Source organism: Sinohyriopsis cumingii, chromosome 10, assembly GCF_028554795.1.
Source record: "Sinohyriopsis cumingii isolate HCF-2022 chromosome 10, ASM2855479v2, whole genome shotgun sequence".
NCBI classification, from domain to species: Eukaryota; Metazoa; Mollusca; class Bivalvia; order Unionida; family Unionidae; genus Sinohyriopsis; species Sinohyriopsis cumingii.
In genome coordinates, this window is record NC_142970.1 from 41604843 (window position 1) to 41893200 (window position 288358).

A 288358-nucleotide genomic window follows, 5' to 3' on the forward strand; every position below is an offset into this window, starting at 1 on the left:
GCACCTTAAAAATAGATTGACCCGGAAGTAGTATGTTTCAAATTTACTGCCCATGATGACAGGGGGTCGTTACAAAGAAAATCAAGGGATGGGGTTCTAACCTGTAACAATATAATATGTTAATAGTGTTACAGGTTAGAACCCAAATCTGTTGATTTTCTTTGTAACGAGCCACTATGCCCGTGATTATTATTGTGAGAGATCAAAACTGCCCGGGAACCAGGATGTGGAGTGAATAATCTGCCAATGTCGCCAACAAGCACCATACATATATACTATTTATTTTGATCTCTAAGAAGTTTTCAATAATGCTAATTAGTAACATTATAATGAGTGAGCTGTTATATGTCTTTCGAAATACCTCTATTCACTATTGCTTGTCTTGAGCCCAAACTAAGAGGATTGTGGCTGTCATTAGAAATACAAGTGATACCATTTATTTAAATCCAGGCTTAGTAAGTTCATAACTTCACTTAAGTTCATATTATATGCTGCTGCGTTTTCTTCTCTCAGTCTACCATTAACAACGACAACAAAAGAAAAATGGTGTTTACTCAGAATTTGTTCCTATATTTATCAAAACATTTGTTTTGGAACAGATATTTTGTTGGAAAAGCTGAAAGAATAAAATTGGGGGAAAATCATGATGGTATAATAATACAATTGTTTACTTATAATAAAAGAATACTGGATTTAGTGTACAACATCCTTGCAATAATTAAATGGCATTGTGAATATGCAGAACCCCAATTCTTTAATGTACATGTACTGTTTAAGGTACAAAACTGTTTTGCATACTTCATAACTTATTTCTCTAATAGTACAAATAATAGGAGACAGAAGACATTTAGAAAGAATTAATTTGTCAAAATAAGTTAAATATCAAGATTAGTTTAATGGACGTTTGAAAATTTACTATTAAAGTAAAATTGCCTATTTTTGAGAGAAACATCCTAATAGTAATACACGTAATTTTATTTAAATTAGCAGTAATGTAGAGGATGCTGATTTATTTATGAAATATACCATAAACGTGTGTTTCATGTTCATTACTCCAAAGTAAAATACCCAAGAACCACCTCAGAAAATCAGTAATGACATATTCACGTAAAACACAAAACACAATTCTAAAAAGGTGATGGAGATGCAGTTATCAGCTGTGAGTCACATAGCTAACACATGTTGAGTAGCAGACTGGATGATTGGTATGGAACGAATTGTATTTGCCTTGTCAGAATAGTTGGTAAAGATTTTAAGAGGACTTCCTGGTTGGAAAAAAGTGAATTAGAGAAATGTATTATTTTTTTCATCGTATGTGTCCTTGTTTCACTTCATTAATAATAATGATATGACTTTTGACAAATCTTTTTGTCCGAGTGACTCAATGCTGATAAGTGTAAAAAAATGTCGAGGCTGCGACAGATGTGTCCTCTGTAGAAATGGGTGTTTATTAAACTAGGTCAAAATTAGGTAGTGTAAAAATAGGAAGTGGAACAATACACAATATGGAAAACGCTCGCTGTGGAAGACATTGGGCGGACATACAGACACATCAAGATGTATTTAATAAGATTCATACACATATTATATACTGTTGTATAGCTCTCCTTGTATGCTTCAGATTTATACTATAAACATTGAAGTGTGTGATACCGAGACAAACGGCAATGGAAGATGCACGTATCAAGGTTATGAAGATTGTTAAATTCACAAGCGATACAGAGTCAAATATACCAAAACTTTCATATTGCATTTTCTTACATTTCTACTATCACAGATCGATTTAGACTGATGCGAAACCTATCAATTTATATCAAATTTGTCAAAATCGGGGTTTATTTACTATTGTTATGAGTTATTCACCTGTATGGAAAACGATCGTATAGGAAGACATTAGGCGAAATGACAGACAAAGGAAGATATACTTAATAAGATACATACACATACTATTTACAGTTGTACGGCTTTAATTATATGCTTTAGATATATAGCAATAGCATCGAAATATGTAGTACGATCGCAAAACGGCAATGGTAGATTCACGTAGCAAGGATATGCAGATCGGTAAAGTCGCACCCGATATTCAGTAAAAAGAACAAAACCTTCTATTTTGCATTTTCACACATGTCTATTGGCACAGATCGATTTAGTATGATTAGAAACATATCAATTAAAATCAAATTTGTCATCTGATATCAAATGTGTCAAAACCGTTGTTTTTGCGATTGTTATGACTTATTCGCCCATATGAAAAACTTTCGTATAGGTCGGATCTAGGCGCACGGACAGACAAATAAAGACGTGCTTATTAAGATATATACACACATTTTATAATATTGTATAGTTTTAATTCTATACTTCAGATCTCTAATATTAGCATCGAAGTATGTGCTACAATCACAAAACGGGAAGGGTGTATTAAAGTAGCAAGCATATGAAGATCGGTAAAGTCGCACCCGATATTCCGTAAAAAGTGGAACTTTTTTATTTTGTATTTTCACACACGTCTATTGGCACAAATCGATTTAGGCAGATGAGAACCTATATATTAATATGAAATTTGTCAAAAGCTGTGTTTGTTTACTATTGGTATAAATTATTCACCTATATGGAAACCGTTCGGATAGGAAGGCATCGGGTGCACAAACAGACATATGAAACCGTACTTAATAAGATACATACACATATTATTTAATGTTGTACATCTTAAATTATATGCTTCAAATCTATAGTATTAGCATCCAAGTATGTGCTACTATCGCAAAACGGGAAGGGTAGATGCACATATCAAGGATATGAAGATCGGTAAAGTCGCAAGCAATAATGAGTCATAAATACCAACTTTTTTATTATTAATTTTCTCGACTTTTTTGGCACAGATCGATTTAAACTGATGAGGAACCTATACATTGATATTATATATGTCGAAATATATGGTTGTTTAAGATTGGTACAACTAATTTACCTATATGGAAAATCTTTGTGTTGGAAGGTATTTGGCGCACGGAAAGACAAATGAAGACGTACTTAATAATATATGTAAACATGTTATATGCTGTTGTTTAGCTTTAATTTTATGCTTGAAATCAGTAGTATTAGCATCGAAGTATGTTGTAACCCCCCTCCCCTTAGTACGCTACTGCAAGCAGACTTTGTTAAATGCTAAGAGACACTAATTGCTCGAAAATTATAATTTAAAAATATTTATGTATTTATGGACTCGTATATTATAACCTTATAATGCGCCTTCATTTTCCATCAGGTAGGTCTCCAGGTCGAGTTGTCATGAAAAACAGGAACCAGTATCGTACATTCTTTACTAAGCGACTTCTCCGATGGTGCAATGTGTCTATAGAGCGTCCGCCTCGGATGCGAGGGGTCGCGTATTCAAACCCCGGCCGAATCATACTAAAGACATAAAAATGGTACTAGCAGCTGCCTCTTTTGGTGCCGATCATTAAGAGGTTAGTGTTCGGATTAGTCGGCCTGGTGTCAGGATAGTGTGACTGGGTGGGACAAGTTTGTCTTATGTCCGCTAAAATGCAAAAGCCTACTGAACCAAGTCGAACAGGTTACGTATTATACAACTTATTTTCGAGGTTTCAGCGCCCCCCCCCCCACTTAAATGCGTACATATATTATCAGTATACCTCCATGCTCAAGCCTATGCATTTGGGTTACCCCCACCCCCACCCCTCTATGCGTACATACTAAATGGACGGCCCCTAACCATTCATGAGATGGTATTGATTCAAATTTACGAGTGCGATTGTGATGTACGCATTTCCCTACACAAACACGGGATGGTATTATTCAACCGTACATGTCCACAAAACTATATATATTTATAGATATATGTATACAACCATGGTACATCAATTAGGTATCTAATTACATAATGACAGTGTAGTGGTTAGCAAATTTGAGAAATATACTTTTTTATTCAGACACCATGCCAAAAGGAAAGAACTAACTTACAGTTTACGCTGAACTAAATTAAATTTACTATTTTTGTTTCCAGCATGGTCGGAATATGTTTACATGTTTCATATTAGGAAACAATTTGCATTATGGCTAAGTATATCTAAGAAGGAAATAAGATGTTCTTACAAACTCTTATTTTGTTGGTGTATTGGTTACCTCTCAACATATGAACCATTCTTTGCCATCTCACGATTATAATCCGTATGTACTTAAGCGTTGTCTCATTTGTAGTGTTAATTTTTAAATGTATACTTTGCTTGTAAAATGATCCCACTTTATATAAATGTACAAACACCGCAATCGTGATGTGCTTACAGGAATACATTCTTCTGAGTTCTACTGAAGTCAGTTATTCAGTATAATTTGTAAAACGATATGGACTGATTGATAAAAGTGACTGTTTTCTTTACTTTGGTTTGTCGCAATATTTTTCTAACAAAGTACTAATATACACTGGTCACACATGACGCCCCAAAGAAGCAGTTGTAGTTAATTCTTTTTTACCTGTAGTAATGGGATTTTTACAATATATGGCTGTGGCAGATGTACGTCGATTATCAGACAATGGTCGGCTTTTGCACTATTCGCTTATTTCCCTACTTCGAGTGCGGACTGATTGACCGTTAAGCAAAATCTCAATTAATCTCTGCGATTTATGTGCAACGTACGATATTGTCCCCAGTGTTTATTTAATTCCATCATCGTTTAACAAAACTTCTTTTCTTATCCTCTCTAAATCAACCTTTGTTGACCAAAGACAATACATTTTATAAGCAAGGCAGAACGCAAAATCACATTACCCATCCACGAGTACAATGAAAATATGTAAACAAAAATAGTTAATAAAATTCCAAGGTATGTATAATATTGTAATATATTTTGGAGTATGCGCATTTGTTTACCGCTCTCCATTTTAAGGATTCCTTATATACTTGCTTGAATATGGGAAGTCGGTGCTGGGATTATAGTCTTTAGACCAAAATAATTAGCCAATTACTAGGGGCAAACGTTACGGAGTGAAGTGTAAGTGAGTTTCAAGATGACATGGTTTACTTTTGGTGAATTCAGGTAAGAGCCGCATGAGTATCCCTGTCACTCAGTAGTCCCTATTCAAATCTAATTGCGTGAATTGATCGTGTGACTCCAGGTGCAGTATTTATGACTGGAGATTGGTAAATTATACAATGGAATCAACAGAAAAGGACTGTTCCGCCGTCGGCGGGCGCCATTTATTGTTGCTGTGGTGGTAAATATGTTACAAAGTTACAGGCGAAATGAAGCTAAAAATCATGATTTAAAAGGCCTAAGGTGGCGTAGTAAAAACGGTTCCCTGTATTAGGTTGTTGAGTTGTATAGTTTCACGGCGTGAAATACTGGCGGTAAGTTACGGAAAGTTAACGAAGAGAAGCTTTGCAGTTGTGACATTGACATACAATTGGGAAGTTGGGATTTGTGGTCATGTATTAATTAGAGTAACATTACTGATAGATTGGACGCGTTGGACTTTCCAGTTTGCAGAAGTAGTTGTACAGGATTCCTTTGAATCGGGGAAACCTATGACTCGTAGCGGGATTCGCGCAAGGGCTTGACATCGCTCGGTCAAGAAACCTATTTGGTTGATACAATATTTCTTGCGTGAGCATAATGCAAATGTGTATATTGGCTTGCACTGTTTGCAGCTATGATGTACGATGTTAAGATCTCAGTCGGTCAGGATATTCTTTAACAACGGTATCTTTTATCCTAACACGTCTTTCAATACGGTACCATTTACCCCTTGCAATAAAGTATATCAGTTGGAGGTTGAGGATGAACTAATCGATATTGAATTTCTCTAAGTACTGTTTGGTCAATGTTCGGATCTCATTATCTTGTTATTGCAAAAAATATATATTGGTTATAATCAATTACACCTTTAGTTTTATGATTATTTAGACATTCTATATAAATCCAGCATGGTATCAGTTAATATTTCGACGATATTGTTATATGTGACCAGTACATTTGAACATGTATGATTATAAACAGTAAAATTAGGCATTTAAACTGTAGGAAAAAAAATTCTACTGAAAAATGTTTCATCAGCATAAAAAACTAAGGCTTGTCAAATCCGAGACTAGCAATATTTTATAGTACCTATATTTGCTCTTTTCAGGCCAAGTTCTCACGTAATGGCTTGTTTTAGTAAATTGCTTGTTTTTGTGTGGGGTTTTTTTTGGTGCTCCCACACAAAATGCGCATGCGCGGAATTTATTTTCCGTTGCCATGACGTATAAAAGTTACCGGCCATGCACCAACATTTTTCTTTATACATCAGATTTGCATAACATGATTAAAAGTAGTTATACTTGAACAAAAAGAACCAAAAAAAACCTATAAAGTGTACAGAAAAAATAATTTAATTTCTCGAAATAAAAGTATACATCACTGTTACTTAGATACGATTTTCCACCTATAGAGGACGCCAGCAGGAAATGACGTACATTTATCCCCACAAGACGAAGTACTGGGGGGGGGGCCGGCACCAGACAGACCCCCCACCCCACTTTTCCAAAAAATTATAGTGTTTTATGTGTATTTATCCCCCCCCCATGTGTTGTATGTTTTATATTATGCAAAAGAATTTAGGTCAAAAAAATTTAATTCTCCTTTTTAACGGGGTATTTCTTTTAAAACCTAGTTTTATCTATAGGGTTGTTTTTCCGAATAGGTTTCCATCTTTCCATCACCTGACTTGAAATCCCTTCCCTATACTCTTGGTTGACCTTGGCTAGAGGTCGCCTATATCCCGTGTGTGCTATATATATATATGCTATAGTTTGTGTATGCTATATTTTGCTTCCATGTTGGGATAGCCTTTATTTTTTCCCAAATCTCCCCAGTAATCTTAGGACCTTATAATCGGATCAAGAAAAGGTTTATTTTTATTTATTTAATATATTTTTGAATTTTGGCTAAGTAACGGTGTATTATAATTTAATTAAGAAAAAAAAAACTTAATGTGTTCTGTGTGCAAATTTATTGTGTCATTATTCACATATTGGATTTGTAAATTGAAATCCGCTGTACTCGAGTTGGAGTCCATACACTTTTTTATTTGCTTGTATTTCTCCCACCTAGAGTTAGGCCGTCTCAAATTATTTATTGGATTTCTGCCAAAATCTCTAAAAATGGTTGTTCTTCCCACACACACACACACACACACACACACACATACACACACACAGTGGGGATTTACCGTGCAGTGCGAGAGCTGCACATTTTGAGCAAATAGAATTAGAAGAGAGACTTATTAGATCCTTTGTTTTCGTGTATGTATGTAAAGTTTCCTATATGAGGTGTTTTTCCCGACTCTTTCATAGCCCCATGACGTCATTATCTCGTTCTTTTCCCATATAGTTTCTCTGTCCCGATAATTAGGATTTGTGATAGTTTACGTAATATAATTAAAGTCTATTTAATTATTTAATTTTAATTGTAATGGATAATAAAAAGAAACTGAAGCTGTTTAGGAAAATTTATAAGAATCTAAAAGGGTGGCGGCTACAGCAGATTCCAATCCGGGGTGGGGGTATGAGGGCAAGGGTTCACTTTGTGATGGTCCCCTTTAAGGGGAGATTATCCATTGCCCCATCTCCCTCCCCTTCTTTTCACCCTTTGCAGCCCCGTCCCTCCCATTCACAAATCTTCCTAGAAGTTCTTTTTTCTAATTAATTTGAAAGGATTACAAAAAAATTTGCCTATTCATTTTTTTTATGTTTATGACTTGGTCACACGCCATCATGGTTTTAGTTATGTTATCTGTTATTTTTCCTATTAAAGTTTTGTTAAAGTTGCCGTCTTGATATAAAACTTGGTTTCTTCTGTATTTTTATTTCTTGGATATCTCCATAATTAATTGTATCCTGTCTTGTTTCCTAAACTCACACTGTGCCATCGCATGATATTTTGTGAAGTTCGCACATTTGCACATGAGATAATTTACATGTATGCATATGTCGTGTAGATATTTGAATATCAAGCTTTGTATTTTTGGAGAGCCGATGTTGGTCCAGTACCTCTAAGGTCTGTCCCAATTAACCGAGATATTTCCTCCTCTACTTTATTTTTAATTTTAGAGGTTAAATTTTCCCTTATCCAATTATATGTTTCCTTAGTTTCAATTCCCCAAAGTTCCTCATTTTCCCTATATTTACATAAAAGTTCCTTTATACTTCTAAAGGTCCTTGTTGTTTCTAGTCTTTTTACCAGTTTATTATTTTTGTAGATGTCACTTACGTTTTTCATGCTAAAACCAAACCAGTAAATGTATAAAGCTTCCTAAGGGGTTTTGGGTTGGATATTTACTTCTTTTACATTATAAATTAAATACTAGAGAGGAGGCCTAACTCGAATCGGGAGAAACACAAATAAATAAAGAAAGAAAGTGCGGACCCTGACTCGAATACAGCCTACCTCATTTTGAAAATAGACTTTAATGTGAGAAACACCACACCATAGTCAATCACATAAAACAAAAGGTTTTATTTTAATTTCAAATGGTAGTATACCGTTCATCTCGCCGGAATTCTAAATTGCAAATTAATTCAAAAGCAACTAAATTTATACCAGGACAAACAAATAAATTTGAAAAGTCCATAGAAAAATATATATTAAGACAACAGAGACAAATTTGACATAGTATTGCTGTCCCTACACACAGACTATATAGTATACACACACCATAGCATTGATACACATAGCATACACGGAACATAGAAAATTCTTGACAAAGATCACTAAAAATCAAGGATATGAAATCTGAAAATGGGAATAAGACCCATGTTTCAGACTACTACCCTTTAGAAAACACTAGGACTAATTATAAACTAAAAGTTTGATCAAAATTCCTTTTTTAAACTTTAAACAAGCACAAACATCTTGGGGTATACAAGAGTACATGAAAACACTTTATTTTTTATGTGGTGGGGGTCATCTGTCTGGTGCCCCCCCCCCCCATGATACTTTCGTAACTCATACCTGCGAAAGATTATCATTTGCACTCACATTGTATGTTCTTTAAAATAATGATTTTTTTTTTTATTTGCGAGATATCGTCGTATAGTTAACCTGGATACAATATAATCTTGGTCCGTTTGCACCTTGAAACTTATCATGCGTGAATGGCAGGCGCCTTCAAGCAATCTGGTGATATTTTCGTCTCTTTTGCGATATTTTTTTTATCTGACATTAGCGATACACACACAGTAAGGATGCATACGCATGCCGGCATCCGCTACATTTACGGAGTTCGTTGATATATTTTGTTCTGTAAATTTCGCATGATGAAAAAAGAAGGAATACATTATAACAATGCAAGGTTAGTTTCTTTTATTTTATTTTCAATCAAGTGTTTGTTTATTGTACCGTGCCGGGGCGGGGTGGGATGGGGGGGGGGGGGGGGGGCACAAATTCAACACAAAATTAGTTCCTTTATTATCTGCATGGAATAATGGAGCAAATATGATTGACGATATTGACTGGTAATAACAAGCTTTCAATTTACGCGCGCACACACGAAGACAACTTGAAAAATAGAAACAAACAATAAAATTAACTGGTAACTTCGCACTTGCTCAAGGCTTTGTAGTTACAATGGGGGGGGGGTCTGTGCTATTATCTGGTTAGGCATGACTATTTCGCAGAAATACAAACAAATCTTTTGAGATGAGCATAAAATACAATTATTTCTTTTCCTCCATACATTTACGATGCTCTCAAAGGACCCACATATTTAGGTAAAAGTATGACCGTTACCAGGCGTTACCGAGTTGAAAATATGCCGAGTAAACTTACGAATTACGCCACGTACAATGTATAAACAACACTTGGCAACTTTTAATGATAAAAGATGGTGTTTTTATTTATTTACTTATTTATTTAGTTATCAGAACTCTTTCAGAATAACAATGTAACTGCCGATTATACAGCTCGCCTCTAAGAAGATTTTCGTAGTTTCCAACTGCCATGCATAAAATAAGTTTATGCCAAAGTGATCGTGACCTACAAAATGTTGGCCATTGTCACAGGGCATAAAATTCATAAAACAATAAAGAACATTCCTTTTTGTTCTACCAAAGCAGCGGAACCATAATGAGTTGATAAAACACAAGGATATTTGTTGTTATTTTGCAAACCATTGCTAATAAAATCAGCTTCAGAAACTATTATTATTGTCCGCCCTAGAGGAAAGATTTTACAAGGTGGAAATCACTGACTGTCAGTATCCCTGGAATGACAACCAGTATGACAACTATAACTAGTTTGTGCATCAGTAAATAATCTTGAGTAGCCACTGCACCTGAAATGCGTGCAGTCCATTCATCGAATACCTCCTATTCATTCATTGTATAATACACATTTTACTTACTAAGAATACCCTATCACAGTATAAATGTTTAGTCATAAATCGGGAAAGTTTACAACTGTATATGCATATTTATTTCTATTTTAACCGTACTGTCATAAAGGTACTTCTGTGGAGGCTAGTGTGTATATGTCATGATGAAAGCTTATGTCATTAAAAGTTTTCTTTCTTTGCTCTTTACAAAAAATCAAAATAATAAGACTTTCGTTATCTTTTGTCAGATTTCATATTTTCTTGAGAATTTTTTTAAAAATGTATCTGGAAAGTAAACATAAAAAATACGATAATTTAAAAAATGAAATTTGGGTCTCCATCTAAAGAATTTATATATTCTTAGTTACTACTCAGTAATTTTTAATTATTCATAAATGATTGTAAGATAAATTAGTTTTACAGTGTAAAAGTGCGAGTTTGCTCCATTTACAGAAGGGTTTACTTGCTATTCTCTTTGTATAATTCTCCCAGCTTTAAACTACAGATACAGAACATTACATAAGACAGCGAATTTCAGTCTTAACCTAAAGCTCGAGGCTGGAGAAGAGGTCACTAAATTACCGTTTCCATAGTTACACACTGGTCAGATAGAGCAGTCTCCCGCAGGTATCATTCCCTATAGATGAATTAGAGGCCAAGTAAACTGCCTTCATTTCATGAGCTATACTAGTGTAGTATAGATGAAATAAGTTTTAAATTGCAAAAGTTGTCTCTTTTGTAACCAAAGTGCAAATCAATAAAGAAATATAATGACATGTAAAATTACATGAACAGCAATGAAGGATCTTTTCACGAGAGTCGCAAAAGATTGAAACTATTTAACGAATTTCATAAATTTCATTTTAAATAAACTTAAATGTAAGATTATGTTATGTGTATCACATGACAGAAATGATATTCAATAAAAAGCATAAAAATAGGTTACATAATTGACTTTAAATTGCATTCGTCATTACACCTTCAATTCATATGTCGTCATGCCGGCATTTGCTGAGTTACTGGGTGTTATTAAACGTATCATATAGTTACGTATGATACTGGAAAATATCATATGGGTATATTAATCTTAAGAGGAGCAACATTGGCTCAGTGGTTAGCGTCTCAGACCTGCGACCGAAAGGATGCAGGTTCAACCCCTGCCATCGGATCAAATCCTCGACCTTATTGGAAAATAATGAGATAACAAATACATTCTACAAAGACATGGAACCTATTACCTCCACTGAAACGTACGAAATGATCATCTAAATTTGCAACAAGTGATCAGGAGAAGTGCGACCTGTTGAACTCGGAAGTTTGATATGTTACACGTTTAAAAAATTATGATAAACAGTTACCGCATTTTGAAGTTAGAAATGAAACTTTTATTTCTGCCATCATTATATATAAACAAGAAATTATAGATGTAGTAACTAGTCTTGACCTAAGCAAAACCGCTGGAACCAATCCAATAAGTAATAAACTTGTACAAGTATAGTTGAAGAAATGTATGTTCCATTGCAAATACATTTAAATAAATCACTCCCAGCCAGCGTGTTCCTAACACAGTGCAAGCTAGCGTATGACATACCGATGTATAAGAAAGGAGATAAAACACTACCGTCTAAATGCAGACTAATTGTTGACTTCAGCTAAATTATATACACTATTCATAAGTCCAACCTTAGAATATACTTCTGGAGTCTGGGATAATTGTTCTATTGAAGATTCGGAAAGATCAGAATAAAGGGGGGAAAATCAGATGGAAGATGCACGGATCGTTCCAGATCTATACCCATTAATTCTTCTAGATAGTCTCTTTATGCGGAAACTGCTTGGTTTGCACAACGAAGGAAAAGGAAGAGATTATGCATTATGTATTCGATTATAAATACTCAAGTACCTAACTATTTAAACGAACTTCTTCCACAAAGGAGATATGAGGCATCTAATTATCGTCTACGTTACTCTCAAAGTATCACACCAATCTCAACCAAACTTTATATTTTCACACGACCTTTTACCATATACGATTCGTCTTTAGAACTCTCTGCCTGATGATATCCGAAATCCTCCAAATCTTTCTATTTTTAAGAAACGTTTCTCTAATTTAACTAACGGGTCATCACACAAGCAGAAAGACATCTTATTGTAGGTGAGCAGTCACGTCACTTTTCAATGATAAATCTAGACTTAACCAAGAAGTGTATTGAAAGGTAGAGCGAAAGAGCTGGGATCTTTGGCATTAGGTAAGGGGCAATAGACAAAGCGTTCAACTTCTTCATTATCATAAGCACATGCACACGTGAAAGAGTTAACTAAATTCACCATGTAAAGGTCGGATTTCAGGAGACTACCTGCTTGTCTAAGTTTAGTATGTAGGATATTAAGGTGACATTTGTCAGTAGCGTAATTTTAGCGTGATGACCCGTTAGTTGAATTAGAAAAACGTTTCTTAAAAACAGAAAGATTTGGAGAATGAGAAACCTATAAACTAATATCAAATGTGTTAACATCGGTGGTTCTTTACAATTGGCATGACTTATTTGGTTATATACAAACCATCAAAAAACGGCAAGGGTAGAAGCGGGTAGCAAAGATATGAAGATCGGTAAGTCGCAAGCAATACCGAGACAAAAAAGGCAACTTTCAAGGTAGCATTTTCACACATTTATATTGACACGGGTCGTTTTAGACTAATGAGAAACCAATGACTGGATATCAAATAGGTCCAAATCTTTGTAGCTTTTTTTACGATTAACATGACATATTTAGCCTTATAGAAAACGATCATGTTGCAAGGATATAGGCGCACGGACAGAGAAATGAAGATGTACTTAATAAGATACATACACATAATTTTTACTGTTTTATTGCTTAAGTATATGCTTCATATCACTAGTATCAGCATCGAGGTATGTGATACCATCGCAAAACAGCAATACTAGAGGCACGTAACAAGGATATGAAGATTGGTAATGGTAAAGTCGCAAAGGATACTGGGTAAAATATATAAACTTTTCTAGGTTGCATTTTCACACATTTCTGTAGGCATAGATCAATTTAGACTGATGAGAAACCTACCAAATAATACCAGATTTGTCAAAATCTGTGTGTGCTTACGATTGGTATGACTTATTCGACTCTAAGATAAACGTTCGTGTTGTAAAGATCTAGGAGCACTAACATTCAAATGATTATCATCGAATTATATGGTACCATCTCAAAGCGGCAAGGGTAGAGGCACGTAGGTAGAATATAGAATATGATGATCCGTTGATGATCCGTAATATCGCAAGCGACACCAAGTAAAAAATATCAACTTTTTTACTTGCATTTTCACATATTTATATATTTCACAGATCAATTTAGACTGATGAGAAACCTATCAATTGATATCAAATTCGTCTAAATCGCGTTTTTAAAAAATTACTAATGTTATAACTTATTTGCCTATATGGAAAACGCTCATTGAGGAAGACATTGAGCGGACATACAGACACACAAAGATGTACTTTATAAGATGCATACACATATTATATATTGTTGTATAGCTTTCCTTATATGTTTGAGATCTATAATATTAAAATTGAAATATGTGGTACCGTGGCAAACTGCAATGGTAGAGGCACGTATAAGTCGCAACCGATATCGAGTCAAAAATACAAACTATTTTATTTTCATTTTCACACATTTCTGTTGGCACATATCGATTTAGACTGACGAGAAACCTAACAATTGATATCAAATTTTGCTAAATCGGTGTTTATTACTATTGTAATGACTTATTCACCTGTTTGTTAAACGATCGTATAGAAGACATTAGGAGAAAAGACAGACAAATGAAGACGTACTTAATAAGATACACACACATATTATTTACTGTTGTACAGCTTTAATTATATTCTTCAAATTTGTAGTATTAGGATCGAAATATGTGGTACAATCGCAAAACGGCAATGGTAGTTTCACGTACCAAGGATATGAAGATCGGTAATGTCGCACCCGATATTCAGTAAAAAGAACAATCTTTTTTATTTTGCATTTTCACACATGTCTATTGGCAGAGATCGACTTAGAATCATGAGAAACGTATCAATTGATATCAAACTTGTCAACATCGTTGGTTGTTTGCGATTGGTATGACTTATTCGCCTATATGGAAAATATTCGGTTAGGAAGGCACTAAACGCAAGGACGTACAAATGAAGACGTACTTCATAAGACGCATACACATTATTTACCGTTGAACAGCTTTTATTATATGTGTCAGGTTTATAGAATTAGCATCGAAAAAATGTGATACGATCGCAAAACGGGAATGGCAGATGGACGTAGCAAGGATACGATGATCGGTAACGTTGCAAGCGATACTGAGTGAAAAATACCAACTTTTCTATTTTGCATTTTCACCCATTTATATTGGCACAGATCTATTTAGACTGATAAAAATTTATCAACTGATATCAAACGTGTCAAAATCGTTCTTTGCGATTGGTATGACTTATTCGCCCATATGGAAAACTTTCGTATAGGTCAGATGTAGGCACACGGAAAGACAGATAAAGACGTGCTTAATAAGATACATACACATATTTTATAATTATGTACAGCTTTAATTCTATGCTTCAGATCTATAGTATTAGCATGGACGTATGTGCTACCATCGCAGAACGGGAACGGTATATGAACGTAGCAAGGATATGAAGATCAGTAAAGTCGAACCCAATATTCAGTAAAAAGTACACTTTTTTGTATTCTGCATGTTCACACATGTCTGTTGGCACAGATCGAGTTAGACAGATGAGAAACCTATATATTAATATGAAATTTGTCAAAATCGGTGTTTATTTACTATTGGTATGACTTATTCGTGTATATCGAAACCGTTCGTAGAGGAAGGCATTGGGCGCACGAACATACATTATGAAGACGTACTTAATAAGAAGATACATAAACATATTATTTACTGTTGTACAGCTTTAATTATATGCTTCAAATCTATAGTATTAGCATCCAAGTAGATGCTACCATCCCTAAACGGGAAGGATGGAAGCATCAAGGATACGAAGATCGGTAAAGTCGCAAGCGACAATGAGTCGCAAATAGCAACTTTTTTATTATTCATTTTCACACATTTTTTTTAATTATTTTTTTTTTTTTTTTTTTTTTTTTTGCACAGATCGATTTAAACTGATGAGAAACCTATAAATTGATATCATATATGTCGAAATCGGTGGTTGTTTACGATTGGTACAACTTATTTACCTATATGGAACATGTTCGTGTAGGAAGGCATTTTGGCGCACGGAAAGACAAATGAAGACGTATTTAATAAGATATATAAACATGTTATGCTGTTGTTTAGTTTTAATTTTATGCTTCAAATCAGTAGTCAGCATCGAAGTATGTTGTAAACTCCCCCTCCCCTTAGTATGCAACTGCAAGCACACTTTGTCAAATGCTAAAAGGCACTAACTTTCTTGAAAATTATAATAATCAAAAAAAATTCCGGATTCGTATATTATAACGTTATAATGCGCTTTCATTTTCCGTCAGGTGGGTCTCCAGGTCGAGTTGTTATGAACAACAGGAAACAGTATCGTACATTCTTTGCTAAGCGATCGCTCAGGTGCTGCAGTGTCTGTACAGAGCGTCCGCCTTGGATGCGAGAGGTCGCGGATTCAAACCCCTGCCGAATCACACTAAAGACATAAAAATGGTACTAGCAGCTGCCTCTTTTGGCGCCCATCATTAAGATATTGGTGTGAGGATAATGTGACTGGGTGGGACAAAATGCTGTATGTTTGTGGCATGATGCCACATTGCTAGACATCATTATAAACTGTCACAATGAAGACATGGTAGCGATATGATTGCATTTTTTTTAAAGCTACGTTAAAAATTACACACACACACACACACACACACACACTTTGCTTAGTTATTTGCTATTTGAAGAGATGGAATATTGTTCATATTTCAACCGCTTTTTATTAATGATCATCGATGTGACCAACATATACGATAATAATACTCCCGATGATGATGATGATGGTTGTTGTTCTGATTTCTGTATTACTACTGCTCCATGGGTATATTATATATCGAACTTGAAAACAGAAGCACTACCAGCAATAAAGCAGCTTTGAAAACAAATCGCACTTAATCGATATCAATATATATTGACATCAAAATGAACGTCAAATGCTCTGTGCAACTGTATCGAAATGAACTATTACATGCTGGGGGTTTTTTTCTTTTTTTTTTGGGACAGTTTTAGACCGAAAAAAGTAGTACTTCAAGGCTCTGTCTATGGTATAAATATGTTCATGTACACTTTTCCATTGTAACTTTAAGTGTATAGACTGCAAATACGATGAAGCACAAATCGAGGACGTCGAGTGTTAGCATTGGAACAATGTTACTACTTCGGTCGAGAAGGATAACGACCTATATATGTATTCCTGCCCACTACCATGTAGGATGTATCAAACTGTATATTACTCAAGCGCTCTTTGTCGAGCGTGCTGGTGTGTGTGTACAAAAACAAATGGAATATAATAACTTTAACTGAAATATATACAATTAAATTCTATATAAAAGTGATGCGACACCTGGGAGTAAAGCAAAAATGGAAGAAACAAATTTCCGGATCGCTACTATCAACAGCAATGGGATAGACAAAGCGAAAGCAGACAAAGTAGCCAAAGAAACAAACTTTGGTGTAATAATGATACAAGAAACACACTATAGAATTAAGCCAGAGTTCGAAATTTTAGTAGAAGACAAACTTAACGCAATAAAGATATGCAACAATTTTGCAAATAATGATATTAGAGTTGGTTGCAACAATAATATTTTTAAAAAGCTGGGAAAGGTTTGAGGAGGGGGGAATTTTTTAAGGGACGGTTGCTACGTGTTAAAATGTTTAATTGGCATATTATAAATGTGTACATGCCAGCTAATAGAAATAAGAAACTAATTTTAAAGAAAACTTATACACCTACCTACAACAATATTCGATGGAAAATCTAATCATAGGGGGAGATTTCAACTGGGTAACTATAAATTAAACCAGTCTAGCAGGATTGATAAATTTTACGGAAATTTTTATGATCCATTAATATATATTAATACTGCAATAACCAACCAAAAGTTATCAGACCATTTCATGCTCACTATTGACCTAAAAATGAAAAAAAATAGAAAAATGTGGGTCAGGACTATGGAAACTAAATAATAAGATTTTAAATGACAAAGAATATGTCGAAATAATAATTAAAAAAAGAAATTTAAACCGTCAAAAATGAAGAAAATATTAATATAATAATTGATTGGGATGTTTTAAAAAACAAAATAAAAGGTATAAATATTCAGTACTCAAATAGAGGGCGGAAAAACCCCAGAAAAAAAAGACAAACACGAACTCAAATTAGAACTAAGCAAAACAACAAACGACGATGGAGAAAGAAAAAAAAAAACGATTGACAGACAAAATTAAAATCGTTGAAGAAGACGAAAATCAGGGGAGAATAATAAGGGCGGGAAAATTTACAGAGATCTACAACGAGGCAAAAAACGTATATAAGCGAGAAGAATTTAGAAAAGGGGGTGATACAATTTTAAACAATATCAAAATAAACAATGTAACCCATACTGTAAAAGAAGATATCCTAAATAATATTTCCAAATATTATAAAGAACTATACACCACACACCACACAGAACATATACTTCAGCACAATCGACAGCTACTTAAAAAATGTCGACTGTGAGATGACATCAGCAGGACATAGAGACCAATGTGATGATGTCATCTCAGATGAAGAAATCACAAAAAGTATATCAACACTCACAAAAGTCACCAGGGAAAGATGGACTCATCGTGGAATTCTACCAAAAGTTCCACGGTGAACTGACGCCGATCTTAAACGCTTTGTATAATAATATAGTTTTAAGTAAAAATAAAATGACTAAATCTATGAGGGAGGGAGTTATCACAATTATATACAAAGGGAAAGGGAATAGAGACGAGATTAAAAACTGGAGGCCTATATCACTTTTAAACACGGACTATAAGATTTTAAGTAGGATTTTAACAAATACAGTAAAGGGTAGGATAAACAAGATAATTAATGTAAATCAAACTTGTGGGGGAGGGATATACAAAACAATATTTTAAACATTAAAACTATAATTAACTACATAAATGAAACTGGTATGATGAGTGCTATGGTACTCTTCGACCAGGAGAAAGCTTTCGACTGATTTGAACAAAACTGTATAAAGAATGTTTTTAAAAAATTTGGTTTCGGACCCAATTTCCAAAATGGACCAAAATCCTACACACTGGGATAATTAAACGGGAAATGCACGAAAGAATTTGAAATACAACGATCAGTGATACAAGGATGTCCACTATCAATGCTAGAATACGTAATGGCAATATAAATCCTACGTCACACGATAAGAAACAACCCAGATGTGCAAGCAGGGGCGTATTAACCATTAAGCAGACTAAGCACGTGCATAGGACACCAGGGCCAAAGGGGGCACCACAAAGTTGAGAAAAGGGTGAAAAGAAAGAAAGAAAAAAGAATGAAGATTTGTAAAAAAAACTGATACAACTAGTGCAAATTGATCATGATGTTCTGTTTCTTGATCATGGTACACCCTAGGGTTATCTTCTCAGGTGTACGTGGAAAAGAGGGGCGCGCCAAGATTTGTCAGTGCTTAGGGCACCAGTGAGCCTTAATCCGCCCCTGATTATACAAGGCATACAAATACCAAACCTAAAAAAGAATTAAAAAATGCTCTAACATGCATATGATTGCAACATCTTTATAAGAGAGGGGAAATGCTATAAGCGTCGGGTTCCAAAATAAACCACAACAAGCACGAAATCTTAAAAATAGTTAACTGGAGGGGCAACCACCCTGGATTATCGCCCCCCCCCCACACACACTTACTGAGAGACACTGTAAAGGCTCTAGGGGTTTACTTTGGCAATAAAAAAAAGAAGCTGTAGAAAATTATGAACATATTATCAATAAAATAAGAGAAAATGTGAAAATCTGGCCATGGCGCCATTACCTATCATGGAGCGGGCCCAAGTGGCCAAGACTTATTTATACTCAAATATTAACTACATAAGTAAATCCATAGATATGGATAATACAATTTTAAACAAAACAGACAACGAAATAATAGATTATATATGGAATCATAAAATGCATCATGTAAAAAAAGAGACATTATATAGGGCCAAAAGTAGAGGGGGCTTGGGGTTGCCGAGCCCTCTACTACTATAATTAACTAACATAATCAATAGATTAAAAAAAAAATGCACTCAGACCCGGCTACAGCGTGAGAAGCACCGTACATCTACTGGTTCGGCTTCACCTTGAGAAACCGACCAGAGATATAGAAAAATAACAAATTAATATAAAAAAATCGAAGTGCCACGCAAACATATGAGAACTAATTTTAAAATATAGAGACAAAACAGATTTATGCAAAATTTAATAAGTAAAAGTCACGCTTGGATTAGGGAGGAGGTAACCAAAAATATAAAATGTAGAGTAGAGCAGGACAACTGAGGGGGTAAATTGGACAAAAAATTGGAAAAATTGGGGAAAATAAGATCTGTCAAAACACAAAGTATAATTTTTAAATACCTGCACAACACCTGGCTAACAGGCGAAGAAACAATCAAACATCGTATGCTGAGGATAATGCCGAAATGCCCTTTATGTAAAACAGCGAACTTCACCAAACTACATACGATTGTCCAATGTGATAAATCTAAACATAATAGGATAAAGTTAATAATGAAAATTTGCAAAAAATATAAGTATAACAAAAATAACATTTTATTCATAGATTTAGACTACGAAAACAAAATCGTTCTAAAATGTATAGACTATATAGTAACTACGATGATATCCTGTGGACAGGTGATAAAGATTTTTAAATAAGATACGTGGTAAAAATAAGAATATTAACCACAACAAGAACTCAGTACGTCTTACGACGAATAGATACTTACCGTCAGGTTGATATAACGCAATTGATGTTGGAATTGGGGGAGAGAGGGGGAGGGAGGAATAGGTATTACAGACCGAAGGGTCGCGTAGCGCAATTGCGAGCTGATGCCATACCCATACCCCCTCCTCGCACCCCACAACAGCCATATTTCAAAGAAAATTTCAAATTCTATTTCAAATATTTCAAAGAAACCCATATAACTTTTTTTTTTTAAAAGAGAAAAGGGAAGAAAGGAAGAAAGAAAAAAATAAAAGAATTTTGTAATTTAATTTTTTTTCTTCTTTCTCTGAAAGAAAATTCTAAAGACATATATAGGAAGGGATACAGGGAAAATATAAGGGGGAAGTAAATGGCGATGACATCATGGGGCTAAGTCACAGGGCTCAGTGAAGTGCATAGGCCCATCATGAGTCTTTGAAAACACCCAATGTAGAACATAAACAGACAAAATAAAGACACAAATACATACTGTATAACACTTAGTTTAAAACCCTACTAACTTCTCCCGCACTGCATGGTTGACCACTATAGAATAATGTGGTCTCATAAATACGTTTGGATCTTTCAATAAAGCATAATCAGATAAACTAAATAAAGGAGGCCTAACGCGACCCAGGAAAAACACATAGAGAATAAAGAAGCGTGAACCTTGGATCGAGCGTAACCTACCTATCAACATCTTTAAAGACTATTATGAGGAACGACACATATTATCACTCGAATAATAAAATAGGAAATTATTTTTTTTAAACAAAGTCTAAATAGTACACCATTCCATCGTCAAAATTAGAAAAACATAAAACAAATTAAAAGATACAATATAACATCATAAAGGAAGAAATACAACTGGGAAAGATATTTGATCTATACTTGCTGTCTCAAACATAAAGAAAATATAGCATACACACAATATAACACCATTACATATAGCAAACACTGAGACCTAGGCGACATATAGCAAAGGTTACAAAACATTTCAAGGGAATGAACTTCGAGCAAGGTGAGGGAAACCAGACTCGGACGAACAACCCTTTAGATAACACTATGGAAACATAAATACCCCATCAAAAATTCTAAAAACTAAATTTTTTATATAAAATTTTGTTTTAATAAAACGTAGAACACATCTGAGGGGGAAATACACAAATATAAAATACTTTTTATTTTTTTGGGGAAATGGGGGCATCTGTCCGTTGCCCCCCCCCCCCACTCCCAAAAAAGTGTGTGTGTGTGTGTGTGTGTTATTATACCCATTACATTACTTGCAAAATATATATGGTGCTGACATTTTCGGCAAGAGGGAGACCTACCGATATTCTGCATATAATTATTTTAATGTTTTTCAGAGCGAGAGTATTGGGGCCTGATCTGTTCAATATATTTCTCAACTGATACAGCAGGTATAATCAGAGGCGTAGCGGGGGGGGGGGGGGAAGGGGAGTACATATGTCCCCGGGCGCCAAGGTACAGGGGCGCCAAAATGAGGCTTACAACGTTACATTATAATAAGTAAACAAGGGTAATATTCAAAAATGTGATTAAACGGGGAGGGGGCTGGGGCGCCAATTTTATAGTTCGTCCCCGGGCGCAAAATATCATAGCTACGCCTCTAGGTATAATAGAGACCCCCCCCCCCCCCGAGTTTGCCACAGAGCGCTCGTGTAATATACGGTTTAATACAAAATACATGATTGTGGGCAGGAATATACAAAATTTGGTCGATATACATGATCGTTGGTATCTATTCAAACGAGGGCCATGAAATACATTAGCAAATTCCTACAGTATTTTAAGGCAGGCGATTACGAATTATTTAAACCACGTTTTTCATCTGTCACAGATTTTATAATCATTTTGAAGTGGCTGCTTTATCTCGAGGAAAACGAGCGGTAAGTGTTATACAAAACAAAATCTTAATAGCAATTTGATCACTTTCGCGTCATTTGACAGTAAGAATAGTAATAAATAGAGGATAATTTCTTTTCCTACGTTAGGCCTAATACCTGGTATGTTTTTTAGTGTGGTACACACACAAAAAACAACCCCAAAACAACACTAACAACATTTTAAAAAACCCACAAAAACGAGTGCCGTGCCGAATCCACGGGCTAAAATGCTTTATTATCATTTTTTTTTATTTATAGCATCAATCACAAATTGAAATATATACAGTATTAGCGTTGGAAAAGAAAGTTTTCTTTTTGTTATATTTTTTTTTCTCACCCTAGCGAAACACTTTCTGCAAATGACCTTAATAAAGAAAAATAATAAATTAACCTAAACCACTTTGAATGTCGACCGTATCTTTTATTTACACGGCATCATGCGCGGAAGAAAATACCAACTGAACCGGGATTTCAGACAGCAGATGAATTGAAGTTGAGTCATTGAACATCATTAGCAATTGTACAATCAAACAGATGCAACAATGAAAAGTGGAACTATGAAAAATCGAGAATGTTAGATTTGCGAAGGATTTATTCCGAATCATTGTCTGCTAATAGAGAATTCATGTCAGTTGCTGTGTCGGCGATGCCCACACAGCGCGCCGTCCAAATGTGAAGTTGCGTTTTGCTGACAGACATAACACTGTGCCATAATTTATCTGATGGCATGTAAAGAAGCTGCTTAAATTATAGTATTTAAAAGTTTCTTCATTTTGTAAGAGCTCAAGAAATTAATTCTGGTTTGAAAGACAAGATGACGGTAAAACTCAGAAGACGTAGCTGTACAGTACCGTTGGTGTTGGAGACGTCATAATAAAGGTAACTGCGTTAACTTCGCTTTTTGTTTGGTAATTTGTTGGATATTATCTTTTGCTGATCTTCTTTGAGCTTGGAGTAAATTTTACATTCTGAACATTTTTATTTGCACTTATCTGCTTAATATGTATTGCTGGGATATCATATAGAATATGAAGTCAGTATAATGGTACTATATTACATATTTGAATGATAAAAGACTGGTAAATGATATAATGATAAACTACAAAATAAATAATTTGCCCAATATCCCAAATATGTTAATTAAAACAAACATTGAATGTAAATTCAGATATAATGAGCAGTTGTAAGAAGTAAGAAATAACATTTTATCCATTGAACCTGTTATGTGTTATCATCATCAGTTTTAAAATAAACACATGGAGACAAGTTTGCTTAAATTCTAAAATTAACACACACACACACACACACACACACACACACACACACATATGGTATTTTAATCTAATACAGAAATGGTGACATTGATATATGCAGACCAATAGTTTTTTTCTTCTACAGATATAAATTAAAAAGCCTAATTCTGAGAGTTTCACCTACAACATTCATGATGGGAAAGGGCCACTAATTAAGAGCTGACATATGTGGAAGAAAAATACCATCCATGTTGAAAAGGGCTAGAGGTAATGTGAGAAAACATAATTTATCAATCTTATTTAACATTATTGTTGATATTTTATCTCAACTGGTCAAAAGGCTAAGTGGGTTTATGTAATGGTCCAGAGTGTGTTATTTATTTCACATCCCCTTCTGTCTTTCAACAGTAAGAAATTAGCTACTTTGGAGTCCATAGTTCTGATCAATTTGTTTATATAAAACTTGGTTTTGGGCTTAAATCAACATCTTGGATAAATCTAATAATGAGCAAAATCCAAGTATATACATGTGATCATGTATAAGATTAGTTGAGTTTTTTAACCAGCCTAAAAGCCATACTTCCACAATATAGGCTAAAATCATTAAGTTGTCCTTGAAGTTTGATGAGTGTTAACCATTAATAATAATAAGGTGATCTTTCATCTGAGTATGTTACCACTGCATGCAATATTTATACATGTAGTGCAGTTTTTACTAAACGTAGAATACATGCTTATATAAATGAGATCTAGATTGAAGAAGTGAAGATGCATACAAATACATGAGGTTATAACCACTACTGCTGATTCAAGTTTGATCATGCTTGGCCATTGGGCTTATAGAGTCAAGTTTCACAATGATGCTTATTATGAGTGTGATAAAGGTATGGTAGTGAAGTGACCTTGCATCTGATTGGCAGAGTTTCTTATGATTTGCACAACAGTGTTTATGATCCAATTTAGATCTGACTTGTTTAATTATTTGCTTGTATGTCTGAGGCTATAAGCAAAATCTATGCATATAATGTGGTGGTTCTACATCTCACTAGCCATTCTTGCTACTGCTCTTAAAACTATTTCTCATTAATTTCATCAGACTTGGTGAATAGATTTATCTCATCAAGATATAGCAAAAGAGCAATTTTGTAAAAAAAATATTCATTCATATTAAACTCAAATTCTGCATCTGATTGGTTGACCTTGCAAATACTATAAGGGCTCTATTTCTGACAAAAAGATTATTTTGATCTAATGTAGCAGAAATGCTTATATGATCAAAACATTGAACATATTTGATGACAAATAAGAAATAGTTTTTCATGCAAATTTGATAAACATTGATAAATCGGTTCATATCATTAAAAGCTTGGAAGAGTTTGATTACATGTGAGACCATCACATATTAATCATTCTTTATTTAGAGAATTATTTTTGTCAGGATTTAGTAAAATATGTAAAATCAATATGGACTGGTTTTGTTATGTACAGCAACACTAGTTGTTTACTGAGTACTGAGGGAATTGGAGTAAGGCAAGGGTACATTGCAGTAGGTAACCTGGTTGACTTGATAACAGGATTTTAACACAAACATTTTTATCAGGAGTCTAGCATACTAACCATTGATTCACTGCAGATCCTGCCCCCATTAGTTACCTTTTAATACATAAAGCATTTGGGTTTTTTATGTCACAAATCCCATAGGGATTAAAATTAACATCATAGGTCTCACTGGATAGTTTCGTATTTTGACATCCCTCTAATTTTTAAGGTAGAAGGCATGAACCTAATTATCACAAGCCTAGCATTTATAAATTTACACATAAGCTAAATCTATAATGTGGTTCAGATTTACTTTGAGTTAGGCATGGAAATAGGTTGGCTTGTTGGTGACTGCCTGTCACAGTTAGATGAGCATTGGAGATCATATGCGTAACTTACTCTGCAAATGAGCTGCCGACTTTTATTTGTGTCTGCTACAGAGGTAAATAAAAAAAAATCTTGATGGTAGAGGGGTGATGAAAAGTATGCTAATTTGTTATAGTACTAGTGAACTTTATTCATGCATAAGGCACATACTGATTCTTTTAGTTGCCTTGTCACAGAAAAATATTGAAAATAGCTATTTCTAGTAAAAAATGAATGTAAAATGTACCTGCATCCTTTGACCCTACCAGAACCAAACTAAAAGCTCAAATTTGTGCAGCTGCTTTTGCTCATCACAAACATAATTGGGAGTATAACTGCTAACCCTACCCTCTAGCACACATTTCATTCATTCATTGGATTAAAGTCACGTGCACCTTTCGGTATGTGCGACTGTTTAGTTTGTACACGTTTGTGTACTTTTTGAATTTAGCGATTAACTTATACAATGCCCCCAAGCAAGCAAGCCGAAGCCCAGGTGCCCCAAAAGGTCCCGCCCAGGCTCTCATCGCTGCAACCTTCTCCATCGTTGTACTCCGTTGGTGGTCTGTTTCTGCATCCTGCATCTCCTTCCTCTCTCATTTCAGGCAGTAACCGAAGCACACCAGCAGCAGTATTATGAAATTTTCGTTGCAATCAATGCCCAGTTCCCTATATTTATTGGGCTATTCCTGTACTATCTTGCCAAACATGTGATTGTCACATACGCTTCAGATATTCCTGAGTTGTGAATTTTCCTATCTTTTGTAAGGTCTATTAAATTTTGTGTACTTTGCGTACTTGAATTTTCCGAAAATTTTTTCACATCTAGTAGGCTTTTAGTAGCCCTTTATTTTGTTTTGGAGATCTCAATTTGGTTAAGTATTTCATACGTGTGGCTTTAAACCAATCAGTGTGTTTCAGGGCCAGTAAGTTGTTGGTCAAAAGAGGGCTTTCGTGGGTCAGAATGAAAGCCCTATGTGGTAAAATTTGTTTGTAAAAAAGAAAAAAAAAAAGAAAAGAAAAGAAAAAAAAGGTGGGTAGGGAGTGTGTATGCTATATTTGTGTGATGGCTATAGACATTTTTGTTCGTTTTTCTGCTTTTCCCACATATCCCGACAACACACATTCACGCTCACTTTCTCATTCACACTTATAAGTAGATGTGGGGGGGGGGTGGCCTTATTTCTTTTGTTTGATTTCGGGAAGGCAATTCTTTTCATACTGGGGGGTGGGGGTGGTTTGATTATTTGAGGCATACTCTTTTCATTGTTTCTGCCTTCATTCCCCAAAGTCTGCAAGTGTCCTGTTCTTTCTTCTTTTACTGCCTTAGGACGTTTAACTTCATCCTGTGCCTTTTCCTGCTCTTCTTTATTTCAGCTCTTTCTGCCTTATCCCGTGTCCGTTTCTATTTTGGTCTTCTCGTCCTTTTGATACTGCCATGTTCGCCGTGAGATGTTTTCTTCGAGGGAGGTGGTTTGATTGCCTTTGTTTCCCTTCGCTTTGACCACTTGGCTATTTACCTGTTATTTTTGTTTAGCTTAGCTATTTGTGATTTATTTTAATGTATATTTTTTTTATTTTTATTTTTTTATATTTTTTTTATTTTTTTTTGATCCTACGGGACCTAGCATGCCGTTATAATTCCGAAACAGTGATTTTGTAATATTTTGTCCTTATCTGGTTTTTATTGTTCGGGTTATGATCGGCTGTGCCAGCCTGTGAACCCACGATACCGAGCCGGCCGTCACAATTCCCAAACAGTGATTTGTAATATTTTGACTGGTCTTTGATTTACTTTTTAATATTTTTTTTTTTTTTTTTTTTTTTTTTTTTTTTTTTTTTTCCTTTTTTTCTTTTTTTTTTTTTTTTTTTGAACCTACGGGGCCTAGCATGCCATTATAATTCCAAAACAGTGATTTTGTAATATTCGTCCTTATCTGGTTTTTATTGTTCGGGTTATGAGCGGCGGTGTCAGTCTGTGAACCCACTAGCCCGAGCCGGCCGTCACAATTCCCAAACAGTGATTTGTAATATTTTGATTGGTTTTTTTCTTTTTTGGTTCGATCTTTTAGGTTTATTGGTTTTAATTTCTTTACATGGTCTCTCTTTATACCCAACCCTTCATTCGGTTTAGATTTGTCCCCTTTTGCCTATTTTGTTAATGAATGTCATGATGTTATTATAGGTCATTCCTATGTTATTGTTTTTTGCCACAAGTAACTCCGGGTATGTCCACCGTTCTCCTATTTGTTCCTGTTGAGATTTTAGTTCGGCCCTTTCCTGGTTGTATTTGGGGCATATATTTATTAAGTGTGCGATTGTTTCTGGAGTTGGGCAGTAGGGGCAGTTTTCGGTTGGTCCCCTTTTTATGTGTTTCCCTGCGCATCCTGCCAATAGTGTTTTACCTGTTCTTATTCTATTTATTATTGTTATATCGTATGGATTTTTGAAGGTCGGACTTTCGACTTTTCTACTTACTTTTTTCATCATCGTGTGTATTAGACTGTTTGCATCCGATTTTTCCCATAGCTCTTGCCACATGTCATTGATCTTGTCCCATGTTATTGATTTCAGTGACGCTGTATGCTATATTTTGGGCTTTTGGTTCGTTTGTGGCGTTTTTTGCTTCTGCATCTGCTTTGTCATTGCCTGGGATTATGGATGTGAGAGGGTATCCATATGAATTCAACGTGTTTGTTGTTTTTTTCAATCTCTTTAAGTAGCGATCTTGCATGATTAATCATATTAGGTCTGCTCTTGGATTGGTCTGTTGCTAACGATTGTAGTACACTGTAAGAGTCGCTTAGAATGACTGCCTTAGTTGTGGGGTATGTTTTGACGTATGTTAATGCCATTAGTATTGCCATGAATTCTACCGTGTATATAGCGCATTGGTCTGGGAGTCTTTTTCCAACGGCGACATCTAATTTTGGGATCACTATCCCTGCTGCAGTTTTATTTGGATTTTTGGTTTTTGATCCATCTGCGAAGATTTGCGTGTATGTCTCGTATTTGTTGTCAATGTACGTTAGTATTGATGCTCTTAGTCCTATCGGGTCATTTTGTTTTTGTCCTAGTTTACGTAAGCTAAGATCTATTTGTGGTGTGGGACAGGTCCACGGGGGGTCTGGGTAGTACCTTATTTTTTCTGGGTTGATATTTGCGATTTGAAATTTCCTTTTTAATTCTATAATTATTTTCCCACTAGGTATTTTTTTATTTTTTCCTTTTGTATCGAATGGTTTGTCGCATGCTAAGAGGGCTTGTAGCATGAGGTGGTTGGGTTGGTGTATTGATATTCGAGTCGAGTATCGCAGCATCAATTCCTTCCGCCTTAGGTCTAGCGGGGGTTCTCCTACTATTATTAAGATATCTTGTGTGGGGGTACCATTTAGGACGCCGGTGCATACCCTTAGCGCTTTGGACTGTGTCTAGTTTCTTTAGTAACGTGGCGTTCGCCGCTCCATATACCTGGCAACCGTAGTCCAATTTTGCTCTTATAAGTGCTCTATATAGGGTAACGAGTGTTTTTTTGATCAACCCCCCAATTCACCCCTCTGAGGTTTCTGTGGAGGTTGATGTCTCGTTTGCACTTCGTTACGAGTTCTTGGATATGAGCTGCCCACGTGAGTTCGTGGTCGAATACCATACCTAGGAGTGTCGCTTGTTTTTCGAATTTGATGGGTACCCCCTTTAGGGTTAAGTTTGGAGTGGGTGGGGGGTGGCCACCTCCCGGATTGAAAACTATGCCTACTGTTTTTAGAGGTGACAATTTAAATCCCCATTTATCTGTCCAATTTCCTATATCGTTTAGTCCTTTTTGTAAGTGCTTGGTCGTTTCTCTGCTGGCTGGGTTGCCAGTTTTCCATACGGCGCTGTCATCGGCGAATTGGGATAAGTCAAGGTGGTTGGGTTTTACCGCTGTTTCCAGGTCGTTTATCATTATATTAAATAAAGTTGGGCTGATTACGCTTCATTGTGGCGTGCCATTTTCCAGTTTGTATCGTTCGGAGTAGTCTTGTCCTAGTCTGACTTGTATCTTTCTATCGGTTAGGAAGTTAGCAATAAATTTGTATATATTGCCAGTTATTCCGTATGGTTTAAGTTTACTTATCAGTCCCTTAGTCCACATTAGATCATATGCTTTTTCCATGTCTAAGAAGATGGCTGTAACATATCTGGATTTTTAAAATTTTTCTCTAGATGCTAATTTGACAGCGGTTTCTAGTCTCATGAGTTGGTCTATTGTGCTTCGGTAGTTGCGAAACCCGCTCTGTGTATTAGCTAGTAGTCCTTTGCTTTCTAAATGGTATTTCAGCCTGTTGTTTACCATAGTTTCCATTATTTTACATATATTGTCTGTTAGTGATATGGGCCTGTATGATTTTATATCGCTTGAGGGTTTTCCAGGCTTAAGAATCGGGACCACTACTGCCTTTTTCCATCTTATAGGTATGGTACCGGTTTCCCATATTTTATTAATGAGGTTAAGTGCAATTGTGACAAGTTTTTTGGGTAGGTTCTTGTACATTTCATACCCCAAAGTATCCTCCCCGGGGGATGTGGTCTTTTTGCCGGCGAGGGCCTTTCTCCATTCGGCTTCTGTAAACGGAAGGTTTAGTGGGCCGTCATTATTTCCTGCTTCCTTTATGTTGTCAGAGTTGCTTTCCTCAAATTGCCTTTTATGATTTTTAAACTTATCCTCTAAGTTGGTATTGCTACACATGTTGGCGAAATAGTTTGCGAATAATTCTGCCTTATGTTTGTTGTTTTGTCCAGGTATGTTGGGGGTTATTGATTTAGTTTTGCCTCTCATTTTTTTAATTCTTTACCACACCTCCTTCGATTTTGTGTTAATATCTAGTTTTGAGCAGAATTCTCTCCATGAGTTTTGTTTAGCTATCATAATAGTTTGTTTGGCAGTTTTTTCCTTTTCCTTGTAGTAGTTAAAGTCCCTATTATTTTTAGTTCTTTTGAATTTGTTTAGAGCTCTTTTTTTCTCTTTAATTGCTATTTTACATTCATTATTCCACCAGGGCACCGTGGGTTTGGGTGCTACTCCTTTAGTTTTAGGAATTGTTTCTTGGGCCATTGTGTTAATGGTTTCTATTAATTTGTCATTAAAGGTGTCAATGTCCCGGTGATATATGGTTTCTGGGTCGATTGAGTCACCTATCTGTTTGAACCTAATCCAGTTGGCCTGTTCGTATTTCCATCTTGGTGTGAAGGACGCTTTATTTTGAGGTATTCTAATTTGTATTTCTATATTTATAAGGTAATGGTCACTTCCCATAGGGTCGCTTTCATCAACTTGCCAATCAGAAATGCCTGTTAATCTTGGTGTGCATAGAGATAGGTCTATTGCTGATGTGTGGCCTGTTCTGTCATCTATCCGGGTGTGCATTCCGTTGTTTAGAAAAACTAAGTTGCATTTTTGTGCCCATTTTTCTACAATTTTTCCTTTAATGTCCGTCTTTTGACTCCCCCATAGTTCATTGTGCGCATTGAAGTCCCCGCATATTACCACCCATTCTCCACAGTCTTTAATCATTTTGTTTCGTCTGCACTTAAATTGCGCTGCTCATTTGTTTCATAGAGGTTAACGATTAGTACCTGCTTAGTTTGAGCGGTTATTTTGACTATCTGTATTTCGAAGTCATTGGGCGGTCTACTATCTGTTAATTTATGCATTTCTGATGTAATTCCATCTCTAACAAAGGTTGCTAACCCCCCTCCTCTTGCTGTGGGGGATCGATGCTTTAGGTATTTGGTGTTGTAGCCTATGATGTTTGGGATACGTGAGGTATAATTTAGGTGGGTTTCCTGTATGCATATAACATCTGGTTTTCTTTCCTGTTCAAGTATTTTGTTATTTAGTTGGTCAGCGTGGGCCCTAAGGCCGCGTGCATTCCATTGCCATATTTTGATTTCTGCTCTGGAATCCATCTCTAGTGCAAAAAGTCTTAATAGTTTGTTTAATTTACTGTTGTTTTCGTTTTATGCGTGTTTCCTACCAGTGAGGGTGCTACCTATTTATTTTGTTTTTGGTATCCTGATTTTTGTTTTGGCCTGCTTATAGTTTACCCCATGGGAGATCATATATTCGACTATTAGGGCTTCTCTAAGAGCCCTGGGGCATTCTGCGTGGTTTGGTTTGTGGTTACCACTACAGTTAGCGCAGTGCTGATTGGTGGCGCTACATGTTTTCCGGTCTGGGTGGTGAAGACCACATTGATTGTACCGGAATAGGTTTCCGCAACTCTTAGAGTAATGCCCCCAATTTTTGCAGTTGCCACAGAACCGTGGTTTGTTTTTGAAAGCAAAAATTTTTTTAGCCTTGAGTTTTTCAGCTATTTTGATAGTTTCTGGGGTGGCGCCCTTAAAAAAGAGTACCACTGCAGTGCTATCCTTTCCCCTTCTTGTTTTTAGGCGGATTGCTTTCTCTACTTCCTGTCCTTTACTCCTTATGTAGTCTACTATTTCATTGGTTTTATTTTGAGTTGATACGTATATGACTCCTTTGTTGTGTGTTTTTGGGGGGTTTGGGTCTATGTGTTGTTTTGTTCTGTTGTGTCTAGTGACCTGAACATTTATTTGGTCTATTCTTTCAATTTCCATATATTTGGCAATCTGTTGTTCAGTGGTGCATTTGATTATCAGCAAGTCGTCTCTAGTGCTTTTAAGCGTGAATTCTCCTTGGTGATGTTTGTTCAGTTGCCATGCTATGGTTTTAAAGGCTAACTTCGTTATTTTGGAATTTACTCCCTTGACGAAGAGAGTCAGTTCAGCGGGGTGTTTCTTGTTTTGGATATTTTGCAGACTGGTCTTTTTTCCCCTGGTGTTTGTCTCTTTAGCTGACTTTGTTTCGTTGTCCATAACCGGCTTGCTGGGTCTTGTATTCTGACAGTTAGTGTGTTCCTTATTCTTTCTAACTGGTATTTGGGATTTGGTTTTCCTATTATTCTTACCTTTTGTTGAGTCGTGTGTGACTGCTTTATTTGTGGTAGGGTGAGGGCGTTCTGTTTCATCTAGTAGGTTCTCAGTTTGAGTCCCCTGGCTGCTAGTGTTTTTAACCAGCGTGGTCTGGGTTGTTTTTGTGCTTGTTGAGTATTGTTCCTCAGTTTGGGTACTCATGTCGGATGTAGTTTTGCGGTTACTCGGTAGATTGTCCACATTCTCGTTTACGCTTGGTGACAGGTAGAGTCTACTCATCGAGTCAGTTGGGGTCGAGTTGAAAATTGGCGTTAAGAACTGTATCTGTCGTTTTTCTCTTGGGGGGATGAGACTGCTTCGGAGTAAGTTTGCCTTAGTTTATCTGCCTTTAGGTTGACCAGGCAGCTGAGATAACTATTTGATGATGTGACATTAATTTTGTTGTTATCCATCTTGAGTTTCTTTATTTGATGTAAGGTATATATGACGGGATATTTCTTTAGTTTTAATCCTGGGTTTGTTTTGATTTCTTGCAATTTATTTGAGTTTAATTCTAGCTTAAAGCTATCTGTCTTAACTATACTTTATTCTACTTAGTACTATGAAAAAGCAACAGCTGTAAGGGGATATGCAAATAGCTTTTATTCTGATTTGTGTAATTAATTATTATATTACTATTATCCAATTTAAACTTATTGAAAATTATTTTCTAGCCAAATGGTCAAAGTAAAAGGTTTTACTTACCCCGATCCAATTTTCTTTTTAAGATCTTTAGAGTTTTTAAATACAGCCTTCTAATTATACAAGTTTCATTACATTGGTCAATAATTAGTCACATGTGATGACACTTGTAACTAATCAAACCACAGCAACTGAGAGCAGACTAAGCACTGATATTTATATGGTACAGTGGCAATATACAGTCTGTCTGCCGCAACACATGAAACAAACTGGACAAATCTGAAAGCCTTGAATTTGACTTTATTTATCTGTATGGTAGAACAGAACCTGAGTTGAAAAGCTTTTAAAGAAAGACCTTGATATCAAACCTAATAATAACTGCAGGAGTTATATTATGGATAATTAACCATTCTCTCAGTTTCAAACTGGGCATTCCATCCCATGGGGTTCTAAATGTAAACCAAGTGTAACTGATATCCTAATGAACTGTAAAGACCATAGCAGCACAACAGCAGGGGACCAGGTATGTCCAGATCCAGAAATCACAGACCAGTTTCAAACTGATGATGAACCACATAAAAATTACACATCTGCTAGAACTTATGTTATGAAGATAACTTAAATTGCATTATTATTAATCCTCCTCCTCACATTCATCATAATTGAGATGCATCATATATGTTTTATTGTAAAATAGTTTATGCAACATAATTCAGTGAAGACCTTTGCTGCCAATTTACCAGTGAACCATTTGTTTCAATGAACATATTTTATGTTGTAACAAGGAGCATCATTTAAACATTATGATACACTTATCATACCAGTATATGAAATCTTAATACTAACACTTATACTTGCAATACTACTACTAATAAAAACACCTGCATTGATAATTTGATTATGTTCAATTGGACTTGTATCTAAATGATCACCAGCTGTATGAAAAGACATATTTTAATATATAGATATTGGATGGAATACTAGTTACCACAATTGAATAGTCATATGATAAATGATATATTATTTTAAACAATTTATATTTGCAGTGAAACATACTTTTACATTATTTTCACTTAAATTTCATTTATAGAGCAGTATACTCTGCATTCATTAAATTACTGAAATGGTTATAATACAACAACAAATACTGCAACTTCCAGAATCACAAAAATCAAAAGATATAAACAAAAACTTCCCTACATGTATCAACAGTTGTCACTTAATAGACAGAACTCTGAAGATTTAGAATAGGATGTTAACAAATTAGGTATTCAAGTTAAAAAGAAAAAAATACCAAGTAAGCTTACTACCAAAAAATCAAACAATAACAGTGAATTTTAGTACATTCCCAGGAAACAGAATATATGATTTTTCTTAACTTGATCTGATACATCTTAAATCTATAGAAAATGATTCATATTGTATGACTAAAATATTATGTAAACAAAAATTCCATCACTTTTTTCAGATGCAACATGCATACCCCAACCCATCCTTCTTGATCATAAAGTATACCAGCATTCCACTATAAGATGGGGAGCTGTAGTGGCTCAGTGGTTAGCTTTCTGGACCTGTGAAATAAGGTAGGTTCAAATTCTACCATCAGACCAACCTGGGTTAGCTACCATGGTGTGTCCTTGGGCAAGGCACTATACTTAAAGTGCCTTGGCACTAAATAACTTACTTGTGTTGGTTTACCATAAAAGGCCAAACCAAACACAAAAAAACAACAACTTTAAAATATGAGTTTTGTCAATACTAAGTAATTGAAAATCATACTGAAGAAATGTTTTTGTTAATACAGATTAATGGATCTAAAAAATCTCTTTCTTCTGCAGGAGTTTAAAATGTTAAATTAAAAAGGTCATGGTACACATTGCTTTGTTCGTACACATCAGGCTCCGTAACCCATATCCAACTAAAAATTTTAGTAGAGTCTGAATAAAACATATTTTAATCTGGATGATAATATTCTTTCTCCATTCATATATTACACCACCAAGATTGATCCAAATAAGATTACATTTTACTATAACACTGAGGATGAGTATGCCTCTTAACAACTTACAAATGTGGAGAGAATGGAGTTAAACTGAACTTTGATTTCTTTTCAACCATAGCACAAGATGATCATTTATTATGAAAAAACCTGAATAAAGTTGGAGTTCATAACCATGACAGTCTTGATACAATATAAATTCAATATATTATTGTTGTCTTGAGGTATAGTTCTGTATATTACAATCTCACACAAGATCAGGGTATATTTTAGTACTATACAGTTAATTCGGGATTGTATTAATACCTATTCTGGTGAATGAACATTAAATAAGATTTACTATTTTGGAACCAGTTGCAATAAAGTTTACTAAACAAGAGAAAATATGACTTTACTATAATATCTAAAATGTAAAATCTGCAAACAGAATACTTGCTTGACTTTACACTTCAACTATATCATAATATTTATTTGAAATGAATTTATACAAATGGCATTAAATTGGGTTTCAGGCTGGTAATGACAATGGTAGTAGTGAATAGGGACGGTCTAGGGACTAGGGAACTTCCATGTTAAAAAGGGTATATCCACTCTGGGGACTATGTAATTTAACATGGGAGAAAAAAAAAAAAATATCCATTCTAGGGACAAGGGGAATTTAACATGGGAGAAATAAAAAAAACTATTCACTCTAGGGACAAGGGAAATTGAACATGGGGAATAAATCGTGGGACTGTCTTGGGACTAGGGGAAATGGAACAGGGTCGGGACCCTATTTTAATAAGGTCCCGACCTGATGGGTCTATGAAAATGGAACAGGCGAAAATTGAAACAGGGAGGGGTCTCTATTTTTTTATTATTTTTTTAAACAAAAAAATAAAAAAAGGGGTAGGCAATTGAAAGTCAAGATCTTTTCGAGAGATAGGAATGGCCCTGAAAAGGGCCTTTGGTTTTATGTTAATATACCCTTAACATAAAGGGCATCTGTGACATCTTCTTCTTGACCTTAGGCTGTGCCTGACTGCAGGACCATAGATTAAGACTCTTTTGAGGCATCCTTGATGCTCCACATAAGATTATTCGCATCCACAGGCTGGTGTCTGTCCTGTGGATAACTGTCCAGTTGGATCGGACATACATTGATATGTCCGTCCGGAACATCATCGAAGACACAAGCGTTGAAGATTGTACATCGGTCCACATGTTGGGGTGCTGAGTAACAGGTGAAGGAATGCAGTGAACTGTACTTATTTATAGGGGGAGGAAGGATTGAAACGGATTGAGTTTGTTGACCAATCCAAACACGCGTTACAAAATTCAGTCAGCCCACATCCAATCCGAAGAGAGCAGTCTGTGACGTCACATAGTCTATATAGATTCGCTAGCGCCTGTGCGTAGTCAATCTAAGCGACAGTTTTTCAACATGACGGAAACTCAGAAAACGATCAGTTTGGGTGCACTGATGGTGGAGACTACCCAAGGGAACCCAGACTTACTTTCAGAAGAGGTGAATTGGGATTTTGTGGATTTTTTTACCTTGCAAGAATTTGTTCCTGAACCTTCGTCACCTTCTCCTTCATTACCGCACATGGAAAATTTTAGACAGAGACAGAAAGAAGAATTGGAGAAATTTATACAACAGCAAAAGGAAGCGGAACAAGCTTTTCTCCTACAGCAACAGCAGCAAGAAGAAGAGGTAAGAAAAAAACAAGAAGAAGAAGACGCAGCAGCAAAGAAACAAGGGTGTCAAAATCAAACGGTCACGGTACTGTTAGACATTTTAGTTAAGAAGTCTGAAACAGATGTATCAGACTTCTTTATTACGGCCGAAGAGAATACGACCTTCCCAAGCTAAACACTCCAACCCTGTGACTACGCCTACTGCACCATCCTTAGTGATTTCAACGAAATCATCATCAACAGTACGCAGTCCAGAAGTAGGCCTTGGCCATGGCAAAGGCTTAAGACAGTTAAAGTTGATTGTTTAAACTCACCCCTTGCACCAAAAAAGGCCCTTTTCAGGGCCATCCACGTCTCTCGAAAAGAGATAGGCTTTCAATTGCCAATAACTAAAAAAAAACATTTTACCCAATAGTACCTGTCTGTGTATGAGTGTGCGTGAGTGTAGGTTCTTATTTTAAAATCAAAACCCAAAGACACTTACCTTTTATAATTAATTTATTCTTTTATAAATATTTACAATTCACAATTCACAACAGAGCACTTTAAAAAATTCATAGACTTATTCTGTCTCATTGTTCACTCTCTGTTTTTTTAATTTCTTCACCGTCATAGTCTTTTCCTCCTCTTCCTCCTCACTTTCTTCCCTTCTTTTCTTCTCCTGTTTCTTTTTCTTCACCTGTCTGTTTTCTTCCTCTTCCTCTTCCTCTGAAGAATCCCTCTCTTCTTCTGACTCCTCTTGTTTCTTTTTTGGGCAGTCTGGTGACCAATGTCCTTTTTCTTGACAATAATAACAGGTATCTTGACTTTTGTCTCTTCTAACCCCTTTTTTTTCTTTTTTGACGGTCTGGACACTCTGAAGACCAATGCCCTTTCTTCTGACAGATATAGCAAGTATCTTGACTTTTATCTTGAAAGGAAGGAGAGTAGTCCCTCGGCTGGTCTGAAGAGAATTTTCTAATGACCCCTCGCAAAGCTCTGATGAAACGTTCAATCTTGGTAGTCTCTTCCATTGTTGTGCTCAGTTTGAGAGTGAAATGAATAGTGAAAGGACAAGACACATAGCTTTTATATACGCTGGTCTGCTATGACTATAAATTAATCCATGGTGTTTAAACTTTAGTCATTTGACTTTTTGCTATCGAGATGAAATGATCCAATTCATTTGAGAAGAAAGAAGAAGAAAGTAAGAGGCAGAAACGTGATCTATCGCCTCGTACTAGGGCTGAAGTCTTGGCACAAATTCATGCCAGTGATTTTGAAGAGGACATGAGTGAACCAGAATCCAAACCCTCTAAACAAAGTTTACCACCCTTAGTCAACCCTGAAAAGTACTATGACATTCGAGAGACGGAAAAGCGTCCCTCTAGAAAATTTAGAACTACGGCTTACAAATACACAGTGAAGTTTAAAGATTTCAAGTCTGAAGTACTGTTAGAGAAAGCAAAAGGGTTCATCACCGACATGTGGGATTCTTTGCTCACCACACTCAAGCGACAATGTCAACCCAAAGAAGATGATCGCTTGAGACTTTCCATACAACATGACGGCTTGAAATCCCCTGTTTGGATCGAGTTTAGCAGCCCTGCAGAATTGACCACTTCTAAAGTCATGGACAAGATTCAACACGTGCAACAATCTAATGACCAGTTTGACATCACCGATGGAAAAGCCACACTGGACATGACCCACGTCTCTCCTCCTCAAGGGACCGGACAATGCAGAAAGACCTTATTGGTCAACAACCTTCGCATTACCAAAACAAGTCTTGTCCAAATTAACAATTTTCAAGACCACATGTGTTTAGCCCGAGCCATCGTGGTGGGATGAACCTATGCCGACAAGAACGACACGGTAGAATGGAAAAGAGCCTGGGAGAACATTCGAAAATCGAACCGAGCCAAACAACGAAATGAAGCAGAACTTCTGTTACAACAAGCATGCCTGTCCAAAGACACATCCTGTGGCATTCCTGAGATGCAAAAATTGCAAGATGCCCTAGCTCCACGATACACCTTGAAAGTGCACCCTCAAGAAGTGCGCGGGTCTCTGTTGTTTCGAGGGAAAGACTTTAAGGATGGAAAATACATTCACCTCTATCATCACGATGACCATTTCGATACCATTACCACTATCACTGGATTCCTGGGATACAAATATTACTGTGAGAAATGTGACTTATGATGGTTATAATAATCGAGAGCAACACAAACATTGTGGATCGAAATGCTCAGGATGTTTGGCCTCTCAACCCTGTCTGAGCGAAGGGCAAGAACCAGTGCATTGTCCTGCTTGTCTGCGCACATTTGTCAGCCCTGCCTGTTACCAACAACATCTGAAGATGCAAGGTTCACAGAAGAAATGTGCTTGTCAACTCCTGAGATTGTGCCCAATGTGTGGACAAGGTCTATGTATCAACAGTACCAAGGCACACGTATGTTCAGGAAAGAAAAAATGTCACATTTGTCACTGCATTGTGGACTTGGAACACCAATGCTACATACAAAAATACCAATCCCAACCAGAGAAAGAGGATGGTCACAAGAAGAAGAAAGGCAATTTCATCTTTTTCGATTTTGAATGCATGCAAGAGATCAGTATTCACATTCCTAATTTCTGCGTGGCTCATCGAGCGTGCGAGAAGTGATTCAAGAACCTATCTTGAGTTATTGCCCTCACTGCAGTAAGATTCCTGGAGGGCGTGAAAAAATCTTTCAAGGACCGAACACACTAGCCGATTTCACACAATGGGTCTTAGACCCCATCGACAAGACGTGGAGCCAAGAGGACATCGAACATTATTATGGAGATTGTCATTGTCATGCCACGGTGATGGCTCACAATTTCTCCGGATATGATGGACAGTTTCTTTTCAGATGTTATACGGAACGTGGCATTGAGCGTCCTAAAATCACTTTGAACGGAGCCAAAATCATTTTCATGCAAGTGGGACAAGTGCAGTTTAAAGATTCGATGAGCTACTTAGCCATGCCTTTGAGTCGAATGCCTAAAATGTTTGGAATGACAGAAATGGCTAAAGGATACTTTCCACACTTTTTCAATACAGAAGCCAATCAACACGCCGTTCTACCCCATTTGCCTCAGGCTCACTATTACGACCCTGACAACATGCGTACCGAACGAGAAACTTTCTACGCTTGGTACCAGGCTCACGCCTCCGACCCTTTCGACTTTCAGGAAGAAATGCTAAAGTATCGTCGTTCCGACATGGACATTTTACGGCGATGCTGTGGAAAATTTCGAGAACTGTTCATGGAACATGGAGGGGTTGATCATTTAAAAGAGGCTTGCACCATTGCCAAAGCGTGTTCCTTAGTCTACCGACAACGATTCATGCTTGAAAACACTGTGGCTGTCATCAGTCCTCAAACGACCAACTATGTCAAACGTCAATACTCGGTCAAAGCCCCATGCTGGTTGCATTACTTGTGCGACAAGGAAGACAAATGGATTCAGCATGCCCGCAACGGACAGGGCGAAAGATCATCGGAATGCATTCGGTCAATGGCTGGGACTTAGAAAACCCCAAGATCATGTACGAGTTTAACGGTTGCTTATTTCACGGATGTCCCGTCTGTTACCCTGACCGCGGCACTAAAAATCAGTTCTTACAACGAACCATGGAAGACTTGTACCAGGCCATTTGTCAGCCACGCCTAAAGTTAGAACAGGAAGGATACCAAGTGGTGGAAATGTGGGAACACAAATACAATCACCGTTTGAACACCGATCCCGAGTTTAAACGCCTCATGGAAAGTTACCAGTTCATGGACCCCCTGAACCCAAGTAATAGTTTGTACGGAGGAAGGACCAATGCCACCTGTTTGCTGTACCAAGCTGATGAAGAGAAAGGAGAAGAAATCATATACTTGGACGTGTGTTCACTGTATCCCTACGTGTGCAAATATTGTTGCTTTCCTGCAGGGCACCCACAATTGTTCACCGAACACATCGACCTAAAAAACATTCGACAATACGAAGGCTTGATCAAGTGCAAAGTTTTGCCTCCCACGAACCTATACCATCCCATCTTACCTCGCCATTGCCAAGGCAAACTTATGTTTCCTTTGTGCCGTACTTGTGCTGAAACGTGCAACCAAGATCAACCTTGTCATCACACCCAGGAAGAACGGGCCTTGACGGGGACATGGGTCAGCGTAGAATTGTTCAAAGCTCTGAACATGGGATACCAACTGTTAGAAGTGTACGAAATTTGCCACTTTCCCAAGACACAATAATTCCACAAGGGTGACCCCACGCAGAAAGGCATTTTCGCAGACTACGTGGATGCCTTTTTGAAACTGAGCAAGAAGCCAGTGGCTATCTGTCCTGGTGTCACACTCCCGAAGACCAAAAGACATTCAGAGAGAAATTCTGGGCACAAGAAGGCATTACTTCAGATCACATTGAGAAAAACGAAGGCAGGCGATCGTTTGCCAAAGTGATGTTAAATTGCTTGTGGGGTAAAATGGCACAATGACCGTGTTTACCCAAGACGGAGTATTTCACCGAACCTTCCCGCTACTTTCAGATGATTCACGACAAAGCCAAATTCATGAAACACGTGGACGTCGTTCGTGAGGATTTGATCTTGGTGAATTACGAAGAAGATCTGAACTTTGTAGAAGATGACCCCTTTGGAAATGTCATCATTGCAGCTTACATGACAGCTCATGCTCGCTTAAAATTGTACGAAGCTTTAGAACTGTTAGGGGAACGTGTCTTGTACTTTGACATGGACAGTTGCATTTATATCGATCACCCGAGTCAACAGCACCCTGACATCGAAGGAGACCGTTTAGGAGCCTGGACAGACAAGCACCCCGATGACAAGATTCTAAGTTTCGTTAGTGGTGGTCCCAAAAATTACGGCTACGAATACTGGGCCAAACAAGGAGAAGTGCACACGAAGTGTAAAGTGAAAGGACTTACTCTGAATTATCGTACCAGTCGAGTGGTCAGCTTTGGCATATTGAAAGAAGCCTTGCAGTCTAGAGATAGTGACCACCTATCAACCCAACAAGATTGTACGTTTACCCACACACCACATCGTCAGTCGACCCTTGGAAAAAGTCTATCAAATCGTGTAGCAGAAGCGAGTGTGGCTTCCCACCCACTTTACTTTGCCGTATGGACATATCGGTATAAAACATTGGTTGTAAGAGGATAGCCACCCACCAGAAGGATGACTTTGCCGCAGCAAGAATCGAGTGAGAAATCCAGTGAGAACTCCAAGTTCAAACCCTACCATTTTCCAGTCTTCTTACCTGACTATTGTGATTGTGCCCGTCGATTGGACATGTTTCAAAAATGGCCTACGGATAGGGAAGGATTACCTTCTTCGTATGTTTTAGCTAGAACAGGATTTGTCTACTTCGGACCCGAGTCAGGATTGGGATACGAAGTACAGTGTTTCGCTTGCGGACTTAAGTTACGAATGGATCTATGTATCTACAAAGATTCAGCTATTCTGGAACATACTCGATGGTCTCCGCACTGCCCTTACCTTTCAATGGCCTTTCCACCCATTAAACTACGGTACAATTATGATGGTACCTTAGAGACGGTACCTTCCAAAACTAGACGTAAACACATTGCATCCTATTTCATTGTTGTTTCTTTTCCACATAATAGCTTATTTTTTATAAAATGTTAAACTTTACTAATCTTTTTTCAAGATCACTTTAGTTTGCAAAAATACATCTTGTCATTTATTGGCATTCTACATTGAATTTTGTAAACTAGCTATAAACCTGACCTAATTACTCAACTTAACTGCTGACAGAAACAGTCTACAGTAAATGTATTTCATTTCTATAGCTCGATGGATAAACATTACATCTTTTAAAGCTGTGCACAGGATAGGCCGACATATCACGAGTCAGGAAAACATGGGGGTGGTATCCCCTGTGTCCAAAATTAATATCATTTTGAATAGAATATTCTAGTGACAATTGCCTCTTTTCAAATGGTAAGCATTGCTTTTTTTTATTTTCATCAATCTGTCAAATTCGGTATGCATTTTGCTTTAATATTTGAGATGGAAACCTTAGGTGCATAGAAATGTCAGACAGCATTGTACATCATGGATGGTGTCCAACATACTTTTATGATCATAAAACAAAATCCCATTGTTTTAGTTATGGCCACTGATTTAAAAAATATTCATCCAAGCTAAATATAATAATAATAATAATGAGGACTTTGTATAGCGCCTAATCTTTAGAAGCTCTAAGCGCTTTGCAACATTAGACAACATAAAAACATACACAATGATATGATTACAAAAACAAACACCATGAAATTAGAAAACATAAAAAACATGCTGAGAATATTTAAGGTAGTTAACATTATTAAGTCATTAAGTTTGTTTTTGTAGTCAAAATAAGTAGTTTTGAGAGCACTCTTGAATGGGATCACTGCGTCTTTGTGACTAAGTTCAGTGGGCAATTCATTCCATGTTGCTGGGCCCTGGTATGCAAAAGAATGCTGTCCATGTGACTTTGTTTTCATAGTGAGAATAATGAGTATATGATTGTCGGAAGAGGAGTGTAAGTATCTTGCTTGTGTGTACACATAGGTGAGGTCGGATAGGTATGTTGGACTAGAGTCTGTCAGTGAAACGTAGCACAGAGAACTAATGTTGTGTTTGATTCTGGATCGAATGGATAGCCAGTGTTGGGTACAGAACAGCGGGGAGGTGTGCTCTGATTGTGGTACTCTAAGTATGATCCAAGCAGCTATGTTTTGAACTTTTTGAAGTCTCTGCAGTAGATATTAAGATGAACCAGACAGAACTGAGTTACCGTAGTCCAGTCTTGAAAGCAGTAATGAACACACAAGTGTTTTAGTGGCATCAACTGAAAGATATCTGAGAATGGAGCTGATGCGTCTCAGCTCAAGATACGCAGCCTTGCATATGTTCATGACATGTTGGTGCAATGTGAGAGTACTGTCCAGAGTAACACCTAGGTTTTGTACTGATTGTGTGAATTTAATGTTGGTGTTGCTGATATTTATTGTGTGAGGTAAAGGATGTGAATGAGAAAGTCTTTGATAAGTAAGTATGGCTTGATTTAAATTGTGTTTTTCATGTGACTTGCCAGAGATTTTTAAATGAATTGATAAAGTAACTTGAGACACATTTCAAAGTACATGTTTTAAAAATATTCCATTGATTATTGCTGGCATTTAGAAAAATGCAATGCATCCTTTGTTGTGAAACTTATTTTAAAACATTGTATTACTCATGCAGAAGCCTGCTTGAAAACTAATGGCAAAGCAAAGGCAAATGGAATGGAAGAGACCATATCAGAGACCCTCAAATATGCACCCAACCAACGCAGAATGATAAAAAACAAGGTAATCCAAATGACTCTTATTTCATCAATTTTGGATTCAGTTTCGTCTTTTAAAGCATAGTATTTGCAAAGCGGATGCATTTTTAAACTGATAACAAAATCAGCTTATCCTATTGCCCAGGACTATCAGAGCTAGAGTCCAGCTAACTACAATATGCATATATCTTGTCTGATCGGACAAGTGCCTCCATTTGGAATTTTTATTCACATGAAATATTTGGATGAAATAAATTCATCTTTGTGCAAATTGATTGCACCATCCACTTGCCAGAAATGACAAGTAAGTGCAAAGTTATCTTGTATCATGGCTTAACGATAGTAAGGGAAGCACAAGTGCAGTGAAGAAAATTTCATACATTTTTATAATGCTGATTAAGATGACTTCTGCATATGTAACTAGTGCTGAGATGATATGACTTTATTTAAGCATTACAATTTTGTTTTAATTTGCAGGTGCCTGAGCAGAAGAAGTAATAGATAAACTTTACAGTGGAGTTGGAGACTGATTCTGATTCATAATCTTAATTAAATCTAGAAAATAAACATTAAAGTCATATTAAAATATCTGTTGTATTGTTTCCTTCTTTCATTTTTCTCTTAAAAACAAATGTCTGAACCTTTAGTCTGTAAATTCAGTGGATTCCTTATCAGCCCATCTACTTTTACTTTACACCATGCTACTTTAAAAAAAAAAATGAATTATCCCCATTGGGGTAGGTCCCCCCAACCCCCCACCCTACTTTGTCAACTTACCTGCCACATTTAAATCTAATGGAAGGCCCTGCTGTAAAGCCTGTTAGTAAAACTACCCAACAAGAGGATTTCATACATTTGCAACTCCTAGATGGATGGTAATGTTTTCATTTTTGTAATGTAGATTTGGACATTCTTGCCACCAGTATGGAATATGTGTTTCAGAAACACAAGCAGCTTTCATCAGATTTGCATATAGGTTTTATATGTTGTGAGTATGTTGTAGGAAGTTTTTTTAAATAACATCATATGAGATGATGCCAGTGGAAATGGCAGAAAAGTGTCTGTATTGTTCACCAACTACACCTTGTTCTTACAAAATGTGGCTGTTACACATTCCCATGATGATGTCACTGACAGCCATCAGTGAGGAATGCCCCAACAAGCATAATACAAATTGCTTCCATTGTAATTGTTACAATTCCATTCTGACCACTCCGGTGTCCTAGTGGTTAGAGCGTCCGCCTCAGAAGCGGGAGGTCATGGGTTCAAACCCCAGCCAAGTCATACCAAAGACTTACAAAAATGGTATTAACAGCTACCTCGCTAGACGCTCAGCATTAAGAGGTTAGTGTTAGGACTGATCGGCCTGGTGTCAGGATAATGTGACTGGGTGCAACATCATACTACATGTTTGCAGCATGATGCCCCAGTGCTATACATCACTATAAACTGCCACACTGCAGACATCGTAGCAATATGACTGAAAAATTATTCAAGCTACGTTAAAAATCCAATCACACACACACAATTCCATACTACGAACCAGAACCAACACTAATTCCGTACTACAGTTCTTGCATTTCAATCCAATTTTGCTTTTGAAATGTAGTGCCACTCAATTCATAATGAACCCATTCATTTCAAACACTCGCAAATACTTATTATTCCTGTCTACAACTGAAAAATATCTATATAAAAAAACGTGTAACTGTGTTTTATGCAAGGGCATGGAGATGCACAAAAACTTGCACCTGAAGCTTGAATAAAACCCCGACTGTGGATAAGACTTTACCCATCGATTACCCCAGCTTGGGGATAAATTCCGACCGTGGCGATTTATTATATATCCTATGACTGCTCCAGCTTGAGGGCAAAATCCAAGCACATCCCTAAAAAGATAACAAGTATAGCGGCTCTTTACCTTCTGTAAATGCCACTTGAGCTTCCTGATGCTGTTGTATCTGCCATTTGACAGAATCATGAATGTGGATATATTTCTTAATTGCCTCTAGTTGTTGAGCTAGTTTAGCTGTATGAAATTCCTTTGTGCAGACTCACTCATTATTAATATTACAACAGTGATTTAATTACACATCACCTGTCAGCACACCGATGATAAGTCAGTTATTTTATAACACACCAACAAGCTTGCCCCTTGCACCCCCCCCCCTTTTTTTTTTTTATTTGGGCACCTGTGGACATGAATCTGCAAGGCTCAAATTGTCATTTTTAATATAAGATCTCAACATTTTTAAGGCCTTAATTTTAAAGACATCCTTAAAACCCCCAAAAGGTTATCAACTGGATCACCAGCCTTCGTTTAGAGTAACAGCAAGTATATATATATATATTTAGGTCTAAGGAAACACAATAAAAATGTTTGATTTAACAATGACATATTTGCCTCAGGTCTGTGATCCTGAAGTGAATATTAACTGTCCATTTATTTTCTTGGCTTTTCTTTACTAGGAAATTGATTATAGAGATTTCTGCAATGGTGAAGGCAATGTAAAAATTGGTTACTATAACATACTTTTTACGCCATGTTTGAAAAAATAAATCCAATGGAAAGGTTATAGTCTGAAAATCTTCATTAAATTAAGTTAATATAGGGGAAAAAACTTTAAGAGTTCATAAATATTTTTCAGTGCTGAATAAAGATATAACATAACACTTTCTGCTGTGATTTTAATAGTTTCTGAGAGCATGAAAAATTTCTAGAACTATAATGTATAAATGTTTTCAAAAGATTATATTAATATGAGGGAAAAATCTGTTATGAAATAAACTGACAAGATCTTGTATGAATTCATGTTATCTTTAAATATGATATTTGTGTGAAAATATCTGGAAGAAAAAACAAGATGGTGCCACTCACACATACAATGTGGTTGCCACAGTAGCCATATTAAGAAACTTTTTATCGCTACTTCTGAATGGATAATTGTGTCAGCGTGTCAACATGTGTACAAAATACTTATGTTGATGTCTAGCAGGTCCTGAATGAGAATTATGGTGCTGTACAGACATCCTATAAGGCCACCAATGTGGCCATCCTGAAAATCTTGGTATAACTACTTCTCCTGAATGAATCGTCATATCAGTGAAAGACTTCTTATGTCTAGTTGGACGTAAATGAAAATAGTGCCAATCTAACCTCCAATATGGCTGTTTTAATGGGCATCTGGAAAACCCCTTCCTTGCTACTTCTCCTAGATGGCTGGTCATTTTGACATTGTGCTTTCACTAGATGACCTATTTGATGTCTGGTTGGCCATAAATGGAACTATGCATATGGTTTTGATGTCTAGTTGGTCCTAAATGTGGTTTTTGCTGCTCATAAACTTCTAATGGTATTATAGTTGGTTCCTTAATGAAACTGCTGTACAAAATTAAAAGGCCTTCTCACTTTCTGTCAAGTTGGATACAATTATCTTTACCAGCTAGGATTTCTTGATCCTCTTTTTTATACATCAACCCTTCGCATATGTAGTTAGCTAAAACAGTATTTTGAACAATTAATTGCCCTCTTGCAAATACAATCCCAATTGCATGCTTTTACCAGTGTGAGAGCTCCTTATATAAGTAGCTAAGTATTCAGTAACTGAATTTCCACATCCACATGCATCAACTCAGAATTAAAAGTTGCAAAACATATACAAATTTGAAAATCTTGAGACATGTGTCACTTTGCATGGTGGGTGTTATGATTTAAATGCAACAAGGAAATTGAATTAGGGTTAATTTCTTTAAGCTGTATTCAATCATGGGGCCCTGGATTATAGAATGGTCTAGGCATACACATCACTAATCAACTCTCTCTAGTCCAACCAATGTGTGTATATGAGAAAGCTTGCCAGTAGCGTTATGTGTGTTGATTTCTTCCAATAAATATGTTGGCTGCCATGTAAAGTCTATGATGTCCTGAAAAATGGTGTTAAGCTCCATACAAGCAAGCTAAACAATCAATGATATAATGGAACAGTAGACACCATTTTAGCTAAATATGCCAAGAATTGATTTAGAGACTTGGTTAGTGATGATGACTTAAAATTGGCAAGGGATTAAAAAGATAAAAGAAATGACCTTTCATGGCACTGTAATATAACAAATGAGGAAAAACAAAAGTTTATTGCATTTGAACCTTTTGTTTTTTCACAGTTTCAATTTAAGTCATAAGGCCCCTTATTTTGCCTTACCAAACATATAGCAAGTTATTACCTCAAGCCCTAGCACTAATAATGCCTCACAAGTAAGCAGTCTTTTATGAAGTCTCAGGTCTGAGTATATGTCTAGCAATACTTATGTCCAGTTTGTTTATAAAATTCTTTCTCACATGGTACAGTTTTCAGAGAGACACGATAAATTCAACAAGTGTGGTAATGAAGGGACAGGCATTCTTTATTTATGCACACATCCCAAAGGGACATTGCTATGTTTGAATCAACACTGAACTGAAGAATGGAGCATCAGCTGCATCAATTAAAATATTGTGGCCCACACAAAATACTGCAAGGACTATAATCAATTTATGAGTGCAATGGGCATGAATTACTGTAGCAGACTGGAGGAAGTAATCCGAATTTATTAATATCTTGAAGCTAAATATAGTAAAGTTTTCATCTATAATCTGTGGAATCATTTTTGCACACAGTTTGCAGGATTTGTCTTTGGGTCATCGTTTTTCTTTTTCTTCATCTTTCTAGCTTATGGTATCTTGATAAGTCTTATGGTGCCGTGCAACTGCACTTGATGATTACCACAGCCAGTGACATTGTATCAAATCTTCTGGGATCAGATGATTCAATGCAAATTCCACATAACCTATCACCAGACCTCATGTTTGCCATCTGACTTACTAAGTTATTTTGCCTAAATAATAATAAAAACAATCTGGTCTGATGTATTGATAGCGTTCTGAATGACCATAATATATTCTCTGTATCTATCCTAGAAAATCCTGAGTGGATTGCTGTTTGGTTTTAATAAACCAAAGTAATCCAATGAAAGGCATTTTACAGACACAAGTGTCTGTTTCCTGTATGCAGTGATTAAATGATAGTATTATGTCTTTATTTTTTTAAAACTGATGATACATATGATCACCTTCAATGTGCAATATTAGTTATGTTAATTAACGAGTGGGCAATATTTGAATTTCAAAGATAAAAGTGTATGCCATGATCACTTTAGTAGGATGATTTGTCAAGTGAGGTTATCTTTTCTGTTTGAATAAATATTGTTAACTAAACTATTTTCGCAAGTTATGACATAAGAATGATTCAAAGAAAGAAAATTCATTAAATTGAACATATAAAATGTAATACTGCAACAGAGTCTAGATGAACTATTTCTTCAGAGACACAATCCAGACTCTGTGGCAGCAAAATTATCAAATAGGACACAACTAAGAGACAATCACATTTTCAGTCACAATGGTTTGACAATTATCAATGGCTTGAATTCATTGACTGTGAAGGCAAAGTGATTTGCAGTTACTGCAAAAAAAGTTCCCAAACTGTCACAGATTTTAAATTCTACCAGTGGACTTGTAAGTGTAACTGACAAATTCAGGATTTAATCAAGCAAGTCTCATGATAGTATTATACCTAATAAAGCAAAATGTAGCACAGTATATTCATGACACTTAGGCCAGCATGTACAAAATATTCCTCAAGTTACAGTTGCTAGCACTCCACTAAGAAATGTCATTTTATAATAAATAAAAATGTAATGGAAAAAAAAATCGATAAAGTGATTGCACTCTTTAACATAGCCTACTACCTAACTCAATAATGAAAATGATTTGGTTCATTATATCTTTGTGTTTTATGGAATAAATGCATACATCTGATTGAATTTTAGGCAAGAGACTGAACTTTTGGGTTAAGTTAAAATGTATGTGGAACAAATGCATTTTCTAAAACTACTTGTATCAGTGTGCATTGTGACTTTTCTTTAAGATAACTCTAAATGGTACTGGGTATATATCATTTTCTTCAACTGCACACTGTTGTCTTCCATTTGATTTGATGACTTACAGCTATACTGTCTACACAGTAGGCCTCAACGTCAGGAAAAATTCTGTATACTTCAGTTACAGCTGAAATAAGTTTTGCATTAGTACCTGAATCAGACAAAAAAGGTTGTGTTCTGGTGTGTGAATAGAAATGGCTAAAAGTAATATAGACAAAAGCCATTAGAGTACACAAGTTACATATGAAAACCACCAATTCACTTGCATGTGTGGCATACAAGTTCAAAGATTTGCTTCATGTTTATTTCTGTACACACATTGTTCAACTCATAAGATATTTTAAGAGCTATTTCTCTATTGTATGCATAATTCATTTACAAATGTGATTAGTGGGCCACACCGAAGGCCATACTATTAGTTCACTTGGCAATATGGTAACGTCAGCTGAAAAGCATAATCATCCATTAAAAGAGCATTATGATATGAACATTAGGTATTTAGGACATATAGATTTTTCTTTTCCAAATGGAGTCCAAGTAATTATTGCCCAATCCAGGTATAATTTTGTACACAAGTAAAGAACAAAATAAGATAAATCTTCATTTATTTGCAATTGACAATACACTTCTTAATGAATATACACTTTTGCATTTATTTTGTATCACTTGAATAAACAATATTTCTTTCAGTTCATTTTAAACTTTTATTTTATATCACTTGAGTAAACAATATCTCTTTCGTTTCATTTAACACTTAGAAACAGGTTCTTCCAGTTACAATAATCAACTCTGGAAACAATAAACAAACTGGAACTTTTGACCTAATTATATTACATTTACTAGGGTTAAAACAATAAATTCCTTAACATAATAAATTAACAGTTCCAGTTAATCAAACACAAAATCACCTTTTATACAGGGTGTGAACTGTTAATATTTACAGGATAAAGCTTATAGTTTCCAAATTGATTGAAGCTTACATGTTGCAGTTGCTGGCACATATCTATTTCCAGCATGGTTTGCATACATTCCACCTTTAATAATTTTGTTACTTCCCTACCCCACCCCATTCAGTAACAAGTATCAAAAATCAGGCTCATTCTAAGGCAAAGTCTGTAACTTGTGTACCACAGTCATCAGAGAGACAAAGATGCAAAACTTTATGATGCCTGTCAAAGGAAGAAAACAGTTTGTTGTTTACCCAAGTTTTGAACCAGTTAACTTGAATTCTCAGACCATCAATTGCTACAGCCCCACTAATTACAATTGTTAGGGAATAATGAGAACTCACCTTCAGTTATCTGTGTATATATATAATTTTAATAACCAAGAATACCGGATGTCTGGGAACATTATAGCATTCAATGGTAACGTCAGAACTGAGATGAGAGAATTAAACAAGCATAGTACATGACATAATATATCCATAAACTATTGACTGGGAAAAATACTACAGAACACCATTTCTGCTGGCAGTAAGATGTTGAACCTATATGTCATAAATATCAGGTTGGACATCTAGGACCAGTAATATTCATAATGGGCAGTACCCACCCCCCACCCCCACCCCCAAGTGAGAAGGGCCTGATTTGTAATCTAAGCCACCCAACCTATCACAGCCTTTATAGTACTTGAAACAAATATTGAGTAATAGTAAAACAAACTCTGAAAGTTATTAAAACCAATTTGTTATATTTCCATAACTCTGCATAGTTAACTGTGCAAGCAGACTTAAACATATCAGTGTATGACAGTTAAATTGAGCTATAGCATCGATTAACAGAAGCTACGAATTCATCAACAAGCAGTGAACAATCATCTTCACAATAAATGTCAAACATTAGCATCCATAAGCTGTCAAGACAAGTTGTTACACTGGATATATAATCATCCATTTATTTCAAACAAGCTGTGAAAAACGAACCTAACGTCCGCTATATGTACGCTGGCCATTGCAAAGGATGCTTTAATAGATTAATGTTTATCGTCGTGTCTTGACAACCATTTTGCGCGCGCACACCGGAAAGTCATGCTATATATTTGTTACTTGTGAACGTATTCGTGGGCAGTACGCTATATATTGTTCCCGTGACCGTATTCACGGGCAGAATGCTATATGTTTGTTCTTCGTGAACGTATTTTTGGGCAGTTACTTTGTCATCTTCAACCTAAAGGTCAAAACTGCCCATGAAATATATATATCTGCCCACGAACCGAAAACATGAATAGGACTATAACATAAGTGTATATACTTATTTTCAACATATACATAATTACTATGTAAGAAATACAACCTATGTATATGTATTTTGATTTGAAATGTAAACTATATCATGTCCTTCCCGTAAACCCACTTTCGGGATGACTGCCCACAACGCACCTAAAACGTGTATATATACAATACTACTATTTACTTGGTGTATATACAGTACAACTATGTACATGGTGTATATACAGTACAACTATGCACATGGTGTATATACAGTACAACTATTTACTTGGTGTATATACAGTACAACTATGTACATGGTGTATATACAGTACAAGTATGTACATGGTGTATATACAGTACTACTATTTACTTGGTGTATATACAGTACAACTATGTACATGGTGTATATACAGTACTACTATTTACTTGGTGTATGTACAGGACAACCATGTACATGGTGTATATACAGCATCACTATTTACATGGTGTATATACAGTACAACTATGTACATGGTGTATATACAGTACAACTATGTACATGGTGTATATACAGTACAACTATGTACACGGTTTCTATATAGTAAAACTCTGTAAATGGAGTATATACAGTACTACTATGTATATGGTGTATGTGCAGTACAACTATGTACATGGTGTATACACAGTTCAACTCTGTATGATTTGGATTTTTAATGTAGCTTTAACAATTTTTCAGTCATATTACTATGATGTGTGCAATGTGGCAGTTTATAGTGATGCTTAGCACTGGGGCATCATGCCGCAGACATGTATCATGATGTCCCTCCTGGTCACATTATCTTGACACCCGGCCGATGATTCCTAAACTAACCTCTTGATGCTGAGTGCCAAGTGAGGCAGTTGTTAGTACCATTTGTGTAAGCCTTTTGTTTGACTCAGCCGGTGCAACTATGTACATGGTGTATATAGAGTACAACTACGTGCATGGTGTATACATAGTACTACTATGTACATGGTGTATATACAGTGCAACTATGCACATGTTGTATACACAGTACAACAATGTACATGGTGTATACACAGTACAACTATGTACATGGTGTATACACAGTACAACTATGTACATTGTTTATATAAAGTACAACTATGTACATTGTTTATATAGTACAACTATGCACATTGTGTATATACAGTACAACTCTTTACATGTTGTATACAAAGTACAACTATGTACATTGTGTATATAGAGTACATCTATGTACGTTGTGTATATACAGTTCAACTATGTACATGGTGTATACACAGTACAACTGTACATTGTGTATATACAATACATTTTTGTACATGTTGTATAGACACTACTACTATGTACATGGTATATATACAGTACAACTATGTAAATGGTGTATATATAGTACAACTCTGTACATTGTGTATGTGTGTGTGTGATTTGGATGTTTAATGTTGCTTAAACAGTTTATATGTATATTGTGTGTATGCAGTACGATGTACATTGTGTATATACAGTACTATGTACATTGTGCATATACAGTACTACGTATATTTTGTATATGCAGTACTATGTACATTTTGTATATGCAGTACTATATACATTGTGTATATACAGTACTATGTATATTTTGTATATGCAGTACTATGTACATTGTGTATATACAGTACTATGTACATTGTGCATATACAGTACTATGTATATTTTGTATATGCAGTACTATGCACATTGTGTATATACAGTACTATGTACATTGTGTATATACAGTACTATGTATATTTTGTATATGCTGTACTATGTACATTGTGTATATGCAGTACTATGTACATTGTGTATATACAGTACTATGTACATTGTGTAGATGCAGTACAGACATGTACATTGAGTATGCACAGTACAGACATGTACATTGTACATATACAGTACAGATAGGTACATTGTGTATATAGTACAACTATATACATGGTGTATATACAGCACCACTATGTACATGGCATATATAGGGTACAACTATGTACATGGTGTATATACATTACAACTATGTACACTGTGTATATAGTACAAGTATGTATATGGTGTATGCACAGTACAACTATGTACATGTTGTATATACAGTAGATGATGTATATACAGGATATATATGTGTATCGAGTAAAGATTGAAATTCTTCCTAATTGGCTTACTATTGAAATCCTAGATGCTATGAAAACAATGATATTTTCACCAATTCAAGGCTATGGGAAACCATACACAATAGAATGTATGGAGAAATAAAGTAACAAGTATGATTAAGAAAGCTAAGAAAACGTATTATCAGTCATTGCCTGAAAACAAAGAGAGCAACAAAAGCTTCATTTGGAAAGTCTTCAATGAATTCACTGGAGGAACACACAAAGATCACATAAAATTCACTCAGGTCTGGTAAATGACACCATAGTCACTGATGACACTGACAATGCAAATGTTTTCAATGATTTTTTTCACCAACGTTACCACAAAGTTAAAAGAACCAGTGATAGAAAACAACTGTAATAAACGGAAAAGGTTCTTCAACACAAATTCTCTCATGAGGTATGTTTCTCTATCCCACCAGTATCAAAATACTTTGTTGAAAAGGTCTAAGTGAACTTGATACCAAGAAAGCTACAGGACTTAATCAGACTAGTCCACGACTCATTAAACCTTCTGCCTCTGCTATTGTATATAGCATATCATTGATAATTTAAGTATTCCAACCTCATCTGTCCCAAAAATATGGAAAAATGTAAAAGTAACTCATATACACAAATCTGGTTCTAAGGATGACACTGATAACTACCGACCACTTGCTGTTACACCGTAATCAATCAGGATTTAGACAGAAACATTCCCGTGAGACTGCCTCGATCTCCCTGACTGATAAATGGCTTCAAGCACTTGACCAAGGTTGAATAATATGATCTGTATTTGTAGATTTCAGGAAAGCTTTTGACATCATGGATCATGAAATCCTTTTGAAGAAATTGAAAATCTACCAGCATGATGAAAGAACAGTTAGATGGTTTACTTCGTACTTAAGTGAGGGTACACAACATGTTTACATAAGTAATGTTCTGTCTGAATCTGGAACAATTAGATACGGAGTACCACGAGGCTCAATTCTAGGTAAATTACTAATCATTTTTTTTATTAATGACCTACCACTTTTACTAAGAAGAGGCTCAATATGATCTACAGATCTCTATGCAGATGACACAACATTGTCAGACATCAAAAGCACAAAGCAAGAACTCAAAATTTCTTTACAGAATGCCCTAAACAAACTGGAAAACTGGTGCACATGCAATGGCATGGTGATAAATACTGGTAAAACAAAAACATTACTTATCTCAACACGGCGAAGAAGGACAAATCTTGATAGTGATGAACTATGTCTGACATGGAAGGATAAAAATTTGCAAATGGTCTGTCATGATAGACTACTTGGTGTTCTGGTAGATAATAACCAATCATTGACTACACATGTCAAACGTATTGGTAAAAAAGTTAATTTAAGTTTATGGCTACTCAGTAGGATAAGACATTTTTTCCCTGAAAGGCACAGAAAACTATCTTGTAACAGTTACATACAACCCTACTTAGACTACTGTAATACAGCATGGGGTAATTCAAATGATAAAAACATAGCAAAGCTGGCACATCGTCAAAAAAGAGCATTTGGGCTAATATCAATCCAGAAAGAAAGCAAGGAAAGTTCAGCTGGAAGGTTAAAAAATATTACCTATTAAAGACCGAATCTGTCTGAGAAAAGCCAAATTAATGTACAGGATATCTCATAATAGTGCTCCTGAATATTTACAATCACTATTCCAGTATAGGCTACCTGGTAATACTCCCACCTGCGATCCATGTCTACCAAACAGTATAAAATTCCCAAGCCAATTAAGGAGTTATTTTAAAAAAGTTTCCAATACTCTGGAACTCTGCTCTGGAACAGTATTCCAGTTGAGAGTAGAAATGCCCACTCTATTTTCTTCTTCCAAACTCAATGTATCCAGTGGCTTCAGAGATGCAGCTTAAATAAATAAATTCCTTTGTATGAGGGCCTCAAGGTAGATTAGTTTTTAGCTAATTGTTACCCTCTTTAAATAAGGTCATTATTATTATTATTATTGTCCATACAATAACTTTTTCCCCACTATACGATTGACAAAATAGTCCATACAATAACCTTCTTTCTATAAGATTGACAAAACAGTCCATACAATAACTTTTTTCTGCCTATACGATTTAGAAAATATTCTATACAATAACTTTTTCTTTCTATAATATTGACAAAATAGTCCATTCAATAACTTTTTTCTTTCTAAATGATTGACAAAATATTCTGTACAATAACTTTTTTCTTTCTGTATGATTTAAAAAATACAGAATAATTTTAGCTTGGTCTAAAGTCTAGCATCCTGAAAGCATTGCAACAGTAGCATGTGATGTATTACTGATATCAAAGCAAGTGATGTCTTATCACCCACAAAATCGCAACCTCATAGCATTTTTTTAGACCTAGAAAAAGCGTTTGACCTAGTATGGACCAATGGACTAATAGCAAAATTAAACCAATTTGGAATAACTGGATGCTTGTTCAACTTGATTGGCGATTTCCTCACAGGCCGTAAAATTACAAGAATAGGCAATACCCATTCGGAAGAATTTTCACTTGAAAATGGAACAGTGCAAGGCAGTGTAATAAGTCCTTTACTATTTATCCTAATAATAAACGACCTTGACCTCAATGCAGCCTCCGCAAAAATAAACTTTTCACAATTTGCAGATGATAGTGGCATATGGAGGAATGGAAATCGTGCCAATAACACAGTAGTTAAAGAAATCCAGCAGAGCCTAGACAACATAGGGAGATGGGCGGACAAATGGGGTTTCAAAATATCTCACGAAAAAACTGTGGCAATCATATTCACCCCCAAACGAAATAACAACCTAGTCTATCCAAACTTCTATATACAAAATCAATTAATCAAATACGTAACAGTAGTAAAATTCCTAGGAATGTTCTTTGACAACCACCTCACATGGAAACAGAACATTGAACAACTCACCCAGAATTGTAACAAAGATCTCAATTTACTCAGGAACATCACAGGGACTGACTGGGGATAATTAGATTAAAACTGGATTATGGTTGCCAAGCATATGACTCGGCTAAGCAACCTGTACTACAAAAAAGAGCATTTGGGCTACTATCAATCCAGAAAGAAAGCAAGGAACATTTAGCTGGGACGTTAAAACTATTACCTATTAAAGACTGAATCTGTTTGAGAAAAGCCAAATTAATGTACAGGATATCACATATTAGTGCTCCTGAATATTTACAATCACTATTCCAGTATAGGCTACCTGGTAATACTCCCACCTGCGATCCATGTCTACCAAACAGTATAAAATTCAAAAACCAAATAATGAGTTATTTAAAATAGTTTCCAATACTCTGAAAGTCTGCTCTGGAATAGTATTCCAGTTGAGATTAGAAATGCCCACTCGATTTCCTTCTTCCAAACCCAATACATCCAGTGGCTTCAGAGATGCAGCTAAAATAAATAGTTCCTTTGTATCAGGGTCTCATGGTAGATTAGTTCTTAGCTAATTGTGTTATCCTTTTCAAATAAAGTCATTATTATTACTTATTATTATTATTATTATTGTTCATACACAGGACAACTATGTACATTTTGTATATACAGTACAGATAGGTACATTGTGTATATAGAGTACACATAGGTACATTGTGCATATAGAGTAAATATAGGTACATTGTGTATATACTGTACAACTATGTACATTGTGCATATAGAGTACATATAAGTATATCGTATATACACAGTACAACTATGTACATTTTCTATATACAGTACAGCTATGTACATTTTGTTTATACAGTACAACTATGTACATTGTGCATATAGAGTACATATAGGTACATTGTGTACAGTTGGTTGAGCAAACTATTAAGATAATTGATTGTGAAACTCCGTAATTGATTATCTTTAGTTTCATGAAAAACGCAAAGGTTAGTAAAACTCATGTGTAAACGGCAAGCTAAATAGGGTTTCAAATCCAAATGAAAATTGTTGGGGGGATTGCATCTTTATTTCAGTTACAAAAGACTGATCAGCCATAAAAAGTTCCTTTCAGTTTACAAAGTTGTAGAACAAAAATAACGCAACAGAAGAAAATGTAATATTTTTTATCAGGTTAAAGTATACATGTCATTAAAAGAGATTACTCATGTACATTTATTAACATTTGGAATTCTTGAGCAAAGTTATAAATATATAACAAACAAAAATTATAATCTGCTCTTAGCAGCCGATAATAAAATGGTTAAGTGGAACCGATCATTGATTATGAACTTCTGACCGATTCCCATCACTAGTTTGATCTTATAGTAATGTATTTGTCAACTCAAATAATTTCCACTTTTCATCCATTAGATTACAATTAAATGCATTTATATTTCTCATTTCCTTTTTTAAAAAGTTCCATATTTGTGGCCCTGATTATCGAAAACGTTTCTAACAAAGTCAATATATGCATTTGCAATCAATATATTACAGATTCAAATAATAACAAAGAGACAGACTGAATTGTATTCCTTGGTCTAATATTGCCACATTTCATCATGTCATGCTGCCATTATGCAAGGGGCATAAGTGACGCATCAACTTACAGAAGTATAAAACCTTCACAAGATTCATAAAAATGGTAACTAGCAAATGATTTAGAAGAGTTATAAACATTTGTAATGATGAATAAATGAAGTAGTTAAATCATAAACTTGTACAGTGATTTTAGTAGTTCCTTGCAATATAGTGCAATCTTTAATAATCATGCCAAAGGCATGGCCCATGGCAAGGTCGAAGATATTTATAAAGATATGAAGGCTATCCTTCTGTGGCTTACATTAGCAGTATGGGTTATGACTAAATCCAACTCTGAAAATGGTTTCATGTACTCCAACACATTGTTGCATGTATGCTGCAAATTTGGGCATGTTCCTTGCATTTGTTTATATAGTACATTATTCTGCTTTACAATCTGTAGTGACATATAGTTTTATTATAATTAACACTATGCCAGAAGAGTCTCTTATTGTTTACTGTCTGTTGCCTGTGAATCTACATGTAGCCTTACAATAATATGCACTATGTGAAAAGAGTCTCTGGTTTACAACCTGTAGGAAGTGACCCAACATGTAGACTCAGAAAAAATATGCACTATGTGAGAAGAGTCTCCTCTGGTTTACAACCAGTAGCATGTGACTCTACATGTAGTCTAAGAATAGTATTCGCTATGCTAGAAGATAAGTTCCTATGGTTTACAGTCTGTAGCATGCAATTCTAGCAATATATCATTAAATAAATTTCTACAGTCTATCTGGTTTGCCTTATGGTCATTCACAGTACTGTATAAATAAATATTTTGCCTAAATAGGTGGTCACTCATGGCAGTGAATGATATATAAGAAAACTAATTTCAGTCACAAAGAGCAGGTGGACACTCTTGGCAGGTGTCCAATCATAGTAGGAATTGTTCAAATCAGTTTTTACGGTGTATCCTATTCAAGATCTGGGTATATTCTTTATACCTGTCAATCTGAATTGTCTCCCATGAGTACATGATCTGGGTTTATTCCCTATATCTGTCAGTCCGAATCATCTACCCTTGAGTACAAGATCTGGATATTTTGTTCACATTTATTTATTCTGCTTTGTAAATCCTGCTGTCCAGATTGTTCGATTCCTTTGATTTCTTCAAGTACATAGTCTTCGAAGTCAGGGTCACAGCAACATTTGCTTAGATAAATCAAGTTGCCAGTGATTCTTGTCCAGTGAGTGGTAAAATCACTGCTTTTCATTCTTGCTGAACTAGTGTGTGCCTGGTATGTATTTCTATCACTTCTAACAGCTCTGATTGCTTGGTCAACCTGTGGATCAAGGTTTGGCACTAAATTGAGCAAGAGAGCAGAGGTGAGTGATATATCGTACTTTCTTTGATCTGTGGTGCCTTGCTTTGGAAAGATTTCCTCAAGCTGGGGACTGCTCAAAATCTTATTCTTTCGAAGGCCACGAATTGCTTTCTCGTTATTTTTCATGAACTGAGCAAAGGTGCAGTTTGGTGTAACTGCATAGAAAGTAAGTAAGCGCCTCAGGATTTTGGTTCCAATGTCAACAATTAAGCAGGAAATGCGGCTGAAATGCTCTCTCTCTTCTGTCTTTGATGTCAACGAGACTGAAACAATAATAAGCATTAATAAAGTTAGTAACCATGAAAGGTAAGCATGTCACATAAATACAAATAAATAGAGTTCGGGACAATTTCCGATTTAAATGACTTTGAACAATTAAGAAGTGTTCGGATTGTATCAAATATGTTCTAAACTGTTTTCCCTGTGGGGCCGAGGTAGCTTTTGTGTGTATCTTTCGAATGTAAAGCTCATTTGTGTCCTCTATATTCGTTTCAAAACATGCACATTCATACATCTATTGGTTTACAATCTATTTTGCATATAGTCCATTTGGCCATTACATTCTGCTCTCACACACCAACTGTCTGCTATAAACACTTGTAGCAATTGAAATTAATTAGGTACAGAATCTCTGTATACTCATGATATTTTTATAACGCTTGTAGCAATTGAAATTAATTAGGTACAGAATCTCTGTATACTCATGATATTTTTATAGCATGTATGGAGAGAGACTCAATAGTTTCACATAAAAAGTACACTTTAGTAACTTAGTTGATGAAAACTGTTACAAATGACTTTACAATCTACATAAGTCACTTTAGTAACTTAGTTGACGAAAACTGTTACAAATGACTTTACAATCTACGTAAGTCACTTTAGTAACTTAGTTGATGAAAACTGTTACAAATGACTTTACAATCTACATAAATCAGTATGGTTGACAATTTTAGGGCTAGTGATTTCGTGCTTTGCAATGTAGAGAGGTCAAGGAGGTTTATGATGTTAAGGCTAACGATCTCTTGCTTTACAGTCTACCTATACAATATACTTAAGTCCGCGAGACTGACAATGTAGAGGGGAATGATTTCTTGACATAACCAAAGAGGAAGTTCAATTGTAACAAAGAAATACAAAGAGTGGGAACCCTGATCAATTATATTTCTCTGAGCTTATAATACAGATAAATTGATAGCGGTCCAGCTAGAAACTGTTGTGCCACCATCCCAAACAGCCTGTGCACCCTTTTACCCATTTCAGAACACCTATTTGTTTTCTTAAACTGAAAAATTAGCATCGCGATGAACATTGTTCAAATGTCTCTTTACTTAAATGATTGTTTTAATAGTTTTATTTTCAAACTGTTTAAATGCCTGTAATCAACATTCACCAAATCACATGTGTGTGTTGAAGCTTAAGCTTGCCCTTCAAATCAAAGGGTGTTACTACTACAGGTCTGACTTGGAAATGTCTATTTCATTAAAGTTAATGAATCAAAAACATGAAATAGCTTGTTCTATCTGCCACATTAAATACAAAATATATGTCAAAGCCTAAACATCATCTGTATTGACCTATTATTAAAAACAACAAATAATTAAAATAAATCTCTAAGTGAATGACACTCTACTAAGGTAAAAGAAATTCCAGGAATTCAAGAGACTACCGCTTTTCCCCTTCAACTTTACTGCCAGTTGAATATTTCTCTGCTATCATTCAAGAATAACTAGTTGCCGGTGGACTTCACACAGAGACCACTCTCATATAGGACATAGTATACATCATCTTACATAATGGATTTCACAGAGACCACTCTCCTACTGGATATAGTATACATCATCTTACATAATGGATTTCACACAGAGACCACTCTCATATAGGACATAGTATGCATCATCTTACAGAATGGATTTCACACAGAGACCACTCTCCTATAGGACATAGTATACATCATCTCACATAATGGATTTCACACAGAGACGACTCTCATTTAGGACATAGTATACATCATCTTACATTTTTAAGACAGTATCATGGCAGCTATACCAGCTGTATTAATGGTACCATTTCCATTTTTGGACCAATTTGTTGGCATAAAATATATACAGGCATAAACCTCAAGTTAATATATGGGAGAATAACCAACAGATACCATGGTGGCCATATTGGCGATAGTCATTTTCAGTTAAGACCAAGCAAATATTATAGGAACTCTTCTGATGAAAATCCCATGTCAAAATGACTGTGGAGGAGTATCAAAAAACAAGATTTTCAAGATGGAGAGATATTGGACATGAGATCAGCCCATCTTAATTTTGGATCAGCTAAACATGATAATATGACTTTTACTCAGATCCAATGCTGATATGGTGGTTCATTCAGTAATACAAAATTTTCATTCTGGCCACTGTGACAGCCATATGAGACATCAGATCAGCACCAATTCACGTTGGACCAACTAGATATCATTAAGTCTTTTGGGTGAAAACCCCATGTCAATACAACTTTCCATTCAGTCACACTGGATATCACACTTGAACAACTTTTAAAATCTCACAAATATCATTATAAATAAGGAGCAGCAAAATGATTTTCAAGATGGCTGTCTGGCCATGTTACCTTTCCGAATTTGCACTATTTTCACTTTGGACCAGACTTCATAGGAAGTGTTTCAGTAAATATTTTTATGCATATTTAGATCTTGTTACTGCCCTTGGTCAGTAATTCTGGGCAGAGGCCTACCTGAGGACTCACATTATTTTTGTAAACAATATACTACATAGCTAATAACGTTTTATGATTTTATTTTATATATTAAGACAGTCATTACTTGGAGGTAAACATGTTTACTGATATGTTCCAGGTCTAGCTTTATTTAGAAATTATAAATGCTATAGGAGAAAGATAATTCTGAATTTGATGAGAAAATGACACACATCCTGGTTCTGTTGTTGTGTCTTAGCTTTCTACATACATGCTGATTACTTGAAATTTACTCATTCCATATCTTGACATTGATCTTAGCTGCATGAAGTTGTATTCAGTTGAGAGGATTTAATTTCAATTATTCTTTGGAATTACAAAGTGCTTATTGACAAATTAATATTTTGGGCTTATTGAGAATTCCATCAAGGATATTTTGAATTATAACATTGTGACACATCAAGACCCTTAGCACATCAACACTATTCCAAACTACTGGAATAAGGACACATTCAATATCAGAATTCATTTGGAACACCACGGGAATTCATTCAGAATAATCTATACATTTGAACTTCTCATAGAACATTTTTTTGACTATTAAAAATATTAATTTTTCTAGAAACGAAATGATCAAATCTTGTGCAAAGCATGAAACTGTGGAGCAAAACCTTAAGACAAATATAAACATCAGTGCAGTTTGATGTGATTTACTCAAGACAATGTGGTAATAATAGTGATGCTATGTACGACAATAGCTAATTATGCTAATTTTGTCTTTGCTTAGATATACATAGTTCTTTTTAGCTATGGGTGGTTTTTCTTCCAATTTTGCAGCCTTTTGAGAGACGCATATCTGAATTAAAACCAAATGGTATACTCTATAACCAAAATCATACCTAACAATCATTCACCGAAACTAAAGGAAGATACATTATTTCAGCAATACCTAAGGTATTCAGTTTCTTATTTAATTAACTAGATACCCAGAAAAGAAAACCTGAGAAATTATTTTTCTTTAAAAATCAAACCTGTGCAAAGTACAATTCTGTAGACTACAACCTTCAGAGAACAGCCCATGTTAATATCACAATTCATTCAGGAGGAGAAGCAGAAACAAAATTTTCAAGATGGTCAGTGTGGTGGTCATTGATGTCCCAATTGGAACAATTCTCCTTGAGAACCAATGTCATAACAGATCTCCTGATCTTGCAACTTTCCTGTCAGAAGACGTAGTGATAAAAATGTCCAAGATGGCTTACATGGCATATAGTTGTTCAAAAATGAAAATGGTGTCACTCTTATATCCAATACAGCCACCATGGCAGTTGTCTTGAAAATCATGTTATCACTACTCCACCTGAATAGAAGTTTTTATTAGCATGGCATCTCATGGAATGTCTGTTAAAGAATTTATGATGTCTAGTTGGTCCTAAATGAAAATGGTGCCACTCTTATATGCAGTTAGTTAGAATGTGAAGTAATTTTATGATTCATATAGAGTCCACTAAGTGAAAATGGAGCCACTCAAGTATATATGATGGACGACACTTTTACCAGTGTGAAACATGTGTCATTGCTACTCCTTCTGAATGGACGGTCACATCAACATCGAGTTATTGCTAATGTCTGGTTGGTCATAAATGAACTGGCATGATCTCCAATATGGCTACCACAACAGCCATCTTGAAAATTTTGTTATCGCTATTTCTCAATGGAAAGTCTTATCAATATGTTTTTTTTTGACCAGAAGGCTCATTATGATGTCTAGTTTGTGCTGATATTACCATCAATATTGCTACCACAACAACTAATTTGAATTATTTTCATAGGTCAAAAATATCAGACATGTATTCAACACTAGGCACTTAAGAAAAAGAAAAGGCTTTGTCCTTATGTCTTGGAAATTCTTTTCAGCAAGAAGAGTGCCATTCCTTTCCATGGACTCTTCTTACATAGTGACCTTGACCTTAGAACAAAAAATCACATTTTATTCCTAACCCTATGTGCAAGTCATCCACTTGTTAACTATAGATGGAGGAAAATGTAAAGTCATTGTGTTAAATAAAGAAATAGGTAACAGATATCCAGATGGGTTGACATCATAATCTGGTATGCTCCACCTTATTGTGGACATAAAAACAGCCAGAGTATAATCAATGATTATGTATATTTTTCGTTACATTTTAAGTTTTAATCATTTTAAAATGCAACTTAAATCTCAAGTGGCACTAGACAGTCAGTAGTATCCTGACCTACTTCAAAGCCACTTACATGTACCTCCCTACCCACCCAGAAACCCATCAACCTACCATGACAGGGCATGCATGACATAATAATATTAAAAAGCTAGTAATATAAGGATTAATATTATCTTTGTATTATTTTGTTTAAATCATTGTTCTTAAAATCTGCTTCAAAATCTAATATCACTGTCCATCCCTAGAAACAAGATTTTTCTTGCTTTTACTATCATGGCTATTGCTGCTGTTCTTATGAGGTTTAACACCATTTTGTATCACAATATAGGTTATACATGGCAGCCAGTATAGTAGTAGAGGGAGAACCCTTGAAAATCCTGAGAAGAACCTCCGACCCACAATAAACTTCTGGCAAGCTTTCTCAGGTACCCACATTAGCCGAGCCTGAGAATCGAAACCACACAGACAGAGGTGAGATGGCAGTGATCTGGAAAGGTGAGCACCTTAGACCACTCGGCCACCCCTAATATTGTTGTGTAATGGTACTCCTCCAAATGCACAAACATATACTTTCATGACTGTACAAGCAGCAATGTCACCATAACTGTTCTAAGTGTATAAAGTGGTGTGATTGCTTCAGTGTAAAATGGAGGTCACCATGTCCAAGGAATTAACCCAAAATGATCCCTGGAGTGTGAAAAGTAGATTACAAATATTTCCAGACCTAACAACAAAAAGTGTGGTTGATCATGAGTGAAAAGTTGATCACAGTGAACTACTGTTGATACTGTGGTAAAGCAGTCTTTTAAATATCAGCACAGTGTATAATGCTTAGTGTCATAAAGCTGTCTTTTAAATATCAGCACAGTGTACAATGCTTAGTGTCATGGAGTACTGTTTACAGTTCCATGTTGAGGTTGCAATAAAGCTGAAGGATATTTTGCATCCTGGACAATTTCAGTTATTTAAACAGAATCTTAATATTAGGTTATATATGAATGCATGTATTTCATGAATTGTACTGTTTGTTTTCGCTGTGTGCAGAAATATCCTGTATGAATTGTACTGTTTGTTTTCGCTATGCCATTGTGTGTAGAAATGTCCTGTACGAATTGTACTGTTTGTTTTCACTATGCCATTGTGTGCAGAAATGTCAAAAAAATTAAAAAGTTATTGTGTATGTGTTTGAGTTGGATATATAATGTAGCTATAACAATTTTTCAGTCATATAGCTATGATATTTGCAGTGTGGCAGTTTATATGATGTCTAGCACTGGGGCATGATTCAGCAGACATATATTATGATGTCCCACCCAGTCACATTACCCTGACACCGGGCCAACAAGTCCTAACACTAACATCTTAACGCTGAGCACCAAGCAAGGCAGCTGTTAGTACCATTTTTACAAGCCTCTGGTATGATTTGGCCAGGGTTAGAACCCGCAACGTCCCACATCCAAGATGGATACCCTAGCAAAGCAGGACACTGGAGTGGTCTATAAAGTTAATATATAAAAATGGCAAAATTGAATTAGGTAATCTATTAGTGTATTTGATGAGGCATACCACATAAACAAATTGTAGTTACACAGTTAAATGCTTTATTCAAACTTAGTAAACATTTGACCAGACAAGATCAAGATCTTCACTTGACTGAAATTTTTTAGAGCCACTCATGAAAAAAGGAAACCCTTACATCACATGAGCTGTACTGTAGATAGTTAAAAGTATCATGCAAAGAATGCAATCATATTTCAGACTGATTAGACAAGATCAAGATCTTTCTTGGAACACCTCTAAATGAATGCCAATCTGTTTGATCCATCGTATGGCTAAACCATGTCACTTGCCTAGCATTTGTGTATGGACTCAGGAAACACATGAAACCTTTCATTAATTTGCTGAATTATACTCCCTGAAATCACTGCGTTTGGACCCTGTCTCTGTATTGTACTCCCCTAAAATCTTTGTGTTTGGACAATGTCTCTGTATGCTACTCCCTACAATCTTTGTGTTTGGACATTGTCTCTGTATTCTACTCCCTAAAATCATTGTGCTTGGACGATGTCTCTGTATTCTACTCCCCTAAAATCTTTGTGTTTGGACAATGTCTCTGTATTATACTCCCTAAAATCTTTGTGTTTGGACAATGTCTCTGTATTCTACTCCCTAAAATCTTTGTGTTTGGACAATGTCTCTGTATTATACTCCCTAAAATCTTTGTGTTTGGACATTGTCTATATTCTACTCTCTGAAATTATCACGATTGGACACTGTCTCTGGATTATACTCTCTGAATACATGTGTTAAGTCACTGCCTCTATATTCTACTCCCTAAAGTCATGTTTGGACAATGTCTCTGTATTCTACTCTCTAAATTCATTGTGTTTGGACAATGTCTCTATATTATACTCCCTAAAATCATTGTGTTTGGACAATGTCTCCTTATTCTACTCTCTATAATAATTGTGTTTGGACAATGTCTCTGTATTCTACTCTAAATAATTGTTTGGACAATGTCTCTGTATTCTACTCCCTAAAATCATAATGTTTGGACAATGCCTCTATATTCTACTCTCTCTGAATCCATGTGTTAGGTCATTGTTCCTATATCCTCCTCCCTAAAATCTGTGAGTTTGGACTCTGTCTCTGCATCAGGTCACTGTCTCTTTATTTGGCACACTAAAAGCATCATATTAGCTTTTGTATCTCAGTATTCTACTCTATACAATCAAGGTAAGTCACTATTTCTGTATTCCGCAAATTAACATCATTATGTTTAGTGAATGTCGCTAGACTCTACTTTTAACAATCATGTCGTCACGGTGTCAGTATTAAGACAATGTATCTTGACTCCATTCTGTAAAAGAATGGCTCAATGTCTCTATATTCTACTCAACAAAATCATTATATTGTCACTGTCTCTGTATTCTACTCAACAAAATCATTATGCTAAGTCACTGTCTCTGTATTCTACTCAATACAGTCATTGTAAGTCACTGTCCCTGTATTCAACACTATACATGTTAAGTCACTGTCTATATTCTACTCAATAAAATCATTATGTTAAGTCACTGTCTCTGTATTCTGCTCCATAAAATCATTATGTTAAGTCACTGTCTCTATATTCTACTCATACAACCGTTGTGTTAGGTTACTGTCTCTGTATTCTGCTCAATAAAATCATTGTGCTAAGTCAATTTGCTGTATTCTACTCAATAAAATCATTGCGTTAAGTCAATGTCTCTGTATTCTACTCATAAAATCATTGTGTTAAATCACCGTCTCTGTATTCTACTCATAAAATCATTGTGTTAAGTCACTGTCTTTGTATTCTACTCAAAAAAATATTGTGTTAAGTCACTGTCTCTGTATTCTACTCAATACAGTCATTGTAAGTCACTGTCTGTATTCTACACTATACATGTTAAGTCACTGTCTATATTCTACTCAATAAAATCATTATATTAAGTCACTGTCTCTGTATTCTACTCAATACAATCATTGCGTTAAGTCACTGTCTGTATTCTACTCAATACAACCATTGTGTTAAGTTACTGTCTCTGTATTCTACTCAATACAACCACTGTGTTAAGTCACTGTCTCTGTATTCTACTCAATACAACCATTGTGTTAAGTCACTGTCTCTGTATTCTACTCAATACAACCACTGTGTTAAGTCACTGTCTCTGTATTCTACTCAATACAACCACTGTGTTAAGTCACTGTCTCTGTATTCTACTCAATACAACCATTGTGTTAAGTCACTGTCTCTGTATTCTACTCAATACAACCATTGTGTTAAGTTACTGTCTCTGTATTCTACTCAATACAATCATTGTGTTAAGTCACTGTCTATATTCTACTCAATACAACCATTGTGTTAAGTTACTGTCTCTATATTCTACTCAATACAACCATTGTGTTAAGTCACTGTCTCTGTATTCTACTCAATGCAACCATTGTGTTAAGTCACTGTCTCTATATTCTACTCAATACAACCATTGTGTTAAGTCACTGTCTTTGTATTCTACTCAATGCAACCATTGTGTTAAGTCACTGTCTCTGTATTCTACTCAATACAACCATTGTGTCAAGTTACAGTCTCTGTATTCTACTCAATACAACCATTGTGTCACTGTCTCTATATTCTACTCAATACAACCATTGCGTTAAGTCACTGTCTCTGTATTCTACTCAATACAACCATTGTGTTAAGTCACTGTCTCTGTATTCTACTCAATACAACCATTGTGTTAAGTCACTGTCTCTGTATTCTACTCAATACAACCATTGTGTTAAGTTACTGTCTCTGTATTCTACTCAATACAACCATTGTGTTAAGTTACTGTCTCTGTATTCTACTCAATACAATCATTGTGTTAAGTCACTGTCTATATTCTACTCAATACAACCATTGTGTTAAGTTACTGTCTCTGTATTCTACTCAATACAACCATTGTGTTAAGTCACTGTCTCTGTACTCTACTCTATACAACCATTGTGTTAAGTTACTGTCTCTGTATTCTACTCTATAAAATCATTATGCTAAGTCACTGTCTCTGTATTCTACTCAATACAGTCATTGTAAGTCACTGTCTCTGTATTCAACACTATACATGTTAAGTCACTGTCTATATTCTACTCAAAATCATTTTATTAAGTCACTGTCTCTGTATTCTACTCAATACAACCATTGTGTCAAGTTACTGTCTCTGTATTCTACTCAATACAACCATTCTGTCAAGTTACTGTCTCTGTATTCTACTCAATACAACCATTGTGTTAAGTCACTGTCTCTGTATTCTACTCAATACAACCATTGTGTCAAGTTACTGTCTCTGTATTCTACTCAATACAACCATTGTGTCACTGTCTCTATATTCTACTCAATACAACCATTCTGTCAAGTTACTGTCTCTGTATTCTACTCAATACAACCATTGTGTTAAGTCACTGTCTCTGTATTCTACTCAATACAACCATTGTGTTAAGTCACTGTCTCTGTATTCTACTCAATACAACCATTTTGTCAAGGTACTGTCTCTGTATTCTACTCAATACAACCATTCTGTCAAGTTACTGTCTCTGTATTCTACACTATACATGTTAAGTCACTGTCTATATTCTACTCAATAAAATCATTGTGTTAAGTCACTGTCTCTGTATTCTACTCAATACAACCATTGTGTCAAGTTACTGTCTCTGTATTCTACTCAATACAACCATTGTGTTAAGTCACTGTCTCTGTATTCTACTGAATACAACCATTGTGTTAAGTCACTGTCTCTGTATTCTACTCAATACAACCATTGTGTCAAGTTACTGTCTCTGTATTCTACTCAATACAACCATTGTGTCAAGTTAGTGTCTCTGTATTCTACTCAATACAACCATTGTGTTAAGTCACTGTCTCTGTATTCTACTCAATACAACCATTGTGTCAAGTTACTGTCTCTGTATTCTACTCAATACAACCATTCTGTCAAGTTACTGTCTCTGTATTCTACTCAATACAACCATTGTGTTAAGTCACTGTCTCTGTATTCTGCTCCATAAAATCATTGTACTAAGTCACTGTCTCTGTATTCTACTCAATAAAATCATTGTACTAAGTCACTGTCTCTGTATTCTGCTCCATAAAATCATTGCGTTAAGTCACTGTCTATATTCTACTCAATACAACCATTGTGTTAAGTCACTGTCTCTGTATTCTACTCAATACAACCATTGTGTCAAGTCACTGTCTCTGTATTCTGCTCCATAAAATCATTGTACTAAGTCACTGTCGTTGTATTATACTCATAAAATCATTGTGCTAAATCACTGTCTCTATATTCTACTTTATAAAAGCATCGTGTTAAGTCAATGTCTCTGTATTCTAATAAAATCATGTTTACTTTCAATGTCCCTGCATGCTACTCTATGAAAGTATCTTATGTCACCATCTCTATATTCTACAATCTAAAATTGTTGTGTTAAGTCAATGTCCCTGTATTCTGTTCCATAAAATCAAGATGTTAAATTGCATTCACTTATATGCACATGCTATAAGGCAGATGCACCATTACAAAAACTCATAGAAATGTAAAATAAAATACAATGGTATTTTAAAAATAGTTAAGTTTCAATAATTGGAAACTTTATCATCTTTCTATCAATATCCCGAGACCGTTGAAAACAATATAGATATCTGCTTCCTGAGTATACTATCAATTATACATCCCACTTTTGTTCCTGAGGTCTTCAATTACACATTCTTTTAGAGGTCCTGCGTGCATGTGTGTGTGTGTGTCTGTGTGTGTGTGTGTGTGTGCGCATGTCTATGGATGGATGGATGTATGTGTGGATATAAATATTGATGTATGGATGGATCCATGCATGAATGCATGGATGTATGGTTGGATGTATGCAAGGATGGATGTATTCCAAGATTCTAACTAGTCTTAAAAATTAAAATGGCAGCAAAATAATTATCTAATTTAACAAAAGAACACTTGCAAGAGATATAACGAGTTGTGCAAAAAAGAAAAGATATACATTATATTTTTTATCAATATTTTTTTCTGAATTCTGGATTTCTTGCTGCTTTAGTGAGATAGTTATCTTGGTATAATTCACTGGTCTCCTCTGAAACTAATTAATTTTAAAAACAATTATATATATATATATATATATATATATATATATACACACACCATACTATATAATTCACCCAATAACAGCATTTCATTCCACTCCACTTGATTTAGAAATAAATTATTAAGCGACAATTTATTCCCTTGAAAATACAAAATTCCCCTCAAAGTCATACCTTGATTAAAGGGTGCTCAATAAAATCCGTAGATGGGTGCGCTGACTAGCAGCAAACCAAAACTTCCAGGCCTTTTCCAGGTTTATTTCCCAGATGAACATTTTTCAAAGTTCATATGTGGCCATATCTGAACATAATTTAAAAAGACGCCAACATTTTGGCTTATAAAACATGCATTTTTTAAATCAAAAGCTGCTTGAATTTTGAGACTCTCCACCAACATCTGAATCAGACATATAAACCACATGATGTATCACTAAAAACAGGTTCAAGTTCTTATAAATTTGCATTTAACTTGTTATAAGCTAAAAAATTAAAATGTTAACTTTACTCTGCATAATTGCATGAGACTGGTTATATTAGATGCTCATCCTTGACATCACTTTACTCAATATGGTACACATCTCAAAATATACTGTTACTATAAATCTCTATGATACAAGTTGCAATATATACTCATCCCGTCACCACTTTACTCAGCATAGAACAATACTACCATACTCTTACTATACTCCTCATGAGACAAATTGTAATAGATACCTGTCATCACTTTACTCAGCATGAAACAATACTACCATACTCTTACAATACTCCTCCTGAGACAAATTGTAATAGATACCTGTCATCACTTTACTCAGCATGAAACAATACTACCATACTCTTACAATACTCCTCCTGAGACAAATTGTAATAGATATATGTCATCACTTTACTCAGCATGAAACAATACTACCATATCTTACAATACTCCTCATGAGACAAACTGTAATAGATATATGGCATCACTTTACTCAGCATGGAACAATACTAACATATTCTTACAATACTCCTCATGAGACAAATTGTAATAGATACCAGTCATCACTTTACTCAGCATGGAACAATACTACCATACTCTTACAATACTCCTCATGAGACAAATTGTAATAGATACCAGTCATCACTTTACTCAGCATGGAACAATACTAACATACTCTTACAATACTCCTCATGAGACAAACTGTAATAGATATATGGCATCACTTTACTCAACATGGAACAATACTAACATATTCTTACAATACTCCTCATGAGACAAATTGTAATAGATACCAGTCATCACTTTACTCAGCATGGAACAATACTACCATACTCTTACAATACTCCTCATGAGACAAATTGTAATAGATACCAGTCATCACTTTACTCAGCATGGAACAATACTACCATACTCTTACAATTATCCTCATGAGACAAATTGTAATAGATACCTGTCATCACTTTACTCGGCATGGAACAATACTACCATACTCTTACTGTAGTCCTCATGAGACAAATTGTAAAAGACACCTGTCATCACTTTACTCAGCATGAAACAATACTACCATACTCTTACAATACTCCTCATGAGACAAATTGTAATAGATACCAGTCATCACTTTACTCAGCATGGAACAATACTACCATACTCTTACAATACTCCTTATGAGACAAATTGTAATAGATACCTGTCATCACTTTACTCGGCATGGAACAATACTACCATACTCTTACTGTAGTCCTCATGAGACAAATTGTAAAAGACACCTGTCATCACTTTACTCAGCATGAAACAATACTACCATACTCTTACAATACTCCTCATGAGACAAATTGTAATAGATACCAGTCATCACTTTACTCAACATGGAACAATACTACCATACTCTTACAATACTCCTCAAGATACAAATTGTAATAGATACCAGTCATCACTTTACTCAGCATGGAACAATGCTACCATACTCTTACAATTATCCTCATGAGACAAATTTTAATCGATACCTGTCATCACTTTACTCAGCATGGTACATGTATCAAAACACAAGTAAACTCTTACTAAATATCACTGTCATCTGACATAGGAATGATGCCAAAGGGGTCTTAACCTGCAGTATTTACACTTATAATATTTTCATGATCTGAATCCATTTTAGTTCAAGGTTGTATTGGGGGCCTGTGTAAAAAAAACAATGTCGGATTCTTTTCCAATATGTTATGCCCTGACAAGTAGGAAAAAGATGCTTAATTAACCAATAATTAATGAAAGCTCTATGTTAGAAAGCTGAGCTTTGAGCAATTTGGCAGTAGAAAATACATGATGTTCTCTATGCTGAGCTTTGAGCATGTTGCCAGTAGAAAATACACGATGTTCTCTAGGCTCAGCTTTGAGCGTGTTGCCAGTAGCAAATACACGATGTTCTCTACGTGCAGCTTTTGCATCTCTTCCTTGCAAAATTTAACCCGATCAGGATGTCAAAAAGACAAGTGGTTTTCCCTAAGGCCTATTTCTGTCTGGTTGGTGTCCCAACTACTTTCAGAGTAATTCAACTATGGACTAAACATTTAATTCAGTCACTGTCACAATGGGATTCTGCATTGAAAATTGCCTGACAATAGGTATTTTTCTAGATATTTAGCAAGGCCTGATTAAAAAATAATCACTTGAAAGGTGAGCATAGGCTTGTGACTGTTGCAGCTGACAAGAATGCTGAACACCACATAAGAAAATATACCAATGCAGAGCAAAGGGTAGCCAGCCAACTTGAACATCCCACTTGACCGGGTGCATGGACTGACTAAAAAAATATGACTAGCAAGTACCCAAGTGATGCATTGTATCTTAACTGATTAAACAGTTCCATTTTAAAACAAATTAAATCACATTTAGCTTAATGATATATTTCTTCCATCACCAAGAAACAGCTGAAAATTCCAAGTTTTATCCAGCCTTTCATCAATATTTGCTTTTCACCTTTGTAAACAAGCATTATTTCTGCCAACTTTTCCCACTGGTTCCTTGGTAGCATGGGAACCATCTAAAAGAACCATGAAAAATGTCTTAATTTAGTTAAAAATAAATCCCATGTTGATGTGGATATTCTTTCAGGAAAAGTTGTGACAACATTTTTAAGCTGGCCAATGTCTTTTAGTCAATACTCCATTCTGGTATGACCAACCATTCAGGAAGAGTATTTAAAAAAACAATCTTCAAGATGGTTGCTGCAGTGGCCATATAGGATGCCTGAACAGCATTTATGACCTACTAGACCTTGGGATGAAGGTGGGCATGAAGTTTCATGGCAATCCTGATAGTGGTTTAAAAGGTGAAGCAATGATAAACTTGTGCTAATAGACAGACATTGTCAGATTACAGACTATTGATGACAGAAAATAGATAGCTGTCTATTCAGTAAGCTATGTCCAGAATAGCTATAGAAAACAACTGCTTGCAAAGAGATCTCTATACCTCTAGAATTACAACACTGCACCTTTACACCAGGCTTCAACATGAGGATACTTATAACATTAATGCATCTAATGAAAAGTCTGTTCAGTCATTATCTCTTCATACTCATTTATCGGTGTATATTAGCTGTGTACACGATAACGTTTGGACCTATTGTGTATTTTTCAGTTTTAAATGATTTTTAAAGTAAACACTAAAACAAATAATTTAGCTTACTCTTTTATGTCGCATTTACTGACCATTTTTTGGTGATTCACATTTTGAATTACTTCCAACAATATATGTGATTGTCTTAGCATATTTCTTTTATGAAACCTTGTTTCCATCTTACTTTTTATGATTTATTAGAAGCCAGATCAAAAGATTTAGCAAATATATCTCAAAGAATATTTCTCACAATTGATGTTCAGGATGGACTCTCATTTGGCTGGAGAAAAGCAGAAACAATTTTCGATAGAATTTTGGCATATGTTCTCCCTCAAATATTTGCATTTGAGCATCTGTCTTATATTGTCTGATATAACTGCAAGGATATGCCCTGTCAATTGTGGCAATGAAAGTTAGACTGGTTTAACATCTTTGTTTACACACTACAAGATGTGAATGTTAGGTTCACTTCATCAGTAAAGTAAGTTAGACCTGAAGCTTAAATCAGCTGGTTGTTTAAAGAAAGCCTTGCACAGAAATTGTAGTATGACACTGGGCCTTTTAGATTTTATTTACCGATATAGCTTAACACCTTGTACACCCAATGAATTTACACATTTATCACGTCACACACAAATGTATGTGGTATGGATAAAAATATGCAGTAAAAATAATTATTCTAGTGTAAACAATTGTACACATTAAAACTGGCTAGCATAAACAATGTAGTGAATTACAAATTCTTTAGAAACACAATTAATAATCATTTGCACAAGTCATGTGAATGGCGACATCGCCAATGCTCCAAGTTCATCGCAAGGTAAATTTGTTTCAAGCAAGAAATGCCATATTTTCCTTTTCAATCTGAATTGCATACTGGCACTATTGTCATTTAGGACAAAGTAAACATCATTATATATATGTTGGTGATATCTCCATGCCATAACAACAGTCACCCATTGAGGCACGATTGTCATTTCGGAAAAAGTAAACACCATTATATATATTTTGGTGATATCTCCATGCCATAGCAATGGTCACTCATTGAGGTGAAGTAGTGAAAACAACATCTTTGAGACAGTCATCATGGAAGCCATATTGACTGTATGACTGGCAACATTTTCAAATAGGACCAATTTTTGCTATATAGTATTGTAGCACAAGCTCCATCAGGGCTACATTCTTTCAGAATAGAAATAAAACTTGCACTTGATTTTAAATCACTTGATTTTTTATTAGGCTTGATATCTTGCTTTTTCTACATTTACTATCGAAATATTACTGAGGGTGACCAACATGCCATTTTCATCTATTTTATCGTGTACAATGGACTTGTATTGAACATAATTTTCAGATTCAAAAGCTCTTATTGGCATTTCCAGTAAAACTTGTTCCACTAATTTGATATACTTCAAACCTTTAAAAAGCATTGTCACCATCGCCATCCTTGGCCAGTAGGTGCTGATAGAAATTGTCATCTGAAGATAATCCATGTTGGGAGTTGGTCATTTTGGGGTTTTCTTGGTAGCCTGTAGTTTAAACATGCATTTGTGAAACTTCATGATGAATGCAAGGAGCTTGTTCTAGGGCCCATTGTGCCAATCAAATTTAGCTTAACCATTCGTGTCAAGCCAAATTATCCAGGTGTAACAGTTGCCTGCCTAAAAAGAGACAGCACTAAGAGATCTCAACTTTATGCTTTTATTTAACAATTAACCAAAAAGTATTCTTGCACATCAGTACTCTCCAGTTTGTGAATTCATACGAATTTGCATGATTCTTGTAATCGTGCAGACTGGCAGGACCTTTACAACATGCACAGTGGAGAGAATGCTGGAATACGTCTATACAACTTTCATGTACTGTGACTACATTTTTTTATCCATAGCATTGAATGAATTATAAAATGAATAGAAAGTTAAAAAGTTATTGCCAAGTTTTCTTTTTCTTTTTTTCACAATTTCCCTTTGAAATCCAGAAAGTGAAAAGGACCAAGCAGAGGTAATAGTCTTTTGATAAGTACAAATCTTAAGTAAGGCCAAGTTGTATACTCTCTAACACAAACTATATTGATGAATCAAACACCAATATAAAGGGAATTGTGTGTGTGTGTGTGTGTGTGTGTGTGTGTGTGATTTGGATTTTAATGTAGCTTTAGCAACTTTTCAGTCATATCAATACGATGTCTGCAGCGTGGCAGTTCATAGCGATGTCTAGCACATGGGCACCATGTCGTAGATATGTAGCATTATGTCCCATCCAGTCACATTATCCTGTTACAAGTAGTAAGCATACACTCTAATGTATAATAGTAGTAACCATACACTCTGATGTATAGCAGTAGTAAGCATACACTCCGATGTAGAGCAGTAGTATGCATACACTGATGAATAGCAGTAGTAAGCATACACTCTGATGTATAGCAGTAGAAAGCATACACTCTGATGTATAGCAGTAGTAAGCATACACTGATGTATAGCAGTAGTAAGCATACATTTTGACGTATAGCAGTAGTAAGTATACATTCTGATGTATAGCAGTAGTAAGCAAACTCTTTTGATGTATATCAATAGTAAGCAGACACTGGTGTATATCAATAACAAGCCGACACTGGTGTATTTCAATAGTAAGCAGACACTGGTGTATATCAATAGTAAGCAGACACTGGTGTATTTTAATAGTAAGCAGACACTGGTATATTTCAATAGTAGGCAGACACTGGTGTATTTCAATAGTAAGCAGGCACTAATGTGTAGCAGTAGTAAGCATACTCTTAGATCTATATTAGTAGTAAGCATATAAATAGGTAATAACCATACTCTAAGATCTATAGTAGACCAAGTCATGGATGTAGCTTATATCTTGAGGAAACATTGAATTGTACATCCGTCTAAGTTTATATATCGGTGTAGATATAACATGCAAATATTTCAAGATTTGCTACTTTATTACACTGATCTTTACTAACTGTTCTTTATTTGTATGCTCATCTACAGACTTAATTACATTAATCTCGGCTAACTGATCATTACTGTAAAAATCCACTGATCTTTATTAATATTTATGGGCCCAGAGTGACTAAGTGGTTTAACTTGCTCACTGTTATTGATCACTGACACATCAGCTCTGTCCACATTGGTCTGAGCCTTGGGATCAGCAAATGTGGGATGGTGAGAATGTTTGCCAGCAGGGTTTACAGTCCTTTCCAGATTTTCCCGGTTTCCTCTTCCAGTAGTTATACTGGCTGCCATGTATAGTCAATGTTGTGTTGAAAAATGGTCTTAAACAAAACAGCAACAAGACCAATACTATTTTTTCTTAAGTGTGGGCCCCGAGTGGCCAAGTGGTCTAAAGCAGTCTCCGTTACGGATCACTGCCATCTCACCTCTATCTGCGTGGGTTCGAGTCTCTGATTTAGCCTATGTGGGTATGTGTGAAAGCTTGCCAGTAGCTTCTCGTGGGTCGGTGGTTCTTTCCGGGGTTTTTCCAGGTTCTTCCTCCACCATTAATACTGGCCGCCATGTATAGCATATTGTGTGCTGAAAAATGGCATTAAATCCACAACAACAACAACAACTTTCTTAAGTAATCATTTTAATAAACAGCAACAAAACCAGTATTAATCTTTCTTAAGTGATCATTGTAATAAACAGCAATAAGACCAATATTAATCTGTCTTAAGTGATCATTGTAATAAACAGCAACAAGACCAATATTAATCTTTCTTAAGTAATCATTATAATAAACAGCAACAAGACCAATATTAATCTTTCTTAAGTAATCATTATAATAAATAGCAACAAGACCAATATTAATCTTTCTTAAGTGATCATTGTAATAAACAGCAACAAGACCAAATAAACAGCAACAATACCAATATTAATCTTTCTTAAAGGAGACCAGAAACCAATGGAAATATAGAATAATAATAAAAGTACTATAGCAGAAAACCTTATTCTTAAGTATCATCTGCGACCGTAATGCCAATATTTAAATATTGGCCTATCTTCTAGGAGCTGAATTTCCGTGACCTCGTATGCAAAATTTCCGCGCCTATTCGGTTACTTTCGGGATGTGACGTCATACTAGCGACTCCAGCAGCCCAAGTGGGTGTTGCCAGAGTAAAAGACAATACCGTTTTGCGTTACTTACGGGTGTAATAGAACATTAAGAAAAGCCTGTGGACATAAAAAAAAATTCTTTTCCGAAAGGTAAAGGCATAATGAAAGAATGGGTACATTATTACAAACGAGTTAATTTCAAAGCAACACCATACAGCACTATGTGCTCGTTACATTTCTCAAAGGAATGTTACGAGAGGGATCATGAAAAAATGGCAGCTCAAAGATACGCAAATGCTAGGCCTAGACTAAAAGTTGGCGCTGTTCCAGAAATACCTTTGGACATTTTAAATCCTGGGAAAAGTGTTAAACGTGTGAGTTACGAAAATAGGCAGAAGGACGAGTAAGTGACCACAAAATGCAACAATCAATCCACATATCTTTTATCTACACCAGCAGTGCAATAAACAAATCTGATAGCCCGACACCCTGGGCCCCTTCTGGTTTTAGTTCCGGCCCATCCTGTATTCAAAGTGAGGTGCCCGTCAGGCTTGTCGAAACAAAAATTGTTTGCCTGAGAAAACTTTTGATCGCGCTGGTGAAATGAGTAAATGTATTTTCAAGATGTTGACATACATGCCTTAACACGGCACAATCTAAATCAAATCACCGCTGTCCTAGGTGAAATTTAGATCTGATTTTAATCAAATGGAAGCTTTGCTAAAAATAAGATTCTAAACCTGTCGTGTTTCGAGAAAACACAATTTTCAGTAATCTTATAAAAATTAAAAATTTAATTTAAAAAAATGCATTGTATACATGTAGTATGCATAAACGGTAATCTGTAATAATTGGAACTGATATAAGACTATTCCTTGGGCAGTTTAAAAAGCAGCGATTAAAAAAAAGAGGTCAAAGTTTCACATTAACTGTCTGACAATAGAACGGGGGGGGGGGGCTATTGACCCCCCCCCCCTTGCCCCAATGTGCGACCGCCCATTTGACGTGCCTTTTCTCCCCGTGATACGCCTTATTATTCCCCCACGACAAGCCCCTTTTGCATATTCTGGTCAGTTCTGGCTAAATTGCAAAATAGCTAAAGTTTTGATTTAAGGACGCAAACAATAAAGCCGGTGTGACTAATGAACATAATCCTTATCCTTGCATTGATCTTGTGAAAAGGACTGCCCTTCGGACATAATTCAAAGAAACCATGTTCGACAGTGTGTGTATGTGTAAGCACCAGCAATTGATTACCAAATAAACGATGCCTATTTTGTTGTTACTTACGATGCCGTGGACTTCATTTTAACAGTTCAAATCTGCAGTCACAAGTTACCGTACATGTAGCAACTGTTTTTCTCAAGTTTTATGCCCCACCTTATTTCCTTAGGTTTAAGTCTTAATGCATGTAACACTGTTTGCTGAATAAAATATTTATTCAGAATTAGTTCTTTAGAGGCACATATACTGCATGGTATATTTTGTTTTATTCCTTGTAATTTAATCATGGTAATTAAACTTTTCATATACGGTAGAGGAGTGTCAGGTGTTAACTGGCCGAGTTTCTTTGGCGGAAATGGAGATGCGATTTTCTTTGCAGAGAAAATTTCAAAGTGATCATTCATTTAAGCTAATTGGTGACAATTTTATTCATTTATATTTTTTTTACGTTAGTACTGTTGTAGTTGTTTAAAAATATCTGAAATTTACTTGAATAATGTTTAATCTTCACGTTCTATTATCTGAAGAAGAAAAAAAGAAGAAAAAAAACTGTTGTATATTAATTATTTCGTCCAGTGCCGGATTTACACGTGTGTGCGTGTGATTTGAATTTTTAACGTAGCTTTAACAATTTTTCAGTCATATCGCTACGATGTCTGCAGTCTGGCAGTTTAGACTGTGGATTGCATACGTTATATTTATAAATGGTTTGGGGATGGGTTTTTTTCTTCTGACAAATGAAAATTGACAGACATAATGTAATAATCGGGACTTCGCTGCGCAAAATTGAGAGATATTACGAGATCGGGAGGTAGATGAGGAAATACCCTCAAAATCGGGAGGTTTTTCTCCCGGCTTGAGAGTTGACAGGTATGAACTGTCCCGGCTTGTGGGATTTCATTCAGGACTTTTAGTTTATTTAAGTCACCAGCCCGGGACCTGTGCCTAACAAATTTCTTTTAGCATTTACCAGTACAGTACATAAACTATTATATCAGACTGCAGATTCAACTTTTGAATGTGCAACCCAAATGTGGTCTCCTCTCTTCCTTGCTCGCCAATGTTTATGTTTGTATTCGAGGACTGGCTAGTATAGCGTCACGGTACCACGTGATCTGTCGTCTCATCAAAACTCGGAAAAACTCGGCAATTTACGGAATCGGGTTATCTTCCACGCAATATAATCACTACCCGCTTACGATATTTAATTTATAAACATTGCAGTCGAATTAAAATCTGTAGATAATTACATATGTAAAAGGAAAATTTTGATTTCTAGTCTCCTTTAAGTAATCATTGTAATAAATAGCAACAAGACCAATATTAATATTTCTTAAGTGATCATTGTTTTAAACATCCACAACAGACTTTACTGCACTAACATTATCTGATCCCATTGCTTTCAAATATTTGCTCTTCGCTTTGACAAAAACAAAAACTGATTGCCACTATGCCTTATTGTTGTTATTAAACATCTACAAACTTTGTCCAAGTGCATTATTTGAGCAGTAAGTATGGTTGCCTTCATATTAAAATCATTCAAGACCTGGCCGAGGACACCTGCCTGATATAATCATTATCCAAGAAAGAAATGCATACATGCGTCTGTATGAGAAACTGAAAAAGGAAAACTGATTTATCTAATCATGAGTCAATTAAACAATGCATAACAATTTCTGTATGAAAGACAAAGGGAAGCTGACTTGTCTAATCATGAGTCAATTAAGAAATGCATACAAACTTCTGTATGAGAAACTGAAAAAGGAAGCTGACTTATCTAATCATGAGTCAATTAAGAAATGCATACAAACTTCTGTATGAAACAGACAAAGGGAAGCTGACTTGTCTAATCATGAGTCAATTAAGAAATGCATACAAACTTCTGTACGAAACAGACAAAGGGAAGCTGACTTATCTCATCATGACTCAGTAAAGAAATGCATGCTAGTGTCTGTATGAAACAGACAAAGGTTACATGTTTTCTTGCTTAATGCTTACCAGATTCTTCTGCTTCTTCTCCTTGATTCACCTGAAATATAGAAATGGTATTGTACTAAAACGTCATATAAAGTTTTTGGATTCATCTCTATAATATGTTATCACCTAATTAGCATTAAGGCTTATTTAAGTTCATTTAAATGTTAAGTTGTATTCGAGTCATCACTTAAATCTGAAATGTAATGCAACTGTCTGTTATTAGTTTTAATTCAATGTAAGGAAAGGAGATAAGGTCAAAGTTTAATTTTACAGAGTACAAAGCAAGACAAACCTTAGACTTAAAAACAGTCCTTATTAGTAACTACTGACAAATTTGAACAAGAGTCCCAAGAAGGGACTGATGCTCTGGTGGCCAGAAATAATTTTCAGGAAACTCAAGACGATTCCTTCTTTTTAATTGCTGTAATTCTGCATACCAAATTTAGTAATAAAACCATGCTCTTACATTAGCTATGTTCTCCAAATACATGAAACACCTGCATATGCAATACAAATGTCTTAATCATGAACTCTGGCCTGAATTGACACCATAGATAAAATGTAGAAAAATAATAATTTTTTGTGAGGGGGGCCAACTCTTAATATCTTACCACATCATATCATTCAATATATCCTACAGATATATCCCAAAACAGGGTTAAATGATAACAATTCATTCACACACTTTTGTGTTATTATGCTTACATAATGTCTCGTGTACAGTGTTCTTCTCTTTAAAATTCAATGGGTCAGAAAATGTATCTGATATTCACCTTTGAATATGCACCAATATGAATGAAAAAGAAACCCCGTTATAGTAACATCATTCTCATCCACCAAAATTTCTTATTATTTTGTGCACAAATAAAACTAGTCCGGTAAAAATAATTATTTCAGTCGGGGCTGTGTTACATTCTAACGAGAACACCATTAGTAAATATTTAAAATTAACCTAATGTCTACAAGACTTCTGTTTTGAACAGATATTTAAGGGACTATTTGCATGTACTCACCTTTTCCTTAAACCAAAATTTAAGGAGTGGTTGTGACACAAGTATATGACTCTTCTTATGGGAACGGCAGGGTACTTTGTCATGCTTTTTGAGATGAGACACTGCAATCAGACTCTCAAGACTGTCTGCATCGGAATCAGGGCACTGAACATGCAGCTGTAGACTACTGCCAACATTTCCAATTAACTCGGACAGGTTCTTGAAGATAAATTTTCTTGCTTCACGACAACGCTCTGAAGACTTATTTGTATCTGTGACTCCACTTCCTGTTACCTGAGCAAAAACAACATAGTTTCTGAAATACAGGGTCAGTCTGTGATGAAGGTCAAGGTCAAAAATACAACATCCACAGTAGATTAGATTCTTAGATTCCTGTTTGGCAATGGGCCAGTGTGTCAAACAGGCTCCAATAAGCCTATGAAAGACAGGTGGTGGTAGAAACTTCTCCGTAATCATGAAACAAAGGACTGATGTACTTTGATCCTCGGGGTGTGATTCAGGGGAGATAATTTCTTTTGGTGTTGCCTGGTGAAGCATGCATGGTACGAGGAAGTAATTCTCTTCCTGGAAAACAAGAAAGTGACAGAGGCTTAGAATCATGAATCAAATGCTATTAAAGAAATTAAGATAGGTACATAGCTGCCAGGCTCACAATTAGTGAAAATGTGGATAAAAAGTCCTGAATTTGGACATGAATTAGTGAAAAATACCATGACAATAACTCCATCCACTCTGACCATCAATAATACACTATATCAAGATCGCAATATAAAACTAAATACTACATATATGCAAAAATATATCTGCATTTCTATTTATTATGGTATTCATAAACTGCACTTGTTCTTGTGGTTATTTATCAAGACATGATACTGTGGCAGACTTGAGCTTCCTCAACTGCTTGATCGTAAATTTGTTTTCTAAACAGTTCAGACTCCTTGACTGCTGGTTGATCTTGGTGACTAAAATTGCTGACAAATTTTCTGCAGCTAAGGAGGCCCTAAAGTCTGTCTCATTTTCCTCACAAGAGAAAATACTCTTGTGCTGTCACTGTTGCTGTGAGGAATGCACATGAGCTGCAGCACTTTTGGTTCTTCCACAGAAAAATTTGGAAGCGATTTTCGAGTCCGGGAACATTGGTCGGAACAAATGTTTAGTATGGTCTCCAGCTGATAAAGTTAGATTGAGCAGCAGAGAGGGTGAACAGACCACTTAGGGGAATGGTCACCCTTGTGTTTGACCAAAAAAAATAGTGACCACTCATAGAGGTCAATTACCACGTCTATGATTATTGTTTGTCCCAAACAGAATTGTAGACGCCCCTCTCTGCTGCTATCAGTCTTGGGAATCATCATCTGAATCATGGGAATCTTCATCTGTTTCATCTTCATCTGAATCTTCGGAATTTGTTCTATGTTTCAAGTAATATTCAAGTTCTGATGGTGGTTTTTCTATTTTGGGATTTATGTTTTTTCTGTGTTTATAATATATCGTCAAACTTCTGTATTCCTCTTCTGCTGATATTAATTAAATTATTATGTTATAATAAAATGATACATCCAGAATCTCATACTGCAAGAACAGCACGAGAACGATTAGAAACAATTAAAAAATTTCTTCCTGTCAGAGACTCATTTAGAAAAAATCTGCAAGCGCAGCAAGAATCAAAAGTTGAGTACGAAGAAGGCACTAAAAAACTATTTAAACCCGTCACTGCAGCTACTAAGAAAGCTGCATCGGCTGTTGAAAAAACTATATGGGGAGATATTGCGGAGGAAGATGAGAAGAGGAAAAAGGGTATTTTTCCGGTATTAGAACAAACTGCAGTGCAGGCTGAAAAAACACCAAGAAGAACCAAACAAACAAAAAAGATTTTACGAGACCTTCCAACTGACATAGCTGCAGCTCAACCTCCACCTGTTGATGAGGAAATACTTGAAGGCATTGAAGAACTTCGTACCGAAGTCGCCGATGTGAGAAAAAAACTTGCATCTAAATCCAAACCAGCAGGAGAAAACGTAGAATTAATTGCAAAATTTAACGAAGGAGTTGTTGAGGAAATTAGAAAAACTGAAAGAGAGAGATTACCTGAAGCAATATTAAATAGTATATCTAATAAATCTAGTATTTTAAAACCCCGTTATGAAAAAACAAATGATGATAATTTCATTAAATGGATATATCGCGTATATTACAACAAAAAACAAGCTAGAGGTCCAGAATTTGAAAGACTTAAAGAAGAAGTAAAAAGACTTTATAGAGAGAGATGGGAACAACTAGAACAAGGAGAGTCCTCCCAGTATCAGCTTCCTCCACCTCTGCAACAAATAGAACAACAACAATCTTCTTCGCCGCAGCAAAGGTTGAAGTCGGAAATTAAAAGGACTAAAGAGCTAATTAAATTACTCCCCTCGAAGAAAATTTCTGCACCGAAAATGACATTTACACCGACAGGTTCACCACATGGATTTCGAGAAGGTGACTCACCCCCGGACACCACTGAAGTACTTACTCCGGTAATGCAACCACCAGTATTTAAAACACCTCAAGATGAACCTAAAACAGGATCTGGTTTATGTCCTGATAATATCATCAATGACGTATCACGGTTAGAAGTTCTCATAGGAGGAAAACGAGCTGGAAATAATTCACCAGAAATAACCAATGAAGCAGCTGATATTTGTCGGCGACTATTTCAAGGTGGTATCATGGATATTGGCGTTTACCGAGAACTTATTGATGAGCTCGTTGATGACTAGTTGTTAGATAAATGGTAAATAAAATAAGATGATTGTGCATGATAATCATCGTAAACCCACACAGGTTATAGCGGTAAACTCACGATTACCAATCTATAGTGTTATTTACGGAAATGGACTTGGTGATGTCATTCGAGGATTATTCACGAGGATAGCTCCAAAAGTAGCACCTGTAGCAAAACAATTATCGATGAAGGCTATTGATATTGTTCGTGATAAAGCTCCTGGTGCAATTGTCAATGTTGCTGGTAAGGCGTTCTCGGCGATCAAAGAAAGACTAGCACGATTATTGCGACGAAAACAACAACCACCGGTGAAACTGGCAAGTACTGAGGTGATGCCCGCAGACGTAAGTAAAATAATAAATCAGGCTGCAAATCAAAAACTAGCGGCGATATCTGAAGAAGCAGAAAAAAATATAACAGCAAATTTAATAGCAGGGAGCGGTCTTCGTCGACGATATCATCATTTGGAAAAATGGTAACTATAATAAAAATGTTCAGGCGCGAATCAGACCCAGCATTTGATATGGAGGCACCTGTCCTTAAGTACGAGTCAGTACGTGATTATCAATTTTATTCTTATGACGCAAGACTACCAAATCAGCGGGGGAGAATCGAATTACAGGTTCATGATACAAGTAGATATTTCTTGCCCGCTGAAGCGTTTATTGAAGTAGAAGGTAAACTTGTAACGAATGTTGTAGCTAATACGCCATATGCTGCTAATTTGCGTGTTGGTTTTGTCAACAACGGAATTATGGCACTGTTTGATAGCGCCACATACATGATTGATGGAAAAAATATTGAATCAATTCAGAAGGATGTTGATGTTGCTACAACAATAATTGGTCTGGCGAGATATTCTGACGACTTTACAAGATCAGCTGGTCCAACAATGATGTTCGCTAAAGATATCACCGACAGCGCTAACCATAATCAGTATACCAAGGTATTCACTCCAAGGGCTACTGCAGTTGATCCACAGGCAGAAGCTGCCAACCCCGATCGTGAAGCTAGACCAGCTGCTGAATTTGAAATCATAAAAGATATTGCCCCGACTTTCAACTTAGGGTTTGCAACACGCCGATCAGCGCTGTCGGGAGGTGATAGAAATTTTTCGTGTGCAATTCCATTATCTCACATCTTTGGATTTTGCAGAAATGTTAGAAAAGTCATCTTTGGAGCTAAACACACAATTGTGCTCGTAAGAAAAGGTGATGATAATGATGCAATCTGGCGAGGTGCTGGTGCTGTTGCTGAGGGTAAAGTAAATATATCAAAACTTTCATTGTGGATGCCAGTAATGACTCCATCTATTACTGAGGAACAAAAATTACTATCTTTTATGGATCAAGGCGGTAAATCATTGCTATCATGGTTAACAGTAACCACAGATGCTGCTCAAAGCAATATTAATGGTTTATTTACATGGCATATAGCATCACAACAGGGTGTTTCTGCACCACGACATATTTTTATTGCATTGCAAAATATTAACCGGATAAATGATCAAGAACAATCACATATGGTATTTGATAACCTTGGAGTTAGTGAAGTATCCTTACAGATAAATGGACATCAAGAACCATCCGAGGATATATTGTTAAATTATGCACAAAATCATGTAGCGCGCGCATATCATCGTTTAATGTCATTCATGGGACGTGATCAAAATATAGATACTGGTTTGCAAATATCACAACTAGATTTTACAGGTCTATATCCGATTTATTATTTTTCACTAGAACATCTTGATTTATCCAAACAATCTGTTGTTGATATACACTTTCGAGCTCATGTTACTAACCCACCAGCTGGTGGTGCCTTTTACAGAGCGATCGCGGTCATACTTAGCGACAAGGCCATGTTACTTGAAGGTGGCAGTGGTCGAATGAGGGTCGTTGATGCACCGGTGGAAAATCTTTAACCGTGTTATTTAGAAAAATATATTTTATATAAAAATGTCGTATGGTCATGTTAATGTTACTCTGACTCCTGGTCAGGTAAAAAAGCTTCAATCAAAAACCGCCAACAAATGCGGAACTAAAATATCACTAAAACGAGATCAGATTGGTGGTGGTCCAAACAAATTATCGTTGACAAATAATCAGATTAAACATTTCAATAAAGCCCTAGAATCAAAAACTGGAGTTCAATTCCATCTCTCCCCGAGCGCCATCAAAGACATGGTTAAAACGGGTGGTATATTCCCATTTCTTGCGGCCATTCCGGCATTACTAGCTGCGGCTGCTCCAGCCTTAGCAAAAGCGGCCGCGTTAGGTGTTGCTGGAGGTGTTGCTGGAGCGGCGGGTAAAAAATTTTTCGAAAAAGTTACTGGTGGACGATATAACAAAAAAAAGGGACGCGGTCTAAGATTACCGGGATCTCGTTGGGGGAGAGGCCTAAGGCTTCCAGGGTCATTTCGTTAAACGTTCCATCATCAAATTTTGATTTACTTGATGCTGCTAAAAAATTAAAAATATCCGCCTTTAGAGGTGTTTTTATGTGAGATCAATTACCGAAACAACCAAACAAACTTGAAACAGGTATTATTAATCTTGACAAACGTTCCGGACCCGGTACTCATTGGGTATCATACGCGGTTGATCCGCGTGGAATTGTTTATTTTGATTCGTACGGGTTAGCTCCACCTGTTGAATTTATCAAGTATGTCGCACCACTCCACGCAACAACTAGAGGTTCCAAAGTTTGGTATTCAACGCTACCCACACAAACAATGACAGATCCGCCAATATGCGGCCGTGAAGTAATTAATGTACTCGATGCTATATCAAAATCATCCAAGCCGCCACATAAAGTCGTGCACGATTATACAAGCAACCGATTTGTTGCGCGTAAAGCATTTTAAACAACGGATCTTATTATAATGGTTGATATTTACGGAAGATCTTCTACTAGTAAGAAAATAAAATCCGACGTTGATCTGTCAAAGTATGCGACTAAAGATGACCTCGCTGATATTATGAACCTTGCTGGAGTTGACCCAGATGAAGTTGTTATTTTTCAAGATCGATATGGTAAACTAAAAACCAGCAATATCAAATGGAATGATATAGTCCGGCGAGTACTCGGTGCAGTTACGGATAATATTCCCGTGTTTACTGACGGTGGTAGAATCAGAGATTCAAGTATGTCACTTAAAACCATCAGAGATGAAATTGCAAAAAGTGTTGCTAATCGCGTGAGAAACACCGGTGACACAATGACAGGTGAACTTAGCATGAACGGGAACAAAATAGTAGCTGTAACAGCTCCAAAATCTGACAACGACGTCGCAAACAAACTATACGTCGATGACGTGGATGGAAAACTATCCACGCTACGGGCCGAATATGATGTTCACGTAACCGGTTTTACAAGGCTTCGAAGAAATTTTCAAAAAACCGATGATGCCATAAATAAGTTCTTTGGAACTCCTTCCGTCATTGACATGAAACTCGTTGATATCAAAAGTAACCTAGACACGATCAAACGAACACAACTAGACATCGTAGCGGGAATTCCTGAGATTATCAATAAAATCAATCTGATTAAAATTCCAGCTGAAATATCTCCCGGGCATATCACAAACATCGTATACACGGTATCATCGGGATTCGCAACATGGTCAAAACAGAATAATACTATCGAATATACCGCAACAACCACTGGCGTGTACAGGCTGTCTGTGTTTAGTGCTGCAAAATTTGAAATATTTACAACGTTTCCATGGCATCATTCCACCGACAGGTTTTCCGGGGTTGTATCTGTTATATTAAATATCGGATTCAAAGAAATATTTATCCTGGAAGCAGATGATAAGACATTAACCGCAACATCCTTCTGGTGGTGTTTGGAATTTGTAGCTGAAACGCCTCAATTGGTTACTGCATAAAAATATATATGGACGGTGCACAATACAGATACAATCAAGCACGTGAATGGCAGGCAACGCTAAAAGATCAAGTCGATCAATATACAGTAAAAGTAAAAAAATATCGACGACGATTGGTTATCGTTGATGTGATTGTTTATTCAGTATCCGCTGTTGTTGCTGGAACCGGTGTAATATTATCAGCGTTGACAACGATGGCACCAGTAGCTGTAACTATCTGTATTTCAGCAGCAACAACTATTGCAGGTGTGCTTAGTATCATCACAAAAAAAATATGTACTTGTACGAAAGAAAAATTATCCAATTACAAAATAAAATTACATACAGCGACGGTAGCATACTTGAAATTATCCTCGTTGTTATCAGCGAGTCTCAGTGATGGAATTATATCTGATTTCGAATTTTCAATGATGACCAAAATATACGATGAAGGTATCGGTATTAAAGATACAAGTATCAATAATGACAGAATTACTCCAGCAGATCGTGACCAACACAACTCCGCCAAAGATAACGATGATCTCGGTAAGTTCAATTAATCCTGAATTTAGTGTTAATTTTCCTACTGCAATTCCAGTAAAAGAAATAGCACTAGCACAATTACGGGTATATTACAGCTGGCCAAATATCAGATCAAAATCATTTAATGGTACACCAGCAAATAATTCGCTTGTATTTACTAACAACAACAAACCCGATGGAACACCTGACTGGGTTGTTGTTGGAATACCAACCGGCAGTTACCAGATTGAAGAGATCAGTGAGGAATTTGCGCGTAGAATAAAATCAATAACGGGAAAAGAATCAAAAATATCAATAAACGTTCATGAGCCGACGTTGTCCTCGACGGTTGAAATAAACTCGCCTGATTATGCCGTTGATATTTATAAATCTTCAATCAGATCCGTACTAGGTTGGCCTGAAATATCACCACCGATAACACCGATACCATCTGAACCAACTCGGGCTGATTTTATCACAGATGAAAGAAAATTTATGACAGTTCCTGAATATAGAGGTAAATATCCGTGGAGCTGGGGGGGCGGCATTTCCTTTTTTATAAGTGCTCCTGATGGTGAAAACATTCCTAGAATAATAGATAATGTACGTAATGCTCGTTCAGGTGCTAGAGTATATCCACTCGTTGATGAAGAATTTATTAAATCATATTCTGATCCTGTTATTTTTGAATTTAAACAATCAATCAACAAACTACGAAATTTCTTTACTGATAGCTACAGCGATGACGTAAAACAAAAAATCATTGAGACGATAAAACATCTAAATCAGGTCATATCAGATATTAGATACGTTAATAAAACTATCATTGTGAACATGGTTAAATACGGTGATGAAATTATTGATAATTATAAAGCTAAACCATGGTTTCTCAATCATTACAAAATAACTGAACAACAATTACCAACATTTGTAATACCGGGGATTGATGCTGGAGAACTAGTAAAATTATTAAACGATCTTATCGACGAAAACTTCCCTAAAATACTCGATGCATGGAAAAAACTAGCACCACCTCCAACTGTTCTCAGATATGATAATGATCCACATGGCGGCGGAAGACACGTATCTCCGCGGATCGTTAATATAACACCGACGGTCGCGGTCAATCTGGTTTGTGACGTAATCGATGGCAGCTATCAAATAGATCTCGGAAGATCAAATCAAGCTCAACAAGGATACATCCTGTACACGTTCACACCACAAGTTCCCCCTGGAAATTTAATCGTGCAAGAACCAACTAATCCCGTGTATTTGCGGTGTCACAATAATATGTTAACACGAATCAATTTTAAACTCACAGACCACCTTGATTGACATACGTGAAGAAGAGCTTGTAATAAATCTGTATGTGAAATCTTAAGGATTTCTGTCGTAAGACTTTTGTCATAAAGACTTCCGTCTTAAGGATTTATCGTAGATCTTTATGTGGAGGGTTTTTACACACGAGGATTTCTTAACAGTTAGAAGAACATTTGTAACAGAGATCAGACTCAAATTCGATCAACTTAAAAAAATATTTTATTATTACTGGCACAAATTTGTGTTTGGTACAAATTAATCGGCCCAGGCAACTAAAAAAGCTAGTCGATGAAAGTAAAATTAAAATTTCTATCACAAAAAAAAATAATATTTATTAATTTTCCTGATTTTTACTGAAATTGTACAAATTACTTGATTTTGACTACCAACTAACCCCTCAGAAACATAAAAATGCACGAACTACTTGATTTTGACTACCAACTACCCCGTCAAAATCAAGAAAGTTCTAACCTTGTCAAATTGTTCCTAACAAATTTTATTTACTATAAATTAATTTTATTTATTAATAATATTATTTTTACTGAGATTTTTTTTTTTTTTACTAAAATACAACGAAATTGCTCAATTTTCCTGATTTTGACTACCAACTACCCCGTCAGAAATCAAGTAGTTCGTGCATTTTTCTTTGATTTTGACTACCAACTACCCCGTCAGAATCAAGTAATTTGTGCATTTTTCTTGATTTTAGTAAAAAAAAAAAAAATCCTCAGTAAAAATAAAATTTATAATAAATAAAATTTATTAGGAACAAATTTGACAAGGTTAGAACTTTCTTGATTTTGACTACCAATACACGTGGTCAGCGTTGACTTGGACCCCAGTTACCAAAACTTTCATTTTCATTATCATCAGTAACGAGGTTACCTTGGATCGTTTCACCAGTAACGGGGTTACCTTGGATCGTTTCACGATCTGACATTATTTTTCTTAATAGTCTTATGCGAGTACTAATCGTTTTCTTTGCCTCATACTCGTGGGATAATAACGACTTAATTCTTTCTACGGCGGTAGAAAGAGGAACGAACTCCTTCACATGATCATCTTCTACGGTAGCTAGCGACTGAAACATTGCCGATTGAATCCGTTTCATGAGCCTGTATTCAGATGATAGTGTGTGTGTCCCCATGGTTTTACGTTCTTGTAAAATCTCAAAGTCAGAAACTATTTTTTCAGGATTAAGTTCATCAGATATATTAATTCCATCTTTTTTTAATTTTTTAATAGCGACAATTACATCATTGATATTTTCATGGTTCATTATATAATATATAAATCTTTAAAATAAAAAAAATATCCCTAGAAGACCTATCGAGTGTTTAGCGAGTTCGTCGGGATGTTTCAGGGACAGCACAACCAAGAACTCATAGCTTGCCACCGCAATCTACCAAGTTCATTAGGCAAATATTCCCTCTACGAGAGCCCCTAACCCGCCAAACAACGGTCTAGAGGCCCAAGAGGGAGGACGGCACAACCCTCATTAAACTCGTAGCTTGCCACCGCAATCTACCAAGTTTAGAGGATATACACATAACATATAACTAACTAAGGACAGCACAAGGACAGCAAAGTCCTCATTAAACTCGTAGCTTGCCACCGCAATCTACCAAGTTTATCGGACATACATATAACATATATACAATGAATGAAGAGCCCCTATCGAGTGTATTAGCGAGCTCAGATTATGAATGAAACGGCACTAACTAAGGACAGCACAAGGACAGCACAGTCCTCATTAAACTCGTAGCTTGCCACCGCAATCTACCAAGTTTATCGGACATACATATAACATATATACAATGAAATGGTTATATACAATGAAATGGTTATATACAATGAATGAAGAGCCCCTATCGAGTGTATTAGCGAGCCCAGATTATGAATGAAACGGTACTAACTAAGGACAGTACAAACATGTACGCTCAGCAAAATCACACCCACAATAATTAATCCAGTGGGTGATACGAAAATATGTATCAACCACAAGTCAATATTGTGGTTGTGAATTTGCTGAGCGGAGGGGTTCTTGCGGTTCCCCCCACTATTATAAAAATCGCAATTATGCGCACCACCGACAAATTGTCAGCCATGGGGATTCGATCCTGGACCGCGAGCGCCACAGTCCAATACCATACTGATCGAGCTATCAAACATTGTTACGAACATATGTTTCGGAAGTTAATATATAGCTAAGGAACCAATATTTACACTAAACAGCGGTTTCTGAATAATAACGGTTTCTGTAATTGTAGCGGTTTCTGAATAATAACAGTTTCTGTATTTATAACAGTTTCTGAATAATAGTTTCTGTATTTATAACAGTTTCTGAATAATAGTTTCTGTATTTGTAGCTGGTTTCCTAAGCAGACCAAAAATCAATAATAACAGTAGCATTAATGCACCAGTCAAAGAACTTTCCAGAATGTAAGTTCAGTGAAACACACAACTGCAGGTCGATTACAATGAGTAACGGTTTCTGTTTCACACACAGCTTCCTACGGATCAATAATATTATCATTTGTTGTATGATGGGGAAATATTTAAAAACCATAAATAATACTTATGAGTCTAATGAGTTAGGTTCGTCGGCACTATACGATGTAATTAGTTAAACTGACTAATTACGATCATAAAAAACCAACCATCTACGAAGAAAACTATATATTACAAAGTAATCTCCCCTTATATAATCAAAAATTCAATAGTGTACGGAGGACCTACTGTGACATAAATTAAAAAAATTAATTCAATGTGGTGATGATAGTTAATAATGTGGTGATGATAGTTAATAATGTGGTGATGATAGTTATTGATACTGAAATGTAATTTTCTGCTTATATTTTTTCGAAAAAGCTGTTTTATATATATTTTCTGCCACTCTTTGTACTGAATGCGAGTGAATATCAAAATATTTTGCAGCTGAACGCATCGAACGAAACATAATTATTTTACCGGTTTCTATGTTTGTAGAAATTACCGCCCTCTTTCCGATTGTCTTACATCTTCCTGTATTACCGCGTGTATTATTCTCGCTGTGAGAGATAGCTTGTAAATTGGATAAATTATTGTTTTGAGTGTCCCCGTCAATATGATCAATAACAAGACCATCATTGATCACTCCGAAGAAACATTCATACGTAAATCTATGACAGAAATAATGTTTTTTCCCAACTGTAAATCTAAGATAACCAACATTATTAATACAACCAACTGGTCTCTTCAACTTGCAGTGTCTGATGATACCATTAATATTTGATTCATAGTTTGTTATGACAGGATGTGGGACAAATATATTTTGCTCCATTATAATAATATTATATGTTTAAATCATTGTTTGTCTGAAATCTTGATATATAATCCCTCACGGATTTTATAGCGTTTTCACCGCTATTATTTTTTTTGTCATAATATCTTTTAAGTTCTCTGAACCGTTTCCCGCCACACTTTCCACATAATTCTGTCTTTCCTCGCACTCCAATACCACACCGTAGACATGGTATTGGTCCTAGACTTCCTCGTCGTATGTTTTGTGAGTGCATCCAACAAAATTCCTTTCTACAGGATTTGTTGCATCGATTTACTGAGCCGATCATCAACCATCTACATTGGGACATTGTATATATATATATAATTTTCTTTATTTAAATATTTGTTTTAATTATATGAACGAGTTTGAGAGATTATCCCAAACTAGGCCTGTTAAGTATAAATTCAACCTTGACAGATTATCTTCTGACTTGCCAGTACGAGATCTGGTTGATCCGAAAAATAAAAGTTTGATCTCGAAAATTCATGACGCTAAGAAAGAATTTTACACGGATGGTGCATCTCATACATGGTCAACGTTCAAGATTATACGAAACACTGACTTTGTCACGGACGCCACAATGAACGACAAGCGAGCGGCAACTATCATTAACTACATCGCTGAATACGAGGGCAATCAAAAATATTTCTTCAGAGTAAAATTTATTGTATTAACAGAAACAGATAGTTGGATTATCCGTGACAAATATGATCCTGTCCTTGGTAATAATAAAACTATCATATTAAGTAAAAATTCCAGACCGGGTCTACTGACAGGTATTGATAAACCGTATTATGAGCGAGCATATCCTGTAACGGCGGTTATTTATGGAATTTATGAGATAAATAAAAAACCCAACGTTGATAAACTAGCGCCGATGAAATTTTCAAGGTTAAATTGTGTGGCTGAACGAGTAATAGAACACTTTACAAACGCGATGCGTGGAAATGGATTAACTGATTTAAGGCGTGAAAAAATAAACTCGTGGGCTGATTCAGTTAAGGATACTGGTGCTACAATAAAAGATGTTGCTGAGTTAGGAAAAATATTAAAATTTCCAATAACTGTGGCGACAATAACGGGAGAAGTACTGTACCAGTCGAAATATAAATCGAAAGGAGCTCCAATAAATATTATCGATCATAACGCGCACGCATGGACTAACGCAGTAACAATATTTCCACGTGATCGAACTGTTAGATTTTACCCCACAGATATGGGGGCAGATAATTCTGTGGCAGATAGTATGTTTGATTTTATCAACGAAATAAGTAAAACCGATCCTGTATCGGTATGGTTATTTAAAAGTAATGAGGAGGGTGAATTTGATCAGTTTGTCAAACCGAACGGTGAAATATATCGCACAGAATCCCTCCATGACGAGATGAAAAATCTTGCGACGTTTTTACAGTGCAAGCACGCGGAAAATACTGACAAATTACTAACTAATTGTTTTACCGTTCCATCTGTTGCGGCTCATTTCGCCAGAGAACGAAATTCATGGAAACCAACACGATTTGATTTACTCGAGGACGTACGCGCAAGTTGCGTCGAATATGGACATGGCGGATTATGGAATACCAAATACAATTACAATGATGTTATTTCGGTTGATATGGTTGCATGTTATCCAGGAAGTTTTCTGGGATACGGAGATTGTTCTACGTACTTTGAAAGATTTGGTCACCCTACAAACGAGATGACGCGAGTGGCAATTAATGGACCATTACCTGATTTTGATCTGACTGGATTCGCCTGTATTGAGTCGTTCGAGTTTAACGAAAATCTTCACAAGATTTGTTATGTTTGGTTTGGCAGACATTTTTGTGAAAAACGTTGGGCACCTATAGTTTTGTTGCGATATATGCTAGATTGTGCGATACTGACATCGTTGGTGGTCAGTGAGGCAATTATATCATATCATGCACAAACCAAAGTTTGGTTGCCCATGTCAGATTCTGAAGTTATTAGCGAGTTTAAGGATGATATTCCTAATAAACTCAAAACCGCAAAAGATCTCGGTAGAAAAATTATAGGTAAATTTACTCAAGGTGGTGCATATGATTATAAAAGACATCACGCACGATTAATTTTAGATGATGCCGAGTACGATTTTATAATCGCTGATACAATGGCGAAAAATATATTTGTAAATCGAGAGAGTGTTTGTTTATCCGACGGAACAAAATTGGGTACGATCGTTAGTTACATAAATGACGTATCCCCGCAATATACTCATCTAAGATCTTCCATGTTGGCTTATGTTTCTATAAATTTATTATCGATGATTAATAGATTTCCTGAGACCGCAGTCAGAGTCGCAACAGATTCGTTTTATATTTCAAGTAAATATTTAGAACCTGTTATGAAATTTACAAGTAATGATGAACGATGGGGTTCGTGGAGAATAAAAAAGGAACTATTACACAATTACACAGAATCAGCAGATGTTCCAGTGAGAGATTTTTATCGTGAGGGTAATAAAATATCAGAAATGTCGAAGGCACCATCGTTGAGTGATCCAATAACTAGATATAAGACAGTATATCTCAATGGACCTGGTGGATGCGGCAAAACAACTCGAACGATTAATGTTTTTAGAAATTCAGATATAATCGTGCTGACACCCACACATAGACTTGCACGTGAGATGAAACAGCGGCAAGTACAATCGTGCATGTATCATAGTTTCTTTCGGTGGCGCGGAGATACATGGACTCCTGAACGGATGGAAGAAAAATATATACCTAAAATAATTATTTGGGATGAGATATGCACGGTGTCATTGGATACATTAAAAATGTTTCTTGATTGGTTGTTGACGAAAAATACCGCCATAATAATGTGTGGCGATCATGGTCAACCTCCGCCTTTTGTTGGACCATCTTCACATGATTGGTTAAAAAATTTCGTCGATTATTACGAAGAAATAGATGATGATCATAGAGCTCTTGATGCAAATTTGAAGGAGTTTAAAAAATTAATCAGATTACAATCAAACAAAATTCAGTGTGAAATAATACGTGGAGTGATCTCAGAGACATCAATGAGTGATTTTTTGAACTCATGGAGACCCAACGATTTAATCGTAGCAAGTAGAAAAATAATCAGAGACGCTTTACAACAACAGTTATTTCAACTACATAAAGAACAATATTCAGAATTACCCGTACCGTTGTGTTATAGACCATCAGATACACGAAAACAGAATATTAATGTCGATATTCCAGGACCCTTGACAGAGTCAAGGAAACAGATTCTCGTATTAAATGATATTGTCGCCGTTGATATCAGTGTGGTCGAAGATGCATTACGCACTGACAAATCTCCATGGGTGTTGGGATACGCTATGACAATCCACTCGTCTCAGGGATTAACTATTTCTGATACACGAGTCTGGATTGTAGACGATCGCATCGAGTGGTCAAATTTAGTTTATTTAGCGGTATCGAGGGTCAGAAATATATCTCAATTACGTAGAATTATAATTCCTGAAATCGTTGATAAATTTAACATCATCGATGATGATATAATAAGAAAAAAATTAATCGGATACAAACAATCTGACAAAAAAAATAAACGTGACTTTGATCTTGATGTTGAATTTATTATTGAGTTAAAACAACAGCAGAACAATCATTGCGCATGTTGTAATTGTATAATGTTATGGCGGTATTCGAGTAATGATTCAAGACAATTTACCGTAGATAGAAAAGATAATAGTCGCGGTCATACACGAGAAAATACCATGTTAACCTGTCTTGAGTGTAATCGACGTAGAGGCGCTAGTTAAGTGATCGAAATCACCGGAGTGATCGCGGCGGTAGTTGTGTATCCGCGGGAATTATTTGTAGTTGTTCACGTGTAAATCCACGTTGAGGAGCAGCTGAATCTAATCTGTAGATTGCAGGTCTGGAAACGCCTACATTTCTTCCAGTGGATCTTGTCACGGTAGATATTTTGTGTGTGGTAACACTCCAAATAGGATCAGTTGCTCTCGCGCTACCACCTTCAAGTTCACCAGGCTCATATAAATATCTGACTGTAACATCACCTAATATTTTTTGTTTTCCAGCATCTTTCCGTTGTGTTGGTATATTTTTTTTTGTGACCGCGCTAATGGGTTTCATGTTGGTTGTTCGTGTGATTTCATTATTTAATGCAGCTATCACGCCTGGTAATCTTGCAACCCATTCACGAGATCTCTTATCCTGAATAAATTCCCTCGCGTATTGATATCCAAATAACCGTTCAGCAAGTGTTCGATTAAATCGCTCAACAATTGCTTGATCACGATGAATTGCAGTATGACCTCGTCGTATTTTGGTATTATGTTGTTTCATCAACGATGATACTGGACCAAGAAATTCCTAACCAGGATCAACCTGTAGTAGCTGCGGCCATCGTAGAGCACCTTGTGGTCCGAGTCCTCGTTGATAAATTCGTTCAAACGCATCGGCTACTTCAGATGATGTTTTCGCTGATAGCGGCTCTGCTTCTTTATATCTACTTGCAACATCAACTACGGTTAGCGCGTACTTGTACGTTTTTCCACGCACAGTATCATGCGGTAAAAACAGAATATCAGCTTGATGAACTTCGTTAGGAACACTGACATCGAAATACGAGTACTGAATTTGTTTAGGACGTGGTAGATAAATTTGCCATATTGCTTGTTTAGATAACCACGTTTTAGCAGTAGAATGTTTAACCGATGCTGCATCAGCGAGTTTACCAATTGCTGCTTTGCCTCTCCAGTATCCTCTCGGTGAATAATAAATTGATTCCATTATTAATTACCAGCCCCAATCGCTAATTTACCTTTCATCGAGGATCTTACTAACCAATTAGCTAATGATTCTCTAATATTTTTATTTTTTATAGAATTTAATGAATGAATTAATTTTACATCTGCAATATGCCTATCTTGTAGATTTTTACTTTTATAAGCTACATCATGAGCATGGCAAGCTCGATCAATAGCATTTATTGGTTCCTCGCCTGGTTTTGGTTGATCTTGATCATCGAGCCTGATATCGAGTCGGGTACCAGGACCGCAATAATTATATCCTGGTAGATGTTTTTCTCCGCTGTATTTAGCCCATGGAGCACCTGGAAACTTTGACATCAAATTAGCAATATCACCACCGCGCTTATTAGGTAAAAATGAAAATTTCTTTCTACCGCATATAGAACATTTTCCACCGTACGCTATTTTTTTATTTTTTGTTATAACCGTAGCTAAATCAACAGTTGGAGTTTTAACTCTACAGCGTAAACAATATAAATTCATGTTATAACATATATGGATATAATTGATTTCTCAGCAACTCGGCAACGAGAGCCAGTTAAGCATCATCCTGCGCTACCGAACTCCATCAGAATGATTATCATAGGACCATCTGGATCGGGTAAGACGCAATTATTACTTAATCTGATAATGAGATGGTTGAAATGGGATAAGTTGTATTTAGTAGCACCATCCGTTGATGATCAGCGATGTTATGATGTACTTAAAGATTTCAATGAAAACGCGCGATTACTGGATGAAGATAATGATGTTATAGAGTTTATAACCGATATTGATGAAGCACCATCCGTAGATTCCATAGACGGATTTATTAATAATTTAGTTGTGTACGACGATGTGATGCTAGATAAACAATCAAATCCAGCCAGAATATTTTCCCGAGGGAGACATAAAAATACAGACGTGATCTATGTTACTCAACGATATACACAAATTCCGAAGGTGATCAGAGACAACTGCAACATTTTAGTTGTGTTTAATGGCGTAGACACACACACGCTGCGAAATATTCATCAAACTTGGTGTGGTGGTGACATGGATATAATTAAATTCAAAAATTTCTTCTCACGAGCGCAAGCTACCCCGCATGGATTTATAACAATAAATTTACATGATCCAAGAACAAGATATCGTGTGGGTATTGATAAAATATTTGGGTAACAGGGGTGATGATAAAATTAAATTGAATTAAACAGATATCATTAATATAATGAACAACTGTGCGTGGTTACGTCAAGGAACAACAGATAAATGCAACAAAAGGTGCCGTGGAGAATATTGCAAGAAACATAATTATCTTATAAAGAAAAATCCTCATGCTGGTCCACGAAGATGTGTTGGATGTAACAACGGCGTTAGAGGATTATATCAGATTTGCAAAAATTGCGGTGGAGATCGATATCGAAGTTTGATGATATATTATAAACACAGAAAAAACATAAATCCCAAAATAGAAAAACCACCATCAGAACTTGAATATTACTTGAAACATAGAACAAATTCCGAAGATTCAGATGAAGATGAAACAGATGAAGATTCCCATGATTCAGATGATGATTCCCAAGACTGATAGCAGCAGAGAGGGGCGTCTACAATTCTGTTTGGGACAAACAATAATCTTAGACGTGGTAATTGACCTCTATGAGTGGTCACTATTTTTTTTGGTCAAACACAAGGGTGACCAATCCCCTAAGTGGTCTGTTCACCCTCTCTGCTGCTGATTGTGTTCAACATGAAAACTCACAAATAATGCTTCAGCGTTGGTAGCTTGCAGGTCTTCAGCTGATGGCTTAAAATATTCCAGAGCTGAAATCTGCGAATTCTTAATTTTCCCAACTTCTACGTGTTTTTTGAAACCGATGTGCTTCCTTATATGGTCTCTGGGACCTAGCTACAGTGTTGTAACCTCAACTTGATTTGTTGTTGAGGCTACGAACTGATCCCATATCATGTACATTCAAAATTAAACTTCACGTTTTGAGCAATTCATTTCTTTTTCCTTGGTGGTGACAACATGTTCAAAATCATACATGCAATGCTGAACGGTACCTCATATCAGTGTTGGTGACGCATGCGCAGAGCAGAATTCCGGTTAGGCCACAGTTTCTCTCAAGGGCATTTGTAAAACTACTCTTATACATATAGATTAAAATGGCTAAAATGCTAGCTACCGGGCCAACTGTATTAATCGGCTGTAGTTCTACTAATATCGCGAACAGCAATACCGGCCCCGTTTCAGCAATTGCAAATATCGCGACTAGCGCTTAACGGGAAATCGGTTATTTTATTAAAGATTTAAAATAATTGAGAATTGGAGAATTTGTGAATTTTTGGCTTGCAGCGTGAATCCCTGAAAATGTGAAATTCATGCCAAATTTGTGATGGTTGGCAGCTATGTAGGTACCCAAACAACCTTTCAAACAATAATTGCTTCCATGAGATATGAACCTTTATTTTACCTACTTGATAATATCAGACCTGCCAAACCTGAAGAGTCAGTCTCAGTAAGGCAATTGATTTGTCCATAATACTGACCAGTTTTCAGTTAGCGTAACAAAATATCAATAACTGCTATTGTAAAGCTGGAATACGTGATTAAAAGTTGGACGCATCGACGATAAACATTATGTTCAACTGAAATGTTTGTAAAGTACGCGTAGACTCTATTTACCACCAGTACAGTTGCACAAACTCTAATTCCAAATCCTATGGAGCTCAATGGCCTGCTGCTCTCTCTCAACTTGACATAATTCTTGGAAATTGTTTTCTATTTCACATGACGACGGCAAGCATATCTCCCGCCATGAGTCATACACAAACTGGCATGTGATGTCCAATAAACTGTGTACTTTCCAGCTTTTGTTCACAAGAATCTGAATACTCCATTAAATTCTTCTTTGTTGGTTATTAACACGTTTCTAGTTCTGGAAGATTATTTTCACTTTCTTCTTAAAAATGCATCTCTTTCTGGATACCGCTTTTAAAAATTATATAATCAACAGTTTGATCATGCAGACGCTAGATATGAACAAAATGTTCATTTTAAAGCATCTGGGGTACTGCTATAAAGTTAGTCTGGTTCCCTGGCTAATTTCACTAACTCTAATATAAAACCCGGATCCAAATAAAACAAGGATGAACCAAATATCCGGATTTTGCAGCAATGATCATTTATCCGTAGTTTTTGCTATTATGCTGTAAGTTTGTATTTTAAGGGCAATTTTCGTAAGACTTATGGCAAAATTTTAAGAGTTGGCAGATCTGAAATATCATTGAGATATCAACCATTATTTTACCTACCTGATAATGTTATTGAGACATTAACTTTTATTGTACCTACCTGACAATCCCAATCAGAAATGAAACCTTATTTTACCTACTTGATAATGCCACGGATATATGAACCCTGTTTTTTACCTTATACCTGATAATGTCAATTAGATACGAACCCTTAATGTACCTACTTTATAACGCCATTGGGATATCGACCCTTCTTGATCGTACTTGAAAATGCCGAAGAGAGATGAACCTGTATTGTACTTATATGATGGGGGCCCTGAGTGGACGAGTGGTCAAAAGCACTCTCCATTACAGATCACTGCCATCTCACCTCTTTCTGCATGGGTTTGAGTCTTGGATTCAGCCAATGTTGGCATGTGAGAAAGTTTGCCAGTAGCTTCTTGTGGGTCGGTGGTTCCTTCAGGGTTTTTCCCGGGTTCTTCCTCCACCATTAATACTGGCCACCATGTATAGCCTATTGTGTGCAGAAAAATGGCATTAAACCCCACAACAACAACAACTTATTTGATAATGCCATCGAGATCTGAACCAGTAACATAACTACTTGTTAATACCACTGAGATATGAACCTTTGATATATCTATTCATAAAGACATTGAGATATAAATATATGTGAAGTGGCCCTCAAATAACTTCACCTTAGACCTGTCACTATGTTAAAAGTATGTGATATCTGACGAGTGACCTCCAAGACACGTCACGTTAGACCTGTCACTAAGCTAGCAGTATTTGGTTTATGTTAAGTATCCCCATGATGCCACATCAACATCATTTCCCCCTCATTTACAGGCCTGAACAGTGAATGCTTTCTGTCAGAGTTGATAAAATTATGCATTATTTGTACATTAAGTTGGGTAAATGTCTACTATTATGTGTATTTTGTACATGAAATAGGGAAAATGTCTAGTATTTTGTGCACTTTTTACATAAATTGGGTACATATTTTTTTACAGTAATGTGCATTTTGTACATTAGATTTGGTAAATGTCTACTATTGTGTGCATTTTGTACATTAGTTTGGGTAAATGACTACTATTTTGTGCATTTTGTACATCAACTTGTGTAAGTGTTAATTACATCAAGTTTTGGTAAAAGTTTATTACAATAAGTTCGTTAACTGTTTACTGTTATATGCATTTCTAAATAAAGTTGGGTAAATGTTTGTCTACTGTTAGTAACAGCCACAAACCAGAAGTCATTTTTCAATTTTTTAAAATTTCTTTTAGTAATGATGGGCATTTATGACAGCCAGTAAGCACCATTTTAAAAATATTTTCTTTTCTAAAATGTATAATTCAGAAGTCTGTTCTTTTTCCTTCATTTTTTAGCAATGGTTACCATCTATGACTGCATACAATTTTGAGCCCACTTTAAATACCTTTATAATGGACTGAAAACAGATGCTTTGGTCCAATTATTTCAAGCATTCTTTGAGAGGTAATTTATAGGTTTTTCCTTTTTCTAATGGTGGCCACATTTTTAAGGTGGTCAACATCCTTTGTACCAATGCACAACAAATAATGGACAAGGCTATTGTTGTAACTTATTATATATCCAATGGACAATGCATGACAGATGCAGGACAATACATTATATGGATATAATTGATCTTATATACAATGGACAATGCAAGACCGGTGAAGCATGCAACACATTATATGGATATAATTGATATTATGTCATCTGACAGACAATGCATGACAGATGAAGGACAGTACCATCATTGTAATTGGTCTTATATCCAGTGGACAATGCATGCCAGATGAAGGTACCATTATTGTAATTGGTCTTATATCCAGTGGGCAATGCATGACAGATGAAGGGCAATACTATTATTGTAATTGGTCTTATATCCAGTGGACAATGCATGACAGATGAAGGACACCACCATGTATGCAATTGGTCTTAAGGCAAGGTCAGCTAAAATCCAAACTCAATGTGTCAGTATAATACCAAATCTAATGGAGTAACTCCCAAACCAAAATGCATCCTTGTGGTCAGCTTGCTGCATACCAAATCTAATGGAGTAACTCCCAAACCAAAATGCATCCTTGTGGCAAGCTTGCTGTATACCAAATCTAATGGATTAACTCCCAAACCAAAATGCATCCTTGTGGTAAGCTTGCTGTATACCAAATTATAATGGAGTAACTCCCAAACCAAATTGCATCATTGTTGTTAGCTAGCTGTATACCAAATCTAATGGAGTTAATCCCAAACCAAAATGCATCATTATGGTTAGCTTGCTGTATACCAAATTCTAATGGAGTAACTCCCAAACCAAATTGCATCATTGTGGTTAGCTTGCTTTATATCAAATTCTAATGGAGTAACTACCAAACCAAAATGCATCCTTGTGGTTAGCTTGCTGCATACCAAATCTAATGGAGTAACTCCCAAACCAAAATGCATCCTTGTGGTAAGCTTGCTGTATACCAAATCTAATGGAGTTACTCCCAAACCAAAATGCATCATTATGGTTAGCTTGCTTTATACCAAATTCTAATGGAGTAACTCCCAAACCAAAATGCATCCTTGTGGTAAGCTTGCTGTATACCAAATCTAATGGAGTAACTCCCAAACCAAAATGCATCCTTGTGGTAAGCTTGTTGCATACCAAATTCTAATGGAGTAACTCCCAAACCAAATTGCATCATCGTGGTTAGCTTGCTTTATACCAAATTCTAATGGAGTAACTCCCAAACCAAAATGCATCCTTGTGGTTAGCTTGCTGCATACCAAATCTAATGGAGTAACTCCCAAACCAAAATGCATCCTTGTGGTAAGCTTGCTGTATACCAAATATAATGGAGTTACTCCCAAACCAAAATGCATCATTATGGTTAGCTTGCTTTATACCAAATTCTAATGGAGTAACTCCCAAACCAAATTGCATCATTGTGGTTAGCTTGCTGCATACCAAATCTAATGGAGTAACTCCCAAACCAAAATGCATCCTTGTGGCAAGCTTGCTGTATACTAAATATAATGGAGTTACTCCCAAACCAAAATGCATCATTATGGTTAGCTTGCTTTATACCAAATTCTAATGGAGTAACTCCCAAACCAAATTGCATCATTGTTGTTAGCTTGCCGTATACCAAATCTAATGGAGTAACTCCCAAACCAAAATGCATCATTGTGGTTAGCTTGCTGTATACCAAATTTAATGGATTAACTCCCAAAACCAAAATGCATCCTTGTGGTAAGCTTTCTGTATACCAAATCTAATGGAGTTACTCCCAAACCAAAATGCATCATTATGGTTAGCTTGCTTTATACCAAATTCTAATGGAGTAACTCCCAAACCAAAATGCATCATTGTTGTTAGCTTGCTGTATACCAAATCTAATGGAGTAACTCCCAAACCAAAATGCATCCTTGTGGTAAGCTTTCTGTATACCAAATTTAATGGATTAACTCCCAAACCAAAATGCATCCTTGTGGTAAGCTTTCTGTATACCAAATCTAATGGAGTTACTCCCAAACCAAAATGCATCATTGTGGTAAGCTTGCTTTATACCAAATTCTAATGGAGTAACTCCCAAACCAAAATGCATCCCTGTGGTTAGCTTGCTGTATACCAAATCTAATGGAGTAACTCCCAAATCAAAATGCATCATTGTGGTAAGTTTGCTACAAATTGTATCATCAAAATATGCTTGCCAATAAATATTCGTTAGCTTGTAAAAGCTTGCACAAGCATGGCACCATTTCTTGTCATTTTCTTACCAACATCAACAAGTTTGCACAATTCGCAGGCTTTTAAAAAGCGCAAGCTTCCACATATTTTCAGACTCAATTTCTTGAAGGATTTTTGTTCACTGCTAGCTGTATGCATATAAACTGCAAATAAGTTTTAAACAATTGAGATAGCAAATGTACAAGAAATAATTTTATGCTAAAGGTGACTTAAGTTAATTTAATAATGTGGATTATTGTATTTCCAGCAATTATATTTTGTTACAATTAATATTACCAAATATATATATTTTTTAATGTGGTAAGTATCAAAACTTACTACTACTACTACTAATACTAAAAATAAATAAATAAATAATAATAATAAAGTCCTTTATTTACAGCTGCAAGATAGGTAAATGATTATGATTTTATTTCCTGTCATTATTCATTTCTATACAATATCAATGCTCAAATAATGAGAATTTTTTAACAAAAAGGGAAGAAATAAACACCAGTCATTACTGATAAAATTCTATTGTTCTGAAGCTTTTGCTTGTCATCATATATAGCATGTGTCCCTTTTGTTGTTGCTGTAAGTGTTGTGAATTGTATGAAATAGTATCATTACTATTACTATTATTATTATTATTATTCTCAGCTGCCAGAAGAAACAAATTATTGCCATTTCTTCACATACTAAATAAAAACTTAAAATATATATAATTATTGTTTTCTGAGGAAGAGACAGAGAGAGTCCCATCCCCTACCAACATTCTATAAAGAATTAAGGTTCATGAATTTTGCTTTTCTAAACAAAAAGAAATCAAATAATAAAATCACGCAGATGAAATACAGTGACATACACCTAATTCGGCATCGTGACATCAACGGTGGTTACTTCCCTTGTTTTCAGTCTTGAGACTGGTTTACAAATCGATATCTACATAAACATACCCGAGTCACCAAAACAAAGGGCAGCCTCAGTTTCAAAGAGGGTCCATTTTCAAATTTGAACCATCACAATTTAGCTCGTTATTTCGGGAAATTTCATTGCAAGCAGTAACAATACATGTGCAGTGACCAATCATGGAATGCCAGTGACAATTTAAATCATGGAGTTATCTTGTTGGTGAATAAAATCAAACATTTTGTATTTTGCCCATTTACCAGACTGTAGTTTGGTGGCCGATCATACTATATAATGGCATTATTGCTGCGCCGTGTTTGGTTACAGTACATTAGATGTCATAAGGTGACTTTGTTATCATCCTGCTGTGCCTGCCAAACTGCAGATTTCGATGCATTAGGGACTTTGTCTTCTCGCATATCAAATTTGGCAATTACCCTCTTGCAATTAACTTTAATTGAGACAAGTTCAGAGGTCACTGCATTTCTTTTTAACGTTAATTTGCAAAAAAGATGATAGAGTCTATTTCAAAGATCTCAAAATATCAATTGATTAATTTATTTGCAGTCTTCTGTTTAAAGATGTAAAGAATCTATCCTTTGGCAGATGTCATATCCCTCTTAAGATGGATGGTAAAACTAATATTTAGGATCTCTTTAAAGGATGGCCAATTTGTGTATAACATTTATAAAAGTTTCTATAACTTGTGAAATATATTACTAAAGTTGAACTTCTATGAAATACCATTGCCAAAGAGGTAAATTGTCAAATATGTTGACCAGGTTACATGTTGCTGAAATCTATTTCAGTGGATGATACCTGACTCTACAATAAGTAGGGGAGGATGCAGAATTTTATACTGAGAGGATTTTGTTTAGAAGAGGTGGTTCAGTGTAATTCAAGTGGCTGACATTCTTGTTTTTCACCTAATAATGTAGTTTTAATAGAAGGGAGGGGAATGTAACCATCTGACAGCATCCTTCCCCAACTGGATTTCTATATGGATGTGAAGAAAAAAGTTTCTGAAGCCATGCAGCAAAATTGTGAAGATTTTCCCACATATTCAAGAAAATGGCCATGTGAGATTCCTCAGACTGAAGAGCTTGCCTTTCTGTGTCGCTGTCAGAATTTCTGGAATGTTTCCTCAATACATTGGATATGATCCTGCTCATGTGAATTTCAGAATTTGTTAGATTCTATTGGTCATGTGAGTTCTACCTAATTTGCATGTTAAAATGAACACAAGACTAACACGAGTTAGATCTCATTTGAGAATAATGTGTGCAAAAAGGTGTCCGATTTTGGTGTAGCTGTAATTGTATCTTACAGTAAAACTATTCCAGAGTACTTTCTTGTTGAATATGATCTTTATAAACTGGTAATAATAATAATAATAATAATAATGACCTTATTTAAAGAGGGTAACACAATTAACTAAGAACTAACCTACCTTGATGCCCTCATACAAAGGCATTTATTTATTTTAGCTGCATCTCTGAAGCCACTGGATATATTGGGTTTGGAAGAAGGAAATTTCGAGGCAATTTAAACTAAGCTGATACCGCATTTGTAATCTGAATATCATGACTTTGCATTCCGTAAAGTATTATGATAATTTCAAATAAAACCTGAATACACCATTAATGGTCCAAGTTGTTTTACAGCGTATGGTAAATGCAGTATCTGATGTAAATTTACTTACAGGTGCTTTTCACAACACGGAGAATTAGCAAAAGAATTTTCTTAGAAGTTCATATTTTCATAAAACCATTTTGAGAACGTTTTACTTGAAAGAAGGCTGTTTCAAGATACGTGTATTGTTTTAAATAAATCTACTTCAGAAATAGATGAAATTTGTTCCATTTATTTCAGATTTAGTTTATATATAATGTCCTTTCTAATTTAACTACAACAATTTTATCAGGAATAGTATTCTTGAATGGTCTGTAATGTTATTCTTCATGCAACACTTTTATATCAATGAACCAAGCATAAGCTTGCACAAGCTCATTTGTCTATGCAAGCTTGAGCAAGCTCATTCATGTTTCATGCAGGCTTGCACAAGCTTGTTTTTTTTGTCTACACAAACTTGCAATATTTATTTGATGAAATACTTAAAATGGCCACCATTGTATGAGACTCTTAACCAGCTCCTGAAACATTCGGATATACAGCTGTACAGAAGAAAATCTACTAGCTATAAGTGCTACCAGGAACTAATTTAGGCAGTGCAAAAAGTGTCAGGGTAACTTAGTAAACTCAGTCTGTGGATATAAATACAGATTTGCATGAAATACAATACAGGGACATCAAACAGTTTGATGAGGAAATGTTCTTAAATGATTTAGATTGCAAACCCTTCCAATCAGTCTGCACTATAGCTGATGTCAACACTGCCTTGGACAAATGGTATCAGATGTTCAATGCAGCCTTAGACAAGCATGCCCCAATTAAAACAAAAAGGGTTAAACACCAAATTACACCCAAGCGGATTACCCCTGAGATCAATGAGGCTAGGTACCTAAGAGATAATTTCTACAGGAAAAAAGACATGAAAAGGTATAGAAAGTGGAGAAATACAACTAAGCACATGATAGATAAGGCAAAAGAGAACTACTATAAACAGGCTATTAATGAAAGTAATAGTACCAAAACATTGTGGAAGCATCTAAAAGAGCTGAACCCACCCAAGAACAGTTGTCTTCCCCCTAGACTTAAGCAAAATGATGATATAGCAACATCTGTACAAGACATTGTGGAAATGTTCAACAATTTCTTCATAAGCATCTCCAGTAACAGTATTGAGAACCAGACTAACACCCCAATTAAACTTGATGCTCTTCTATTATTTATAAGAGCTAAAACTATTGATGATAATTATTTTTCAATAGCTAATGTTAGTGAAGCTGATGTTTTTGATATGCTAATTAAGGTTGACATTAATAAATCCTCTGGATTGGATGGTATTGGTCCACAAATTCTTAAAATTGCTCTACCAGTAATAACAAAGTCACTAACACATATCATACATTTAAGTATAATGAGTGGTAATTTTCCAGAAACACTGAAATGTGCAAAGGTTACACCTATCTTTAAGAAAGGAGAAAAGGAGGATCCAGGAAATTACAGACCAATATCAATTCTACCTGTATTGTCAAAACTATTTGAAAAGCATGTAGCCATTCAGGTCTATAACGTTTCCGAAACATACTCTCTAATTCATAAAGCGCAATCAGGATTTAGAAAGTATCACTCGTGCCAAACAGAACTTAACAAATTAATTGATCTTTGGCTGACGGAAATGGATAATGGACATATGACTGGGATTGTTTTCCTTGACTTCAAGAAAGCCTTTGATCTTGTTGATCATGAAATTCTGCTGCAAAAGTTGAACTGTTACAGATTTGACAATCCTTCTTTAAACTGGTTTAGATCATACCTAAACCAAAGGTCTCAACAAGTAAGCATTGGCAATATTAGCTCTCAAACTCGCACTATTCATTCAGGAGTCCCTTAAGGCTCAGTTTTGGGCCCTCTCCTCTTCCTTATCTATATCAATGATCTACCATTAAATAATGAATCCACAAACACAGATTTGTTTGCAGATGATGCAACCTTGTATACATCTAGTTCTCATACTGAAGTTATCCAAATGAGATTAAATTCAGGCCTTATTAGAGTCCAGAACTGGGCACAACAAAATAGGATGGTAATAGATGAAGTAAAACAAAATGTATGATTTTGGGGACATCCCAAAAGCTACACAGGTCAGGGAACCCAAAACTATCTCTTGCAATAAATAATCATCCATTAGAAAATGTCAAACATGAAAGGCTTGTAAGTGTGTCTGTAGATACTAATTTATTATGGAATGACCATATTGATAAGCTTTGTAAAACAATGTCACCCAAAATTGCCTTCTCAGCAGAATCAAGAAATATTTACTATGGAAACTCGCAATCTATACTACAAGTCATATATTCTTCCAACAATGGATTATTGTTCATATGTATGGGGAAATTATGCTAAATCTGAGCTTTACAGGATTTATAAACTTCAGAAACGAGCAGCACGTGTAATTTTAGATGCATCTGTTGATCATCCCTCAAAAGCATTATTTACAGAGCTCAAGTGTTTCACAATATACGACAGGATAGATTTTCACAAGGCAGTTCTTTTATATAAATATCTACATGGAACTGCACCAGAGTATCTTCAGGACTTATTCAGGCCTTTTTCAACACAATACCAGTTGAGATCAATATCACATGGAAACCTTCTAATACCAAAACCAAGAACAGAGCAAATTAAAAAGAGTTTTCAATACTCTGGTATAGTTCTATGGAATACGCTTCCACTACATGTAAAATTTGCTGAAAATATTAGAGTATTTAAGAAGAGATATCATGAGCATGTATGTGTCTCTAATAGATAATGAATTCAGTATTTTAATACTAAACATGTTAAAATAAACACTAATTATTGCTATCTCATATAATGTGCATTGTTATACTCACCTCAAGAGGGCCTCAAGGGAGAATAGTCCTTGACTAATGAGTCACCCTCTATAAATAAGCATTATTATTATTATTATTATTATTATTATCATTATTATTTTATTATTATTATTATTATGTGGTTTGTGCAAGCTTGACATTTTGTTTAGTGCAGAATTGTACAAGCTTGCCGCAAGGGTCCAAATACTAGTTTGCAAAATGATAGTTTGCACAAAGAGTTTGCGATTTCGGTTTGGGTTACATGGAAAGAAATGCAGGCAAGTCCAAAATACAGGGCATATTTCCATGAGATATAACATGTCATACATTATGTTAAGTGAATAATGCATGTGCTTGTGATTCTGACTTTTAATACAGCTTTAACAATTTTCCAATCATATCGCTACCATGTCTGCAGTGTGGAAGTTTAGAGTGGCATCTAGCACTGGGACATACTACCGCAGACATGTTCTACCAGTCACATAATCCTGACACAAGGCTGATTAGTCTAAACACTCGACTCTTGATGCTGAGTGTCAAGCAAGACAGCTGCAAGTACCACTTTTATGACTCTCTGGTAAGACTAGGAGTGAGTCTGAACCCACATTTTCCGCATCCAAGGTGGATGCTTTAATCACTTAGGCCACTGAATCAGTCTGCAGTAATATGAAGCAGTTTGAAGAATCACAAGTCCAATACTGGAATTAAGAAAACCACCCTTCATGGAGACCTTTAAGATAGGACACGAAATGTGGAATAGGACACCTTATAGTAGGAACACAAGAATGCCACATTCCGTGAAGACTTTTGAGACAAGACCGTTGACATTGAAGAGGACAGATTATGGTGATAACATGGATAAGAATACCACATTCCATGATGACTTTTGAGTCAGGACCGTTGACGTCAAACATGATACACATTATAGCGATACAATGGATAAGAATAACACGTTCCATGATGACTTTTGAGACAGGACCATTGACGTTGAACATGACACACATTATGGGGATAACATGGATAAGAATACCATATTTCAGGATGACTTTTGAGAGAGGACCATTGACGTCAAACATGACACACATTATGGTGATAACATGAATAAGAATAACACGTTCCATGATGACCTTTAATCTCAAAGAACGCTCAATTGATGCATTGAAAGAAAATTGCATCCAGGAACATCAGATATGTTTTCCCTCATTATAACACAATTAAGTATAGCAGTACCCTTCTGATATTGTCTTGTAAGTGTCCACAGAGTCCAAAGGTATTGTGAATAAAACACTAAATATCATTTTCCCTCATTATAACATAACCTCTTTTACGACATGGTAGTGGTAATGACAGTGCACAGGAAAGTGTGATAAAGAAGAATTAAAATGTTATCCCTCACTATAACACCCTTCACAATACCACTAAACATTATATAATGTGATATGGGTTTCAACATTAGAAGGAAAGTGTGACGGAAAACTTTAAATGAAGTGTTTCTTCAATATGTCACTACACCTTTTACAGGAGTATTGATCATCAAATTATTTTTTATCATTTGCGTCTTGAATGAATTTTAGTTTAGCTGCTGATGAATAAGACCCAAATACTGTCATTTGATATTAATAAATACATTACTACACTGACACTGTCATTATATATTAATAAATACATTACTATACTGACACTGTCATTTCATATTAATAAATACATTACTACACTGAAGGCCCTCAAAATGAAGAACCCAGTTCATATTAATAAATACATGAAAGCCTTCAAAACGAAGAACCCATGGGAATCCATTTCATATTAATAAATATATTACTACACTGAAAGCCTCCAAAATGAAGAACCCATGGGGATCCATTTCATATTAATAAATACATTACTTCACTGAAAGCCTTCAAAACGAAGAACCCATGGAATCCATTTCATATTAATAAATATATTACTTCACTGAAAGCCTTCAAAACGAAGAACCCATGGGAATCCATTTCATATTAATAAATACATTACTACACTGAAAGCCCTCAAAATGAAGAACCCATGGGAATCCATTTCATATTAATAAATACATTACTACGCTGAAAGCCTTCAAAACGAAAAACCCATGGGAATCCATTTTGTGGGAGGAGATTTTGTTTTGCTGAGGTTGTTAAATACATGGTTCCCACGCTTTTTCCAGGATAAAATTATTTTTTTCAAGGTTCACATATGACCATTACTGAATGGAATTAAAGAAAGTTTAGATCATAAAACGTGCATTTTCTAAATCTAAAATGTTTCTCTTTCAACGCTCTCCAAAAACAGTGAAGTCAGAAAAGATGACCATGTAAAAAAACACAAAATGTATCACACGAAATAGGTTTGATTATATTTCTATAAATTGGCATGTAAAGTCATTTCATTGTACGGAATACAAATTCTAACTTACTGTGTTGCATTATGTTGCTAAGTGGGAACAACATAATGAACATAAATTATGTTTTGTTTCCTTTCAAATCTTTAATTCTACAGAATTCTATAGCAATATATATATATATATATATATATATATATATACCACTCCCTCAATAACTCGCGCCCTGTTAACTCGCGAACCCGCTTATAACGTAGTGTCAGGCGTGGATCCCAATTTTTAACCTGCGAATACCCAAAAAATGCATCCTTATTTGTTGAACTTGAACAAAATCACGATCAAAACTGGTAACGCAAACTTTGATGTATCGCTCGTTTTATTGTTGAAAACGGTAGATAGGACCTGGATATTTTAATAAACACAATGACATATCAAATTTAAAAATAACTCGTACAATTACTTTACATTTTCTTTCCAAATGACATTCCTAGTACACCGCAATTAGCGATATGTAAGGAAATTTTGATCAATGAAAATGTCACTTACACCGAGTGGAGGCAGTACTTTAATAAATAAATACAAATTAAATGCATTTTTTATCAATTGAAATTTGTGTTCTAGTTCCATCTTTTAGTTCCTTTCAAGTGTAATCGTCATAAGTGCAATGTGTCCTTTTGTAATTAAATGTAAACTGGATCAATCTACCGTAACAGCTATGTCCACGAGCGTTTCTCTGAGAACCTGATTAAGTGCCAACCGTGTTTTGATAACTGACTTGCAGAAGTATTTGTTGTATTGTTGCACTGAATTAAAAGCTGGCCTTTATATTATGATGTCAATTATGTATTTTGAATTACATAAAGGAGGTGGAATAAAAGAAAACTTAAAAGGCACAAAAATTGGACTAACTTAAAATATAGCAGCCTCTGTCGTATGTCTGGTGAACTCACTTCATTTGATCAATCGAACACTGTAAACGTTATTGTGTACGTAACACAAACTACCTTAAATTGACCAACTCTTTCATAACTGTGATCAAAGCAAACAAGGCAGCAAAGCGAAAAGAATACTTCGCAAAATAAAGAGCTTGATTTCACAGATACGGACCATAGTGGGCAAGCAAGTTTTAACTGGAAACATGGATTAAAATGTATATTGTTTTAAGATATACATTTCCATCTTTTATATAATGTATTTATTTGTATCATTCCTAAAAGATACATATTAAATCGGATTTTCCGGGTTGCCAGTTCAAGGTCATGGAGTGGTCTTCATGTTGACATAGAAATCACATTGTCTTATGCATTTCAAGTCGAAATGCCAGATATTTTTGTACATTTTATGACTATCACTTTTGTTATTTATATTGCGATCGTTCTTTCTTGATACTAAATGGATTTTTGACCCAAAATAACACGTGATCCAATGTTTACAGAAATGACATATTGTTATGCAGAATTACTCGACGTGCAGAATTGGCCGACATGGTGGTATATATAAAAAAAAACAATACGAGCCCCCGTATCAATACAGGTTTGGGGACTGGTTTAACGAATTACTAGAAGACAAGTTGATTTTACAGAGAGTTTTCAGTCCTTGAAATGATTGTCAAAGAAACATCTGACAAATGAGATGATTATAACTTTATATATTATTCCATAATGTACTCCATAATACTCCATGTAATTCATAATGTTTGAAAATTCCATCTATTTCATAATGTTTGAATACTCCATGTAATCCATAATGTTTGAATACTCCATGTACTACATATATTTGAATCAGTGTTTCCCTTTATGCACATTTGTGCCTCAGGGACGCACGCTGGAGAAAATTGATGCACACATTTTGTTACCGTGCGTTATTTTGATGCAAAGGATTTTTATATTATGATCATGATTTATTTAATACCCAATGCACTGGACGATGGATGGCACTGTATATACTTTGCGTATAGGCATTGACTGGTTCCCCGCTTTGTTTGCTCCCTGCCTTGCGCTCCTCTATTCGCATAGCAAAGTGCAACGCAGGGAACATATAAAACAATGAACCAGACTAGCATAGGCAATGTTATGATGGAGTAGCTTCCCCTAATCTCATGAGCTTCTCGCAATTTCCATCAAGCACAGCAAGCCGTTCTAGATATTTAACATCAAGGTTTATTGCACTAGAAAGTGATCTCCAGATTAAAATGCAGTGCACTAAAATAATTAGCGAAGAAAGTGAAAGAAGCAGAACACAAAAGAGTAAATGTGGATCTAACTTTAATGAAAAATGGAGAAAATAATTCCCTTGACTGGAATACGGTATTCATACATTAGGATTACTGGTGTGACTATGATCGCGTGATTGCAAAGACTGCAAAAGTGAATAATTCTTTTGTGACAGGATTTTAGAATTTTAAAAAATAGGCCCTCGTTCGCCATAAGATATCTGGAGAACACATTATAACCTAAGACATTATTTCACAACAAAGAAATCAGTAAACTTGCAGACACATTATTTGGATTACAAAGTCAGCGGGTCATTGCATATTTTGATGGTTTTTAACTTTAACTGCAATAAAAGAAAGATCTTAAAGTTCAAGTGCAACTTATTAGAAGGAAGATGAATCAGTATCCTCCTTGATATTTGGACAAATGTGTTCTAGGATGAAGTACAATGAACAGTATGATAGTACACATTTGACAGAAGACAGTAAATTAACTCCCATTTGGTTAAAAAATATTTATTTGGCATTTTGTATTGGCTTATATGTAATGTGTTGGGCTATAACATTGTTGAGGAGACTGTTAAAAGTAAGACTTTATAAAAAAATGAACTAATAAAATTATTCTTTGAATGGACAATGTATTTGTTTGTTAATTGTGCATGATGGTGTATTTTTATGTTTAGAGAGAGAGAGAGAGAGCTGTGCAAGTTGCAATATCCTATTTCAAGCTAAAAAAGTACTAGTGTATGAAAATTTGTCAGTACATTTTTGACCCCCACATTTTTTTTTTACCCTCAGTTTTGACACCTAGGGGTTTTTGTACCTTCAATTTTACACCCCTGGGGGATGCACTGTTTGAATACTCCATATAATTTATGTTTTAATTCTCCATTCAATTTATGTTTGAATACTCAGTTTAATCCACACTGTTTGAATACTCCATGTAATTCATACTGTTTTAATACTCCATTAATTCATAATGTTTGAATACTCCATGTAATTTATAATGTTTGAATACTTCGTGTAATCCATAATGTTTGGATACTCCATGTAATCCATAATGTTTGAATACTCCATGTAATCCATAATGTTTGAATACTCCATGTAATCCATAATGTTTGAATACTCCATGTAATCCATAATGGCTGAATACTCCATGTAATCAATAATGTTTGAATACTCCATTAATTCATAAAGTTTGAATACTCCATGTAATTTATGCTTTAATTCTCCATGTAATTTGTAATGTTTGAATACTCCTTATAATTCATAATCTTTGAATACTTCATGTAATTCATAATGTTTGTTGTTGTTGTTCTTGTAGGGTTTAATGCCAATTTTCAGCACACAATAGGCTATACATGGCGGCCAGTATTAACGGTGCAGGAAGAACCTGGGAAAACCCTGGAAAGAACCACCGACTAACGAGAAGCTACTGGGAAGCTTTCTCACATACCCACATTGGCCGAACCCGAGACTCAAACCCGCGCAGACAGATGTGAGATGGCAGTGATCATTAACGGAGAGCTCTTTAGACCACTCGGCCACTCGTGGCCATTCAGAATGTTTGAATACTCCATGTAATTCATGTTTGAATACTCCATGTAATTTATAATGCATGAATACTCAATGTAATTCATAATGTTTGAATACTCCATGTAATTCGTCATGTTCGAATACTCATGTAATTTATAATGTTTAAATACTCCATGTAATTCATAGTGTAATTCATAGTGTTTGTTATTGTTGTTGTTGTTGTAGTGTTTAACGCCATTTATTAGCACAAGATAGGCTATACATGGCGGCCAGTATTAATGATAGAGGAATAACCCGGGAAAACCCCGGAAAGGACCACCAAACCACAAGAAGCTATTGACAAGCTTTCTCACACACCCACAATGGCTGAATCAGAGACTCGAACCCACACAGACCAAGGTGAGTTGGATGTGATCCGTAACGGACAGAGCTTTAGACCACTCGGGGCCCCGATTGTGTTTGAATACTCCATGTAATATAGTTCACAGTATTTGAATATTCCATGTAATGCATAGTGTTTGAATACTCCTCTAACTTATGCTTGAATACTCTATGTAATTCATAATGTTTGAATACTCCATGTAATTCATGTTTGAATACTCCATGTAATTCACAATGTTTGAATACTTCATATAATTCATGTCTGAATACTCTATGTAATTCATACTGTTTGAATACATGCAATTCATAAGGTCTGAATACTCCATGTAATTCATGTTCGAATACTACGTGTAATTCATAATCTTTAAATGCTATGTGTAATTCATAATGTTTGAATAATACGTGTAATTCATGTGAATATACATGTAATTCATAATGTTTGAATACTACGTGTAATTCATAATGTTCAAGTACTACATGTAATTCATTATTCAATACTCCATGTAATTCATAACATTTGAATACTCCATATAATTCATGTTTTAATACTCCATGTAATTCATAATGTTTAAATACTCCACGTAATTCATAATATTTAAATACTCCATTTAATATATATATATATTTGAGTACTCCATATAATTTATGTTTAAATATGACATGTAATTCATGTTTGAATACTACATGTAATTCATGTTTAAATATGACATTAATTCATGTTTGAATACTACATGTAATTCATAATGTTTAAATATGACATGTAATTCACAATGTATGAGTACTTCATATAATTCATAAAGTTTGAATACTCCATGTAATTCATAGCATTTGAATACCCCATGTAATTCATAGTATTTGAGTACTCCATGTAATTCATAGTGTTTGAATACTCCATCTAATTTATGTTTGAACACTCTATGTAATTCATAATGTTTAAATACTCCATAGAATTCATGTTTAAATACTCCATATAATTCAAAGTGTTCACATTCCAAGGACTTCACTTGAGGAAAACAGTGTTGTCTAATTTTCATTACATTTTTCTTTACACTAACATGGCTTGTGTTTTTAAGTCCATTTCTTCTGCCAAAGCCAAATAATGCTCATCCTTACCGATCACAAAGTATTTTAATCTCTGTATAAAATCTAAAACTTCTGGGTATGTTATTGAATGACTCAGACTTTAATAATACTGCCTTGTCAGTCTCCATTGGCAAAGCATCAAAAGCAAGGCCACATGCTTACTCAAAAAAGCCCTGGTATTAAATTAATAAACAAACACACAATGTTATGTTGATGATGTATGCACAATGAATAGAATCAATTACGTAATATTTCTCACATTGCATACATAAAAGCATTTAGTTATTGATAATTCGCCCCTAATCTGGATCATCACCTCAAGGATCAGTCCACTACTATATGTGCTAAGCATAATAATAACATAATGTCAGGAATAAAGCAGGTACATTATATTTACCAGATAAAACTGATTGTTGGTCCTATTGTACTTTTTCAGAAAAAAAATGAAAATTTGGATTTGAAATTTGCTTAGTATTCTGTGGCTGATGGATGTTGGTTTGCTGGGAAATATGATACCAAAGAAGAATAAAAATCAACACTAACAACAAATTGGTCTTCGGTATACTGAAGGTTCTCTTTGAAGGATCATATTGTATATCCTTTGTGCTTTTAAGGTACTTTTAAAACAAACACTGCCCTATTGAATCACACTGTATACAATTTGTGTATCTTAAAGCACTTATTTAACAACAGCCTTCAGTAAAAAGATCCTTATCTTGTAATACATGTTATCTTTAGGATTCTGATTAATAGCTTTATAGAGATAGCACTCAGGTCCCAATCTTGTAATACGTGTTATCTTTAGGATTCTGATTAATAGCTTTATAGAGATAACACTCAGGTCCCAATCTTGTAATACATGTTATCTTAAGGATTCTGATTAATAGCTTTATAGAGATAGCACTCAGGTCCCAATCTTGTAATACATGTTATCTTTAGGATTCTGATTAATAGCTTTATAGAGATAGCACTCAGGTCCCAATCTTGTAATACGTGTTATCTTTAGGATTCTGATTAATAGCTTTATAGAGATAGCACTCAGGTCCCTAACTTGTAATACATATTATGTCTAGTATTTGCATTAAAGGCTTTAGCAAGAGATACAGTTAGCACTCAGTCCATATCTTGCAATGCTTGTTATTTTTAGGACTTGCATTAAGCTTTATAGAGAGATAATACTCAGGTCCCTATCTTGTAATACCGTTTTTGTTTAGTACGTGAATTACAAGCCTTAGAAAGAGATAACATGCTGATCCCTACCTTGTAATACATGTTATATTTTGGACTCAGATTATCAGCGTCACAGAGACAACACTCAGGTCCTTATCTGGCAATGCATGTTATCTCGTTCTGTCTCACATTAGAAGCTTTATAAAGGGACAATATGTGGGTCCGTATCTTGTAACGTATGTTATTTTTAGGACTCCCATTAAAAGCTTTAGAAAGAGATAACACACAGGTCCCTATCTTGTAATGCATGTTACTGTTAAGGTTTGATTTGGAACATTAGATTGTACAGAAGACGTAAACAAACCTCTTTCTGAGTTGGACTTGCATCACATATGATATTCATCTCGTAAATATGCTGTAGTTGGATAAGTTCTGTCAGTTGCAGAGACCGGTTTATGTTCTTCTGTGAACAATGGTGAGTTTATTTACTTCTGTAAGTCCACATTTAAGCCAAGTTTATATATAGGGTGAATTCTATGCTACAGATATACCGCATATCCATCCTCACCCACACCCTCGTTATCATCTAAGCTATAACGGTAGTTTTACTTGTTACTGTTCTTGTTTTGGTGGTTTCCCATTTTTCATGTATAATACATAACAAACACCTGTGGGGATAAACTGGCAATATTGAAACAGACGAGACCATTTTGTCCCAATTCCCTTTCGCGAGTCGAATAAAACAATGGCAGACAAAACAGTTCAATGAAAACAAAAAATTCCTGAAGGCGGGGTTACAAAGTTTTCCCATGATTGCAGCCCATCAGTACAGAGAATACTGCGCAATAATTTCATGGGCTTATTTGGACCAATCAGAATCACATAAAGTACTATGTTGACATGTATATCAAAAAATATGAAACAGCACACACTGTAGGCAAAGTGTACTAACTATGTGATAATGCATTACACTGCAGGCAAAGTGTACTGACTATGTGATAATGCATTACACTGTAGGCAAAGTGTATCAACAATGTGATAATGCATTATACTGTAGGCAAAGTGTAAAGACTATGTGATAATGCATTTTTTCTTTAGGACTCATATTAGCGGTCTTGTAGGACTAAGCATCTCGCAACTAAAAGAAGCAGAAGAGAAGTTGAAAAATTAGCAATGTGAAGAGGGCAGTGAGAAAAAAACCTTGATGGTCTAGGTGACAACATTATTGGTGAGTAGTGGCAAGGCTGGCTTGTGGGCTGTCGATGGGATATTTTGCAGTACAACAAATTCAAATGGTGTTCGTACACCCCTTGATGGGGAAGTATGAAATTTGTTTTAAAGTCATCTTGCTGTATTATACAATTCTATAAAATGCCATAATGATAATTCATATTAAGTTATTTATCCTGATGGGGTCCATCTGATAAATAAAGACAAATTAAGCATACCTAATCATTAGCTTCATTGATATTTTGTACAAAACCCCTGCAATATGTCCATAGTTCTTTGAATTGAGTGCATAATTCTCAATTACTTAGCTGACACAAACTCTATATAAACACTGATTATAAAAGAAGCATCGAGTCCTTTTATTTGTTGTAAATTGTATAGGGTTGATATGTTTTTAGTCTTTGGCATCTTTCACATACTGTAACGATAAACATCAGTTTGTCTGTGTTGTTATATTTATATTGCATGTTATTTTCGGTTTATTGCGCAATTCTAGATCTGTCTCACTTTCTTAAATATCACTTTCTGATTATGTATTCAACCAAAAGTCAAGTGCATGTCTGAATCATGTCAGGCAAGTACTTTCATGACGCAAATATGGAAGTGTCTTCTAGACTTAGACCAATCTGCATCAAATAGACACAAATGTTAATCATAATTGGATGAGTTGTCTTCCCACTAATTATTGCAATGTGTTACAAATATTTTAATAACTATTGTAAAATTCTCTAAGTGCAGATGGCAATTCCTGTACAACATACATGGTGAATAATTGTTGACTACCAGCTTGAACTGTAACCCCTGGGCACTACACTGAAAACTTAACTTGCATCCTTGGAATTGTACAAATTGTGTACAAACAGGGGTGAACAATACCTGGCAATCAGCCTGGTTTGAAACCCCTTGTCACTATACTGAAAACTGGACTTGCCTTCTAGGAACTGTAAACATACCGTACAAACATGGGTGAAAATGATTGCCTACCAGCCTGAATTGAAAACCTGGGCAATATACTGAAAACTGAACTTGCCTTCTTTAGTATTAAGCTCTCTGAAATCCTCAGGTTTCTTTTCTTTATGATCTGTGGACTGACATGATGTACAGATATAGTCATAGAACAATCCCTGTCCATCAACACTGCATGTCTGTTGTTCTGCCTAAATGAATTTTATGATCTACTGACTGACAGCATGTACAGATGGAATGGAAACACAGCCACTGTACATCAATAATACATGCCTATTCATTTGCCTAAATGAATTGTATCATCTAATAACTGAGAGTATGTACAGATGGAGTGGAAACACAACCACTGTCCATCAATAATATATGCCAATTCATTTGCCTAAATGAATTTGTTCATCTAATAACTGACATGATGTACAGATGGAATGGAAACACAGCCACTGTCCATCAATAATAATATATGCCTATTCATTTGTCTAATGAATTTTATGATCTAATGACTGACATGATGTACAGATGAAATGGAAACACAGCCACTGTCCATCAATAATAATATATGCCTATTCATTTGTCTAATGAATTTTATGATCTAATGACTGACATGATGTACAGATGAAATGGAAACACAGCCACTGTCCATCATCAATAATATATGCCTATTCATTTGTCTAATGAATTTTATGATCTAATGACTGATATGATGTACAGTTGGAATGGAAACACAACCAATGTCCATCGGCACTATGTCAGTTATTCGGCAGAAAATTGTAGATGAAACACAAATGCATTATTAAAACTTCATGCTTTGTCTATATTACCTTGATCGTTTCATCATCACCATATGACCTTGGCATGGCAATGATATTGAGCTTTTCCATGAGAAGCAGGATATGTTCTTTGTTGTCATGGAAATCCGGGTTCTCCTTCTTGGTCCAGATGGCATCTATACATGATAAAAATGAGATCATGAAAAACGTGGCAATATGATTAAATATGTCAAGTTGGCATACTATTCACAACCTTTATCTTCTCTCTACATTTCAGTCAATGGTCACAACAATTTAAAAAACAAATGACACATACATTTTGTGAACGTATTTCCAGATAGTAAGTGAAGAAGAAAAAGAAACAGCATGGTGTTAATTTCAATCTAAAAAAAATCAATCGATTGCTAGGCATCAACTGTATCAATCTAATTAAGGTTTATATGATTCTAATACTAAGCATCACTTCGATGACTAACTTGGTCCTGTGTCGATCTAATTAAGTTTAAATTCACTCGAATACTTCACAGAACTATAATAATTAACTTAGCCCACTATCAATCTAATTAAATTCTGTGGAATTTCTGATCCATTTATTTTAGTACCCTATCAGATAAAGCATACCAGCTGTTGGAGGAAAACAGTTTGTTTCATGCCATTTGTAGAAGGGAAATAATTTTGATTCATGCCATTTCTAATATGGAAACAATTTGCTTCACATCGATTTTAGTACAGAAATGACTTGTTTCATGCCAACTGTAGTAGAAAAATAACTTTTTTCATGCCGTTTGTAGAAGGGAAGCAATTAGTATATTGCAGATCGTAGCAAAGAAACTATTTGCTTCATGCCATTGTCAGTGGTGAAACAATTTCCTTTATGCCATTTATGGTAGGGAAACAATTTGCTTCATGCTGATTTTAGCATGGAAATAATTTGCTTCATGCCTTTTGTAGAAGGGAAATGATTTTTTTCATGCCATTCATAGGAAAACAATTTCCTTTATTGCACTTTGTATAAGGAAAATAATTTGGTCCAGTTAAGGACTGTTTAATCGAAAGGCCAGTCCTAAGTGTACAACAAGCACAAACTCAAAACTAAATTTTCATCTGGTAGTCTCTCAAGTACAACAAGTACTCATAATTATTCAGTGTTGCAACTAGGATTCTATGGGAAAGGGACACTGTGCCAACTTGCCATGCAATCTGGGATGCCTCTTTGATTCCTTTGGCAACGGACAGATGAAATTTCACAGGGATGGAGAAAGACGTGCATAATGACTTCAGGAATATTTGTTTTTTAACATTTACAATATATAATGTATACATATATAACCATTTTACACACATTAAATACACACACAACTGTTATATGGTTACTGAATAGCTGTCTATGCTGATTTGACACCAAGTATTTTCCATTCTCTTTTTCTTTTGCCCTTGCCAAGGAGTACATGTATACAATATTCTAGATATTTATAAAACTGGACTTGTATTATGCAAACCACAGAACTTCAGGGAGGCAATTCACTGGATTCTACACTAGTATATGTACATTTGATATGAACATTAAGCATACGTTAATGATATCCAACTTTGGCTACTTTCTAAATCCAAGTAATATGTTCACTTCTATAAAATCAGCCAATGTGTCAATTGTTTCTATTAACTGATGTGATGTGATGTGATTTTGATTTTTAACATAGCTTTAACAATTTTTCAGTCATATTGCTACGATGTCTGCAATGTGGCAGTTTATAGTGATGTCTAGCACTGGGGCATCATGCTGCAGACATGTAGCATGATGTCCCACCCAGTCACATTATCCTGACACCAGGCCGACCAGTCCTAACACTAACCTCTTAATGCTGAACGCCAAACGAGGCAGCTGTTAGTACCATTTTTTAAGTCTCTGGTATGATTCGGCTGGGGATCGAACCCACGACCTCCCGCATCCGAGGCGGATGCTCTAACCACTAGGCCACCGGAGCGGTCTCTATTAACTGACCTAAAAATTACCAATATTGTTTTCAAAATGTGACATCCCAAAAAATAAATAAATAAAGCAGTCTGTTAAGCTTCATAATAAAAAAGTATATAATGATAATTCTGAGAGTTTCAATTTGAACTATTATCAATGCAGAATTGTGTGGAGAATTTTGTATGGAAAATTGTGAAGTCCTTAGTCCAGTAGTAGAGACAGCATGGAACAGTATCGATTCCTATTCCTTATGAGAGTAATTCAGATTTAAAATAGACTCATTAAGTTTCCATTTGATTTTAAATGGAATTCCATTAATTTCCGTTTGATTTATAATATAATTCCAAAAAGTTTGCAGCTGATTTATAACAGAGTTCCATCTAGTTTCCAGCTGATTTATAGTAGAGTTCCATCTAGTTTCCAGCTGATTTATAGCAGAATTCCATCTAGTTTCCATTTGCTTTATGATAGAGTTCCATCTAGTTTCCAGGTGATTTATAGTTGAGTTCCATCTAATTTCCATTTGCTTTATAATAGAGTTCCAGCTGATTTATCGTAGAGTTCCATCTAGTTTCCATTTGCTTTATAATAAGAGTTCCAGCTAGTTTCTATTTGATTTATAATAAGAGTTCATCTAGTTTCCAGCTGATTTATAATAGAGTTCCATCTAGTTTCCAGCTGATTTATAGTAGAGTTCCAGCTAGTTTCAATTTGATTTATAATAAGAGTTCCATCTAGTTTCCAGCTGATTTATAGTAGAGTTCCATCTAGTTTCCATTCGATTTATAATAAGAGTTCCATCTAGTTTCCAGATGATTTGTAGTAGAGTTCCATCTAGGTTCCATTTGATTTATAATAAGAGATCCATCTAGTTTCCAGGTGATTTATAATAAGAGTTCCATCTAGTTTCCAGCTAATTTATAATAGAGTTCCATCTAGTTTCCAGCTGATTTATAATAAGATTTCCATCTCGTTTCCAGCTGATTTATAATAGAGTTCCATCTAGTTTCCAGCTAATGTATAATAGAGTTCCATCTAGTTTCCAGCTGATTTATAATAAGAGTTCAATCTAGTTTCCAGCTGATTTATAACAGAGTTCCATCTAGTTTCCAGCTGATTTATAGCAGAGTTCCATCTAGTTTCCATTCGATTTATAATAAGAGTTCCACCTAGTTTCCAGATGATTTATAGTAGAGTTCCATCTAGGTTCCATTTGATTTATAATAAGAGTTCCATCTAGTTTCCAGCTGATTTATAATAAGAGTTCCATCTAGTTTCCAGCTAATTTATAATAGAGTTCCATCTAGTTTCCAGCTAATTTATAATAGAGTTCCATCTAGTTTCCAGCTGATTTATAATAAGATTTCCATCTCGTTTCCAGCTGATTTATAATAGAGTTCCATCTAGTTTCCAGCTAATGTATAATAGAGTTCCATCTAGCTTCCAGCTGATTTATAATAAGAGTTCAATCTAGTTTCCAGCTGATTTATAACAGAGTTCCATCTAGTTTCCAAATGATTAATAGTAGAGTTTCATCTAGGTTCCGCTTGATTTATAATAAGTGTTCCATCTAGTTTCCAGCTGATTTATAATAGAGTACCATCTAGTTTCCAGATGATTTATAGTAGAGTTCATCTAGTTTCTATTTGATTTGTAATAAGAGTTCCATCTAGTTTCCAGCTGACTGAAAATGTAATTCCATTTGGTTATCATTTGATTTAAAATATAGTTCAATTTAGTTTCATATTTAATTTAAAAAAACAGTTCAATTTAGTTTGAATTTGATTTAAAACAGAGTTCATTTAAGTTTCAATTTGATTTATTATATAATTCCATTAAGTTTCCATTTGATTTTTATTAGAGTTCAATCTTGTTTCCAGTTGATTTATAGTAGAGTTCCATTTAGTTTCCACTGGATTTATAACAGAGTTCAATTAAGTTTCCATTTGATTTAAAATATAGTTCCAGTCAGCTTCCATTTGATTTAAAATATAGCTCCATTTTGTTTCAATTTAAATTGAAGTCTGTTTCCCATTTAATATATAAATTATTAAGTAATTATGCATGTTTGTCTCACTTCTTGAGAAGAATTATACTTTCATCTTGTGGAAATTATAATTTCACATTACATTATTTCTAATTGTGTTTTTCTAAGTTCCTGGTATGGCATGATGAACCCTATAAAATTCTACAAAAGTAATATTGATATAAAATGTGTGTATGCACTTTTTCTATGCAAGGAGCAAGCCATCTTCGTAAATAATGCCATTAACAGCAAATACAGACTTTTCAGGCCATTTTCTTCAGACGGATATTATTATCATTTATCTTAAGTGCATCACAAGAAGACTGAAAGTATGGCATCCTCAGTCCGCCATCTTTATAGTTATTGACCAGAATGTTTCTTCCAATTCTGTCACCTTTTCCACCCTAAAATAAGTTTAAAAAGACTGTTTGAATATGCTTGTTTGGAGGGTCAGGACACACCATAAGTCAGTAAGCAAGCATGGGCAAAGCTAAAGATTTATTTAATGTGAACATGGACAGATTTCTTAAAGACCATTTAGCAATGAAGTTATTCATTTGATCTTTGTATAATTTAATATGGGAACATCGATTTTGCTCAATTTTAATTTTATAAAGTCAAAATTTACTGAACCGATTCCAAGTAATATTTTCATAGTTTTTATTTTCCACCCCAACTTCTTTTTGAACCAAGCTATATGACCTGAGTTTTATCAAAGTTCACTTCCATCCAAGAGCAGTGGAAGAAGCTATCAAAAATATTCAATTCAGTGCTGAGTGTCATATTCTTTTAATACAAGTGAAATTGTCATCATACAGACTTGTTAGATATTCAGTGTTTTATACTGTTTATATATGGATTGTTCTTCTTAGAACAACATCTAACTATATTAATTTACAAGTATTTGGAGAAATTGGGTCACCCTGCCTGACCCTATACTGTAGTGGGAAAACTGAAAGCATTGTTTATCTTTTAGCACACAGCTAGATAGATATATTGTGATAAAAGGTTTGAAACCATTCCAAAACAGATGGATCAAAACAAACTTAAGACTTTTCTACAAAAGACCATTCTACTGAATCAAAAACATTCTTGAAATAAACAGCTACATGTACTGGCATATCAACTTCGTCAGGTTTTTTTTCTTCAACTAAATAAAATCTAAGGCATGTACAGTCACTGATACATCCACCATTAAAATACCAACTTTTGTTTCACTTATTATCTGAGGTAAGGTCTTCTTTATTGTGTGAGCATTAGCTGCCAATACAATTTATGATCAACAATAGAGACAGCTTGCCAATATTTTAAATAAAAGTTTGATTTTTGTTAATAAAATAGGTGATAACTCCTTGCTTTTATGTAGCTGATAGACTATTGTAGCTGATTTACTATTATTTTCATATGATTGATTTAGGACTCCAACCAAAATGCCCCAGTTCAATGAAGAAAGATTTATAGAATATGTAGTAAAAGCATCTAGGCCAGGTGACATGCCATTCTTCATTTTTTGTTTCAATGCATTTAGACATTCTTGCAGCGATAGAGGGAATTTAAGTGATTCTTTCTCGTCGCAGACAGCTTGCGTATAAAGAGATCTACTAAGGGTCGAAAAAAGATTTGTACAGTCAGAAGAAGGATTCACCGAGTCAAAAAAATATTCAAATGAGTAACCACACTGAAAATTTATACTGGAATAAGGTTTCTGTACAAGATTTCCTGTTCAATTATTGTGCTATTCAGATCTGCTAGTTCAATTGCATCATCAAGAATGTTACTTTTTCAAGGTAATGCCTTTTTCTCAAGGTCCCAAAGAACTTAGGGCTTCTCTCCCCCTCCACTTTCCATGTTGCTTTTGCTCACAAGATCATCCCTTTAACTTGTTCAAATGTGTTTTCAATATGCCAGTTTCAACAACTGTTCATTCAAGATTGTTATTATAATATAAAGATGCAAACTTGACACTGACACTCCCTCTCTCCAGCTGATACTTTGTGTCTTTTTAAAAAGAGGAATGACATGTACCTTTTCCACAATATTATTAGTATCAAAGAGTTTAGAAGAAGGAAAAAGAGTCAGCGTTTTTAATCTCAACTGGAATACTATTCCAGAACAAAGCTCCAGAGTATTGGAAACTTTTTAAAAATAATTCCTTATTTGGTTTGGTTATTTTACACAGTTTAGTAGACATGGATCACAGGTGGGGATTATTGCCAGGCAGCCTATACTGGAATAATGATTGTAAATATTCAGGAGCACTATTACTGGATATCCTGTATATTAATTTGGCTCTTCTCAGATTGATTGAGTCTTTAATTGGTAATATTTTTAGCTTACCAGCTAAATTTTCATTGATTTCTTTCTGGGTTGATATTAGCCCAAATTCTCTTTTTTGATGATATGCCAGCTTTGCTATGTTTTTATCATTTGAATTACCCCATACTTTATTACAGTAGTCTAAATAGGGTTGTAAGTAACTGTTATAAAATAGCTGTATGTGCCTTTCAGGGGGAAAATGTCTTATCCTACTGAGAAGCCATAAACTTGAATTGACTTTTTTTGCTGATATGTTTGATATGTTCGGTCCATGATAGGTTATTATCTACCAAAACACCAAGTAGTCTATGATGACACCATTTGCAAATTGTTATCCTTCCATGTCAGACATAGTTCATCACTATCAAGATTGTCCTTTTTCGTTGTGTTGAGATAAGTAATATTTTAGTCTTACCAGAATTTACCACCATGCTATTGCATGTGCAACAGTTGTCCAGTTTGTTTAGGGCATTCTGTAAAGAAATTTCTAGTTCATCCTTTGTGTTTTGGATGTCTGACAATGTTGTGTCATCTGCATAGAGATATGTAGATGAGATTGAGTCCCTTAGTAAAAGTGGTAGGTCGTTAATAAATAAAATAAACAAGTAATGAACCTTCAATTGAGCCTTGTGGTACTCCATATATAATTGTTCCAGGTTCAGACAGAACATTATTTATATAATCATCTTGTGTTCGCTTACTTAAGTATGAAGTAAACCATCTAATTGTACTTTCATCACATTATTAGAATTTCAGTTTCTTCAAAAGGAATTTTTTGATCCACTATATCAATAGCTTTCCTGAAATCTACAAACACAGATCCTATTATTCTAACTTGGTCAAGTGCTTGAAACCATTTATCAGGTACGGAGATCAAGGCAGTCACACATGAATAGTTTGTGAGTGCCTGAAGCCATTTATCAGGTACGGAGATCAAGGCAGTCTCGCATGAATAGTTTGTGAGTGCTTGAAGCCATTTATCAGATACGGAGGTCAAGGCAGTCACACATGAATAGTTTGTGAATGCTTGAAGCCATTTATCAGGTACGGAGATCAAGGCAGTCTCACATGAATAGTTTGTGAATGCTTGAAGCCATTTATCAGGTACGGAGATCAAGGCAGTCACACATGAATAGTTTGTGAGTGCCTGAAGCCATTTATCAGATACGGAGGTCAAGGCAGTCACACATGAATAGTTTGTGAGTGCTTGAAGCCATTTATCAGGTACGGAGATCAAGGCATTCACACATGAATAGTTTGTGAGTGCTTGAAGCCATTTATCAGATATGGAGGTCAAGGCAGTCACACATGAATAGTTTGTGAATGCCTGAAGCCATTTATCAGGTATGGAGATCAAGGCAGTCTCACATGAATAGTTTGTGACTGCTTGAAGCCATTTATCAGGTACGGAGATCAAGGCAGTCACACATGAATAGTTTGTGTGTGCTTGAAGCCATTTATCAGGTACGGAGATCAAGGGAGTCACATATGAATAGTTTGTGTGTGCTTGAAGCCATTTATCAGGTACGGAGATCAAGGGAGTCACACATGAATAGTTTGTGAATGCTTGAAGCCATTTATCAGATATGGAGGTCAAGGCAGTCACACATGAATAGTTTGTGAATGCTTGAAACCATTTATCGGGTATGGAGATCAAGGCAGTCACACATGAATGGTTTGTGAGTGCTTGAAGCCATTTATCAGGTACGAAGATCAAGGCAGTCACACATGAATAGTTTGTGTCTAAAGTCTGATTGCTTAGGGAGTAACAGCAAGTGTTTGGATAAATATGATATGAATGAATCTTGAACATGTTTTTTTCAATCAATTTTGACAAGTTTGGTAGTATTAAGATTGGTCAGTAGTTATCAGTATCATCCTTGGAACCAGATTTGTGAATAGGAGTTACTTTTGCAGTTTTCCATATTTTGGGGATAGATGAGGTTGCAATACTTAAACTGATTATGAATGTTATGCTATCTAAAAGAGCACAGGCAGAAGATTTAATGAGTCATGGATCAATCTGATCCAGTCCTTTAGCTTTCTTGGTATCAAGTTCACACAGACATTGTTTAAGTTTTTTATATTGGTGGAACAGAATGAGTTTTATTCAAAACTTTGTATTACAAGGACTTGTGTATTTAATTCTTGGATTATTTTTTACTTTAATTCACAATACCATAAGTTCTTTTTTTCCCCTCATTTTTCCATTGCAATGTAATTCCTAAACCTTGATAGAGCTGCATAGTATTCTGATGTCCAATAGTTATTTTCTTTAATACCATTTTGCATAAACCTTTCTCCTTCTGTCAGTTTGTGCCTTTGACCTCTAAGTGTTTCTAACCAAAAATCAATTTGGGGTTCTTCCCAAGTCCAAACTATCTGAAACTTTGGAATCTGCTGATTGTGGAAAACTAACTTTATTACGTGGAATAAACTGGTACAGACAGATGAATGGATAACAATTGTTACAGACGGATGGATAACAACTAACTGGTACCGACAGATGAATGGATAACAACTGCTACAGACTGATGGATGGATAACAACTAATTGGTACAGACAGATGAATGGATAACAATTGGTACAGACAGATGGATGGATGGATAACAGCTAACTGGTACAGACAGATGATGGGTAACTGTTGGTACAGACAGATGAATGGATAACAACTAATAGGTACAAATGGATAGACAACACCTCATTGGTACAGACAGATGGATAAACAACAACTAATTGATACATACATATGGATTGATAATAACTAGTACAGACATATGGTTGGACAACTTCTACTTGGTAAAGATATATAGACAATCAATTGGCATATATGGGCGGAAAACACCTAGTACAAGTATATGTTGGTAGAAGGATTCTAAAATAAATTTTGGTGGTGAATCTTTTAGAATACATCCTTCACATAGCTATGCTAGTAGAGTGAATCTTAAAGGTGGCATCAATCATAACAAGATTGGTTATCAAAGGGCAGACAATCAGCAATACTTGCCTACTGCTTTAAGAAATAGCAAACTTCTAAACCCATACACAAAGATTCACATGCTAATGTACATTTTGTAAACTAATTATGACTCCATTGAAAAATGGCATGACTTCTGGAATGATTATTTATATATCCTGGTGAATGTCACCCAATGTGTGGAGCAGAAAAATTAGATTTTTTCTCAAGGACAAGCGGTTTATCATCATTAGAGTGACAACACAAATTTGGACTATTAATGGATTTGTAAATAAACATTTTCTAAGGATATGATGCAGAATTAATAGGAGGAGACTAGGAATCTTTTAAAAAGGCAAATATGTACAAACCTATCAATTCATGGGTGAGTTTTCCTGTTTCTTTGAATTCATACCACTTGCTAGTGATAGCAGAGTATTTCTTGATGAAAGTTTCAGCTGTGATGAGGGACTTCAGGGCATTAATCAACCACTGTGGATCCAGCACAATCTTCTCTCTCAATGCTTCAACACTGAAAAAATGTATAAAATTATTTTTATCTGAAGAAATCAAACAAGAACTGGGCTGATTTTATCTCAAGAAATCAAACAATGACAGGGCTAATTTTATCTCAAGACTGCAAACAATGACAGGGCTGATTTTGTTTTCACCCATGTAACAGAGAAATCTAGCTGTTTTGCTAACCTTACTTTTCTTATCTCAGTCAGGTCATCTCAGACCAATCATCTCAGCCAAGTGCTCAGAACTACTTTAAAAAAAAATACCTTTGTCTTCTGCTGTGCCTGATGTAGTTATTCTAAAATGGAACAACAACAACAAATATATAAAAACACAGTAACTTAAGGTCAATCCATCTTTGAGAACACACCATACAAAAACATTCTGAGATAGACAAAGACACATGCATATGATGTCAAGCTTTTTGGTATTATGCTAGCTCGTTCCACACAGCATGGTCAATTTTATCCTATACGCAGGCCTAGCTCAGTGCATTTTCAGGTCAACATCATCAAATAAAGCTACCTAACTAGTTTTAAATAATCTGTAAAACATTATATACTATTAGCTACATTTAGCGATGCCGACCTGAAAAATGACTGTGCTATGGGCAGGAAAAAATGTTTAATGCTGTGTGAAAAGAACTATGACAGAAAACACTGATCCATGCACATAGACCATAGACCTATACACTTCATAGCCTCCCAAGACAATAGACCTATACACTTCACAGCCTCCCAAGACAATAGACCTATACACTTCACAGCCTCCCAAGACCATAGACCTATACACTTCACGGCCTCCCAAGACCATAGACCTACACACTTCATAGCCTTCCAAGACCATAGACCTACACACTTCATAGCCTCCCAAGACCATAGACCTATACACTTCACAGCCTCCCAAGACCATAGACCTACACACTTCATAGCCTCCCAAGACCATAGACCTATACACGTCACAGCCTTCCAAGACCATAGATCTATACACTTCACAGCCTCCCAAGACCATAGACCTATACACTTCATAGCCTCCCACCACAGACCTATACACTTCATAGCCTCCCAAGACCATAGACCTATACACGTCACAGCCTTCCAAGACCATAGATCTACACACTTCATAGCCTCCCAAGACCATAGACCTATACACTTCATAGCCTCCCAACTCTCTTAACTACAGAAAATTTAGTAATAGCTAAAAATCTGTATGTCAAACATGCTGTATTCTAATTTTGTTAAGCATCTCCATTGTGCATCAGTTGAATCAAAAATATACCTACGATATTAAATGACATCATAATAATGTATTTACCAACCAGAAGGAATCATTTATCCATCAACATATTAATCCATAAGCAAATTTAACTGTAGCACTTGCCATATTTCCAAGACAGAAAAATACATTTTCAAAGAAACCGTGAACTTGAAAGTTTGGCACATTGTTATCCGCTAGGGTCCATATTTGAAGGATCTTTTATAAATGGAGGTAATTTTACAATCAATCTTAAGGACAACACAAGTATGTCACAAACAGTTTCAGCTCCTCCAAAGAAAAGGAGTTATATACAATAGTGACACAGATCACTAATTACCCATGAATAGTCTAATGCAACATGTTACTCTTTGTTACAAAGTATAACTACAGTAGAACTAAATTCCCAGTATTGTTTCATTATTTACAATATAACTTTTCAAAATTGGAACTGATGAAAATCAAACAGTTTTTTGTAATAAATATGAATTATTTATTGTTAATTCCATATAACATCCATATATTACACATGATAATACCTCATTACTATGTGATGTTTTATGTTGTTATTTTTCTTTGCCTAAATATATAAACTGTGTACTTAGGATGGAACGGTTATACAACAGCCCTCACTGACATATCTGTATTAATGAGCCGCATGTAAACATGTGCATGTGAACTACATAACACTAGTGAAGAGTTCATTTTACTGTAAAGGAAAATATTTGGTGAGAAAAATAATCTATGTTGGGGTTTGGACCGAGACAAGGGATTCCTAGTTGTGGGGTTACATTATTTGTCTCCCAACGAGGCAAGCCTTGTGGGGAGATAAATAATGTAACCCCTTCACTGGGATTTTTTGTCTTGGTCCAAACCCCAATATAGATTCTATATATCTCAAGACACCAAACAATGACAGGGCTGATTTTATCTCAAACAATGACAGGGCTTGTTGTCTTTGATCAATTTGGTACAGCATACAACCTGTGAGATGTATAACAGTCACAAGGATTGTCGGACAACTTACAAATCATTCTTGTCAGACAATATGTACATCATTTTCATCAGGGACAGTAATCATCCTGGGTTTAACAATCTTCAAATCAATTAGCGACAATAATCATCTTTTTTCCATTCCGTCCACTCATGCATATAAACTAATGTATGGGAAATCAACCTACCAATTGGCCTGTCAACTCATGCATGTCAACCAGTGTGCTCGAAACCAACCTCCTTTTTGGTCTGTCTGTCAACTCATGCATGTCAACCAGTGTACTGGAAATCAACCTACTTTTTGGCCAGTCCTTCAGCTCACGCATGTCAACCAGTGTACTGTAGATCAACCTACTTTTTGGCCAGTCTGTCAACTCATGCATGTCAACCAGTGTACTGCAAATCAATCCACTTTTTGGCCAGTCTGCCAGCTCATGCATGCCAACCAGTGTACTGTAGATCAACCTACCTTTTGGCATGTCTGTCAGCTCATGCATCATGCCTGTCAACCTATTTATTGTAGATCAACCTACTTTTTGGCCAGTCTGTCAGCTCATGTATGTCAACCAGTGTACTGTAGATCAACCTACATTTTCGCCAGTCTGTCAACTCATGCATGTCAACCAGTGTACTGGAAATCAACCTACTTTTTGGCCAGTCTGTCAGCTGATGCATGTCAACCAGTGTACTGTAGATCAACCTAATTTTTGGCCTGTCTGTCAGCTCATGGATGTCAATTGGTGTATTGTAGATTAACCTACGTTTTGGCCAGTCTCTCAGGTAATGCATGTCAACCAGTGTACTGGAGATCAACCTACTTTTTGGCCAGTATGTCAGCTCATGCGTGTCAAATAGTGTACTGGAAATTAACCTTCTTTTTGGCCAGTCTGTCAGCTCATGCATGTCAACCAGTGTACTGTAGATCAACTAACTTTTTTGGCCAGTCTGTCAGCTCTTGCATGTCAACCAGTGTACTGTAGCCTGTCTGTCAGCTGATGCATGTCAACCAATGTAATTTTGGCCTGTCTGTCAGCTCATGCATGTCAACCGGTGTATTGTTGATCAACCTACGTTTTGGCCAGTCTGTCAGGTCATACATGTCAACCAGTGTACTGGAGATCAACCTACTTTTTGGCCAGTATGTCAGCTCATGCGTGTCAACCAGTGTACTGGAAATTAACCTTTTTCACCAGTCTGTCAGCTCTTGTATGTCAACCAGTGTACTGTAGATCAACCAACTTTTTTGGCCAGTCTGTCAGCTCTTGCATGTCAACAAGTGTACTGGAAATCAAACTAATTTTTGGCCAGTCTGTCAGCTCATGCATGTCAACCAGTGTACTGTAGCCTGTCTGTCAGCTCATGCATGTCAACCAATGTACTGTAGATCAACCTACTTTTTGGCCTGTCTGTTAGTCCATGCATGTCAACACTGGAAATCAACTTACTTTTTGGCCAGTCTGTCAGCTCATGAATATCAAATAATGTTCACGTGGGAAAGCCTGCCAGTAGCTTCTCGTGGGTCACTGGTTCTTCCCTGAGTTTTCCAGGGTTCTTCCTCCATCAGTTACACTGGCCGCCATGTATAACCTATATTGTGCTGAAAAATGGCGTTAAACCCTAGAACAACAACAACAACAACATCAAATAATGTTCTAAAAATCAACATTGTTTTATTCCATGTCTACAGGCAGGTGTATTATAAGCATGGCTTTTGACCTTGAACCTGATGTCATGGATCAAATACTGCTAAATCTGCCTCATATTCTCAAGACCTCCTTGCAGACACGTATCATGATGTCCCACCCAGTCACATTATCATGACACTAGGCCGACCAGTCCCAACACAAGACCTCCTTGCAGACACGTATCATGATGTCCCACCCAGTCACATTATCATGACACTAGGCCGACCAGTCCCAACACAAGACCTCCTTGCAGACACGTAGCATGATGTCCCACCCAGTCACATTATCATGACACCAGGCCGACCAGTCCCAACACAAGACCTCCTTGCAGACACGTAGCATGATGTCCCAGCCAGACACATTATCCTGACACTAGGCCAACCAGTCCCAACACAAGACCTCCTTGCAGACATGTTGCATGATGTCCCACCCAGCCACATTATCCTGACACCAGGCTGACCAGTCCCAACACAAGACCTCCTTGCAGACACGTAGCATGATGTCCCACCCAGTCACATTATCATGACACTAGGCCGACCAGTCCCAACACAAGACCTCCTTGCAGACACGTAGCATGATGTCCCACCCAGTCACATTATCATGACACCAGGCTGACCAGCAGAATGACCAGTCCTGATACAAGTCCTCCTTGCAGACACGTAGCATAATATCCCACCCACTCACATTAGCCTGACATCAGGCTAACCAGTCCTGACACAAGACCTCCTTGCAGACACGTAGCATGATGTCCCACCCAGTCACATTATCCTGACATCAGGCTGACCAGTCCTGACACAAGACCTCCTTGCAGACACGTAGCATGATGTCCCACCCAATCACATTATCCTGACACCAGGTCGACCAGTCCTGAAACAAGACCTCATTTGCTATTTTTATATCTTATGTATATGTTTGAACTGTGTTACTCACGAACCATTATGTATGAAAATATGAAGCCATAATGCCTAAAATGGCACTCCATCAAGATAATCTTCAAATAAATCCAAAACAACGGATTTGACCATATTCAAAAGTTTTTATAACAAAATCAATGTCAGTGCAAGACAAAAGTATTTTTATAACCAAATCAATGTCAGTGCACTATCAACGTGTGTGTGTGATTAGGATTTTTAATGTAGCTTTTTAAAAAAATTCAGTCATGTCACTACAATGTCTGCATTGTAGCAGTTTATAGTGATGTCTAGCATTGGGGCATCATGCAGCAGACACGTAGCATGATGTCCCACCCAGTCACATTATCCTGACACCAGACCGACCAGTCCGAACACTAACCTCTTAATGCTGAGTGCATAGCGAGGTAGCTGTTAGTACCATTTTTGTAAGTCTTTGGTACGACTTGGCCGGGGATCCAACCCACAACCTCCCGCTTCCGAGGCAGATGCTCTAACCACTAGGCCACTGGAGCGGTCACACTTTTCTGTAGAAATGCAAATAAAAAGATGAAGTCTGGTAAACATCCATAACATCGTTTTCATTACTAACGAAATTCATGCTGGAAAAAGTCCTTCATTTAAAACTCTACACCAATAAGATAAACCCATTAAACTGAAAAGCAATATCCTAAATTTTCTAAATATACAAATGCAACAAGAAGTCGATGATATAAACAAAAGTAAATGAATAGTATAAGTACAAAAGGGATAAGTAATTATTACCCACAATGCTTTTTAACTGTACATTTATATATCACACTGCTCAATGGAAATATTCACATATGTATGTCTATTAAGAGTGAAAATATAACTGGATAGTATCTCCCCTTTCTTATTAATTGTGAGTGGTCACTGAATGAACCCAATTTCTCTTCAGTTGCTTTTTCTAGTAAAGACTGTGTGATTATTGGATAAAAAAATATTTATCTATATCACACCAATTCAATTCAATAAATGTATTTGTGATCATAGCATTGACTCTGTGTGCATGTGTGTGTGTGTGTATATATATATATATATATATATATACATATACACATACACATACATACACACAGTGCAACCACCACCACTCCCATAACGCGAAATTCGGATATAATGCAGTCGTAGCATGGCACCCAAAATTTCATATATTCATTTCCACATTAACAAATATTTTTTGTTCAAAGTACATGAAACAGTGAATAAAATAATGTATTTTATGGGAGGAGATCGCGTACGAATTCAAATTTAATATGATCATGGCGTGGTTGTTGAAATTTCAAATACATGAATGTGTATTTGTCTCGTATCGAGAAAGAAATATTTGTTTAAGTATGAGAAACAGTTTGTAAAATGTTTCTTATTATTTTGGGGAAGAGTTCGAGTATGAATTTTAATATAGTATGATCGTGGCATAGCTTCTGAAATTGAACAATATCACCAGGTTCTTGAAGTGTTATGCCAAAATAAACATCGGAAATGTTACTGATCACTGGTCTATGAGCAAAGCCAGTAAGTTGTCTGTAATTGTCTTCAGTTAATTATGTTTATAATCTTTGTTCGAACAATAGCCAACATGTGTTTCTTCTTTAACTGCACACAGCAGACAATGCGGTCGTTGATAAAAGATTATCACAGTTTAATAAACATCAACAAATAAAAGCCGCCAGCATGTTTGCTGGACTTGGCGGTGTTATTATATGTAATGAGTTGACCAGTAAATAATGTCCACTTTATTAGCTGGAATTTGAAAGGGTACAAAATTGTACATGTGTTCAGCTTTCAAACAAAATGTATAAAAGTGACTCGTGACCAATGCAGGCCCACTGCTCTTAGTTCATGGGGTTTACACGTGTACGGGGTTTGCTTATGAACTCAATATTAATTTCCTATTTTTTTATAAAATTATTTTACCTTTATGGAAAAGCAAGTTCACAAACGCAATTCACTCTCTGCACTTTGTGCAAGCGAAATTTATTATCATTTTGGGGGAGTTGATCATGTATGAATTTTAATATAATACGATATATAATACGATCATGGCGTGGTTCTGGAAATTTTAAATACATGTATGCATTTGAGTATAATACGATATATAATACGACCATGGCGTGGCTCCTGAAATTTTAAATACATTTATGAATTTGAGTATAATACGATTTATAATACATCATGGCAAGGTTCCGGAAATTTTAATACATATATGTGTATTTTTCTTGTACCCGGAAAAATACTTTTAATTAAAGTACGAGAAGTAGTGTGTAAAATGTTCGGGCATGAATTCAGATTTAATAGGATTGTGGCTTGGCTTCTGAAATATAACAATTTCACCAGGTTCTTGAAGTCCTATGCCAAAATAAACATTACCGGAAATGTTACTTATTAATTACTGATCCATGAGTAAAGCCATTAAGTCGTCTTTGCGATTGCCTTCAATTAATTATATATACAATCGTTGCTCGGACAATAGCCGACATGTGTTTCTTCTTTAACTGCATAAACAACTAAGCAGCAGACAATGTGGTGGTTGATAAAAGATTCTCACAATTCAATAACCGTAACAAAACAAAAGCTGTCAACATGTTTGCTGGGCTTGGCAGTGTTATTAGACTCAGTCAGTTGACCAGTAAATAAATGTCCACTTTCTAAGCCGGAAATTGAAAGGGTATGAAATTTTACATGCGTTCAGCTTAATTTTTTTTTATATAAAAGTGACTCGTCACCATTAGAAGCCCACGGCACTTAGTTCTCTGGTTTGACATGGGTATGGTGTTTGTTTATGAACTCCTTATTAATTTTCTATATTTTATAAAAATATTTTACTGTTATGGAAAAGCAAGTTCACAAATGCAAATCGATCTCTGCACTTTGCACAATGATTAGTATAGTAGTTTTCACACATTTCTTTCGCTATTCACAAAATCTGAAGTAAAAGTTATATGCAAGCTGAAGGAATGTGTTGATTGTTAATTATTCTTGATGTAGTCGTTTCAACGAATAGGCATACGAGCATTAATTATTGGAAATTTGCAATGGATAAATGTACACAAAAACTTATATGAGAAAATTTTAGCAGTATGAAATTTGTAGACTGTTCATAGACCCTGGAACAATAATGAACTGAACATGTGCTTCGTCTTTCTTAACCTAATTTTGCTGTTAATTTTCCCATTGAATTCAGACACATAATGATGTGACAAAATTATTGAATAGTTTAAATATGTATGCAGCTTTTGCAATGCAATTACATATTTTATGGATTAATTGCAAGCACCAACAGTACGATGTCAGACAGCAAGTAAACGGTGTTGATACTCTGTTCATGATGTATATTAGACGTTTAATTCAGACGCAATGACCTGGGAAAAAAATATTGAATATTGCAAATCTGTGTGCAATTTTTCAATGGAATTACATGCATTATATATGAACAGCATGCCACAACGGCACGATAGTAAACGGTGTTGATACCCTATTCATCATACACATTAGACATGAATACACGGTATATGTGATAATGAGTTGTTCTCTGAAAAAAGTAAAATACTGTAAAACCCCACATTAACGCGAAAACGATATTAATGCGATCCAATTGTTTGGACCCCAGCCACACAGCAGTGCTAAAAAAAATCCCAGATGCCCGGGTTCTAATTTCGGATCAGGCCTATCCTGTACTCTAAAAGAGGTGCCCATCAGGATTGTCAAAAAAATAATACAATTTGTCAGATAAACTTTTGATCTCACTAACGACATGCAAAATGTATTTTCAAGATGTTGACAAACCTGCCATAATAGGGCGTAATCTGTTTAAAAGCAAGATCACCCCTGTCCTATGTGAAGAGGAGATCTGATTTTAATTAAACTATAACATGGCACATCATGCAAAAACATGATTTCGTAATTCACCAATCTCCGATTTGGTTGTGTTTCAAGAGAACACAATTTTATGTAATCTTCAAAAATAAAACAAAAACCACATTCAGTATATGTCGGTTACATGTAGCATAAAGAAATGGTAAACAGTCATGATTGGAGCCGAGGTAAAACTATCCTTTAGCCAACTTAAATAGCAACAATTAAAAAGCAAAGAGATAAGGTGTAATCATCTATTACCTGATTGGCTAACAATAGCTAGTGAGATGTATATCAGACTGCTTATTGTGCCAATTTTCATAGGTAGGATTAGATTGTGGAACAACCCAATATAGCTGAATCAAAGATAATCTAGATACGTGTAGGAGAACAAAAGTATTACATATTGTTATAAATGAGGATCTTACTGCATATAGAAAATGCAAAGCAAAATCATTTAAATTGTCAGAATACTGAGAGAAAAAATCTTTGAGCACTGCACAGATACAAATTGGTGATATTTTCCCATGTACATCCATAATTACAAGCAGGGATAAAAATCAACAGTACAAGTGAAATACCTGAACATCAGACCCTATGTCAAGGTTCACATCTCCACCACCATGACATATTTCCATGAATCTAGGTGACTGATAGTTATTCAACTTATTGTTATGATTTACTTTAATCTTGTCTTGAAATAAAATGTGCATAGTATGCACACAAAGGTTGACTATGTCATACTTTTAATCCAGCCTAGTGCATAAGGTGTCTTTAACAAATAACATATCAGTAACATCTGAGGTTGTAAAGTGAAAGAGAAATAAAGTACCTGATCGTCAAACATTTGCTATATCATTGTACCAATAAATATGAAGACTTGTATCTACTTACATTGCTCCTGTTGCCAAGTATAGTTTTATGTTCAATTCAAAACCAAACGTAAGGTCACTGTGCATGAAATATAGGCAGACCTGCTAACTCTGTCGAGTCCATCTCAGTAAGGCAGTCGATTTTTTCCATAAGACTGAGAAGTCTTCAGTAAGGTGTAACAAAATATCAATAACTACTATTGTAAAGCTGGCAAACGCAATTAAAATTTTGACACAGCAATGATAAACATTATGTTCAACTGAAAAGTTTGTAAGTACACATAGACTTTATTTACCACTAGTACAGTTGCACAAACCTCTAATTCCAAAGCCTATGCAACTCAATTGCATGTTGCTATCTCTCAACTTGACATAATTCTTGGAAATTCTTTTAAATTTCACATGACGATGGTAGTCATATCTCCTGCCATGAAAAACTACTCAAACTGGCACATGATGTCATATAAACGTAATCGTGTCCTTTCCAGCTTTTATTCACAAGAATCTGAATACTCCTTTTTTATTCTTCTGTGTTGATTATTAACACTTTTCTAGAAACTTATTTTCCCTTACGTCTTAAACATTCATCACTTTCTGGGCGTGATTTTTAATTTTTATAATCAACAAATTGATCAAGCAGATCCTTCACATGAACAAATAAGTGCAGTGTAAAGCACCTGGGGTGCTGCTGTAAAGTTAGTGTGGTTCCCTGACTAAATTCACTAATTCTATAATGAAACCCGGATCAAAATAAAACACGGATAAACCAATTATCTGTAATTTTTGGCAACGATCATTTTTCTGTAGTTGTTTCTATTATGCTGTAAGTCCATATTTTAAGGGTAAATTTCTTAAGAGTTGGCAGGTTTATATAGGTAACACAGACCTCTTTTGACACAAAAAATGTTGACCCTATCAAGATGCATCCATTCACCAAGTTTCTTGTTTGTATGCATAACAAGCAAAATATCATGTGGTCATGAACTAAATGAAAAACCTGACCTATACTATTAAAATAAAATAAAAAATTTACATTGTACCTTTCTTGTTTTAAGACTGCGGTACTAACAGAAACACATATCATCAAGTTCACAATTGTGAAAAATAGCAACTGTGAAAAATAATCATTAAACAAAATATAACCCAATGTCAATGAAGTACAAAATATGGTTAATTTGGATCTACTGAAATCAGGTCATAGTTCTCATGAAGATGCATCACAGCGTTTCATGAGTTTATACAGGATAATATGCATGCATACAGCCTAATGCATGTGGTCGTGAGCTAACCTAAACCAGTAAAATGAGAAAAACGGGTCACAGTGACCTTTTCCTGACACAAGTGTGGTACTAAGAAAGATACATACAATCCAGTTTAGGGAGAACAGTATCAACAGTAAAAATGTACATATGGGTCACAGAAAGTTACTTAAGGATGGTGTAGCATTTATCAAGATGTACTCTCTTGCTATATTTTTGATTCCAGGCATGGAAGTATTATACAGCACATACAACAACATGGTCATGAGCTAGATGATTCCAGGCATAGAAGTATCATACAGTACAAAATACAACAGTGTGGTCATGAGCTAGATGATTCCAGGAATGGAAGTATTATACAGCACACAATACAACAATGTGGTCATGAGCTAGATGACTCCAGGCATGGAAGTATTATACAGTACACAATACAACAGTGTGGCCATGAGCTAGATGATTCCAGGCATGGAAATATTTATACAGTACACAATACAACAATGTGGTCATGAGCTAGATGATTCCAGGCATGGAAGTATTATACAGTACACAATGCAACAGTGTGGTCATGAGCTAGATGATTCCAGGCATGTAAGTATTATACAGTACACAATGCAACAGTGTGGTCATGAGCTAGATGATTCCAGGCATGTAAGTATTATACAGTACACAATGCAACAGTGTGGTCATGAGCTAGATGATTCTAGGCATAGAAGTATTATACAGTACACAATACAACAATGTGGTCATGAGCTAGATGATTCCAGGCATGGAAGTATCATACAGTACACAATGCAACAGTGTGGTCATGAGCTAGATGATTCCAGGCATGTAAGTATTATACAGTACACAATGCAACAGTGTGGTCATGAGCTAGATGATTCCAGGCATGTAAGTATTATACAGTACACAATGCAACAGTGTGGTCATGAGCTAGATGATTCCAGGCATAGAAGTATCATACAGTACACAATACAACAGTGTGGTCATGAGCTAGATGATTCCAGGTTTATAAGTATTATACAGTACACAATACAACAGTGTGGTCATGAGATAGATGATTCCAGGCATGGAAGTATTATACAGTACACAATACAACAGTGTGGTCATGAGCTAGATGATTCCAGGTTTATAAGTATTATACAGTACACAATACAACAGTGTGGTCATGAGATAGATGATTCCAGGCATGGAAGTATTATACAGTACACAATGCAACAGTGTGGTCATGAGCTAGATGATTCCAGGCATGTAAGTATTATACAGTACACAATACAACAGTGTGGCCATGAGCTAGATGATTCCAGGCATGGAAATATTTATACAGTACACAATACAACAATGTGGTCATGAGCTAGATGATTCCAGGCATGGAAGTATTATACAGTACACAATGCAACAGTGTGGTCATGAGCTAGATGATTCCAGGCATGTAAGTATTATACAGTACACAATGCAACAGTGTGGTCATGAGCTAGATGATTCCAGGCATGTAAGTATTATACAGTACACAATGCAACAGTGTGGTCATGAGCTAGATGATTCTAGGCATAGAAGTATTATACAGTACACAATACAACAATGTGGTCATGAGCTAGATGATTCCAGGCATGGAAGTATCATACAGTACACAATGCAACAGTGTGGTCATGAGCTAGATGATTCCAGGCATGTAAGTATTATACAGTACACAATGCAACAGTGTGGTCATGAGCTAGATGATTCCAGGCATGTAAGTATTATACAGTACACAATGCAACAGTGTGGTCATGAGCTAGATGATTCCAGGCATAGAAGTATCATACAGTACACAATACAACAGTGTGGTCATGAGCTAGATGATTCCAGGTTTATAAGTATTATACAGTACACAATACAACAGTGTGGTCATGAGATAGATGATTCCAGGCATGGAAGTATTATACAGTACACAATACAACAGTGTGGTCATGAGCTAGATGATTCCAGGCATGGAAGTATCATACAGTACACAATGCAACAGTGTGGTCATGAGCTAGATGATTCCAGGCATGGAAGTATTATACAGTACACAATACAACAGTGTGGTCATGAGCTAGATGATTCCAGGCATGGAAGTATTATACAGTACACAATACAACAATGTGGTCATGAGCTAGATGATTCCAGGCATGGAAGTATTATACAGTACACAATGCAACAGTGTGGTCATGAGCTAGATGATTCCAGGCATGTAAGTATTATACAGTACACAATACAACAGTGTGGTCATGAGCTAGATGATTCCAGGTTTATAAGTATTATACAGTACACAATACAACAGTGTGGTCATGAGATAGATGATTCCAGGCATGGAAGTATTATACAGTACACAATACAACAGTGTGGTCATGAGATAGATGATTCCAGGCATGGAAGTATTATACAGTACACAATACAACAGTGTGGTCATGAGCTAGATGATTCCAGGCATGGAAGTATTATACAGTACACAATACAACAGTGTGGTAATGAGATAGATGATTCCAGGCATGGAAGTATTATACAGTACACAATACAACAGTGTGGTCATGAGCTAGATGATTCCAGGTTTATAAGTATTATACAGTACACAATACAACAGTGTGGTCATGAGCTAGATGATTCCAGGTTTATAAGTATTATACAGTACACAATACAACAGTGTGGTAATGAGCTAGATGATTCCAGGTTTATAAGTATTATACAGTACACAATACAACAGTGTGGTCATGAGATAGATGATTCCAGGCATGGAAGTATTATACAGTACACAATACAACAGTGTGGTAATGAGATAGATGATTCCAGGCATGGAAGTATTATACAGTACACAATACAACAGTGTGGTCATGAGCTAGATGATTCCAGGTTTATAAGTATTATACAGTACACAATACAACAGTGTGGTCATGAGATAGATGATTCCAGGCATGGAAGTATTATACAGTACACAATACAACAGTGTGGTCATGAGCTAGATGATTCCAGGCATGGAAGTATTATACAGTAGACAATACAACAGTGTGGTCATGAGCTAGATGATTCCAGGCATGGAAGTATTATACAGTACACAATACAACAGTGTGGTCATGAGCTAGATGATTCCAGGCATGGAAGTATTATACAGTACACAATGCAACAGTGTGGTCATGAGCTAGATGATTCCAGGTTTATAAGTATTATACAGTACACAATGCAACAGTGTGGTCATGAGCTAGATGATTCCAGGTTTATAAGTATTATACAGTACACAATACAACAGTGTGGTCATGAGCTAGATGATTCCAGGCATGGAAGTATTATACAGTACACAATGCAACAGTGTGGTCATGAGCTAGATGATTCCAGGCATAGAAGTATTATACAGTACACAATGCAACAGTGTGGTCATGAGCTAGATGATTCCAGGCATAGAAGTATTATACAGTACACAATACAACAGTGTGGTCATGAGCTAGATGATTCCAGGCATGGAAGTATTATACAGTACACAATGCAACAGTGTGGTCATGAGCTAGATGATTCCAGGTTTATAAGTATTATACAGTACACAATACAACAGTGTGGTCATGAGCTAGATGATTCCAGGTTTATAAGTATTATACAGTACACAATACAACAGTGTGGTCATGAGATAGATGATTCCAGGCATGGAAGTATTATACAGTACACAATACAACAGTGTGGTCATGAGCTAGATGATTCCAGGTTTATAAGTATTATACAGTACACAATACAACAGTGTGGTCATGAGATAGATGATTCCAGGCATGGAAGTATTATACAGTACACAATACAACAGTGTGGTAATGAGATAGATGATTCCAGGCATGGAAGTATCATACAGTACACAATACAACAGTGTGGTCATGAGCTAGATGATTCCAGGTTTATAAGTATTATACAGTACACAATACAACAGTGTGGTCATGAGCTAGATGATTCCAGGTTTATAAGTATTATACAGTACACAATACAACAGTGTGGTCATGAGATAGATGATTCCAGGCATGGAAGTATTATACAGTACACAATACAACAGTGTGGTAATGAGATAGATGATTCCAGGCATGGAAGTATTATACAGTACACAACACAACAGTGTGGTCATGAGCTAGATGATTCCAGGTTTATAAGTATTATACAGTACACAATACAACAGTGTGGTCATGAGATAGATGATTCCAGGCATGGAAGTATTATACAGTAGACAATACAACAGTGTGGTCATGAGCTAGATGATTCCAGGCATGGAAGTATTATACAGTACACAATACAACAGTGTGGTCATGAGCTAAATGATTCCAGGCATGGAAGTATTATACAGTACACAATACAACAGTGTGGTCATGAGCTAGATGATTCCAGGCATGGAAGTATTATACAGTACACAATACAACAGTGTGGTCATGAGCTAGATGATTCCAGGCATGGAAGTATTATGCAGTACACAATACAACAGTGTGGTCATGAGCTAGATGATTCCAGGTTTATAAGTATTATACAGTACACAATACAACAGTGTGGTCATGAGCTAGATGATTCCAGGCATGGAAGTATTATACAGTACACAATACAACAGTGTGGTCATGAGCTAGATGATTCCAGGCATGGAAGTATCATACATTACACAATACAACAGTGTGGTCATGAGCTAGATGATTCCAGGCATGGAAGTATTATACAGTACACAATACAACAGTGTGGTCATGAGCTAGATGATTCCAGGCATGGAAGTATTATACAGTACACAATACAACAGTGTGGTCATGAGCTAGATGATTCCAGGCATGGAAGTATTATACAGTACACAATACAACAGTGTGGTCATGAGCTAGATGATTCCAGGCATGGAAGTATTATACAGTACACAATACAAAAGTGTGGTCATGAGATAGATGATTCCAGGTTTATAAGTATTATACAGTACACAATACAACAGTGTGGTCATGAGATAGATGATTCCAGGCATGGAAGTATTATACAGTACACAATACAAAAGTGTGGTCATGAGATAGATGATTCCAGGTTTATAAGTATTATACAGTACACAATACAACAGTGTGGTCATGAGATAGACTTGGACACTTGGGGCTCCCCACAAGGTACAGACCACTGTATAATAGACAATCATTATATTAAATGATATACAAAAATGGAATAATTTAAGCATGCAATTTAATGCATCATTAACTTAGCAGAGAATGAATTAATAAACATTCCCATTTTAAAACTGGGAAAAATAGCTTTAATCTCACCTTAAAGGGGACGAAAACCCGGACCTGCACAATTTTTTTGTAAATAGAAGGATATATAGTAGTTTGTGTAATTTATCCCGACTATTTGTTTCTTTGCATCTATTGTATTTGCACAATCATTTCATACAAAATATTGTCCTGTATTACGAGATCAAACGGAAAGAACCTGTTAGCTGCCTTCCATACAAGCAGGATGTGACGTCATTTGAGACGATTAACATATAAGAGTTGTATTCAGTTTGTGCAGCGAAGTGTCAAGTAGAAACAAGATGGTTCAATGCGCAGCTCTAAATTGCGTGAATAATAGCAGTTCTGGAACAGTCCTTAATTATTTTACTCTTTTTTTTTCTCCATCTATGAAAAGTAAGAAATTATCTACCAAATGAAATAACATTAAAGAAATGTTAACGCTGTTTCATTCAATGTTTCCAGCATCAATTTATTATGCACGTTGGATTTAGTATGTAACTGCATCGGATGAATATGCATTTTGTCTTCCACACTTACGTTCAAGACTGTTTTCCACTCGTTATATAACAAACCCCTCCTTCCCATTCAGCATTCATCTTTTTTTGTGTAATGTTGATAAAAGAAAAATAAATCACTTATAATTGAAAGTCTGTGTGCTCATATAAACTCGTTAGATTTCTTGTAACTACACACACCAGAACACCACGATACAATTTTTAAAAAAAAATTAAACAAATGTTACTGTTAACTTTCTTGATTGATAAATCTATTATAGTAACATTATTCATTAATGTGGTAATTACTCTCAAACTCGGACCCGGCTGATTCGGTACAAATCGCTGACTGATTCGGCCCATATATCTTGCTGATTCTCCAAACTTCCAAGCTGATTCGGACCATGTGAAATGTTATTCAGTTTAGTCCAGGATTTAAATGTGACATTTAAATTTGTTTTTAAAGATGATCTTCTCATTATGTCCCAAGTACGTTGAGCAGTTCAAATATGCATTTAAAGTAACAAAATCCCGTTAGTACGCGTGATCATGGTATTGTTATATATAATAAAATGACGTAATCATGTTTATTGTGCATCGGCAATTTAGTAGTGAAATATTTTTTAAACTTCTCGTTCAACTTTAAATAGTTTGTTTTATTGAGAAATAATAAAATTACGAACACTGACAAAAAAAGAAGAAATAAACTAAATGATGGGCGTAGTACATGATAGCTTTTAGAAACCGTCCGAATTCTGTGCATTAGCCATGATGTTAAACTCAATAGAGAACGGATTACCTGAGTAGGCGTCAATGATACTTTTTATCGAGTTCAAGTAACATTCGTCAATAGTTAGCAAATCTCAATGAACAATCAGATTAAATTGTTCAGTTAGAGAGATGATACTATTACCGTTTGGATTATTCACGGCAAGAATTCAGTCGATTTCAGGTTATAGAGGTCCAAGCCATAAAGTCGTCTCATGATGGCATTAGTTATTATGTTGGAGCCCTTTCATGTATAAAACTGCAGATGTCACATCATGCTTACACCCGCTCTATTTTTTCCAATGGAAATGCATTTAATGATTTGAAGAACAGAGCAAAAGGGATGGATGCCACTTCTTTTTTCGTTAAGTACAGAAGCGGAATTGATCAAATGGAAAAGTTTAAAAGCTGTAAATTTTCTAGATTTGATAAGTTATTTAGTTGACGAAATACAACAATAAATAAAGCTTTAACAACCAGGGCGAGTTCTCCATAATTCATGATCAACAATGCCAGTGTGTACACAGTGTCTCAAATGACGTCACACCCGCTATTTTTACAGGGGGAGGGAAGCGCGTTGTTCTATTCAAGACCGATCGGGAGAGATGATCGGTTTTTCATACATTTCTTCGTAACGAGTAAGAATAAACGATACAAAATCTCAGAAAATGAACCTTATACATACAGCAAATTATATATGAAGTTTGTGAGAATTTTAGTTTTGCATGTTGGTCCCCTTTAAATGACAATTGATAGACACTGCAATTCCAACAGGGAACAACAGCCTTTATCTCACATGAAGAATGAATTAATAGACATTTCCATTTCAACTGGAAAATAATAGCCTTTCTCTCACCTGAAGTAGAGGATTGTGCCCATCTCATGATGGAACCTAAGGAATAGATCCAGTTCATCTCTGTCCTCAATCCTCACAGATCCCGATCTATTCATATCTTCAATGAGACTGCGTGTTACAACCTGATGGAAAGAAATGTAAAGAGTTATTATAATCCAAGAACCTGATAACAACCTGATAAAAAGAAATGTAAAACATTATTTAACTTATTACAATCCAACAGCCTGATGGAATGAAATGTAAAGAGTTATTACAATCCAACTACCTGATGGAAAGACATGTAAAGAGTTATTAAAATCCATCAGACTGATGAAAAGACATGTAAAGAGTTATAGCCTAATAACTAAAGTGAGATCCCATTAATATTAGACAAGTTGTAATATGTGATGAGCACATTCAAGATTGATACATCCTAATCTATATTTTGCACACTTAAGTTTTCATTGTAAACTGTCTGAACAAATGTTGAAAAATCAGACAATTTCAATCTCTCCCTGAGGAATAAAATATAATTATACATAATAAGAATACAATACTCCCTATCAAAAAACAGGAATCACATTTGAATGCCTGTAAATAAGTTCCTTTTTCATATGGAGACAATCCCAAGTGAAAGATTGAATCAAGTCACATTGTCTTAATGTAGACAATCCCAAGTGAAAGATGGATTCAAGTCACATTGTCTTAATGGAGACAATCCCAAGTGAAAGATGGATTCAAGTCACATTGTCTTAATGGAGAGAATCCCAAGTGAAAGATTGATTTAAGCCACATTGTCTTAATGGAGACAATCCAAAGTCAAAGATGGATTCAAGTCACATTGTCTTAATGGAGACAATCCCAAGTCAAAGATGGATTCAAGTCACATTGTCTTAATGGAGACAATCCCAAGTGAAAGATGGATTCAAGTTACAGTGTCTTAATGGAGACGATCCCAAGTGAAAGATGGATTCAAGTCACATTGTCTTAATGGAGACAATACCAAGTGAAAGATGGATTCAAGTCACATTGTCTTAATGGAGACAATCCCAAGTGAAAGATGGATTCAAGTCACATTGTCTTACTCCCTACTCATTTCTCACTCAATAAAGATCCCCGTTTTCAGAATCACTTAGAACTATGTTGTAATGCTGTAAGTTGGCTGTATTTTAATGCTGTATGTTGTATTATAATGCTGTAGGTTGTATTATAATGATGTAGGTCGTATTTTAATGCTGTAGGTCCTATTGTAATGATGTAGTTGGTCATATTTTAATGCTGTAGTTGGTTGTATTTTAATGTCATGTGATGTGACTTTGGATTTTTAACATAGCTTTAACACTTTGTCAGTCATATCGCTACGATGTCTGCAATGTGGCAGTTTATAGCAATGTCTAGCACTGTGGCATCATGCTGCAGACATGTAGCATGATGTCCCACCCAGTCACATTATCCTGAGACCAGGCCAACCACTCCTAACACTAACCTCTTAATGCTGAACGCCCAGTGAGGCAGCTGTTAGTAATAATTTTGTAAGTCTTTGGTATGACTCAGATGGGGATTGAACCCACAACCTCCCGCATCCGAGGCGGACGTTCCAACCACTAGGCCACCAGAGCGGTGGTTGTATTTTAATGTTGTAGTTCGACATGTTTTAATGCTGCAGGTTTTATTTTAATGCTGTAGTTGGTTGTATTTTACTTAGCTGTATTTTAATGCTGCAGGTTGTATTTTAATGCTGTAGTTAGTTGGTTGTATTTTAATGCTGTAGTTAGTGGGCTATATTTTAATACTGTAGTTGGTTGTATTTTAATGCCACAGGTTGTATTGTAATGTTTTATTTTAATGCTGAAGTTAGTTGGTTGTATTTTAATGCTGTAGTTAGTTGGTTATATTTTAATACTGTAGTTGGTTCTATTTTAATGCCACAAGTTGTATTGTAATGTTGTATTTTAATGCTGTAGTTGGATATATTTTAATGCTGTAGTTGGCTGTATTTTAATGTTGCAGGTTTTATTTAATGCTGTAGTTGGCTGTATTTTAATGTTGCAGGTTTTATTTAATGCTGTAGTTGGCTGCATTTTAATGTTGCAAGTTGTATTTTAATGATGTAGTTGGTTGTATTTTAATGCTGTAGTTAACATCCTTTAGAGTTCCAATTTGCATCACATGACACTTAGTTGAAATCACTTCAACTATATTTGAATGCTAAAATCTATGTCTGCATCACATCACATTGATTTCATAGCTGAAATCACTTTTACTATATTACATAACCATCCACTGCACTGACTTGGATGCGCTGTCCCATGTAACAAGATGATTTGATGTAAATGAATTAATAGACTCGACTACACTGGCCTAGGATTGTTTCATTCCAAAAGACATATGGACTGAATCATCCTAAATATTCCAAACAGGTCAACTTTATAAATTAGTTGAAATTATCAAGGTATTTTGCTTCATTACAGAGTCATCCATGTAGACACAAATCACAGCAATGTTGACAGGTGATTAGTAACCAACATATCCACATGAACATGAACTGAATAGAAAACTCTATTTTCTTATTATTGACTTGGTACAAGACTTACATGACTTGGTATTAAACTCACATGACTTGGTATTAGACTCACATGACTTGGTACTATACTCATCTTGACTTGCTATTAGACTAACATAGCCTAGTATTAGACTTACCTTGACTTGGTACAGGACTTACATGATCTGGTATTAGACTTAACAAAACTTGGTATTAGATTTAATGACTTGCTATTAGACTTACATGACTTAATACAAGACTTACATAACTTGGTAGTAGAATAATCTTGACTTGGTACAAGACTTATGTAACTTGGTATTAGACTCACAATAACTTGGTATCAGACTTCCCTTGACTTGGTATTATACTCACTATGTTGTTGTTGTTGTAGGGTTTAACGCCATTTTCAGCACACAATAGGCTATACATGGAGGCCAGTATTAATGGTGGACGAAGAACCCGGGAAAACCCCATAGAAAACCAAGGACTATTGGCAATCTATCTCACATACCCACATTAGTCAAATCCAAGTCTCGAACCCATGCAAACAGAGGTGAGATGGCAGTGATCCGTAACAAAGAGCGCTTCAAACCATTAGGCCACTCTGGTCCCCAGACTCTATATGACTTGGTATTAGACTTACAATGACTTGGTACAAGACTTACATGACTTGGTATTAGACTTATCTTTAGTTGGTAATAGACTTACCCTGACTTGCTTTTATACTTATCTTGACTTGGTATTAGACTTACATAACTTGGTATTAGACTTACATGACTTGGTACAAGCCTTACATTACTTGGTATTAGTCTTACATGACTTGGTATTAGACTTACATGACTTGGTATTAGACTTACATTCACTTGCTATTAGACTTATATTGACTTGGTACATGAGTTACATGACTTGGTATTAGACTTATCTTGACTTGGTATTAGACTTACATGACTTGGTATTAGACTTACATTGACTTGCTATTAGACTTACATGACTTGGTATTAGATTCACAATGTCTTGGCATCATACTCACCATGACTTGGTATTAGACTTACATGATTTGGTATTATATTTCCATGATTTGGTATTAAATTTCCATGACTTGGCCTTTGAACTTTAAACCCCAGAATCTAACAAGTTACTCAAGTGCAAGCCATACACATTACGTTATCAAGGAATTTGATCCTGAACATAAGTGTGCAAAACTCCATTTGTTCATCAAGTCACAATTTCCTTAACCTTTGACCTTTCGTGCCAAAATCAATAGTTCTCTTCAACACTTCAAGTGCGCAAATTTTGGTCAAGATGCATGGTCTGAAATTCAAGTTATTATGCAAAAATCTTTCTTCTTCTTCCAGCCACAAAGACCATGACCTTTAACCTTTTACCTCCAAAATCAAGTTATTACGCAAAAATATTTTTTCTTCCACTTACAGTGACAATGATCTTTAGCCGTTAAACTCCAATAACAGTAGAGTTAAACCTTACCAAAAGAGTAAGCAATCTACAATCTTTGGTGAAGATATATGGTTGAAAAATGACGTGTTTGCACATAAACTATTTTTATTTTTCACCTGCAGAGTCTCTGACCTCTGACCTTAAAATCAAAAGGATTCTTCTTTACCCCAAGTACATGACATCGACTAAGTTCGGAAGAAGTAGATCATGTAAAGCAAAGTTATACATTTATTACAGAAACGAGAAATGCAAAATATGAATGAATAGATAAGTTGTATGCACATGTGTTGGCTTTTGGAAGGTGAATAAATGTTTTAAGTAATGGAAGGTGAATAAATGTCATAAGTTTTCCTGTTAGCTTTACCTTCACACCAGAATCTTTTAGTGTCATGATTGCTTGTTCCAAGGGAATCCAGCGGGCTGGTTTTTCCTCCCCCCAATGCGACTGTTCAGATGCTAATTCAAAAATTCTTCTTTTCAGTGTTTCCAGCATAGGATCATTATGGGTGTTATCAATGGCAATATCATCCATCAGGTGGCATATGGTTGGCTTGTCTTTCAAAATGTAGCGGAGTCCCTTAAAGTACTTGTCAATGACATCTTTTCGAGATTTCTGTAAATAAAACGAATTAAAGTGTGGTCATTTCACATGCAGTTTTGTGAGCATCATTTACATTCTAAATCAAGCATACTTATAACCACTGCTGCTTATTTATTAGCAACATGACATTCTGTGTATCAATATATCTATTGTATACTTCTCTATCCGACTGGTTACATTTAATTGTCTGTCCCTCCACATATGCATGCACTTCTCTCTATTTCAATCTATCCTAAATGTAGCTATCACCCCCATATTAAAAGCACCTGCTTCCATAGACAATAAATATCAATTATTGTATTATTTCATTATTCACCCTTTTTCATAATTATTTATTTAAATATAGGAATCAAGTAATTCAATACTAAATAATGCATTTACACAAGTAATGCATACTGTTGAGTTTCATTTTCATTTTAATTTCACTAGTTTTCCCCATAAGTGTCCTCAACAATGGTCATGGCCAAATGATATTGTCTTGTCAAGAGCAAATGCCTCTATGAAACCCCTTTAAAACTGTTTTTATACAGAAGTATATCAGATTCATTCCTTGAAAACAGGCAAGTCAAATAGTATTTTGCAAAGAGCTTGGGACCGTGAACCTCAAAAATGTTCAACCTCTATAAAACATAAACTGACCATGTTTGTTAATGCTGTCTAATGAGCAACATGATCTCAAACACACTTGACAGGATGCAAAGCCTACTTCAAAACTCTGGTAAGAAGATATAATAATACTAATCTGGGTTGATGTCCATTAAAAAATTCCACACCTACTAATCAGGTGTTCTGGTGTTACTTAGTCTTAGTATGTTACCATGACAGTCCGTACCTCAAATAAATGAAACTAGTATTCAAGTCTGTTCTAGAGACAACAATCATGAATGAGGAAGACAAACATATGGAACTAAACATTTGTCCGTAGTGATCATAATGAATCCGGGATTTTAAAGTCTGATGATGTGTCTGTATTGATCGTAATGATAAAGACATTTTAAGACCTGAATGGGTGTCCATGTTGATCATAATGGTCAAGGGATTTTAAATCCGGATTAATTGTCCAATTTTCATTTCAGAAACAGTTTTAAGATCGGACATGACGGGTCTTGACTTGATGCTGTCTCTATGGACATTAACAAAACGTAAATCTTATCAATTCAATTTTTATTACTTTCAATTAATACTTTCAGGCTCTCCTCTTCATATCCTCAAACAAGACAAATGAGGAAAATATACAATAGGCAAAGTTGTGTATACCAACTTTAAGTAAATCATTAATGCAAATTTTAAGAATTAAATTCTAATTTAATATACCTCTGAAAGCTTATCCACATGTGTGCCAACCAGAATCACATGAGGAGTGTTGGCATGAAGTGATGGTGCACAGGTGTGTATTGAGTTCATCCAAATCTCAACCAGGTCTGAAAAAAAAAAAACAGAAACTACTTACTATATAACTGTATCAAGTAAATAAATAAATAAATAAATAATAATAATAATTTTCATTTCTAGATGAATTTCCTGATGGTCATCCATTAATACACATATTTTCAGTTCTGCAAGCAAATAATTATGGAAAAATGCACATATATTATATTTTACAACTTGTTTGTGGTGTGCTAAATATCTGATAGTTTAGACTGTACAAATTAAACATATTCTGATCAAAGATATAATCAGCTTTGGAACTATGTTGATATGTTTTCCACATTTAATATAAATAACCAACATCCTTTATCCCAATACACATTAACAATTCATGTAAAAAGCCAATATCCTTTATTCCAGTATACATGATACATTCAGTGCAAACAACACTATTCCTTATTCCAGTATACATTATGCATGTAGTGTCAATAACCAATACCATTTGTTCCAATATGCATTATACATTAGTGTCAATAACCAATACTATTTGTTCCAATATACATTATACATGTAGTGTCAATAACCAATACCATTTGTTCCAATATGCATTATACATTAGTGTCAATAACCAATACCATTTGTTCCAATATACATTATACATGTAGTGTCAATAACCAATACCATTTGTTCCAATATACATTATACATGTAGTGTCAATAACCAATACCATTTGTTCCAATATACATTATACATGTAGTGTCAATAACCAATACCATTTGTTCCAATACGCATTGTACATGTAGTGTCAATAATCAATACCATTTGTTCCAATATGCATTGTACATGTAGTGTCAATATCCAATACCATTTGTTCCAATATGCATTATACATGTAGTGTCAATAACTAGCGATATCCTTTATTCCAGTATACATGATACATTTAGTGCAAACAACAATATTCCTTATTCTAGTATACATTATACATGTGTGTCAATAACCAATTGCATTATACGTTAGTGCAAATGGCAATACCCTTTACTTTCTTACTCCTTTTTTAAACTTGTGTCAATATGTAATTTTAAAGTTTTTTCAAAACAGCTCCCTAGAACTACAGTAGTCGTAGTTTATTACATAAAAGCTTCAAGAGAAACCTTTCTCTGTAGCTCTCTATGCACTCCCATTCTCCTGATTTGTTATTCATGGCTAAAAGCGTTCTACTTACCATGAACTTTACATGGTTTTATCCCATCCATATCAAGGAAACATTTGTCATCTTCTATGAGATCTGTGATTTGCTGATTGAGATCTATGACCAACAGATACAGTGCACGACTCGTTAGAAATGTTTGATGAGTCGTGTAGAAGGCATACTGCCCTGCAAAATCCCATATCGACAATGCTGCATATTTCACTGTATCCTTCTCTAGTTTGTCAGCATGTTCATTTATCAAATGGATGATTTCCATCACTGCATCCTTCTTCTTCTCTTTCTCACTGAACTTTTCTTTACTCAGTGGAACAGTAGCAGTGCTTGTTGTTTGGTATGAATGTTCCACACCATGTCCACTATCCACCTTGATAACAGACAATTCTGGTATTGGACTAGCTGATGTATCATTGCTATGAGTTATATCGTCTTCAGAAGCTGGTTCCCTTTGGTAGATATCGTCTCTATGACCTTCTTGTTCCTGGCTGACATCAGACTTCTGATCTGGTCCAGACAACAGTTTTATCAGCCGTTGAAGTCTGGACAATTGCTCGGAATCTTGCAAAAGAGAAAATATAACATATCTGTCTTTCTTATATATATATATATATATATATATACACACACACACACACACTGTCCAAACATTGACCTTACCATATCACCTTGCCTCAAAGGATGTACTAATCTGACCCATTCTAATTTCTTTCATAAATGTCACATATATAATGGTCACCTGCCTTCTGCAGTCAGACCTCAGGATTTACATCACTTAATAATGGTTTCTCACTGCATTAGGCAGTCACTGTGAGTTGGTTGGTTGTTTTTGTGGCTTAGGTGGCAGGGTCCAGTTTCGTAAATTGGCCCCTGGCAAATTTCTTAACTTAAGGCTATGGTGTGACTTTTTGAGCTATTATTGTTTACTATTTATAGATATGGATATATTTGTGAACTAGGTGTTTTGGGTTTGTGTTGTTCTTGAAATTGATGTCAGGCATGTACACCTTCCATAGTTGCTCTGCAGTATGTTGATAGTGAAATACCAATAGTTGGCTAGGAAGAAGAGCTAGCCTCCCATAGCAGTAGACAAAGTGGGTTCAAGGCAAGTAGAGTATCTCAAAAACGGCTTGGATGACAACTATTCTGAGTTGCATCAAACTATTTAGCAGACAATGTTTTTCAAAATTTTCATCCAGTGAAAGAGCTTGTGTTTGCACTGTGAGCACCACATGCTGTCAACAATGGCATTTGGATGTGAAAAATGCATGTATAAAATAGGGGTTGGGTGCAAAAACTTCTTCTGCTATAAACTGCCATTGACTTCTCTGGTCAAGTGAATACTATTCTTATGCTTTGTTTTAATATAGGTACCTAAAAATATGGTCGTTTTTAACCTCACTTGTGTATTTGATTTTTTATGATTTTTTTATACTAGGTCACTGATTGCGGCATTAAATTTGTACATAAAAACTGGCCCCTGCTCCCTTAAGGAAAATTGATTAATTTTTTGATGGTGCAGTCAGTCACATCTATTATACTTTTCTCTTTCTTTGTGTATATTTAAATAATTTTTATGCATTAGCTATATTATATCTCCTTCCTTTTTCCATATATCACTTAGTGTTGTATGTAAGGCTCTTTGGAGAGGGAGGTAACTGTGTTTTGTACCTCCATGTGAGAACTGTTTACATAATGACAAAGTAGCATATTTTGGACTTAACTTACTAAATATGGGAACAAAATGGTAACTATAACATACTGTCTTGCACTTTATGTAGCTGTCAAGGTCTTGCACCCCTATTTTTAAGAACAATATTCACATTTCAATACAGACACACCTAAACAATTGCATAGCATGTCAACATGTATTCTTTAAAGTAATTTAACTCCACAGAGCTGATAGAATTCAGAGGAATCATACATAAACAACTGTTGTGAATATTGAATGTCACCAGTGGAACGGTCTTAGAAATAATGATGCATATGGCATATTACCTGCTATATTTTGGTGAGAAGAATGAACGTTTTAGCACACCGACATAGTTTCTACCTTCATGACCCTACTCTGAAGTTGACATAAGAGATTCATATCTCACACTTGGGTGATAATAGGAAAGGTTTCAGTGTTATGCATATATCTTGAAATTTCTGGGTTCAGTGAGCAAAGGGGAAAAAGCTTAAAATTAAATGGCAGTTTCATGCATTTGACAATACACATACAGTTTCTCTTCTGAAAGTCTTATGTTTTCACTGAATGTTAAAAGTACATCAATATCACTGGTTTCTTTTCTTTTTGCAGGTCTCAGTTTGCAAGGTAGGAGATTAGGATTAATCGGTTAGCCATGCTGAAAGAAACAATAGCTTCAATCTCATCCAGATACTCATTCTGAGGTAAGTGCACAAGAAAGTGACTTTGACAGACAGATTTAGCTTCTGCAGGAGTTGTTTTATGGTACGTGCTTATCAAAAGCCAAACCGGTGAAGTGCTTTTTACCTTGAACTGGATTTTCCACATTAAATATTTGTTCTATACCTTATCTTATTATTTACTATGATATTGTAAACTCCAGAAAAGATTAAAGACAGTTGTAAGTAAATTGGTGTCTGAGAAGAAATTTCTCTGTTAAATTATATTGAGTAATTTGTATACGTATGGTCAATTTCATTGGTTATGTATCAATGAATTTATTTGATATGTCACGTCGTACGTTTTAGGGTCCCACACATCAGTATATCAATATTCCAGCATTGTTTAGTGTTAATTGATTAAACTTTGACTTCTCCAGGCTAGCTAGACTTGTGTTGTGATTACCCCCACACACACACACACAACACACACTGACACAACACTGATGCTGCTATTAGCATCTCCAGAATGATAATGAAAAGTTAAGAACCACTTCTTTTATATCAGTCTAAGAGTACTTCTAAGGCACATGATTTACTTAAATGTGTGATTTTTTTTAAGTTTGCTAGAAGAGTTTATAGAAACTTTTCACTTCTGTCACTGACACCTAACATAGTATTTCTGTCATTCCCTCCTAAAATTTATTACTTCCAGATCTCTTCTTGACATTCATGAAACACTGTAAAGGAATTTTGATTCTGTACTGATGCTATGGTGGTAAACAAAGACCAAAAGCATTGTAGGTTGCAAACAATTTGAAATCTTTTAAGAAATGCAGTCAGTCATAATTCACAATGTAAATAATGCAGTGCCTTTTGCCGCAAAGAGGTAACTTTTTAAAAGCATAATGCCATTTTTAGTTTTGTGAACAAGAAGTTTTCTTTTATACCACTGTACTAGATCATGTCTAAATATGTGATATGTACACAACTTTTGACATTAACCATTTTCAGCCAAATTAAGGTGGCAGGGTCCAGTTTCGTAAATTGGCCCCTGGCAAATTTCTTAACTTAAGGCTATGGTGTGACTTTTTCAGCTATTATTGTTTACTGTTTCGAGATATGGATATATTTGTGAACTAGGTGTTTTGGGCTTGTATTGTTCTTGAAATTGATGTCAGGCATGTACACCTTCCATAGTTGCTCTGCAGTATGTTGATAGTGAAATACCAATAGTTGGCTAGGAAGAAGAGCTAGCCTCCAATAGCAGCAGACACGTGGGTTCAAGGCAAGTAGTGTATCTCAAAAACGGCTTGGATGACAACTATTCTGAATCACATCAAACTATTTAGCAGACAATGTTTTTCAAAATGTTCATCCAGGGAATGGGCTTGCATTTGCACTGTGAGCACCACATGCTGTCAAAAATGGCATTTGGATGTGAAAAATGCATGTATAAGATAGGGGTTGGGGTGCATAAACTTCTTTTACTATAAACTGCCATTGACTTCTCTGGTCAAGTGAATACTATTCTTATGCTTTGTTTTAATATAGGTATCTAAAAATATGGTCGTTGTTAACCTCACTTGTGTATTTGACTTTTTATGATTTTTTATACTAGGTCACTGATTGCGGCATTAAATTTGTACATAAAAACTGGCCCCTGCCCCCTTAAGGAAAATTGATTAAATTTTTGATGGTGCAGTCAGTCACATCTATTATACTTTTCTCTTTCTTTGTGTATATTTAAATAATTTTTATGCATTAGCTATATTATATCTCCTTCCTTTTTCCATATATTACTTAGTGTTGTATGTAATGTTCTTTGGAGAGGGAGGTAACTGTGTTTTGTACCTCCATGTGAGAACTGTTTACATAATGACAAAGTAGCATATTTTGGACTTAACTTACTAAATATGGGAACAAAATGGTAACTATAACATACTGTCTTGCACTTTATGTAGCTGTCAAGGTCTTGCACCCCTATTTTTAAGAACAATATTCACATTTCAATACAGACACACCTAAACAATTGCATAGCATGTCAACATGTATTCTTTAAAGTAATTTAACTCCACAGGAGCAGATAGAATTCAGAGGAATCATACATAAACGACTGTTGTGAATATTGAATGTCACCAGTCCATTTGATTTTTAAAGATTTTTTTAATACTAGGTAACTGATTGCAGCATTAAATTTGTACATAAAAACTGGCCCCTGCCCCCTCAACATCATTGCTCTGCAGGACAGGCTATACATATGCTGGCCATTATAAATCGTGGAGGAAGAACCAACAGGAAATTACTGGCAGCTTCCTCACTTAAACCCAACCAGACAGTGAGATGGCAATGATCAGTAAAGTCAAGCAATACTGACTACTCTGCCAGTGCAATAAAACTGAACGTTTGCTTTAAATGGAAATCACTGTTTTCATAAAGAAATTTCATGTGAATCAACGTGCATGTATTACTACTGAGACTAATCAATGCAATTAAACTGAACTTTTGCTTTACAAGGAAATCATTGTTTTCATAAAGAAAATTCATGTGAATCAATGTGCAAAACATTTATTATCTCATGCTTATGTCCTCATGTACTTTATCTTCTTATTTACATCACAGGGTGTGGCATTAGAAATCACAAGTATGGCCTTTCGCAAACCAAAATGCATCCTTGCTGAAAGATTGTGGCAAGCTTGAGGTAAGCTTATGATAAACTAGTTTAATGTTTATAAGCTAACATGGATGCTTGCACAAGCTTGTACAAGCAAGTGTAGGCTTAGGCAAGATAGCTGGAAATAACCGCAAGCTTGCACAAGCATTTGCAAGCTTGTACAAGCTTTCTTGTTTGCTTCAGAAATTAAAACTAGCTTGCGCAAGCTTACTTGTTTTCTTTACAAAGTAAAATTAGCTTGTGCAAGCTTGTTTTCTTCAGAAGGTAAAACTGCTTGCGCAAGCTTTCTTGTATGTTTCAGAAAGTAAATTTAAACTAGCTTGCAACAAGTTTCTTCATATATATATATATATATATATATATATATATATATATATATATATATCCATTACTTGTGAAAGTTTGAGACCATGTATCCAAGTAGCATGCACCATCACTGTCACGCCCTTAAGAAAACAAATTCATGACTTGATGAAAAATCATGAAGTGTTCATGAACGTTCCTCAGCTAAGTTCATGAACTTCAAGAATTTTGATGAATCATGTACTTGAAGTTCATGAACACATTGATGAACTTTTATGAACTATTATAATATCTTTGAAGTTCCTGAAATGTCATGAACTAATGGTTCATGTACAATTCAAGTACTTTGATGCAATACCAAGATATTTCTTTTAAAAATGTATATTAAATATATATCATTATATTCATAAAATGTTCATGAAAATTCATCATACAAACTTCTCACAATATTAGTGAAATTTAAATAAAGGTGAGTTTGTTTTTTTTTAAATGATATACTGTATAAATGTTCATACATTATCTTTAATTCAATACTTGTGTACTTAACCTGAGTATTTCTGGATTAATATGGGAAAATATTTTCTGGCCAGCCTCAACAAAATGTATTTGCTTTAAAAAGCTTTCAATGACTTTGTCCTAACGTTTTTTTTTTTTTATCCATTACTGTTATAAACTGCATATTCTACTGACTTAGTCACTGGTTGCCAATTTGCAGTAAAAACCGAAATATATTAACAACGATAATCCTGATTGGATGACTATGAAAGAAGACGTGATATGATTGGTCAATATACGCGCGAGATTTCAACAGTTAAGCTTCCTCAGAAAGCAAAGATCATGCAGATGGTTAGGCAAAAACCTCGAACAAAAACTGTGGACTCCATGGAATGGACAGATGAGAATATTTTCAATATCATTTTTTTAAAGTAAGTAGAAGTGTAGAGAAGCGATTTTGAAGAATATGAAAGAAATGATTTGGTGAGAGCAAAATTAGGCAGAAAAGCGTACCAAGCCTGGATGACCAAAATTACGGAAAGTATCTTTTTCTTGGTCATTCGTGATTATTTCAGTAGAAGTTAGATGGATATTTTATTGGTTTATATATGTCATATTATTTATAACTAAGCTAATGACACGATTTTGTTCAGACCTAATTTAAACTTGCTCATCGAAGTTTTGAAAATCACTAAACATCATCACCCCCACCCCCAGTTCTCGATACCAGACGTGGTACGATATCGATAGGAATTGAGATGTTCGAGGTTGTTTTCTTTTACATGACATCACTATTTCTATAATTTGATGTAATTTGGTAATTTTAAAAAAATACAACTCAAGAAAATAGTTAATGAGTGAAACTGTACACAATACAGGTGCAAATAACAACGTGATGAAACCGGAAGCAGCTATACGCAACATGTGGAGTCGGAGTGGATGCATTAGTGACATACTAAGGGCCTATACCACACAAGTCTGGCGTTTTATCAATACAAAATGGCTAAAATATTTGAAAGCATGAAATAACCGTTATCTGTAATATATGCGGTTATTTAATGTAACGATGTTGTCAAAATAATTGTCATAGTTTACTGAATAAACATCCGTTTCCTGTGACTATACCTATAGCTAGATAGATTCAATTAATATAAAACTAGTGACAAAATTCTGCAATAATATAAATGCTCAGTGTTATGTATAAGGGATTAAATCATTTTGAGTTGGATCATATTATTCCAGTAAGTAAAGTGTGGTACAATGATAATGTGCTAAAAGCTAAAAACAATGTTGCTCAGAGATTATCTGTAATTAACTAACTTTACCCTTTTTTCAGACCAGACAGCAGAAAAGAAAAATTGTTAGAGGATGAAGTTTGTAGGTTAAGGACGAAAATTTGAAAACTGGAAGAGACATTAAATAGTGACTGCTGCAACAATGTTAAAGATCCAAACAGTAATCGAATGGAACAACTTAAGTTGCAGATGGAGACATTCAGTTGTGACAATGGACAGGATTTGATTAAATTATAGGCCCTGAACGTCTTCACAAAAGAGTTATCAGACAGGTCAGTCTTTGGAAGAAGATTGGTCAGGAGAAACCCCAGCTGAAAGACAGCCCAATGACGATGAAATATGCTTCAACAGTTGATTGCAGGCAACTGCCCCAATATCTCTTGAACATTTTTCAAAGAAAAATTACAGAACATAAAAAAAAGTGTTGCTAAGGGTAAAAACAAAAAGAATATCTCTTGTCAGTTTAAATTTATCTGAAATCAAATACAGTTTGTAAGATATGTTGCATTTTATACTGTATTAACCCCCTCCCCCATATAAGGTTATTGTATGATTCAAGATGAAATAGGTATTTGTGACTTGTCAGTAATCATATTTTGTTTTATAGGCACTGTTCATGAAGTCATGAATCATTGAGAAACTTTGTTCATCATAGTTCATGAATATGTTCATGCACTTGTTCATGAATGATGATGATCCAATTTGTGGATTGTTTTCAGTTCATGCACATTCATGAATAATACATGAACCTTTTGATGAACTTTCATGAATAGTTCTTGAACCAAGTTCATGAACTGTTCATGAATGATGCATGATCATTTCATATGGGTGTGACACTTGCAGCTAGGGGAACACATAAAACTTCTGCAGCCTTGGGTAAGCTTGCAGTGAATGAATAAACTTGAACAATGGAATTAAACTTAATGTTTTGGCGGAACAGATTTGTTTTCCACTGCATTGCAACTATAAGATTACATTATTTAATCATTTAATATGCAGGTTACTTCATTGGAATGAAGTAAAACTTTGCAATATATTACGATAGTATGGTCCACCAGGAGCAGTTGAGTCTAAAATGCATTTTTGGACAGGGGTCTTCGGACTCCCAGACCCCCCTTCACATTTTCAGGGGTTTTTTTTAGAAGGGGGGAAAACACAATCATGTCTGATTTTTGAAAGCCAAGATGCTTGTAGCAAGAAATCTCTGCAAGCTTGCAACAAGCTAGTAACAAGCTTGCGCAAACTTGTAACAAGCTTGTGCAAGCTTTGCATACTTATTGTACTAGGTAAATAAATAACAAGCCTGTGCATATTTATGACACTTTTGTTAAATAAGCTAGTGCAAGACTGCTGCAATGTTCCAAATACAAGCTTGCTGCAAGCTTTATAAATTAGCTTGTAGCAAGCTTGCTGCAAGCTTTAAAAAACAAGCTTGCAATTTTGATCTGGGAAATTTTATCTGTCTGCTTAAACTGGCATATAACAACATACTCTTTACACAGTTCATGATTGAATAATGCAGATTAAACAACTTTGTTGATAGTGTAAGAAGAATAATAATATTAGATAAACTTCTGTATAGAGGTCACCTGTGTAATAAGGCCAATATTGCATTTCCCAAGGGTGGTTACTTTTGACAGGTTATACATATATACCATGTCTTGATCTTGTCATGCTGGAAACAAGTCCAAAAATGAGATTGAAACCTGTGGCAGCAATTGTAAACATTTTGTTCAACTAAACAGTTTATAAAGTTTTCTTGAACCTTAATTACTTTGAGTAATTTCAGAAACTACAATTCCAAACCGTATGTTGCTCAATGGATTATAGCTGCATCTCAACTTGATTTAATCTATAAAATAAATTCATGTCGGCTGTCACAACCACAGGTGCTCGTATCATTGCTTATAATTTTGCAAATCATATGTGTACTGTGTAAAATAAAATAGTACACGGATGACTGATATTTAACTCATAAGCAACAATATGAATCTCCGTGGTGGTGGCAGTGATCCTATTTCCCATCATGTGTACTGTGTAATACAATATAGTACACGGATGACTGACATTTAACTAGTAAGGAACGATATGAATCTCTGTGGTGGTGGCAGTGATCCGTCATGTGAGGTGAACAAATCAACTCATGATATCCAATGGTCAATCTGTACTCAAGTTGTTTCATACCCAGTAGAAATTGATCATTTCATACCCAGTAGAAATTGATCGTTTCATACCCAGTAGAAATTGATTGTTTCATACCCAGTAGAAACTGGTCATTTCATACCCAGTAGAAATTGATCGCTTCATACTCAAGGTGATGGTCATTTCATACCCAAAGTGATGGCCAATTCGTACCCATTATTGTACAAGGTCAAATATACCATATTGTCAAATTTACCACTCCCTCTCTATTTGCAAATCTATATTTTGTCTAATAAACTGTTCCTGCCATACAAAGTGCATGGGTAAAGCAAATCCACAACAAATTTGCCCAAGCACTGATAAACAGTTGAATAGTAGCATCTATTTATGTATCCATCTATCTATCTATCTATTTATCAATCTATATATCTCTGTCTGTCTATCTATCTATCCATCCATCTATCTATCTATCTATTCATCTATCTATCCATCTATATTCACATTGCAAAAAAGGACAAAGCTGACCAGGTTAAAGAACTGAATATGTCCTTTCCTTTGCAGTCTTTCAAATCAGCAAATATTGCGATTTTTCTTGGTTTTATTCAGTAATGACTATCATGACTGAAACAATTACAAATGTTTAGCCACCAAAGGCAACTATAAATCTGGCGATCTTTTTATATCGGGCAGAAAGCAGATAAAAAGGTGTTGCTTAATTAGGTTTGTCATCTCCAATGACTAGTACTTGTATTATTTTGCAACTTTTGTCCACTTGTTACTCCTTGGTACTCAAACCGTTGACTGTGGTAAACAATCCCGACTGCCAAGAAATTGTTTCTAGACTGCCGACCACAAAAACGTACTTATGCAAAAATTTTGGATAATTTCACCAATCACTGAAGCTTAAACATTAGTGCATACATACCAACCATTACACTTGTTTACACTAAATTACACCTTACGAGTATCTGTGTTCAGATTATGCATTTTCGGTATATTCCCCTCCCAAAAAATTAATAATTTGTTTTCTCATGCAAGTGCCTTTAGACGCCTCTATTCCATTCACATACAAGCGCTTTTTGACGCCTCTACACTATTCTCATGGAAGCGCCTTTCGACGCCTGCTATAAACATCAACCATTTTGAGCAGGTTTTCGTAGCGCCACCTTCGGGGAAAATCCCCTATTAGATAATACATTTATTGTTGTTAATGTCCATTACATCAGATCACATGGTCGCTCTTTATGCTCTGGTCAAGTTCTTCTATTTCAAGTAACTGGGTCATATTCTCCACTCTCACTCAATAAGAATAATTACGTCAGTCCCCGTGAATGCAGTGAATAACCTTTGAGTAGAACTTAATTACTCATATGTATAAAGTAATGGATTAAAAATTAAACATGTGCAGACATTTAGATAGCCTTTGCAATGTTGTATCAGTTTACATAAATTGGATGATACAGGCAAAACAAATGGAACAGTAAAGTAGTTGTTGTTGTTGTAGGATTTAGCGACATTTTTCAGCACACGATAGGCTATACATGGTGGCCAGTATTAATGGTGGAGGAAGAACCCGGGAAAACCCCGGGAAGAACCACCGAGCCTCGAGAAGCTACTGGCTATCTTTCTCACATACCCACATTGGCCGAATCCAAGACTCGAACCTATGCAGACAGAGGTGAGATGGCAGTGATCCGTAACGGAAAGCGCTTTAGACCACTCGGCCACTCAGGGCCCCAACAGTAAAGTTAACCCTTTACCTCATGGAAGCGTCTTTGGATGCCTCTACACCATTTGCATGAAAGAACCTTCTGACGCCTCTACTCAAGTCACACTGAAGCGGCTTTTGACGTGTCTACTCGAGTCCAATGGAAGCGCCTTTTGACATCGAATGTAAACATCAGCCATTTTAAGCCCATTTTCGATGCGCCACCTTCGGGAAAAAAACCCCGTTAGATACTACATTCATTTATGTTAATGACAAATATGTCAGATCACTGGTCACTGTTTAAGCACTGGTCGATATCTGCTATTTAAAATATCTGGGTTATAATCTCCACTCTCCAAAATGGTGGTCGCAGATTTCATTCACTAAATACGAAGTTTTCATGATCAGAATCACAACTATGAAAGATTCAATAACCTAGGTAAAGGCTTGATATTGATGTAGGTAGAAATTAGTTTTTATAAATTGTCAAATTCAGATGACTTAGTGATGTCGAAGCAGACGAAAAACTTGTAAATGTACAGTATGAGAAATGGCAGCTACAGTTGGTCACGTGGCCTCACTGACATGACAATGAACCAGTTCTCTCAAGATTTTAAAGCACATAAAAAAATTCTTCCGTGATAAATAATTACACAGCTATAACAATTGGACTTTTTTCACATAAAATAAATGTTTACCAAAAATGGTAAATGATTAAAACTGCTCTTAAACGTAACATTCACTACATTGATTAACAGTTCACAGGCAGGCTTATGTGTATGGGGTCGACTAGGTAACAGGTGTTTTATTTATAGCGCGCTGCACTTTGTAACTATGCTCTATGAGGTAAGGTGTTAAAACAAATTATGTCCTCGAATGGATTTGACTGTACGTTCATAGTTAAGAACTGGGTGATAGAAACACTTTTCTAGCTTTGTTCAGACAATGTCTGCATAATTCCTCTTGTTGGAGACAGAGAAAGTTGGCCACAGGGAAAAAAAAATTCTGAAAGCAAAATTCAAAGAAAGCCACCACTACCAGCTGGACCAGCCTGCCCAGCAGTGTACACAACCAGCCCCACGGCCTACCAGCCTGCCTCGCCGCCATTTAATCTAATATTACTTTTATTAGGTATTATTAATCAAAAGGGGAATAGTAAGTTTTTATTAAACCTTCGGGTACCATTATTCTGTGCCGTTTTTCACATTTCTATTAACTCTACATCAAATCTACTAAATTAACCCATACTTATTCTAAACCATCACCTATTTAACCTTTAAACTTGTAACTTAAATTAATATAATGCCACTTACCAAACATTTACTCATACCTACAGTTAAGAAAATTGATTTGAGACGCTGAAATAATAATCTTTTAAAAACGCAACAGGCACTAGGAACCATGCTAGCACCCACCTGAACGGTATTCTTACACGCTAACAATTATTGTTAAGCACTGAGATTAAGCGTCATGTGAAGTAAACACAACAATTCAACCGCAATATAATGAATTTCAATCTATCGTAAAATCTCTAAAATCAATATTAATCAAAATTGAATAACTATTTAAATAAAACACTAACAAGAGTATAATTATCAAACTTAAAATAACATACAAAGTAAATTCACCGAACAAAGAACATAAATTTTACTACACCTGAATAAACGAGACTCGCACACTAGGTTCTCAAGATTACAGATTTGGTACCTTTTCCAAAACCTCCCCAGGCTATCAGATTAGACAAAGACATAGGAAGGGATAACTGGCGCAAACAGTTGAATCAACTGATATCGAGATCATAAACACTAGGTACCATACTAACATCCGCTGTAGAGGCATTACCTCAAGACAATAAAACTATTGTAAACAAAGTGAGTATATATGCAATGGGTCATTTAAACATGTAGCTAACCGTAATATATTCAAATAATCCAAATATTACCGTACCCTATATTATATTAACTAAACACAAGTAAAAACAATAAATAAACAAATAACACATAAATACTTCAAAGCAAAGTAATAAATAAATAACAAAACAAAATGTAAAAAAACTAAATACTCAAACATGTCTAAATCAGAACCAACATATAAAGCCTCGTTCAGTAAATTTAACTTGGATAGGAGAAAATACAACCACTCAAACAAAATGGCCAAAACCCCAACACCAAACAGGACCCTCATGACCCCTGTGGAAGCCACCAAAAAAACTACGCCAAACAATCAACCCATAACATACAGAGGGAGCATAGACACCAGCCCAACCACCACCAATGACACCTTGGTCAGAACATTAAATTTTACAGTCACAAGGCCACCCCTCTGCTGATGAACTCACCCAAGCTAGCTGCATTTCAAACCACGAGTAGCAGTCCAAACTCAACTACACCCTTTATCTCACACGTCACTTTTTCCAAATTACACCCGAGTACAGGACCAGAAAATATTGACCTTAACGACACACTCCCGATTCTAATTAATGACTCAGCAAGGACAGAAATAACACAAGTCAAACCCTCGATAGACGAAATCAACCAAAATCTTTCATTAATACCCACTGGAAAACCATGAATCACAATCAAAATTACCAAAACAAACTTGCATAATGAAACTGATAACCACACCCCAACCTACAAAATCCAAACCCCAGAAACCAAGGAAAATCATACAGCAATAGAATGAATCTCTCAGTCAGCAACCTCACAATTTGACACAACTTTAAAACACAAAAAAGTAAGGAAACCATTCATTGCAGCCAAACCCCATGGCCATCAAAATGCACCAAAACCATAGAACAAGAAGAACAAAGGGAAATGGCAGAATTCTTAGGTAGTTTAGTTAGTCAATTCTGAAACAAAAAAGTGAAAAAACAAGTGACTAAATAAACATACTTAGGTAGAGGGAAGCTACCCATGAAAGAACTAAACAAAGAAATGCAACCCACAACAAACCCACTAACACTGTCTAACCATGTGCTAAATCAAACCAAAATAACCATAAACAACACTAACGAAAAGAAATTAAACAGGCAAACCCAAAATCGGAAACCACAAAAACCAAACCAGTTACCAAAATAATCAAACAGATAAACAGGGGACAAAATCAAAAACCAAACCAGACCCAAAACCTACCCCCAAAACAGAGCAAAACCCAAGACAAAGGCAAAAATTTCACCCCATCAATCTCACAATCTTTATCTCTAGCAAAAACTCAAAATTCATCAACTTAAACCAAAATAACATAGCAAGCGAACTCACAAAGGCCCACGGAGGGGAGTTCTCGCTCATCAGACCCAACACAAACTATATAATCATCAGATGCAGCACAATCCAACAAGCAAATAAGTATATGGAAATTGAACAAATCGCAAAAATTAGAATTGCTAAAAATAGACATGCAGCACAATGCAAAAGTAAATAAGTATATGGAAATTGAACAAACTGCAAAAATTAGAGTTGCTATAACTAGACATACAGCACTATAAGGAAACACGGGAAGCAGGAAACCTACACAAACTGCAAACACTAGTACTGATATCAATCAAAACACAACCCAAAACAGTACAGCAACAGTATATAAAAAAAGTCCTTAGCCTGCCCAGAGAACAACAACTCAAAACAATCAAACCCCTCGAAGAAGACCTTGCATATTACGGGTTTAATATAAACAGGGTATACAAACTCAAGAATTCCCCAAAACAGGAAACACCAATTGCTATAATCAAATTCAATACCCACCAAGAACCAGTGGTAAGATTAGGTCCCTATGGAAAGCTATACAAACTGGAAAATTACAAAAACAAACCACGCTTTTGTGGAAACTGTAAAGGATGGGGCCACTAATCACTAGCTTTTGCAAAACCAATTCAAAATGCGACCACTGTGTGGGTACACATAAAGGGCGGTACAGGAGTAAAGAAATTAAAGGTGCTAACTGTACAGGATCTCACCACCCTAAATTGTATGCTCGTGAATTTGCTATAGTACAACATATGGATTCAAACCACACATTGTATAAAGCAAGACTAAATATCATTTAAAATCTGAAAATCCAAACCCACTCCAAAAAACACAAATTCAGAACTGAACATTACCACCAAACAAACAAAACACTAGCCAAAATAAGAATAAAGAAACCAGAAAAACTAACATAAGCAAAACAGCACCACCCAAACCAAGCATACCCCCTACAATAACTTCTAGTAGGCATTATAATACTCAGGCACCCAGATATCAAACAAACCAAGTACCCAAATAAAACTAGCACACAGAGAAAAGAAATAATCAAGCCACCAAATAAAATAGGTACTCTACGAATGTTGTCCTCCAGTTCATTAGTGAATTTGCTAATAGCATTGCATAAAATACAAAAAATGATCATGTCCCAATCGAGATGACTCATCAAGTGCTAACCAAATTAATAAACAAATTCTTTCCCAATCAAAATTCGAGATCATAATAAACCATACCGAAATCATAACAATAGTAAATATAAATAATCAGTATGTATCCCACTCAACGTAAATGCTTGATAATGTGGCAGTGGAACTGCTGTGGGATCATTAAGAACATCCCTGAGCTAATCCAAAAACTAAACTCCAACAAACCTAAACCTGACATCTGCTTACAAGAAACCTATCTAACTCAGGTCTCTCAGATCACCCCCAAAATTCCAGGATACTCGACAGTATATACTAAAAATAGAACAAACAGCAAATGAAAAGGGAGGTTAGCAACTTATATTACTGACTCACTTCCAAACACCTCAGAAGTTACCCCAGATCAAAACCAAGACGCACCTGAACAAATAGAAATTCAAACCATCATGATTACCACTAGCCAGCATACTATAAAACTGCTAAACGTATATGACCCAGGGGGAGATAATCCAAGAGCAATCAATCACTATATGAAAATGACCACTGACAAAGAGGAAAATCTGATCATATGCGGAGATTTTAACGCCCATAATGCGAGTTTAGGAGGAATAACGCAAAGCCTAAGAGAAAAACTACTTGAAAAATGGACAAACGAATCCAATCTAGTTATCCTTAACAATTGAGCAGGAACAAGATTAAACCCCATCAATGGTGCACTATCAGCAATCGACCTCACCATAGTCACTCCTAAATTGTCCCAAATCTCAGATTGGAAAGTTAATCAAAGCAGCACCCATGGAAAGGATCACTTCCCAATCCTACACACCCTCAATATAAGGACGCAACATAGCCAACTGACAACATAGCAAGGTGGAGGTGGTGTGACAAAGCCGATTGGGATAAATTTAAAATCGCCCTCTCTACAATAACTCTAGCAGATCATTATAATGATAACATCGATCAATACACTCTAAATTTAATGAATGCCCTAATGAGGCAGCTAAAATAAGAATACCAAGAACAGGAGGACAACAACTTAAAAGCACTGTCCCATGGTGGAACAAAAAAAGTAAAGTAGCTCAAAAAACTGAGAAAAGGCCCTTAATCGATTTAAACACATAGGGAACTCCATTGACTTTAGGATTTACAAAAATATGGAAAAAGAAATGAAAATAATCCAAAATGCAGAAGAAAAATCCTCGCAAGCATTCTGCTCTAACATAAACTTCAACACCAACGCAAAACAGGTATAGGACAAGATAAAGGCAATACAGGGGAAAAGCAAGCAACCAATTCCAAATTGACTTGATATCTAACCAACAAAGAAAAGGCAAACTGCTTAGCATCTTAGCATCACACGTTGTAAGCATGAGCAGCAACTCCAAAAATACCCAAAAATTCCAAAAGCACCGCCAAAACATAGAAAAAAGTATCCAAACCTCTTCTCTGACCTAGGATCCAAACAATCTAAATAAAACGAGGACTTCACAATAGCAGAATGGATAGCTGCACTTGCTATGAAAAAGGCAACCTCACCCGGAGAAGACCAACTTGGCTATGAAATATACAAACACATCCCAGAAAACATAACTAAAATCATACTAGATCTACTTAATAACAGCTGGCAGAAGGGCCAACTACCCAAAAGCTGAAAAAAAGCTATCGTCATTCCAATACCCAAACCTTGCAAAAACCCAAATGACATCAATGTGTATAGACCCATATCGCTAATTGATAACATATGCAAAATAATGGAAACAATGATTAATGACAGACTAAAATACCATCTAGAAAGTAACAACTACATTGCAGAAACACAAAGTGGCTTTCACAACAAAAGATCCACCCTGGACCAATTGTTCAGACTCGAAGCAAGCGTCAAGCTACCACTTAATGCAAAATGCAAATGCAATAGACATCTAATCGCAGTATTTCTCGATCTAGAAAAAGCATTTGATTTGTTCCGGACAAAGGTCTTATTGCGAAACTTAATCTATACCAAATAAATGACCGCATACATAACTGGATAGCATACTTCCTAATAGATCGGAATATGTTGACAAACGTAGGGGATCAATATTCAGATATATACAACCTAGAAATAGGTACGCCACAAGGTAGCATGCTTAGCCCCATTTTATTCACCATCATGGTAAATGACCTTGACACTATAATTAACAAAAATAAGGTAGATCTATCCTAATTTGCTGATGATAATGAGATTTGGACAGCAGGCAATCCAAACAGCAAAACAGTAATAGGACAAATACAGGATGTGTGCATGATGTGATTTTGATTTTTAACACAGCATTAAGAATTTTCAGTCATATCACTACGATGTCTGCAATGTGGCAGTTTATATTGATGTCTATCACTGGGGCATCATGCCGCAGAGATGTAGCATAATGTCCCACCCAGTCACATTATCCTGACACCAGGCCGACCAGTCCTAATACTAACCTCTTAATGCTGAATGCCAAGCGAGGCAGCTGTTATTACCATTGTTGTCAGTCTCTGGTATGACTCGGCCGGGGATAGAACCCACGACCTCCCGCATCCGAGGCGGATGCTCAAATACAAGACAGTCTTAAACAAATAGGTTGGCGGGCAGATAAATGGGGTTTTAAAATATCCAACAGAAGCCATTATGTTCTTGATACACAACAGAAATACCACAGAATACCCTAAACTGAAATACAAGGGAAAATAATAAAATTTGTCAAAATAGCCAAATTCTGTGGAATTTTCCTTGACAAAAACCTAACACGGAAACACCATATTAAAGAGCTCACCAAAAAATGTAAAGCTGATCTAAGTGTCTATTAAGAAACCTCAAGTGAACTATATGGGGGCAGGGGGCAACCAAGAAACACTTTTAACAATATATAAGGCGCTTATAAGAGCAAAAATAGATTATGGATGCCAAGTCTATGCATCAGCTAACCAAACATCACTTAGTAAACTAGATTCCATATATGGCACTAATCATTTGCACTGAAGCACTAAACTCAACCTCCCTACAAGAGCTCCAAATACAGACTGGAGAATTACCACTGCAACTAAGAAGAAATGAAATCATATTACGATATGCCGTACAAGTTTCAATCCACAAAACAAGCCACCCCACCAGGAAAATTATCCAAGAAAGTAATATCCCTTTCATTAAAAAACTGAAACCACAACCACCTGGTGCAAAAGAAATGTATGAACTAGCTAAAGATCTTATCCTACCCACTCTAAAAGCTCAATGATGCAGTTACCCCGACACAGCACCATGGATGGGAGGTAACCCTAACTGTAACACAATAGACCTTACTTATGGCAACAAATAGGTACATGATATAAGGTCAAATATATAAGCCGAGACAGAAGAAAAATACATACAGTACACCAATATATGCACTGATGGCTCAAAAATTACAAAACCGTACAAAACTGCTGCGGCAGTAGTGAAGCCTGAAACCAACACAGAATTCTGAGCTAGATTACCCGTCACTTGCTCCATTTACACAGCCAAATTCTGGACCATTGTTGAAGCTCTAAAATGGATCCAACTAACAAACAATAGACAAGCAGTTATCATTAGCGACTCCGTTAGCGTCATTAACTCGATTAAATCATACCAGTCTATGATCACAAGAAGCAACCTCCCGAACGAAACCAACCACTTAATTAAATAAATAACACACATCTAATATAGTTCATGTGGGTGCCCTCCCATATCGGACTAGCAGGTAACGATAAAGCAGACCAAGTAGCTAAACAATATCTCCACGAATCAGACTCCATAGCATTATACTACAGCATCCAAGAATTGTATAGCATCAGAATTAAATTGACAATAAGTGGCAACAACAATGGGATAGCAGCAAAATGGGACGCAAGCTATACGTCATACTAAATAAGGTCGCAAGACACACCAACCCACCAGAACTCGTTAGAAGTCGGGATCAAAAACTGATACTAATAGGCAAAACTAAATTAGCCAGCAGCTTTGGGAAATATCTGACAATCAACAAAAACTCAGATGGCAAATCCCACAATGTCCACTCCAAGAAGATTTATAACATGTTTATAACACCTGTCATAAGAACTGAACCCAAATAACTTGGTTTAGGACAAAACAACATAAAATAGGGTCCCCACTGACCCATCCAGATTTCCCCAAAGAACAAAATTTAAATAAGGACATTACTTATAAAAATATTATAAACTTCCTCAACGACTTTGGGAAAAAAAAGGGGGGGCATTTAAACAAAACTGTATGACCCTCTAAACAATAAATAAATACATTTCAATTAATTACAACTAGGTGACAGGCTAACAAACTAAATGTAAGGGACAACAAGACCAGATGTTGCTGACATGTCTTAGCGACCCGAATATTTGGCAACGATATCTGCCTTATCAAAATAGATTTATCCTGAAAATAACATCACATAAATAACTCTATCCACAAGCTAGGATAATAGTCAAAACAAAATGAGTCCCAGCCTATCAAAACTAGTAGACAGGCTAACAAACTTAAAATTACGGAATAAATAAGAACAGATTATTCGGCAAAGATATCTGACTTATAAAAATAGATTGAGCCTGAAAATAAAATAGCATCACACAAATAAAACAAAATAGAAACAATTATCATAAATAGTAGACAGGTTAATAAACTTAAAATTAGGGAATAAGTCAGATCAGAATTCTTTGACATGTCTTAGCAACCAGAGTATTTAACAAAGATATCTGTCTTAATCAGACTTCGCCTGAAAATACAATAACAACATACTAATAGCTTCAAAGATCAATATCATCAGGCCTCGCTGCATAAGGCGGCAAAGTCGATCAAGATAGGAAAACTTATAACCCAAAAATTAATACCTATTAGGTGGCCCAAACCCCAAGGACCATCTGGCCCAGCTTGCACAAAGCGGCACACCATCAAGCCTAGGAAAGTTTAAATAACCATACACAAATGGGTGAACCCAAACCAAGAACCACCCCACCCAAATCAGATTCAATAAAGTTTAAATAACCCTAAAGAGTATCACTAAGCGATCACTGGTGCTGTACTATCATTATTAAAAATCAGCACAGAATATATCTCCATAACTCAGTCAAGACAGTTCATTAACCTTTTGGCAAGGGAGTCAAAAGTTTATACCCTGGATAAACCAAGGTGCCTTCCCAGTGAGCAGGCTCCTTCCTGACCGAACCTTCCTCCTTGCCACCACCGGACATTTAATTAAGAAACGTGCATAGCACATTAAATACATGAAGGGAGAGGCACTTTTTCCTCTCTTCATGAACAATTAATTAACCTTCCGCATGGGAATAAAAGCCTAGGTGTCCCAATGTGACCTCATAGCGGCGACCAATTGCTACTGACATCACATACTGACTGGCTGACACCTGGCACAGCTAATGCAGACTGAATAACTACCTTTAACTTGAGTGTGTGCTGGGTTTATCCCCACTTGATTATAGCCTTACATTCAGGTCGCTAGGGTCTATGAAGCCAGTCATATTGACCCAAGGCCTGATGGCTCAAATAAACAGTGTCTTTTATGAGACAAGATGGCTGCTATCGCTTAACTGGCTTGAAGCACCTGTTCCGTTTCTTAGGACCGTTTTCATGATATTTGTGCTTGTTGCCTGTTTTCATCTTCGTTATTGTGTTCATTATGTATTGGCTGTTAAATTCATATTTGTTTCTTCATCTTCTTGTTTTGGAAACGAGAACAATTAGACTTTTTCTCAGCTGTCTTGCTCCACTGTTTTTGAGCAAACCGCCATCACGTGATACTCGCCAATCAACCCGTTTATGCTACGATGGAACCTCATTAAGTGCTTTAAATGATCAATTCTTGGCTCTCCACACAACATTGTGATCTAGACTAAACGAACTGGGACTACATTCATCATTACCTAAATGTAAACAGACGCGAAAAAAGAAACATTGTTTCAAAGCTGGCCGGCATAGAACAGGAAGAAGAATCCCAGTTATCCCCCTTATTTCGGCACAACCATTTTAAAAAAAATTGACCGTTAATTTAGATAACCCAATTCAAATCCCTACTAATTCATCAACCTTTGTGTCAACTATCCAAGAAATACTTCTGTGCATTGCATTATTCAATGACCATTCAGTTGGACCAATGGAAAAGCACACAGAAATAGTTAATTTTATAAACGACCAAAATGTTGATATATTTTTCCCGACAGAAACATGGCTAAAAACATCAGGTGATGAGCCCAAGTGTGCGGATCTAACACCCACTGGTTACTCCATCAAGTCATTCCCTCGTAATTGTCGCAGTGGTGGAATTGCTGTCATCACAAAGAACTCCATGATAAAACGTTTTAACTACACCACAACATTCAATTTCGACCACACTCACACTGGAGCAAAGGTCAGTCCATTTTTTCTGCCTATACCGCCCTACTCCTAGAAGAAAAAACAAGCTGGCTGACTCTCTCTTTTTTGAGCAGTTTCCTAATCTCCTGGGCTATGGAAATTTGATAGGTGGCAACCTGATTATTCTTGGAGATTTCAACTTTCACTTTGACTGTCCCGGAAACTCAAATACATCAAAACTCATAGATTCCATTAATGTTTTCAACCTCAAACAGTCAGTTAACCAACCCACCCATAAACATGGTCACATTTTAGACTGGATTCTTCATAGACCTGATGATAACATTCTATGGTCCTCCCAGGCATCCCATGACCTTGCATGAGATCACCTCTGCATTATAGGCCATCTTGCTTGACATATCAGTCCCTAACCCTCCACCTTTATCTGTTACTAAGAGAAACCTCCATATGATAAATAGAACCAAACTAATGCACGACATCCAAGCTAACCTAAGAACTTGCTTACCTCCTACCACAGAACAACTCAATAACTGTCTACGTTCATTGCTTGGAAAACATGCCCCAGCTACCAAGTGCAGAGTATCAATTCAAAAGTCTTCTCCATGGTATAGCAGTGTTAGAAACCAGCTTCGCACTGCTAAAAGAGACCACCGTAAAGCTGAGCGACTCTGGCTTTCCACCAGACTCACTATTCATAAGCAAATCTATGATGTCGCTAAGAAGAATATCACAAATATAGGCCATGCAGCGAAATCAGCCCACTATACTACTAAGATCATGGAAAGTTCCAGCTGCAAAAAGCTCTTCGAGATTACTAACAAGCTACTGTCAAGGAACAAATCAACACCACTTCCAACTACCTTCACTCCAGTCGACCTTCCGGACATGTTTGCAAATTTCTTCTGTGACAAAGTACAAATCATAAGAGATAAGCTTGACACCACAATTTCAATTGACTCGTCGTCACCATATAGTTGGGATACATAATTTGAGTGGCAACCATAGTTGGGATACAGAATTTGAGTGGCAACCATTAGCAGCATTTGAACCTGTCTCTATGGATTTCGTACGTACAATCCTGATGAAGAGTGCACCAAAGTCATGTGAACTGGATCCAATTCCAACATCACTGCTGCTTGAGTGCTTAGATCCAGTATTACCTTCACTAACTGATGTTATTAATAGCTCTCTCTCATCAGGGGAATTCCCATCATTTTTCAAAACTACCATCTGCTGATAAAACCAACACTAGACCATAACGATTTCAAGAACTCCTGCCCAGTTTCTAATCTCCCATTCATATCAAAAATCTTAGAAAATGTTGTTATATCCCAGTTTGTGTCTCATCTAAATTCAAGCAATCTTTATAGCAATGTACAATCTGCACATCGCCCTTGCCAAAGTACAGAAACTGCTATTATAAAAGTAGTTAATGACATTCTCTCTGCGTTGGATAGCGGAAAGATTACAGTCCACACCCTCCTTGATTTGTCTGCAGCATTTAACATAACAGACCATGATATATTGCTTCACCGTTTCCAGCATATATGCGGCATTCATGATACAACCTTACTGTGGTTCAAGTCCTACTTGGTCAACAGGACACAAATTGTATCTGCAAATAGAATAAACTCCAGCCTAGTTGATCGATGTTGTGGTGTTCCATAGGGGTCTGTTCTTGGGCCTGTTCTCTTCATTCTGTACACTCATTCGCTCTCAAGTGTCATAGATCATCATGCAGTGTGTCACCAATTGTACGCTGAAGACACCCAAATATACAAATCTAGCCACCCAACTGAAGTTGATGCTACCATCCAAGGTGTAGAGAGGTGCATTTCTGATGTGAAATCATGGATGACATGTAACAAGCTGCAGATGAATGATGATACAACTGAGGCCATTCTGATCACAACACAAAGACTTTCTCATTCACATCCTTTACCTCAAACAATAAATATCAGCAATGCCAACATTAAATTCACACATTCAGTATGACACCTAGGTGTTACTCTGGATAGTACTCTCACACTGCACCAACATGTCATGAACATATGCAAGGCTGCATATCTTGCGTTGAGATGCATCAGCTCAATTCGCAAATATCTTTCAGCTGATGCCACCAAGACACTTGTGTGTTCAGTAGTACTTTCAAGACTGGACCATTGTAACTCAATTCTGTCTGGTTCATCTCAATATCTATTCCAGAAACTTCAAAAGGTTCAAAACACAGCTGCTCGGATCATACTTAGAGTACCACGATCAGAGCACACCTCCCCGCTGCTCTATTCCCTAGACTGGCTATCCATTCGATCCAGAATCAAACAAAAAATTTGTTCTCTGTACTACGTTTCACTGTCGGACTCTTGTCCAACATACCTATCCAATCTCACCCATGTGTACACACCAGCAAGCTACTTACGCTCCTCTTCTGACAATCGTATCCTCATTGTTCCCACTATGAAAACAAAGTCATATGGACAGCGTTCTTTTGCATACCAGGGCCCAGCAACGTGGAATGAATTCCCCACTGAACTTAGATACAATTACATAGTGACCACATTCAAAAGCGCTCTGAAAACTCACTTATTTCGACTGCAAGAACAAACTTAAAGACGTAGTAATGTTTCCAACCTGAAATATTCTCAGCATGTTTTTTATTTTTTAATGTTTTCTAATTTCATGTGTTTGTTTTTGTAATAATATGATAATGTTTTTATCTTATAGGTGTTGTCTAATGTTGAAAGCGCTTAGAGCTTCTAAAGATTAGGCGCTGTACAAAGTCCTCATTATTATTATGCACAGTAGTTCCCGGAGGATGTGGCTCTAGTCTGCTATGGACATTAACAAGACATACATGCCCGTTTGGGCAAAAACATACGTAATTTAAATGATGATTATGATTCTCCACTCTCCAAAAGTTTTCATTATTAGAATCACAACTATAAAAGTTTCAATAACTTAGCTAAAGGCTCTGATATTGATGTAGGCAGCAATTAGTTTTTATAAATCATCAAATTCAGAGGACTTAGTGATGTAGTATGAAAAATGGCACATACAAAAATTCTTCCTTGAAAAATAATTACACAGGTATAACGATCGGACTTTACTCTTAAATTTTTCCATGCATACTAGATGTGTAATAAAAATGTAAAAGGGTTAAAAGTGCTGTTAAACGTAATATACACTGCACTGCTTAACAGTTAAGAGGCAGGCCTATGTGTATGGAGTCGAATCAGTAACAGGTTTTCTATTTATAGTGTACTCCACTGGTGTAACTGTGTAAGAGACTTTGACAACGAAAAGGGCAAAGTTAGAGTGTTTTTCTTTCATTACCAGAATTAACAGTGGATTGCACTGGAGAAAACATTCTTGTATTTGCTTGATAATGCTTTGAATAAACATAATTGTGAGAGATTATTAAGTATTGTTAACAAAAATAAAAATGAATTTAGATCCAGGCTCAGTAACCAAGCATTTAGTGCTCTACTACTGTGCATAGCAATCACTGTCTCAGCTGGTACAAAGTGTTTTGAAATGCAATATGAGTCTTTTGCTTTTTAAAGCTCAAAGTGTTGTATACGAAAACTTGAAGCTGTAATTGATGTTAAAAGTCCAGAGGGATAAAGAAATCTATTTGTACATATGCTCATTGAATTTGTATCATATTATATATGGATTATTCATTTTATTCTCTGATTACTCCATTTGTCCACTTGGATTAAACTTTTTCCTCACCAAGGGTTGGCATGTATGTTACTGACATAACTGAAATTCTCATTTGAAATAACTTAATTTGGTGAGTGAAAATGTATTTTCATTGCTCGGCACAATCTGTTTTATTTTGGTATCCTCGTCAATACAAGGCACATAAATACTCTTGCAGTGGGGGTGAAGGTAAATTTAACTTGGCACTGCATTTGACATATATTTACTTTTGTATTTTAATGCTATATATTTAATGTTTTAAATAACTGATTAAGTTTAGGCATGCTTGGATTATAGCAGCAAAAAAATATATAAAGCACTCCAGGTAATATGGCATGCAACTGTCACCAGGGCAATGTCTGAAAATGAATATGTAAGAGCATAAAATAAAATATGTAGGAAAAAAAATGGTGGTTAAATTTGTACTTAAATGTATACAATAAACAATTCTAGTTTTGTGTACAAATGACAACAGCATTGGGTACAAAATAACCAAATGACATGGGTAAGGAATGACCTGTTTTGTGTTCAATAAAACGTAAATATTGCCATTCCTGCTATTTTCCCAAATGATCTGAATATTCCCTTTTATTATTCTGTACTGTTAAAACTTTTTAATAGGTGCACTGTAACTTTCGTCTTGACCTGTAGCTTGTTAGATGAAAATTAGAAAAAAATAAATATCCTGATCAGACATTTTTTATCATAAAATATATGCAGTTTAAAGCATCTGAGGTAGTCCTGTTAAGTTAGTCTGGTACCCCGACCAACTCCAACGAATCTAAAATGGAATCGGGATTTGAATCAGACACAGACAAGCCAGTATCTGGATTTTACCGCAAACAATCATAGTTCTGTAATTTGTGTTTTTTTCTGTATGTCCATATTTTAAGGGTCACTTCCATAAAAACTTACTGCAAAATTGTACTGGTTGGCAGGTCTACAACTTATGTCTTAAATTCCACTGAAAGAATGTACCATATAAATGTATAATTCAGTAATTCTGATTCAAAAGGGTTACAATGGTGAACCTCTGTTCAGGAAACAACAGTCCAACAAATGAGACTGCATCAACCCTTCATAGTTATCCTTGTGTGAGAAGACCTGTATCAGGAAGGTGGGGATTGCTAATGGATGTAAGTAACTTCCGTCCAATTGGGGCTGCCTAAAAACCCTACCTCATGAGTATTGACAGTTTCCTTCATTCAGACAGTGTCAACCGTTCAACCCTTGATGGAATGAGTGATATATGTACTCCAGAAAGAGCCATGGACACTACATTATGGAAGTTAGCAACAAGCCTATGTACAGACAGGTGGACTGACAGATGGCGGTACCATGCATATGTACAGCTTAGCAGATCAAAAGTAGTAGTAACATGCTTACATTCAGACAGGCTGGTGGATGGAAAGATGTGGTAACATGCTTACATTTAGACAGGCTGGTGGATGGAAGAATATGGTAACATGATTACATTAAGACAGGCTGGCGGATGGAAAAACGTAACATGCTTACATGCAGACAGGCTGGTGCATGGAAGGATATGGCAACATGCTTACATTCAGACAGGCTGGCAGATCAAAAGAAACATTCAGACAGGCTGGTGGATGTAAAGATGTGGCAACATGCTTCCATTCAGAAAGGCTGGTGGATGGAAATATGTGGTAACATGCTTACATTCAGACAGGCTGGCGGATGGAAAGATGTGGAAACTTGCTAACATTCAGACAGGCTGGTGTATGGAAGGACATGGTAACATGCTTACATTCAGACAGGTTGGTGGATGGAAAGATGTGGCAACATGCTTACACACAGACAGGTTGGCGGATCAAAAGATGTGGTAGCATGCTTACACACAGACAGGTTGGCGGATCAAAAGATGTGGCAACATGCCTACATTCAGACAGGCTGGTGGATGGACAGATGGCGGTGATAAGCTTATGTACAGATGTTGGCGGATGGACAGATGGCGGTGATAAGCTTATGTACAGATATTGGTAGATGGACAGATGGCGGTGATAAGCTTATATATAGATACTGGTGGATGGACAGATGGCGGTGATAAGCTTATGTACAGATGTTGGTGGATGGACAGATGGAGTGATAAGCTTATTTATGTCAGTAAAGCCTTTGGTAGATACATGAGTACTTTTTGCATGAATGCATTACCCCAGACATATAAAACATGTACACAGGACTGTGCTATGTACACATCACTGTGCCATAATATTGCTGGCCATTAGCCATACATGGTTGCAAATATGCCTACTCTATGATCAACTTACTTTTGTAATATACTGTCCATATGACACGATAGTTCTTTGAATCAGATGTGGAATATGTCCTGTTTTTTAATAAAATAAGGACTGCAAATAATATTTAAATCACTGAGTTGCATCATGCCATATAAAAAAGTTTTCCTTCTGACAATCTAAAGAACATACCTCAAGGTATCATTAAAATATAGTGAAAGTCATGTCTCGTACAAGTTTTCCCCCCGATAATCAAAACAACAGTCTTCAAGATAACATTGAAATCTCTCCATTCAGTCTTACACACACATCCAAGATCATTTAGTAACTGTAAAACTGACATTCATAAAACTGGTACACTGAAATGACTAACTAGAATCTCAAGTATTTTCAAGATCTGACTAGGTGTAACATCCCAACACCAATATATGTCATATGAATACGATGAAGAACATAGGCTGTTGTATATTTGTTTATGTGATTACACAAAAAGTCCACAAATAGGGATGGCCTACCTTCAAGGTGTACATCTGTTCTTTGTGATTACACATAAGGTTATCAGTTAATAATGGCCTACCTTCAAGTTGTACTTTTGTTCATAGTACCTACACGTAAGGTTCATGGATAATGATGGCCTACCTTCGTGCTGTACTATCCATTCCCCAGTGTCCAGAGAGATTTTGCAACAATGTTTATATACATCGATTCCCTCTGTACTCGTCCTCTCAGATATATCAACCTGATGTCCAAGGAGGCGCTTTGTTAATGTTGTCTTTCCAACCCCAAACTGACCAACCACCATGACTCTGCAGTTATAAACTTTCTCCTTTCCATCTCGCAGAGCCTTTTTGTACAACATAAGGGATTCATTATCCATATGAAGGATCTCCACAGGAATAATAGGGTCTGAAAACAGATATTTTCAACAACATGGATTAAGTGAGAAAAAAAATGTAAAACAGTGTTTCTTTTCATAAAGTTGTAATACAATTAAGGGGGAAAAAAGACAAACAATATTCACTTTCTTCTAGGTACATGCACTACTGGTAGTGTTAGAAGAATTAGCAAACCCTTTTATCATTTGACCTCTTTGAACCTTATCTGGTGTATCCATATACAACTGTGAAACTTTTAACAACATCGCAGGAATAAAGATTCATTTTGCTGTCTTATAGCATAATATTTGTTTCTATATTGAGAATATGCATTGTGTTGTTTTGAGAAAGTCCACTTTTCATCATTTGGTGTAGTGGGGGAGGGGGATGCTAGACTGATCTGAGACTTTGCCATTAATAAATAATTTTCCATGGACGAAAAACATAGGAAGTATTCAAAAGGATGTTTAGACACTTGCAACTTAATGTTTCATCTATACAGCCAACTTTTAATCATACAGCAATAATAACTATTATGTCTTTATGGCAGCACTCTACATTCAGTATATACTTCTGAGAGAGGGCCTGGTATAATACAAGTTGTTTGTATTGGCAACATACACATTGGAGATTGTGACTTTAATTTCCCTACGTCTATGGTCACGCCTTAAAAATGTTAACTTCAATTTCTTCTGTTAGGAAACCAATATTTCCTAGAAAATATGTTTCTTTGAGAATATTAACCCAATCATAATGCTATCAGAGTACTACTATTACCGCTCAAAATCAAGCCCTCCCAGATACTATGTTTAGCTAAAGGGAGCTAAAAATTGTATGGTGGCCTATGCGAGTCAGACAGAGTGATCTCCACTTAGGTATAAGACCTGGCAGCAAAGCCTGCAAACGTATCTGTTACTACTGAAGCACAAGGCACAGTCTATGGATGTAACTATGGGGAAGGTGGGAGGGTGTATGTGTATTAGCATTGGGTAAGTATTCATGAAGAAACATATTTTAATAGGAAAAATTGGTTTCTTCTTCAAATAAGTTATCCTGTCATATTCAGTCATAATACCTTAGGAGAATATGTAAGAGGTGGAAGTAGGTACATTCCCTTACCCATGTGATATTATCCCCAGTACCCTAAGGTTGAGACAGCTTCTAGATAAACTGGCTGGAAGGGACTCCATCTGAACAGGCACGGTTTCAAAAGGGAAACACCCACCCACCCCAGTAAAATCCAGTGGAAGTAGAGAAGCCGCATCTTAAGAAGCTATCAATCAATCTAAAAGGGTGACCTTTTGAGCTGGAAATATAGGTCCTACCATTTAGAACTGTGCCCTCTGGGATGACAAACTTTGATGATACAAGCCTGAGAGAGAATGGGCACTCTGATATCCATCCCACAGCCTGAATGATTCAGTTCACGAACAGTTCTGGCTTAAATCTCACTTAATCATAGTGTGTTTATTCCACTCACAGATAAGATGAAACTATAGTTTTGATGAAATGTGACCTGGTTGTTGCCACTGTCATTACTAGTCACATGACCATGACATCAGGTCCAATAGTCATGTGATATCATCAATAAACCCCTTTCCAATGTTTTTGTAGAAAACTTTGAAAATACTGTTTGACAAATTACAAAAGGACACACAATTCTCGACATATTTATTCTGAGAGCAATGACCAGATAACTGTTGATGTTACAACCTGGACAAAGCCAGAGTCATCCAGCAGAGAACTTGTCAAGGTTGTATCAATGTAATATAACACAAACACCATTGTCCTGTGCTCTACAACATTAGAATGTGGTTTACTGTTATATCACATGACTACTGGTATGCTCAGGAAAAAAACTATGTATGGTCAAACTTGTATCTGACACCAGTCATTATTGTGGAAATACAAAAGAAGCAGTTAATAAAATAGTGGCACTTATTGATGACTGAACAAAGTGAACTACAAGTTCATATAAAATGAAACCTTAAATTAACTATCACATTAATACATTGCTGTTGTTGTTCTTGTGGGGTTTAACGCCAAATATGTTCTATGCATGGTGGCCAGTATTAATGGTGGAGGAAGAACCTGGAAAAACCCAAGGAAGAACCACCGACCCACAAAAAGCTACTGGCAAGCTTTCTCACATACCCACATTGGCTGAATCATAGACTCGAACCCACGCATACAGCTGGTCAGATGGCAGTATCCATAACGGAAAGCGCTTTAGACCACTTGGGGCCCCTAAATATATTGTTGTAACGAAGTATCCCTCTATCTAAAAATTAGACACATTCACATGTCAAGCATGGTGCCATATTTGTTCTTGGTTGTGTTGATTCGATTGGAAAAAGGGTTTAGTTCATTGATATAACGACTTGATACTTCAGTGTATTATCTATTCATGGCAATATGTTTTCGGTGCAAATGAATGAGACCAACAATATGGTCTAACTTAAGTCACTTCTGCATTAATCTGTTGCTCTCATATATTGTTTTACTGGGGTTGTTTCAAAACAGGTTATAAATCTTTCTACTGATACATATATATATATATATATATATATATATATATATATATATATAAATGGTAGTTGATTAATCGTTCTTAAGAAATTGCAATCACATTACTGGAATCGAGTTACTTCAATCTGTTAACATTAATTACTATCATTATCACTGGTCTCAAGTGCCAATGGACTTTGAGACCAAAATTGTTCTGGTGTTGACGCCCTGCTTGTGCAGTGTTTGTACCATCTACACCAACCTTAACAAGCACAGAAGCTAGAAAGAGAAGAAAAAAAAAAACAAAATATGGAGGCCCCATGACATGGTTTGGATCACCTATTGTTTTGCAAGAATGGTTGGTCCAATCTGATACAAGTGAGTAGTCTGGTACCTCAGGTGGCTCACCAGAGTATGTGGGCGAGAGTATACCTGTGGTAATTGATGGAAGAAATGGGGAAGGAGAAACTCTGTTCCTCTCTCTCCTTAATGCCCATGTGTGAAAATAGGGCCAGATGACATGTCATTGCTGAAAACTGACACAGTAAATTCTCTGGCAACAAAAATCCCCTTCTCATGTATGCTCCCTAACAGGGTCATGCCAAGATAGTCAACTATATCAGGGGCAACTTTTTTACTCTTGCTTTCTCCCCTCCTCAATTCAACACCCTAATAGAAATGGAAACCAAAAGGGAGTGAGTGCACAGGAAAATAGCAATGATTCTTAGCAGCATTTCTAGCAAACAAAAATAAATGTGTCAGGTATGGAAGAAGTTAACACAACATTCCCAAGTTTGATGGGTCTATAAAGACGTGTAGATGCAATTTATCAACTTCTAGAAAAGGCATACATAGAGAGAACATTTCTGTATGTGAGTTTTTATCAGTGGGTGAGAAAACAGCATGCAACCGACTTGCTATAAAGATGCTATCGTGTCATCTGGATTGAAAATGCTCCAACAAATACCCAGTAATTTTTGCAATCATTAGCACTTGTGGGATGATGTTTCTGTCATAATCACCTATATCTAAGGAGGCGCTGACCTTAAGTAGAACTGATTATAGGTTGAGGATGTCACTTGATATAAAATCTATACATTTCCTCTATAGCTACCGTGAACTGGATCCCGTCTATTCCGTTGTCAGATCAGCATTTTCTGGAATGTGATTCATTACCTTATTAGTGGGAATTAATCATGAAGTACAATCAACATACATCATTTTGCCCAATTTTGTATATATTTATACGCCATTAGTAGTGGTAATATTATGGAATGCTGGTCAGGCATGAATGGTTTGACTCAACTGGACAGCATTATAAGTAATGCTGTTTAACTGTGAATTTCATAGGAATGATCATTCCGATCAATCAGCTGTCCGACCCACCAGTCACATAACAGGCTTCGGCCAACTGTAAACATAACAAAGTTCATTCATATGGATGGAATGACTTGTTGGCAGTCAGAAAGGCATACCAAAGATGGTATATGCCTTGTGGTCTTGGCTGACTGGTATAGCATGGTCTATGGTTGATACGGCTGGTCGGCTATGTGGTTTGTTTGGAAGGATGAAACACAAGTAAACATACACAGATCATTTGTATGGTGAGACAGATTAGCTGGCAGTGTAAACAGCATAACAAAGATGATATATGCTTTACAGTCTGGCCAGCTAGTGCAATATGTTTTGTATGGTCTGTCCATTTGTCCGTACTGTATTGATCAAATTGCATATCTTCATATCCGGCGTGTTTTCCTTAATAGTTGTATGCATGTACAAGGCAAAATATTGCAAGTCCTCCTGCCTCATGGGTATGGTAATATATAACTGTCAGTCATCATACCTCATGTACTAGCAAATGACACTAGCTTCTCAACATTGGTTACACTCAAGACAAGTCGGTGTGAAATTTTCATGTGTATGGTACAAACTACTTTTAATTCTGTCCACGGAAATACCACAACAATATTGTGGTGTAAGAGCAAGAAAACTGATACGTGTGACGTTTTAGTGTCACGATAAATTCACCAGGTCATGTTTATTTTTTTTTTCTTTTGCCATCTCGCTGATGGCCAGTCAGTTTGTTCCTGAGGTTGGTTATAAACCGTCCTATGCAGCTGAGATATGTTTGTAACTATATATACTGCTAGGTACACCAAATTTGACCAGTGGACTCGATCGACAGAATGAGCTTTTGCTAGGTCGCCGAATGTGGCATCGCCACGAGAATATTCCGGCGATGTGTATCCACTGGATGACAACGTAATGAAACTGGCAACCAAGGAAATCTTTCATGCTGAAGCTCAAATAATCCACACCAAAGTGAAATGCAAACTATTTTCCTGAATAAGCTATCACATCATTAGGACGCCATAAGTTCCAGAAACCATAAATCGACATTTCTTGAATTACACTGCACATTATCTCACATTGAGTCCTGTGAGGTTGAAGTCTAATTAATGCTTTTAGCTCTCTCTGTGATTCATTGCTGGCCCTGTGATCTATCAACATCTTCTAGTAAACGATGACACAATCTCGCAGCCATTTATCTGACAATTCTCATGTAAGTGAAGGAGGTTGCCCATGATATCCGCACATAATAGTAGTTTATTTTATTTCTGACCAACCAGGAAATATTTCTAACGTTTCTTTGGACATGGTAAATATTTCATCCTAAATGTTAATTTTATGAAAATGTTTCTCATCCATACAAGCAGAAGTCCATGCATCACCATGCCATCGAAAGAAAGTGTGATAAGTAACTGCCTTAACACCTCTCTGTATCATCTCCCTAGCAAGTCTGCGAGTGGGTGTCAGCACAACCATATCAGAATCCCTAAATAATTCTAATGCATGCACTGTTTTACAAAAACCACCTGGACCATTAAGCCAAACAGTTTTATGTCATATTATAGGATCATTTACTGACCGTTCTGATAATTTATCATTGCAATAATATACGCCTAGGAGCATTTCTCTGAGAACCAAATTAAGTACTGACCATGTTTTGATATTGGACTAGCAGAAGCATGTGTCGTATTGTTGCACTAAATGAAAAGCTGGCCTCCTTTTATATTATCATGACAATTACGTCTTTTGAATCAAATAAAGGAGGTGGAATTAATAATAAAAAAAAACGTCACAAGGCATCCAAATCCTGCATGCTTAAGACCAAGGGTCACTGGTCATATGTTGGTCACCTCATTTCAGTCGATCAATCAAACACTGTAATGAATGTTATTGTCTGGGCCAATAAGAGGGCGGGGGGGGGGGGGGGGGGGGGCAAACAGGGGGGGGGGGGGGCAAACAGGGATATATTCCCAGGGCCCGAACCAAACAACACTTTTTAATTTTATGAAAGAAAAATTTTGTTTGAACAAGATAGGCCCAGGTGTATCTTACCCCAGGGTCCATGATCGCTCTCTATGGCTCTGGTTATTGTGTGAGTAATCTGATTGAACTACCTTACAATAACAGACTCGTTCATAACTGTGATCAAGGAAAGCAAGGCAACCAAGCAAAATGGCAGCCTCACAAAATAAAGCACTTTGTTTCACATGTACAGACCACTGTGTGGAATAGAGTTTCAGAGAATACCAGAATTTGCATGTAAAGATATCTTCAATGATGATTAAATGTTTCAATGTTAATTGAGTTTCAACGTAGATAATTGTCTCACAAAATAAATGTTGCATGATTTTGATAAAAAGGAATCTTATTTTGTAGTGTATCAAAAGTTAGTCTGGTTCCCTGCTTAGTAGACTCCATGTTTTGCACACAAAAATGATAAACCACTCCAGGACCCAAACTATTTAAGAAAACAAAAAGCGGTCATGTAATACACAAAAACATTTGTGCACAATGTTGGTTGTTGAAACCAGGTGTAACCATGTTATCGATCCTTCAGATGTTGGAGATTTTGAAAATAAATGTAATTTATTACAGATTAACAATCAACTTCATCAGAAAAAATGCTTTATTGACAATTATTTTCTATGCTATTATAAAAAAGGATCCAGTCATTAAACAGCCCAGTTCCCCATCCCTAAACCCCGTGGTTATCTGGATGTCTAGTGGATTGTTTGGAGGTCTTACGGTAACTCGCACCCTCGCTTATAGTGTGGTCTATGTTTTTGGACCCCAATGTGCATGAGTTATCGATGGAGAGGTGTATGTGCAGTTCCAACAGTGATATCTTCATCGGGATAATAAAACTGGTATCACTGCTGTGGATATATCATTCTTCTCTGACTGATATGTGTCATCATCAAATAATACTAAACATGCAATGCTGCAAACTGAAATGATGGATGTCTAAATGTTTTACAAACTACTGTATTATCACTTTACTTTTCATATACTCGTGATATGCAATAAACTATTGTTTGGTAAATCAATAGGACACAAAGCAAACCCTTAAAATTCTCAATTTGTTCTAAACATTCAATTAAGGATAAAATCCATCTTGTACACGTAACAATGTCGTGTAGTTACAGTTACCTGGTTTGTCTTCAGAATCCCCAGGGAATGGCACAGATGGAGGTATTTCTGTCTCTACACTTGACTGCCCTTTCTCTACCTAGATGACAAACAGAAAAAATCATTAGCAAACTTGAAGCTTATTATGTTTATCAATGCTCTGTGATGTGATCCTGTAAAATGCCAACATTTCACTTTACATCTGGGAGCAATTCTTAAAAAATTCAGACTGGTCCGCTGACTAACTTGATTATCAATATAACAAATCTGCAAGGCAAAGTTTCAAATTTAAATTAAAAAATCTGCCTTCTTTGAAATGGGTCATATAGAGTTGCTATAAATATAAAATAAGGACAGTATATGGAGGTCTAGACACAAGAGTCTGATGTTTTATCAATAAAAAAAAATAAGGTCATTTTGTGTTGTCACATATTTCATCATATTTTATTGATAAAACATCTGACTTATGTGGCCTACAATGGGAAAATATAACTCTTACATTTTTCTGACACAGCAATCTTTCATTTAATAATATTTTCAAATGTATATGATGAGTGGGATTAAAGAGATGATAATAAAAGTGACAAGCACAACTTGTTATGGCTTTATTTTTAATTTTAAATGTACTGGAAAAGAACTGTCCATGAACAGGCAAAAGTAAGATGTATTTTGGTGTTAAAAAAAGTGTGATAATTTCACCAAATGTGTAATGGTGGGCATGTAAGAGTCGTGTGAAGACAAAAAAAAAAAAAAAAACAGATGTGTAGACAGTTACAAAAAAGAAGTTGTGATATGCATGACTTGTGTCGAGACAAGCAGTTTGAAGGTAAACGGCTGAATAGCACAACTTTAAACCAATTCGCTGGAGTTCTCAGGCATCACTGGTTTCCAAATGTGCAAATTCATACAAATTATCGCATGCACTGGCAACATCTTCCCTTTGTTCCAACAACTATTCCCATATTGAGCACCAGAATAAAACAAATCATTCTAGTGACACTAAAGGGACATAACTCTAAAATGGACATGAATTGTTTTCCTAGACGCCTAATATTAAACTTCATTTGGATGGTCTTGGTTTAATTAATGATCCTCGTGAGCAACAATGATACAAGTTACAAAGGTATTTCATGAATGCGCATGATTATATATATATATATATATATATTCTAAACTAAACAACACCAACACATAGAATGTGTGACCAGTTTCGCTTTAATGCTTCATCGGGTTGAATTCAAACTGAATTCAATATCATTGCTTACGGCATTCAGTATGTTGTTTCTAAGTGATCAATGAAATAAACAATATGACATAAACAAGATGACATCATAGCTTACATTTTTAACCTGATTATCTTATACTGTAACGAATACATGACATGGAGATATGCATATACAGCAAAGATTAATGATATCATAATACATAAAAATATATCAAACTGGATCTTAAAGATACATATATCTCTACTGATAATTATATATAAAATTTATTACTAAATAGAGATAAAAAGTTTTATAAATATTTGTATTAGCATAATGCACACCCATTAAAGATATAGAAAATAAATAAATACAATTTTTTTAAAAAATATTATAAGAAATATATATTGATATATTCTTGACAAATGTTAAATAGTTTATCAGAACTCAATTTATATATTAAAAATTATGGTGTACATAACGCTTACTATCAAGTATTTTATAAATATTAATCGTATTAAAAAGAGAATTAATTTAAAATGCACTTTCATTTTTAAAGAAATAATAAACTTATTTTCATGACATTAGATTATACTTTTACGAATTAAGTTTTTCTGCAACGTAGAATAATATAAAAATATTCTTATCTAATTGTAAACAGGGGACATAATTCAGGAAAAAATAAGAAGAAAAAGAAAAACAGAATTGTGAATGTCATATAATGTTTTTGAATTTAGACCTTTTGGATATACCGTATTAAGACGGTGAATCCAATAGGTTTCCTTTTGCAGACGTTACATTGTATCATATTATCAACTTAAAACTTAAATATATTCTTGAGGATATGTTCCTCTTAAATACGCATGTTATAATATGTACAGAGTAGGCTGTCATCATTTTAATTATTGGAATAAATATTCTCCAATTTACTCTTAATGTTATGCCTCAACCTTGCGTATTCTCCCGATCAGCTGATTTTAGTCGCAAGCATTGTTATTGGAGTAATACGCAAACATTTTGAGATGGCCCCTGGTAAAACAACATCATCGTTAACTTTTGGCATATCTTGTACAACAATGCAAGAGTGTCAAATATAATTACCTCCTCAATCAGTCAAAGGTTACATCCAAATATCCGGGTAAGGCTGTCATTACTAATGATATCTCCGATTAATGTAAGAATTTTGGTCATTTAAAACACGGTTTGCAATATGTGATCAACAGGCTAGATTCCGCGCGCACTGCATGGTCATTTCGGATTGGTTGATTGATTGCCATGCTCACCAATCAATGCTTTGTATACCACAATACGTACGCGTGTTTAATGTCTGTACATCAATGAATGACTGCAGAAATGGAAGAAACAAACACACCAACTGAAAAACAAAAACCACAAACACTAACTACAAATCCAAGGGATAACCAAAATCCCAAAACTCTAAACTCCAACTTAAACCTAAACCTAAACACAACAAACAACACAACCCAAGACGAATAATAATATGGAACAAAAAACATCCACTAAGTAATTGCTTTTTTTTAATACAAAAAAAAACCTCCAAAGGAAAAAGTGGAAAAGAAATCAGTCTTTGACATAATTTCAATTAATACAAATGGCTTAGAAATAACTAAAGCTAACCGGATTATAAAAATTGCAGCAAGATATGATTTTATATGCCTGCAAGAAATACACCAAGTATCACATAAAACTATCAAATATATAGAGGACCAAATGGATACTCTATTTATCACAAACATTAATAGAAAAGAAATTTACTCAGGAGTAGGAATATTAATTAATAAAAAATGGTTATCATCCCAATGGAAAAAAATGATATACCAAATAATTTTGCAGGAAGATTATTACATATAACTATAAATAATCAACATATCATAAATATTTATGCGCCTGCTAAAAAACAGCAAAAATTAGAATTCTACAATGATCTTAATGAATATATCCAACCAATAGTAATAGAAAATACACCAATATTAGGAGACTTTAACAATGTAAGTGATGAAATTGATAAAACAAATGGCCTAACCCAACATGACAAAAAATTTCAAAAACACATAAACGATTGTATCCTAACTCATAATTTAATCAATACATATAGATATAAATACCCAAATAAACGAGAATATACGTTTAACTTTAGAAACACAAATTCAAGCTCTAGGATTGATAGAGCATATATGTACAAAGATATAATTAATAACCTGATAAATAGTAAAATATTAAATAATAAAATCACAACATAATAGAAATCAAAATTGAAGTAGGAAAACCAAATAAATGGGGAAATGGTACATGGAAAATGAACAATTCCATATTAGAACTACCAAAGTACCAACAAGAAATTGAAAACATATTAAAATTTGATAATTATTTCTCATATTATCTATGGGAAAAAATTTAAAAAGACATCACTGAAACTACAAAAAAATATCGAAAAATGATCCAACAAAATAACAAATTGATAATAGATGAATGTATAAAAATAACAGAAGACATAAACTCATTAGATATAGAAATACAAACTGCAAAAAAAGAATTACAAAAAAATAGAAGACTACAAGACACAAGGCTACAAAATAAGGGCAGGCAAATATGATAGCCTATATAAAACAGGTAAAAATATCTATGCTAAGGAAGAAAGTAGGAAAGCAACTGAAAGGAATATTACAGAATTAAAACATAATAATCAAATTATCCATGATAAAATACCTATCTTAGACTATATCCTTGAATATTACAAAAATCTGCATGAATCCCAAAACATAACTGAGGGAAAAATCAAACAATACTTAGATAAATTAAATTTACCAAAACTAAATGATGATACAAAAAAAATATATGATGCTCTTATTGATGAGCAAGAAATTACATAAGCCATTAAACAACTTAATATAAATAAATCGCCGGGATCCGATGGGATAACGGCGGGATTCTATAAAAAATTCAAATTACATTTAACTCCAATCCTTAAAAATGTATATAATACCTCCTTTTATAGTGGGGAAAGGACTTCTACTATGAGAGAAGGAATTATCACGTTAATTTATAAAAATAAAGGAAAACAAAATGAAATCCAAAATTGGAGACCAATATCCTTACTATGGGCTGGCAGGCAGTGAAGAGGAGTCAGCCACCTTAGTGAAGAACCTGGATGAAACATTTTCCAGATTTGACATGGAGATCAGCGCTGAGAAGACAAAACTGATGACAAATAGTGGCAAACAAATCTCAGCAAAGATTAAAGTCAGAGGACATGAACTGGAAACAGTGAGCCAGTTCAAATATCATGGTTCCAATATCACTGATGAGGGATCAAGAGCATAAATTTTGTCAAGAGCAGCACAAACAATGGCAGCTTTGTCAAAGCTAAGACCCATCTGGAGAGACAAGAATATCTGTCTGAAAACTAAAATCAGACTATTGCGAGCTCTAGTCATCTCAGTCTTTTTGTACTCATGTGAGGCATGGACCCTGACAGCATAATTACAACGAAGAATCCAGTCACCTGAAATGAGATGCTACAGAACCATTCTTGGCATCTCTTACATGGACCACATCACAAATGAAGAAGTGCCTAACACTATCAGGCGCGAAGTAGGCCAATATGAGGACCTCCTCACCACCGTCAAAATTAGAAAGCTGAAATGGTATGGCCATGTCACTAGAGCCAACAGTCTATCCACAACAGTCCTGCAGGGCAGCATCCAGGGCGGCAGAAGGAGAGGTAGACAGAGAAAAAAGTGGACTGACAACATCACAGAATGGACCAGGAAAAGTTTTGCAGAGACACAGGCATTGGCACATGATCGAGACAAGTGGAGGGTACTGGTCAGATGTTCAGCAGCATAGTGCCTCAACGACCACACTAGGTCATGAGACTGATGATGATGATGATGATGATGATCCTTACTAAACATTGACTACAAGATTATGAGCAAAATACTAGTCAACAGAGTCAAAGATAGTATGGAAGAAATAATTCATCACCACCAAACCTGGAGGAAAAAACAGGAAGATATTAAATAACACATTATCAATTAAAATAATATTAGATTATATGGAAGACAAAAATACAGGCGGAGCCCTTATCTTGATTGATCAAGAAAAGGCCTTTGATAGAATAGAAATTAATTATATAATACAAGTACTTAAAAAATATGGTTTTGGAGAAGATTTTATAAATTGGATCCAAATACTATATAATAACATCAGCTCACAGATACAAACAAATGGAGCAAAAACAAAACCATTTAAAATTAATAGATCGGTAAGACAGGGATGTCTTATTTCAATTCTACTTTATGTACTTAGCATTGAAGTACATGTATTGCATAATGCTATAAAACAAGATCAGAATATTCATGGTATTAACATACCAAATATGAATGAACAATGCAAAACTTTCCAACATGGAGATGACTGTAATATTATAATAACCACAAAATCATCTTATACATGCTTGATAAATCAATATAAAAATTTTTGTGAAGCTTCTGGTTCCCAAGTAAATGATAATAAAACTGAAATACTATTAGTAAGTCAATGGAAGGATAATCCACAAGGACTTCCAAATACACAAATCAGACACCAGATAAAAGTACTTGGTGTAGCGTATGGAAAAGAATGCAAAATGATAAATTTCTTACACATAAAGCAAACTTTAGAGAAACACATCAATATATGGACTGACAGAAACTTAAACTTTACGCATAAAATACAAATAGCAAAAACATATTTATACAACTCTTTATGGTACCTCTTTGATAATACAGAGTTTGAAAAATTATATTTAGACAAAACTGAGTCAATAATTATAAAATTTCTTTGGAAAAGAATACACAAATTGTCTAAAAGAACATTACAAAAAGGTTATGAACAAGGGCTACCAATCCTAACGAACAAACAACAAGCCAACATAATTTCAAGATTGAATATGTTAGACCAGCAACCACTATACTACTGGCAGGGACTATATATATATATATACATATATATATTGGTTTGGTAAACAAATAAAGTTGCAGCAAAATAGAAACATAATTTTTTTTAATAAACCACCACCTAGATGTATATACAAAGTCAATATGACAATTAGGAAATTCAAAGATCACGCTAATATGTGGCAAATATTCAACAACAGACCATTAATAGAGAAACAAATAAATGAAATAACAAATTCGGATCCTAATAAAATAGAAATTCAAGTACCTAATGTAGATTGGATTAAAGTGTGGAAACACTGTAGAGAAATAAAAGAACCAAACAAATATGGTAATATTTATCTCTATCCATAATGCATGGTGGACACAAGAACATGCATATAGAAGAAATATGATACACTCTATACCAAAATGTTTACTATTAATACTGCTACAGATAGAAAAGAACATATAATATTAGAATGTACACATTTAAATAATGAGAGAACTGAAGTAATAAACCAAATAACTGACAAGCTAGGTAATTTTAATCCACTAAACCTACTACATACAGCATATATTAACGATAAAAAAACATACCAAACAGTTATTAATTTCATTTACCACGCAATCAGTGAAAGAAATAGTAAAATATGGAGCATTGAAGCAGAATAATGTCTGAAAAGCCTAATGGCTAATTAAATAACATCAGACATTAACATTTATTAAAACTTATCAACATTTATTAACATTAATTAACATTTTACTATTACAATAAGAAATCCCCGGCCTGGAGAGCCTATAGGCTAGTGAAAACACACCAGGAGAGAGGGAAGAATGTGTTTGCTTGCAAACAAGGAACTAATATTGTAAAACCAAGTGGCTACCACGTGACCGCTCTATAATGAGAACACACAGACTTTCTCTTCTAATATACATGAAGGATACTACGACTGGTGATAAAGTCTGTCCGCCGTTGTAGCTTCATTGACCAGTACAAAATAAACAAACAACCATGTATAGCGGATTTGACTACAATAAAACAAGCTGTGGTGGGGCTCCAAGAGGGACAGATCATATCTGATTTTTTAACAAGACCCCTCGGAGCTCCTCCACATCTAACTCAAGCAATACAAATATGATTGAGCACAAAATTATAAATTACCATCTTATACGAAGAATTAATAGAGGGAACAAAACAGGAGATTATCATGATTCCCAAAAGGGGCCTGCAGAAATCCCTCTGGTAGAATAAATGGAAACAACAATTAGGTATCTTAACTTAAATTCAAAACTCAAATTATAAATAAGGGCGGGATGCCATGTGAGAAATCACATAAATGACACCCGAAATGGATTCATATCGGCTCCCCATCCCTTATAATTCATTTTTCATAAATGCAAACTATTTAATTTTAGATCATTTTGAATAGAAGATATTTATATAAATAAAGACGAGGCGGGGGATGGAAAATCATATGAGAAATGATACCCGAAAGGGATTTATCTGTTAACCTCTTCTTTATAAGTAATTCAATAAAAATTGAACATAACCAAGAAGAAAAAAATAAGGAAAAAAAAATTTCCTTCAATTAAAATAATACAATTTAACTGTAAAATTATATTACATGTACAATAAAGAGATATTACAGTACTAATTGAACATTAAAATTGGAAAAGTAAGTTAATAGATGAACGATGAATGTGACAGAGAATTAATCTCAAACGTTTATTAAAGTTTCTGATGATGGAACCTGTGCCACAGTCATATAACCATCTTTTTCCAAATTAAAACTCACGAAAATAATTATATATACATGAACAAGCCTGATGTACTACCAGAGACCTTCAGACAGACTCGGACGTTTCCATGGATCATTTCATGAAGTTGGACCCGGGGCAAATTCCTCAGCGATATGTACCGAAAACCAGCCTCGAGAAAATAATATACAAACTCAATTAACATATTTAGATCGAACACAGGTATTTAAGACCTACAACATAAACAAACTGACTCAACTAAATAAGAAACTAATGAAAATGTAATACTACCAAAACGTTTACATAATGACTAGAAATGTAAGAGTACTATGGTACATCAATTAAAACTTAATATAGCTCAACTCCCTGTTTGACAAACGGGAAGAGAGAAATACTCCGAATTAAGATACATGCACTAAAAAGTGCAAAAAATTGAACTATAAGAAAAACCACCATCCTTCTAAAACCCAATAAAAAACAGTATGCGAAGACATACTACAAACCCCCCTACACAATGCACAAACATACAAACATATATACACACTTATTACTCTTATATACTTACCTAAGAGAAAGAGTGGAACCATTTGACATAGATAAGCCAATACAAAAAAATATATGTGGAAAAAAAGGTATATATATATATATATATATATATACACACACGAATAAACGGGGCTAAATGACTCTGGCAAAGTCAACTACATAAAAAACATAATAAAAAGAAAAAACAAGGGGGAGGAAATTGGCCCATGACATTAACATGTCACTGGGGCAACAGTACGACCCTCCCTAAATCGGAAGTCCAAACTTATGGAACTCGGACCCCTAAAAAGTCCTATGGGGGTTGGAAAGTACATAAGATTTTGACTTCATGGGATTTAAAAAAAAACTTACAAATTTGATGATAAAAAAAGAAATTAACCCTGCAAAATTCAAAATCAACATTATTGTTTTTATACAATGAACATACACAGATGTATTAATGGAGGACAGGGTCAACCCACAATAAATACACTTTTAGATATAATCAAGATGTCACTTCTAAGTTCTAACCGGCTATATATGCTGGGACGGAGCTAAGAATTGTCAACAATAGACACAAGAGTCTGCTGTTTTATCAATTAAAAAAAACATACAAGGTCATTTTGTGTTGTCATATATTTCATCATATTTTATTGATAAAACATCTGACTTAATGTGGCCTGCAATGGAAAAAACGTAACTCCTGCATTCTTCTGACAAAGCAATATTTCATTTAACAGTAATTCCAATTGTTATGAATTGACATAATTTTCTTCGCTTTGACTGGATGCAAATGGTCACGTGATACTGATCTGGAATTTTTCACACATCGATAAATTTTGCGAACTACTTTTGGTTCCTTTTTACCAGATCATCTGATGTGAATTTTTACCTATATCAACGCCTTACACCATAATAATAATAACAACAAGCACCCACCCACCCACTCCTGTGATTTCCGATCAAAACAGTATATCACTGGCATGACCCGCTACGACATTCTACCCAGTATCACTGCATATAGAATCAAGGAATCTTGGCTAGCTAAGATAGGGATATGTATTCTATCGCAAATTTACACATCGATAAATACCCAACAATGAAACCGCTCCGGTGGCCTAGTGGTTAGAGTGCCCGCCTCGGATGCGGGAGGTCGTGGGTTCAATCCCCAGGCGAGTCATATCAAAGACTTACAAAAATGGTACTAACATCTGCCTCACTTGGCGCTCAGCATTAAGAGTTAGTGTTAGGACTGGTCGACCCGGTGTCAGGATAATGTGACTGGGTGGGACATCATGCTACATGTCTGCGGCATGACGGCCCAGTGCTAGACATCAATATAAATTGCCACATTGCAGACATCGTAGCAATATGACTGAACATTTTTTAAAAGCTACGTTAAAAATCAAAATCACACCACATCACACCCAACAATGATCATTTAATCCTATAATATTTTAAAATTAATATGATGAGTGTGATTAAAGAGATGATAATAAAAATTACAAAACACGTGTTATGGCTTTATTTTTATTTTTAAATGTACTGGAAAAGCATTATCCATATAGTCAGGCAAGAGTAAGATGTATTTTGGTGTAAAAAAAAAGTGGATAATTTCACCAAAAACATAATGGTTGGCATGTACAAGTCATGTCAAGACAAAGAAAACAGATGTTTAGACAGGTAATCATGATGCCCAAAAGGGACCTGCAGAAATCCCTCCGCCATAACAAATGATAATTCAAAGAAAAATTCAAAAATCAAACTACAAATAAGGGCGGGATGCCATGTGAGAAATCATAACCAATACCCGAAAGGGACTCATAGCGGCTCACCCTCCCTTATAATCCTTTTTATATAAATATGAACTAGTACAATTTAGACCATTATGAATAGAGCTATATAAATAAAAACGGGGTGGAGAATGAAAATTCATTTGAGAAAATGATACCTGAAAGGGACTCATCCGCAAACCTCTTTTTTATAAGTAATCTAGTAAAATTGAACACAAATAAGAAACGATGAAGAAATAATTCAATTAAAATATAATTAAACTTAAAAATTATATGTTAATAAAGAAAAGATACAGTACTAACTGAACGTTAAAATTGGAAAGTAAACTAATAGATGAACGATGAATGTGACAGAGACTCAATCTCAGACGGTTATTAAAGTTTCTGATGATGGAACCTATGCCCAGTCATATAACCATCTTATTCAAAATTTAATCAAAACTTAAGGAAATAATTATATATACATAAACAAGCCTGATGGACTACCAGAAACCTTCAGACAGTCTCAGAAGTTTCCACTACAGAGCATCCCGCTGCTTGATGGCAGGAAAATGTTTGCCCCAACACCAAAATTGAAATAGAGCGCCAGGAGGTAAATTTGCCCACGGATCATTTCATGAAGACTGACCCGGGGCAAATTCTTCAGCGAAATGTACTGAAACCAGCTTTGAACAAATAATATACAAACTCAAGTAACACATTAAGATCTAGTACACGTACATAAGACCTACATAATAAACTATTTGGCTCAACCAAATAAGAAACTAATGGAAATATAATACTACCCAAAAGTATACAAAATGATTAGAAACATAAGAGTACTACGGAACATCAATTAAAACCTAATATAGCTCTCAACTGCCTGTTTGACAAACGGGGAAAAGAGAACTACACCGAATTAAGATATAAGCACTAAAAAGTGAAAAAAATTGAACCTTAAAAAAAAAACACCACACTTTTAAAATCTAATATTAAAAAAAAAAAAGTATGCGAAGACATACTACACAACCCCCCCCCAAGATACACAAACATACAAACATATATACACACTTTATTATTCTTATATACTTACCTAAGAGAAAGACTGGAACCATTTGATATAGGTAAGCCAATACAAAAAAAACATACGTGAAACAAAATTTAAAAAAATAAATAATAAAAAAAATATGTGCATATATTTATGTATGCGCAAACTAATACACGAATAAAATGGGTTAAATGACTCTGGCAAAGTCAGCTACATAAAAAACAATACAAAGAAAAACATAGGGGAGGAAATTGGCCCACGATATTAACATGTCACTGGGGCAATAGTACGACCCTAAATCGGAAGTCAAAACTTATGGAACTCGAACCCCTAAAAAGTCCTATGGGGGTTGGAAAGTACATAAAATTTTGACTTCATGGGATTTAAAAAAAACTTACAAATATGATGATACAAAAGAAATTAACCCTGCAAAATTAAAAATCAACATTACTGTTTTTATACAATGAACATACACAGATAATTTATGGGAGGACAGGGTCAACCCACAATAAATACACTTTCAGATATAATCAGGGTGTCACTTCTAAGTTCTAACCAGCTATATATGCTGGGACGGAGCTAAGATGTGTCAACAATAGACAGTTTCAAAAAAGAAGTTGTGGTAAGTGCTACGATATATCTATATGAAATGAATGACTTGTGTCGAGATGAGCAGTTTGAAGGTAAACGGCTGATTAGCAATTGTTGTACTGAGTGTATTTTCATACGCACAACTTAAAACCAATTCGCTGTTGTTCTCAGGCATCACTGGTTTCCAAATATGCAAATTCATACAAATTATCGCATGCACTGGCAACATCTCTTTGTTCCAACAACTATCCCCACATTGAGCCCCAGAATATAACAAATCATTCTAGTGACACTAAAGAGACATAACTCTAAAATGGACTTGAATTGTGTTCCTAGATGCATACTTTAAACCTTCATTTGGTCTTGTTTACATCCATGATCCTTGTGAGCAACAATGATATATATATTCATTTCAAACATGAAGACTGATGCTCAACTGAAGATAAAGAAAAAGAATCATCCAACCTTGGAAACCTTTATTTTATCATTGATATTTCAGCAAACAAATCAATTTATTGACTACTTCTAAATTTTGGGAAAAGGGCTTTTCATTTTTATCATATTAATCATTCTAAACATCAAGAAATATGCATTTTAACGATTCAGGCTACAATACGTAAAGAGTGGTTCCCCTTTATCAGAACTTTGTACATCATAGAAAAAATGCATTTCCTTTTGCACTGGTTTTGAAATCATGGTAGGCAACTTTAAAGCTATTTTTAAAAAATGTGATTGTAGTTTGCTGCTGTTTATTTATTTTTTTTAAATTAATTTTTTTGTTCCGTTCTCTTTTTGTTTTTGGTATTGTACTTTTTTACCATGGGGAAAAACTGTTACGGTAGCAATGAGAAACAAGGATGGTCGGCCGACTGCAAAATCATTTTCTTGCCTCAGAAATCACAGAAATAGTAGTGCCATGTACAAATGAGTTCAGAAACTAATGAAGCGGGTTGGGGTGTGGTGCATAGCAGCAAAGAAATTTTTTATTATTTTATGAAACTTAAAAATTAAATATTTTCTTGCGGAAATGTTTCTCTTTAAAACGCGTGTTATAATACGTACATAGTAGGCTGTCGTCATTTTAATTATTGAAATAAATGTTCTCCAATTTACTCTTAATGTTATGCCTCAACCTTGCGTATTCTCCCGATCAGCTGATTTTAGTAGCACGCATTGTTATTGGAGTAATACGCAAACATTTTGAGATGGCCCCTGGTAAAACAACATCATCGTTAACTTTTGGCATATCTTGTACAACAATGCAAGAGTGTCAAATATAATTACCTCCTCAAGCAGTCAAAGGTTACATCCAAATATCCGGGTAAGGTTGTCATTACTGATGATATCTCCGATTAATGTAAGAATTTTGGTGATTTAAATCACGGTTTGCAATGTGTGATGAACATGCTAGGTCCCGCTCCCACAGCATGGTCGTTTCGGATTGGTTGATTGACTGTCATGCCCACCAATCAATGGTTTGTATACCACAATTCGTACACGTGCTTATTGTATGTACATCATTGAATGTCTGCATAGTCAAGTCAATAAGTTCCAAATTTCGGACTTGAAAAGAATGGGTCGGTATACAGGTTTAGACCGAGATCCAAAATTTCAGAAAAATCAGAGAAATAGCATATCTATATTACTAAATGTGGTAGCGACTCTAAGTCTTAGAACTTAGGAATTATGGAAAAATAAAGACAAATTGTAAAAGCAATAAAGAAACTCAGTTTACAAATACATGTAAACCATTCTAAGACAGAAATATTATTAAAAGGAAAATAAAGAATCGTGTCGGACTCCCACGAGAACTCATAAAAACAATGCACAAAAGCATTAGGAATAACATGGTTAAAACCACAAACAAACGAATTTGTAATTTTCAAAATATACTTTCAAAAACTTCAAAAATATGTATTCACATGGAAAACATGATATTTATAAACTTTGTGTTTCACAAATTGCAAAATAATTTCATTATGGCTAATTATTATAATGAGTTGGAATAAACCTCAAAACTTCCATCAAATTTGCAAAATCAATCCCTCAAGATGTTAAAAAAACTAAAAGACTAATAAAAGAGAATTTTGGATCCTAAAATATGGGAAATAGAAAAGATGAAAATATATGCAATTAGATACAGAAAACATGTTTTGGAGAAACTGAAGTGTAAGGTAGAATCTTAACATTTAAATATAAAATTTAAACTAGCATGGACAAAATATTCTTTGCTAAATAACAGCCACTAAAATTCAAGCAATATTACTAAGAGGCCTACATGATTCATAGTGGACAGGGGAAATAACTTTATAAGGCTTGAAAAATTAACCCCCATGATCACTGTGTAAGAACCAGCAGGATACTAAACTACATGTTATAATAAAAGCATGCATAAATAATTTCTAGAAAAACAAGTCCTCTTCTTAACCTCAGGTCACAATTAACATTTTCTAAATAAAACTATTACCTAATGGAAAAGTTGATTCTAGAAGGTTCTAAATGTTGACAAGATAAAATCCTAGTTATAATTAATAGGTTTGTTTCTAAAATTATAATTAAAAATGTAGTAAACAACTTGTAGACCTAGCAATTCATGGGTTATTTCCAAAGTTCTCGACTTAGAATGAGATAAATATGTTGTTTACAAAACCAAATTCAATGATTCAGGTCAGGTAGAGGATGAACTTAATTTTGGACAAAGTCAACCCACAAATTTGCACAATTATCCATAGCATATAATTAATAAAAGTAATCTAGCAAAACAAAGCAAATTAAATATACATAACAATATATATGAAATCATGGGTACAAGAAGGGAAGATATAATGAGAAAAACAAAATGGAATTTAGTAAATCAGGAAATAAATTTTTAACTCAGTTTAATCAAAATGAACAAATCTAATTCATGCGAGGAGAAAGGGACAGTCTAATCTTCCTAATGTCCCAACACCAAAACATTCTCAAAACTACCCAAATACATTTTTTAATCAAACATGAGATAAACTGGAAATGAATAGATCAGGAAAACATGTACTTCAGTTCAACAAATATTAAGAAAAGTAACTTGAGTCAGGAGAAGGACAGTTGTATTTACCTTCTTAATGAACCACTCCGGTGCCCTAGTGGTTAGAGCATCCACCTTGGATGCGGGAGGTCATGGGTTCGATCCCCGGCCAATTCATACCAAAGACCTACAAAAATGGTACTAACAGCTGCCTCGCTTGGTGCTCAGCATTAAGAGGTTAGGGTTAGGACTGGTCAGCCTGGTGTCAGGATAATGTGACTGGGTGGGACATCATGCTACATGTCCGTGGCATGATGCCCCAGTGCTAGACATCACTATAAACTGCCACACTGCAGACATCATAGCGATATGACTCAAAAACTGTTAAAGCTATGTTAAAAATCCAAATCATACACACCTTCTGAATGGGTATGTGTGTTTAACGGGATGCTCCATTCTCATCACCTTGGGGATGGAATTTAAGCCAATTACCCAACAAACACTTCTAGATTAAGTACTACAAATCAAATGCTCAAAAAATATATCGTTCATTTTCAGATCAAACTGTTGTCCTGTTCATATTTCAGATTAGCCATTACAATTACTTTAACAAGAATTGTTGAGGGAGGGACAATTATATATCTCCTCTTAAGACAGGTTTCCATAGTGCATGCTGCATCCTCCCTCCCACATAAAACAACTTAATGACATATGCATAAAGGATAACTTTGAACCTTACTTAACTCCAAACCTTACAGAATTAACAGTGTTTTTCCATCATTTATGCACCACAAACCACTTCAATGTAGTGTACAACTCCAGGTCAATAATTATATTTTTTTGTTATCATATTAATCAGAATTGTCAGCAGAAATTTTTCGACGCATCAGGAGTTGGATGTCAGTTGTGGTTAGTTTTTTTTTTTAAATCTGTTGTTTTTAAGGTGTAAAGCATATATAATTTCAATCCAGTTACTCCGTTTTCCCTCTACCCTCATATGTGCTTCAGAGATCCCATATTTTTTTTTATTTCACCAGTTTTGATACCAAAGTTTTTAGTTTTTTTTTTTTTTTTTTCTCAGGTTGACACCTGGTTTTGACACCAAGGTGATGGCACACCTAGGGTATACACTGACAGTTGTCAAAAATACTATTCAATCACATCTGTCTGTGTGGGTTTTAGTCATGGGTATTGACCAATGTGGATATGTCAGAAACCTTGCCAGTAGCTTCTTGTGTTGGTGGTTCCTTAAGGGGTTTTACCGGGTTCTTCCGCCACCATTTATACTGGCCGCCATGTATAACCTATCCTGTGCTGAAAAATGGCAAAAACCCTACAACAACAACAACAATCACATCTGAGTCAAGAGTAATTTGAACCCATTTTTGAAGCAATCTTAATTTGCTCTTAATCACCAAGTATAGATATTTCCCTGCACTATATGTTTTCAAGTCTGTATAAGAAACCATTTCAATCTGTAAAACAATGATGGACACATGAGCATCAATACATTACAAAACAGATGCAGGTTCAATACCATATTATTACACAACTTTTGGCCAGTTAATCTAAAACATATGAAAGGTTAACTTTCTTTAGTTGCAATTGCACATATTCTCCTTGTCATGTCTTGCACTCCTTCCATGCAACATTTCTCTCATGGTCCAGTTAGGGACCCTTTGTATCAAGGCCACCTGGCTAAAGGGGAAATTTTACAAGCTCATTGATGGCTGCTATTCTATGTCTATACCATACAAGAATATTACTAAATGAAGCAGACATGCCTCTTCCATCTTGTAACCTATGTTCTGCCTTTTTACATTGATTTCTCAAAATTACTAAATAAAGTAAACTTGTTCTGCTATCTTTCTTGTAACCTACTATTATACCTTTTCTATATTTATTTCTCATCATCTGAAACGAAACAGATATTGCTAATGAATGTTGGAAGCTAATCAAGTTTTTGGATAAGATAACCATCTCAAGACTTTTGTAATTTAGTGTAAAGAAAGTGAGAATTGTCTCTATTTATATGTGGGGATGAATTCAACTCTGTGTGTGTGTGTGTGCCGTCACTTCATACTAACATATGAACTGTTTGTATGCATGCAGGTTTGTATATTAGCTATTCATACTCTTAAATATTAGAACTGTTTGGACATGTGTTTGTATACTGTCACTTCATACTGACTGCTCTGGTAGCCTAAGTGTTTAGACCATCTGCCACAGATGTGGGAGGTCATGGGTTCGAACCCCAGCAAAGTCATTCCCAAGATTTATAAAAATGGTACTCACAGCTGCCTCGCTTGGCGATCAGCATTAAGAGGTTAGTGTTAGGACTGGTTGGCCTATTGGTGTCGAAATAATGTGAATGGGTGGGACATGATCCTACATGTCTGCAGCATGATTCCCCAGTGCTAGTCATCACTAAAAACGGTCACACTGCAGACATCGTAGTGATATGACCGAAAACAAATTAAAGCTACATTACAAATCCAAACCACACACAGACACTTCCTTCAAACTTTTAAACATCTGAACTATTTTTATAAATGTGTTTGTATATTAATATTGTCACTTCATGCCCTTAAATATCTGAACTGTTTGCATGCATGTGTGTTTGTATATTGTCACTTCATACCCTTAAACATCTGAACTGTTTGCATGCATGTGTGTTTGTATATTGTCACTTCATACCCTTAAACATCTGAACTGTTTGCATGCATGTGTGTTTGTATATTGTCACTTCATCCTCTTAAACATCTGTTGTCTAATGTTGTAAAGCGCTTAGAGCTTCTCAAGATTAGGTGCTATACAAAGTCTTCATTATTATTATTATTATTATTATTAAATAAAGTTTGTATTATTATTATAATTATTATAATTATTATTCTATTTCTGTGTCTATGACTCATTAACAGGATCTAAAATATTATGATTATTATTATTATTATTATTATTATTATATGTGTGGAATTAAATTTCTGTGTTTATGACTCAGCTTATAAATTCCAAAGAGATTACTTCTTTTCATATCATCATGAGAAAATAAATATGATAAGATGCCAATCTGATGTCAGTCAAATCCTTTTCCTAGTTTTAAGTTCTGGAAAGTCTAAAAATCCTGACTATTTTCCAGATCAAAGAGGTTCTAATAAAAAAGACCTCCCAAAACAAATTATACTTGAAATAACACTATATTTTGTTTTATTCAGAAGCAACTACATATTATAAGAAATCTTTTGATGTAAACCCATGTCAATGTTACTTTCAAATACAGAGTAGCAAGATATTTAATATGGCTGTCCAGGCAACCATATGTGAGGTCTCATCTACATTTCATTTAGAGATAAACAGATGTCATAAGATGTCATCAAGTGAAAATTCAATCAGTAGTTTCCGCATACCAAAAAGCGGATATGACGTACATTTATCCCATCAATTCAACCTAGTCATTCAATTGTTTGATTTCCCCACATAAATGTCTATGTGATATATCTTATGATTGGGATTTTGTACAGCAACTATGGTGCACTGTGTTGCATATGGATGTTACCAAAAGAGTGACGATGGGACAAAAGGGTTATATGGGGGTGGGGTGTCATCAAGATGTGATGAGCATGGTTTTAAGAACAATCAGCAATGAAATTCATTGACAGTGAATCCAACCCACTCTGATATTAAAATACCTGTATGTTATTTAATTTTCTTACCGTTAATTGTTTTGAGCCTGCAGTTGGCAATTGCTTTCCTGACTCTTACTTCTTAGTCTAATGTAGTGTTAGACCTCATGTGGTGACCTCGCTAGAGTTCACTTCCAGGTCATTGCTAGTTTTTCATTGAAGTTTTGTAGAAGACTGTTTTTATCATTCTCCACAAAGAAACTGTTCCTTGTAAAGTAATTATTGTTTAATAAATATTTATTAGGTTACTGTAAAAAAAAATATAGTCTTTCATTGAATATTCTTATTTTCCTGAACATACTCCTTAGAAGGGGGGGGGGGGATTTTCTGCTGAATTCTGTATGCCTTACAGGATTTAGAAGTTTGTCGGAACTGGGAAGATGGTCAAACATTTATCTTAAGGATCTATCCCAGTTTTAGGTCAGAAATTAAAATTATAGGTACATATGCCTAATCTACTAGTGCCTCAACTTATACTAAATAAAAATTGTTTGATTATAGTCTATTTCATATAAGGGGTAAGTAATAGGTAAAATCATCACATGTACATGATTTCTCTAAAATTATAAGCATACAGATTTAATTTTCTTATAGCAAAGATTATCTGTCCATTCAAAAGGTTTACTGATCTGAAATTTTCATTTTAAATCCATAGTATTTTTTTAAACTGGTGTAATTGAGTTTTTTGTTATTAGCCAAAGTATTTTTTCTGTTTTACTGTGATATTCACCACTGTGGCAGTATAATCAAATAGGATGATAGTTTCAATTATTTTTAATTCTTAATCATATCGTTTAATTACATATTTACATGTGTTATTGTTGAATTTGAATTTTATTTTTGCAATAAAACTAAGGAACCTAATATCAGGGTTTCGTTATTCAATTAATTTTAAGATACCTATGCAAACATGCATTCACTTTATTACACTTTAATTGCATATTACTACATACATCCACAATGGTGACAGTCATTTAAACACACGCTACCAAAGGACATCACAATATTGGTGATTTGCAATTACAGTTGCAAATACAGTGTAATTGTAAATAATTACTCAGTTACACCAATTACGTTGTATTTGAACCTAAGTCTGTTACATGTATGTAGGACTCTGCTTCATCTATTCTTGGGAATATGTGTCAACTGCATGTATACCTGGGGCAAATATGCAACACAGAGACTGAACTAATGGATAGTTATTGGATATCAGTATGTGCATTTTACTGTGCAGGAATATGTGAAACAAAAGCTGCACAGTGACTGGGAAAAAAATATAACTGGTTATCACAATATAGATTGTATTCACTACACAAACCATGTAAACTGTTCCACACTTTATCCCTCTTCTGGAGCCATGGGTGGCCAAGTGGTCTAATAATCTCACCTTTACAGATTACTTGCACATCTCATATCTGCCTGATTTGGGATGCTCATCCAAGTGGGTATGTGAAAAACTTGCTGGTAGCTTCCCAGGTTATCCCTCCACCAAATATACTGGCCAGCATATATATACTATCATTACTGAAAAACAGTGTTAAAACCCACAAATCAAACCAATCATGTCTTCCTCTAACCCGAACCCCCAGGTCCTGTACTAGGTTTCCTGGCTAATGGCTTATATGGAACATAGAACAGATACCATTCACCATGCAGCTATGTTACAAAGCAGGTTAGCATGAAGCAGAGGGTGATTAAAAGCCAAAGGGTGCATAAGAAAGCAAAAAGCAAGCATGCTGTAAATTGTATATAATTAGCATGGATTTTCTTTTTTGGTGCAGAAATGGTTCAAGACTGAATCTGATGCAAACAAAACCCAGTTTACGGTCTGCATTGTGTGAGTCACTAAATAAAAACCATATGCACTGTATCCAACAAAAAAATACTCTTATTTGTTTTTAAAAAGCAAAATGAATACATTTTGTACATATCAACACGTGAATCATATCGGCAGGCAAAAATAAAGTCACACTCTTTAGAAAAGGATATACATAAATATTTTGCAGTATTTCTCTCCAAACTATTTGTCCCATCCATGCCACATCTGTCTTCAGTTTTGCTGAACACTTTATATGAAGTTTATCTTTCTATAGCAGTTAAGTTGAGTAAATATTACAATATCTTCTGACAGTTAAGTTCATCACAGCATTTAAACATCATGAAGAAACAACAAAAATAATGAGTTATGAATTTCAAGTCAAAGGAAATTTATCTGCAAATGGCTATGCAATATAAAATCCTTGTGATAATGGTCAAATTCATGGACAAATGCTTTCAAATCTGATTATTCAAAGTATTTTTGTAAGTAATTTCCAAATTAGTGATGATCTAAACTCGAGTGGAATACATACTCATGGTTGAGAGTTTGTTCTGAAACCTAGAGTTGTGTGAAAACATTTTCATGCCTGCACTGCTCTTGAAATTCAAAAGGCATATGTTACCATTATATTCTTTATGTTTGAGATCTGGTAATAATCCTGTTGTAATTTAAAATATATATATATTGTGAGAGAGAGAGAGAGAGTTTTAAAAAACTACAGTATTATTAGTAATTTTAACAAATATTAGCACCTCAGCAGCACACTTCAGGAAGTCTCAACATGAATATACTTATTTATTTCTCAAACTCGAGTAAAAAAGTGCTAAAATTTATATGACAAATACAGAAATGTTATATAAATGAAATAAAACTATAACAGTACATTCTTTGTTAACTGATGTTACTCAACAGTTTTAACCTTTATTTTAACCTTCAAATGATTCAAACAAATTTTACCAAATTATTATCATGCTTATATTGAATGTCCATTCACATGGGATATACCAGACATAACAAAATCTTCTACTAAAACACCCAAGTCAAGATATCTCACAATGGCAACATGTTTAAAATATCAGCCAGGTGACCATACTGGATGTTATATTGACATAGTTTTCATTGCTGATTAACAACAGAAGATGAAATATTCTCAAGAAAGTTGTCTATCGATACAATTTTCTGTTTAGGATGAGTAGCAAGAACAAGTGTGTGTCTGATTTTGGTTTTTAACATAACTTTAGCAATTTTTTAGTCATATCACTACAATGTCTGCAGTGTCACAGTTTATAGTGATGTCTATCACCAGGGCATCATGTCCCACCCAGTCACATCCCTATGAAAACAAATTCATGACTTCATGAACAACCATGAAACTGTTCATGAATGTTCTTCAAATGTTCATGATCAGTTCATCATTTGAGTTCAAGAACAAACTGTTCATGAAAGTTCCACAACTAAGTTCATGAACACTTCAAGAATTTTGATGAATCATGTACTCAAAGTTCATGAACACACTGATGAACATTTATGAACTATTATAATATCTTTGAAGTTCCTGAAATATCATGTCATGATTATCCCCGACTCCAGACTGACCATTCCTAACACTAACTTCTTAACCCTAAGCTGCAATGGGGCCATACTGGATGACAGATGCAGTGGGGCCATACTGGACGACAGATGCAATGGGGCCATACTGGATGACAAGTGTAATGGGGCCATACTGGATGACAGATGCAATAGGCCTTACTGGATGATAGATGCAATGGGGCCATACTGGATGACAGATGAGCAAAACTTTCATTCAACTAATAATACATCAAAAGAAGTATTTTGTTGAAAACCTCCTCATGTTGATATAGCTTTTATCAGAGATACTGATGAAATGAGTTTCTAGAGGGCCAACATATTCAAGATCAGATCAGCACCATTTATTTAGGACCAACTTGAGATCAAATTAAGTCTTCTAGAATTAAACTCCATGCAGATATGGCTTTTAATTTAGAAGAATTAACTAGAAGACTGTCAAAATTATGCAAAAATGGCCATGCTGGATATCTTTGTAGTATTATGTGACTAAATGTTGAAATGTTCTCTCTGTGTGATGAATCTGACTTGTTTAGCTTGCTGAAACAGCAGCAAATTTGTCATTGTTCTTGGAATAATACTGAAAATTATGTATCAACTTATCATTTTTCACAAACTACTTTTATTAATTAATTTTGATTTTTGTACAACACCGTTGGGAAGGGAACTTACATTGGTATCACATGAAAATTTAACCTCTGATGTCATGGATGTATAGGCTGCTAGGCTTTTTGTACCAGCAATGAAAAATGGAGTACTAGGTCAACTTTTATCAACACTAGATGCATATCTTGCATCAAAAAATAAAAATGTAATAAACGTTCTATTCACAATTTTTGAGGAGATGAAACATGTTCCAGTTCATTCTTGTAAGTACAGGTAAATGTAATGCCATTTAATTTTGCCAGGCTTATTAATAAGCAGCTACCCCAATGTGGTTTATGTGAATTCCAACTTTATGATGGGCAATGCACTCTGACCCCATACCCCAACCTAAATTTCAGAATATCTAAGATGTAGTGGGTAAGATCAGAGGAAACTGACTAGCTGGTATGACTTTATGTTTAGGAGTTCTAAAACTAGTTAGATGGTGGTTGCCAAGATGGCTATATCTATTTTGGATGTCATATTGATTTCAGACCAAAATGACATCACGTGTTTTAGTGAAAATCCCATGATGATATGATCAATCATTCTGAATATCGAGATGGTCAATGTGGTGGAAATGTTGGATATGCACGTGGGAACACTTTCATTTAAGATCAACTATATCTTGGCATGAATGTGTCAGGAAATTTATTCTCTATGATGTTTAGGAGTAATATCAGATAATGTAAAATGGCCATCCCCCAAAATCTCCTGGTCTATAAATATACCTGTGATGATTTATAAAATAAAATCCATCACTTTCAAACAGTGAGGGGAATTACCCCTGCCCCTAACTTTTTGTTTCTACTGTAGAATAGACCCTGACTTAAAAATATGATTGTGTAAATAGTATTAAAGGTGGATCATCTATCCATATCACACATCAGAGGTTGTGTAATGTGATGCTGTTATACTGAAAGTGAGCTATCAATACACAATATGGAAACAATAATTGATGCATTAATGGACTACTTACATTTCCTTGTTCTTCTGAATCTGTACGACTTCCTACTGGAAAAGAAAAATTGTCCCAGCTAATTGGCAATACCACCAAGACATTGAATTTCAATGAGGTATTTATTAAAATCTGTACAAACTAAAGATTACAGTAAAATATGTCTGGGAACAATTCAATTGTCATAAGACATCAGGGGCTCTAATGGCCAAAAGTATTTACAGGAAGGCCAGACAAGATTGTTCCTTCTCGTTCAACCTGCTGAGCACTGAAAGCAATGAAAGCATCTCAGAATGACCATGTGATGGGGTAATGTCTTGAAATAACTTGAGTGCCTTGCTCAGCAACATTTCCGGCTAATCGGCTCAAACCCAACTGCATGTAATACAAAAATCAACAAAAGTCAGGCTTAATTTTACAATATTTCATTTAATTATGTTTGTTTTATATTCTCCACATTTTGAAAAAAAATTTAAATAAATTTAAATTTAATAGATCGGCAAATTAAATCTCTAAAAGTGGGTGGGATGGATATTCTTTTCTTTCTTCCTTTTCCTTCACAACTATTTTTACTTCAAAATTATATGAGAGTTCGCTGGGTTTGGGGGAGGAGATTAGACTATCACACTTGCATCTAGGTTGATAAATAAAGTTCAAAATTATGACTGACTTCCCTATATACCCCGCAAAAGACTTAATTAAATAAAATAAAAAATAAAAAAGCCATAGCAACGTTGCACAAAAATAATTTCATACATCAATTATTTATAACTTCTAACCTGACTGACATCATTGGGTTATAGCCCTGTTATCCTGTGTGTATTTCAAATGCATTGGATGTTCCTTAATAGCATGGCGTAATATTTGATCTAATGAAATGTGTGTGTGTGTGTGTGTGTGTGTGTTTCTTGAAATAGACTGAGTGTCTTACTCAAAAAGATTTTGAGACCACTTGGCTCAATCCAATTAATTCATAAAAATCAACTCAATAAAATAACATTCAGACTTATTTCATTTAACTAGGTTTGTTTTATTTTCATAAATTTATTCACCAACTTTTCAAACTGAAGTCAGTAAATAAAATCTATAAAAAGTAGGTGGGGTGGATATACAATTCTTTCTTCCTTTCCTCCTTTTCCTTCGTAACTTTTTTTTAACCACCCCAAAGCAAAATTATTTGGTAATTCGGGAGGGGGGGTGGGGGGGGGTGGGATTGCTCATATCTAGCTTGATAAAATGTATTCTTGTTCTTTTTGAAAATTAAACAATAATGGTTTGTATCTTTAAGTTAAGTTACCTGAGAAACAAATATTGCATTTTTAAAAAAATTAGAAACTTAAAATTTCCTTAAAATGTAACAAGATGAAAATCTTAAAAATTATAGATGATTTCACTATAAACCCAACCACATATTAAAATAATTCAAAAAGAAAGAAAAATTTCGTATTCTTTGAAACAAATGCACAGAACTTCCTCATTTCATTCATCAATTTCAAATTTATAACCTACCTGTCTTCTAGCACTGTTACCTTTTGTGTATTTCAAATACACGTGATTTTCCTTAATAACACAGCTACGTGGGCGAGTCCATGTTTTGCCAGACAAGTGAGATATTGTTCGTCGTCTTAGATAAGTAATTCCTTTTATTTTCGTAATATTAGGAATTCTGTACCTTTAGTGAACTTGTATTTTTTTCTAACAAATGGTGTTAGAAATATTAAAACTATGTGTTGCTGGGAAAGGACATAGACCTCTGACTGGTTCATGACAACATCTTCCGTTTGGTTTTAAAATCATTTTTTTGTTTTTTACTGACGGTTATCTTGTGATATAAATTTCTAGTTACAAAAAATATAAATAGAAATTCATTGTTAAAGCAAGGGAACATTAAGACCTGGGTAAAGAATAAATATGTGTCAAGAAATACGGTGTATAGAACAAGTGAATACATCCAACGGCCATCTTTGTAATCTATATTTAGCCAGATTGAATGGCACGCGCTTGGAATGAAAGCGACACCTGGTGGATAAACTCGGTATAAAATGTCGTCGTCCTTTTCAATCGGTGATAAATTATGTCTATAAAATCTATGTTATTTTTATTTACATATAAATAAATATATTATAAATAAATAGTAAAAATAAATGTAAATCACTTAACAATATTAAAGTGAACTTAATATAAATTTTATAACATCAAATTACTGCTTTATTTATATGTAACTTCATATCAACATGACTAAACTGTCATGTTGACATTTTGTTTTCTAAATTTAAAATGAAATCTTTGAGAATTTTCAATAAATTAAGTTTGTAATTTTATTTATTACGTCATTAAAAGTTTTTAATGTCAATAAAATATAAGAAATATGAATTACCTTGATACACGGGACGGAATACAATAATGTAACGACTCCCCCTGCATTTGGCATACATACGTCCATTGTCCCAGAATATGGCTTGGAGACGCCATGGAATTCCCTGTGTGAAAATGGCGACAAGTTGACATGAAGCTGTAAGTTGATGAATACAGGAATCATCACTGACTCCATAGTTACATACGAAAATATTCCTGTCTTCATTTATAACGATTGATGTCGGGTCTTGTAGACGTTGATGTTTGTATGTATATTTACATTGACTGGGATTCAAAATGTCGAATCCATATACACCAGTATTATCAGGGGATTCATAACCAGCATAACACAAGACATAAATCATGTTGTCTTTTGTTGTCATTCTACTCAATCCGTACCCTTCACAAATCCGGTGAATTGTGTCAACATGTCCGTCATCAAGAGACACAACACACCAGTACATCGTGCCCCGTCTTACACCACTGACAACAAGACTGTCATTCAATCTGACAACACCATGATATTTATCCATTACTCCATCTAGACGTAAAGTCCTGGTCGTTTTAATATCACGTGACATGTCTGTAGTATCAATGGCCATCATTTGTATCTGACCGTCTTGATGAAGGACACAAATTGTCATGGCGTCTATCAGACACATGTCACGTGGTACTGGCTTCAGTCTGTCTGACGATGCCAGGAATTTTCCATCATGGAGTCGATGTATGTGGACTTTCCACGTATTGAGGTCTAGGACGACTATCTTGTCTTGGCAGACGACAATAGACTTGTAGTTGGGGGACTTGTCGGCTGTGGAAATAAAGTGATATAAACATAAATACATATCTACACACAAATATTAAACATATATAATTATGTTAAAATATGAAATTACTTGTACATTTGCTGTGTATGGGTATTAATACATTAATAATAATTTAATTAATTATATTTATGACTTTAAAAATTAATTCCTGTTAAATTTATTATACTTATTCTATTGTTCTAAATTTAGCTCTCACAAAAATGCAATGGTCATGGTGGTTGTCGTCGTATATATTACTAAATTTGCATATGTATATTTATATTAAAATACTAAAATAACTTGTATATTTACGTGATATATACATTAAAATAATGCATAATATAAAGCAGCAGAGGGGCTGTACAGACCGAAACTTTTTGCACAATAAACCCCTCCAGGAAACTATTCCTCGATAGAGGGCTTATTTCGACGAAATAAACCCTTCTATTCAGAATACAGGACAAAAAAAAATGTCCCCCGAAAACTCGAAGAGTTTCCAGGGACAAACTCGTTGAGTTTGCACTGACAACTTGGGTTACTTCAATAAATCTGAAACAGTTTCCGTGGCGGGGTCGTTATTGAAAAATCCATGGGTCGGGTCCATCCCCTCTGCTGCTCTGGGAAATGAGTTTCCAAGGAAAAACATTTTTATGTTAGCGGAATTAAATCATTGACAAATAAATAATGGCAAATATTGGAGAAGCACATACGACTAGATTAGCTCGAGAACGTCTCGAAGCAATTCAGAAATTTCTTCCTGTCCGTGATAGTGTCAGACAAAAATTACAACTAAGACAGCAAGCACGGGAAGGCTTTGCAGAGACTACGGAGGAATTATTTAAACCCGTGACCAAAGCTACTGAAAAATCCGCAGCTGTTACCAAAGAGGCTTTAATAGAGCAAAGGAAAATTTTACAGGATATTTCAGCTGGACTTAAACCCCCGCCTCCACCCGATGAAGTTGTTGTGTCAGTACCTGCTGGTAAGCGAGTAACAGGGAGAATTACTGACCCCGCCAAAAGATTTACGCCGGATTATATTGAACTTCTTAAAAATGTACCAGAAGAGAAATTACCTGAGACAATACTGTTAGGATTGATTAGAAGAGATGTGTCTTTAAACCCAGAACACGGTTCTATGACAGATGATAATTTTATCAAATATTCGTATCGTATACGTGAAAATAAAAAACAAATCAGCAGGGACGATACAAAATACGATAGACTTGTAGATGCTATACGTAAACTTGAAATTCCACCATCGCAACCTCAAGAAGAAAAATCACCGTTGCAACACACAGAACGACAACAATATCCTTCACGGCGAAGAGCAATAGATCCTGACCTAACTCCGTTAAGTGAATACGAGGCTGCATCTGAAGGAAGTCCGCGGGGCCAAAAATTCAAACAAACTAGGTCGCCGATAATTAGCTTAACAACATCTTCTGAAAGTTTGCCTCAAGACATTTTATCCCCAAGAATTGTACCATCAACAGGGGAGGGTTTAGGATCCGGTTTTATTGCCTGCCCTAATAATATCATCGATGATGTATCACGGTTGGAAGTTCTCATCGGAGGAAGACGTGCCGGAAACAATTCTCCGGAAATTATAAATGAAGCCGCAGATATCTGTCAGAGACTATTTCAGCGTGGCATCATGGATATCAGCATCTACCGGGGGCTCATTGATGAACTCGCAGACGGTTACCACAGCGACTAATAATTAAATTTGCTAGCAAATTCAGTTAGATAAACAATAATTAAATAAAATGATACTACACGATTCTTTTCGCAGACCAAGAAGTGTCAGAGTAGTAAACTCACGATTACCAGTATACGAGGTTGTTTACGGAGATGGAGTCGGTGATGTTGTTAGGGATTTAGTCACAAGAATCGCTCCGAAAGCTGGACCGTTAGCAAAACAATTCGCGATGAAAGCCGCTGATGTTGTCAAGGATAAAGCCATTGGCACTGTTGGTAGTCTTGCCGGGAAAGCATTTCAATCAATCAAGGATCGACTAGCACAGCTGATACGAAAAAAAAACCCAGTCGAGAGGTTGGTGCCAGTAAAACTACCATCCACTGAAGCTATGCCGGCAAATGTTAGTAGCGTAGTAAATAAGGCCATAAATCAGAAATTAGCTGAGATCGCAACAGCAGGAATTACCTCCAAAGCGTTGCAAGATAGTGTAACTGCTAATTTGATAGCTGGTAGTGGTTTCCGGTGACGATAACATTTTAATTAGATCATCACAAATAATAATAATGTTTGCACGAAAATCCAATGACGCGTTTGATATGTCCAAACCAGTACTTAAAGATGATTCTGTACGTGATTTTCAATATTATTCTTATGAAGCACGTGATCCTAACCAACGCGGAAGAATTGAACTACAGGTCCAGGATACAAGTAGATACTTCTTGCCCGCTGAGGCCTTCATCGAAGTTGAAGGTAGGCTTTTAAAGAATGATAACACTAACTACGGAATCGGCGACCGAGTTGGATTTGTTAACAACGGCATCATGGCGTTATTTAAATCCGCTATTTACATGATAGATGGAAAAGAAATTGAAACAATTCATGATAACGTCGACGTTGCCACAACAATTCTCGGGTTGGCGAGATACTCGGATGATTACACCAGATCAGCCGGACCATCAATGATGTTTGCAAAGGATATAACCGACAGCCCCGAGAACAGGAATGTAACAATGAATAATGCCGGTGACGCAGTTGCATCGATGAACGAAAATTTTAATTTGGGTTTTGCAACACGTAGATCGATGTTAAGTGGAGATGAAGAGTTCTCAGGTGTGATTCCATTGTCTCACATCTTTGGATTCTGCAGAGATGTCCACAAGGTCATATTCGGTGCCAAACACACAGTTGTACTTGTGCGAAAACCTGATGATAATGACGCTATCTGGCGAGATGCTGCTGTTGCCCCTGGTCAGGTAATACTAACTAAACTGTGGTTGTGGATGCCAGTGTTGTCTCCGTCAATCACCGAAGAACAACGACTGTTGTCTTTCATGGACACGGGCGGTAAATCACTGCTATCCTGGAAAACAACAACCACAGACGTTATTCAGGGTGATAATGGTGGGTTGTTTACATGGCATATATCATCGCAACAAGGAGTATCAGCACCACGACATATTTTCATTGCATTTCAATACCGTGCTAGAACAGATAGCCAGGAAAGAAATCCAATGGTATTTGATACACTTGGAGTTTCTGAAGTTTCGTTGAGAATAAATGGGCATCAGGAGCCATCTGAGGATATATTAATAGATTTCGAACATCATCGTGTCGCACGCGCGTATCATCGTCTGATGTCATTTATGGGGCGCGACCTTAATGTAGACACTGGCCTGCAAATATCACAGCGAGACTTTATGAGTTTATATCCGATTTATTACTTTTCGCTGGAACATCTTGATCTGGTTAAACAATCTGTTGTCGACCTACATTTCCGAGCTCGTGTAGGTGTTCCTGCTGGTGGTTACAGAGCGATTGCTGTCATACTCTCCGATAAAGCAATGCTGCTTGAAGGTGTTGGCGGACGAATGAGGGTCATCGACGCTCCAATCGAGAATATGTAACGCAATTAAAATCAAACTTAGGATATAATGTCATACAGTCATGTTAATGTCACCTTGACTTCCGGTCAAACGAAGAAATTGCAATCAAAGAACGCAAGCACGTGCGGGACATCAATAACACTAAAACGAGATCAGATTACTGGTGGTCCAAACAAATTGTCGTTGACTAATACTCAGCTTAAACATTTTAATAAGGCACTAACAGCAAAAACCGGTGTCCGACTTGATTTCTCTGCTGCAGCTATCAAGGACATGACTAAAACCGGTGGAATATTTCCTCTTCTCGCAGCAATACCGGCGTTGATTGCCGCGGCAGCACCAGCCGTAGCAAAAGCCGCAGCACTCGGTGCAGTTGGAACTGCAGCTGGAATGGCACTAAAAAAGGCAACGGGAAAAGGATACAAGAAAAAAAAGGGATGCGGTCTAAGACTACCAGGAACTCCACCATCATGGTATCCAAAAAAATTCTAACGCCGTTGAGCAATTTCGATTTACTCGATGCTGTTAAAAAATTGCGTGTAAAACATTTCAGAGGCGTATTTATGCGAGATCAATTACCGCAACGACCGAATAATCCAGAAACTGGCATTATCAATCTCGACAACAAAGATGGTCCGGGAACTCACTGGGTTGCTTACGCGATCGATCCACGTGGAATTATCTATTTTGATTCGTACGGTTTAGCACCGCCAGTTGAGTTTCTCAAGTATGTCAGCAGATTTTCTAATGTTCCAGTGTGGCAGTCGACGTTACCAACACAAACATTAATTGATCCGCCCATTTGTGGGAGGGAGGTTTTAAATGTTCTTGATGCAATCTCAAGAAATCCAGCAACTCCTCCTCATAAAGTAGTGTATGAATATACCGCATCGAGAAATGCTAGCATTTGAAAAACAGCAATAAGAATAATGGTGGATATTTACGGAAGACCTTTCACACGAGGAGGTAAACCAAGCACAGATGCTGATCTCTCAAAATATGCGACCAAAGATGAAGTCGATAATCTTTTGAATATAGCTGGAGTTGACCCAGATGAAGTTGCTATTTTCCAAGACAGGCAAGGAAAACTAAGAACGAGCAACATTAAGTGGAATGATATAATTCGCAGAGTTCTTGGAGCTACCAAGGATAACTTCGTTGCATTTAGTGATGGCGGCCGGATCAAGGACTCGAATATATCAATCGCAAGCATCAAAGACAGTATTGATAAAGGTGTTGATAAATGTGTGAAAAAAGCCGGTGACACGATGACAGGCGAACTCAGCATGAGCGGCAACAAAATAACCGCGTTAGCGAATCCCGAATCCGACCAGGATGCGTCAAACAAACAATACGTGGACATCGTCAACGGTAAACTAAATACGCTGCGTGCAGAGCATGATGTTCACGTGGGCGCGTTTACAAGATTTCGAAGAAACTTCGTAAAAACTGATGAGGTCGTGGATAAGTTCTTTGGGACTCCTCCAGTCGTCGATGTAAAACTCGCTGATGTAAAGACCGACATTAACACGATCAAACAAACACAGCAGGATATCGTATCGGGTATTCCTGATATCGTTAACAAAACCAGTTTGATTAAAGTTCCCACTGGAGTTACTCCGGGGCATATCACCAACATCGTATTCACGGTATCATCGGGATTCGCAACATGGTCACGACAAAATAACACTATCAAATATACAGCAACAGCCACCGGTGTTTACAGGTTGTCTGTGTTTTCAGCCGCTAAATTTGAAATCTTCACAACATATCCTTGGAGACATTCCACCGATAAGTATTCCGGGGTTTGCACTGTAATACTAAACAGCGGAACCGAGGAAACATTTATGCTTGAAGCCGAGGACGATAGTTTAACAGCAACATCTTACTGGTTTTGTTTGGAATTCGTCGCTGCAACGCCTCAATTGGTTACCGCGTAATTGAATAATGTCAACGACGCCAGATGCTCAACAATATCGATACAATCAAGTCCGTGAGTGGCAATCTGAGTTAAAAACTGTCATCGAAGTAACTAGTCAAAAAGTAAAAAAATACAAGCGCCGCATAACAGTGCTGGATATTATGGTTTATTCAGTATCTGCCGTTGTTGCATCTGCCGGAGCAATACTATCAGCGGTCACTCCGGTAACTGCAGCAGTCGCCGCCACGATCTGTGTTTCCGCGGCCACAACAACAGCTGGAGTTTTCGGCATCATAGCAAAAAAAATATCATCATGTGCTAACACAAAATTACACGATTACACGACAAAATTAAATACAGCCACGACCGCATATCAGAAATTATCATCGCTGATATCATCATCGTTAGACGTGCAAAGTAGCGACGCTACGATATCAGATTCTGAATTCAAACTAATGTCAGATGCGTACAATGACTATTTGAAAACTAAACAAATAAATAATGTCAATAGAACTGCTTCAACAAATAGTCACAAACACAACACCGGTAAGGACCACAATGATCTCAGTGTCCTCGACGACACCAGAATTCGGTATTAATTTTCGAACTCCAATTCCAGTGAGTGAAATCGCGTTAGCAAAGCTCAGTGTGTATCACAGCTGGCCCAATGTTAGGTCGGCATCATTTGGTGGTCTGCAGCCAAATAATTCATTCGTGTTCGGGAAAAGCAAAGCCGACTCCGGCGAACAGGGTGAACTTGACTGGAATACAATTACACTTCCCACTGGGAGTTATCAGATCGAAGAAATCAATAATGAGATACAACGCCAAATAAAACGAATCACCGGCAAGGAAGCCAAAATATCTATAACAGCTCATGAACCAACGCTGTCTGCGGTCATTGAAATCTCAACGCCAGGATACGCCGTGGATATTTATAACAGCTCAATCCGAACATTATTAGGATGGCCAAAGGCCCCCGAGGTTAAACCTCGTCCACCAAAACCTGAAAAATCGGATTTTATTACCTATAAAGAAGCACTACACGACCTCGAGTACAATTATTATTTACTCCTTGCAGATCAATTACTAGCAAGAAAAAGTACTTTAATGCCCGATACTTGGAGTATAGAAGCTCCACGTGTTAAGGGGGGGCAGGAGCTCCGTGTTTACCGTCTAGATGATATAGAATCTGAATTATTTATTCCGATCAATCTAGTACATAAACAACAGCTACAACTCCTGCGAGTATATTTCCAAGATTATATTTCTGATTTAACAAGTCCGCGTGATAATATTATCACAACCATAGAAAAACTAAACAAACTCGCATCGGCCATGGAAACTATAAATCTAAGAATAATTCAGGCTTTACTGGATCTTAAAGACTATATCGATGATAATTATAGACAGATAGCCAGAGCAGATTTTGCAATTAAATATGGTATTCAAGTGAATGATATTTCAGATTTTAAATTTCCTGGATATAACGTGCCCGAGCTGAGAAAATCAGTCTCTGATCTCATCGATCAATCTTTCGAAGATATTCTTGCCGCGTACGAACGAATAAAACCACAACCTGTTATTCTCAAGCACGACAACAGTACAGCATCCGATGGCAGACACATCTCACCCGGGATCGTAAATATCACAGATGTTATTGCGGTCAATCTTGTATGTGACGTCATCGATGGCAGTTACAGCGCATCAGATACTACGACGGCACAACAGGGGTTTATCCTGTATACGTTCACACCAAGAGACCCCCCTGGTTTTCTGATTGTGCAAGAACCAATCAATCCGGTCTATCTACGGTGTCATAACCCGTGGTTGTCAACGATAAATTTCAAACTCACCGACCAGAGGGGGAATTTGTTGGACCTGCGTGACGAGACTGTTAGTATAAACTTACTGGTGAAGTCCTAAGTCAAGGGATCCATAATATTTATAATAGTTTTTTTTTCTGCACTGATCCATTTTCGTCATTTTATCGTGCAAATACCCTATCAAAACCAGCATAAGTTATCGTTGAAAGTGCTAGCACGCATTTAAAAAAAAACGGTTGTGTATAATGTATCAACCCGAGTACATTCATGCACGAGTTCATATTCATGATAAGCAAATTCTTTACGAGGCAATAAAAACCGCATTTCAAATACAGACATTCCCAGAACAGTATTTCCCCGTTAAAATAGTTATTGACGTGTATGGTGACGAAGACTTCTTGTTAACTCCGTCACAATTAACAGAGCTACAGCAAAATCATATGATCATAGTTTGGTGTCAACGAGAACAGATTATGAACTATTCTCATTCCTGTATTGATGTTGAAACGCTTAAGCAAATCCTGAAAATCTGAAAGCGCCCTTCACTTGAGAAACTCTTTGAGTTTCCAAGGGCAAAAAAAATAATACACTTTTTTTTTTACCCGTGGAAATGTGCTTTACACTCCAAGCGGGGGGGGGGGGCGCTAGCGTTCTCAGGTTCTACTTTCACTTTGTGCTGTGAGTCACACGCTATGCGGTTTATACTTCCTTGTCGGCCTCGTAGTCAGAAACACTAGTATTTTCGTCAGAAATGCAAGGCATTTCCGTGTCTAGATTCTTTATATAACCTTTTAACCGTCTCACCCTGGTGCTAATTAATTTTCGAGTCTCATACTCTTGTGACAATCCAAGACGAATCTTCTCAACTGCACGGCACAGTGGAATAAATTCAGATACCTGATTTTCAGTTATCCCGGCAAGTGATCTGTAAATGCGATCTTGCAAACCCTTAATGAACCTATATCTGGCAGGGAGATTGTTCTTCCCCAACCGTGATAGCTCATTCAAGGATTCAAAATCTGACATAATTGTTTCAGTGTCTAGTAAAATATTAAAACCTCGCTGTTGTAATTCTTTAATTTCAACAAGTATGGTATTTATATTTTCGTGATTCATATTATTATATATTTTTATATTTTTAATAGAAAAACTTTGCATGAGAAACGCTAGCTTTCCAAAACAAAACGAGACAGTCGGAAACATTTATCCCCTGCAAGGGCCTAGATCGTCAAATAACGTTCTAGAACCCCACGAGGACTGCTTCCGACATGACAATACAACATGTAACACGAAACACTTTATCCCCTGCAAGAGCCTCTAGATCGTCAAATAACGTTCTATAGGCTCAAGAAGACGTGTTTAGTGAATTGACAAGGACAAACATATAACACGTAACTTATCCTAAGGACGGACCCCTCTGACTGCCAAGTGACTCAGAGGCACATTTATTTACAAGACGAGACAGCCCTGGCTTCTAGGATCGAGTTCTCTAGCAGGCCCGGCAAACATTTATTTGACAACACAAACAACCTTTACCTCTGATTCGAGTATCACAGCAAGCAAAGGTACAATGAACATGTAATCTTATCCTAAGAGACGGTACAGAACAGACAACCTTTACCTCTGATTCGAGTATCACAGCAAGCAAAGGTACAATGAACATGTAATCTTATCCTAAGAGACGGTACAGAACAGACAACCTTTAACCTCTGATTCGAGTATGACAGCAAGTAAAGGCACAATGAACATGTAATCTTATCCTAACTTATCCTATGACGACACAAACATACACAGGTGGGTCATTTTCTACGGTCAGCAGCAGAGCAAAACCATCCATTGAATCGACCATTGGATGGTGCACAAAAGACACCCGCCATTGGCGGATTAAATTTATGGTTTTGCTTGCGCGTGCTGACTTTCGATCGACCCAAAGGTCTTAGGGAGCGATTTCGTATATAACCCAACTGTTACTTGCGAGTTGGAAATTCGCTCTAGCAGTGGGCGGGACTTGTTTAAAATATTTTAATTGTATGTTTTCTTAAGCGCGGTCATATAACAAGCACAGAAGAGCAAAACAGTCGGATATATTCAGTAAAACGAGGATATTGTTTGTAAAAAAATATATATTCTACGGTAAATAAATGATTACATGTTATGAACTCGATAAAATATTTTATCAAGGTGGCTTTCTTAGGGGGAGCAAATCCTCTGACCAGCAACGACAACTCTGCAAAGCGTTACACACTCTCGGAGGAGTTATCGTCGTTTGTGTCAACGATAAGAGTTATATAACAGAATGAAATCTTCTGTTTGAGCTTCTTTGAAAATGCTGTTTTGTAGATCCCATCTGCGACATGCTGTACAGAAGGTGGACAAATACCGAAATACCTACCGGCGGCGTTTATTGACTGGAATACAATTTCTTCACCTGTAATTGCGTTTATAGATTTAATAGCTCTTCTTGCAACTGTTTTACAACGCCCTGTGTTACCCAGTAGGCAGTTCTTGCTCTGAGTGACCACGCGAAGATTGTTTATAGAGTTATCAAGTATGTTACCGTTAATGTGATCAATGACAAAACCCTTAGGGATCACTCCAAAGAAACATTCGTAAATAAAACGATGACATAAATACCTCTTTCCGCACGTGGCAGTAAATCTTGAATAACCACCATTATCAACTCCACCAACTGGTCGTCTTCGCGTGCAGTGTCGTACTATGCCATCTCGGTTTGCCTCATAATTTGGAATAGTTGGATGTCGGACGAATTCTTGATTCATTATACTATAAGCAAATCATTTGTCTAATTCATAATTTGTCTGAAAACTTATTTATGTAATCACGCTCCGAGAGAGCGTTATCACAGTCTGGATTTTTTTTATCATAATACCGTTTTAGTTCTCGATAGCGTTTTCCCCCACACGCTGAACATAATTGCGTTTTTCCTCGTACTCCAATGCCGCATCTGATACACGGTATCGGTCCTAGACTCCCACCGCGGACCTGTTGAGCATGTTGTCCACAGTATTCGCCTCTGCAGGGTTTGCTACACGGCGCTGATGAATTTAGTTTGATACACTTGCATGAGAAACTCTTTGAGTTTCCGTTCATTATATATAATATTTTTGTCTATTTAAATATTTGTCTTAATTATAATAATGGGTTTTGAAAGACTATCCAGAATAAAACCCGTATCAGGTTCTCGATTCGATCTTGACCGGTTAACCGCTGATCCACGACGAAGAGAGTTAGCAACGGTAATTGGTGTTATCAAGAACGCCAAAGAAGAGTTTCGTCGTGATGGTGCCGGACATGTGTTCTCTACGTATAAAATTATCCCCGACGCGAGCATTATCATTGATGCTACCATGAACGATACAATCGCGCGTAACATAATTGGGTATCTCGACGATAGAAGATATTTCATACAGATAAAATTTATTGTTAGAGTCGACGACGGAAAGTGGATTATCAGAGACAAACTAGACCCTGTTCTTGATGCCAAGGGGGTTCGTGGAAAAACCGTTCTGTTAAGTAAAGACTCAAAACCGGGAGTACTTGTTGGGATTGATATACCATATTATGCCAGAGCGTATCCTGTGACCGCAGTCATTTATGGAATTTATCCGATGAAGAAACCAAGCTTTGATAAACTCAAACCGATGAAGGTGTCGCCGTTGACAGAGTCAAGGATGAATTGTGTAGCTGAGCGAGTAATGGAACATTTTAAAAATGCAATGCGAGGAAACGGCCTAACACCGCTAAGACAAACTAAAATAACAGCGTGGGCGACACGAGTAGCGGATAAAGGAGCGTCAATAAATGATGTTGCTGAGCTAGAGCGATTACTAAAATTTCCTATAACGGTTTCATCGTTAACCGGTGAGGTATTGTATGAGTGTAAATACAATTCCCGTGGAACACCAATAACTATTATCGATCATAACAGTCACGCCTGGACTGACTCGGTTAGGATATTCCCGCGAGACCGTGTTGTGAAGTATTATCCGGAATTGCAAAGCAATTCTGGGAGCATGTTTGATTTTATTTATCAGATAAGTAAAACCGATCCGGTGTCTGTGTGGTTATTCAGAAGTAGTGAAGATGGAGAATATGATCAGTTTGTGAGACCCGACGGGGAAATATATAGAACAACGGCGTTACAGCAGGAAATGAAAAAACTCGCAGAAAAATATCATGCGGGCAACACTGATACATTACTGACACACTGTTTTACTGTCCCGGGTGTTGCCGCACATGTAGCCCGGGAACGAAATTCATGGAGACCAACTCCGAAAAGTTTTCTTGCGGATATCCAACAGAGCTGTGTTGAATACGGACACGGCGGTTTGTGGAATACTCGATATGATCACCGCGGTATGATATCCGTCGACATGACGGCGTGTTATCCAGGAAGTTTCCTTGGGCGTGGAGAATGCAGCGAATATTTTAAACGATTTGGCCACGTTACAAACTCGATGACAAGAGTTGCTGTAAACGGACCATTGCCTGATTTTGACTTGACCGGATTTGCTTGTGTGTCGTCGTTTAAATTCGCTAAGGATTTACATCCTGTGTGTTATGTTTGGTTTGGCAGACATTTCGTTGAGAAGCGATGGGCACCGATAGTGTTATTGCGATACATGCTTGACAGTCGAATACTGTTGTCGCTGACGGTCAGCGAAGCGATTATATGTTATTGTCGTCAAACCGAAGTTTGGTTGCCAACTCCAACGCCGGTTACGTTAGAAGAAGTCATCGAAGATTGGTCACGAGAATATCCAGAAACTTCTATCGACGCTATCATCAAGAAAGCTCCTGAAGTACTTAAAAACAAACTCAGAAATGACGAAAGCACAGCAAAAGATCTAGGACGAAGAATAATAGGGAAATTCACTCAAGGTGGAGCGTATGATCATAAACAACATCACAGTCGATTAATCATGGACAAGACTGAATTGGATCTTGTTGTCGCTGATGCAGCCACGAACAACATGTTCTGTAACCGCGAAGATGTGTTTCTGTCAAACGGGGAAAAACTAGGGACTGTTTTTAGTTATATCGACGGAGAATCATCTCAGTACACACATTTGAGATCTTCGATGCTAGCTTATGTATCCATAAATTTGTTGTCGATGATTAATAGATTCCCTGTTGTCGCAGTGAGAGTTGCAACGGATTCATTTTATATTAATAAAAAATACTCAGCGCTGTTGGATAATGTTATATCGGATGATCCATCGTGGGGCTCGTGGAGAATAAAGAATGAAATGTTACAAGGATATTGTGAATCAGCTGACGTTGAAATCGTGGATGAGTATCGCAGCGCAGAAATGTCTTCGACGGTTTCGTTGTCTCCGCCGGTGCACGATCCTGTTACAAGACACAAAACAGTTTATCTAAACGGCCCTGGTGGTTCTGGTAAGACAACTCGGGCGATTGAATTATTTCGCGGTTCTGACTTGGTCGTGCTGACTCCCACACACAGACTTGCCAGGGAGATGAGACAACGGGATGTTAACGCGTGCACGTATCACAGTTTTTTCAAATACAGCGGCGGCACGTGGACACCTGAACGAATGGGAACGAAATATATTCCCGAGAAAATAATCTGGGATGAGATAGACACTGTGCCGTTAGATATATTAAAACAGTTTCTGGATTGGTTGCTAAAGAAAAATACCGCAGTGGTGATGTGCGGCGATCATGGTCAACCACCGCCATTTACAGGTGAATCTCCACACGAGTGGCTGCAAACTTTTGTAGATTATTATGAGGAAATAACTAACGATCACAGAGCACTCGATGAAACGCTGAAAGAGTTTAAGACACTGATCAGGCTACAAACCAATAAAGTCCAGTGTGAGATAATGCGTGAAATAATTCCAGAGACTTCGCTGAGCGACTTTTGGGAAACGTGGAAACCAGGTGATTTAATTGTGGCAAGTAGAAAGATAGTCAGGGACACACTTCAGCAGCGGTTATTTCAGTTACATCAGAAGAAATTTCCCATGTTGCCAGTGCCGTTGTGTTATAGACCAGCTGATACGCGATTGCAGAATATTGATGTTGATATTCCAGGACGCCTGACTGCGTCAGGGACGGAAAAACAAAATTTAGTATTAAATGATATTGTTATCGTTGATGTTGATGCTGTCGAACAGGCACTGAAAATGAGCAAATCCCCGTGGACGCTAGGATACGCTATGACCATCCACAGTTCGCAAGGACTAACTATTTCAGATACAACAGTTTGGATTGTTGATGATCGCATCGAGTGGTCAAATTTAGTTTATTTAGCCGTGTCAAGAGTAAGAAGGATAGCTCAGTTACAAAGAATTGTATTAGATGATGTTATCAACGACAGCATCAACAGATCAATCGCTGATGATACAATAAGAAAGAAATTAGCCGGTTACAAACAGAGCGACAAAAAAAATGGTAGAGAGTTTGATCCCAAACAAAGTTTGGATGTTGAATTTGTAATACAATTACAACAACAGCAGAATAATCACTGTGCGAGTTGTAATTGTTTATTGCTGTGGCAGTATTCGAAAAACGACCCAAGGCAATTCACCGTAGATAGAATAGATAGCAGTCGCGGTCATACACGTGAAAATGTGATGTTGACCTGTCTTGAGTGTAACCGACGCAGAGGTGTTGCTGCAGTTATTTAAATGATTGAATCACTTCAGTGCGGATCACTTTAGTGATCGGGGTGGTAATTGTGTATCCTCGGGAATCACCTGAAGTTGCTCGCGTTTAAATCCGCGTTGAGGAGCAGTCGAATCTAATCTGTAGATTGCGTTTCTCCCAGTTGATCTGGTTATGCTGGATATCTTATGTGTAGTAACACTCCATGTGGGATCGGTTGCTCTTTTTTTTCCTCCTTCTAGTTCGCCTGGTTCGTATAAATACCTAACGGTGACATTACCCAGCAGTGGGGACGCTAGCGTCCCTGGCTGCGTTGAAACATTTTGTTGCTGTTGTCCGCGTTCACTGACGCGGGGTATATATTTTTTTGTGATTGCATTTACAGGTCTCATGTTTGTTGTTCTGGTAATTTCATTATTCAGTGCGGCTATCACGTTTGGCAGTCTTGCAACCCATTCACGAGATCTCGTATCGTAAATGAATTCCCTCGCGTACTGGTATCCGAATAATCTCTCAGCGAGTGTTCTATTAAACCGCTCAACAATTGCCTGATCCCGATGAATTTCAGTATGTCCTCGTCGTATAACAACGTTATGCTGCTTTGTCAGTGATGACACCGCGCCCTGAAATTCCTTGCCAGGATCAACTTGTAATAATCGTGGCCAGTTTAGAGGTCCTCGCTGATAAATTCGTTTAAACGCAGAGGCGACTTCGGACGCTGTTTTAGTCGCTAACGGTTCTGCTTCTTTGTATCTACTGGCAACATCAACTACTGTTAGCGCGTATTTGTATATTTTTCTACGGACAGTATCATGAGGCAGGAATAGTATGTCAGCCTGATGAACTTCATTGGGCACACTAACATCAAAATGTGCAAAGTTGATTTGTCGAGGTGGTGGTAAGTAGATTTGCCATATTGCTTGTTTTGATAGCCAATTTTTGGCAACCTCGCGTGTTACTGATGCCGCGTTGGCGAGTTTATTAATTGCTGAGTTACCTCTCCAGTATCCGATTGGGGAATAATAAATCGCTTGCATTTTTATTTAATTATCCAGCGCCTAATACTAATTTAGATTTCATCGCTGATCTTACTAACCAATTAGCGAGTGACTCCTTAAATGATTTATTTTTTATGGCGCTTAGTGCATGAATTAATTTCACATCCGCGATATGCCTGTCTTGTAGATCTTTACTTCGATAAGCAACATCATGTATGTGACACGCTGCGTCGATAGCGTTTATCGGATACTCTCCCGGTTTTGGTTTAGATTGTTCATCAAGTCTGATATCTAGTCGGGTCCCTGGACCGCAGTAATTGTATCCTGGGAGATGTTTTTCTCCGGGATACTTTGCCCAGGGAGTTCCGGGGAGCTTTCCAAGTTTGGCTGCAATGTCACCTCCGCTAAATTCTCGCTTTTTTTTGAAATCTAAATTTTTTTGTGCCACATCGCGTACACTTACCAGAAAGTGCTTGTCTGTTATTTTTTGTTGTAATGGTTGTTAGATCATTCGTAGGGGTTCGTGCCTTACACTTCACACAATATAGATCCATAATTATTATTCTTTATATACAAATGGAAATTACAGATTTTTCTGCGACAAAAAAGAAAGAGCCAGTTAAGCATAATTCAGTGCTACCAAACTCTATCCGCGCGATTATAATTGGGCCATCCGGTTCAGGTAAAACACAGCTGTTGCTGAACTTGATAATGAAGTGGATGAAATGGGATAAACTGTATTTGATAGCTCCATCTGTAGATGATCAACGATGCTATAACGTTATAAAAGATTTTAATGAGAGTGCAAGCGCGCTGAGTAAAGACGGTGAGGATGTTGTTGAATTTATCACTGATATCGAAGAAGCCCCCAGCGTCGAGGATCTTGATGAATCAATTAACAACCTAGTAGTGTATGATGATGTTATGTTGGACAAGCAAAAAAATCCCGCAAGAATATTTTCCCGGGGACGTCACAAAAACACTGATGTGATTTATGTTACTCAGCGTTATACACAAATTCCTAAAGTAATCAGGGATAATTGTAATCTTCTTGCGATATTCAATGGAGTTGATACACATACACTGAGAAATATTCATCAAACCTGGTGTGGTGGCGATATGGATTTAAATAAATTTAAAAATTTCTTCAGTCATGCTCAAAGAAAACCTCACGGATTTGTGACAATAAATTTACACGATCCCAGAACAAGATACCGTATTGGACTTGATACACTATTTGCAACATAAAAATGTTTTTCCTTGGAAACTCATTTCCCAGAGCAGCAGAGGGGATGGACCCGACCCATGGATTTTTCAATAACGACCCCGCCACGGAAACTGTTTCAGATTTATTGAAGTAACCCAAGTTGTCAGTGCAAACTCAACGAGTTTGTCCCTGGAAACTCTTCGAGTTTTCGGGGGACATTTTTTTTTTTGTCCTGTATTCTGAATAGAAGGGTTTATTTCGTCGAAATAAGCCCTCTATCGAGGAATAGTTTCCTGGAGGGGTTTATTGTGCAAAAAGTTTCGGTCTGTACAGCCCCTCTGCTGCTTATAAACGTTGATACACATCTACACAAAAATACTATACATGTATAATTTAAATACTAAATAACTGACCATTACAATCGTCGTAATGGCGTCATCATTTTATTATTATTACAAGATAGATTTACAGCAGACATCACACAGACCCAGTAATCACACTATTATAGTTCTGTACAGTATTTTAGTAAATTGAAGATACCAATAATAGTGTGTTAACAGGTTCTGTGTGGAAACTGCTATCGTCTCTCATTTTTAATCATGTTACGTACGTGCATTCGTACGTGTGTATTAATCTTATACTCCTCCAAAAAATGGACAAGACAAATTCAGACACGGAGTCCATCCTTATATTAAATAACTCTGTGTCATTCCTTGAAAGCTATAGAGTGAAGGTCTTCATCACAATACCACGTAATAACTGATCACAAAACAGGGACATACACCAAAATGGGGAGGGGGGGGGTACATTTTTAAAATTAAAAAAAGGGATTTTAGTCAAAACTAGGAATAAAACGGATAGACCAGTTTTGCAAACAGAATAACGGCTGTCGATTTTAACGAGTACAACAATAAGAAAGCATGATAGCACACTATATTAAACACAGCCAACTAAACTTACATTTGTTAATAAAACCACAACAAAATTAGAAACACTTCGTTAGTTTACAACTATAATAGTAACACTTAAAAATTTCAATTCTGTTTCAAATTCCATTAAAAGCAGAAAAAATAGAGAAAATATAAAGAATTTAACCTGATGAATGCCAATTTTTTCATTCTTTGAAAAGTTGTTTAACCATATTATTGGAGTTGGCCATGCAAACGGGGAATCGCGGAGAAGGGCAGGTGAACGAAACTCACTAGATAATAATAACATAATAATAACATAATAATAATAATAATAATAATAAATCATTCATCTAACATTTCCCTGTCATACTCAACATTTAGTCGTTACCCTATATGTATGTACTACCCTGAGTATTTCAATGAAAGTCCCTGTTAATAAACGTCTTCATTCATTTACTTGTCTGCTGCATTTTCTTACATTGGTATGCCTGCCTTGAATTATGACGTCTGCACTGAAAAGAACGCTGACGGAAACATGCAACATGGAGAAACGTACTTATTTACAAATCCGCGAAGCCCGATGTACTAAAGTTTACATGACACAGGGGTCAAAACAGCGGTAGAGTTTTAGTATCGATGTTTGACAGAGTGCGTGTCTTCAACTGTCACACAAACTCCGATTGCAAAATAACTCTCTGGGAAAAATAAAAAAAAAGTCAGACAAACATAACGGAAAACAGATTTTACACAAGTTTATGTTTTGAAGATTGCATTTATTGGTAAATTATGCTACTTTTAATATAAAACAAAATATACATCGTCAGCTTTTAACCAAGTGGTTATCATGGTTGTTAATGTTGTTAAGTGCAAACTCCTGGCAAACATTTGCAGCTATCGAAGTAATAATTTTGTAAGATGTTTAAACATGGGCACTGTAAATGTGTCTGGGGTTATCACTTTTTTGTATAGTAGTTCTGATGTTAATTTATCATCTTTTTCAAGAGAAATATTTATCAGGCCTGAAGTTCTGAACTCCATATATATAATTATCGATGTGTCGAATTTTATTTCCCTAAAGGGTCTTGCACCATTTCATCATGTTCAAGAATAGTAAAGAATTAATCATGTAAAATGTCGTGCGTGTAATTTCCGTTATGATTTTTCACGAAGACAACTGTTTGCGAAGAAAGTGGCTATTTTCAGGAGGAAAGAAAAGGCATTTTTAATTTTAAACGCGTGTATCATGGGCGTATATATATATATATATATATATATATATATATATATATATATATATATATATTCATTCTCATGGATAAATTATTATGATGAGTTCCGTATATTCATGAAAATAAATCACTGGTCTTCCATGAGAAATACACTTTCGTATCTGATGACGTGTGTTTTACTAACACAATTTATATACTTTTTCTTCGAGTTTCCCTTATCTCTTTACGTAACTTCACAGCAAATTTCTGACAAGCTAAAAGCAGTGTCGGTAATTTTGAGGGGGCGGGGGGGGGGGGGGGGGCATTTTTTAGATGCTCCCTGACATTACAAAATACCGTTTCCCAGTGGAATGTTCTGCAGCAATGTTACATTGTATATATTTTTACATATATTTTTACACAACCTCTTTTAGAAAAACCGTAAACATTCATATATGTAATTAACACACATGCACACACACACACACATATATACATGTATATGCCATTTATAAATTCCACTTGGATATTACACAATATTTTATTTGAACATAATTATGCAATTGAGAAGATAGCATTCTCATTTCGATAAAGTCCAAATCTTTACAATAATTCCAAAAATTTACAAACATTGTGATTAACAAACTTTATACTGGCATTGTTCATTCTAAATTAAACTTTATAACTGAGCAAACTATTGTTACAGGAAATCATAATTTATTTTGTTATACATGCGTAGTTTGGCAATATGTTGCAGAGTATATATTACAAAACTTAGACTTAAACAAATTAAATTGCAAATTAAAATAAAAATGTCCAAATTTAGGCAAAAGCCTCTCCCAGACACTTGGAACAGCGAAGGAAATGTACAGCGAAGCCAACACATTTTGTCATTGTTGTCGTCATTTGAAATGAATGTGTAATGTCCAATCCCATAACTCAGAAACTATAGGTAATGATAAATGCTGATTCGATTGAGTCTACGACGTCCTATTACCGCGTCATGCCTATTACTGCATCATGCTTACCACCACGTCCCATAACTCAGAAAGTACAAGTAATGATGAATAATATTGATATTACGACGTCCTAATACAGCGTCATGCCTATCACTGCATCATGCTTACCACCACGTCCAATAACTCAGAAAGTACAAGTAATGATGAATAATATTGATATTACGACGTCCTAATACAGCGTCATGCCTATCACTGCATCATGCTTACCACCACGTCCCATAACTCAGAAAGTACAAGTAATGATGAATAATATTGATATTACGACGTCCTAATACAGCGTCATGTCTATCACTGCGGTGTTTGAGCGTATAAAACAACCGCTGTCATAATGCATCACATATTGTTACGGAATCATATCGTTAAAATCGCTCTGGTGGCGTATTGGTTAGAGTGTCCGCCTCGGATGCGTGAGGTCGTAGGTTCGAACCCTGGCCGAGTCATACCCAAGACTTTTTTTTTTTTAGCTGCTTTGCTATGTGCCAAGCATTATGAGGTTAGTGTTAGGACTGGGGCCTGCTGTCAGGATAATTTGACTGGGAGGGACATCATGCTGCATGCCTGCGACATGATGCCCCAGTGATAGACCTCACTATAAACTGACTATTAACTGCCTCATTGCAGACATCGTAGCGACATGACTGAAAAATTGTTTTAAGCTGCGTTAAATGTCCAAATCATAAACAAATACACTTTAGAATCATGCATACATACATACATACATACATACATTTTATGATTATTTCTCTTTATATGTTAACGATAGTACAAGAAAAATTTTACTCGTTTAACAATTCCAGTATAATATTCATCCCTTATACATTTTAGACTTGTCTTTTAAAATAAAGTTCAAATGACCCTTCTATTTCAAAATTATTTTAGCCAGGTATGAAATCGCATTCTGGTACGTTTTTCTCTTGATTCGTCATAGGTCATATCGCCGTAATAGAAGAAGCAAAACATAATTAAAAAAAATAAAAAAAACTAGTCTTTGACACAACAGATTTCCAGCTTAAGAAGTTAAGTACATATTGGATGAGACTTGTTCGCCTGCCTTCCATATTGCTGACAAGTCTTCAAATATTACTAAATAATATTGAACTTCCGACTTCTGTGTGTCTGTTATTTCGTTTCTTTGCCAGTCTCGAGTAAAGAGCTACTCCATATACCAGCCAATCTTAATCCCCCGATTCCATCAATACATTAAATGGTAAAACCGATCAATAGAAGTGGAAGCTACGGTTTCAGATAGATCAACCCGTGAGAAATAAACACATGCAAATGTCATCTGTTTCACAGCTTACGAAACACTATTATACGGCTTTACATAACAGTCAATCAGGGAATACGTTGCACACAGTTATACCCACTGTACCGTATCCCCTCGACAAAGGGTAACTGACACGGATTATTTTCTTACGAATACGAAATCTTTCTTATCAATATGTTTGCAAAACTACGGTGCCCTTTAAGTGATATACATTATAAAGAAGTACTAAATCGAAAAACGACATATCTTGTTTAATGGAATTATTAGTATGTATGAAATCAAACAATATCGTTCTATCAAAACATAATGTGTCGATAAATCGAATAATATGGGTTGTCAATAATTGTGCACAACCGTCAACAGGGTTTCATCCTTTTGAGAAAGATCAATATATTGCCTGAGATATTCAATACTTATAATTGCTAATCGCACCGACGTTGACATATGACTTTAAGTCTATTACTTGTCGGCAAAAAAAAATTTTTAAATAATTTTTTTTTAAATTTATTTTTTTATTTATTTTGCAGCCAGGAATATTAACTGAGTAATCTTTTATAACACAAATATGGCCCAAAAAATTATCATTTCTTTCCAAACAAATGGCCAAGTGAGTTTACTTCTTTGAAGATAACGAAGGCTATTAGAAATAGTTTAAATAACTAAAGGAGGTCTAACTCGAATCAGGAGAAATACAAGGAGAATAAAGAAGTGTGAATCGAGCACAGCCTACCTATATATTTAAAGAACATATTACGAGGAAGGACAAAGATTAACACTTAAATAAAACATAAAAAAATTTTCTTAAACTAATATAGCACACTTTTCCGATCGCTAAAATTCTAAATTGAAAATAAATTAACGGATAAATAATATAAAATATATTATAATGTATTCTATACCCAAAGAATTGAAATAAGATAACTTGGGGAAAATTCTGACTTATAATTGCTGTCTCAAACATACAGAAAATATAGCATACACACAATATAGCATTAACACAAATAGCAAACACTGAGACTTAGGGGACATGTAACAATAAATTTGTTATAATAAAATTCTTTTTAAATTAAACATACAATATATCTGAGGGGGAAACATACAAACATAAAATACATTTTATATTTTTTTGGAATGGGGGCATCTGTCTGGTGCCACCCACCAACCCCCCAGAAAAGGATCTTGCCTGACTCACCAAAATAGAGAGAGTAGATAGGGGGCACCTTTCGGATATTTTGATATTTAAAAATAATTTTGTTTTACAACCTAATTATAGGTTTAAGAAAAAAACAACAGCAACAAAAGCAAGCATTAAATAAATTACAGTATGTGTGTACCTCATAAACAAGAAAATTACCTTATAATTTCAACAGATTATTGCGAATTTGTATCACTGATATTATGAACATTGTAGATAAATCCCATGGAAAGTGTACACATACCGTTACAACTATCCAAGTTATAGTAGGCTACTTGAATAAGGTTCAGTTTCAAATAAGTTTTCTCTCTCATTCCAGATTCCTGCGTACTCTGTCCTTTATGAATGAGGTGGGTGGGTGGAAATTCTTAATATTTGTATCGTTATTTTCGTACGTCACTGGTGATTAATCAGTGATCAATGGAAATTCGTGACTGATCGATAGAGTTGATGGCAGGGGTAGAAACAATATTTATAAATGCCATAGGCGGATTAAAATTTAATAAACAATACCTTACACACGCACGTGTGTGTGTGTGATATGGTCCAACCACAGGAGTCTGACGTTCTGGTTGACGATAAAACGTGACTTCTGTGGTCCAAGCGACATCGAACTGGCTGGAGGTCAAGGTGTTAAATGCGTTTATGAGCCTCAAATGTCCAAATAATAACATGTACTGTGGTGGACACAACCATGATTGACGGTTTGGTGGGTGGGAGATTATTCAACCTCTAACTCTACACATGTCAAAATAAAAGCGTATTCTTGTACTGGATAATGACCCTGGTTGACGGTGGGGTGGGTAGGGCAATTACCGACCCATTGTCAAACTAATATCGTTTTTATAATATTCATATATAAATCTAAATATTTTGATCATCGAACCATATTAGACCTAGTAATATGAGGCGCCATTTTACCCTTTTTCCTTATGTTATGCTATTATATATATCTTGTGATATCATTTCATTTTATTATATCAAATAACTAAATTTGTAGTTAATATTTGACGAGCATAAAATCTTAATTAATTAGTGTACATGAAATTCCCAAATTTAAGTTTAGTCGCGAGTTTTTTCTTCACACTTGAATTCTCTTTTTAATATTGGGAAATAACGCCTATATCCAACATATTTCACTCAGTTCGGACGGAATTTAAATCATTCATTAGACAAATTTAAGATATGCATCTAATTTATAAAACAATACATTGAAAGAAATAATAATATATTGAATTTGAAGTTATGCTATCATACACGAGAGTATGTATATCATACACCGAATGTATTATACAGCATACAATAATAAAACGGCACCTCATATGATTACACGATCAATGCAGTCTTATGCTGCCATCTTCCGGACATATGCTTGTGATAAATCAAAATGTTAATAACAATACAATTTTGAGATTTATGCCAACAAATTAGACTATAGACTAAATTATACTGGATTTGGAGGACAGGATTTCTTTTACGCACGATCTTGCAAAACATGTTCTTGGAGACCTTAGCTAGAACATTATTCCTCAACGTAATTCTACTCAAATAGGAACAAAATGAGACTCTTTGGTTTAGATGTTTGTTAGTTTTATTCTTGTGACGTCTAATTTCGAATCTTTTAATAACGCGCATGCATAAAATCTGTATGTTTTCTTGAATCTACTTTGTGCCCGAGACAAACAACACATCTGTTTGGGGATGCTTTATCAATAAAATTGTCGTCATCGTTACAAGTCTTCTTTGTGTTCATAATATCTATACTCTGTAAGAACAGCTTCTAGATTGAGATCATCCCAAGAAAGGTAGTCTAAACATCGTCCGTGGGAGAAAAAAAATACATAAATATTTGACTATTTTCTTACAAAAATCTAATACCTATCCAAAGGGCAGATATTTTTGGCGCTATACATAAAGGTAAATCATTCTTTAAGCTCGGTAAAAACGAAACATAGCATTGTGGTGGTAAGATTACCTGCCAACAGTGACAAGAGCATGTTCATGCCTGTCACCACGCAGTCACAATCGCTATCGGTCGGTTCATATTGCATATGAATAAACATTATTTAGGAACACACTACACTGAACAAAGATAGTAGGTTCAGTTATTGATATCTTTTATATGTGTATGTATAACCACCAGACTATGTCATCATACAGAAAGCCAGTATAATAGGTGTCATGGTGAAAGCTTACACGCATGACCAATGAACAGACTTACATTGCAGCCAGTTGGAATATCAAATTACCAAAACCTGAGCTTATGGTTTTACATTATAGTTTTAAGGTTGCTTCAATATTTAGGCTTAGCCAACTCTGATGTGTTTCCCACTGGCTGTTGTATTGCTAGTACACACGGTCATTCCTGTCTTTCCTTTCTAATATTTGTATTAAAAGCATCTGTATGCAGGGTATGACAATATTTACTGACAGATTCCATTAAGTATGCCGACAATATATAATGATAGAGTATGAAACTAAGTTCGAAATTCAAAGCATTCACTTAAATATTCGAATAAATATGCCAGACTTATGTAACAAAGACTACGAAAATATGAAATTATTAACTGTCATATTCCATTAGGTATGTCAGACCTGAGGAAACAAATGAGTATAAAATAGAAACTAACATTTTCCACCATGTAATGAATATAGTACAAGTATCCGTATGCAGATTATGAAAATATTCATTGACAAACTCCTCTGGATTTTTATATGTAACTTATGGATCACTTACTGATTTTTTCTAGTGGCAGAGTCCCAACCTTGGCAAGACTGTAACCAACATTTTCCTCTCCTCCTGTAGCCATTTTGTCTTTTTTATATGATTGTGCTTCAGGGTTATTCACTCCAAGTGAAATGAGTTTTCAACCTAACACAATGCTGACAGGATGAATGGGCTGCAAAATACAGACAGGTATATTCTAGCGGTGGCGATGTAATATAAATAATTAATATTTAGTTTATGAATTATTGTACAGAGATCAACTTGCTTATCAAATGAAATATCTATACAAATAAAATCGCGTAAACATTTTGGTGTGTAAAGAGCTTATCAAAGCTGCAATTACATACTCTTTTTTTACACGCAAAATGTAATCATATGTATGTTCCCTATTCATCTTAGTGTTTTATGATATTAGTGAGATTGTGCCATCTTAGACGTGTTGTGTAATCTTAGTGGTTTTGTGTGATCTTAGAGGTGTACTGTGATCTTAGTGATTATGTGTGGTCTTAGAGGTGCACTGTGATCTTAGTGGTTTTGTGTGATCTTATAGGTGTTTAGTGATCATGTGTTGTCTTAGAGGTGCACTGTGATCTTAGTGGTTTTGTGTGATCTTATAGGTGTTGTGTGATTTTAGTGGTTTTGTGTGATCTTAGAGGTGTACTGTGATCTTAGTGAGTTTGTTTGATTTTAGAGGAGTTGTGTGATCGTAGAAGTGTTGCGTGATCTTAGAGGTGTTGTGTGATTTGTGGTCTTGTACCATCTTAGAGGTGTTGTGTGATCTTAGTAGTTTTGTGTGATCTTATAGGTGTTGTGTGATCTTAGAGGTGTTTTGTGATCTTAGTGATCTTCTGCCATCCTAGATGTGTTGTGTGATCTTAGAGGTGCTGCGTGATCTTAGAGGTGGTATGTGATCTTAGCGGTTTTGTGTGAATTTAGAGGTTTTGTGTGATCCTAATGATAATGTGCCATCTCACAGCTGTTGTGTAATTTTAGAGGTGTTGTGTGATCTTAAATGTGCTGTGTGATCTTCATAGTTTTGTGTGATCTTCATGGTTTTGTGTGATCTTAGAGGTTGTGTGTGATTTTAGTGGTTTTGTGTGATTTTTGAGGTGTTGTGTGATCTTGTGCATTCTTAGAGTTGTTGTGTGATCTTCATGGTTTTGTGTGGTCTTGGAGGTGTTGTGTGATTGTATTGGATTTGTGCGATCTTAGTGATGTTGTGTGATCTTAGTGATCTTGTGCCATCTTAGAGGTGTTGTGTGATTTTAATGGTTGTATGTGATCTTAGAGGTGTTGTGTGATTTTATTGGTTGTATGTGATCTTAGAGGTGTTGTGTGATCTTAGTGGATTTGTGTGATCTTAGATGTGTTGTTTAATCTTAGTGATCTTTTGCAATATTAAAGTTGCGTTATCTTAGTGGTTTTATGTGATCTTAGAGGTGTTGTGTGATCTTAGTGGTTTAGGTGATCTTAGTTATATTGTGCCATCGTAGAGGTGCTGCGTGTTCTTAGTAGTGTTTTGTGATCTTAGTGGTTTTGTCTGATCTTAGATTTGTTGTGTGATCTTTGTGGATTTGTGTGATCTTAGAGGTGTTATTTGATCTTAGTGATCTTGTGCCATATTAAAGTTGTGACATATTAGTGGTTTTATGTAATCTTAGAGGTGTTGTGTGATCTTAGTTGATGTATGTGATTATAAAGGTGTTGTGTGATCATAGTGGTTATATGTGATCATAGTGGTTTTATGTGATCTTAGTGATCTTTTGCCATCTTAAAGGTGTTGTTTGATCTTAGAAGTGTTGTGTGATCTTCTTGGTTTTGTGTTACCTTAGAGGTGTTGTGTGATTTTATTGGTTTTTATGTGATTTTTGAGGTGTTGTGTGATCTTAGTGATTTTCTGCCATCTTAGAGGTATTGTGTGATCTTAATGTTTTTATGTGATCTTAAAGGTGTTGTGTGATCTTAGTGGTTTTGTGTGATTTTAAGGTAGTTGTTTGATCGTAGCAGTTTTATTTGATCTTAGAGGTCTTGTGCCATCGTAGAGGTGTTGTGTGATCTTAACAGTTTTGTGTGATCTTAGTAGATTTATGTGGTTTTAGAGGTGGTGTGTGATCTTAGAGGTGTTGTGTGATCTTAGTTGTTTTATGTTATCTTAGAGGTGGTGTGTGATCTTAGAAGTCTTGTGCCATCGGGGAAGTACTGTGTGACCTTAGTAGTTTTGTGTTATCTTAGTAGTCTTATGTGGTCGTAGAGGTGGTGTGTGATCTTAGAGGTGTTTATGATCTTTGTGGTTTTGTGCGGCCCTAGATGTGTTATGTGATCTTAGTTGTTTTATTTGAACTTAGAGGTGTACTGTGATCTTACTGGTTTTTATGTGATCGTAGAAGTGGTGTGTGATCTTATAGGTGTAGAGTGATCTTAGTGGTTTTGTGTGATCTTAGAGGTGTAGAGTGATCTTAGAGGTCTTGTGTATCTAAATGATATTGTACATTTTAGATTAGCTAATATTTACAATGACTGGACGAAGCATTGTGCCTTTGTTTTGGGGGAGTTATTGGTTAGTGTTAATAATGTAGGTGTGGAGTTATTGGTGAGTACAAATACTGTAGATGGGGAGTTAGAGGTGGGAAAATACTATAGATTTAGAGTTAGTGGGTGTAAATGATGTGGATGGCGAGATCAGCTTAAGGGGTAAATACTGAATTATATCAGTTAATTAGCGGTAGGTAGATGAGGAGTTAGTGAGATATGTAAATACAATGAATATGGAGTTAATGGTGGGTATAGATAATGTACATGCGTAGTTAGAGGTCGGAAAATACTATAGATTTAGAGTTAGTGGGTGTAAATGATGTGGATGGGGAGATCAGTTTTAGAAGTAAATACTAAATTATATGAGTTAATTAGCGGTGGGTGTAAATGATGTAGATGAGGAGTTAGTGACATGTGTAAATACAATGAATATGGAGCAAATGGTGGTGGTGGTGTGTGTGTGTGTGTGTTATTTGGATTTTTAACGTAGCTTTAAAAAATTTTCAGTCCTATCGCTACGATGTCTGCAGTGTGGCACTTTATAGTGGTGTGTGTAAATAGTGTAGATACAAAGTTAGTGGAGTGTGTACATAGTTATAGTGGGAGTTAGTGGTGTGTGTAAATAGTATAGATGTTGAGTTAGTGGTGTGTGTAAAAAGTGAAGATGGAATGTTAGTGGAGTGTGTAAATAGTTAGAGGGGAGTTATTGGTGGGTGTAAATAGTGTAGCTGGTGAGTAAGTGGTGTGTGTAAATTGTGTAGATGGGAAGTTAGTGATGAGTGTAAATAATATAGATGGGGAGTTAGTGGTGTGTGTAAATAGTGTAGATGTAGAGTTATTTGGGTGTGTAAATAATGTAGATGGAGAGTTAGTGGAATGTGTAAATAGTGTAGAGGGGAAAATTAGTGATCTGTGTAAATTGTATTGATGGAGAGTTAGTGTTGTGTGTAAATAGTGCTGATGGAGATTAATTGTGTGTGTCAATAGTGTAGAAGGGGTTAGTGATGTGTGTCAATAGTGTAGATGGGGAGTTAGTTGTGTGTGTAAATAGTGTAGATAGAGAGTTATGGGTGTGTGCAAGTGGTGTAGGCGGAGAGTTCGTGGAGTGTGTAAATAGTGTAGATTGAGAGTTAGTGGAGGATGCAGATAGTTTATATGGGGAGTTAGTGGTTATTGAAATAGTGTAGATGGTTAATTAGTCGTGTGAGAGAATAGTGTAGATGGAGAGTTAGTGGAGCTTGCATATTGTGCAGAGGAGGAGTGAGTGATGTGTGTAAATAGTGTAGATGGATAGTTAGTGGAGTTTGTAAATAGTGTAGAGGGGAGTTAGTGAAGTTTGTAAATAGTGTAGAGGGGAGTTAGTGGTGTGTGTAAATAGTGTTGATGGGGAGTTATTGATGTAAGTAGTATAGGTGGGGAGTTAATGGTATGTGCAAATAGTGTAGAGGTGGTTAATGCTGTGTGTAAGCAAAGTACATGGAGAGTTACTGGATTGTGTAAATAGTGTAGATGCAGAGTTAGTGAAGTTTGTAAATAGTGTAGAGGGGAGTTAGTGGTGTGTGTAAATAATGTAGATAGAGTGTGTAAATAGTGTAGATGGAGAGTCTGTGGAGTTTCTAAATAGCGTAGAGGAGAAGTTATTGGTGTTTGTAAATATTGTATATGGAGTGTTAGTGGCGTTTGTAAATAGTGTATAGGTGTTGTTAGTGGTGTATAAATAGTGTAGATAGGGAGTTAGTGGTTTGTGTAAAAAATGTATATGGAGAGTTAGTGGAGTGTGTAACTAATTTGGGGGGAGTTAGTGTTGTGTGTAAATAGTGTAGATGGAGAGTTAGTGGTGTGTGTAAATCTTGTAGATGGATAGTTAGTGGTGTGTGTAAATAATGTAGATGGAGAGTCAGTGGAGTGTGTAAATAGTGTAGAGCAGGAGTTATTGGTGTATGTAAATATTGTATATGGAGTGTTAGTGGCGTTTGTAAATAGTGTAGAGGGGTTGTTAGTGGTGTGTAAATAGTGTAGGTGGAGAGCGAGTGGAGTGTAAATAGTGGAGATGTGAAGTTAGTGGTGTGTGTACATAGTGTAGATGGAGAGTTAGTGGAGTGTGTAAATAGTGTAGATAGGCAGTTAGTGGTTTGTGTAAATAATATATATGGAAAGTTAGTGGAGTGTGTAAATAATTTGGGGGTAGTTAGTGTTGTATGTAAATAGTGTAGAGGGAGAGTTAGTGATGTATGTAAATAAGTAGATGGGGTGTTGGTGGTGAGTATAATAATAGTGGAGGTTAGCAATCCGTGTCAATACCAGTAATGATTTCTTTTAAAGAATCTTCATCTGCTCTTATTGACCTCATTGTCACAGGAAATGACGTGCACATGGTATATTTACCTTATGATCGCACTCACTAAAAATAAACAACTTTTTGTGCATTAAATAACCTACGTGTGAGTTAACGGGATTTAGTATGTGAACATCTGACTCACTGAGACTGTACAGCTCTCTGTATTATCAATAACATCTGTTTGAAAACAAAAACTATCTGAATTTAATTGATAATGTATCATTAACTGAACAACTCTTGGAGAGACTAGTGTCGTTGACCTTGATTTGAGTAAATATAGGACTCTGCACATTCAGTACATTCAGTACAACGTTATTCCATTTTCATGCATTGACTCAATAAAAAATAATGTTTCATAAAAATAAATAGTAGACTGATACTTACAGAATATATATAAATCCCTTAAAATGCAACTTTCCGAAGTTCACCAGTCGGTGTTCTATGTAATGATTGTACTTGTCTCCAAGCAAATTCTTGTTATCATACACAAAACCAACCAATCATTACATGACAACAAGCCATGTTATTAAGTGTTGACCGTATCTAGCAAGCTATTGGCTTGTACAGACAAATAATACAATGGATATTCAACTGACTTAGATACAACATGCGTATCTCTTTCTTCAGGTTTACTTGAGTGAACAACATGGCTGATAGAGAGAATAACTCTGAAAAAAATAAATAAATTCTAATAATAACGGAAATGTGTAGTGCTGGCATGCAAGTATCAGTGTGTAATAGTAGTTACCTAAGTCTAGGTATCCGTCAAGTTAGTTATACAGGTAGGTAGCTCAGGGGAGTGTGTTTTGGGTTGTGGAATTTTAATGTAGATTTATCGATTTTAGTCATATCAATACTATGTCAGCAGTGTGGCAGTTTATATGTGACGTTTAGCACTGGGGCATTACGCCGCAGACATGTAGCAGGTGCTAGTGAGAGGCAGCTGCTAAGTATCACTTTTATAAACCAATTGTATGATTCTGCTGGGTTCAAACCCGCGACCACTAGCATCGAGGTACTGTAGCCATCTAGCTAGCTCACAATCATCTGTTTATTACTAACCACCACCACTACTACTACTACCGTATTCCTACTTATGGTGGCGCTAGAAGTGTCGTATTTTGCGGGGGGGGGGGGTAGAATTGTAAAGAAAAATAATTTTCCCGGCTTTCCTCACTAGGTCTACTGGCTATTTAAAAAAGACCTTGTGTATCTTAGGTATAAACCTTTATTTCCCTTTGTTTCGGTGTACGATTTATTGGTGTAATATGAGGTCACAGAGTATACAGCTTGGCCTTACTCCAGATCTGTACCTTTCAAAAAGGGTGCTAGCTCCACTTGGTCATTTCCACTTTCTGAACTTCAGAGGTAAACTGTATGAAGAAGAGCCGATAACTTTTAAAAAAAATAATATTACTACTAATATTACTACTAATACTCCTTTTGCTAATACTACTACTACTACTATCTTATTGGTACTACAACTATCGTACTGCTACCATTATGTCAGAACTATTACTACTACTACTGCTACTACTGCTACCGTATTGCTACCCTTACGTCAGAACTATTACTACTACTATTATTAATTTATTGATACTGAGATGCTGTTGCAGCTGTTACTAGTACGTGTGACATATAGAAATTAACAACTGGTACATGCATACCGTTACCAGTACGAGTTACATATAGAAATTACCGACTGGTTCATGCATAGTGTTATCACTACGAATTACATATAGAAATTACCGACTGGTATATGCATAGTGTTACCAGTACGAGTTACAATATAGACATTACCAACTAGTACATGCATACTGTTATCACTACGAGTTACATATAGAAATTACCGACTGGTACATGCATACTGTTACTAGTACGAGTTACATATAGAAATTGCCGACTGGTACAAGTAGTGAAAGGGGGCACTTTACGGACAATGGGAATTAGCATTACAGGGACCCCTGGGTCACTTTACGGACAATGGAAATTTAACATGGCGAAAAATCGTGGGGCACTTTACGGACAAGGGGAATTTAACATGGGAATAAATCGTGGGTCACTTTACGGACAAGGGAAATTTAACATGGCGATAAATCGTGGGTCACTCTACGGACAAGGGGAATTTAACATGGGATTTTTTTTTTAAAAATTTTTTTAAAAAAGGGGTAGGCAATTCAAAGGCTATCTCTTTTCGAGATATATGGGGGCCCTGAAAAGGGCCTTTGGGTTTTCTTCTTCTAATTTCTTCTTTTCCTCCACCAACTTCTTATTTTATCTCCAACACTCTTTCTCTTCTTTTTTTTCTCCTTCTCTTCTTTCTTCTCTTCCTCCTCTTCTTCTTTCTTCCTCTTCTCATTTTCCTCTTCTTTTTCAATTTTTTCGTTCCATATTCTTATTCTTATCTTTTCCTCTTCATCCTCCTTCTCCTCCTTTATTTCCTTCATCACACCACTAATCTTGTCCTTTGCTTTCTTAAGTTGTTAATTTCCATCTTTACACGATGGGGACTATAGGAATAATGGTCTTCAACCAGTCTTATTAGCATTTGTTCCATTATTCCTAAGTTGTCTAAAACGTCTTGCAAGGTTTGTATTTTGTCCATTTGGTTTGACGCCATCTTCTTTTTATTCTTTGCAGAATGGTTTGAACGACGAGCACTGTGGGTTCTTATAGTGAAAGCGCGAACGTGAAGGAAAACATCCCCCTAAAAACATAAAATGGATCTTACCTAGATCATGACCCAACAACGCGCGGACGTGAAGGAAAACATCCCCACTTTTCTCATTTCATATAATATAACCCAAACTATACTCTCCACTTACGCTAAGAAACAATAAAGAAACCCATAATCTACTATTCACACAAACATACCTCAGCTCTTACTAACACAAACACACAAACACATACACTTCCACTATTAATAAAGAGTTAGTGTTTATTTTCACACTACTCTACTTACACACATTGGCAAATGGATCGTTATTTCTTTTCTAGAGTATTGGGTAGCCCTGAAAAGGGCTGTTTTGTTTGGAACTTCATGGACACCTGGTTAATGGTGGCACCTTCCAGGCCTGGCGCCACATACACATCTTATCCCCCAGTTACTTTTTACCTTTTGGGGGGAGAGAGCAGAGGCAGGATATGTCGCTTCAGAATCCCAATTTTCGCTCTCTGGGATTTTGAAATTTCTTCTCTCCTTTTCCTTCTCCTCTTCTTTGTATCTTCTTTCCTCTTCTTCTTCTTTATATCTTCTCTCCTCCTCTTCTTTGTTTCTTCTTTCCTCCTCTCTTATCCTTCCCTCCTCGACAATGGCTTCCGCGGCCAGTTCATTTAATATGCGCCTGGCATATTCCAGATGCACATGAAGCTCCAACAGTTTCTCAAGTCTCGTGTTCATTTTTTGGTGTTGATCAATCAACAAGGGTAGCTGGACTGCCGAACGAGTTTCAATTTATACTGAAAGCGCGGACGTGATGGAAAACATCCCCCTAATAACATAAAATTCATCTTACCTAGATCATGACCAAAAAACAACAACGCGCGGACCTAAAAGAAACACTCACTCACTTTTTTATGCTACCCATCACTATTGTAAAATTTTTTATAAATCACTTCAATAGACTATCCACATACCCAAATCAATCCAATCTAACCCCAAATATACACCTCTAACAGCCAAAAAAACAAACATCATTTTAATCTACTATGCATACCAACTTACTTGATTACTTACTAACACACAAACACACAATCCTATACACAAACACATTCCCTCACATTTTTTAATAAAGAGTTAGTGTTTATTTTCACACTACTCTACCTACACGCATTGGCAAATTAATCGTTATTTCTTTTCTAGAGTATTGGGTAGCCCTGAAAAGGGCTGTTTTTTTTGTTTTGCTATGGCATTCTTTTTAAGTTTCTAAGAATGCGATGTCCTCTGAGGATAGACTTTCTGGCGATAGGTCTGCTTCTTCGGAAAGAGAAGAAGAACTCTTTGGTGTCGATACGACAATCGACAAAGCCTCTGTCAGGTTCAGGTTGCTGCTGCTGCTGTTGTTGTTGTTGCTGCTGTTGCTGCTGTCTCTGAAGTCTGTACTTCTCTGTCCATTCTTCTTTTTCCCTGTTCATTTCTTCTCTGAAGAGCTCTTCTATCAGGTCTTCAGTGACTTTTAACATTCTCACATTCTCTATTTCTTCTGGCTTCGGTATCAGACTGTGTCTGACCCTATGCAAATTCACGTAGGCTTCGTTGAGCTTAGCTAGTTTGGAGCACATCTTCTTAGGAGGATGAGTCGACAATGGATGGTTAGACTGGGAACAAACCGGTTCTTAAAGTTGAAGCGCGGACGTGAAGGAAAACATCCCCCACACGGTTTTTTCGAGCCGCAACGTTCATGAGAGGGATGGTAAGAAATGAAAGAGCATCAATCCAACATTCTTATAGCTAAACAAACCACAAAAGCATTTTTTCAAAACACAACATTTTTTATTCAAAAATCACTTAACACTAAACAATAACATTTCTAACATTTTTTAACAATAATCCAACACTATAACATCAAACAATTTTTTTTCAAAACACAAACATTTTTATCTCAATTCACACTCTACTTTGAACAGGGCTGACAACGTTGTGAATGAAATTGTGATTTCCACTGTTGGAAATCATTAGGCCATTGATGGACACTACGTTTCCTAGCTTGAGACAAAAGATAAGCATAATGGTCACAAAACCATCGATCTACTTTCACATCGTTTCTAGCAGAAGAACGAGGATCGAAATGAGTCACTAAATGTTCTAAGGAATAGCCCAGGCTGCGATGATGCAGAAAATACACACAATATTGTCCACACACCAAGGAATCTGTGCCTTGTAATTTCACGTTATTGAATCGGGTGGTTTGAGCATTTCTTCTCATAAAGTCGATGATATCGTCTTCCAAAGGGGGCAATCCGTACGAATCGAAATATTCCACACAGCCTTCTTGAGGAAAGTAGACGGCTACCCAGTGGGTTCCTGGGAGATGACTGTCGTCCGTGTTGATCACGTAAGCTTGATGGTCTTTAGGTTTGCGATGAGGGAGTTCATCTTTAGCACAGACGACAGGATTCCAAGAAGCCGTATACGAACTGTGGTTCAAAAGGTAATAAAGTTCCCAGGTATCCATTGATTTGTGTTTCTTTTCTTCTTCACAGGTAATAATACGTCGTCAATTCGATCCTGACTTTTTGCTTGAAAATGTCTGACGAATAAACGGTTATTCGTTCTGTTTCCTCACTCTGATTCAGGAGAGCTTCGATACGATGGATCTCTTGAGTGGTTAATGGTGGACAAGAATGTTCACGCAAGTCTTTATACCACTGGTGCAACACGTCTTTGTTCGAGATGAGGCTCCAAGCTTCGTCCAGATACTCGTCCAATTTTTCTTCTTGACTCAACATCAGGCATTTTTCGTGTTGAATTTGACTGGGATGATCGTTTTGACATCCATAACAATTTTTCTTGATCAATTCCGTCATTTTGTCGACCAAGTGTTTGGCAAAACAGGAGACTAAATGGGCTTCTTGTTCTGGCCATCTCGACTTCATCATGACAACTTCTTCGTCTTTATCTTGAGATTCTTCTCCTTCCACGGTCTCCTCACATTCCATCTCCAAAGTTTCTCCACTAGGTAAAGAGGGATAACAGTCTTCCATGATTTCTGGTAATCTAGAATGACTTCTCTCAAACTGTTGATTTCTATGGTATTATCGAATTCTGCATACAGGATGACGTTCACTGTCTGTTTCAGTGTTTCTGCAAACTGAAGTTCCACACGAATTTGGCCAGATTTTATAGGGTGGAAATGTCCCTCGTCGCTGCCTTGGTCTGGAGTGAAATCGAAAGCCCACAAAGCATAGCCTTTTGCATAATCTTCATACTCAATGCCGTGACTGGTGTTGGTTCCTAACTGGCCGGTGGCTTCGTACAGGGACAAGTACGATCTCAAGTAATTTTTGTTGGCAAAGTCGGGTTCGAAAGGTCGGGTACACAAGGTCTTGCCATCCCGACTGACTTCGATTTTCTTCACGTTGAAGTGATGAAAGTGGAAAGGATTTTTAGCGATGGCTCCGTTGAAGGCTGAATTCTCGACCATACCAAGGATTAAACGCTTGGGTAGCTGTCCTTGAAACAGATGATCTTCGGTTATGGATTGCAGTCCACTGGGAATGGTGAACGTTTTCACTTCCACACGTCGTATGGGATACTTGGCGGTCGTTCTGCTCAATGTTTGACTGATTTCGTTACCCACTTTAGGTAACACTTCCACACGTCGTACGTAGAGCCTGGCTACCTCGATGTCAGTTTTGCAAGTGGTACTACCTATCAAATGGAAAGCGGCACTGCTACGATTCAGTCTCAGGCGAACATTCACCCCGTTTAGCAAATATTTCTCTTGCAACCACATGTCCAAATGCAAACGATCCATCAGTTCTAAACTTTTGTTTTCTATGATTCTCTTTCTTCGTTCTATAAATCCCTCATTGTTTTCTTTGGCTTTTGCATCAGTTTCGAAATTTTCAAACTGCTCTGCTTCGTCAGCTTCCCATAGCACACAGGCATTGAGATGAGTGTTCTTGGCGTCTATTCCGTACGTCAAGAGATTTTCCAGGTACGCTCGATAAGGGTAAGTATCCATGCTGCTGCTGACCAGTTTGTTGTTCAAGTACAAGTCCACTCCGCTAAACAAGGAATGCATGAAATTGTTGACGGGAGCTATTACCTCATCGCCATCTAGGATCGTATTATCCTCATCGACAACTTTGACTTTCAGGTACAAGTAACTGCTATTCAGATCGATGTAATCTTCGGGCTGTCCTTTGATTTCAAACTCGATGGGAGCTGAGGCTGTCAATGAGGAGACGGGATGAAATTCCACCCATTGGGATTCTTGCATCGTCATCATGGTGGGGGGCATGGCAAACAGATCCAGTTCCGTCTTGGAACAAGCGCAAGACTCTCGGTGCATCATTTTTTGTTGTTGCTGTGTCTCAATAATCGAAAACGTCTAAGTCTCGAACGGTTCTTCTTTTTTTGGCCTTTCTCGCTTGAAGTCTGGTGAAAGGGTGTTTTCTTCTTCGTCGTCTCTTTCTGCCTTGTCCTTGCTGAATGCTTGACTCGGTAGCGTGCAGGGCATTTATAGGTGTCTCTCGTCGACCCAAAATGTCTTTGCCCGTTTGCAGCAAGACATTTTTGCCAGCCCTCATGAAGGCTTCTTTAGGGTTTTGTTTGTCGATGATCACATTTTGGAGAAATTCTTTGCCTTGCGTCAGTGCCGCATCTTTCAAGGCGTGCAATCCGCGTGTCACCATCGGTTTCAACACCGGGGCCACCGAACGAAAGGCCGATTTTAACATGTCTCCTAAACCGTGTCCTCGCTGTCGAGCAACCCCTCGGTACACTGGATACATGACTTACTTACTTACGAGTCGTGAGAAAACCGTTTTCGAAAATGGAGTTTCACCGTGACTTTTCCTTTGGTGAATGGAATATTTTGTCCCAGATCTCCTTTTATAGCAATGTTGACCGTGTCCAAATAAGACTTGCTGACAGGCAAATAGTGAGGATGGACAAATTCGCGGTGGATGTGGTAAGTGTTTCCACCTTCCTCGTCAGTGACCGTGACAGAATTTACTTTGAAAGGAATGACACGCAGTAACGGTACGGAGGTGTGTCCCACCACGTTGTACTCCACCACATCGGAGTACACGAACATCAAATTCAGTCCTTGGTTCAGTTCTACCGGGAAACGAAAATACCTTGCAAAATGCATGTCGTTGTCAATCTCTGCCATTTTAATAATTTTTTTGGTCTGCTTATCCGTGACCATATTGAGGTCTCCACCCAAAATGTCATACAATTCAGGGCAAAATTTAATACGTATACTTCTTTCCTCACTTTCAAATTTGATGAGTAGACGGTGAGACTGTTTGTGGTACTCGATGGTGACACGTTTTTTTGCTGTGGTCAGAACTTTGTCAAAGGTTGCATAGAATTTGTCAGCGATGGCTTCCACCAGATGTTGACCACTAAAATAATGGCCTGAATTAATTTTAAAGTGATAAACGAAAAGAGGAGGAGAAGAGTCACTGCTGCGGGGTAATAGGTCCTTTGCAAGATGTGATTTATGCTGAGGACTGCCCGTTATCTGTTGCTGCAGTGCTGGGTCCAGAATTTCGACGTCAAAAGTGTTTTGAGTTTCAGTGATGTTTTTGATTTGTGTTGGGTGAATCATTTCTACTAAAGCCACTTCCCAATGGGCTTCGTGATCTAAGGGGATGGCTTGAGGTAATTTGGCCGTGTAACAGCACAACGTGTTGTGGGGAAACACCTCCATGGAACTGTCACTGGGTAAAGTTAAGTAAAATTGGTTTTGGTGACTCATAATTCCAGAGTTCTGTGGCTCTCCGAGGGGTTAGTGGACGTCAGAGGCGTGTCTCCGTCTAAAATGGGGTTCTGATTGTGGTTGTTGGAGTGGTGACTGACACTGGCGCTGGACACAACGTTCCCGTTCGAGGAGAATTTCAGGGAGGGATTAGGAAGCAGGTAACCGATGCAACTGCTCAATAAAATGGTCCACAATTGTTTGTCTCCTTGTTGCAAACTCAAATTGGCGATGGCTGCCCCGATGACACAATACACCACGAAGATTTGGCAGAAAAAGACGATTTGCGTTTTAGGCACACGTTCTCCACACCACACCCACAAGGGTTGTTTTTGTAAATCTTGCACAGAAGAACTAGGGGAAGAAGGACTGGTCGACGTAGCTGCGTCTGCTGCTGTGTGAAAGGGCATGATGGTCACTTCTTCTTTTTATAGTCGATGACTTGCGAAGCGTCGATCCAAGAATCGAAACTGGGTGGATATCCTTTCCAACGTACTTTGACTTCTTTGACACGTCGTTTGCCCACTTTACGGGTTCTGCGTTCGAGAATGCTTTCGATGTCGTACACGTCGTCTTCTTTTTTGGTGACACGTTGTAACTGGGGCAAATAAAACGTTCCTTTGAGCACTTCTCCGTTCATGTCTTCCAATTTATAGACGGTAGGATGACGGCCATGCACTCGTCCAGTGACGCGAAACAATTCGGTCGTCCAGTTAGGTAAGTAACCTTTGTCGAAAGTGCGTTTGGTTTTGCCAATGCGCACCCAATCTCCTACGGTCAACTCTCCACTTTTCTTAGGGACAGCCCTCGTCGGGGACGTACCGAACAGGCGCTCAAACACCAGCACTTCGTTGTCGGGAGTCACGTCTTGCGGGGCACGTCCGATGCTTCGATGGTAAGATTGGTTGTACGCTTGCACCAGGTGCGGTAAGATGTCGATGTACTTCAGAGTGTGGTGATGCGTAAAATATTTCCACATGCGTTCTTTCAAAGTGCGTTGAAAACGTTCCACGATGCTGGCTTTGGTTTCGGGATTCTCGGTGGTAAAAAAATGAATGTCACGTTTCTTTAATTCTTTTTGGAAAGCTTGGTTCAGAAATTCGGTGCCTTTGTCCGTTTGCCGTCGAAGAGGGTGACGACCGCTTTGTTTCAACACCCGTTGCAGGGCTCGCACTAACTCGCTGCTCGATTTGGAAGTCAAGGGCACGACCCAGGCAAATTTGGAAAAGACGTCAATGACACAAAACAAATATTTGTAGCCACGATTGTAGCTGGCCAAATGAGAGACATCGGCTAAATCGGCTTGCCATTGATGATCGATGCCTTCCACTCGGGTGCGACTTCTGGCAAACTTGCGTCGAATGGGTTTGTGTAAAGTGTAGGTAGCTTGTTCTTGTAACCATCGTTGCACTTGAGGTAAACGGAGACTTTTCAGTCGAGTTTTGGCAGCACGATACAATTTTTGAACTCCTGCGTAACCTGCAGGATGGGAGGGATCGTAGTAAATGCTGGCTAAGACTTTTTCCATTTTTTATTTTGTGTTGGCGTGTTAATAAGTCACCCACTCTTCGGTGATGCTACTTTGGGTGGGTCGAAAGGGTGGTTTGGAAACGGATTTACGTGTCCGATGGGCTACGGGAGTAGAAGTCGAAGGTAGTGGTGGTGGTGGCAATGGAATGGCTTTGGTCTTCTTTTCTTTTTCGCTTCTGGTTTCCCTTCTTTCTTTTTCACTTCTGTCGAAGGAGGCGTGGACATCATCTTTTTAACCCAAGCTTTCATTTCTTCTCGTTGGGGTGTAGGGGACGGGGTCAACAAGGATGCTGCAATCTTACTCGAAATGGGAGCTGCTGACGGTGTTTGAAACACTTCGCGCATCTCTTCTTCCTCAGGTCTTTGTGGGGTAGCATCTCTGGTGACCCTTGGGGATGGTAGTGGTGGTGGTAATGATGATGCTGGTGCTGGACTTTTCATCAAGGTCTTAAAATCTTTCAGAGTGGGTAAAGCTGTTTCGTCTAAAGCTTTCTGGTGAAAGAGTTGCAGTCGTTGCAAGAGTTGACCGTACTTTTGCGATTTTTCTGTTTCGGACAAATCTTGGCGATCCATCAAGGACTGCAATTCGTGTTGTAACTGGGACATCTCGCTCAAATGGGGATTGGGAGGTAAATGCGGGGTGCGTTGTTCTTGCCACCGATGGTATTCCATCCATCGTTTGTAAGGCACTAAAGCTAGTTTTCGTCCTTCCATGGGGTTGTCAGGGGTGAATTCTGAGATCTTGGGACTTCCGAAGGCCTTTTTATCTTGCTCCCATCAGTCCTCCCAACATGGTTCCCAAGACTCCTTTTAGTATGGGGCCTAACAAGAGAGGTAAAATGCCTCCACGTTGGACCAACATCTTCTTTTTTTGACGAATGGGAATTTTCTTTTGAACCATTTTCCGAAGAACGTGACGATGTTTGCCTAAGCATTGTTTCTGGTGTTTGGACAAAGGGATCGTGCCTTTCAAAACGTTCAAACAACATTCGCACACGGTATCGATGACCTCTTTGGAGGCCGTTTGAATGAGTTTTTTTCGTAGGGGTGGAGAAGCTTTGGACAGGACAGATAACAGGTCCCCATGTTTGGCTAAACGTGGTGGCAGTCCTTTCCTTTTTTTTCCTTGGGGTTTTCTGGAGGGTGACATTTTTGCTTGTGGGTTCCGGGACATTCACCGAACAGACACTAACGTCGATGACTTAACGCACACACTTTTATCCTTTTTTTTGGGACTATCGCTTTGTCATAAAGGTGACAATGTTTTTCCGAAAATCGCCAAGGAATCCTCCCCTTTGTTGGCGCCTCTTTTTCTTGGAACGACTGTGTCTTTTTTTAGGGTAACGTCGATGCTTGGCTAAGCGCTTTGTCGGATGACGCGTCTGCCTTTGTCTCTTTCTTTTGTGGCTTCTTGGAGGTGACATCTTTTACAAGTTCACTGATACCCCCGACTTGGTCACAGGTCTTTTTATACTGGAACGCGTCGCCACTGATTGTCTTTACGTTTTATCAGTTTGAGGACAGGCATGACACGTCGTGCAGGGGTACGTAACGGACTAAATCGAGCCAGTTCTTGTTTGGACAAATCCAGTAAACTTTGTAACATGCCCGATCTTTCTTGGACTTTGATTTTGGGAGAAGGTACTTTGTGAGCAGCAGCCACTGCCGCTAAATGGGAAGGTCCTGCCACTGGGGAAGTTCTTTTGGGGGTCATCAACGGAGAAGTTCTTGGTGTAATCAACGTCTCGAAGTACTCTTCAGTTCCTGGTGACATCAACGGAGAAGTGGACAAACGTGAGGCTGCCGGAGACGCTGTGGCAGGTCGTGGCTTGCGAGTGTAAGGTTGCGTCCTGGCCGAAGTGCCTCTCTTGCGACTAGTTTTCTTCTTCTGTGGACTTTTCTTTTTCTGGGGACTTTTTCTCTGTTTCTTTTTCTGGGGGCTTCTTTTCTTTTTCCGGGGTGATGGTGGTGGTGTCTGGTAAGAGGAGGGTCCTGCCACTGGAGAAGTTATTCTTCTTGGGGACCTGGTCTTTTTCTTTTTCTTCTTGGGGCTTCGTTGGACTTTTGTCTTGGGGATAACTTTGGGGGCATTAGGATCCCATCTTAAGAGTGAGCGAATAATGACCCCTCCTAGAGTACCGCTCCCTCCAGGTTTCAAAATGATTTGTTTTTTGGTTTGAGTGTCGATGCGGGGATCGGCCAGTTGGACCAAAGCGACTTTGTTTCGATCGAAAAAGCGTTGGGTTTGATGAGGAATCTGAATGATTCCTTGGAGTAATTGACGTGCCGTCACCGTGAACCATCGTAAGACTTCTTTGAGACTAGCTTCTAAGACACGGGCTCGTGTTTGTGGATCTTTTTCTCGACTGATGCCATACAAGGCACGAATCAATTTGACGGGAAGATGCGACTGAAGGGACGTCATGTTCACACTGTGTGAGACAGACGAAAAAGGGTCTGAGGTTTTTATAGATTTTTTTCATGGGGAGTGAAATGAAGTCGAGGACGGAGACGTGTACAGGACAGGCCCTCCGTCTTGGCACCAGTGGTGAAACAAGTGGGTACGAAATCGCAAATCCTCGGGAGTCGTAGGTTTCAAATCGACGAGTAAATAGGCGTGTGGCGTTTGAGTGGCATCGTCGTACGCCTGAGTCAGCCAAGGCGTTCCTAACTGTTTGGCTAAGACTTGCACTTGCGATTTATCTCGAGGGCTTTTAAACAAGACCACGTAATGCGCATTGAGACTGATGGTGCGATGGGCTTTACTTTGTTGAAACAAATTTTGGGTGATGTAAATGACACTGGCATTACGGTGATGCCCTTTGCGCGTGAACCACAGTTTAATTTCTTCTTCGTCTTCTCCTAACATGTCGTCGAAAATGACCAAATGGGTTTGACGGGAGTCAGAGACGATGCCGTCGTCTTCTTTAGGAATGCCTTCCACAAACACGATGGAATCGCCTTGACTTTCTCGCAAGAGGCTGTACGCCGATTGCCACTCTTTGTAACACCACACGATTCGTTGAGGGGGTCGATCGATCAAATGATGTTTATGTTCGATCAAACGTTTGACGAATTCGGTTTTGCCTGAAACGCTAGGTCCAGCAATGAGCATGTTAAAGGGATGGCGAAGATACAAAGCCTCCCAACTGGCACGATCTAAGTGTTCGTCGATGACTTTGACAGTAGAGGAAGAGGGAGCAGAGACAGTAGAGGTAGCCATGGTGTTAGAAATGTCACTTGTGACACGAAAACAAACAAGACAAGAGTTTATATACTTTTTCAGAACACGTTTATTGAATGTTTTTTATCAAACATGAATACGAAAGACAAAAATACATAAAAGCCAAAGGCTTAAGTACAAGAATAAGAGGCACATGATAACGATGAACGTGGAATAAACACAAGTGTCTGTACAACAATCACATGTTTTGGGTAATGTTCTAACTAGTTCAACAGGGGGTAAAGTCACACAAGTGTCCTCCCGAAAAGGTCTTTCAGGTCTGTCCACGACAGTCCTGTCTTGGGTGACGGGTTCTTCTGGCACCGTCACTAACACGGGTTGAAAAGTAACTTTTTTCCTTGAACAACTCTCGTGCATACTGGGCCACTTCTTGGGTCCAAGCCTCAAAATCCCATTCTTTCCAGGCACGGACATCTGTCCAATGGGGATGTAAGTCACAAGCTACACACACATCGTCATACACGTCTTGGGTAGCTAAAAGTTGACGAATCTTTTTTTCCTGTTGAGGTCGAGAAGTATCCAGATGAAAACGCAAGGCTTTGAGCAAAAGGAGTTTTTCGTGACCATTTAAGGCCATGGAGGTGGTAAGTACTGATCGTAAAGAGTCCACAAAGAATCGGCTGGTAAACGAAATCCCAAAAAACAAGTCACTAAGACACACACCACTTGTCGTCCCAAATTGAATGGATACAGTTCTTGTAATAATCGATGGTAATGATCCACGGTTTGAATATGGTCATTGAGTTCCTTCCACGGAATCTGTTGGAGGACATGTGACATAAGTCGTGGCATGGCAGCCTGTTTTTATAGTCTCTTTGTTTCGGAAACAATACACGTACTTTCTAGCCAGAGATCTTCGTTCTCCAGTAGGGAATCTAAATCTTGCATACTGTAACCGAAACTTCAGAGTTCGTTTAGAAGTTTCCTCTTCCTCTAAGTAGATTCCACGTAAAATATGTTGATAATCCTTTAACTTGTCTTCCTCAATGTATTGCTGTAGGTGAATCTCGAAGTAACCAAAATAATGAACATTTCGATCATTCACTAACTCAAAGTGTTGAACAAGGTCTGACCACTGAAACAATTTCTGACGAATCAGTTCTCTTATACCATTCAGGTACCAGTGGTTAAAGATCTGGTGACGTAACGGATGCAATTGTTCTTTACGTTTGACTTGTATTTTCACCAGCTCTCGGTAAATGCGTTCTCTCAACTCCACAGGCAAAGCACGAATGTTCTCTAGCAAAGTATCCATGAATAGGTCATACTAAATCCTCTTTGGTCTGACACAAGAAATGTACTCTTTGCACAAACATGGTTTCACTTCAGTGTCGAATTTAAATCGTTGAGTCACTAATCTACACATTACAATTCGTTCAGAAGTTTCCTCTTTCACTAAGTTGACATTGTGTTCAAGATGTTGGTAATTCGTTAACTCTTCCTCTGGAATTCGATGCAGTACGTTTACAATGATGTAACTACAATCGTCCATACCAAACCAATCCTTTTTAAAACTAGAGGATCGTTGATCAATGTCTGTCCGATGGAACACTTTCAATTGAATCAATCCTTGTATAGCCTTCAGGTACCAGTGGTTCAAACACCGGTGACGTAACGGATGCAATTGTTCTTTACGTTTCACTTGTATTTTGACCAGTTCTCGATAAATACGTTCTCTCAACTCCACAGGCAAAGCACGAATGTTCTCTTGTAAAGTATCCATGAACAGATTATTATGGTAAGAAGTTACTTCAATGTCTCGGTCCCACTAAGGGTAAGTAATGACAATTCGGTGACCATCGAGCATGTTCTACGTAGGCCGAATCTTGCGGTTCCCAGTGGTGAAGTGACACACCGCAACTGAAGCACTTGACTTTATCTCCTTCGCCCAAGTAGAAAAATCCGGCTCTGGCTAATTCTTCGGGGGTCGGTCCTCCCAGATACTTTGGCCATTTTCCTTTGAACGATTGAAGACGATTTTCAAAGTCGCAGTATTCCGACAAACGCACAGGGAACGAATATTCGTCTTTCACAGGTTCGTTTCGATGAGGGTTGGGTGACAGGAACAGGAGTTTGCTCAGGGCTGGATGACATCCGTAGGGAGGTAAACGTGAAGGTTGACATTCCCCTTTAAACCCGGTAAAATGTCTAAGAGGACGAGCGGCATCGCTTTCGCATCCCTCAGGTTTGACACGCACAGCATCACTTTCCATGACAGGGGCAGTGAGAACAAAGTTCCCATGATGCTTTACGGCATCGCTCAGGTCACAACGTACAGCATCGGTCCCATCGCAAGGCTCACAATCGCACTCGTCTGCAAACTCCGTTACGCAATTACAATGGTAACCACATGGACAATCGCAGTTTCCTTCCGGACATTTTCCGTCGCAATGCCTGGGTCTTATCCATCCAATATTAGTCACACTAGAGGAAGATACAACTTTTTTACAATCCCCAAACTGAAACGATGTCTTTTTCAAAGTATTCATCTTGTTCGCTCGGTCTTGGTAGTCACAATGAACTATCGATCTTGACCATAGCCCCCTTTTTATACTAGTCGCAATGCAGTCTCCAGCTTGTACATCTTTCCTTTTTTACGTTTTTTATGTCTTGTTTCGGAAGGTACCGTCTCTAAGGTACCGTCAACATTGTACCGTAGTGTGATGGGTGGAAAGGCCATAGAAAGGTAAGGGCAGTGCGGAGACCATCGAGTATGTTCCAGAATAGCTGAATCTTTATAGATACATAGATCCATTCGTAACTTCAGTCCGCAAGCAAAACACTGTACCTCGTATCCCAATCCTGACTCAGGTCCCAAGTAGACAAATCCTGTTCTAGCTAAAACATGCGAAGAAGGTAATCCTTCCCTATCCGTAGGCCATTTCTGAAACGTGTCCAATCGACGGGCACAATCACAATAGTCAGGTAAGAAGACTGGAAAATGGTAGGGTTTGAACTTGGAGTTCTCATCGGGTTTCTCACTCGATTCTTGCTGTGGCGAAGTCATCTTTCTGGTGGGGTAACTATCTTACAACCAATGTTTTATACCAACGTGTCCATACGGTAAGGTGAAATGATTGGGAAGTCGAACTCGCTTCTGGTACACGATTTGATAGACTTTTTCCAAGGGTCGACTGACGATGTGGTGAGTGGGTAAACGTACAATCTTGTTCGGTTGATAGGTGGTCACTTTAAAGTTTCCATCCTCTCCCGATTGCAAGGCTTCTTTCAATACCCCAAAGTTGACCACTCGACTGGTACGATAATTCAGAGTCAGTCCTTTCACTTTGCACGTCGTGTGCACTTCTCCTTGTTTGTCCCGGTATTCGTAGCCGTAATTTTTGGGACCGCCACTGACGAAACTTAGAATCTTGTCGTCGGGATGCTCGTCTGTCCAGGCTCCTAAACGGTCTCCTTCGATGTTAGGGTGATGTTGAATCGGGTGATGGATGTAAATGCAACTGTCCGTGTCAAAGTACAGGACGCGTTCTTCTAACAGTTCTAAAGCTTCGTACAATTTTAAGCGAGCATGGGCTGTCACGTAAGCCGCAATGATGACATTTCCAAAAGGGTCGTCTTGTACAAAGTCCAGATCTTCTTCGTAATTGACCAAGATCAAATTCTCTCGAACGACGTCCACGTGTTTCATGTATTTAGTTTTGTCGTGAATCATCTGGAAGTAGCGGGAAGGTTCTGTCAAATATTCCGTCTTGGGTAAACACGGTCGTTGTGCCATTTTACCCCACAAGCAATTTAACATCACTTTGGCAAACGATCGCCTGCCTTCGTTTTTCTCGATGTGGTCTAAAGTGATGCCTTCTTGTTCGTAGTATTTCTCTTTGAATTTTATTTGGTCTTCGGGAGTGTGACACCAGGAAGGATAGCCGCTGGCTTCTTGCTTCAGTTTCAAAAAGGCATCCACGTAGTCGGCGAAAATGCCTTTCTGACTGGGGTCACCCTTGCGGTATTGTTGTGTCTTGGGAAAGTGGCAAATTTCGTACACTTCTAACAGTTGGTATCCCATGTCCAGAGCTTTGAACAATTCTACGCTGACCCACGTTCCCGTCAAGGCCCGTTCTTCTTGGGTGTGCTGACAAGGCTGATCTTGGTTGCACGTTTCGGCACAAGTACGGCACAAGGGAAACATTAGTTTGCCTTGACAATGGTGAGGTAAGACAGGATGGTATAGGTTCGTGGGAGGCAAAACTTTACACTTGATCAAGCCTTCGTATTGTCGAATGTTTTTCAGGTCGATGTGTTCAGTTAACAATTGCGGGTGCCCTACAGGAAAGCGACAATATTTGCACACGTAGGGATACAGCGAACACACGTCCAAGTATTTGATTTCTTCTCCTTTCTCTTCGTCGGCTTGGTACAGCAAACAGGTGGCATTGGTCCTTCCTCCGTACAAACTATCCCTCGGGTTCAGCGGGTCCATGAACTGGTAACTTTCCACGAGGCGTTTAAACTCGGGATCGGTTTTCATACGGTGATCGTACTCGTGTTCCCACATTTCCACCACTTGGTATCCTTGCTGTTCTAACTTTAGGCGTCGCTGACAAGTGTCCTGGTACAAGTCTTCCATGGTTCGTTGTAAAAACTGATTTTTAGTGCCACGGTCAGGGTAACAGACGGGACATCCGTGAAATAAGCAACCGTTAAACTCGTACACGATCTTGGGGTTTTCTAAGTCCCAGCCATCGACCGAATACGTTCCGATGGTCTTTTCGCCCCCTCCGTTGCGGGCATGCTGAATCCACTTGTCTTCCTTGTCGCACAAGTAATGTAACCAACGTAGGGCTTTGACCGAGTATTGACGCTTGACAAAGTGGGTCGTTTGAGGGCTGATGACAGCCACGGTGTTTTCAGGCATGAATCGTTGTCGATACACTAGGGAACACGCTTTGGCAATGGTGCAAGCTTCTTTCAAAGGATCCACCCCTCCGTGTTCCATGAACAGTTCTCGAAATTTTCCACAGCAACGCCGTAAAATGTCCACGTCGGAACGACAATACTTTAGCATTTCTTCCTGAAAGTCGAAAGGGTCCGATTCGTGAGCCTGGTACCAAGCGTAGAAAGCTTCTCGTTGTTCGGTACGCATGTTGTCGGGGTCGTAATAGTGAGCCTCAGGCAAATGGGGTAGAACGGCGTGTTGATTGGCTTCCGTATTGAAAAAGTGTGGAAAGTACCCTTTAGCCATTTCTGTCATTCCAAACGTTTTAGGCATTCGACTCAAAGGCATGGCCAAATAGCTCATCGAATCTTTAAACTGCACTTGTCCCACTTGCATGAAAATGATTTTGGCTCCGTTTAAAGTCACTTTAGGACGCTCGGTGCCTTGTTCCGTATAGTATCTGAGAAGAAACTGTCCATCGTATCCGGAGAAATTGTGAGCCATCACTGTGGCATGGCGATGACAATCTCGGTAACGTTCGATGTCCTCTTGGCTCCACGTCTTGTCGACGGGGTCTAAGACCCATTGGGCAAAATCGGCTAACGTGTTTGGTCCCCGAAAGATTTTTTCACGCCCTCTGGGAATCTTGCTACAGTGAGGGCAATGACTGAAGATAGGTTCTTGAATGCACTTCTCGCACGTTCGATGAGCCACGCAGAAATTAGGAATGTGAATGCCAGTCTCTTGCATGCATTCGAAATCGAAAAAGATGAAATTGCATTTCTTCTTGTGACCGTCCTCTTTCTCTGGTGGGGGTTGGTATTTTTGCACGTAACATTCGTGTTCCAAGTCCACGATGTGGTGACAAATGTGACATTTTTTCTTTCCTGAACATACGTGTGCCTTGGTATTATTGGTACGTATGCCTTGTCCACACGTAGGGCACAATCTCAGGAGTTGACAAGCGCATTTCTTCTGTGAACCTTGCGTCTTCAAATGTTGTTGGTAACAGGTAGGGCTGACAAACGTGCGCAGACAAGTGGAACAAGGCACTGGTTCTTCGCTCAGACAGGGTGGAGAGGCCAAACATCCTGAGCATTTCCATCCACAATGTTTGTGTTGCTCTCGATTATTATAACCATAGTCACATTTCTCACAATAATAAGCATATCTCAGGAATCCAGTGATACTGGTAATGGTATCGAAATGGTCATCGTGATGATAAAGGTGAATGTATTTTCGGTCCTTAAAATCTTGGCCTCGAAACAAAAGAGGTCCGCGCACTTCTTGAGGGTGCACTTTCAAGGTGTAGCGTGGAGCTAGGGCATCTTGCAATTTTTGCATCTCAGGAATGCCACAGGGTGTGTCTTTGGGCAGTCCGGCTTGTTGTAACAGGAGTTCTGCTTCGTTTCGTTGTTTGGCTCGGTCGGAACGTTGAATAGTGTCCCAGGTTCTTTTCCATTCTACCGTGTCGTTCTTGTTGGCATAGGTTCGTCCCACCACGATGGCACGGGCTAAACACATCTGGTCATGAGGGTTGTTAATTCGGACGAGACTCTTTTTGGTGTTGCGAAGGTCGTCCACCAATAACATCTTTTTGCGTCCTGTCCCTTGAGGAGGAGAGACGTGGGTCATGTCCAGTGTGGCTTTACCATCGGTGATGTCAAACTGATCATTAGATTGTTGTACGTGTTGAATCTTGTCCATGACTTTGGAAGCAGTCAATTCTGCAGGGGTGCTAAACTCGATCCAAACAGGGGATTTCAAACCGTCGTGTTGTATGGAAAGTCTCAAGCGATCGTCTTCTTTGGGTTGACATTGTCGCTTGAGTGCAGTGAGCAAAGAATCCCACACCTCGGTGATGAACACTTCTGCTTTCTCTAACGGCACTTCAGCCTTGAAATCTTTAAACTTCACCGTGTATTTGTAAGCCGTGGTTCTAAATTTTCTAGAGGAGCGCTTTTCCGTCTCTCGAATGGAATAGTACTTTTCAGGGTTGACTAAGGGTGGTGAACTTGGTTTAGAGGGTTGGGATTCTGGTTCACTCATGTCCTCTTCAAAATCACTAGCATGAATTTGTGCCAAGATTTCAGCCCTGGTACGAGGCGATAGATCACGTTTCTGCCTCTTACTTTCTTCTTCTTTCTTCTCGAATGAATGGGATCGTTTCATCTTGAAAGCAAAAAGTCAAATGACTCAAGTTCAAACACCATAAACTACTTTATAGTCATAGCAGACCAGCGTATATAAAAGGGTGTGTGTCTTGTCCTTTCACTATTCATTTCACTCTCAAGCCGAGCACAACGATGGAAGAGACTAACCAGATGGAACGTTTCGTCAGAGCTTTGCGAGGGGTCATTAGAAAATTCTCTTCAGACCAGCCTACGGACTACTCTCCTTCCTTTAGAGATAAAAGTCAAGATACTTGCTATATCTGTCAGAAGAAAGGACATTGGTCTTCAGAGTGTCCAGACCGTCAAAAAAGAAAAAAAACAGGGGATAAAAAAGACAAAAGTCAAGATACCTGTTATTATTGTCAAGAAAAAGGACATTGGTCTCCAGATTGCCCAAAAAAGAAACAAGAGGAGTCAGAAGAAAAGAGGAATTCTTCAGAAGAAGAGAGGGATTCTTCTGAGGAAGAAAGAAGACAGGTGAAGAAAAAGAAACAGGAGCAAAAAAGAAGAAGGGAAGAAAGCAAGGAGGAAGAAGAAGAGGAAAGAGTGTGACGGTGAAGAAATTCAAAAAACAGAGAGACTAAACAAGGAGGAAAAAGGGATCAATGAACTTTTGATTAAAGTGTTGTGTTGTGAATTGTGAATTGGATTGTAAAAAATGGAGAAAAGAATAAATGAATGATATAAGGTAAGAGTCTTTGAGTTTTGATTTTAAAATAAGAAGCTACACTCACGCACTCATACACAGACACGTAATATAAGGGTAAAATGGGTTAGTTATTTTTTTTTTTTGAGTTATTGGCAAATTGAAATTGTATTTCTTTTCGAGAAATGTGGGTGGCCCTGAAAAGGGCCTTTTTTCTTTATGGTGTAGGGGTGAGTTTAAGCAATCAATTTTAACTGCCTTAAGCCTTTGCCACGGCCAAGGCCTACTTCTGGACTGCGTAATGATGATAATGATTGGGTTGAAATCACTAAGGGTGGTACGGTAGGCTTAGTCACAGGGTTGACATGTTTGGCTCGGGAAGGTCGTATTCTCTTCGGTCGTGATAAAGAAGTCTGATACATTTGTTTCAGACTTCTTAACTCCACTAAAATGTCCAACAGTACCGTGACCGTTTGATTTTCACCCTCTTGTTTCTTTGCTGCTACTTCTTCTTGCTGTTGTTTTTTTCTTACCTCTTCTTCTTGTTGCTGTAGGAGAAAAGCCTGTTCCGCTTCCTTTTGTCGTTGTATAAATTTCTCCAATTCTTCTTTCTGTCTCTGTCTAAAATTCTCCACTTGCGGTAATGAAGAAGGTAACGAAGGTTCCGGAACAAATTCTTGCGAGGAGAGAAAATCCACAAAATCCCAATTCACCTCTTCTGAAAGTAAGTCCGGGTTCCCTTGGGCGGTCTCCCCTGCTGGTGCACCCCACTGGATCGTTTTCTGAGTTTCCGTCATGTTGAATCACTATCGCATAGATTGACTGCACACAAGCGCTAGCGAATCTATATTGACTACGTGACGTCACAGACTGCTCTCTTCGGATTGGATGCGGACTGACTGAATTCTGTAACGCGTGTTCGGATTGGTGAATGAACTCAATCCGTTTCAATCCTTTCTGTCCCTATAAATAAGCGCCGTTCACTGCATTGATTCACCTATTCTCGGAGCCTCAACATGTGGACCGACGTTGAATCTTCAACCCTTGTGTCAACAATGATGTTCAGGACGGACATGCTCATGTATGTCCGATCCAAGTGGACCGTTGTCTACAGGACCAACAGCAGCCTGTGGATAAGAAGAGTCTATATAGAGAGACAAGGTTGCCTCAAGAGGACTCTGATGTATGGCCCTGCTGTAAGACGAAGTTTCAGGACAAGAAGATGTCGCAAATGCCCTTTATGTTAATGGCATATTAACATAAACCAAAGGCCCTTTTCAGGGCCAGCCATATATCTCGAAAAGAGATAGTCTTTGAATTGCCTACCCCTTTTTTAAAAAAATTTTTAAAAAAAAAATCCCATGTTAAATTCCCCTTGTCCGTAGAGTGACCCACGATTTATCGCCATGTTAAATTTCCCTTGTCCGTAAAGTGACCCACGATTTATTCCCATGTTAAATTCCCCTTGTCCGTAAAGTGCCCCACGATTTTTCGCCATGTTAAATTTCCATTGTCCGTAAAGTGACCCAGGGGTCCCTGTAATGCTAATTCCCATTGTCCGTAAAGTGCCCCCTTTCACTACTGGTACATGCATACTAGGTATATACTTATTCTATTTTAATACTAATAAAGAGAAGGTGTGGAGAATTATGACGACACGACGAACAATAACATATAGAAGTTACCAACACATAAATACATACATACATATATTTATTATTATTATCCCCTCGTGCCTTAATGATCCAGCGTTACCCCAAAACAATGGTTCCAATTACTTGTCGACCGCTAAAGCCTCACATCCATATAAAAGGAAATATGGCCTTCCCCTACTGGGATGATGGAGCGAATAAGGCAAAAATCACATATGACGGCATTAGGCTGTAATTGTAAGGAATTTGTTAAATATCCACTCTTTGTTATATCATCCTAATTTTGATGGCGGTATCTTTATATAAAGCATTTATTCGGATTCTTAATCGCAGGTCAGCTGGCTTATCTTTATATAAATCATTTTTTTTAGATTAGTAATCGACGGTTAGCTAGGTTATCTTTTATATAAAGCATTCATTCCGATTCGAAATGGAAGGTTAGTTAAGGTGTTACCGACTAGGTAAAGCCGGGCGGATTACATCTCCTTGAGAAGGGAATTTAGGGGTCTCGTCGCTTGTGAATCGATTTGTTCGATGCAAAATCGAAAATTCCCAGGCCTTAAATATTCTACAGTCAGAACTTAGCTAAGGCTTGGAATTTGGATGTCTTTTGGAATATGTGAACAATATTGGACAACTTGGAAAAAATGTGAAAATCCTAAATCATCACAAGAGGATAAACGTATTAAACAGGATAACTATTTACACCAAAATGGATATGAAATTGATACCAGGGAAAATACTTTATTCACAATTTATCCACAATTTGCTGCTTAACCGGAATTTGGTAACTCGTGCCGCCTTCCATACGGGCGTATTAGTCTCGACCTGTCCTGCGCATGCCCATTGAGTTTTAACAGCGATGAAAGCGACTTAGGACGGGTTCATTCAGTGATCGATATGACGAAGTCCAGTATGTTGTATAAGAAGCTGTGACATCTATTAAATATCATCTCTAGAGATCACACGTTATCTCCGCAATCGGCTCCCATCTAGAAAATGTCTCCTTATCATGTCAAACTTGTGTCTTTCCAAATCATCAGGAGGCTACACGTACATGTATACGCATCTGTAATCAGCTGATCTTTGCTTCCGGCAGCCTTTATTAGGGTAATTTTAACTGTTTTCCTTCCCATCAGAAAATTGTATATCGTTTAAAAAAAAAAAAAAAAAAAAACAGTTTAGCCATCCCCATTCCCGTATGACGCGCAAATGAAGTCAGATTTACTTGATTCCGTAATTATTTTCAACGTATTCATTTTGAATCAATTGGGTCATCCTGATGATTACGGTATCGGTTGACTCAGGTTTTGCTGACCGTATTATACCGGGTTTGGCGACGGATTCATGCTATTTCCAAATCGCTTGTATATAGTGGTGTATGGTGATCTTGCAAGTCATTGATTGTAGTAATTGACAAAGAGACTTGGTCCTGATTTTGAAGGATGCAATTACCGTAAAGACTAGAAAACTGCCTGTTTCATTACTTTCTATGTTGTGTGCAGGGTCCTTGCAAAAGCTTAACTCAGATTAAGCAGATGCATCTACCTTTTATTTTTTTTAAATTTATTTATATCTTTTACTGAACAGTGTGTAATATTTTCTTATCATAATATGGCAGCTAAAAGGAAATCATTACAAACTATTTCTGTCTCCAATATTCTCATGATTTGTGCATAATACTCGTGTTAAAAAATAATGACTTGTAATAATGTATTCATTTCAAAAGGTAAATACTAGCTTAAAGTACATCATTAAGTGTGGCACAGGTTGATGTGGAATTGAATTAATTATTATCAAATCACCCAATTATATTTAATTTGGATATTCATGGAGTGCAGCCAGCCTTCTTGTGACTCCTCAATTTAACAAGCTGCATAGAAGTTAATATGTGGTAAATGTCATTGATGGCACTAATTCCTGTTATGAGTCTTTAGTCTTAAACTAATTAATGAAAAAAATCCATCATTTTATGAGTGAATGGTCCTAAACTAAGTAACAGAAAACAGTAAAACCAATAAAGTGTTATTAGATTTAGCAAATGATTTATTTCCATACAAAACAAAGTGAAAATTTAAAAAGCAACTTAAAATATTGTGATTTAAATCTCAAGTAGTCCTAAAATATTATGTCACAGTACAAAAATTTAGATCATTCTGAATGAATTTCATTGGTGTTCCAAATAAATTCCAGTCTTGTATGTGTTATATGCCATTATCCTGGAATAGTGTTGATTTGCTAACAGTCTTGATGTATCACAGTGATAAAATGTAAAATGTTCATGAATGAAATCACAATAATTCCAAGAGTATAATTTAGCAACAGATATTAAGATATGGAATGAGTAATTCTGAAGTAAACAACTTTTTATAAAAAGCTAAGACACAACAACAGAACCAGAGTAATGTCCAGTTTTTCGTCAAATTCATAACTAACTTGCTTCTAGAATATACTTGATTTCTAACACAAATAGACTTTAACCTCAGTGAAAATGTTCATCTCAAAGTAATAATTATTTTAATATGTAAGTTAAAATCATAAACACGTTAAAGAATAATTACTTTACTGATGTTGTTAATTGGGCATAGGGCTGTATAATTATTTGCTGATGTTAGGAATTAGTTGATTTCTAAAACAAATAGACTTTAACCTCAGTAAATATGTTCATCTCAGAGTAATAATAATTTTAATATTTCAGCTAAAATCATAAACAAGTTAAAGAATAATTTCTTTGCTGATGTAGTTAATTAGGCATAGGTTTGTATAATTATTTTGCTAATGTTAGGAATTAATTAGACCTAGGACTGTATCATTATTTTGCTGATGTTAAAAATTACTGATGCATAGGGCATTATGATTATTTTGCTGATGTTAGGAATTAGAAATAAGGCTTTCCAATTATTTTGGTGATATTTGAAAATAGTTAGGCCAAGGACTGTTTGATTATTTAGCTGATATTAGAAATCAGTTAGGCAAATGTCTGTATAATTATTTTGCTGATTTTAGAAAATATTTAGGTATAGGACTGTATGATTATTGTACTGATGTCAGGAATTAGTCAGACATTGGGTACAAGGCACATGACCCATAGTCCCCATTCATGAACCAGTAATAATGATGATGTGGTCCCATTCATGAACCAGTAATAATGATGATGTGGTCCCATTCATTAACCAGTAATAACTATGTTGTAGTTCTCATTCATTAACCAATAACAATGATGATGCATTTATGTAAATTGTTATGGTTTTCATGGAAATATCATGGTTTAATTAGCAGTGAAAGAAAAGACCGATATAGAATTTCATAATTTTATATGGATTTTATTTTGGGCTTGCAAGTATTCAGCACCATTATACTAAATTCTAAGATGAGTGGACAGCATTGATTATCACCTCTGAGAAATATGACCTGGAAACCGTTCATATGGCATTGATGGATAATTCAGATTTGATGAGTCAATAGATGTCTTTTATCAGTGTGGTATGATATGTCAAAATATTTTGATTTATTCCAGTGTTAATTATAGGAACTATTTTCCAGGCTGAAGGTTGATAATACTTATGGCAGAATTTAATGTATGTGTGTGCTTATTGCTTAATTTAATGTCTTTATGTGCTTATGGCATGGTTCCATGTATGTGTGTGCTTGTCACATGGTTCCTGTCCATGTTGGTGTGTTCTTATGGCAAGGTTCCATGTATGTCTTTATGTGCTTATGGCATGGTTCCTTTCCATGTCAGTGTTCATATGGCATGGTTTCCATGTATGTGTGACCGCTCCAGTGGCCTAGTGGTTAGAGCGTCCGCATCGGATGCAGTAGGTTGTGGGTTCGATCCCCGGCCGAGTCATACCAAAGACTTACAAAAATGGTACTAACAGCTGCCTTGCTTGGCGATCAGCATTAAGAGGTTAGTGTTAGGACTGGTCGACCCGGTGTCAGGATAATGTGACTGGGTGGGACATCATGCTACATGTCTGCGACATGATGCCCCAGTGCTAGACATCACTATAAACTGCCACATTGCAGACATCATAGCGATATGACTGAAAAATTGTTAAAGCTACGTTAAAAATCAAAATCATATCACACCATATATATGTGTGCTTATGACATGGTTCCATTCCATGTCTGTATGTTCTTATGGCATGGTTTCCCATGTATGTGTGTGCTTATGACATGGTTCCATTCCATGTCTGTGTGTTATTTATTGCATGGTTCCCTGTTTGTGTGAAACCACTCCAGTGGGCTAAGTGGTAAAAGTGTCTGCCTTGGATGAAGATCATGAGTTGATTTATACAAATGGGACTGGCAGTTGCCTTGCTTAGCGTGCAGCATTAAGAAGTTAAAGTTAGGACTGGACGGCCTGGTGTATGGATAACTTGGTGACCACATGTCTACTGCATGAAGCTCTGGTGCTAGACGTCACTATAAACTGCCACACTGCAAACATCATAGTTAAAAATCCAAATCACACACACTCTATGTCTGAGCCTGCTTATGGCATGTTTCATTGTCTTTGAGCTGATGGCATGTTCAGTATCTGTTTGTGCTTCTGGCATTGTTCATTGCCTGTGTGTGCTGATGTCATAGTTTCCATGTCTTTGTATCCATATAGCATGGTTCAATGTTTTTGTGTGCTTGTGGCATGGTTTCCATGTATGTATGTGTTTATGGAATGGCTCATTGCATGTGTGTGCTTATGTCATCTTCAGTACCTGTGTGTGTTTATGACATGGCTAAATGCCTGTGTGTGCTTAGGGCATGGTTCCTTTCCCTGTCTGTGTGTTCTTGTGGCATGGTTTCCTTGTATGTATGTGTTTATTGCATGGCTTAATACCTGTGTGTGCTTGTGGCATCGTTCAATGCCTGTGTGCTTATGGCATGGCTCAATGCCTGTGTGTGCTTATGGCATGGCTCAATGCCTGTGTGTGCATATGGCATGGTTCCATGTATTTGTGTGCTTGTATCATTGCTCAGTATTTCTGCTTCTGGCATGGTTCGATCTGTGTGATTATGGCATGGCTCAATGCCTGTGTGTACTTAAGGCATGGCACATTGCCTGTGTGTGCTTATGACATGGCTTAATGTCTGTGTGTTCTTATGGCATGGTTCTATGTCTGTGGGTGCTTATGGCATGCCTCAATGCCTAATTCAATTGGTGTGCTTATGGCATGGCTCAATGTATGTGTGTGCTTATGACATCACTCAATGATGGTGCCTATGGCATGGCTCAATATCTGTGTGTGTGCATATGATATTGTTCAGTGTCTGTGCTTATGCATGGCTCAGTATATGTGTGTGCTTATGGCATGTTCAGTATATGTGTGTGCTCATGTCATGGGTCAATGCCTGTGTGTGCTTATGGCATGGCTCAATGTTTTGTGTGTGTTTATGGCATGGCTCAATGTCTGAATATTTTTATATCATGGCTGAATATCTGTGTGTGTATTGCATTTCTTGATGTCTCTGTGTGCTTATGACATGGCTCAGTGTCTGTGTGTGTATATGGTATCATTCATTGTGTATGCTTATGGCATGGCTAAATGTCTGAATGGGTTTATATTATGGCTAAATGTCTCTGCGTGTATGGCATGTCTTGATGGCTCTGTGTGCTTATGACATGGCTCAGTGTATGTGTGTGCTTATGGCATGGCTCAGTGTCTGTGTGTTTATGGCATGGTTTCTATTTCTCTGTGTGCTGATGGCTTGGTTTCCAAGTCATTGTGTGTTTATGGCATGGTTCAGTATCTTTCTGTGCTTTTGGCAGCTTAAAGCATGTTCAATGTCTGTCTGTGCTTGTGACATGGTTAATTGTATGTGTGTGCTTAAAGCATGTGCAATGTCTGTTTGTGCTTGTGACATGGTTAATTGTATGTGTGTGCTTAAAGCATGTGCAATGTCTGTTTGTGCTTGTGACATGGTTAATTGTATGTGTGTGCTTAAATCATGTGTAATGTCTGTGTTTGTGGCATGGTTAATTGCATGTGTGTTTAAAGCATGTTCAATGTCTGTTTGTGCTTGTGGCATGGTTAATTGTATGTGTGTGCTTAAAGCATGTTCATTGTTTATTTGTGCTTCTGGCATGGTTAATTGTATGTGTGTGCTTAAGGTGGAGCTATACACTTTCGCATTTTCCATTGGGTTAAGATTTTAAAGAAAAAATATTTCCCCGGCTTTCCTCACTGGCTATACTGGTTATTTAAAAAAGACCTTATATATCTTAGGTATACTTAAAAGAACCTTTAATTCCCTTTATTGTGATATATGATTGATGGGTGTACTATGGGTTATAGAGTGTACAGCTTGGCCTTACTTCAAATGTGAACCTTTCAAAAAAGTGCTAGCTCTACTTGGTCTTTTTCACTTCCTGATCTTCAGAGATAAATTGTATGAAAAAGAGCCAATAACTTTTTTTTACATTTGATATATTTGGTAATTCATTCATTGCACTTTCAGAAGCTGGTATTGTCTAGTCTGGCAAAATTCATTTTCCCTATTTTAATAGCTGCTATGTATAGTGTAATTTAGACTAATTCAGGCTAATTTTTTAACACAAGGGAGCAGTCATTTTAGTTAGCAGTGTGCTTAAATCATGTAAAATTTCCAAAAGTACAATAGCCAAAGAAATATCATCCACATTACATTACTGTAGCATATAGGTATGTGAACATTCTCTCCATTGTGCATGTTTTAAATGTAAACTACTTCACCTTGCATACGTCACTCTCTCTGAAGTACATTTTAATTGGTTGTTGTTGTTGTTGTAGGGCTTAACGCCATTTTTCAGCACAAGATAGGCCAGTATTAATGGTGGAGGAAGAACCCGGAAAACCCCCTGAAAGAACCACCGACCCACGAGAAGCTACTGGCAAGCTTTCTCACATAACCACATTAGCCGAATCTGAGACTCGAACCGACGCAGACAGAGGTGAGATGGCAGTGATCCGTAATGGTGAGCGCCTTAGACCACTCGGCCACTCGGGGCCCCCATTTTAATTGGTGAGCACCACCTAAAGCACGTGCAATGTCTGTTTGTACTTGTGGCATGGTTAATAGTATGTGTGTGCTTAAAGCATGTGCAATGTCTGTTTGTAGTTGTGGTATGGTTAATCGTATGTGTGTGCTTAAAGCATGTGCAATGTCTGTTTGTGCTTGTGGCATGGTTAATTGTAGGTGTGTGTTTAAAGCATGTGCAATGTCTGTTTGTGCTTGTGGCATGGTTAATTGTATGTGTGCTTAAAGCATGTGCAATATCTGATTGTAGTTCTGGTATGGTTAATTGTATGTGTGTGCTTAAAGCATGTGCAATGTCTGTTTGTGATTGTGGCATGGTTAATTGTATGTGTGTGCTTAAAGCATGTACAATGTCTGTTTGTGCTTGTGGCATGGTTAATTGCATGTTTGTGCTTAAAGCATGTGTAATGTCTGTTTGTAGTTCTGGCATGGTTAATTGTATGTGTGTGCTTAAAGCATGTGCAATGTCTGTTTGTGCTTGTGGCATGGTTAATTGTATGTGTGTGCTTAAAGCATGTGCAATGTCTATTTGTGCTTGTGGCATGGTTAATTGTATGTGTGCTTAAAGCATGTGCAATATCTGATTGTAGTTTTGGTATGGTTAATTGTATGTGTGTGCTTAAAGCATGTGCAATGTCTGTTTGTGATTGTGGCATGTTTAATTGTATGTGTGTGCTTAAAGCATGTACAATGTCTGTTTGTGCTTGTGGCATGGTTAATTGCATGTTTGTGCTTAAAGCATGTGTAATGTCTGTTTGTAGTTCTGGCATGGTTAATTGTATGTGTGTGCTTAAAGCATGTGCAATGTCTGTTTGTGCTTGTGGCATGGTTAATTGTATGTGTGTGCTTAAAGCATGTGCAATGTCTGTTTGTAGTTGTGGCATGGTTAATTGTATGTGTGTGCTTAACACATGTTCATTGTCTATTTTGTTGTTGCATGGTTAATTGTATGTGTGTGCTTAAAGCATGTGCAATGTCTGTAGTTGTGGCATGGTTAATTGTATGTGTGTGCTTAAAGCATGTGCAGTGTCTGATTGTAGTTGTGACATGGTCAATTATATGTGTGCTTAAAGCATGTTCAATGTCTGTTTGTGGTGGTGGCATGGTTAATTGTATATGTGCTTAAAGCATGTGCAATGTCTGTTTGTGCTTGTGGCATGGTTAATTGTATGTGTGTGCTTAAAGCATGTGCAATGTCTGATTGTAGTTGTGACATGGTCAATTGTATGTGTGCTTAAAGCATGTTCAATGTCTGTTTGTGGTGGTGGCATGGTTAATTGTATGTGTGCTTAAAGCATGTGCAATGTCTGTTTGTGCTTGTGGCATGGTTAACTGTATGTGTGTGCTTAAAGCATGTGCAATGTCTGTTTGGGGACCCCGAGTGGCAGAGTGGTCTAAAGCACTCTCCATTGTGGATCAATGCCATCTGACCTCTGTCTGTGTGGGTTGGAGTCTCAGATTCGGCCAATGTGAGTATGTGAGAAAGCTTGCCAGTTGCTTCTCGAGGGTCAGTTCTTTCCGGGGATTTCGCGGGTTCTTCCTCCACTATTAATACTGGCTGCCATGTATAGCCTATTTTGTGCTGAAAAATGGCAGCAAACCCTACAACAACAACGTCTGTGGTTGTGGCATGGTAAATTGTATGTTTGTGCTTAAAGCATATTCAATATCTGTTTGTGGTTGTGGCATGGTTCTGTGTATTTGCTGATGGCTTAGTTCTATGTCTGTGTATGCTTATGGTCAAGTTCCATATCTGTATGTACCTATGGCATGTGTTCTATGTCTGTATATGCTTATGGTCAAGTTCCATATCTGTATGTACCTATGGCATGTGTTCTATGTCTGTATATGCTTATGGTCAAGTTCCATATCTGTATGTACCTATGGCATGTTTTCTATGTCTGTATATGCTTATGGTCAAGTTCCTTATCTGTATGTACCTATGGCATGTGTTCTATGTCTGTATATGCTTATGGTCAATTTCCATATCTGTATGTATGAATGGCACATTTTCCATGTCTGTCGTCTTTATCTTTTGATGAACACTTTAGCAGACAAGGATATTTAAACAGCTGTTATTTGATTGTTGGTTCCTGATGATAATTTCAGATGCCATCACAGAGTGTACAAGCAATGGCTAAGTGAGATGACATTACAAGAGTGTACAAGCAATGGCTAAGTGAGATGACATCACAATAGTGTACAACCAATGGTTAAGTAATGTGTCATCACAAGTGTGTACAGCCAATGGCTAACTGAGATGACATCACAAGAGTGTACAAACAATTGCTAAGTGAGATGACATCACGAGTGTACAACCAATGGCTAAGTGAGATGACATCTCAATAGTGTACAGCCAATGATTAAATGAGATGATATCACAAGAGTGTACAACCAATGATTAAGTGAGATGACATCACAAGAGTGTACAACCAATGGTTAAGTGAGATGACATCAGAAGAGTTTTCAACCAATGGTTAAGTGAGATAACATCACAAGAGCGTACAACCAGTTATTAAATGAGATGACATCACAAGAGTGTACAACCAATGATTAAGTGTGATTAGATTACAAGAGTGTACAAGAAATGATTAAGCGAGATGACATCACGAGAGAGTACAACCAACAGCTAAGTGAGATGACATCACAAAACTGTACAACCAATTGCTAAGTGGGATGACATCACAAGAGTGTACAACCTATGGTTAAGTGCGATGACATAACAAGAGTGTACAACCAATGATTAAGTGAGATGACATCACAAGAGTGTACAAGCAATGATTAAGTGAGATGACATCACAAGAGTGTACAACCAATGGTTAAGTGAGATGACATTACAAGAGAGTACAAGCAATGGCAAAATGAGATGACATCAGAAGAGTGTAGAACCAATGATTAAGTGAGATGACATTACAAGAGTGTACACCCAATGATTAAGAGAGATTAGATTACAAGAGTGTACAAGAAATGATTAAGCAAAATGACTAAGTGAGATGACATCACAAGTGTAAAACCAATGGCTAAGTGAGATGACATCACAATAGTGTACAGCCAATGATTAAATGAGATGATATCACAAGAGTGTACAACCAATGATTAAGTGAGATGACATCACAAGAGTGTACAACCAATGGTTAAGTGAGATGACATCACAAGAGTGTACAACCAATGGTTAAGTGAGGTGACATCACAAGAGTGTACAACCAACCGCAAAATGAGATGACATCACAAGAGTGTAGAACCAATGACTAAATGAGATGACATCATGAGAAAGAGTACTTCCAACAGCTAAATGAGATGACATCACAAGAGTGTACAATCAATGGCAAAGTGAGATGACATCACAAGAGTGTGCAACCAGTAATTAAGTGAGATGACATCACAAGAGGGTACAACCAATCGTTAATTGAAATGACAGCATAAGTCTGTACAACCAATGGCTAAGTGAGATGACAACACAAGACTGTGCAACCAGTGGCTAAGTGAGATGACATCACAAGAGTGTACAACTAATGGCTATGACAGATCTTATTTAAAGAGACATTAGCTTGCTAGATCTATTTTACCAACTGTTTAAATGCATGCCATTTACATGCATACAAATTACATGTATACCATTTACAAACATCCCATTTACATGCATATCATTTACATGCATACTATATACATGTATACCATTTACATGTATACTATTTACATGTATACCATTTACAAACATACCATTTACATGCATAACATTTACATGTATACCATATACATGTATACCATTTACATGTATACCATTTACATGTATACCATTTGCATGTATAACATTTACATCCATCCCATTTACCTGCAGTCATTTATATGTATACCATTTACATGCATGTCATTTATTTGCAGACGATTTGCATGCATACATTTATATACAAACCATTTACATGCATACCTTTTACATGCAAACCTTTTACATGCATACCATTTACATGCTCTGTATTCTCCTTGCAGAGTACATTAAAAGGAGTATTGTTTGCTCTGCAGTCATCTTGCAGAGTACTGTTGTGCAAGGGTACTCCATTTAGACTTGTCACATCTATGTGGTCCAAGTCATGTTTTACTGTTTTGTAAGAACAATACATTTGGAAATCTATTAGTTTCACAAATGCTGGGGCTGAGCACTGTTTTAGTGCTTGACAAGGGAATAAGTGTCAGGAATACTGTTCTAATGTTAGTCGCAGACACTCCATTTTGAAGTGTCGTGATTCATGAGGCGGAATATTGTTTTACTGTTAGGCATCAACACTCCTTTTCAAAGTGTCATTATTATGCAATCATGAGTATTGTTTAAGTGCTTGTAATGGGAATTCATTTTGGAAGTATCATGACTATGGGGTAATGAATACTACTGTGATGTTGGCATGGACACTTGTTTTGGTTGTCATGAATTCTACTGTTCTGTTGGCATGGACACTTATTTTGGGTGTCATGAATTCTACTGTTCTGTTGGCATGGACACTTATTTTGGGTGTCAAGAATACTACTGTACTGTTGGTATGGATGCTTATTTTGGGAGTGATGAATATTACTGTACTTTTGGCATTCACACTTATTTTGGGAGTGTCTTGACTGGGGGTCAGGAATACTGTTTTGTTGTTCGGCATGGACAGTCCATATAGAAGTACAGTTATTCTTATTGCAGGATTACTCTTTTACTGTTAACCCAGGCATTAGAAGTGTCATGACCAGAAGGTTATAGTATTGCTTTATCTTAACACAAGGACACTCAATTTGGAAGTGTCATGACTATGTGGTTAGGAGTACTGTTTTGCTGTTAGCCATAGATACTCGATTTGGAAGTGTCATGACTATGTGATTAGTTAGCCAAAGATACTTGATTTGGAAGTGTCATGACTATGTGGTTAGGAGTACTGTTTTGCTATTAGCCATAGATACTCAATTTGGAAGTGTCATGACTATGTGGTTAGGAGTACTGTTTTGCTGTTAGCCATATATACTCAATTTGGAAGTGTCATGACTATGTGGTTAGGAGTACTGTTTTGCTCTTAGCCATAGATACTCAATTTGGAAGTGTCATGACTATGTGGTTAGAAGTACTGTTTTGCTGTTAGCCATAGATACTCGATTTGGAAGTGTCATGACTATGTGGTTAGGAGTACTGTTTTGCTGTTAGCCATAGATACTCGATTTGGAAGTGTCATGACTATGTGGTTAGGAGTACTGTTTTGCTGTTAGCCATATATACTCGATTTGGAAGTGTCATGACTATGTGGTTAGGAGTACTGTTTTGCTGTTAGCCATAGATACTCGATTTGGAAGTGTCATGACTATGTGGTTAGGAGTACTGTTTTGCTGTTAGCCATAGATACTCGATTTGGAAGTGTCATGACTATGTGGTTAGGAGTACTGTTTTGCTGTTAGCCATAGATACTCGATTTGGAAGTGTCATGACTATGTGGTTAGGAGTACTGTTTTGCTGTTAGCCATAGATACTCGATTTGGAAGAGTAATGACTATGTGGTTAGGAGTACTGTTTTGCTGTTAGCCATAGATACTCAATTTGGAAGTGTCATGACTATAAGGTAATTAGTTGTGTTACCGATTGCCATAGTCACACTGTTTGGAAGTGTCATGACTACGACATCAGGAATACCGATTTTTTTGTTAGACATGGAATTTCGATTTGGAAATGTCATAACTTTGTGGTCATATTATTATGTTAATGTTAGGCTATTCAGCTTGTCCCAAATGTCAGGTAACTACACTAAAAGTACCACAGATCTATTTGAGCCAATCCTCTTGTCCCAGATGCCTGTTAACTACACTTGAAGTATCACAGATCTATTTGAGACAATCAGCTTGTCCCAAATGCCAGTTAAATACACTAGAAGTATCACAGATCTATTTGAGCCAATCTGCTTGTCCCAAATGCCTGTTAACTACACTTGAAGTATCACAGATCTATTTGAGCCAATCAGCTTGTCCCATATGCCAGTTAAATACACTCGAAGTATCACAGATCTATTTGAGCCAATCCTCTTGTCCCAAATTCCTGTTAGTTAAATTTGATTAATTACAGATTTATTTGAGCCAATCAGCTTCTATTGCATCAAATTGCAGTCATTAATGATTAAATCTTGCAAATTTTCTTTTGTCTTCCTGAGTAACTGTAACTAGTATTTTAATTGTACCTAGTATCAGCAAGTGTACCTAGTATCAGCAAGTGTACCTAGTATCAGCAACTGTACCAAGTATCAGTAACTGTACCAAGTATCAACAACTGTTCCTAATATCATGTGTCTTTTTGTATATGATATTCAGTTGTATACAAAAACAAATTTTGTTTTTTCAGGCTTGTCAGTCAGCTTTGGTGTATTAGTCTCTCTCAATCAGCTGTGGTGTAGTAGTTTTTCACAGTCAGCTATGGTGTAGTAGTCTTTCGCAGTCAGCTATGGTGTTGTAGTCTTTCCCAGTAAGCTATGTTGTATTAGTCTTTCTTAGTCAACTATGGTGTAGTATTCTTTCCCAGTCAGCTGTGGTGTAGTAGTCTTTCCCAGTCAGCTGTGGTGTAGTAGTCTTTCCCAGTCAGATGTGGTGTAGAAGTCTCTCCCAGTGAGCTATGGTGTAGTAGTCTTTCCCAGTCAGATGTGGTATAGTAGTCTTTCCCAGTCAGCTGTGGTGTAGTAGTCTTTCCCAGTCAGCTGTGGTGTAGTAGTCTTTCCCAGTCAGCTGTGGTATAGTAGTCTTTCCCAGTCAGCTGTGGTGTAGTAGTCTTTCCCAGTCAGCTGTGGTATAGTAGTCTTTCCCAGTCAGCTGTGGTGTAGTAGTCTTTCCCAGTCAGATATGGTACAGTAGTCTTTCCCAGTCAGCTGTGGTGTAGTAGTCTTTCCCAGTCAGCTGTGGTGTAGTAGTCTTTCCCAGTCAGCTGTGATATAGTAGTCTTTCCCAGTCAGCTGTGGTGTAGTAGTCATTCCCAGTCAGCTGTGGTGTAGTAGTCTTTCCCAGTCAGCTGTGGTGTAGTAGTCTTTCCCAGTCAGCTGTGGTATAGTAGTCTTTCCCAGTCAGCTGTGGTGTAGTAGTCTTTCCCAGTCAGCTGTGGTATAGTAGTCTTTCCCAGTCAGATGTGGTGTAGTTGTCTTTCCCAGTCAGCTGTGGTGTAGTAGTCTTTCCCAGTCAGCTGTGGTGTAGTAGTCTTTCCCAGTCAGCTGTGGTATAGTAGTCTTTCCCAGTCAGCTGTGGTGTAGTAGTCTTTCCCAGTCAGCTGTGGTGTAGTAGTCTTTCCCAGTCAGCTGTGGTATAGTAGTCTTTCCCAGTCAGCTGTGGTGTAGTAGTCTTTCCCAGTCAGATGTGGTGTATTAGTCTTTCCCAGTCAGCTGTGGTATAGTAGTCTTTCCCAGTCACTATGGTGTAGTAGTCTCTCCCAGTCAGATGTGGTGTAGTAGTCTTTCCCAGTAAGCTGTGGTATAGTAGTCTTTCCCAGTCAGATGCGGTGTAGTTGTCTTTCCCAGTCAGATGTGGTGTAGTTGTCTTTCCCAGTCAGCTGTGGTATAGTAGTATTTCCCTGTCAGCTGTGGTGTAGTAGCCTTTCCCAGTCAGCTGTCGTGTAGTAGT

At 36.5% G+C, this 288358-nt stretch overlaps 1 protein-coding gene and 3 long non-coding RNA genes across 7 annotated transcripts in view; 3 read left to right on the top strand and 1 right to left on the bottom strand.

Annotated features, from left to right (window-relative positions):
• The first annotated feature begins 22092 nt into the window (after positions 1-22092).
• On the top strand, positions 22093-44696 carry LOC149789928 (uncharacterized). The gene is made up of 5 exons (XR_016423763.1): positions 22093-23178; positions 23698-23819; positions 34540-34654; positions 44027-44133; positions 44586-44696. It is a non-coding gene; the product is annotated as an uncharacterized LOC149789928 (long non-coding RNA).
• A 13813-nt stretch (positions 44697-58509) lies between these two features.
• Positions 58510-218707, bottom strand: LOC149789929 (uncharacterized). Of its 3 annotated transcripts, none has more exons than XM_089971994.1 (12): positions 218634-218707; positions 195102-195180; positions 187858-188124; positions 159563-160105; positions 158287-158393; positions 156736-156984; positions 152396-152517; positions 134055-134215; positions 124462-124586; positions 83714-84277; positions 82722-82752; positions 58510-60568 (listed from the first exon to the last, which is right to left on the bottom strand). In XM_089971994.1, the coding sequence occupies exons 3-12, from the start codon at positions 188093-188095 to the stop codon at positions 59982-59984; spliced, it is 2727 nt and encodes a 908-aa protein (XP_089828120.1). In that variant the 5' UTR covers positions 188096-188124; positions 195102-195180; positions 218634-218707; the 3' UTR covers positions 58510-59981. The 3 variants fall into 3 exon arrangements, with proteins under 3 accessions (XP_089828120.1, XP_089828119.1, XP_089828118.1); XM_089971993.1 differs by lacking the exon at positions 218634-218707 and adding an exon at positions 208201-208647; XM_089971992.1 differs by lacking the exon at positions 218634-218707 and adding an exon at positions 197384-199397.
• On the top strand, positions 161788-167134 carry LOC149789930 (uncharacterized). The gene is made up of 3 exons (XR_016424013.1): positions 161788-161938; positions 164516-164594; positions 166702-167134. It is a non-coding gene; the product is annotated as an uncharacterized LOC149789930 (long non-coding RNA).
• Positions 218708-274210: 55503 nt separating the features above from the next.
• The window catches only part of LOC149789931 (uncharacterized), a 16108-nt gene continuing 1960 nt past the window's right edge, over positions 274211-288358 (top strand). The window contains exons 1-2 of one of the 2 annotated variants that reach the window (XR_016423764.1): positions 274211-274843; positions 282860-285603. This is a non-coding gene — a long non-coding RNA (uncharacterized LOC149789931). Of the gene's footprint in view, positions 274844-282859; positions 285604-288358 lie in introns of those variants that run through there. The other variant, XR_016423765.1, reaches the window with a different exon arrangement.

Coding starts and splice junctions, on each gene's coding strand:
- LOC149789929 (XM_089971994.1), bottom strand. CDS start 188,095: ATGGATAATGAATCCCTTATGTTGTACAAAAAGGCTCTGCGAGATGGA. Junction 124,587..134,054: donor ACTCACCCATGAATTGATAG/GTTTGTACATAT, acceptor TATCATGTATAG/ATGCCATCTGGACCAAGAAG. Junction 84,278..124,461: donor GTGATGATGAAACGATCAAG/GTAATATAGACA, acceptor CTTGTTTTCCAG/GAAGAGAATTACTTCCTCGT.